Genomic DNA, 266,616 nt, shown 5'->3' with positions numbered 1-266,616 from the left:
GGGCACATGCTGAGTTCAAGAACTGCAACTGAGGAAATCTGGGACTCTGCTGCTGCCTGCCTGCTGTTTTCTGCCTGGCAAAATAAACTTGAGTGTCATTTGCAAATAACCTGTTCCACATATTCCAGTAAGCATGGCATATTCACCAGTTAGTATTTGCCTTTAAAAATAAAACTTGTTCAAGGCAGACTTTGCAATCTATGGCTCAAATTGAGATGGAGCAGATATCAATACTCTTGTAATCCAGCTCTGCAGGGGTACTTGGAAATAAATGCCAAGTCCCATGAGTCATGTACTCATCACTGGAGAACATCATCAAATTTGTATGCAACAGCATTAAAAGGCTGGGCAAGAACTTTAAATTTTGGCTAAATGGTTTTGGGTCAGATTTTAAAAAACAAACCTAGGCTACAGACCAGGAATATAGCTATTTTTGATAAAGATAGTAAACAATCCAATTATATCTCTTTCCAATCCAAGAGATTTGTTTTTGTATCAAATCTATATAAAATATCGTTATGCTCTTCCAACTTTCAAAGTAGTAAGAAGTTACAGGAGGAATTGTATTTATTTCTTAGAAAAATATGAAGTCTCCATCAACTCTTAGTCACGTTCATTTCCTGGGGATTTTGCAGACATATCATCTACGTAGCTCTTTTTCCCTTCAGAAATACAGACTAATTTGTCTTCTTACAGATTGTTTTTTTTCCCAACTTCTTAGTCTAGTCCAGGGGTGTCCAAATTTGGCCCCTTGAAGAGTGGTGGACTTCAACTCCCAGAATTTCCCAGCCAGCATGAGCTATAAATATGAGCAAGTTGCTGGCTGGGGAATTCTGGGAGTTGAAGTCTACCACTCTTCAAGGGGCCAAGTTTGAACATCCCTGGTCTAATAAAATAAGCCCTGGCTCCCTGCCTAATCTCTCTTTTCTGTCTGTCTCTATTCCTCCGAGGCCATTTTAATGTTTATTTCCAGAGAGAATTCTTTCTTGCATACCTTGTCTTTCTTTTTGAGAGAAGACAAAGCTTTTTCCATAAAGTTATTATTCCTATTGATTTAGCCTTAATAGGTACCTCAGAGCCCACCATTGGATCTCAGCCTCCCTTCTTAGCTTTTCCATCACCATCTTCTTTCTTTGCCTGTCTGTATGTCAACCATCCAGACCAAGTGTAGATCCTTGCCCTCCTTTGCTAGTTTCCTCTTTACTGTCTCTTTACCTCTGTTTTTGATTGGGGAAAAAAACCCCTTATAATCACTCCTATTGGCGGCGGCAGGGTATTAACCATGCCAGCCTCATTCTGGAGGCACAGAAAGAAATCCTGTGAGACCAGTGAATTTTAGATTGATTTACTTTCTTCCCATCTCAAGGAAGAAAGTGAGCTGTGTAGATGAAGCCGCTTTCTTCTAGCTTAATGACAGAAGCATGGACAGGAAAGGACATCATTGCACCAGAAATCCGTGGTGTTTTCAAACTTACGCATATTTAGCATTTTGAAAAGGTGCCATCCTGTTTGAATATTATGAAAATGCATCAGACTACTGAGGTGGTTAGAAGGCAAATAAGTATCCCACATTGTACAAGCTTCAGATCTTGCCAGTTGTACTGATGTACTAAGTTGAACATTAAATACAATTGAAAGAATTTAGAAATAGAATCCTGCTATGCAGTTCTGCACAAAACTTTCATTAATTTCACACATACATTTTACAATAGTTTTTACACATTTGCATTTTTTTAATGAATATCAAAGTAGAAAATAATGGAAATTTATGAAAATAAATGGAAATTTGCCTGCAATTTATGTGACTAATAGCTCTTAGGGTTACACACTGTGCTAAGTGATAATGTTAGTTGTTTCATATTGGTATAATGTGGAATAAATCTGACCAATTTTATATAAACCACAGAATTAATGGTGCAATGTGTTTTTTATGAAGTCAGCCAATTTAGTTTATTTAATAAATTGTGGTTTAGTTAGTTTGTAATATCTCTATGCTTATATAAAACTCATCCACATGACTCCCTCAATGCACCCTTATCCACTTCCATTTAACATTTTAATAATGCATGTGTGATGAGGCAAATATTCAATTTCTATTTTTATGAGTTATACATTGCTTTTCCTGTAAGTTTATCAATATGATTTACAAATTGTTCCCAGACAGCCTGTCCTCTTGGCTGCTTGACTCTGCCAAATAAAATCCAGAATTGAATGTCATCATCTGCTTCTTCTCTGCCATAAAAGCTAACATTAAAACTTATTTTAGGATTTACATCCCCTTCAAGAACATGTGACTGGTTTTGGCTTCTACCCCCTAGACTCTATATTTGGTATATATGGGATATTACGGCCTGCTAGATATTTTATATAATATGCTTTTCCAATCTTCATTCCTTTAGCAACAGACATATAAATTAACTGTATTTCAGTTTTTAAAAACTGGTGAATAATTGGCAGAAAAAACTCTCAAGTTGAATGCAGCTGTGAGATACAATGAAGGAACTTGAAAATTGAAAAGGGAGCTCTTTTTCTAATAGTTGTCATGGAAATGCAGAGAAAGTAGGGCATGCTTTGCTCAAACCCTAAGAGGGTCATGACATGATATCAATACAGCGGTACACATTTTAGAATTGTACATTCTTAGGTTTTATTAATCAAAAACATTGTGCAAACTGCTGTCACAGGAGAAGTTCTGAAGTCTCTCAATTTAAGATGCTGGAGGAAACGAGAAGAAAGTTAATCCAGTGAATTTTCAAATCTGACCCCACTGACCTCATGACTACACTGGAAAATTCACACCCAAATGCCAGCATATTAGCATTAAAATCACTTTGGAGTAGTAGATTCAAAAATATAAGGAAACATCTTTAGCTGTTTGTCTTTAGGGACAAAATGTTACATGATGAGGCAGCTAGTGGAATATGTACAGCAGCATCTTGGCTTGCAAGGTAGTCTCCAGATTAGATAAACTAGTTTCCACAGATCTCCAGGACAGGTTGGACAAAGCCCTTCTGGATTGGATTATACAACTTTCAGAATGGAAAGACATTTAGATAATGTATGCTTTCAGGTTTTTTTCAGCTTTATTAAATCATTATACATTTTAATACATTATTTTATTTTGATACAGAAATATTTGTACTGAAGACTTGAAGAATTGAAGACTGTTAACATTCTAATTTTAAGATTACATCAGACTATTTTATATGCAATTTATATATAGGGATAGGAAAAGTCCTACTGAATCAAGCCAAAGGCCAATCGGATGCCCTACAATCAGGCAGCATTTTCTCTTACTCTTGTTCTTGAGGAAATAGTATGCAAAAGAACCTTTGCCTCTGGACTTGGATGTCATTCCAAACCATCTTGATTTGCAGCGTTCGATACTCATCCCCTCCATTATCTTTTTAAACTGCCCTCTCCTGAACCTGGCACTATTCAGCTTACTTGAGTAATGAGGAAGAGCAAGCATTTTTACTCTGAATATGTTATTTTAAATGGAGTTGACATGAGAGTGGGAAATAAATACCAGAGGCAGTTGGAAACAAAACACTAATACGGCTTTTTAAAAGCACTATTTTGCACAGCCTTCGACAAATATATATATCTGAGACATTTTCTCTCAAAGAAAAAATAGGAAAACCAGAGATCTATGCATTTCATACTGAACTCAGCCACATTTTTCCAACCCATGTAATTAGCTTATGCTTCAGAGTGTTATAAGAATCCAGACAATTGAGTTAATGGGGGGGGGGAACCCACCAGAAAGCATTTTGTCCTTGCTTTGGTTTGGTTAGTCCTTTAGCTTTCATAATTTTGGCTTTATTGATTTGGAGATGGGAAGGAGAAAAATTAGAATTCAGTCTCCTGAAGTGACCTTAACTCTCATTGAGGGATTTGAACACTAACAAAAGGTCCCAAGAATATGTTAGTACCTAATCTAATCTTTACAAGATACTTAGAAGAAAGATTTGTTAAATTTGATGGGGATTCATTTCTGAAAGTGTTTTAAAAACATCTGATAAAAGAATTGTTGCACACTATCAAAGGAATAGTGAGGAGACAGCAAATAATATAGTGAAACTACGAGAAAGCAATGTGTAGCAAAAATTATTTTTACTAATAGTTTCCACATACAATTAGCTTTCACACTTTTTAAAAAGAAAGTAAACCATGCATACCTGCTAAAATAAAAAGCTATTCAAATATATTTAATTATGGGTGACCAATACTTTTAGTAAAACAAAGCTGTTTTTATTTTTTTCCCTATACGGGAGATGTTATTTGCTTTCGAGATGGTAAATTCAAAGAAAAACATTACCTGTTCTTTTTCAGTTTCTTGGCATGAACATTATTTATACAAAAGCAAGATTGTCAGCAAACCTGAAAAGTGAACAGGTGGCTGAAAGATTGGGAGAGTGGGTTGCTGTAATTTCCAACTACAGGAAATAATGAATGCAATTAATTGGTTTTAAAATGGGTTGTTCTGCTTTCTCTTTGAAACATCTTTGGAAATGGGCACACGTTAGTCACACTAGTAGGTGATGAAGTATAATAAGCAAGGCTACAGATTGTAAATGGTTGCAAATTCTTAGCAACTGTTTTGGAATCAGCAAAATATATTTCAAATATATTCTTAGTTGAAGAATCCAAAGCTCAGAGTTGGAAGCAAATATTCCACAAAATAGTTTCTTAAGCTAGAATTTTACACAAGAGAGCAACTTTTTGCCAGGCCAAGGTACAGTATTAAGCTACCTTTAGAGACCTAGTTTTGGCCATACAGTATTTGTAAATGTTTAAGCTGCTGCCAACACCTAGCCAACATTGGTTAATCAAGAAACTTAAACTGAACTGGTTTCATAATGGTACTGTAGGAATTTAGCACCCACCCCCCTCCTAGAAGAATGAAATATTTTAGAAAATATTTAAAAAGGCAAAATATATTTCCCTGGATGAGAAATGGAGAAACATGTTTTAAAGACAAAGGAGCTCCCTGCAACTTCCTGACTCCCCCTCCCACCTTTGTCAATGGGCCATTAAAAGCCTCAGCTAAGCTCACTCATTCTCCCCACCTTTGTCAATGGGCAATTAAGGCTTCAACCAAGCTCACTCAATCCCCCCATGATTTGCAACACAATACAACTGAAACTCACCACATGGCAAGGCTCAAGCAAGCTTGAGAGACAGCCAGCAAGGCTAGCTAAGACCCCCACCCCCTGGGAGTCTGACAACCAATCAGGATACTCTTCCTGTGCCCCAGAAAGGTCAAAGCTCAGAAAAGCATAAAACCAGGGAGCACACAGGATCTCAGCCCTTTTCTGTTCAGGAACTCAAGCCATGTGATCCTGGCCACCATTAAACCATCTTTCCAAGCAGCCTCCATGTTTCCAGTGTCTTTGTCCCCACTTGGAACTGAACCCAGATGGATATTTCTTCCAACAATTGGCATCCACAGATGGGACTCTGTTAACCTAACCAATGGACCTGGCCCAGGTAAGCCTCCTTGCTAGCAGCAGACCCATTGAGTCTGTGGGTAAGTTTTCCTGGACCTTGGCCATTTGGAACTAGGTTTTAAAGGGGTTTTGAGTGTTGAGCTCAAAGACTGCTTGGAAAGAAGGTGAGTACCTCTAAATTTTAATTTTAAGCATGGAAAAGCATGGGAAATATGTGTATGCCTGCATGTGTGTGAATGAGAGAGCCCTGCTCCCAATCACAGCTGGATCTTGCATCCTCTGTGCATTTCCTAACCGCAGAAAGACCAAAAGTCTGGAGAGCATGGGGGTTTTGCCAGAGCACAGGACCTTCTGTTAGGGAAGGAGGAAGTGTGTGTGTGGGATTCCACCAAAGGAAGCAGTCTGATTCCACCTCTTTGAGCAACCTCTAGCCGCACCTCTGCCTACTGCTAGCTCCACCAAGCCGTGACCGGTAGGCTAGAGAAAGCAAGGGGGGGAAGCCAAATGTGGAACTTTGTGTTTTCAAGGAACGGAAGCCGAGTGAAAGGAAAAGAAGTGTGAAGGGGAAAAAGAAATATATAGGAACTATCGGTGTATCTAAAAAGGAAAGCAAAGCCTAAAGTGGTGCATGTAGAGTGAGAGGAGGTGCTCGTACCTGCTGTAGGGGCAGCAAGGTCCTCCGGGATCACTATTTTTTTTATTGGTGATCTTCAAATAAGAGTTCCCTTAAGGAAGGGGCCCATACTTCGACAGAAGGGAGTCGGAGTCCTTCGCGGATACCTTTTTTTCCGAAACTGCGGGAGTACCCGGCTATGACAAAGTGAGCCTCACATTCCGAGGATCATGGGAAGCGTAAGCTCGAGGGTAGAGGGAAATCCCCTGAGAGACATGCTTGGGGCCTGGGACGCCAGGCAGGTGCCAGTGTTGACTGGCATGCGAGAAAAGAAATTGAAGAAATTGTGTAAAAAATGGGCTTTGCTAAGAGATAACACCAGGAAGACAAATTTGGCTAAATAAAGGTACTTAAAAGAAAAGGGAAATATATAAATAGGAATGTTTGGGTTTTTGTTTTGTTTGTTTGTCTGTCTCTTTCTCTGTCTTCTATGGAACCACGTGGTCTGTCTGTTAAGATTTGTGCCTTCCCTAATTTAACTGAGATTTATGGCGGGAATGATCAGTGTGTGTGTAAATTTCAGTTTTGTTTTCCTCTCTTTGTCCTCCTTGTTTTTTATGTGTGTATGTCTGTCTTTGTGGGCCCTTGAGGTAATTGTAACTGTAAAATGTATCTGATCTCTAGAGACAAGAATTTTAAATTGTTAGAGAAAAACAAAAGGTTGAAGCAATGAAAATGGGAAGAGAGAGAAAAAAAGGAAGGAGCCTTTTTCCTGTCTTTGTCCGGCCAACAAAACAGAGTAAAAAGGACTTTTCATCCTATTTCTGTTTTTTTTGTCTCCTTCTCTCTCTTATCTTAAAGTAACAACTCAAGTTTATGAGGAAACATTTTAAGTTCACTTACAAGAGAAAAAAAAATTCAGTCTTGCATTTACTGTGTATTTAAATGATTTTACCTGTTCATCCTCTTCCTGAAGTATGTGAAGTTTTTTCTTTCTCATCAGTTGTGTCTCCATTTTGTTTAAACTGCATTACCTTTTAGTAACTGCAATATTGATGTGTTGTTTCTTTTCAAACTCTGCCTGCAAGATATCTACCCCCCCCCTTTAATCCTGTTACAATGCCTTTCCTGAGAAGATTACCCACAAAAGTGGGGAGGAGATCCTGTTCTAATGTCTTTCAGCCCTGAAAAGATGACTCTGCAACTGTGGAAGCAGAGCACATGGTTCCAGATGCTGCCTCCAGAGGAGACCTTCCATTTGTTGGAGCCAGGAATTGAGTTTGAATCCAGCCCCCACTGAAAGTCATCACAGCAACCAGATTGGAGCAGACCTTCCAAGCCTGACTAACCAGCCTTATTACCAAGCATGCTACCCAGCAGACATGAAAAAAAAAAAGGACCCTGAGATGTACAAGTAAAGACTAAAAGACTCTTTTCAATTCCCAGAAGACAACTGGAAAGACTATGGGGGAGGGTGGAAATTCATTGTAAGGTTTTCTTTCTTGTCTCATTTACATTGTAATCAGTCTAAAGTACTCATGTAAGGATTGTATTTGAGTGGCTACCACAGCAAGTTCTGAACACCTGAGATTTCTGTCTAATGGTAGGGAAATTTGTCCAGCATGTTTGTATTGTTTGTATTGCCTGAATTGTAAAGATAGCTGCATACACAGGCACACAGAGAGAGAGACACCATTCAGAATTAGACTGAAACTATTCCCTTCACTTACCTCCACACAAGGCTTCCCCTAGGTTGATTTTTGCTCTGTGGCACTAAAAGCCCAAGGAGTCAGATCTCCCTGCTAATTCCATGGGGGAGGGGCATCCCCCTCAGGCAATTCCTCACTTGAAGAGATAGCAGAAAAAGTGATATCCAAAACCCAAGCCCTGACTATGACTCACAAATGATGCTGCCCAGTTGCCCAGTAAAGCAAGATATGTTGCACTGGTGGTCTCATGAGTAGAAGTCCCAGGGCTCATTTAAAAAAAAGAAAGAAAGAAAGGAAAAAGCCTGGATTGCACACTGATTAACCTCAATTTGGACTGGAAAAAAAAATCTTGGATAGACTAAAGTAAGAGCTAGGGCAGGTTCAGTAACCAACCCTTGGAAATGGGCAGCCTGTAATTTAAAGGAAAACCATGGCTGTGAAAATTTTGGGATGTGTGCTTGCTTGACCTGACTGGAAGCTCACAGAAAGTGATATCTAACAGCTGAAATTAATTGGCATAGAAAATTGGATACTGTAAAATTCTTACCAGAACTTTTCCCCTGGCTGCTAGACCTTCATGGTTGAAAGCTTTTGGGAGCCACTGAAGGAATCTTTTTTTCTGTTGTCTCTATCAATGGCTTCCTTTGCATCAGGAAAATTAAAAGCACCCACTGATTTGATCAATTTTAATTTTTGCCAAGAGCATGTTTCAAAACTCACGTTTTGAAAAAAAAAAAAAAAGTAGGGATTGTAGGAATTTAGCACCCACCCCCCTCCTAGAAGAATGAAATATTTTAGAAAATATTTAAAAAGGCAAAATATATTTCCCTGGATGAGAAATGGAGAAACATGTTTTAAAGACAAAGGAGCTCCCTGCAACTTCCTGACTCCCCCTCCCACCTTTGTCAATGGGCCATTAAAAGCCTCAGCTAAGCTCACTCATTCTCCCCACCTTTGTCAATGGGCAATTAAGGCTTCAACCAAGCTCACTCAATCCCCCCATGATTTGCAACACAATACAACTGAAACTCACCACATGGCAAGGCTCAAGCAAGCTTGAGAGACAGCCAGCAAGGCTAGCTAAGACCCCCACCCCCTGGGAGTCTGACAACCAATCAGGATACTCTTCCTGTGCCCCAGAAAGGTCAAAGCTCAGAAAAATCATAAAACCAGGGAGCACACAGGATCTCAGCCCTTTTCTGTTCAGGAACTCAAGCCATGTGATCCTGGCCACCATTAAACCATCTTTCCAAGCAGCCTCCATGTTTCCAGTGTCTTTGTCCCCACTTGGAACTGAACCCAGATGGATATTTCTTCCAACAGTACTAAGAGGGGAGACTGATCTAAAGATATATATTTAAGACATTTGATTTAAAAATAGTGCTCAAGCATATAAGTTTCTAATACATTTTCCCTGGGTCAAATGCTTAATTAAAATCCAGGGGGGAAAAGCCATTTATTTAGTAATTTCTATACTAGATTATCATTTTTGATATGGCACTTAGAGATTTATTGAGTCCCATTAAGCACATTATTTTATATTATATCAGAAGTTTGCTTAAATTTTCTGGGGGGAAAAACTAGCAAGAAGAATTAAGTCTTGCCATTTGCCAGAGAGATATTGAGTTGCATTCCACAAAATATATTTATTTTATCCAGCTGTTACAAGGCTCTTTCCATAATTAGTGAGATTAAAAAATATCAATTGGTGGAACACAGAAAAATAAAAACTAGGCCAGGTGTGAGCAGCTGGTGGCTAATGAGCCATATGCAATCCTAGGCCCTCAGATTAATTTTAAAAGTCATTTCCAAGCAATCAGTACTGACCTTTAGTAACAATTATCTATTTCTTCCTGGCAACCTGCTATCTGGAAGAGAAAAATAAATACTGATAAAAGAAAATATCTGTAGCTCAGTGTTGTACTCTGGGGTCCTTAGTGCTCTCTGAGCTTGGTGGTTTGTTTGCAGATGTTCCATTACCAAACTTGGTAGCACCATCAATGCTAAAAGGAAGTGGGGTTTCTTCTTTATATTCTAATGGCTTGCCCTGTCAGTGTTACTTGTCAATGTCTACATAACACTCAAAAGGGACAATGAAAAAGCCAAAAAGGAAACAAAAAGATCAAAATGCCAACCACCAACAATCAATACCCACAGATTAACACCAAGATTAACACTAGACCAACAATCAAGAAGTAAACAATACCCCTATCAAGCAACTACCAAACAAGCTAACAGTAAACAACAGCCTAATCAAGGAACCACAAGACCACTCCCACCAACATTGACAAGGCAAGCCTCTAGTACTGGTATATAAAAATAAGAGCAAACCCCATTCCTTACCAGCACTGATGATGTTACCTACTGGTAACTTGGGTAATGAAATGTCTACAAGGAAATCATCAAGCTCTGAGAGCACCAAGGACCCAACAGAAAAATAAATATTAGATGACAAAGAGAGGTCAAAAACAGTGGAAAAAAGGATGAGAATATGAGATCAAGATAATAATACTTTCACTTTTGGACCTCATCTACTTTTTGTTTCATTCATGCCAACTGATATCCTTCTCTCCTTGAGTATCTACCTGCTCCTCCAGGTGAGACAGGGCAGATGTGCTCCACTTTTCCTAGTACTCACCAGTCAACATTCCTTGGCTGACAAAACCTGTAGCATGCCCAACCTGCAGGATCAAATCGGTTGAGTAGAAACTACTAGGAGAAAATGGTCTCTTGGGTCACCTTGTTCCAAGCTATGAAAGGCTTTAAAAGTATAACCAGCAGCTTGAATTGCTTTTACTGATATATTTATTACTTATATTAATATATCTATTGATAAAAACTGGGATTGTGTAAAATGTACAATTGGATAAAGGAGAAATCTGATAGACTGACTAGTGATAGAACAGCATATTCCTCACCCAATACAGCCCATGCAAGCTGGCATGAAAACTATTACAGGTTAGTGGATGGGCCATACATTGGACTATTAATGTTAATTCAATTATTTACAAGTAATGTATGGTAATAAAAATAAGCAGGAAATTCAAAAGAAGAATTTTTCAGAAGAAAACAAATCTTTTTGCTATCTACGATAGCTAAAAGTTGGAAAGTGATATGCAAAGCAGCAAATGCTATTTTTCTTTTTACATCAGCTAAATGATCCTGAGTTTTTATTTTTTGGAAATATGCCACACCTTATCCCTTTGGCAAAGAAAGTTTTGGGATCTATGGATGACTTCAATCAAAAAAAGCGGTTTCAGGCACTTGATTATGCTGTTTTTCATTCATCCCAAGGAAGTGACAGTCTACTTGGGTGGTATCCTTAAATCAAATATATGAGTTATTTTCAGTTTTTTATCAAGTTGTCTCTAAAGGAAATTACAATAAAGTAAAATAAAACCTTCCTAAATAAATCATCATGAGGTCAACTGTGATCTATAAAATAATATATTATATAAAATATTATGGTATTAGATAAATCATGGTTTAGATAGCCATGACTTAATGGTTTTGTTTGTACAATAGTTCTATTTCTGAAAATATCTTGATGGACTTTAGGGCTAGTTATAGAAACATGTGCCCCTGGCTACTATACAGGTAATCCTCACTTCTAGGAAGTAATTAAAAGTGGGAACTTTGTCATTAAGTAAAACAATAGTAAGGCTTAGATACATCCTGATACCCCATCAACTTAGAATGACAGTTCCAGCAGCCCCCGTTACTGCCATTAAGTGATTCCCACATAATCAGAGCGTCTTGTGATTGCCACTTGCGATCTTCTGCTGGCTTCCCCATTGATTTCGCTTAACAGAAGTCGGCAGCAATGGTTTCCGATAGCAATAATGTGACCACGGGACACTGTGACATTATAATTGTGAGCCAGCATCCAAATCATGATTACATGACCATGGGAATGCTGCAACTATGAAGACCCAACATAATTTTGACCAGTCACCGTATACATTAAACAGGAATATTTGTACTGTAACTGTCTGGATATGTCTAACCTTAAGCTAGTATCCAAATATTATAATATCCCAAGCTGCCTTGCAGCCACCGGCATATCAATTTTCAATTTAGAGTTGTAGGCAAATTTTCATTTCTAAATAAAAGGGGGGGGGGGTTTCTCCTCCCAGGAGAAGGAAAGGAAAGCAAACTCCTCCTCTCTCCCTTATGGCTGGACGGGCATTCAGCAACAGCAGCTTTCACGTATTATTACCGTATCTGGATTGCAGACAAGCCCGTGACCGTTAGGGGGCTCCCACGAGCCACCGCTAGGTCTAGGCTGCCGTCTAGCGGTGGCGTGGGCTTTTGCACCCGCGGTACGGCGGGACTGTTCTCGTTTTCCCTACCGAGAGGAGCTTTCTCGCCTCCTTTTGCCGAAAGGGTAGCGCCAGGCAACGGGGGCGGGGGGGGGCAGCTCGAGGCCCCGCGCCCCCTCCCCCGAAACGGAAGGCCCGATGAGCCACGTGACGGAAAGACCGGTCCGAGGCGGGCTTTGGAGGCGGAAGTTTCGATGATCGGAGAGCCGAGGCTGCGGGCTCCGGGCCCGCCTTGGCGGCGCTGAGGAAGCCGAGAATCCGCGCAGAAGTCGGCCATGGCGGTCCCGCGGGGCGCGTGGGCGCTGCTGTGGGCGCTGCTGGCTCTGGCGTGGGCGGCGGGTCAGGAAACCGGCGAAAAGGTGAGCGCCCCACCCCCCCACCCTCCAACCCATCCCCGTCCTCCCCGCTGGGCTCAAGGTTGCCTTCCCTCTCGCCTCTCCGCCTACCTTCCTGCTTCCCGTCCGCCAAAAACCCTCTCGGGGCCGGGAGAGTCAGGGCGCCCCGCCGCCTGGATAACTTGGGCCAAAGCGGGCTTCAGATCCGGTCGTTTAAGCTGCCACCCCCGCCTCGTTTCCCTTCTTTCCTCCCCTCTTATCCCTTTCTCGCTTTTAAGCAAAGTCTCTTTACTTTTAAGAGTTATTTCTATATATTTCTAAAGCCAGGCGTAGCCCGGCCGGCGAACTGTCTGCCTGAGCAATAACAGAAAGGATAGTTCTCCCAAGAGGCCCGTGTTTATGATCTCAAGTTGCCTTGATTTTCCTCCCCCACACCGCCGCTTGTTTGTCACTTCCTTTTCTGGTTAGTACGGTGCTTAAACCTGTAATGCTCAAACTTATAATTCAACCTCGGCTTGAAAAAGCATTTCATTGCCCTTAGTATTTTTTAAATTTTCTATTGATGGTGGATAATGGCTGTCTGGTCTACAAATGAGATTTAATGCTTTCTGCAATGCCTTTAAATTGGGATCTCTGAGGGAAATGAGGAAAAAAAGTCAGAGAGAAATTTAAAAATGGGAAATACAAATAAATAAATATATATATGCCTCTGTGGGCAAAAAAGCTCGAAGCCGAAAGCACCAGCCTGAAGATGATGAGTGAGACCTCATCGAAACGTTGCCAAGATACTCTCAACCTTACACGGGAAAAGACCCGAATATGCCAAGACCTACATACCTATACCCTTGAAAACCTACGAAAACGTGTGTGTGTGTGTGTGTGTGTGTGTGTGTGTATTTTTGTTCCTGTTTGGTTCAATATATAGCCCTATATAAAGCCAAGATAAGGACCAAGCGCAATGGGTTGTGTATGACCTTTGCATGCTAATTTTTTTATCTATGTATCGGTCTGCATCTTACTGTGGAAGAAGAGTTAACTTGAATGGATTTATTTTTGAATGAAATAATATCTGAATGGTGCAAGTAGGAATTAGATATACATATATTTTATTACTTTTATTTTTATTTATTCAATTTATAAGCACCCGATCATGAAGCAAGTAAAAAGTCAGACATTTTAAGTATATGCTTAAATATTATAGTTTTAATTATTTATATGTGTACTGCATATTCCATTCTAAATGGTTTCTAATATCTTTATAATTCAATTTCAAATTCAGTACAATTAAAATGATTAAAATCAGCAGTGTGAAAATCTCTAAAATAAAAGAGTGGTTAAAATTACATCAAGGATGGAGACAGTTCCACTTCAATAACAAGTTGTTTTATAACATATAGCTATTACGAAAACAATGCAATCTACACTGGAGTCTGCTGAAGACCATGCTTCAGTCCATTGAAACATGTCCACACTGGGATATACAAAAAGTACCTTGCTGGATATTTAATGCATCAGATGAGTTGTGCAAAGTTCATGATCATGTAGATAAGTCAGGTCTAAATTTCATATGACTGTATATACCATAATCCTATCCTGAATTGGGCATAGAAGGTAACAGGACTGTTGTTTCAACACATGGGTAATGTGGTACTCTATAAAACACTGTTTACTACTCTGCTTTCCAGGCAAGTTGAAATATCTAGATCATTTTTCACGGCTATCCTATGAAGAGGTTTATGTTGAAGATGGATTGAAATGTTTCTTCTAACATATAGAAAGTAGCTCCCTAGTTTTTGGGGGGCCGTAAAGACAACTGGGGAGAAATGTACTTTCAGACTTGCAAGATTCTGTTTATGTAACTTTACAATAAAGAAGAATTACTTCATTTGGACACGCTTTCTGTTTAGGCTACCTCACAAGGGTGACATTGTGCCTCCTTCTACTGCAAAATCTCTTGTGTTACCTCTTCAACACTTTCCTATTTTCCTTGGTTGCCAAGGCACAGAGATATTCCCTCATATTCTGGCCCTTTCCTCTGTAGTTCCAGATTGTTTGGGTGGTTTCTGGAAATCATCATCATTTTTCTTCTTCTACTTCTGCTTTTTAATTCTGTTAAATTGCTGTTTGCAAATATATATTAGTTGGATTTGTATGCCATAACCTATGCTTAAAATAAATCATACTTCAGTGTAATGATTAGTCAGGTTATGCTTAGTTAATACTGTCTACTTAGCCATAACTAAAGTTCAATAATGTTAATAGGTAGAACTGCATTTTAATCCTGTTTAATATAATTATTTATTAATGAGATAAGGCACTTAAAACTTTGAATATCTTACTCCTAAATAAGATTTAATTGCCATGCATCCCTCTGAATAAATCAAGCTTATGAATAAATAGAATTGCAGATGACTCTTGCTAATGCATTTCTGAGCTACTTTTCTAGTTTGGATATTCTCTAAAAATGGGATTTTGTAATTGATCTTTGTTTTTCAGTTGGGGTTGCGATTATGCTACTTAAAAAGATTTTTGAATTATGCTGAATAGCCAATACACATTTATTTGGAAAATAAAATTTTAGTTTAAGATGCATGTCTTTTGAATAGGTTTCTTAGCTCCATCTATTCTGCTTTTGTTCCATCAGCATTGGAAAACCACCCTTAAGATTTATTTCTCTGTTTCTCTGCATTTTTAATTTTTAATATTTTGACAAAACCATTCTTAATTCACTCTGCTTTTACAGAACTCTCAGGATGTCCGATGTAAATGTATATGTCCACCATACAAAGACCATGCTGGTAAATTTTTTAGTAAAAATGTTTCACAGAAGGACTGGTAAGTATGTGATACTTTATATTTAAGAGATCGGAGTAATTTAAATAACACATTTATTATTGGTATTTCAAAAGTATTTTGGATCAATTGTTAAATCTGGGTGCTTAAATTGAAGTTACTTGTGGTCATTGCTAGTAAATATAAGATTATATTTGAAGTAACATTCAGAATATTTTTTATAAATACTTTGGCTTTAAAATGATTTAATGATTTAAGGCAATTTAATGCTTTCGCTAGAGTCGGGAAGGACTAGCACACATGTGTGAGGGGAACCTTTATCTTTACCTTTAATGCTTTTTGATATAACTTGAGATCTTAAAATAAATCTGATACATGTCTGTAGGCTGATTTTTCATGGTCTTAGATTATTGGCTTCCACAATATCCCTTAGATATACAGTAGATGTAGATTAATAATAATCAAAACAACATCTGCCTGATTCAATAGATGGATAAAAATGCCAAATCTGGCCTAAACATCTGGCTAACTGTGTGACCAAGCATAATAATAATATATGCTGTCCAACTCCCAGCATCTTTGGGCAGTTTACAAATTGTTAAAAGCATTAGGGGAAAAAAAGAAAGATCACAGAGATAAGAAGCCCAAATGAGAAAAAAGAAAAAGTAGAAAAGGGGGCTTCAATCATGCTTGCCAAAGACCTGGGTGAAAAGCCAAGTCTTCAAAACACCAGTAGGGTGAGGCCCACTGAAATCACTGGGGCGGGTGGGGGGAACCTCATTCCTAATGGCTGGCACTGCTACAGAGAATAGATGGCATTGTCTAATCCAAGGAACCCAAAACGCACCAGCCCTGCCAGATCAGATCAGCTAGGCCTGCTAGGCAGATACAATGAGAGACAATTTGTCCTTCAAGTAACCGGTTCTATGCTAAGATACTCTTTACTTCAGTTCCCACATTCCCTTGTTATTGTCCTATGTTATCTACTTCTGGAGGACAAATCTCCTGAAAACCGGGAGTCAGATTCTCTCAGAAGATATTCAGACAGAATACCAAACCATTCTTGCCCCTATTGCAGTGTTCATATTATGAAGACTTTCTAGCAGCAGGCACCTTTACTATGGTGTTATTTATCATGATGGATAGTTCCCTTTTGGTGATAGTGTTAGATCATATAATTTATTTTTTCCCAATAAGGGATAACAGTAACTGAGAGGGACCTTGGAGTCCTAGTATCAATCACTTAAACATGAGTTAACATTGTGCGATGGCAGCCAAAAAAGCTAATGAAATCCTTGGTTATTTAAACAGAGGCATAGAATCAAAATCACGTGAAATATTAGTACCACTTTATAAAGCCTTAGTAAGGCCACACCTAGAATACTGCATCCAGTTTTGGTCACCACATTACAAAAAAGATGTTGAGACTTTGGGAAAAGTGTAAAGAAGAGCAACTAAGATGATTAAATGCCTGGAGAATAAAACATATGAAGAACGGTTACAGGATTTGGGTTTGGCTAGTCTAAAGAAGAGAAAGACTAGGGAGATATGATAGCAGTATACTAGTTTTTGAGAGGCTGCCACAAAGAGGGGGTCAATTTATTTTCCAAAGCCACAGAGGGCAGGACAAGAAACAATGGATGAAAACTAATCTAGGAGGGAAGGAACCTTGAATTAAGGAGAAACATCCTGACAGTGAGGACAATTAACCAGTGGAAGACTTTGTGAGTGCTTCACTACTGGAGGTTTTTAAGAAGAGACTGGACTTGTCTGAAATGGTATATTTATTTATTTATTTATTTATTCATACTTTTATATGAATAGTGTCTCCTGCTTGAGCAGGGGGTTGGACTAGAAGAACTTCCAGTTCTATTCTGATTGGGTGGATTGGTTGGATTAAATTAATCCAATTTATTAGAGGTACTTAAATTACAAGCTGTTTCAACTAAAATATTTTGTTTGTCTGGTAGTATAATGAATAGCTTTAATTTATTCAACATTGTTATGCAGTTACGAATGGAATATGCTACTTTGTCTTCTCATCTTGGTACAGATATAATTTACATGTTTATCAAAAGGATTACAAAAACTAAAATGAAGAAAACGGGTCTAGGAAGACATACAAAAAGATAAAATCTGAGAACTCTTAGTATACATGTTCCCTTATCAGTCCTATATCACTGAAAATCCCTTATGAAAATATATGACATTTCACAGATCTGCTACATTCTCAATCCACAAGCCTCATATTATGATTAGATCCACTTCAGAAATACTGAATTTTCTGCATATGATTAAAAGCTCCTGAAATATATTATAGATGAGGAAGAAGGAATTGCTATTCTAAAAAACAGGTCTGGAGCGTGTCATACGTTATGATAACTAATAAAATAGCAGGAAAAACATAGCTGAACAGTCAGTCCTATAATTCCGCAATTACTTGTTTAATGAAAACGATATTCTTTTGAAACCTCTTTCAGTTGTTCCATAGTTTTTGCGACAAAAAAAGGATTTTTTCATAGAATCTATAATTTTTGTCTTAAATTATTGCATGTCCTATGATTTTATGCTAAATGAAATTCCTTGTAATATGCTCTAACTGTATTTTAGAATATGGCTTAAGTGAAAAGGTTAGAGGCATGACAGATTTGCAGGTAGGGGTACCTAAGTCTCATCTTTGAGTGGTTTGCATTCCTTATTGATACTACCAGTTCCAGATAACAAAGGTACTGTCTCTCCATTTAGGAGGTATGATAGTTGATGAAAGATGTAAGGTTCTGAGATTAGAGGCAGGTGATTTTTTTGAGCTCACTTAGTTGATACATTCTAATGTTGACATTTAAACAGATTCGTTTGCTTCCTGGAAACCATGAATTTTCTAATAGGTTAAATACTAATGAGACAAATTAAAAATTTAAGCTGATATTATGTAGATTAAATGTCAAGTATTTCTAATATTCATACAAATTAATAATAAGATTGGTTAATTTTTCATTCAGGGTTATATTCAGCATGTGTTTTTATTAGTGAATATTTCTCTCTAGTGGTATAAATTTATCTAAATGCCTGCCAAACATTTTCTCCTTCCCTTGCAGTGATTGTCTTCATGTGGTGGACCCTATGCCAGTTTTAGGGCAGGATGTTGAAGCCTATTGCTTGCGTTGTGAATGCAAATATGAAGAAAGAAGTTCAGAAACAATAAAAGTAAATTATAATTCTGATTACTGTTTTAATTCTGTTAAGTAACGTTCAAATGTCTTTTCCCCAAATCCACATGTATTACAACAGTATGTTAAATTATAAAATAGTGAAAGCGGGGAATGTTTGCAAAATTTAATTTCCTTTTCTTTTTGTGAAAACTAAATTACTGATTTACAAATTAAATTGAACATAGCACTTAGGTGCTAGGATATATTACTCATTACGTTATCCAAGTCTAAAGATGATACCGTGTTTCTCCAAAAATAAGACCCTGTCTTATATTTTTTTGAACCCAGAAATAAGCACTTGGCCTTATTTTTGGGAAGGTTTTATTATTTTGGGGCGCGTGGAGCAAGATAGGGTTCTCCTTGCCATCTTACCTGATTTCCAGCTCTGTCTCCCTAACCCTAACCTGAGGAAATGGCGGGGACTGGCTGCGCATGCTTTTAAATATTTTCGGGGAGGGCTTATTTTGTGGGGGCTTATTTCAGTGCATGCGCTCAAAAGCCCAATTGGGCTTATTAGCACAGGATGTCTTATTTTCAGGGAAACAAGATATTTCCTGTAACTTGATAAGATTTCTATTTTTCATGCTCATGAATTGCTTTTTTGTTTTCAGTTTTGAAAACATGTTGGATTATATTACATTACATATTAGTCTTCCTTATCTGTCTTAATTCTTGCCAGTTCAACTGTAGTCCACATGATTTAGTTTCTTAGTATTAATTTTATACAACTGTGGAGCCTAGTGGATATACATCATTCTAATTAACTTTTTCTTGCCAGTTCAAAATACACTTGGAAAATACTATGTATGCTGCTGAGTATGCCTATATAATCCAAATAAATATGATCCTAAATGGGATAAATTGAAATATTGTCTTCTATTATATAGATTACCATCATAATATATTTGTCCATCTTGGGTCTTCTGCTACTATATATGGTGTATCTCACCATGGTAGAACCAATTCTGAAGAGACGTCTCTTTGGACATTCACAGCTAATACAGAGCGATGATGATGTTGGGGTAAGTTTTGTGTTTAATCTATTCAAATATATGTAATGAGTTCCCTAATTACAATACAGGTTTAATTTTGATAGTTTAAATAGGATTTAAAATCTGCGGAAGATCTCTTCATTAACACTTTAGAATTGACTGCTGAAGTGAAAATAGTACTGTTATTTTCCAATATGATGGTTACTATTGATTGTCATTGTTTCCAAAATAATGAGTTTCTCTTTAAATATTGTTATTTTTTGACAAAGTAGTATTTAATTTAAAAAAATGTACAACTCAAATGCAAAGTAAGAAGGAAAAGAAAAACCTGGAAAAATACTTTTATATTTATACTTATTAATAATGAACTGTGAATTCTTTAAAATTCTTTACTATAATATGAACAATACAAGATATTTATGAGATCTCACAAAATCTCTGTCATAGTAACACATGTTGCTGCAACTTTTGATTAGTAGAAAATAAGTAGATCTGACATTTCTGACAGTCATTCCTTGACACATGGAATATATTTTTCTAATTTCTTAATATAATTCTTTTAGCCACCCCTTGCTTGATAGACCCCTAACTGATGATAAACAGTCAAATTCCAAAACTTTGGTATATAATTCAACATTCTATTAACATCTTTAACATTTGACGATCTATTAAATAAGGATGACTTGGTGAACTTTATGCTGGTCACCTGATATTTCCTATACAATGTTTGTAACAAACATTTGTAGAAACTTGCCACACTCCATTCACCATCCTTTCTTGAATGCAGATATTTTTGTTTAGATTTGTAATTAAAGGTAGTATTTTGGTCACAAGCCTAACTGGGACTAAGCAAAGTGGTAGTTAAGCAAAACATCACATGACTGCACTGCTTAGTGACAGCAGTCTTGGTTATGGTCATACTATGAGGCCCTCATGCTTCTGCCCTATGCATACAGAGTCAGCTTACCTCCCTTCATCTCTGCCCTTAGCATTGCTGAAATTAAGAGACTGCTGTATTCTTATGCCACAACTTGCCTGAAGCCCTGTGGAACAGCAGCTCTATCCACCTTGCTATAGAAGGCTTTTAAGCTGCACGTTTAACTGGCAGCACAAGAAAGTGATTTTCACAAATTTCCACTTACACTCTCTTGTCTAATGTCATGCCTGCCTGCTATTTATCTTTAATTCATTGGAATTTGGTCTATGGAGAGCTCAAGAACAGCTAATTAAAACAAATAGTGGAGGCACAATGGTATTTAATGGACTGTATTAATTGCTGAAAAATAATACGTATAACAAACCTAGGCCAATATTCTGGTTAAGACTAGTAAAGCCTGACCACCATGTTGGATCCTCATCTGACTAAATAAAAAGTAACTTAATGTATTACTAGAAGTTAATTATGAAGACAAATAACCAGAATATTTAAAAATGTCTATAGCAGAATGTATGGAAATCATTATTACCAGATGGTATTGTCTAAAAACTACAAATATCAGTTAATAAATGTCATCACCACTCCATGTTGTTGCTATATTTTAATAGTAACATTAGTATTATATATTCATTTAAGTAGTTTTACGCCAGCATTTTCATATAGCTGAAGAAAATAAAATGTCACAAAGTCTGCCAAGTATAAACATGAAAATATATGGCAGACAAAAACAAGTTTAAAAAGCGCATACAGAATGAAATGACTGAATCTTAACAGGACATTAAATAATAATTGTAAGTTATATATGTCTTCATTTGAAAAATAATTAGATATATGTATCTCAAGATCTGAACTAAAAACTTTTACTGTAGCAATATAGAAGTCGGGTTTTATTGAAAAGTTAATTTGGAGATGTAAATTTAAATGCTTCAGTTCTGTATTACTGGTATTAATAAAGAAGAAGCAATACACAGAAAGGTTAAACATGTGGTTTTTGACACAAAATAATGCAGAAAATATATAAATTCTCTGCGTTCTGGAAGTTGTGCTAGTTGATCATTCTAATTATGAAATTAAATTTGGAAACAACTAGACATATTTACAATACCTAATCTTTCTGAATTTGAATAATTAGATTTTTGGCATAGTTATGAGGAAATGTGCTCCTATTTGCCTTTTCCCTGAGTTTATATGATGCAGTAATTGCTAGAAAATATATTACAAACCGTAGTAGTCAATCTGTTTTTGAATGTATTCAATTCAATGAAGCCCATGGGGGAAAAACCTGATTCCTGGTTTTAAATGTTCTCTTAATATTGCTGGTGCATTCCAGTGACCTATATACAGTGTTGTATGAATCATGTACTGTTGCTAGGAGACTGCCATTATTCCAGAGGGTCCACCATGACACCCTCTACATCTTTTCCAGAGGGCCCCCAAGCTGTCCAAAAGAGAAAGGTTTATGGAAAAAGTCTTCCTGCTAGCAGATGCTGTTCTGCATGCTTTAATAATATTATGACCATGTGCTATTGTATCCTCAGTCTACCTACTTTGCTGTAAAACCATTTCATTATAAAACCATGTCATTCCTGAAACTATTTTACTTTAACGTCAAGATACAAGAAGGAACAAAGTTGTTCAATTATTTATTCTATATCTAACTTGAAATTCTTGTGAATTTCAATAGAAACATAAATGAATCCCTGATATTCATATGGCGCTTACACAGAAACCATGATATGAAAACATGTCAGATTCATAGTTTGGGATTTCTATTTCATAGTATGGATTTCTCTTTCATAGTAATGCTGATGTCTTGAATAATCCGATAAATTAAAATGTTAAGCAGTTTGAAGTATAAAATTGTTATGTGAATAATTAGCATGACCTTCTCTAAATCATACCTTTAAAAATAGTGTTCAAAACATTTAAAGTGTATTAGCATTTGATAGTAAATGTCCATGTTTATGGATTGCATTTATTCTTTCATATGCTTAACATTTGAATGTTTAATATAAACACATAATTCTCTTGGTATTTTGTCAACTAAGCAGCTGTATTTTTGCTTTTTATTAAGATATTGAATGTAAACTTACGTGTGTTGGTATTCTTTGACATCATGGAGTGAATATCCCAAACAACTTCACAATAGGTATTGCTAGTAAATAACACAGAGACTTTGCGAAGTCACATAATATTGGCTATTTAAATTTGAATACCCTCTTACAGAAAGAAGAATATAATTCTAAATGTTATATCAATACCCAAAGACACTATAAATCCATGTCATTTTGCAGTAGAATTGTTAAAAAAAAAAGGAAAGAGAAAAAATAGTGCTCTTCTTTTCTATTGATGGATTTAGATTGCCATCCTTTCTAACAGTTATTCCTTTGGGGGGGAGGGTGACCACATATTCTGCAGTTGCGTCCTCTATTCTGATGTGTAGGGCTAAATAGTTCTCTAGCTGTCCATTATTTTATATTTGCAATCAAGTTGTGTAATATCCCTCTAGTGTTTAATCCTAAATTCTAATAACAAACATTCAGAGTGATTGTTATATGAATATCTACAATTCTTTTATTGCCTTTTTTGTTCTTTGTCTTGGAAAGTCATATATAGTGCTATTAGTTGACATTATGCTAGAACTGGGTGTTTCCACATACGGATAGTCTTCAACTAATGATCGCAGTTGGGCCTGGAATTCAGTTTTTGTTGAAACTTTCTATATATTTGTTCCTCATGATGTTAAGAAAAGAGTCTCAGTCTCTCCTCCTCTCCTCCCCTCTGTGTGTGTGCATTGTGTGTGTCATTAGGATATATCTGTCAATGCATGTTTAGCTTGGAAATACTGAGCAATAATATTTAATAAAAATATTTTCTTCATTTTAGGATCACCAACCTTTTGCAAATGCTCATGATGTGTTGGCACGTTCCCGAAGCAGGGCCAACATGTTGAACAAAGTTGAATATGCACAGCAGCGATGGAAACTCCAAGTCCAAGAACAGCGTAAATCTGTATTTGATCGCCATGTTGTGCTCAGTTAATATACCAATGGCATCTCCAAGATATTGATTGAAATGCGCTAAGATAAATCACTGACCTCTGTCTTCCCGAAATGCCACACCAGAAAGCTTGTTTTTGCATCTTACCAACAAAGATAGCACAAACACAAATGGAAGATCTGAAAATCTTTTAATAAGCCAAAATCTCTGTACATACTCAATTGCTTTTACTAATAAAATATAAGCAATTATTTGTGTGATCCTTATGAAATGGAGAGAAAATTGTCTATGGTTCTTAAATGAGGTTTACATGAATTTAGAAAAAAATGTGCAGCATGTATGCTTCAAGTGATCTACATAAGAAATCTTTTGTAAATACATTGTTTTCTTATCACCTGCTGTACGTTGTACATATGGCTATCACTTCTAAAACTTTGAACTGTTAAATTATATTTCTATCAGCTTGTTAGCTTGCTTCTATAAATATAAGGTAGGCCTTACATGTACAGAGATAATTGGTAAGCTAGAGGCTTGACATATTAACTAAAGGTACAGACTCAGTGCAATGTGCAATTGGAATTGGACCTTCTACGTTGCTTGCTAAAAAAATCTGTGTGATTATCTGCAATTCATGTAAATTTCAATAGTTGGTGGATAATTATTTTTTAAAATTAGCTTGATAATGGAATGCAAATAAAGTCTTCAGAATATTGGTATCAGAGGTAGATTTATTTTTTTTTAAATCACACCTTTTATAGTAGTAGTGTTTTGTATCTGATCTGAAAACCTATCTGCAATCCATTTTGGCTATTAGGCCACTATAATTGGTACCCACAGAAGTCAAAGGATGAAACTATTAAACTTAGAAGGACTCCACAATGCTTTTTCCCTAGTTGTTTGAAATAAATGCTGTAGAGTTTTTTATCTACTGCTTGGAGGCAGTGAAGATTGGAATGGAGCAAAACAAGAGTTTGATTATATCCATCCAAGATAGACCTGCTGTTCACCAATATACAATATAGCATCCAAATAACCTCAGTCCCTCTCTAGACAGGTTCATACTCTTCCTGAAAGAGTTTGTTAGTGTCTCTTGCATTTGTAGCTCCTGCTTAAATGGTAGGTGAAAGTTGTGATCGTGGGAGCTTTATACAGCTTCCATTACTAACATTGTTAAAGCCCTTAGACCAGAATGCCCTGATGACAGTCTTATTTTAATGACCACTTATCTGGATAATTGCCAAATACTCTGTCAGGATGGCTTCGGAGATAATCTTGAAGTTACAGCTGGTATAAAAAACAGTAGCCAGAGCATTAGGAGATTCAATCCCACCAATACAGAGTAACATCTATTTTAAAGTCACTTCATTGGTTATAACCAGGTTTCCAAACCCAGTTCAAAGTGCTGGTTGTTACCTTTTAAAGACCTACACAATGTAATATTGATCAAATTAGGCAGCCAAAGCTGAATCTGCCTCCTTGGTTTGGTCATTTCAAGAGGACCTGCCAAGGGTATACATCCCTTGCCTTCCCCCCCCCCCCACAATAATTTTATTTTAAAAATATATTAAACATAAATCTAATACAAGGACCTAATTCAACAATACTAAAAAGTATATTCAGCATTAACAACTTATCAATGTCTCTTAAAATACAACAAAATTATCTTCATTCCATAACTCAATTCATTTTCTATGAACTCATCTCTAAATCTTTAGCTCTTTATTAATCAGCAAAAGTTTAATAAAAATTAACAAATACCTAACAAAAGTATATACTCTCTCTTTCCATTTAGTAAAAAAGCCCTAATCCCTTTTTTTAACAATCAAAATCTAATCCCAATTAACAATTAAATAAAAATTAATTGCAAAAATTAAAAAGTATTAAATATTACCAGAAATAATAATCCCTTATTTAGATAACAAAAATAGATAAAGTGAACGTCACAAACTGATCCATTATATCAATTTAAAGATTTTGTCAGGCTAAGCCCAAGAATGGCATGGAACAATTCAGCCAAAATTCAGTTCTTTACAGACAAAACCTTGCCACCCTAAAACCTTTTGGACATACCTAGGAGATTCTAGGGAGTGGTTATGCCAACTTTTTTTCTCTGTCTCCATCTCAAGGCTATGCTGCTTCCTGTCTCACCCCCTCCCTTTCTGGAATGTGCCTTCCTGGGAAGCTGCCACCTCACTAGTCTTTCACAACAGCTCCCCTCCCCTCAAGAAAGCCTATCTAATCAAGATAACCATTAAACATAACAAAATTAGCCAATTTTGTACTCCCCACCCCACTTCTACTCTTAACAGATACAATTCTGACTTGTATTTTCTTCTACTATCTTTGCCCCTTGCCTTAAAAATCTTATCATTTGTATCGAAGATCTTTTAATTAACATCATTTTTTTTTCTTTTAAATCAATTTCATCCAAAACTTTACCATTTAGAAACAGCTGTATAACCACCCCTTTGCTGTATATTACAAAAAAATTGCAAAAAATAATTACAAAATTGGAAAAGCATTTTTCTTTTTAAAATAAATGGATTGAAGAGAAAGTCTCCTGTGACTGGTAAATTTTCAGATCTGAGGGTTTTTCAATTTTAAAAGCAATGAAAAAAATTAAGCTCCAAAGTGATTAAAATGAGGTTTGGTCAAACCTTAGGTTCATAAAAGGCTGCACTTAATGCTCAGAACATGAACCCATAACTCTCAGCTGATTACAAATAGCTGCAAAAATGATTTCTGCCATCTATTCAACAAAATCATACATATGGGCAATCTCCAAATCTTTTAGAGATTTTCAGCAGTCTACTTCTAATATCCAATTGCTTTTTTTTTTTTTTACTATAATGCCCTCATGATCCAGGGAATAGAAAAAATGTGGGTGATAGTTTGCCTTGCCTTACCAAAAGTCCTCACCCCTTGTCTTTCTAAAATACATGGCAGATTTCTGTTGCTTCTATTGTATGGAATAGTCTCCCATCAGAGGTCAGGGGATTCCCAACTTCCTGGCTTTTTGCAAGCAGATTATAAATTTATCCTATCAGACTATGTCCTAAACTGAATGGGGAAACCACTATGGTTTTTAGTAGGGGCTGTATTATATAACTTGTGGTTTTGTCCTATTGTACACTACATAGAGTCTGATGACGTTAAGAAGTTGGAAGTTGAGAAATATCAATAAATAAACCCTAGTTGTTTCCATCTATTCCATGGATGGAAATAGAATGATCATGCTCCAGGACGTTACCGTGAAACAATGTCCTCTGATGGGACTTAGGAGGTAGGGCTTTTCAATTGTGGTGCCTGAGCTGTGGAATAACCTCACCTTTGAGATTTGATTGGGCATCACACTGTTAGCCTTCAGGAAGGCTTTGAAGATGTGGCTATCCCATTGGGCACTGGGGTAAGGAAGTCAGATGAGTTCATCCTGTAAGGTATAGTATTTTGTGGGTTGTGGCCCAACTCTGAGTTTTGTTGTTGATTCCTGGTTGGTTTTAGTACTTAAATACATTTTAACTCTGTTTTATTACTATACACTGCCTGGTATGCCAGCTTGTGAGTTAGGCAGCTATATTAATCTCTTACATGAATAGACAGAGAAAATGAGCATTTGGTATATTAATATTAACCAAACATACACAAACACACAAAATTCATATAATTGGAATACTCAAATATACTGAATATCAAGTCCATCTCCCTGCTTAAGAATTTGAATTAAAGCATCCAAGATCTTGAACTAATTTGTCAAAGGGGAGCTCACTATTACCTGTCTCTGCTAGTACAAAATTTCCCTGTAAATCAGCCGCATCTGCATAACAGTTTTGAAGGTTCAGAGACCCATCTTAAGCCAGCAGGTTGGCCAACCAGGTATCTGCAGTGTGCATGCAAGTGGGAGATAGAGATGTAATCCTTTCCTGCCATGCTTCCTTAACAGGTACTTCCCGGCACTTGGAGGGATGCATCCTTAGCAAAATTCAACTAGTAATTATTGCATCTATAATGCTGTGATCTCTCCTTTAATGCATGAAAAAGTCTGCATTTCCTGAGGAACTACAAAATGGAGGCAGGGCTTATGCAGTCACTGAGCCAGGCTAAATCCACAAAGGAGGAAGATTATAGTTTTTCTCCTACTCTCCCAAGCTGCAAGAAAACCTTCATATCTGACTGTCCCAAATCATCTGTTGCACATAAGATTTGAAATTGGTTCAAGGGTTATAGGTATCTATATTCTCATTGCAGTATTTTCAAAATGAGTTTATTTAAATATTTTTTTCCAGTGCATCTTTGCTGATGATGTTATCTAGTTTGAGTAATGAAACGTCTGCAAGAAAACCGTGGTGGCTCAGGCTGTAAGGTAGCCTGTTATTAAAACACAGCAGCCTGCAATTACAGCAGGCTCGAATCCCACCAGGCCCAAGGTTGACTCAGCCTACCATCCTTTATAAGGTAGGTAAAATGAGGACCCAGATTGTTGGGGGGGCAATAAGTTGACTTTGTAAATATACAAATAGAATGAGACTATTGCCTTACACACTGTAAGCCGCCCTGAGTCTTCGGAGAAAGGCGGGGTATAAATGTAAAAAAAAAACAAAAAACAAGCAAGCTCAGAGAGCACTAAGGATTCCTCATATCAACCCTGAGCTACCAAAATTCTCCTTTATTAGCTTCAAATATGAGTTTCTGCTTGCCATTCATTGTTTTAAGGGATCAGTTAATTTGTCCTCAATCATCAGACTGAGATTTTTCCTCTGTAGCTTGAAACAGTTCAATTGTACTTGATCCTTTCTCATTTGAAAATTGGTTTACTATGTATTGTACCTTGGTTTCTAGAAGAATCAGTTTCTAAATTTATTTTCTCCTGACAAATGTTTCTCTCATTCCACTGTACCATTTGTAAAATATTTTTGTATAGCTTTCCATCTAACCTCATCTGTGACTATTAGAACTATTTCCTTATTAGCTTTAAGTCCAAGAGAACTTTCCTAGCTGAAAAAAATCCTGATTTTTTAAAAATTCATTTCCATTTTTGTGCTTATTTTGGCTATTGAAATCTTGACTGTGATGTTCTTGCTTGGAATTATTATTGCTATTATCATATATGGTCTAGACCAGTGGTCCCTGACCTTTCTAGCTCCATGGATTGGCAATGGCGGCAAGCAGTGGCAGGTGGGATGGTTTCGCATGCATACCCACCACTTCCACAAATGTAGTTTTGCACACTCACCCACCACTTGTGCAGCCTGGTTTCCAATGGATCGTGGACCAGTACCAGGTTGCGGACCAGGGATTGGGGACCCCGGTCTAGATTGTACTCATATTTTACATTTTCGTATCCTTACCAGTATTGCCTCTGCTTCTGTCTGTTATGTTTATTATTGGAAAACCATAGAATTAACGGATCTAATAAATGAAAAACTAACTGGGATCAGATTAGTATTTAGGATTGAGAACATCTGGGATTTATTTATTTATTTATTTATTTATTTATTTATTTATTTATTTATTTATTTATTTATTTATTTATTTATTATATTTGTATACCGCCCTTCTCCCGAAGGACTCAGGGCGGTTCACAGCCAATAAAAACAACAGAAAACATATAATACATATAAAACAGCTAAAAAGAATAGAAAACTTATTCAATTGATGGCCTAAAACTTTTAAATACAAATTTAAAATCCCGTTTAAAACCCCTGATTTAAAACCCCAATTTAAAACTATGTTCACGCTAGTCCTGCTCTTCGAAACAACAACGTCTTCAGCTCGTGGCGGAAGGTCCTGAGGTCGGGGAGTTGACGAAGCCCCAGAGGGAGCTCGTTCCAGAGGGTAGGAGCCCCCACAGAGAAGGCCCTGTCGCCAGCCGACATTGTTTAGCTGATGGTATCCGGAGGAGGCCCTCTCTGTGAGAGCGCACTGGTCGGTGAGATGATGTTAATGATGTTAAATGTTTCATTGCTTGCTGTTTTCTGCCCAGATGGAAACTCAACTATTCCCATAGAGTTTCAGTTATATATTTGGAATTATAAACAGAACCAGAAACCCATCATTGGGAAGGCAGCCAGGTTGGGATGGGGATGGGGATTTCTAAGAGCCTACTTTTCCATTAATTTCTTACATTGTTAACTTCTTTTCACTTTAAAAGTTGAGTTTATTCCTTTAATAAATCATAATCAAAGACTACTTAAAGTAGGCTCTTTACATTACCAGATCTGTTGATAAATTGGATAGTCTTTTGGCACTGAGTCTTACTAAAAAGCTGTCAACTTTTTCTGACATTTTCAATTACTGTATTTTTCAGAGTATAAGACGCTCCTGAATATAAGATGTACATTAATTTTTGGGGAGGAAAACAAGAAAAATAAATTCTGCCTCTGCCTACCAGCATCCATCAGTATTCATCTGGCTAGCTGATTCCTGCCACCTGGAACCAGCCAAAAACGTGATGCGCGGAGGCAAAAATTGGGGTGTGCAGAGACTGAAAATGTGATGCGCTGAGGCTGAAATTGCGACACGCAGAGGCCAAAGACGGCTGAAGGGTGGGGGTTGGCGGGAGGATGGGGCTTCAGCAACATTCGCTGTATAAGACACACAGACATTTCCACCCACTTTTGAGGGGGGGGGGAAGTGCATCTTATACTCCGAAAAATACGGTAATCTTTTCAGACAGTAAACATTCAGCATTAAGCTATTATTTTGATGATAAAAATAATATAAATTTAACAAACCTACATAAAAATTGTAGATTTAGTAAACACATCTATAATTAGAATGTTACAACATATCTTGGAAGGATATAAATATACTGCACATTAGATATTAACAGTCATATAATATGTGATGCATTCAAATCCATCAATATTTGTTGCCTTTATAGCTACAGTGTGGGTGGAAGAAGCTAAACCAGAAATGAGCAGATCTAACTGTAAGCTACTTTGCATATTGTCATTTGAGTATAAATTTAGAGCTGGCTTTGACTCAATCCACCAAACATAAGAACTGTGAAAGTCAGGTAAGGCACCCAGGCTAATAGCAAATTTTGCATGGCTTTTATTATATTAATGTTAACCTCCAATTTTTAAATATCTAAATTATACATATAGTTAAATACTTCAGGGATTAATGCAAAAGATGATTTATACTAGTGTGATGTTCTAGAGTTCAGAGGTTGTACAATATTTTAGAATTTGCTAAGTGATTTTGGAAGTTCTCCATTTCACCTTGTAGGAATCAAGAATTTAGACTTATTTTCTAACTCTAGGGGTTGCCTGATATTGAAGCAGTTAACCTGAACCTTCAACTAAGATGAGATAGTTTTCTTAAATGTTCTGAAGCCATTAGTGTATTTAAACTCATTATGTTTCTTGTGTACCATAGAAGTTCAAACAATATAGATTGGCTAAGATGATATTATTTGATTATTACTTTTACATACGATACTTAAAGTGAAATATTTGATGGTATGCTGATATGAAGAAATCTTCCATGCAAGAAAGGTTTTGGTTGCTCATATGATTTCTTATAAATAAACAAATCCATGCTTAAGATAGGATAAATATTATTTCTGTACTACTGATATAGAATGTTGCATCATAGAATAAGACATACACACAACACAATGTTCTTTATTATTGGAACAGACACAATCTAGCCAAGGTGAAGAGTATTTGTATCTGTTTGATTTTATAGAACAGTTACTAATATTGTAAACTGCGTAGAACATATCCCCTTTCCCTGGGACTAATTATAAAATGAACAAAGTTAGGTGTAGACTCAAACCATGAGGACTAAGGAAAAGAAATAATAATGGAAATCCTTACATTTCTTGTGAAGATTAAAATTTGTCGTCAATCTTAACATTTTTGAATCAAGTTAAAGAGCAAAGATTTACTGGGGTGTAAACACTGAGCACATATATTGGCACTGTAATCAAATCACTTTTTCATAAAAATTATTATAGCTAAGTAGGTCAGGACTGCAGTCTGCAACTGTACATTCTCCCACATATTTCCATTACATCTGAAGTGCACTAAAAATACTGACAATCACACCTAGTCTTGGGTAACCTGTGACTTACTGTGCTCATATGCATTTGAACATTTTCAGCTTTATCTGAGACACCATAACAAGGAAAATCTCCTGGGATGCCATGGACAAATTGCCAACCTTCAGTGACTCCTACATGGAACAGATGTCCAGATATTGCTATCGAGACCTTTTTGCCACTTTTCATTTGTGCCCAGAGGACCTCAGTCAATTCAATGGCTCCGAAGAGTTGCCTCTACTTCCATTAACAGCAGAACCTCCAACTCTTGAGAATTTCTACAGCAATCCTTGTGGGTTCCCATTTCAAGTCTCCTGTGGAAATTTCGGCAGATGTGACTACTCTTGCAGCCCAGCATTCATCCGAAAAAGAAACGAAAGGGAAAGGCAGAGGGTTAAATGTGTCAATGAAGGCTATGCCAAACTTAGACACCACTTACCGCCAGAATACTTAGACAAACGGCTCAGCAAAGTTGAAACGCTCAGAGCTGCAATTAAATACATCAAGTTTCTCCAGTCTCTACTTTCTGACAATTCAGAGGAGGATTGCAGAGGCGTTCACCATTGCCCCCTCAAGGAATATTCAAAATGATCCATCATCAAGGGCTGTATAAGCTCTTCTGCACAGGGAAAATGCAATCAGATCTGAAAACTCCAGAAATATCTCACTTGTACAGATCAAAACTAAAAAATATCAAAATAAGAAACATCTCCGCAGAGATCAAAACTAGTTGCAACATTAACATAGCTAGACAGTATTACATATGCCTGTGAGATGTTTAAGGGTGTGCAGATGTCAAATAATTACATCATCTAGAATTTGAAATGATTCTTAAAAATGAGCAATAATATGTGAGCAATTTGTATTACAGCAGGAAAGGAAATAATCCCACTGTGTCATTTCAAGCAGTTAAGTAAATATATATTTTAATAAAAAGGATTGGAAGATTCTGGTATTTTGTGAAAATGATTAATTTTATTTACAGTATTCATTTGTTAGATTTTTTAAATCCACCCAATAATTAAAATTTCCCCAAAGTTGACGAATAAATTACCATATAAGCAGTGGTGGGTTTCAAATTTTTTTTACCGATTCTGTGGGTGTGGCTTGGTGGGCGTGACATGGCTTGGTGGGCGTGGCTTGATGGGCGTGGCAGAGGAAGGATACTGTAAAATCTCCATTCCCTTCCCAATCCAGGGGAAGGTTACTGCAAAATCCCTATTTTCTCCCGATCAGCTGTGACTCGGGAGGCAGAGAATAGATGGGGGTGATGCCAGTCAGAATTTTTACTACCGGTTCTGTGAACTACTCAAAATTTCCGCTACCGGTTCTCCAGAACTGGTCAGAACCTGCTGAAACCCACCTCTGCATATAAGTTCATAAAGTTGTTGGATATTAGCTTAAAAGGCAAAAACTGGTATTGTAATTATATCTTTCAAAACAAGCTGCTTGATTTGTGTAGAGAACATAGTACTTTAAGAAATACACCAAGAGCAGAAGCCTTTGGGTCTTGGGATACTGTCATTCTATTTTTGAAGCCACAATTTTGACTTTTTTGATCCCACCTTACAGACCCTCCTGTTGTAACCGATAGAGGCCTTTTTTAGATTTGGCCTTGCTGAGGGATGAAAATACAGCCAAACATACTAGATTTCAATTTTCTGAGATTCTACCTCCAGTTGGATCAAAATCATTCATTCCTGAGATATGTTTAAAGCAATTTCTACTGAGTATGGATAAGACGACGGTCAAAGAAGTCTGTCTAGAACCATGATAACTTTATTCAGCAACTACGGAATAGGCACAAGCTGGATTAGCCTACAAAAAGTGCTGGGAGAAGCTGGTTCTGCCAGTTTTATTTAAGCCTCATCAGGGTGAAATTCAAAATTTTTCCCTACTGGTTTTGGGGGCGTGGCTTGGTGGGCGTGGCAGGGGAAGGATATTGCAAAATCTCCATTCCCACCCCACTCTGGGACCAGCCAGAAGTGGTATTTGCTGGTTCTCCGAACTAATCAAAATTTCCGCTACTGGTTCTCCAGAACCTGTCAGAACCTGCTGGATTTCACCCCTGGGCCTCATCTTTCCCTCTTGAAAATAGAGTGTAAAGCAGGGGTCTCCAACCTTGGTCCCTTTAAGACTTGTGGACTTCAACTCCCAGAGTTCCTCAGCCAGCTTTGCTGGCTGAGGGACTCTGGGAATTGAAGTCCACAAGTCTTAAAGGGACCAAGGTTGGAGACCCCTGGTGTAAAGGATGGAAGGATTGAGTAGGATTGTTAATTAATTGTGGATCAAATGCTTTTTCTGCAGTAGCACCAGGGGGTCTTTCCCTAAAGGAAGGCTTCATCGCACACACAGACGTAGGATGCTGAACATTTTCTATCAGTCCCCAGTGTTCCTTCTCTGATCTTCTTGCTTAGTTTTTGGCCGAGATCAGTAACCTGAGTAACCTGAGAAGGAAGACTGAGACTAATTCTTGCTGGTGTGTGTGTGTGTGTGTGTACACATTAGCTTTGCTCTTTTACATTATATTCCTGCTAGCAATGAGTCCATGGCAACCTGCTTAGTAACAGGAAACATTAGCCACCAACTCTGCCCAGCAGCAAAGCAATTCAATATTGCCAAGGTCAGTCCAGTTCAGTAATTGAGCACAGCAGACTCTGGTGAGTTGTTTTTTAAAATTGCTTTTACATTGATAATATCTCCAACTTTCCAGGTCATTTTACAAAAAAAACTAACTGACATACCCAGTACTATTTCTGCCAGTACTGCACTTGTTAGCTATTGTCACTTAATTCCATTCATTCAAGTGAATTCTGCTATAAGCTTCTAGGATCGTCTAACATGCAAATCTTCTTGAAAGATGTTGGAGTAGCAAAGTATACCTATACTATTCTATAATTCTTTATTAATTAAGAATTATAGTTTTTAAAAAGACTAATGCTGTAGTATTTTTCTTAGACAATTACCTAGGGACTAGTCAATGAAATATGAATAAAGTTACCAGGGCTTCAAAGTTAGTGATGCTTTTTGTTACTCAACAAAACTAAAAAAAAATATTATAAATGCAAGTTGATTCCCATATATATTCATGAGAATTTAAATTTGTATACAAGGAATATATCAGGGTTCAAAAAAACATACAGAAGACTGCTCTGGATTGATATAGCAGTACTATTTGAGCATAGATGGAGAAAGAAAATGAGAATACTGAAGATAATTTTTTTAAGAAAAAATAATTGATAACTAATTGAAAAAGCAACCCTGCTTCATACTATCATCTCATCCTAACATGTAGAGAAGAACAGCCAGTGGGAAGTGGTCATTCACAACTTGTAATCGATTACCCAACTACAAGGCAAGCAATCGAGTAAATCAGTGGTGAAATCCAATATTTTTTACTACCGGTTCTGTGGGTGTGGCTTGGTGGGCATGGCTTGGTGGGTGTGGCAGGGGAAGGATACTGCAAAATCTCCATTCCCACCCCACTCTGGGGCCAGCCAGAGGTGGTATTTGCCGATTATCCGAACTACCCGAAATTTCCACTACCGGTTCTCCAGAACCTGTCAGAACCTGCTGGATTTCACCCCTGAACTAAATGTTCTTTAGAGAATTAACAGGGAGAGTTAGAAGAACAGCATATTAAAAAGAGGAATCCAGGCTGCTTGAATAAGCTTGTTAGTTCTAAAAACACATCCTGTGCTCAGCAACTTGGAAGTAAGTTTTAATGACTTTATATAGACATACAATTATCCTGTTACATGACAATTATCTAAAGCACTCTTTGATGTAATGTACTCTTTGTTGGCTGAACTCCAGATTCTTTTAATCAGAGTATCTCTTGTGGGAGAATATAATCTAAGGCAGGGCAGTCAAACTCCCTGCCCATGAGCTGGATGCGTAATGTGCTGGTCACGCCCACACCCAGTTTAGTGGAGCGGGAAAAAGTCACAATACATCACGTGATGGCGCTGTGACGCCATGAGTTTGACACCCCTGATCTAAGCTCTTTTTTTTTAACATGTGGAAATTCCTTCAAAATTATTTCTGGAAGATGAATAAAATAATAAGCCAATGCTTGCCAGCACAGTTATTGGTAAAGCCTGCTTTCTTTAATTCTGACGAACTATATCAAGTCAAACTGTATACCTCTATGAAATGATGTCAGATCTTTTTGTCAGCATATCCTCTAAAGTTTGAGATGCCTGAAGCTGCTAACACTTTGCAAATATTACTTTGACAGTCACAAAATAATGTCTCACTGGCTGTCACTGTGAAGTCTCTTTATTTTGAAAAGTCAGTCAGGATAAATGCAGAGAAGAGTGAGCAAATCAAAACATTTCTTCAAGCATTTACATAAAATGCTTTCTTTTATCATGAGCTCTGGTGAAGATGGTCTTTGTAGGGGAGATGCCCATATTTTCTGATAAGAAAGTAATTATAGGAACTTGGGAGTCAGCAGTGAAATATTGCAGTGATAAAGATACATTTGCCGTGTGATTTTCCTTGGGCTTTTTGTTCTCAGGAACAAAACATGTTCTAAAACATGTTTTCCTAAGTCCTGTCAGCAATAAAATTCAATGCCAGCCTGTTTCTGAACTTCACTTAAAATGCTTTGATTTTTATATTTAAACATTCAAGAAACTTGCGGCCAGGTTACTTGACAAATGTTTTTTCCCCCAATATGGTCTTATATATCTGAGCTTCAAAGGTATTCCCACCAAATATATCCCTACCAAATTATCTCCACCAAATGAATTGAGAGGACTGGCTAGATAGGAAATGCTTTTCAAAATGATAACATACTCATTTTTGAAAAGCTTCTTCAGAACACTATCTGGGATTTCCAATATTAGGTAAAGACCTATTTCACTCAAGTATCTCAAATTTTGTGTGTTTTGTGTTTGTGTGTGCGTGTGTCAATAATGTCTCATTGGTGGGATACAGGCTCAGTCATGATAACTATGGGTGGGGCTAAAAGCACATGTGTTTGAATTTCACTTTTCATTATCTTGAACCAAATCATGCGCCAATAAGAATTTGGAGAGGTTCAGTCCCACCAAATTTTGAATGGTGCTAGATTAAGGATGATGAAAAGACAAAAGGGAACATTACTGAACTAAATCAATACTTTGACTTAATGTAAGATAACCTTCTATGTCCATTTCTTAAATAAATGGTCAGCTTGGAAAATAGGGAGCAACATTTTGATCTTCCTCTCAGGCAGCACATGTCCCATATGCAACAACTGAAGACAGAGCTTTGGGGCTACTATTTCATAAACATAGCCAAGAAAAGAATACATGTAAATACACACACACACACATACAGAGTACTGTAGCTCATCTACAATACTTATTCATCTTCTGTTGTTAATATTATGTCACTTTGCTTTAAGGTAAAGCTCAAAATAAACATGAGAGGATGAGATCTGTTGCAGTAATTAAAATAAAAAAAATTAAAAACATAAAATCCCAAAACAACATTATATGAGAATCTTGATTCATTTAGATCTTTCTGGTTGATTTACATACATGCATCTTATCAATCTTATCTGAAAATAGATATTCACTAATTTAAGAGGAATGACTGAAACTAAAGGATCCCAATGCATATGGACCAATACTAGAAGATGTGAAGGGACAGGGCTCCTGCTATCATCCAGTCATCCCCTCTTTAGCTAAGAGAGAAATTTCCAACTTCCCTTTAATTGGAGGAAAGCTACATTGGCAGCTGTGCCTCCTATTCGGGCCTCAGGAAAAAAAGATTCTCCTTCAGGAAAAGGCCCCGCCTGGATATCTAAAATGGAACCAGAAGTTCCTGGGAATCCTATTTGAATATCTACTAGCACTGAAACAGGCTTGCAAGCGAAGGGAAGAGGAACAGGAACTTCCAAGCATTGGACAGCTTGCAAGCCAGTGGTGGGTTTCAAAATTTGTTACTACCGGTTCTGTAGGCGTAGCTTGGTGGGCATGGCTTGGTGGGCGTGGCATGGGAAGGATACTGTAAAATCTTCATTCCCTCCCAATCAGCTGGGATTCAGGAGGCAGAGAATAGATGGGGGCGGGGCCAGTCAGAATTTTTACTACGGTTGTCCGAACTACTCAAAATTTCCGCTACCGGTTCTCCAGAACTGGTGAGAACCTGCTGAAACCCACCTCTGTTGCAAGCCAATGAGAAGGTTGGGTATCTGGAGCTTGTGAGATACAGGTAGTCCTCGATTTATGATCATAATTGAGACCCAAAATTTATGTTGCTTAGTGAGACATTTGTTAAGTGAGTTTTTCCCCATTTTACAACCTTTCTTCCCAGAGTTGTTAAGTGAATCGCTGCAGTGGTTAAATTAGTAACATGGTTGTTAAATGAGTCTCCCTTCCCCATTGGCTTTGCTTGTTAAAAGGTGGCAAAAAGTGATTGCACGACCTGGGGGACAGTGCAACGGTCATAAATATGAGTCAGCTGCCTAGGATCTGAATTTTGATCACATGATTCTGGAGATGCCGCAATGGTCATAAGTGTGGAAAATGGTCAGAAGTCACAGAACAGTCACTAAAAATGAACTGTTGTAAGTCAAGGATTATCTTTACTTGCACTATTATAATAGTCTGACTGAAGAGCATTCACATGTTTGAACTCCACTGCGTCCTTTTGAGTTCAGGGGCATTTTCTTCTAAGTGAACAGGTGTCACTTGCACCCTTACTTGTATTAAGAAAAGAATGTTCATATATTTCATGAATACATTACATTTACCTGTAAAGCCACCCCCCCCACTCCGTCATTTTGGAGCTATTTCCAGACATTAGACATATTGCTCAATTATGCAAAATACTCGACCTGCCAACATTTCAGCATCAGAAATAGGGAGATGATTACCCCATTTGTGACTCACCATGATCAACATCTCTTTGTTAGTCTACCAGCGTACTCTGTATGTCAAACCCCAAAGAGGTGACCTTTGGGGCTTGATCCAAATAAAGCATACAAATTGATTATGTGCATTTCATCATATTAAAGCAGAGAGGAAAAAAGACACTCCTAAAATAAGTAAATCCACCAGTCGGGATTTGCAGAGCAGTTGCTTCTCCCTCTCCCTCTTCCTCCCTCCCTCTTCCCCTTTCTTTAAAAAAAAGGAATAAACTCAAACACCAGGTTTTCCTAGGCTGTCCCCCTCTTTTTCCTTCTGACCGGTATAGAACCTACTGTAGAAGTGCTTTGTTTATAAAGTTTGGTTACCGTTGCTATTTGCAGAGTACAATCCTATCATACCCGTTCAGAAGTGAGTCCAACTGATTTCAAAGAAAGGAGGATTATAATTTTAGTAAGCATAAACAGATAAGCAAAACCAGATTGTCCTAATGGCAACTGGAGTAGCTTCTTAAGTAACAAGAAAAACATTATTTCATTTCTCTCCTGACCACTGGTTATTATATAGAAACCAACAAGAAACCAAGAAAACATTTGTAATTTTGCCTTATGTCATATGCATCAGAGCTCTAAAACATGATGGTAGCACGTTCTTCAATCGCTTAGCTATACTCAGCAAATCCTAAAACCCTGGATGCAAAAGGAATAGCCAGCCTAAAGTCCACTTAGGTAGCAAAGGTTGGTTTCTCACACTTTGCAGTACCATGGCCCTCTAAAAGAAATGGATGCATGCAAGTCTTCCCTAATCTTAGTAAATAATACATAAAGAAAACTGCTGTGGTTAGTTGTTGATATACATAGAGACCCATAAGTTTATCTCCAAACTTGACCTGCACTTTGCTCTCTACTGTACCTGAGCAAGCCTGATCATTTAAAAAAAACATTTGTGACCTTCCCATTGCAATACAGTACTTAGGAGTTATGGTTTATAGTTTGAGAATCCCAGAGCTAATGTTCCTAACATATTACTAGGGGTAAAATGTCTATGGAGATTCTCAATCATCCAGGTCATAGTTGTCCCAAAGGTGCTTTTTCCAAAAGGCAACTGGACTTTCTTGGGGTTCCCTCCCCCCTTTGAAAACGTTTTGCTTCACATCCATGAGGCTTCTTCAATTCCAGCTGTACTTCAAGTTCAGAAGCTTCGTGGATGAAAAACAGTGGTGGGTTGCTCCCGGTTCGCTCCGGTTCAGGAGATCCGGTAGTAAAAATCTGCTGGTTTTCGGAGAACCGGTAGTAATGGCTGGCTGGCCATGCCCCCGAACGAGTTCCCCGGTCATCAGAGGTTTTTTTTTTTTTACTTTTAAAAGCATCTTTTCTTCAGCCAAAAAAAGGCTTTTAAAAGTAAAAAAAAACCCTGATGATTGCGCGGCTGAGCAGGGATCATCAGAACCCTTTAAAAGTTTTTTTTTTAAGCAATCTCGTTGGCCGAAGAGGTTGCTTAAAAGGTTTTAAAAGTCTCCTCTGGCGATCCCAGCTGAGTTAAGAGCTTCTGGGCTGCAATTAAGCAACTTCAGCTGGAATCATCAGAGGAGCCTTTAAAAAATTTTTTTTCCTCTGGCCCACCCAATCCCCCCTCCCCACTTGCATAATTAAGTAAGCTCATTTTGGGCTTGCTTTCCTTCGGCTTCTGCAATCAGTTGCATCAGCTAGCAACTGAATCTGCCTGCCTGCAATCCATGTCCCAGTGAGCAACTCAATCTGCCTTTGCTGGCTGAGGAATTCTGGGAGTTGAAGTCCACAAACCTTAAAGTTACTAAGGTTGGAGACCCCTGATTTAAAAAATATAAATAAAATAAAATATTTGTGCAGCTTTCTGAGATTTGGTGTGTTTCTGTAGTGTTTCACTCCAACTACACAAACACACAAAATCTCACAAAGCTGTATGTGGCATTGTGTGTGTGTGAGAGAGAGTCAGTTGTGTTATGTTGTGTATGTGTAAAGTGTGAAAGTTGGTTTTTGAGCTTTTTGTGGCTGTGTGAGGTTCCTTCTGTTGCAGGGGCCATTTTGGGTGAAGTGCAGCTGTTTTTACATTGTGTGTGAGTCAGTTGTGTTGTGTTGTGTTGTGTTGTGTTGTGTTGTGTTGTGTGTGTGTGTGACCCTTCACAAGAACTTGGAGGCAGCTCCTCTGAGGAAAAGAGGAGGTGGCAAAGCTCTGGCTGTCCCCCGGGAGAAATCTCCCTGTCTCTGCAGCATTGGTCATGTGACTGAGTGGGCATGGCAACTTGATGTCACTCACAGCAAGGTGCAGCCCCATCTTGCCCTGAGTGACTTCAAGTTGGCCATGCCCACTCAGTCTCATGACCACCAAGCCACACCCACCAAATAAGCCACGCCCACAGAACTGGTAGTAAAAAAATTGGAACCCGCCCCTGATGAAAAACAGAACATTTTCAAAGGAAAAAACCAAGAAAGTCCAGTTGCCTTTTGGAAAAAACACTTCTGGGATTATTCTGGGTATTTTTTTATCCTTAATTGGCTGCAAAAAGATTGTGCTTCCAGCAATAGGAAAAAAAGAAGGAAGACATTGAAGGAGCCTGTTCAAAAGACAGTCTGGAGAATTTAGCAAAAAGAACAGACTGATCTGGGAGGGATGGTATGAAGCAATTCAAAATTAAGTCCATTGATTTGAACTGTTTCGCTTTCAGGGTTTTTCTATGACATTTGCATTGGTTAAGTATGGATTAGTTTGCAATTGCACCAAATATTTCCTCATATTTCTGAATATGAGGACAGGAAGGCCTGGAGGAACGTTGTCCATGGGGTCGCGATGGGTTGGACATGACTTCGCAACTAACAGCAACAACAATTTCTGAAAAAAACAAGATGTTCATCTCTAGATCAGTTATTTCTGGAGAAGAGCCTGATTTAAATATATTTTCAAGCAAAGGATGCACATCTCTCCATTTGTATAATAGGCTATGCTCTTTTTTACTGCAGAGAGATCCCTGAAAGAATGAGCGAATGTACCTTGTCCTCTTGGCCATACCACAGACGCTGCTGTACAGTGCCCAGGCAAGCTGAATCTTTACACAGAAATGTCATAGTTAATCCCAGTTCCATCTGCAGCGGCTGTTTGTTAGCACATCCTTTATATGGCATTAGCCCACTTCTCACAACAAGGTAATAAACTAAACAAATAATATTTATTTGTTTAAAATAAGAAGAGATTAAGACATTACACTCTGTCTTTCTATATCCCAGAATTCCACAAGTATAGTATTATACATTCTTGCTTGATTTTTTTTTTTACCCAAGCAGGTGGGGGCAGTGGTGGGATTCAAATAATTTAATAACCGGTTCTCTGATCTAATGACCAGCTGGGTGGGTGTGGCCATGGTGGGCGTGGCCAGGGCTGTGACAAGTAGCACTCGGCCTCCTGCACCCCCCTGAGAGCAAAAACGGACCACGGGAGGGGGGCGCCACATCCCCCCACACCCTGTTTTGGGCCTAGAAGGCCTCCCTGCACTTACCTGGGGGACTTCTGGAAGGGGAGGGGAGGGGCGCGGCCAGCCAGCAATTTAACAACCAGTTCAGCCAAAGTGGTGCAAACCAGTTGAATCCCACCGCTGGGGTGGGGGCAATGCTTTGCAGAATTTTCTAAAATGTGACTTTTTCCTCCTGGGACCAGGGGTGACCACAGGGTATGGTTAAAGGAAATCAAGATGGCAGCCATGATAGTCTTATGGACCATGCATAAAAACAGACAGAACTTTTATCATAGCGGCGTGGCCGTCAATTTGATATTTTTTTAACCACACCTGCAGACAAACTGGGATTTAAACTGGGCTTTAAACACGTGTAGCTTAAGAATATGGATAACATTTATTGTTACGTGTGATTAGTTTTTGCTGTGGGATTCTCGGCTAAAATTCTTCCATTTTATTCAAAGGTGTTTGTGTCGCAGCTACTGTCCCTTTCTTCTTGATGCAAAATGTAGGACAGGACAGAATTTGGAGAAGTCACTAGATGTTGGTAGTCCGGTTCTGGCAAAAAAAGAAAGTGATTGTTATTATTACCAAGGAACAATCATAAAAGATTTAGAGGCAAGTTGCAAACTTATTTTCTACATGGTTATAAAGATGATTAAATGTACACCAAGTAATATAAAGAAACTACAGAAATTCAGTTTACATTCCAATTCCAAAGAAAGAAAGGCAATGCCAAAGAATGTTCAAACTATCGCACCACTGCACTCATTTCACATGCTAGTAAGGTTATGCTTAAAATCCTACAAGCTAGGCTCCAGCAGTATGTGGATCGAGAAGTACCAGAAGTACAGGCAGGATTTCGAAGAGGCAGAGGAACTAGAGATCAAATTGCCAATATATGCTGGATCATGGAGAAAGCTAGGGAGTTCCAGAAAAAACATCTACTTCTGCTTCATTGATTATGCTAAAGCCTTTGATTGTGTGGATCACAACAAATTGTGGCAAGTTCTTAAAGAGATGGGTGTACCAGACCATCTCATTTGTCTCTTTAGAAACTTGTATGCGGGTCAAGAAGCAACAGTGAGAACTGGACACAGAACCACTGTTTGGTTCAAAATTGGGAAAGGAGTCCGGCAAGGCTGTATACTATCACTCTGTCTATTTAACTTATATGCAGAGCACATCATGAGAAAGGCGGGGCTAGATGAATCAGAATTTGGAATTAAGATTGCCAAGAGAAATATCAACAATCTCAGATATGCAGATGATACCACTCTAATGGCAGAAAGCGAAGAGGAACTAAAGAACCTCTTGATGCAGGTGAAGGAGGAGAGTGCAAAAGTTGGCTTGAAACTCAACATTAAGCAAACTAAAATCATGGCATCTGGCTCTCTCAATTCCTGGCAGATAGACGGGGAAGAAATGGAGGTAGTGACAGATTTTATTTTCCTGAGCTTCAAGATCACCGCAGATGGGGACTGCAGCCAAGAAATTAAAAGATGCTTGCTCCTGGGGAGGAAAGCTACGGCAAATCTAGACAGCATTCTAAAAAGCAGAGACATCACCCTGCCAACAAAAGTGCGTATAGTCAAGGCTATGGTTTTCCCAGTTGCAATGTATGGCTGTGAAGGTTGGACCATAAGAAAGGCTGAGTGCCAAAGAATCGATGCCTTTGAACTCTGGTGCTGGAGAAGACTCCTGCAAGTCCCTTGGACTGCAAGGCGAACGAACAAGTCAGTCCTAGAGGAGATCAACCCTGACTGCTCTTTAGAAGGCCAGATCCTGAAGATGAAACTGAAATACTCTGGCCACCTAATGAGAAGGAAGGATTCACTGGAGAAGAGCCTAATGCTGGGAAAGATTGAGGGCAAAAGAAGAAGGGGACGACAGAGAACGAGATGGCTGGATGGAGTCACTGAAGCAGTAGGCATGAGTTTAAATAGACTCCAGAGGATGGTAGAGGATAGGAAGGCCTGGAGGAACGTTGTCCATGGGGTTGTGATGGGTCGGACACGACTTTGCAACTAACAACAACAACAACAGAAATTCAGCTGAATGTACTTACTCACAATAATCATTTTTGTCAGTTTAGTGCAACAAAGGATCAGTTCATAGAGTTAAACGGATCCACTTAATTCATACTGAATCAATCCAAGAACAGAGATAACAGGGCAAAGGAATTACACCAAGCGAAATATAAAAATGTAAGGGCTGTGGATAATAAGCTACTCAGAGTTGCCTTACAGTGAGATGAGTGGCATATATATTTAATAAGTAAATAAGTAAGCAAAATAAAATACATTTCATGTGAACTCATTGTGGAATGAATGATACCATTGCTCCTCTTGTAAATGAAGAATAAACTAGAAAATGATGAATATCATTGAAATCAATTGAAGAATAAACTAGAAAGTTTAAACTACAATAACTAGTTTATTCTAGTTATGCTAGAATAACATAACTAGTTTGTTCTAGTTATGCTACAAAGATAAGAGCAATAAACATCAATTGTATTCATTTTCCAGATATTACAATTCCTCTCTTCTACTCACCACTCTCCAACTCCCACCCCAACCTTTCTCATGTTATTTTAGGGCAGGGGCAGTCAAGGTTTAGAAACCAAGTGCCTCTTTCTTCTCTAACAAATCCTAGGGAATGCCTTCTAGATATTATAACAGTGTAACCCTAACATCATCATTAGAAGACTTCATGACAGTTGCCTGGTAATTTTTCCAACATTGACCTTTCTAGGTTTCATTTATTTGCTTAGTCCCACCTCGCACTACCTTAAGAACATACGATTTATGCCAAGAATAAGCAAGCCAGCACCCTCCAGATATTTTCAGTATCAACATCCAACAGTCCCAGCAGCAGTGGGGGAATGGAAAGAGACACTGGAAATTATCCAATTATTATAGAATACCAATTTCTTTATCCATGGCTTATACTGAGAACTAACTTTGTAGTATAATCCCACTCCAACTCTCCTCAACCCCTAACCTAGATACACTTATAAGAACCACTGTGGCGTGATGGTTAGAATGCAGTATTGCAGGCTAACTCTGCCAACTGCCAGCAGTTCGATCCTAACTGGCTCAAGGTTGACTCAGCTTTCCATCCTTCCAAGGTCAGAAAAATGAGAACCCAGATTGTTGGGGACAATATGCTGACTCTGTAAATTGCTTAGAGAGAGCTGTAGAGTGCTATTAAGTGGTATATAAATCTAAGTACTATGGCTACACTCAACTCCTTTATTCCCAGCCGAACAGAAACATGCCAACTAGGAATACTGTAGCAGGAGCAGCAACCTGAAGGGCACATCACTGAGGGAAATGGTTGTAACTACAGGTATAAGATTACCCTATTAGACCTTTTCATCAGGCTAAAACCGGTTCTTTTATTTCTTCAGTAGCACCAGAGTTCTAGGAGGGTTTGTGCTATTTTGAAGATCTCTGCAACTAGTGATATTTGATAAATAGCATTATTGCTGGAAAGGTGGCAGGCGTGTTGATATATAAACTTGACAGTGGAAAAGAAAGCCATTAGTTCAATTCATTAGTTGTTAGCACCTGAAACAAACATGGTATGTTCCTTCTGAAAAGCAAGACGCAGGTTTGTTTGCTCACCACAGCCACTCAACATCCGATAACTCTGAAGAACCAGCTATTCAGAAGGCAGTGACTCTGGAGTGAATCCAGCTTTTGTGTGACCAACTCAGTGCTCGACTCTCATTCTACATACAAAGACAGAGTGTAATTAGGAAAACAAACATTCTAATTTTTAAACAGCCCCACAGAAGACAGAAAAAACTCAAGGGGATGGGGAGTGAGAGGAAGAAAAATTTGATTTTATACCGTTAGCTCAGTTTTCTTTTACTGCAGAATCAGCTATTTAAACAGTATGGATGTGTTGAGGTACCTTTCATAATATAACCCAAATTTGGGAGGGTTGTGCAGGGATTATGATTTCTGATGATATTGAACTTATCAATTCTTCCTACAGATCAAAGAGCAATGAGCTTTGGGACCACATTCTGGAAATTTTTACCTCAGAGAGAACCCCCGATGGCCACCTGGAGTAGGATAGACTATAACAAACACATTTGACATTATTTCTTTTGGCTAAGACTGATCCACAGAGGGACGATAATCACTGCACAATCGTTTTTCTTCTTATAATTTTTTTAATCAGCTTGTAGTTAAAGGATGGTTGATTAGTAATAGAGTCTCCATTTAACATTTTCAGCTTCAAATATATCATTTCTTGTGTTATACCCAAAATGTCAGCCCTTCCAGAAAGGCCAGATAGGAAACACAACCAATTAATATAATTCAATTTTAATGTAAGGCAAATTAACAAAATCATGCAAGTCTGAAAATACAAATCTCCTGCAGTTGGTTGGTCTTTCCTAAGTTTCTTTCTCTGACCATTAAGTTACTAGAGGTTCCTCCTTCCTCTCTTGTCTGATCACTCCCTAGGTAGCATCTCTTCACTTTGTCCCTCAATGTCACTCCCATAAATCATTACACAAAATGATAATAAGATCTGAATAAATGATTTAATACCAAAGTGGCAGGAACAAACTCATTTGTTCATGTTGGATTCCTCTAGCTATGTCATCTTTTAACTATACTCAAAATGTATCTTGTAATCTACTTTCTGAATTCATTTTTTGAAATCAGTTGCTTTTTCTTCCAAATAACCTAGGGAAGTAAAAGTGGTTGTAAAATATGGAAGAAAGCTGCATGACAAAGAAAACTATGAATGAGTTTCACACATGAAATAAAATGTAATGGTTACTAAATGGAGCCTTATATCAACTTTGCCTAAGATATATGTCAAACACTGAAAGAGAAATTCAACTAACAATTAAGTTGGGGGGTTTACTTTTTTAAAAAAAGGTGTTCTAAGTCAGGGGTCTCCAACCTTGGTCCCTTTAAGACTTGTGGACTTCAACTCCCAGAGTTCCTCAGCCAGCAAAGATGGCTGAGGAACTCTGGAAGTTGAAGTCCACAAGTCTTAAAGGGACCAAGGTTGGAGACCCCTGTTTTAAGTTATCAATAGGAACAATTTCCAATTATTTGTGCTATTTTTAAAAACATATTTTTTTCTTTCTTATAGGAAGGTGAAGAAAGATCATTTCTGGTACAATTTGCAATGGGGAAAGATACACCTTATTTGCAAAAAACAGCCAGCAGTGATATCCTTGAATGTGTGAATGGAATGAGACATTCTATCCTGCCTGGTGATAAAGTGATGTCCCCCTGGGAACCAGAGCAGAAGAGGTATGGCCCAGGAACTGTCCTCCAGGGCATGGAGACCAGAGAACCTCTGCGAGGTAAAATTGAAATTACCTTGCCATATACTTGGGGAGTAGCTTTATGAGAAGCATGCTGGTCTAGAGATGGAACTCACAATCAGGAGCCTGTAGGTTCGAACCTAGGTATGGCAGATATTTCACTCTCTGGGTGCAAGGAGAAAATAACTTCTGGGAACTCAATGTAGGTGTTAGGAAGGGCATCCAACCAATAAATGCTCAGCTTCATTCAATCACGCCAACTCCACCCCGATGCAAGGGATTATAGTGTCATTAAAAGAAAAAAATTCTTGGAGAGTAGCTTTAGGCTGTGTTTGCCAAGGGAAATAAAAATAAGCTCGTGCTTCTCTTTTTTAAAAAAGAAAACCTTTATTAGGAAATTGCATTGAGATAGAAAGTTTAAAAGCCTGATCTAGCTGAGTATGGATCAGGGGAGGGTTTCAAAACCCGTCGCTACCGGTTTGCTCATGGCCGTGTGCTTGTGCGACGCTTCTGCGCATGCGCAGAAGTGTCTGTGCAGGTGGGCGGAGCCTCCCACTGCTGCTGCTACTGGTTCGCCCCAACCAGGGCAACCCACCGCTGATATGGATCTAGCCAAAGAATGAAAGGCCATATAGTTCATTAGACCACACAGAACCTGGTACAGTACCTACCAAAGAAGGGAGGAAATGGGTGAAAAAGAACAGAAACTGGAACTGGGTTAGCCATGAATGTATCTGTCTAACTGAAGAGGACATGTCAAAGAATGAAATCACTACACTAATTTTCACTACATTATTGGCATCTCCTGGAATGAAGATAGTTCAATGAGATTATACACCCCCCAAACTGATCTTGTAACGGCGTGTAACAAGGTGAGCTCCCGTTACTTGTCTCAGCTTCTGCCAACCTAGCAGTTCGAAAGCACGTAAAAAAAGCAAGTAGAAAAATAGGGACCACCTTTGGTGGGAAGGTAACAGCGTTCCGTGTGCCTTTGGCATTGAGTCATGCCGGCCACATGACCACGGAGACGTCTTCGGACAGCACTGGCTCTTCGGCTTTGAAACGGAGATGAGCACCGCCCCCTAGAGTCGGCAACGACTAGCACGTATGTGCGAGGGGAACCTTTACCTTTACAATTGATCTTCCAACCCCCTTCTCATAGGTGTGTGCATCAGTTCACAACTACTATACATATTTTTTTCTCTTACGGTTAGTAGCTATGTTTGTGCTTCAGGCATTTTCTCAGCGTCCTGCTGTGAGGAGGGTTTGGGTGTCCTCCTTCTTGGCTTAAAGAGAAAGTCTTTTCAGTGACATCTCTTTGGACCTTCTGAAAACCTTACTCTGACTCAACATCTATATTCCTTCTGATTCAGGTACCCTTTTCCTGTCATGGATCACAGTTTCTTCTTGTTGAGGTTGCTGCACTGTCTCTTCTCCTGCTGGGAAGTCTAAATTGATTTCTGACATCCTAATAATGCTTGGTTTTTGTCTTTCATCAAGTTACATCACACTAGGTAATTTACCTGTTTCTGTGGCAGAATCGATTCTTCTACGCATATTTACAAGAAATAGCTCACAAAAGTCACTGTGGAGGTTGCCTTGTGAATGGTTTTTTTTTCATGGATAATAAATAAGAGGCTCTAATTGCATTTGCTTTATTGAAATCAATACATTTGAATTCAGAAAAGCAAGAGTAAACATTCACACATTACTAAATTGTCCTTCATCAGTTTTGAAAGATAGTTAGCATTTATGGTCAAATCTGTTATATCACAGCCCTTAACAGTTTTTTGAAAATATTCCTTTGCAGTATATTTTCCTGTCATTGTATGATGCTACTTTGATGTTTCCTTTTGAACATAAAGAATGTTACCTCCTTACATTGTCTGTTTTTATATTCATATTATTATTTTCCAGACTGGGAACATGCTAAGCTTTTGGCATGCAAATCTCAACAGTCCCTGTTTTGTAGCTTATAGAAGTTAAATAAATTGTTTCTTCACAATCCTGAATGTGTTCCATCTTTGGCAAGTTAATTGCAATTTTACAATATTTATCTATGCCTGAAAAACAACTAAGGCTTTTCTAAAAATGTGAAGAATCCCACTATATAGATCTTGTTTTAATTTTGAATTGATCCTGCAAATTATTTCCTTTGCAAGATTTGTTTAATTTTGGTTTGCAGAATTCATTCTTGATACATCTCTTCCTCATGATTTCCTCTTGTTTTGTGGCAGTATATTTCCTCGTGACTCAATGCTGTAATATTTGTTTTTATGAATGTTTTGCTGCTGATAATTCCTTATCTTTCTCTGGACATGTCCTTCTGAGATGTAAATTGTTCCTGCAATTGCCTCCCTCTTTTTCCTAGGAGCCTGGAGGTCCAATTTTGAAATCTTTCCTTTCCTCAATTTCCTTTCTGAGATCCTGAAAATATTTGGACAAGACTCAGCCTTGGATTTTCTTTAATCTGGAGAAAAAAATACTTCATGTTCCTCAGGCAGATAATAGACCAGAAAGCCATTCTTAGCCATTTATAGGCAATTGTACCTCTCCTTATTTCATTAGATATGGTTGTAAAAAAAAAACCTAAGTATGCTGATAAATTGCCTAAATCTTTAAGTCTTTATTACAAATTTGTAATACAAGAGAAATTTGAGAGTTCGTGGCTTTTTGTTGAAATAGGTTCCTCAGTTTTTCCCATATGTCTTTATCTTCCATACAAATAAGCAGATTAATGCAGCTGGGGATCCATATCCAATAGCTTTCTTGTTTGCAGTATCCCATGTTCCCTGTTCCTTTCCATGTCCATGTTCATCTGGTGTTGGATCTAAGGCCCTGGACTAGCTGTGGTGAATTTATCAGTTATTCATTACTGCCTACTCCTATGTATCATAGATAGCTGGCTGATTGTTAAGTAATCTGCTTCTTTTGAAGACATGTCAGCAACACACATACCCTTATACACACTAGTCCCTTTCTTTTCCCTACCCCCAAACTCTTACACACTCATATTTTCTTTTGATCTAGGTGCACATGGGAACAACTTCATATACTGGTAGTAGACTGTGCAGTATGGGAGCAGCTTTCTGCAGCCAAAGCAGAAGTGGGTTTCAGCAGGTTCTGATCAGTTCTGGAGAACCGGTAGCGGAAATTTTGAGTAGTTCGGAGAATTGGTAGTAAAAATTCTGACTGGCCCCTCCCCCATCTATTCTCTGCCTCCCAAGTCCCAGCTGATTGGGAGGAAATGGGGACTTTGCAGTAACCTTCCCCTGCCACGCCCACCAAGCCATGCCACACCCACAGAATGGGTAGTAAAAAAAAATGAAACCCATCACTGAGCCAAAGGCACTTGCAGAGAGAAATAAAAATAATAGAACTATGCATATTGTTTAGCATTTTAAATAGTTCTGAATCTCTGCTTTAAGAAGGAGCTAGAAAGAGCATTGGTTGTGCAAGGACTAGCCATTTATGATTCTATCTAGGCATCATTTACTGAAAATGGGAAAACTGGAAAAATAATGTTATGTCTGAACAAAAGGCAAAAAAATGAAATGATCCAAATATGTACAACTGTGTAACACCCTTTAAAAGTTTTATTTTTTCTTGGTATGTTTTATTAAGTCATCTGGTGGAAAATTGTGCTGTAGTACTTGCTCTTCACAAAATACCACCTAGGGAGAATATGGAGGCAGCTCTTTGCAGCCATGCGAGTGGGCATAAATTGTAATCAAAGATGGTGACTAAGCCAAAAAGCTCTGTTTTTGAGCATATGTGTTCTCATCTCTCTCCCCCTACACTACATATTGCATTTTAACCGAGGTTTGAGGCTCACTGTGTCTACTAAAATTGAAATAGCTGCCAGTTTGGGTTTGCAGTATTTGCAGAAATCATATTTTGTAACCTGCACAGATTTCTGGCCTTAATAGGGCTTTTTGATTTAGCATATGCCGCAAGTACAATTTAAGTGAATTAGGTTCAGACTGAAATCTTTCTTTTGATTTCTCAATTTCCTTCCCATTTGAAAAAATGCATATTCTTGGCATACTTTAAAATATTTTGAGGTGGGTTTTAGATTTTGTGAAGTGATGGAGAATGCTGGAGTTTGGGGTATTTTTCATCATTCTGTTGTCCCCAAGGCAGCCTATCCTTCGTGATGTGAAAAACCCATGAAAGACTTCATTGATGCTTTACCATGGGATGTGAAGCCAATGCGGTTGCAGATGGAGAAGTTATTGTTCTGTGAAAATAAGATACACATCCTTTAGCTACCTTCTGGCTACATCATTCATCTTGCTAAATGAGGAACTTTTTTCCTCTGCTTAAAAAAATAAAGCCTGCCTAAATCCTTTCTCACATATGAGATGGAATAGTCAAGCATGGAAAAAAAACAAACCACCTTGGTATAGCAGCAAAGTCAATTGTTAAGAACACGTTCTTGGAATTTTTAAACAAACCTTCTATATATTCTTTTCAACAGAAAAAGAAGACGAGCAAATTACAGTCAGCTTTTGGAATGGCAAGAAAGCCAAAGTTCCATTAGGCCTCGCTTTGTGGATTTCTCCAGCACGGTGGGAGAGAATTGTAGAGAGAATCCATATGCCCTACACAAGCAGGAAGCAGTTTGAAGGGCAGCTTCACAGGCCTGGCTACTACAATTATTCACACGGAACTATTCCAGTTTCTGCTTTGGGTGATTTCCAAAGGTGCTGGTGCACACGTTGCTGTTTTATCCGTCCTTGCTGTAATGATTTTCATCACACATGCTTATTGCCTAGACACAGGCAATGTGTCTCCTGTTGCTGCCGCTGTTACTATGATTACAGTGGCTGGTGGATACGGCCCTCTTTAGCCAAATTAACCTCCGGAGATTTAAAAAAAGAATTCACTAGTAAGTCTACACCACCATTCTTAGCAATAGAAGCCTCTCCTGAAGCAGAACATTCTGCTGTGCTACCCAGCTCTTCCTCATCTTCCTCAGAGTCTCAATGTGAAAGGGAAAAAAGTAGGACCGAGAGCACAATGGTAGATCGTGCAGTGAACACAGATTCTAGTCTTTTTGAAAACCCCACCCTACAGGAAACCAGAAGACCAGAGTGGAAGTACTGGAAGAGAAGCCAGCCCACCTTTGTTTATAAAAGCCAAGGTACACAAGATCTCCCTTGATTGATCTCCAATAGATATCTAGAATCTGTTGGTTTCATATCCTGGGTAAAAATCAGGCCACACAATGGGTTATTCAAATATTTCAATATATTATGGCTTATATATGTTGTTTAAATCAAACTATTGTGACTTAGCCTTGATTTCTTAGCATTATGTGTAAAACCCAGTCACTGTCTCATGGGAGTGTATATTAACTAATGATGGTTCACTCTGCAAGTTGCCCCAGATTTAGTATGTTAAACTTGCCCTTGGCCTTTATACATATACCATAAAGGCAGAGAGAAAGACATTGTTTGCATCTACAGATGTTGTTTGATGCAACTTACTATGAGTCATGCTGGCTGAGGATGCTTGGAAGTGCCATAAAGTAACATCTCAAAGATAGTAGATTCTCCTGCGAGCCAGAGACTTTTATGAATATTATAGTGTTAATAGAAGTTAAGTACTCCATCAGAGGCACTTTCATATCTGATTTCATATTTGAGAAAGGGCAAATAGCCACTTATACTACCTTGGTTAGTTTTCAGGAATAATGTGTTTGGATCATAAGGAGTTATCAATCACATATAATATGTAGTTTATGAGACTACTTCAACAGGAAAAACACAAAGAATGTTTTATGATGATTTTATTTTTATTTATTTAATTTTGTCATAACAATATATGTAGGTATCGTACAAAAAGATTATATAATATATAAACACATATATGAGTAAATATAAGGAGGTATAAGCATATATATATATAGGAAGAAGAAAAGAAAAACAATAGGACAGGAACGGTAGGCACGTTTGTGCGCTTATGCACGCCCCTTATGGTCCTCTTAGGAATGGGGTGAGGTCAATAGTAGAAAGTTTTTGGTTAAAGCTTTTAGGATTATGGGAAGAGACCACAGAGTCAGGTAAAGTATTCCAAGCACTGATGATTCTGTTACAGAAGTCATATTTTCTGCAATCTAGATTAAAGCGGTTGACATTAAGTTTAAATCTATTGGTTGCTCTAGTATTATTGCAATTGAAGCTGAAGTAGTCTTTAACAGGAAGGACATTACAATAGATGATTCTGTGAGTTAAACTTAGGTCTTGTCGAAGGCGACGGAATTCCAAGTTTTCTAAGCCTAGGATTTCAAGTCTGGTGGGATAAGGTATTTTGTTGTTTTCAGAGGAATGGAGAACTCTTCTTGTAAAATATTTCTGGACACATTCAATTGTATTGATGTCAGAGATGTGGTGAGGGTTCCAAACAGGCGAGCTGTATTCTAGAATTGGTCTAGCAAATGTTTTATATGCTCTGGTTAGTAGTGTGGTGTTTTTGGAAAAGAAGCTACGCAAGATTAGGTTTACAACTCTTAGAGCTTTTTTTGCTATGATGGAGGGCACCTCGACATGGCAGCTGTAAAATGGTGACATTTTGTGCAGGAGTTGGCAAAAATCATGCCACTCTAAGAAGAACTGCACTTTCAACTCCTACTCGATAAAGAGAATAAGAATTTCATCTGAGCCATAAGCGGAGGGAAGAGAGAATTGGGATGGGGACCATTGCCTCTGGTGCTACCACAGCTACTAATAGAAGATCCAGTTCTCCAATCCCATGGAGTCTTTCTCTTTCTCTTTCTCCCCTGCTTCTCTTGCCCACTGCAGATTTCTTCTGCCAATCAAGGTTAACAAGAGAAGTGGAGGACAGGCAGCAAAATTAGTTTTCTTTGCATTAGTTCTCCTGGCATCAGAAAGAGCCACATGCCCCATTTCCCTTCTCACCGGGAAAGGGAGAAGCTGGAAACAGCTCTTCAGGTAGCATCCCAGTAATAAACTTGTAGAAAGCTTTACTATGAGAGGACTGGCTATAGAAACCCATGGTAAAGCCATTCCCCAGTGAATTTGGTCCCCATAGTTCTCCCATTATATAGTTCTCCTCTCCCACAGTTTAGCTTGTTCCACAGTTGAGGATGAATGGGAAAGAAGGCATCTGTACTATTGGGGAGGGGAGAGCTTAAAGTTACTGCAGGGGCCCTACCCTTGCTCTCTGAGAGAAACCAGGATTAAGATGACCTTTTTCTGCCTCTTTTGATTTGCAATGAGAAATAGGAAAGCCTGAAATCTACTGCTAAAAATGGGTGACCCTGAAAAATCAAGTGGCAGTGGTTGGGGCAAAGCATGCAGTATCAATTGGCCAACAGGAGCAAGGCCACCCCCCAGCCCAATTTACCTTGGTAGGATGCAAACCATACATATCCTTTAAATCTTTATGCTGAAGGTTTGCCAACTCTCTGTTCACAATTGGAAGATAGCATTCCAGACATGGTGTATTTTTCTTTGCAAAAGCTGCTTCTGATCCTTTGGCTGTTTGGAAGGAGGTCCATAGAACCCTCTTCAGTTGACAAGTCAAAGTTGATTTTCATTGCATTAGGAAAAGGATCTCAAAGCCAAACCATAGGTAAGGGTTTCCAACTGTGCAATCTCTAAGATGACTGCTGTGATAATAGAGGTCAGTTTTCACCTTGCCTGTATATGTACAAAATACACAAAGTTAACAAATGCCAACCAATTTCCTACTGAAATCCAGAAGTATATTAATGGTCAGTACTAGATGGTTATATATTATCATGCTGTCAATCAGTTCATGCACTTACATATTTTGGAATGCATTCAGTATTTTAACTTTTTTGTATATGTGTTGTATATGATAAAGAGGTCTTTGCTATAGGCAGTTCTGCCAAAATTGTTTCTAAGAGCGTAATATTAAACCAGATTTTCATTTTCCATTATTTCACTTAAAATAGTCATTGAATTCAACAAACAAGCAAAAGCCAAGTATTTATGTGCCATGGTGGTGCTGTGGTTAGAATAAGGTAATGCAGGCTAATTCTGCTGACTGCCAACTGTCAGCAGTTTGATGGTCAGTAAAATGAGGACCCAGACTGTTGCCGGCAATATGCTGACTCTGTAAACTGCTTAGAGAGGGCTGTAAAGCACTGTGGTATATAAGTCTAAGTGTTATTGCTATTTCTATTTCTAAGAGAATGCCGCCAAGGGAACAATGTTACTGATAGTCTAATTTTATTTCACGTTAATAACCAATCAAGATATCTACCCTTTATAGGCATTAAAGTACTTAAAACAGAACTAGTAATATGGCTGAGCTCACACATTATGCTAAGTGATAAAGCACATTATGATTTGCAGGGCTCATTTATCAAGTCCTCCTCGTGGATCAGATACTCTGCTTGTGGATTTCTGACATTTTGTAGAGTCAAGTTTTCCCCCCCCAACCTTTCAGTCTATAACTGTTATATCATCATCTATAGGAGCCAACACTGTCAGTAGCAGCTGCAGAAAAGAAAGAGCTGACAAAAAAGCCATTTCATCCACAGATGGATTTCCACCAATTCTGTACAACCACAGTGCTATATTTGAAACCATTGAACAGTCTCATCAAAGGCATCTTTCGATGAAGAAAATCTTGAGTCATGGAATTACTAGCTCATCATGGGGAGGTTAATTATGTATAGAATTGCTACCCACTCTTTCAGGAATTCAAGATGGCACTAAACAGTAGCACTGTTTATATAAGATTCTCTTAGCTATTTCGTAAATTCTTCTTGCCATACTACTGAAATCTTGAACCAGGGTAAAGTAATTTTGAAGTAACTGGTTTTTTAAGTTTGAGACTAGTGATGCCACAGAAAAATAAAAGGGAATCAAATCAATATGCTAACAGCCAAAAAGCTTTGTACTAAACATTAGATGCTGATGAGTGTAATGGATTTAGTCATTTATCTTTAGCCAGAATGTACTGTTTGTTCTTATCTACAGAGAAGCAAAATAAAATTATTTTTCCCTACTCTACTTCAAAAGTGCCAGAATTTTAGGTGAACAAAACACAGAGCAGAATCAAATGTTCGTAAGAAAGCAATATCATTCTCATAATTTATTAGGTACAAAGAATCACATAGCACAAAAGTAAAAATACATTCATGATTCAAATTGCAGCAAATGTTAATCAAGTTCAAGCTATAACAGTTAAAAAATAAAGTAGAGAAGAATACTCAACAAAATATATTAGATATGAAAAGATGACACTTCAGACATTGAAATTGATTTTAATTGTCATTCTTAGGAGATAAATGAAAAACCAGATTTACACTTTCTCCTGGATGAACATTAACTAGGTGTGCTTCTTTGATTGTGTCATCATATGAAGTTGTGTTGATTATGTATGAGCCAGGTGACACTTCAATGAGGATCTCCTGCAATGGACAAAAACAAAACAAAACAAAAAACCCTTCAATTTTAAAACACAAAAACAAACTTCTGCATCAGGAGGATATTGTTCTTAACAAACAAATGAATAAAGTTTAGTAGCATTGTGTGAAAAAGAATTTACTCTATTGATCAATCTATTTGAGCTGAAATATATTAGTTAAAATCTACTGGAGAAAGATAGCAACAGTTCATCAGAGTTTAAGGCAGCAATTGTCCTGTCAAGCAGATTATTGAGTTTTCAATCCCAAATCTATTACGTTATATTCCAATCTGTTGTGTCACTAGGGTACCCATAAATATTACATCTTCATTTCAAGAAATCTTTCAATCTGTATACCGTATATACTCGAATATAAGCCGATCCGAGTATAAGCCGAGGTCCCCAATTTTACCCCAAAAAACTGGGGTAAACTGGGGACTCGAGTATAAGCCGAGGGAGGGAAATGAGGCAGCTACCGGTCAGGGAAAGCCTCCCTCCCTCAGCCGAGAAGGCTGGCGGCTCCCCCGCCCCGCCCTCTCACTGCACCGGCAGGGCTTCCCCGCGCTAATGCAAAAGCCCGCCAAGTTTGCACCATCCGGTATAATGTGAAAAAAAGAAGAAGAAAAAAACTCGAGTATAAGCCGTATATACTCGAGTATAAGCCGAGGGGACGTTTTTCAGCACAAAAAACGTGCTGAAAAACTCGGCTTATACTCGAGTATATACGGTACTTTATAGCATGGTATTCAATACTTGCAAGTAGGCTTTTATTGAAGCAATACAAGATTTCCTCCCTCTCTTCTCTTGATTTTGAAAGTTTGTCTCAGAGTGTGTGTATTTGTGTGTGCAAATGAAAATTATTGTATCTGCAATTTTGTGGACAGATAATAAACTGGTAATGAACTATACAGAAAATGCAAAATGCATTAGCCTTAACAATCCAGTTCTCAGTGATTCTAGTCATTGGGTGCTTCATCTCTGGAGGTTTTTAAGAAAAAATTGGACAAGCATTTGTCCAGGATGGTATAAGGACTTAAGCCTTGGGCAGGGAGTTGATCTCCAGGGTCCCTTCTATCCCTATGATTCTATGACAATAGTCTGCATGCCTACCTGCAAGGAACATTAGAAAATATGATTTAGCAATATCAAGATGGCCATAGATTTCCCATCCCTATCATGCAATTTAATGCAACTTGATACTTACTTCTGATGCAGATGGCTGAGCTGGAATTAATGTAGTTGGTTCAGTTACAGCAGTTGCTTCAGTTTTGTGACGTTCAGGCTTTCTCACTCCTGGAACATTTTGCTTTTCCATTATTGGAGCATTTTTCTTTTCCTAGAGAGAACACGTTATAGCTTTCGAGTCTGGAAGTGACTAAGTTCAGACTATACATCAGCATCATCTTGCCCAAATCATAAATAACACTATGCAGGAGTAAATGCCAGAAGGTATCAAGGACACCCATCAAGAATTGGGGGCAAGTATGACTTTTCAAAAACAATGTGCTCAGCAATCTCTCTCTGACCTCCCTCATAATTTCTAGGGAAAGAAAAATGTGGCATCATATGAGATGGGAAGGCCCCAATAACTCATTCACCCAATTCTAGTCATTAAAATCCTGGCTAAAGAGAATACATGGAAAGTTCCATTGCCCTTAAATAAACAATTCTGCCTTTGAGGAAAGCAACTTTCAGGACACTTACCTCATCTTCAAATGCTCTTAGCAACTTTTGAGAAGCTTCCCTGCTGTGGTAGCGAAAAATATGTTCAATTTCATTCTCCTCAAACTGAAATGGTGGTACTGAACAGTAGTAATTCTAGAGGAAAGTTGTTGATGAAAAAGGGATTACTAAACCCACTTTGTGTCCATGAAACAATTTAAAGTATGTGTGGGGTTCAAAGCAACCCCCCATATTCACCCCTCCATTTAAATCCATATTGTTGTTTTAATGTTCAAAGCCAGACTTGTCCTATTGAGACCTGATGTGAGCAACAGTCTCCTGGGCTCTGCTTCCGCTTTCTGCCTTCAGAAGAGCAAATGAAAAAGAAGCTTGTTTATTTATTTACCTAACTTATATGCCACTCATCTCGCCAAAGTGACTCTAAACCAGAATTCATATCTGTAATAGGACACTTGCATTCTACTCTACACAGCCGGTTCTTCCTCTTGAAATGAGAACAATGATCCATTATCTCTTATGTCCATTATGTATGTATATATGTATGTATGTATCTATCTATGTATCTATGTATCTATCTATCTATCTATCTATCTATCTATCTATCTATCTATCTATCTATCTATCTATCCATCCATCCATCATCATCATCATCTGTCAGTACTAAATACACATATATGCAGTTCAAAATGCTGGAATGATGGAACAGGTAGGAAATGTAACTAAAATAGCTACATCAAGGCTTTAAAAGTGTTTAAAGGGGGGCCTGAAACTGTATGGGCAGCATCTGCTGAACTTTTCTGAAGGCAAAGCGAACAGAATACCAAAACTAAACAAAGAATTCTAGGCTCTTGTATCTCACATGAAATATTACTGTATGTAATACAAAATAAAATATATTTATATCCTGCGTTTTCTTCCAAGCAATGAATTTTCTAATACAGCTAGCAGAAGTGCACACAAATGAAACACAAGTTTGTCCTTGTAAAAAGGATTTGTGTTATTTCACAAGTGATAGTTTAACATAATACATCCTGATTTTCTTAGAAATTAAAGTAATTGTTAACTGTTACTTGGTTGGGATTGTAGTTGCTCATGTCAGATTCTCAAAGGGTTGAGTCAAGATCACCAGTATTTTCAGCATATAGCAAGTCAGAGGTCTGCTCTGAAGGGTTGAAGAATATTTGGGAGCAGACGGAAGGTGCCAAAGAGACTACAGGTGAAATAATTAAAAACAACTTTTGCCTTCCCTTTTTCAAGGGCCTTTCCTGGGTCTCAGCCTTTTCTGTGAATGGGAACAGACTAAGCTTTCACTAAGAAAAGGCCTAGCCTAAATTTAGCCCACAGAAAAACCCATCATAGAAGAACCCATTTATGTCATAATTGCATTTTGCCTCTTTATAGAACTGGTTACCTCGCACACTGCAGAAATACAGGCCAGGTGTTCAGCAACTGCAGCAAAAGCAACTTCAAGAGAAACATCAGCCTCTCCCTGCTGTCAAAAACAGAATGTTACTATAAAATGTACCTGCAGAGACACATGGTGTAAACAAAAAATAACATATTTTGATACAGAAACAGCCTTCCAAAATATGAGGCCAAATACATATGGCTTGATACTCTGGCACATCATTAATATCGTGTTTTCCTGAAAATAAGCCCTCCCCCGAAAATTAGCCTACCACGAAAATAAGCCCTCCCTGAAAATATTTAACCACATGCCTCTGGTTAGGGAGGCAGAGCTGGAAATCAGGTAAGATGGCAAGAGGATCCCCGTCTCGCTCCACACGCCCCAAAATAATAAGACCTCCCCAAAAATAAGGCCAAGTGCTTAATTCGGGGTTCAAAACGATATAAGACAGGGTCTTATTTTTGGGGAAACACAATATTTAGTCTCCTTTAAAATACTACTCAGTGTTGCATCTTGTCGCTTTGTCAGATTTATTTACAGATATTGATATGCTAAGCATCTGTTTTATTGAAGGTTTCTGCCTCATCTAAACCCTGTCCTTAGCTATATGGCCAAGATGATGTGATTATTTATTTAGAAGAAGGACTGTGTGGAAAGTAGCAGGTAGCAGAAAAGACAGAGGGTCCATGAGAAAGTCTCCTGTATGGAGGAATCTTTGAGATATTTAGAGTAGCAACAACATTTAGAAAGAAAATAGCCCAAATCCTTTTGCAATGAATCTAATGGTAGTTTTGAATGGTAGAGCTATTGATAATCTTGCTGGGTACTTAATGAGAACATCTTGAAGTCAGGAACAGTCTGTAGTTTGATGCATCAGTTCCAAATCTGGCTGAAGTCAATTCTTATGATGTCCCCTACAAACCTAGTTAGAAATGAAAAGGTATCCTACGCAAGCTATCGTGTACCCCAGCTCTTGAGGCAAATGTAAACATTCACACAAAATGTTTTAAGTCGGAAATAATATTCATTTCTATTCGTTGAAATGTTTTAGTTGCTTCTCATGACACTTTTTAAACCACTTTTTACTAACGTTGCTCGCTATGAGACATAGCATTTTCTTTCTTTCTATAAGAAAAGATCCAATTTGGTCTAGTGGTTAAAGCACCAGACTAGAAACCAGGAGACTGTGAGTTCTAGTCCTGCTTTAGGTACAAAACCAGCTGAGTGACTTAGAGTCAGTTACTCTCTCTGAGCCCAACCCATTTCAGAGGATTGCTGTTGTGGAGAAAAAAGAGGAGGGTGGAGTATTAGGGAGGTTTGTTGCTTTGAGTTGTTTATAAAAATAATAAAGATGGGATATCTATCAATCAATCAAATATAAACCTTGTCTGGAGGGCAAAGAACTGGAATCCAGGTACAGGCTCTAAGGCTTATTGTTTAAAACCAAACAACCCTTACCCGAAAGGTCCTGCTTTGGTGATGAGAAGGCAGGCACCAGTACAATTTCCGTTTTTTTGCTCGCTCCAGAACTTGCCGAGAAAGTGTTGCTGTACGCTGCATGCGATGCTTCTCATTTAGTGGCTGGAATGCCATTCCTTGAATTCAAGTCTTAAAAAACCAGAAAAGTTGTTCAGCCAATAACAGAGTTGGAAGGTACCTTGGAGGTCATCTAGTCCAACCTCCGCTCACACAGGAGACCTGCACTAGGGATTTGAACCACCGAACTGCCGACCTTTCTGATTGACAAGCTCAGTGTCTTAGCCATTGAGCCACCTAGACTGGTCAAGAACAGCAGTGTTGGAGAAAAGATTAGGAGACAAGGGAGAATCGTATTGCCTAGCTAGCCAACTCTCTGACTCCTTCTCCCAGTTTTCCACCATAAATGTTATTATTCTACCTCACTTGAAAGGATATCTTTCCCAATCCTTCATTTCCCATCTTCAAACTCTTTCCTTAAGCCAGCCTTCTCTCAATACAAGTACTTTTCTTTAACAAAATATTACAAAGTTATCAAGGCAAGAAGAAAAAGTCACTTGGTATACTTCACACACACAAAATTCATTATGATTCTCAAAAATGTTGGCACAAAAATGACCAGGTTTGGGACTTGCTGAGGCCTGCTGGTTTATAGAACTTTTCTTCACCATTCCTGTTTGCTCACCTTCTTTTCTTGCATATAAAGGGAGAACCATGCTGACAAGAAAGAAAAGTTGCATCTGCCACTTGGCCTCTTCCCACTGCTAAGCAAATCAGCTGAAGTGACAAGGAGTGACAAGGAGGAGATAACAAGGCTACTGTATATTTTTGCTACTTGATATAAACCAGCTGTGATTCAAAGACACAACCCCATAGGACTCCCTTTTCAATTAGCCACAGTTTAATATTATTTCTGATCTCTAAACTGAGCCCTAATTAATTAGGTGTAATTAATACTCTATCAAGACAGGATCAGAACACCAAGCTTTTTCTACTGTCTTTGTCCTTTCTTGATAATGTAAATATAATATAGTTTGTATTTTATCACTACATGTACGATACAATACTGCCAGCCAACAACAGTGGTTGATAAACTTCTATTTATACTTTACTATTGGATAATCAATCATTATTTATTCAGTAAGCCATGGCTGAAATAAGCTATGGTTTAGTTGCTACATCTAAATCAAGCCTAAAAAAGGAAAGAATTAACTGTTAATCAAACTTGAAATATACTCCAGATTGAAATAATCACTTTAGGTTTTGACCCTAAGTACATTTTGCTTGGAAGCACCCCCATGAAAATCAGGAAAATAGTTTTCTCAGATGTGTATCATGTTATACTTTTTTTCACATTATACCTTCCGGAGGAGTTGCCTTTGTTACGAGTTTTGACTTTTGGGATACTATGTGTAACCAATGCATTACACTGGTTAAATTGAAAAAAGTTACAGTGCATCTCAGTTGTGAGTACAGCTGAATTTATCAAAAGAACACACTGAAACTGTCTCCTTTGTAGCCTCAATAGGCATCCAAGCCTTGCACCTGTTATTTTGAAAAATGACTAATTCCTACAAATGTAGGATGGGGTAGGAGCTCCTATGTTTAGGCAGTTCCATGCAGACATTATAATGCAACTGTTGGAACTTTACAAGAATGCCATTTTTAATGCTGTTTACCCAGAAAAAGAATGCAGCTAGTTCCTGCCATTATAAAAAATCGCCAATATGTAAACCTACCCTCAGTATTAACCTCCCCAGGAAACCCAACATAAAAAAAGTTACAATGTCGGATAACAAAATACAATTATGGGTAGCAACCAAATTTATTGGCAAACTTCTAAAGGAGGGATTGCTTTCTTCATTGTAGAGGGTCCAGAGATAGGCAATTTCCCACCCACCCCAAACTAATTAATGTTGGCTAGTTTTAATATAACCAAAGGACGCTAAATGGGGCAAAGGTCAAATAGACCAGGGGTCTCTAACCTTGGCAATGTTAAGCCTGGTGGACTTCAACTCCCAGAATTCCCCAGCCAGCTAAGCTGCTTGGGAAATTCTGGGAGCTGAAGTCCACCAGGCTTAAAGTTGCCAAGTTGGAGACCCCTGGGACAGACGCCTATTAAACGACCTTCGCTCAAAAAGCACACATACGCCATCTGCTGGCAGCCTTAGGAACTCACCGTCGACAGAAGCTGTGAAGTACAGCAAAGCCGAAGGAACGGAAATGCAGGAGCAGAGCGCTTATCTCCTCCACATAAGCCACTTTCCCAGGGAAATGCTTGCTTGTCCTTTCAAATGACAAACGATTGAGTAAGAACTACACGACGTCACCAAGGACGGCTACAAGAAACGGCTAATTTCCTCAAAAATTCTAACCAGAGCCAATGGCTACTTGTAGCCGCGGCCCAGGCGAGGGAGGAAAGGAGGGAGGGGCGTTGGTTTCGCGGAACAGCCATTCGTGGCGCTACAGCCCCGCCTTCTTCCTTTCGGAAGCTGCTTGGCTGTGAAAGGATAGGAAATAATAGCTGCTTTACGGTCTCGGGGATCAGTTCTACTTTCTTTGAATTCAGGGCATTGATCGACCCGGCAAGAGAAGGCGCGATCCCCGAGTGCCACTATTTATGCCAGAGAGGGGCTTCGGGCTGGAAGATGCAGAAGTGGGGCTTACCTGTTGGATACCGTAGTAGTAGATACTTAGGAAGCCACGAGTTTAGGATTGAGGTCTTGAATTGTTTCGGGCCGGCCGGAATAAGGGATGCACTTTGCAATCCTCTGTACGGTACCCTCCCGTTTACAGTGCTACTCTGTGCATATTGAAGCGGAGCTGGGATGTCCTTGCTCGTTCACTTCGTAGTGAGCACGTGCTCCTGCCGCTTCCTTGCCATCCTCCAAAAGAGCAAGGAGGGAGCGGAGAAACGTTCCTCCGGCAACAAACAGAAAAGCCTTATTTTATTTTATTTTGTCAATCATATATAAGATAACAGGTAAAAGTATAAACATAATTTGGATACATGAAAAGAGTAAGTAAAAAGGAATATTAGGACAGGGATGGTAGGCATGCAGGTGCACTTATGCACGCCTGGGCTTCTTATAGTTCAGGGGTCTCCAACCTTGGCAACTTTTAAGCCTGGAGGACTTCAATTCCCAGAATTCCCCAGCTAGCTCTTGAGACCCCTGTTATAGTTCATTGGAAGAAGCCCAAAGAAAAGGAGAGGGACAATACTTACAAGCCTTTCCTATCATCAGTTCCTGAGGCCTCAAAAATTAGTTACTACACATCTGGATGTGTTTTCTAAAGAGCAAATGTCCCGGAGGGAATTGGTTTAAATATTGGACTGTTAAGTTCCACTCTAGGCACTTCTAAGCAAGTATGTTGTAAAATGGGTGCTTAACAGAATTGCTGTCTGCCCCTTTCAATTATTAAATGTTAAGTTTAATATGTGAGGGACACGAGCTGTAAAACCCGTTGGACCACGAGATGGCAGAAAGATACAAAAAAAAATCTTTCTGCCATCTGTTGGTGGTCAGGTATTTTTGAACTCAGGGAAGTGTACTCTAAAGTGGCTCTAAAATGTCATTTGCAAATAGTGACATTTAGCACTGTAGGGTAATTTGGTAGATTTAGCAACATGGGAGCTCAGTTCTCGTAATTTCTGTTAAATCATCCTTTCTACTAAGGCTGTCTGCACCAACATGCTAAGTCATCATCTACAAACCACAATTGGGTCCACACAATGTGTCCTGCCAGAAACAAAACATTTGAGCTTAGCCTGAAGAATTTATATTATCTTACATTATTTGCTTTAACATCTCCAGATTTTTTTAAAAAAAGTTGGCTGTGGGATGAGAGCTAATTTAAACCATTTCCCCATGGACTCTGGCTCAGTTCACATCTCTTCATTCTTGGCTTTTAGCTTAGTGTGTTCTAGCCAGTTGTTTGTTTAGTAAACTAAGAGGCATGAGAGCCAGTGTGGTGTTAAGAGTTAAGATGTTGAATTGGCACTGGAGAGTTTTGGTCCACCTATTGTTACATAGAAGCTCATTGGGTGACTTTGGGCAAATCACTCTCTGTCTCTGCCTAGTCTACCTCACAAGAGTGGTGTTGGGAGAACAGTGGGAGGGGGCAGTGGTGAAATCCAATTTTTTTTACTACCAGTTCTGTGGAGTGGCTTGGTGGGCGTGGTAGGGGAACGATACTGCAAAATCTCCATTCCCACCCCACTCCAGGGGCAGAATACTGCAAAATCCCCATTCCCACCTCACTCCTGGGGTAAGGATATTGCAAAAACTCCATTCCCATCCCACTCTGGGGCCAGCCAGAGGTGGTATTTGCCGGTTCTCCGAACTGCTTAAAATTTCCACTACAAGTTCCCCCAGAACCTGTCAGAACCTGTTGGATTTCACCCCTGGGAGGGGGGAGTGTTAATGTATTACCCTGGAACAAAAAATTGGGATAAAAATCTAAACAAGCCAGAACTTAGGTCAGGCATGTCCAACTGTGGCAACTTTAAGACCTGTGGACTTCAACTCCCAGAATTCCCCAACCAACCATACTGGCTGCGGAATTCTGGGAGTTGAAGTCCACAGGTCTTACAGTTGTCAAAATTGGACACCCTTGACTTCAGGTGATGTTTCAAGCAAAGCATATTCTCACTTTCAGTATCTGCTTGGTTTTTGTGTTGGGATTTTCTTTCTTTGTGGTTTCCCTCAGCCAAAAGCGAAAAACATTATCTATTTGTATCTGGGTAGAGAGGAAAGAAATAGATGAAAATAATTAAGCGATATTTTTGGCAAACAGAAAATTGATCAGGATCACTCAGGAATATGACATTGTCGTCCCTATTCTGAAAAGGTGGTGGTCATCCTCCGGTTATGCTCTTTTCCTTATTGATTCTGGATCTTTTAAATTTTATTTATTTATTTACATCCCACCTTTATTATTTTTATAAATAACTCAAAGTGGTGAACACATCCAACACACATTCCTCTTCCTATTTTCCCCATAGCAATAGCCCTGTGAGGTGGGTTGCTGAATTTGCTGCCCTGATCTATCCATGCCAGGGTAAAGAAGTCCAGGCTTTTTGGTTACTCTCCCCCTCCCACTTCTGTAGATGAGACAGATGTCAGGTATAGAATTCCCTTTGGGTTTTAGGGCCTAAGAATTGAACCGTACTTGAAAGGCTGTGTCACAATAAAGCATTTAAGAGAACGGAAGATTCATTGTTATCTGTTCTGTTGTTTATACTGTAAGGATTTTAAAGATTTGTTTAGATACAAACCAGGGTCAAACCCAGTTAATCTCTTTGCTTAATCCCAAATTGACCCCTCCTCACCCGAGACAAAGTCTCCCTATAAGCCCATCTAAACCAAAGAATAGAAGCCTTCTCACCAACTCAAAGCGTAGCCCAAGGGCAGCCCTAACAAGGCAGCTGCAACCTGGAGAAACCCCAAGGATCTATTTTCTTATCTGTTGATAGCTTCAACATTCCATCTCCTTAACAACTATGTTCCTCAGCTTTGCTGTCCCCCTGGAAGGTCCATTATGTCTAACAATAGAACTCACTTCAGGTACATGGACAAGGACCTGCCCACTTACCCAAACTGGCCAGCAAATCAGATCCCTAGGATTTCCCACCTTTTAGCTCTTGACCTTCAGTAATAATCTTTGGTTTCCCATTATTTTGAGTTCTGTCTTGTAAAACAGGCACCCAAGGATCCCTGCAATAAATATGGTTTTTTCAGTGTTGTACTCCTTCTTCAAACTAAATCCATGACAAAACTGAGCTCCAGAAAGAAGACAGAAACTGAGTTTACTCTTGGTTCATAGCCACTTTGTTTTAATTTTCTGTACATTGCCAATAAACACCTGAACTTTTGTCTAACCAAAGGGACTAACACAGGTGTGAAATGCTCCTGGTTCGGACCAGATCAGCCGATCTGGTAGCAATGGCGGTGGGTGATTCATAGAACCAGTACCAAAAATCCCTGCCCCCCGGCCCATGCCCACCCAATGCCTGGTCGCCTGCTTCCTCGCTTGCCGCTTCTTTTAAAAAAATGCTTTTAAAAGGTAAAAATAAAAGGCTCTGATGATCACAGCTGAGCCATGTGATTATCAGAGCCTTTTTTTACTTTTAAAAGCATTTTTTTACAACCTATTTAACTGAATAGGTTGTAAAAAATGCTTTTAAAAGGTAACAAAAAAGGCCCTGACGATCCCAGCTGAGCTGCCTGATTGTCAGAGCCTTTTTTTTCGTTTAAAAGCATTTTTTTTACAACCTATTTAGCCGAATAGGTTGTAAAAATGCTTTTAAAAGGTAAAAAAAGGCTCTGACGATGACAGCTGAGCTGCGCGATTGTCAGAGCCTGTTTTTTACTTTTAAAAGCATTTTACAACCTATTCGGCCCAATAGGTTGTAAAAAAATGCTTTTAAAAGTAAAAAAAAAGGATTGTGCGCCATAGCTGATCACACACACACCCCGCTCTACTTACCCCATGCCTCCTTTTGGCATGCACTGTATGCACGCACACCTTGCTTTTGCTGCGTGGTGCGCACTGCGCATGTGTGCACAGAGTGTGCATATGCAGCCAGCAAATTGGTAGTAAACCGGTTCAGATTTTACCATTGGACTAACATTTGTTTCACAAATTGTTTGAAATCATAATGTGGTTTATTTGGTTTAGCATAATGTATATAATCAGCCAACTGTGGTTTGTAAAGCATGTTTATCGGATAGTATAATGTGTGAACTCAGTTTTAGTAAAGAAGCATTTCAAACAATGTTGGTTCATTATAAAAATTATGGTGTGTAAACTATACTGAGAGTAGAGTAGCAAACAATAAGACAAGGCTTTGGAAACTTTAATCATTTTTTTTATTTCAGAAAGTTTAAACTTCAACTTGAATCTCATCTGTAACTTCTATCCCTGCTCCGAGAGGTAGCAATGCAGGTCAGAATTTTTTAAAAAAATGTTAACATACCATGTTTGGTAACCAGGGATGGCCTGCTTATTCATTTTTAGATCTAGATTGGCACTTCCAACTTTGCTTATATATATATATACTACTATAATGGAATATTTGAATATTTTTGCATGTTACATTTAACTGAAGATTATTCAGAAAATATTTTACAATATTCAAAGTTATAAAGGTAGTCCTCAACTTATAACCATTCATTTAGTGACCATTCAAAGGTAAAACAGCACTGAAAAAGTGAGCATTTTCCACACTTAACTGTTGCACCATCCCTGTGATGAAAATTGGCAACTGGCATGTATTTATGACTGTTGCTGTGTCCCAAGGTCATGTGATCACCTTTTGCGACCTTCTGACAAGCAAAGTCAATGGGGAAGCCAGATTCACTTAACAACTTTGTTACTAACTTAAAAACTGTGGATGATTCACTTAACAACTGTGGCAAGAAAGGTCATAAACTGAGAAAGCCTCACTGAACAACTATCTTGTTTGGCAACAGAAATGTTGGACTCAATTGTGGTCATAAGTTGAGGACTATCTATGCCTGATAACTTTGCTTAAATAGTTTTAATTAGAAAGCTAAGAGGATCTTTGGACTGTTAATAACATTTCTGCCCCACCTTGCAAAAAACTTTCATCCGTAAGCAGCAATCCACATTATAAACATTTAAGTTGTTATTCACACTTTGAGTGACATCTTCGTTTGCCATTGCTTGTAACAGCAGACACCCTCATAGCCTCTGCTCCGAAAGCTGTTATTTGAGTATACGAGGCTGTTTGTTGGATTGAGAAGACATTACGATACCATCCAAAACAATTATTCGCTCTAAAGCAGATGTAGGTGGTCAGACTCCTTGGCAATTAAGCAGAATCAGGCTTTTGCATAGAGAACACCACACAAGGCATAGAAATACTGCTTAAAAGAAAATGTCTCAAGTTAAAAAAACCACACATCTAAAACTACCATATAGAATATTAAATATGTAAAAGGGGAGAGGAAAGGAAGAACAACTCATGCTATGTTCAACTGGCACATCGGACAGAATGAAAAGATAAGTGAAGGTTTATCTAAAAAATCATATAATTAGTCTAATTGCCTGTGTTTCCACCTGAGACGCAGGGCCTTTCACCAACACAGAATTTAAATACATGTCTAATTCCCCTCCTTTCTTTGTTACTTCTTTTCCCAATCCTTGCAGGTCACTTAACTTCCTTTAAAGGTCACAAAAGGCTAGCATATTTCTATGTCTTGAGATTGTCCTTGGATTATGGGAAAATGCTTCTTTAACACTGGTACAGTTAAGGATGATTTAAGGCAGTCTCACTCAGAGATGGGAAAAAGGCAAAATCATGTTGAAAGGGCATAATTGTGCTATGAACGGAACCAAAGAAACTTCCTAGATGAGAAGCAAAACATTTTCAAGGAAAAAAACCAAGAAAGTTCAGCTGCCTTTTGGAAAAGCACCTTTGGGACAATGCTGACCAGAATGATTAAAACTCTCCATAGACGTAATTGTGCTATGATTAAGTGTAAGCACATTGTGGCATGATATAATACATATACAGCAATTTTTCATTGGTTCTCTTCTAAGTGCATAGCTCCCTCTAGGATGCAGAAGTTTCAGTTGTTGAGTTTCTAATCACAAAGTCTAAACCTGGAAGAACAAACTCCCATTTAAGATGATTCTCTGTTCCCAGGAGAGTGGAGAGAGCAAGTGGATGCATCAAACATCATGATCAGGTGGGGAAATAAATGAAGGGAATGGGTGAAGGGGAAAAAAGGTTTTAAGTTTGCTCAAGCCACCATAGTACTTTTATATTTTATTCGGTGGAAGAGGATTAATTGTAAGGGAATATTTTAATTCTTCACCATAAATTATACACGGTGGGTTGTACGGTTCGGACCAGTTCGCAAGAACTGGTAGTAAAACCGGCGGGAGGCTCCACCCACTGACCCGGACATCATCAGGAATGTCATCATGCGCAGAAGAGTGTGCGCATCCCCGTTGCGAACCAGTAGTAAAGGTAAGTAGAATCCACCCCTGACTATACACCATGGTTCACAAATAGCAGCTGAATTCAGATGCTGTGTGAACCAAGTACAAAGGGAATTCAGTGACTTGCAGTTGTAATCATGGCCTTCTCTAGGGCAGGTACACTTAGGCATAATGTGATTTCTTTAATTGGGGCTTAGTATGTTATGTGAACTGTAGTTTGTAAACTGTGCCTAGAGAATGACTGGTGGAAAAAAATTCAGACATCATCATCATCATCATCATCATCTTTTAATTTTTATACCGCCCTTCTCCCGAAGCACTCAGGGCGGTGAACAGGCAAAATAAAAACAACAATCAAATACATACAGTAGAATAAAATATTAATTAAAAAGCTTATTTAAATTAGCCCAATCTAAAAATACTTTTAAAATCCCAAAACCTAATTTAAAAATTTAAAACCCTAAAAACAACTAAAATTCTATGCCAGTCCTGCACAGATAAATAAATAGGTCTTAAACTAATAATGCAGTATTTATATCTCTTTTCTGGTGTGGCTGGATAATTTGGAATTCTGCATGGGAATGAAGAATGAATTCAAAGTCTTCTGGTAAATATATATTGCACAATTTAACTTTGATTAATTTTCAAAGTGGGTTCACTTGTAACAAATTTATAATTATTACTTAAAAGCACAATAGTTGATTCATGATAGTGATAGATTGGGGCAATAAATATTGTCCAGGAGTACATTTTGCAGGAGATAGTGTTTTATGATAAAGATTCCCAGCTAGTTTTACTGTGAAGAATCTGTCGTAGATCACTCCTAGCAACTCTGGCATCTGCATGTTGTATTGCCCCTCACTCCTGCTTCCCCTTCAGGCTGCTGCTCAGTTGCCCCTTTTCTTTATCTAGTTCATTCTGAGTTGCAGCTTTGCCCTTTTACCACTTTGGATTAACTCATCAGATCCTTTTCAAAGCCTAAAGGAAGCCTTTTTGCATGTGAGACAGATTGAAACTTCCCTTTTATATTGGAGTCAACCCTGTAGTGCAATGGCGTCAAACTTGATTTCATTGAGGGCCACATCAGGGTTGTGTTTGACCTGGGTGGCCGGGGTAGGTGTGGACAGACTGGGCATGGCCAGCTCAACATCATGGGGGTGCCTGTGGTGGCCTGAGCACTCTACCAATGAAAACAGGCTCCAAAGCTCCATTTTTGGCTGCCTCCTGCAAACCTCTGGCAGTGAAAACGGAGCTCGGGAGGGCCACACGCAGCCCTCCCGAGCTCCATCTTCACTGATAGAGGCACTGTGGGCCAGTCCTTTGCTATTTCCAAGGCCAGATCTAAGCACCCTGCGGGCCAGATCCGGCCCCTGGGTCTTGAGATTGACACCCCTGCTATAGTGGATTGATGAAAACAGAAATGGGGAACATGTATTGTTATTGTTACTGGGTTCCCCCCCCCCGTTAAATCTATGACAATTGAATCACCCGGTGTCTCATTTATAACATTTCAGCCTCGTAATATTTCAAAAGTATAGAATATGTCCCAATTTCTGTTTATACTGTATTATCATCATGTCTGAATTGCTTCGTTAAAAAGCAAGCAGCTGTTTGCCAGAGATTTATCCTATAATAAACAGCCATTTCCTGTCTTGCTTGAGAGAAGGGGGAAATATGATCAACCATGATGGTAATTTTCCAAATGCAAGACCATATTTAAATAGAATTGGTTGCTGAAATAGAATTTGGAACACCTGATATTAGTTACAAAACCTGTAATATTTCTTATAATGAAAATACTTGAGTACCTTCAGTACTCAATTTTATGGAATTGAATTTTATTTCTGAAAATTTCTGACTTCTATTTTTCAGCAACCTAGCCTTGCAACCTAGCCTTTTCATTTTTTACTGCTATATGATTTGTTCCTACAGGTCCGCCATGCCCAGCCTGGTACTTTCCAGATAGGTTCACTTGGAGAGATATTTAATTTTTTCAGTAGTATGCATATCACAGCTAAAAAATTAATAAAGACCTACCTACGTGTATGATGTGGTTCCATCCATCTCCTAAGTCATTCCTGATAATCTCGTCATGTCCTCAAAGGTTTTTGTATATAGGTTTTGGTGTTTCCTTGTAAGTTCTCCTCTAAATAGGAATTTGAGCCCTACCTTTTTAGCTTTGGAGCATAACAAGGTCATACAGTTACCTGCTAGGGTGAAAGGTAAATATGACTGAACCAATCCTGACAAATTTACATATTCAGTTTTCATTCCAATATAAATGTCATTTGCTCTTGACTACTTTCACTTTTTTCCCCACTGTCTGATCTAATTTAGTTTTTAATCCTAGAATTCCCAGGGGATTCCCAGCCCAGTACTAACTAGGACCAAGTCTGCTTAGCTTCTGAGATCAGTCAGTCAGCTACATGCTGTCACCTGTCTAGCCAAGTCACACATGTTGGGAATGTTTCTGAGCTCCAGCTGTTCTTGCTAAAAAATAAAAGCAAGTCTATTATGAGATAAACGATATATCATTAATCATTGTTGGCTTTTAAATATGAAATGGATACAGTTGCTTCAGAAGCCAAGGCAGGCAGGATATTTCAAAGTGAATATAAATACTATGTGGAAAGCATCCAGTTCTCTGTATTTGGTTGCATGAATTCAAACAATGTGAGATGATTTTCTTCTTTTCCGACAGTATCCAAGGGCAGCCTCAGGATTTTATTTATTTATATTTCACATTTCTGAACTGCTCGTCTCCGTCAAAGATGGGATATGTGTAAACTTTGTTAAGCTTTATTACTTGAAATGACAGACAGTAATTGGAAGAGACCTTAGACAAGTATTTCTCAACCTTAACAATCTTTAATTCTGGACTTCAACTGCTAGAAATCCTTAGACAGTGTATATTCCATCGTTAATAGCTGTTATAGTTAAGTTCCCACTCCCACTGGTGTCCAATGTAAACCAATATCCATGTGATTTAATCCCATTTGCTTTAGTTTCTTGTTCTGCCCCATTGTTGGCAGATATACTTCATTACTATTAAACTTTTATTAATCATGTGAATTAAGGCTTTTTTTGGTTTTAATTGCTCCAATGTGTCAGCATGTTAATTTGCTTCAAGTTTTAAAAATGATTGCCAGGCTAATCTGAAATTGCAATAAAAGATGACTAAATTTTCACAGTCCCTTTTGATTGTTGTCTGACCTAAAAGATATTACATTAGCTACCATCTATGTGATTTTATGGTAGAGGAAGAAAATTGTTTATTAACAGAATTACCTGTGAGTTTACAATGTACTTTTCTGATGATTCATCTCTATAGGTGCTGACCAATGCAGTTTTTCCTTTTTTAAAAAAAAAATACAACTTGGCATACATCTAAAATCAACTCCAACTTTATTAATGTATTACAACAGTATAATTATCTTTGTTTTTCATCTACCAAGGTTTTTTTTGTATTTCATCAAAGAATGATTAGTTTCAAGTAACTGTAGATTTTCTCTAGTGAGGAATCTGCCATTGCTTGCTGGCTTATTTTTCCTGGAATCATAAGCAGAAAATAAAACCATCAAGCACCAGGTAGAGAGATGAATGTAAATATCTGTAGATGTTTCCCATACCCTGTCTAGAGCAGTGTTTCTCAGATTTAGGAACTCTTTAAGAGTATGGACTTCAACTTCCAGAATTCTGGGAACTGAAGTCCACAATCATAAGAGCTGTTGAGGCTGAGAAACATTGGTCTAGAGACTAATCATCCAAATATATCGATAGTAGTGGAAACTGTGAGTCTGTAGATACTATTGAGCTGCTATTCCCAGAAATCCAAGCCATTATAAAGAGAAGAATCTAGTAACTTTTGGAGAGTCAGATATTCCCCATGCTTACTTATGACTTGCATGACATCTGGTCAAGCTTTTATCACTTTCCATTTGTCTCCTTCCTGACATGCTTAAGAAATATGGGAATCTCAAATTTTCCATGATGCTGAAAAAAAATGTTTTTGAGTGGTCCTAATAAATATTGCCCTAAAATAGCTATATAAAATCTGTTAATCTCTGTGAACAGCCATCAAAGCCACTAGTAGTATAGCAGGCAGCTACATATCTCTATCTAGCAGTATTGTGCTAAGGATGCTAGGATGCTTGCATGTTTTTTAAAAAAAATATTGGGTAGGCCTTAGCTCTAAAGAAATAGAAAACATTTTTTTTTTTGCTTTGTCTTATTGTGCCCTTTGTCTCGACTATTTTAGAGCATGGCCAAGACATACCATAGTATGGTTACGGGTGGTTTCATTTTCTCCCTTGTTCTTTGGCTCAGATCAGACATTGTGGTATGTAAACCACTTATTTTCAATTATGAGTGAATTCACTGTATCAGTCCATTGCTAAACCATGATTTTGTACAAGGCAAAATCCAGGAATCTGGCAATTCAATAATGCTTAAAAGTTGGTCGGAGTGGGCGTGGGTGCTCAGAAAATAGAATCCACAGAAACCCGAATGCATTGTAGACGAGATCTCGGGGAGTAGCACCCTCCTCCAACTGCGAAGACTTTGAAGCAGAAAAGGAACCTTCAAACCTTCAAAGTAAGGGGCGTGCATAAGCGCACAAATGTGCCTACCATTCCTGTCCTATTGTTTTTCTTTTATTATTTATTTATTTATTATTTAGATTTTTATACTGCCCTTCTCCCGAAGGACTCAGGGCGGTGTACAGCCGAATTAAAAAAACAGTACAATATACAAATTAAAACAAAAATTAAAATAACATATTCTATAAATGGCCAAAAATTTAAAACCGTCAAATTTGACCCATAAAATTCATAAAAATATCCCAATTAAAATTATTAAAATTCAAAAGTTTAAAAAATTAAGCCAGTCCCGCTTGGATAAACAAGTGCGTTTTCAATTCACGGCGAAAGTTCCGAAGGTCAGGTAATTGACGCAAACCAGGGGAAAGTTCGTTCCAGAGGGTAGGTGCTCCAACAGAGAAGGCCCTTCCCCTGGGGGCCGCCAGCCGACATTGCCTCTGAGAAGACCCTCTCTGTGTGAGCGTACGGGTCGGTGGGAGGCATAAGGTAACAGCAGGCGGTCCCGTAAGTACCCGGGCCCTAAGCCATGGAGCGCTTTAAAGGTGGTAACTAACACCTTGAAGCGCACCCGGAAGACCACAAGTAGCCAGTGCAGACTGCGCAGGAGCGGTGTTACATGGGAGCAACGTGTGGCTCCCTCAATCACCTGCGCAGCTGCATTCTGAACTAACTAAAGCCTCCGAGTGCACTTCAGGGGTAGCCCATGTAGAGAGCATTGCAATAATCCAGACGAGAAGTGACAAGAGCGTGAGTGACTGTGCATAAGGCATCCCGGTCAAGGAAGGGGCGCAACTAGCGAACCAGGCAGACCTGATAAAAAGCTCTCCTGGAGACGGCTGCCAAATGGTCTTCAAACGACAGCCGTCCATCCAGGAGAACGCCCAAGTTGCGCACCCTTTCTGTTGGGGCCAATGACTCGCCCCCAACAGTCAGCTGCGGTTGCAGCTGACTGTACCGGGGTGCCGGCATCCATAGCCACTCTGTCTTGGAGGGATTGAGCCTGAGTCTGTTTCTCCCCATCCAGACCCGTACGGCTTCCAGGCACCGGGATAGCACTTCGACAGCTTCGTTGGGGTGGCCCAGGGTGGAAAAGTACAGCTGCGTATCGTCAGCGTACAGCTGGTAACTCACCCCAAAGCCACTGATGACCTCGCCCAACGGCTTCATATAGATGTTGAACAGGAGAGGCGAGAGAATCGACCCCTGAGGCACCCCACAAGTAAGGCACCTCGCGGTCGATCTCTGCCCTCCTGTCAACACCGTCTGCGACCGGTCAGAGAGATAGGAGGAGAACCACCGATAAACGGTGCCTCCCACTCCCAAACTCTCCAACCGGTGCAGCAGGATACCATGGTCGATGGTATCAAAAGCCGCTGAGAGATCTAACAGGACCAGGGCAGAGGAACAACCCCTATCCCTGGCCCTCCAGAGGTCATCCACCAACGCGACCAAAGCTGTCTCCGTACTATATCCGGACTGGAAGCCGGACTGGAACGGGTCTAGATAGACAGCTTCATCCAGGTACTGGGGAAGCTGCCATGCCACCACACTCTCTACAACCTTCGCCACAAAGCGAAGGTTGGAGACTGGACGATAATTTCCCAAAATAGCTGGGTCCAGGGAAGGCTTCTTGAGGAGGGGTCTCACCACCGCCTCTTTTTCTTCTTCCTATATATATAGATGCTTATACCTCCCAATATTTACTCATATATATGTTTATATACGATAAAATCTTTTTATATGATGTTGTGACAAAATAAATAAATTAAAAAATTAAAAAAAAGCTGCCCCCCCCCACACCCATCCCTCGCAAACACTTCTGGTTTTCATTCGTAAGACCTCCGCGCCTTTTTTTTTTTTTTTTTTTACAAAAAAAGGGGAGAACTTATCGGAACCAGATGCTGCTCGTCAGGGAATTAATTAAGGGTGGGGGTAGGGTGGGGTCGGCCAAGACTTTTGCAGCTTTCTATAAAACCAGAAGGATGTAACTTTCCTTCGAGGCGGACGGAAAGTTGCTTCTGTGTAGCAGTTGTGACCACTGCTGGAGGAGGTGCGCTCAAAGGAAAGGCGCTCGAACGCGACTCGGAGAAGGGGAGTGAGCGGTCCGTCCCACTTTTGGGGTGGGGGGATTAAAGGGAGGGGGGAGGGTGGCGGCGGCCTGGAGATGTCAATGGCTCCCTCCCCCCTGAACAGCCCGGCCCGCGCCGTACTCCACAGCGTTGTCTGCAGCGGGCTGCTCTGGTCAGGCGGCCGCAGAAGCCAACTCGCCCCAGAGCGCAGGTTTCTTTGTTGGCAGCTAGCGGAGGGGTGGCTGATTCCCATTAATCTCCCGCACTGGCCCCCACCGTCTCCGTTTCCTGTCTTTGCATATTTCTCTGTCTCCTCGCTCCCTTCCCCCCTCTAGCTTCTCCACCAAAAGCGAGCGAGAGACGGGAGAGACCGGAGGGGGGGGGGGGAGGAAGAAAAAAAAAATTCGCATCTGGCCAGGGAAGCGGCTTTAAAGGAGCGAGGAGGCGTCGTCCAGCGAGTTGCTTCCGCAGCTTGGAACCCGCGCCTGCTTTTTTTTTTCCTCTCAAGCCGCGGGGCAGGAGCCGCCTAGGTAAGGAAAGGGTGCGTTTGCGCGCGCGCGCGCGTGTATCTGAGAGAGGGGCAGAAAGTGAGGAGAAGGGCGGCAAGATGAGGAAGGGGGCCGCCTGGCTGGGAGCCGGGAAGGACAATGGGGTTCTTAGGTGTATGAAGAGAATCGCCGGCGGAGTTTGAGAGCGCGTGAGAGAGAGAGAGAGAAAGAGAAAAGGTTTCGGTCGCCTCTAGTTTGGACTCATGGTCGCGCGGCGTCCTTGGGACGTTGCCTGGATTTTGCCTGTGTGTGTGTGTGGCTCATTTTGAGTTGCTGAAACGCTTTCCCGCTCATCTCTACTTTGGGGGAGACGTTGATGCAACTTTGAGATACGACGGCAGGGACTGCATCTCTCTCTCTCTCTTTCTCTCTCTCCCCCCCCCCCATTTTTTCCCAGCCAATGGACTTGCGGCGTCCCATCTCGGTTGGTAGGTGGCGCTTCGACCTCGCAGCTCTTTTTGCCTGGGCGCTTCCTATGGCTGCAGAGTCGTAGGCGGTTTTCGCACCGCGTCTCCCATGTTAACCGGGTTGTGATTTCGTGAATTAACCCGGTTGTCCAAGTTCACTTGTATGTCATCCGTACATAGAGCGGGAGTATCTCTGCTTGCTCTCTAGTCTTGGGCTATATAGAGTAGTCTTCAAAAAAGATCTCTGGCAAAGTCCTTAGAGACCAGCATCACCTCTTCCTGTGGAAGAGATCTCCCAAATTTTAACTCTGTTATGACACAGATGTTCAGCTATAGGAAGAATAGTACCAGGCTTCCTACCCCCACCCCTTTTCTTTTCCAGGCTAAACTCTCACTTCCTTCAACTTTGAAAGACAAGAATAGTGTTGGTGGAGGTCTTGGTATCATCCTCCTCCTGTCTTTTTTTTTTTTTTTCCCCCACACACCAGACTTTGGCTGAGGTTGCTGGAGAGGCTAATATGATTACGCTGATTACACTAATTTAACCTTTCTTCTGAAAGGATTACACCACTCGTCTATGATCTGGTGGAGAAAGCAGGTATCTAGGTCTCAGAGAGAGAAAAAGTCTTCCTGGTTCCATAATGTAATGAAAAAGCAGAATTCACTTAGTGATTCTGGGGGAAAATAGATGTCATGGTTGGAGTATGGATAATATCCATGTGTTTGCCTTATTTGTTCTAAAGAGAAAGCTCATAAAAAATCAGCTATAATGGATATTTCTGTTTTCAGACTTCCATATTACTGCAGTCTTTTGGATACTTAGTATATTGGAGCACATCTGAACAAGAATAGTAATATTTGGATATAGCCTGTAGATGACATTAATAAGGAGTTCTTTTATAATGGATTCCAGTTTGATTTCCTTTAGTGAGTGGCAGAAAAGTGCTGCAGTGACTGTTCAATAGGATCCAAGTTGTTAAAGTACACATAAAGTCCTTTTAGAAGTTGGAATCAATTCTCGCCCTTCCCATTCTCTGGAGGTTAGCAGAATCCAGGACCCGAATCTGTTTGTTACTGAACCTCTGTGTATCTGAAAATGCAGTCCTGCAGAGCTTTAGGACAGTCTATTTTCTATTGGTGGAAACTTTAAGTCCAGTTCCAGGCTCACCTTGGTAGATGTAGAGTCATTGGCTTTGAAGATTGATTGTCTTCACACTAGGTTTGAATTGGAGAGAAGAAAACAAGGTGGTATGGAAGTATCCAAATCTGGCTGTGTTTTTCCTCCAGGTTCCCAAAATTATTTAACTTTCTCCAGATATGTTATATTATAATGCCTAGAATTGACAGGTTAGGAAAGGATCAGCTTGGAGATGGTTACAATAATCCAATAGTGGTGCTTGTTCTACCCTTGTAGAGCAACTCTTGGAATCAAAGACAAGGAATGGTGTGATTTACAGGATGGAAAGAAGAATTGATTCTTCAGTTCCTTTTTGGAAGTCTTCAATATTAAACCATACTCTGTACTATTAAACAGGGCTTCATTTGTCTGTAAGGCATTGAGAAAAAGAATTGCTGGTTCTAATCTGAATTCTATATTGCAAAGCAATTAAAAACCAGAATGGAACATGTGGATTGCTAACAAATGTAGATAGGGGAAGAAATCCATTTTTAAAACCTTGTTTTAAAAAACATGTTTGCTGGAATGAACATATGGTTAAAATGTGCAAAAGGAATCATGGCTAGCTGAAAAATTAAAAATTTGATTTTTGTATTAAAAAGGATATAAGATGGAGGAATAATACCAGGACAAAACATCAGATTTGATGGACTACAACTACAAAAAAATACTATGCCTATAGTAAAAATGAATGATGGGTGTTATAGTCAAGTGTTTCCTGAAGATACCCAGTTGGAGAAACTTTTTTTTTTTTTTGCTTTTGATTCATTTCTGGATATTTGGAGACATTTTTTCATCTTCATTTCTATTTGTTGAATCCAGATATTGTGCAGCAAATGGCACTTTAGGGGACTGAGAGGTGCAACAGCTAATTTTTACCAGGATATTAGTGTGGAACCTTTGATCAGATTGGAGACTCACTATTCACTTTAAATTAACTTGCTGAAATATGTAGAATTTGGCACTGCTGGTATATATCATTTTTTTGTGATTAGAGGAGCAATATTCATGAATCATGCAGTTGGATAATACATTTTTATAAGAAAGAAATCTAAATAACTTTGGTAGACATTGAAAATACCATGCATATTTTCAAATTTTAATTTCCTGCTGTCTATTCAAATTCCCCATTTTTCAGGGCAGAATGGATCAAAGGGGTGCTTGCCAGAGAGTCAGCAAGCATAAAATTATTCTGATTCTTTGGCATCACGTTATCAGAACTGATTTAGTCTGTGGACTTTATGAGACCAGGTTTAGATAGGAAAGCTAATCCCAAAGCAGTTGCACGCCTGGCAGAATTTAAAGCCTTTCTGGATTATCAGGAATTTTGTTATTTACCTGCCTTGCTTCACCCATCCCCACAGTGGGTGGTGATGCTCTTTCTTGAAGGTTATGCATTTAGTTTTTGTCATGGCAGATTGAATCAGTTCAAAAAAAAAAAATTACTCATGCAGACTACCATTTGAAACCAGCCTCGGTGTTTTCTAAGGTTTCCTGTATCGTCATGCCATTCATTCAGGTATTTTGATACAATTTTCTCAACAGAAAAAAGGCTGATCTGTGGAAATTGGGAGCTCTGAGGGTCTTTCATAACCAATATAGAAAGCCTAGTGAGAGGGACATGCATTCCCTTCTACAGCCATCACTAAGCCATCCTCATGTCCTCCAGATGTTTTGACTGATGTGCGCTGAACACCAAATGGCTGGAGATGAGAGTTATAATTCAAAGTATCTGAAGTAGAGAAGGATCACCATCCATTAGAATTACTTGTAGCATGGCTATGTTTGTACTATACTGCAAAATAAGTGGATCAGCACTGAAACCCCCAAAACAAAGGGGACAGAAGAGAAGAGAGAAGAGAAAATAGCAATAGCAAAATAGAGAATAGAATAATTGGAAGGGACTTTGGAGGTCTTCTAGTCTAACCCCCTGGTTAGGCAGGAAACCCTACATCATTTCAGACAAATGGTTATCCAATCTCTTCTTAAAAACTTCCAGTATTGGAACATTTACAACTTCTGGAGGCAAGTTGTTCTACTGATTAATTGTTCTGTCAGGAAATTTCTCCTTAGTTCTAGGTTGCTTCTCTCCTTGATTAGTTGCTTCTTGTCCTGCCCTTTGTATATGCTAGTGTATTGTATAGATGTGTTTTTGTAGTAATTAATATAAATTTAAATAGAAATGCACGGAATCCCACTACAGTCAGCTAAGTCACCTAAAGCATTGGTTCAGTAGACGGGTACCAGACTTGGACTGGAAAAACTCCTTCAATAGCAGAGGTATTTAGACAGTTGACTGACATTGAAGCTGGTGCTGACCGTCTGCCATAAATTAACTGCATGGTGACCAAAGTGTCAGACTGATTGGCTTTACTTTTTAAATTCTCTATGGGACCATCTCCCAGGGCTTGGATACTGACTGTTCCTATAGCATTAATGGAAAATCAGTATTGGGTTTTGTTTTTTTTGGCAAGCGTATCTTTTAAAGGAAGTATATAATATAACCCTTTATTACTCATTGCCATTGTGTAATGCATTGATGGTAATACACCATGGCAAGTCATTCTGTGCTGAGAAGCTAGGTCAGAAGCATGGAACTGAATGATTTTATACAGTGTATTGTTTTTGTGTTCTGTAAACATTAACAGCCTTCTGGGAAAAATCACCAGGGAGGCTGGACTTTCTCATTTAATTACTGGTGAAACAAATGTTACCATTAAAATACAGCTGAGTGGGATCTCCAGGATTGGAATGGTCGAAATGTAGTTCAGAAATGTAAGCTATTTTAAGACTTAGCTCCAGTTTATCCAATAGCCTGTTTGTTACAAAAAACTCTGTGTTAAGACTGTGAGGTTCAAAAGATCATGTGAAGCAGAAGCAATTGCATAAGTGGTATTATTTCTGATGCTTTTACCCCAAAACTATTACATTCTGGATAATGAAGAGACGGACAATTCCTGTGGTATGTTCTGGCTATATACCAGTATTCTAGACTTTAATTATGGGGGAAACAGTAGGTCCCATGACATTATAGAGATAGTGATGTTGCTTTCATACCAAGCAGGGTTCTTTTAGTCTTTATTTACAGAGGGATCCCTTTGACAGTTAAATCTTTCCTACTTGTGAGATAGATTACAGGTATCTTATCTATGAACAATTAAAATGGTGGTCACAGATATGTTTGTTGGGACTTTCTGAGACAGTCTGAAAATTTTTGATGTTTCTGAGTTCGTTCAGTGATACTATTAAAGCCCCCCACTTCGTCCCCCTCCTCCCAAATGGCTACTTCTATAACCAATAGTGTCCTCGGTGGTTGAAATGCTCTGGTATTATTTTGTCCTTGTTTTGAAGCCAGAGGTCAAACTTGTGTCTGTTAATTCTTTTGTACAGGGTTTGCCCCTTTTGTCCCATGCACTGTCCAGAGGAACAATGTTAGCAGATGATGGCATGTGGGGTTCTTGGTGCTCTCTGAGCGTGGTTGTTTTCTTACAGATGTTTCATGATGGTACCTCTCATGTTGGAGAAAGACCATATGAGGGCATCTCTAATTTTGTGTGTGTTGTTGCAGTCTATCATGGTGTTCTTTGTGTAGAAATTTGGGGCAAAGTAGACATCTGGGTTTATTGTAGGGTCTGATTTCCATGTTAGCATTACTGTGTTATTGTTTCTTGTTCTTTGTGAAGGTTTGGTGATTGTAAGTAAGTATCAGTATGCAACCCAATACCTGAGAAAGTATAGTGCCATTGTCCAATCTGGGTTGTAAGATATTGATAATTGTAACTTATTAATAATGTGGTTCAGTGGATTAAATTGTAGGTGATAGGTAATGTTCTTTTTTAGTTGTTTGATTTCTAGGCAAGACTTACGAAAAGACAATCTTGGCTCTATTGATTTGTCTGTTGATCTTACTGGTTGGGCAGTTCAGTCTCCTGAATACCGGGTTGAATTGTTGAATACCAGGCAGAGAAGAAATAATGGATGAAAACTAATCAAGGAGGGAGACAAGCTGGACTTAAGCAGAAACTTCCTAACAGTGAGGACAATTAATCAGTGGAACAACTTGCCTTCAGAAGTTGTGGATGCTTCATCACTGTAGGCTTTTAAGAAGAGACTGGACAGTCATTTGTCTGAAATGGTATTGGGTCTCTTGCTTGAGCAGGGGGTTGGACTAGAAGACCTCCAAGGTCCCTTCCAGCTCTATTCTGATTGATTGATTGAATCAGTTGAGCATGGGTCAGAACAATGAAGTGTAGCATAGAGCTCACTATAGATGAGAATGGGCAGTGTGCTTTGGATGGAAGCATGTAGATATGCTGACAATGGCATCAATGGACCTCAAGTAAAGAATCCATAATATGCCAAAATCTATAAGGCTGATGTACAATATTTTCTCAACTCTTATCCCCAGAAACTCTCCTCCATTCACTGTTGATTTTTGCTTTCCCACAGTGGTGACACAATATTGGGACTTAGTTGGGGCTCTGATATCCACATAAGATTTGAAGTCTTTTATGTCTGCTATTAAAAACAAAAAAAATAAAAATAACTCTATATCTGAGTAATGTTTTAGCATCATGTTAAATTCTTTCATTGTTTCATACCCAAAATACTGTAATGAATAGGAAGTTCCAGTTCAGCATGGGAGGAAATTTTTATTGAGTTGTCTGACCCTCCATTTTTAAAACATTATAGAATAACGTTTTTTTTAATAAAAAGCTCCCTAGCCTTAGGGAACTAGAGAACACATTTGCATCTCTTGCTACAATTATAATTCCTAGGATTTTAGGGACAGAAAATCAAAAAGTCCTTTATGGATCTGAAGAAAGTAGAATTCTCCCTTGTCTCCCTTTCTTTACTTGGTGGTTGTATGTGGGCTGGCAGGGCGATGATGGAAAAGTCTAGGGAACCGAATGCAAATATTTGCATTCTGTTCTTAGCTTCAGTCATTCAGCTTGTAAACACACTGAGTTGTTAGTAAATGTCTTGCCAAGGTCTGTGGCAGTTTTGTTCCAAGAGTCTAGCTGGGGCCTTGGGAGGAATGATGGAATATCTTGCCACTTTCTCAGCTACCTAAAAGCATGAATATGAACTTTGATATAAATAAAATTGTGCTCAAGGGTGGAGTGAGGACAGAGAGAAGGCTCCAACTGAACCAGTTAGGCTAGAACAGACAAAACAGTGATTTTAAGAGTGTTATGTTGCATACACTTGCTTGTGTCTTTGCAGAGACCTTCACTTTGAGAATGAAATTGTACCCCACTCCCACCCTCAGTGTGGGTAGACCATGATGTATATTAGCTAATACAGTATTGAAGAAAAAAGAGCCAGTGTGAATGCAGACTAGAAAAATACATGATTGAGATGACCTGTCCTCTCTTTTCTTTGGGGTGGCTGCCATTTTGTTTTGTCTAGCAAGCATTATTTCCTTGCCATTTACAGGGAACTGCCATTCCATTATAATAGGCAGTGAATTCACTTCTACAGAAGAAGTACCATTCCTTAAAATGTGAAATTAGTATTTTAACTGCAAAGTTTAAAGCATCCATTTTATTCATAAAATCCTTCATCCCACACCCTCCCCCATACAACATAAACAAGATTGGAAGATGAAGCCAGATGGTTGTTGGTGAATGCTGATTATAAATAGTGATTTAGTCTGAGTAAGAACTTGAGTACTGCAATTAGGACACAATCCTATTGTATAGGACAGGCATATCCAACCTGTGGCTGCATGTGACCCCGGACAGCTAGTAATGCAACCCCACAAGATTATAAATGGAACGTTATTGTGTGATTTATATTAACTATAAATCTAACTATATTATATATATTATATGTGGCCCAAGACAATTCTTCTTCACTTAATGCGTCCCAGGCAAGCCAAAAGTTTGGACACCCATGGTGTAGGAATCTTTAGTCTAACCACAGCTAGTTTCTTGTTTCCAACCATACGCCTCTGCAGCCCTTTTGCTCTTGTTCTCAGAGGCTAGAAAGGCCTATAATTTGGGGGGGCAGAAGGAGTGTAAAAGATGTTTTAGCTGTCCTGGTACTGGGAAACTCAATTGTAAAATAGTAGCACTGGAAGCTGCTTCTGTTCTCAGTTCTCGCTGAAATGAGCAAAATCTTTCACTTAGACTCTAATGCTGTATCCCAAGAGCTGCGCCCAGTCTCAAGGATATGAAGAAGAATAGAAGAATAGAATTTTTTATTGGCCAAGTGTGATTGGACACACAAGGAATTTGTCTTGGTGCATATGCTCTAAGTATACATAAAAGAAAAGATACCTTCATCAAGGTTCAACATTTACAACACTTAATGATAGTCATAGGGTACAAATTGAACACTTAATGATATAACACTTAAAGATAATCATAGGGTACAAATAAGCAATCAGGAAACAATATCAATATAAATCGTAAGGATACAAGCAACAAAGTTACAGGCATACAGTCATAATTGGAAGGGGATGGGTGATGGGAACGATGAGAAGATTAATAGTAGTGCAGATTTAGTAACTAATTTGACAGTGTTGAGGGAATTATTTGTTTAGCAGAGTGATGGCATCTAGATACAGAGTGTATCTAGTTGTTCTGGTGTGCAGTGTTCTATAGCGTCGTTTTGAGGGTAGGAGTTGAAACAGTTTATGTCCAGGATGCGAGGATCTGCAAATATTTTCATGGCCCTCTTCTTGATTCGTGCAGTATACAGGTCCTTAATGGAAGGCAGGTTGGTAGCAATTATTTTTTCTGCAGTTCTAATTATCCTCTGAAGTCTGTGTCTTTCTTGTTGGGTTGCAGAATCAAACGAGACAGTTATAGAGGTGCAAATGACAGACTCAATAATTCCTCTGAAGAACTGGATCAGTAGCTCCTTGGGCAGTTTGAGCTTTCTGAGTTGACGCAGAAAGAACATTCTTTGTTGTCCTTTTTTGAATGTACTCAGAAATAATCCTCTCTATGCTCAGTAGATACGCATGCTGGCACTGCAGTTTCAAATCAGCTTTGACTGAAGAAAACATGAGAACTCTAAAGTTTAATTCTGTTGGCCTTGTGCTTTTTTAACCCAATGAAGCTTGTTTTAGTCTGAAGCTGCATAAATGGGCTATAAGTGACTTACAACCAGTCCTTGCACTTATGACCATCATAGCATCTCCACAGTTACATGATTGTATTTAGGCGCTTGGCAACCAGAATGTATTTGTAATGATTGCAGTAACCTGTGGTCATATGATTGCCATTTGTGACCTTCCCAGCCAGTTTTGCTTTTAAATGCTTGCCTAGGTCTTTAGGCACAGCTCCCAGTGTGCCGAGTACCACTGGAACCACCTGCACTGGTTTATGCCAGAGTCTCTGCAATTCGATTCTCAAATCTTGATATCTGGTGACTTTTTCAAGTTGTTTCTCATCGATTCTGCTGTCATCAGGTATAGCAATGTCAACTATCCACACTTTTTTCTTTTCCACAATCGTGATATCCGGGGTATTGTGTTCCAAAACTTTATCAGTCTGTATTCGGAAATCCCACAGTAGTTTTGCATGCTCATTTTCAATCACTTTTTCAGGCTTATGATCCCACCAGTTCTTTGCTACAGGCAGATGGTAGTTGTGACACAAGTTCCAGTGGACCATCAAACCCACCACTGATTCTATGTCACAAACCAAAGGTTAGATGCCAAATGCTTATCTTCACACAGCAGGATAAACTGCAACAAGAACATCATATTATGATTTCACATGCTGAATGGAAACAGCTAAGGGATATTAGATGATATCATCATCATCATCATCATCGTTATTATCTGCCTGTCCAGATTTTCAAAGTTAGAAGTTAAAGCTATAATTCTATCTTTTACTGTTCTAAATCCATCTTGATAATTGTGAGATTGCCAAATTGGAAATTAAGCATTAAATATTGATGTTTCTAGAGAGATGAAAGGCATGAAGCCAGGTGGATTTGCCAAGAAGTTTCCACAAGGAGGGTTGACCTCGAAAAACAGAAGGAGGTGGAAAGAAAGCAACAATGAAGAAAAGTGAAATTATGATACAACAAAATAAAACAACATAGCAAGTTTTGGTATAGAAGGAAACAATATTACTGTTTGTTGAAGGGGAAAAGAAAAAAAAAACTTCATATTTGAGAGAAATTTCCTGTGAAACTTGTAAGAATAATCTGTGCCTTTATCTAATTTTCTTGCCTCTTTGCCACTATGTTTTTCCATTACGTTTTCCATCCTTTTGTTAACAAGGAGCGCAGCAGAGTGCCTAGCAATCTCTTTGCATATGTGGGAAGAATAATGCTGCAGTGGGACATCATAAAAGAATTTGCCACTGGGAAGTTAGGAAATGCTGGGAATGCCATTATCTGCATTTCCAGGGTGGCCCTGCTTTTTCTGTGATCAAATGGTTCTCATCCTTAAATTAACTGCTTCCTGCAATGATTTCTTAGGTTATGTTCTTCTATGAATGACTCAATGAATAGACTGCATTTAAATCTGCAGAACTTACTATCAGTGCTGGTGTATACATTTCAACTACTCACTGAGTTAAAAACTCTTTAAAAAAAGTTAAGTTAATTTTTTGCTCTCATTGATTACTATAATAAGAATTGAGTCAGCAGATGTCCTGATTCTGATTATCTTATTAGTTCAAACTGTGAAATTGATCATTCCTAGGATAAATCAATAGGACCTATATCCAATCCTTAACTCTATTTATTAGGATGCAAGTTAAGCTTTTGTCCAGAGTTGCAGGCATATTGAATTCTTTCTACATTCCTGAGGTTCTGTACTTAAAACAACAACAGGCACACTTAATACTAAGAAGATACTAAGACATTTCCTGTTCAAAATGTCAGATGCAGGAGTTGTGTAATGTGAAGGATGGGAAAAGGGGTGGAGATAACATTGTCCTCAATAGATTATGCCATGTCTGTTGTATGGCCAAAACGTCGTAACTTGAGTGGGTGTACACATGAAGATATTAAATCCCTAAAGTGCCATCATTTTGTTGCAGTTCTCCTTGTAGCTCATTGTGGAAGAGCAAAGACTAGAAAGAGAAAAGATCAGACATCCTCTGAATGGAAGTATCTGAGATCCATTAGGAACGATAAAACAAGTAAGGAATGCTGAATGGCAAGTGGGTAAAAATTAGACAAATAAGAGTTGTTTTTTTAAAAAAAAAAGAACAGTGGAGCACCTTGGTGGAGCTCAGGATTGGATCACTGAGTGGAAACACTTCATACTACAACCATTTGTTGAGAATCTATTGGGCAGTTAGATATAATCCTAATTTTTCCTATGTGTGTGTTCCAGAAAGAGGAAATATATCTATTTCAGTTTTAGATTCTAGCAGTGCATAATGCTTCCACCAAATATGGAAATATTATATATAAAGACCCAAATTTGATTTTGGTGATTTATGGTGACAGCTGAGCTCCTTGCTATGTGGAAGGTGCAGTTTTTCTCTAATTGGAGATCAAAATACTGTATAAGAAGCAATGTGCAAATATCTGGTTGAGAGCCAAAAGAATAGAAGCTGATTCTTTAGGGAAGTCTAATTCTAGAGATTTCGCTGATTTGCAATGCTTTGGCGTTTTTAACCAATGCAGAGTGAATGTCCAGCAACAGACACGGAATTCTTACTGCATCTTGTAAGATGCAAAAACTGATAACCAGTTATAATTTATATATTATATAACCAGTTATTATATATATATATATATATATATATATATATATATATATATATATATATATATATATATATATATATATATATATATATATATATATATATATATATATTTGGGTCTGCTTTCTGGGTGGATGTGTGGTGGTGACATCCTGTGTGGACCTCGTGAGTGTGGGTCTGGTGTCATTCATCATGTTGGGACTCGTTTGTCAATAAGGCGGGTTTCAAATGGCTGGTAGGCGGAGGTATCATCTCGTTTGTTCATGCTGTGTGGGCGTTTTCTATCTCAATGGCTTCTCTGATTATTCTGTTGTTAAAGTGTTCAGTTTTGGCGATAGTTCTGGTCTTTTTAAAGTCAATATCATGTCCTGTGGCTTTAAGGTGTTGGACCAGGGAAGAAGTTGGTTCCTCTTTTTTGACTGAGTTCTTGTGTTCTTCAATGCGTGCACTTATTCTTAAAGTTATTATTAAACCCGAACAACCAAAGACCTACATACAAACACCTGTGAAAACCTCAGAAAACATATATATATACTTTTGCTTTTGCTCCCAGAAGCACGAAACTGAAGCCTGAAGATGACGAATGAGATTTCGTCGAAACATCGCCAAGATACTTTCAATTTTACATGGGAGAAAACCCGAATAACCAAAGACCTACATACAAACACCTGTGAAAACCTCAGAAAACACACATATATACGTATACACACACACATATATATGTATGTATGTATGTATATATGTATGTATGTATATAATTTTTTGCTATATGGGCATGAACCAATATATTAATCTTGCTATATTATGCAAACTACACAATAGTTAAAACTAAGTGATTTTTTTGTACATGTGGTATCTTAAAAATCTGTTTTAGTATTCATTTTTCATTTGAGTTGTGAAGTTCTGGAAAAGCAGGCTCTTCCTTGGTTTCAAAGAGGGAAGACAGAAAAGTAAGATGATGGAAAGAATAGAAAGGAAAGGGGAAATAGAAATGAGAAAATGGGTGATAGAAGCTCTCTAGTTGTGTTTGCTCTCTCTCTCCCTCCCTTCCTCCCCCCCTCCTCTTTTTGAAGGCTTCCCATCTTATTGAGGTCTGTAAGTACTGTATATCAGCAAACAACTTGAAACTCCCTCCAGACATTAGCACTCAATGGGAAAGGGTGGGGAGACACGGGATGTATGTGGATATCAGAGTGGAATTTCTTCTGTGAGTACTGAACCTTAACATACTTTTAGTATTTGCCTGTGCAGACCCGGTGTTTGTAGAGAGCTAAAGATGCCACGGTATATGTGTGAATGAGGAACTGGGAGGCTGTATGAGGTTATATGTTTGGGGAAGATATATGGGTGTCTGTAAATAGATTATATTGTGCATTGAGCCCTGGTGGCACAGTGGTCAGAATATAGTATTGCAGACTAACTCTGCCTACAGCTTGGAGTTGGATCCTGATGGGGATCGAGGTTAATTCAGCCTTCCATCCTTCCGAGGTCAGTAAAAGGAAGAGCCAGATTGTTGGAGGCAACATGCTGGCTTTGTAAACTGCTCAGAGAGTGCTGTAAAGCACCATGGGGTAGTATATAAGTCTAAGTGCTATTGCTATATTAACTCAATCCACTTTTAGATTTGGTGTTGTCTACCTTTCAACTAACTGACATGCTATGCGTTCCACAGAACTAACTAACTGCAGAATTAAGTTCCACTACATTCAGTAGAATTCCATCTTTGGTAAGTGTACATAAGACCTATAAAACTGTAATTTTTTATTTGCTTTCTTAAGAGTAGGTCTGTTAAAATTGGCTAGCTGAGTAAATTTTACTTGATTTTCATGTGTCCTGGAAAAAATCCAGATGCTTCAGAATTCTTCAGTGAAGATTTTAAATGTTTGAAATGTGATGCCAACATATCCTTCATTCTGGGTGTATGGTGTGAATAAGGCATAGGTTCAGAGGTTAATTTTTCTTCTCATTTCACCAAGCTGTAAGTGTAAGAGATCATGTTTTAGTAAGTTAAGAAATCTATATGCCTACAGAATTGCTTTCATATTCCATAATGATAGGAAAGGCATGGTAGGCTAAACATCTTACCTGCATATGCCTCAAGAGACTAAATAATTTTGAATCGGGTTTATCATGATTGCACAGCATACTTTTATATTGACTTTGGATGTTTAAAGCCTCAATAATATTAGGATATTTCATGTACAAAACTACTTTTCTTAGTGTTACCCTACTAAAGTATTCTTCTGTTGCATGTATTTTAGATTGCCTATATAGTCAGCTCCTGAGCATCTTCTCTATGATTTTTGCTTGTGCCATCTTTTATAACAGAGGGATGCACTTTTCCTGTTTATGGCATGCCAGAATCTGCACACCAGAAAATAAGGCAAGATTAGAATCTTTAAAAAGTAGGGAGAATCAACATGAAACTAACCAAACCTCTAATTTTAATTTAATTACTGTTAAATTAATAGGATTGCTCCTGTGTATTTAACTTTTTTACCTGTTATATTAATTATTACACTATAGACTGTTTGGGGCTACTACTAGGACTGGAGGGCACAAGTTGTAGCACCCAGATATAATTTTATAAATTACAGTGTATTTATTTTAAATAAGAAGCCTCCAAAGTTATTGCATCTGTCACATAATTTTCAGTCCTATGCATTTTTCTCCCTGTACGTTACAAAAATATTTGGAAAACCAACTTTTAGCAGTAGTTCCTGATTAATTAGATAATTTCTGCAGTGAATTCCTGCTTGCTGAAGTTTGATTACTTTCCACCAAGGTTCTGCAGGGAATCCATAGTGAAAAATATTACTATATATAGGCTTATTTGCTTTTTATATATTTTCTCTTTCCTGTTTTTCTTTCTTTCTTATTGTTTTATCTGCGGGATAATAAGATTGAATGGAATCATTTTGAAATAATTTGCCCTTTTTAAATAAATTGTTTTAGTAATTCTAGTTTATTTAAAACAGCAGCCAAGTCTTATCAAGCAACATTTTTCTACTGCTCAATATGAGCCATGTCCAAGGTCGCCCTCCTTGTAGGAAAACAGAAGGCAAAACAGAAGAACTCGAGAACAGCAGAATCTCAAGATAATATTACCAAATATGATTATTTCCCCATGTTTCCCCCTCTCTCTTTTTTTAATTGTCCCAATTTCCCACGGTCAGATTTTTCATCTTGCCCTTGATTCCAATAAGTGGTTAGTAACAGAAATATTAGGAAAGTCTTTTTCATTTAGCAAAGTAAGTTAATGATTAGGCTCACCTTTAAGGTGTTCAGAGTTTTTTCAGGGGGAAGAAAGAGATAACTTTTAAAATAGAATGTGGGTATTATTTTTTAATCTTGGAGTATGTTAGAATGAGGGTTTGATACGACACATAGTTAGGATGAGGTATTTGCAAAGGTGTTTGTTTTTCTCCTCTCTTATGTCATTTGGGTGTCTGTGCTAATAACAGGAAAAAAGCTTTCCCCCAAAACAGCTGAGTTGTATTTCTTGCCAATAGGGAGGACCATCTGGATTCTTATAGGGTGAAAGCCCAACTTGGCCCACCTTTCAGCTTCCTGCTATAGTGCAAAACACAGGCTTGCTGTGAAACCCAAATTCAGTGTTCTTGGTAGATCTGCACCAGCCTGCTGCATAGGAAAGGGGTTTAAAGAATGGTAATATAAACATTTACAAGGATTTTTGGTTTTTTCCCCCTTGAAAATAAGAAGGGGACAGAATGCTAGTTAGCTGATGGCGTCCTTATTGTTGTCAGTTGCAAAGTCATGTCCGACGCAGCGTGACCCCATGGACAACGTTCCTCCAGGTCTTCCTGTCCTCTACCATCCTCTGGAGTCCATTTAAGCTCACACCTACTGCTTCAGTGAGTCCATCTAGCCACCTTGTTCTCTGTCATCCCCTTCTTATTTTACCCTCAATCTTTCCCAGCATTAGGTTCTTATCCAGTGAGTCTTTCCTTCTCATTAAGTGGCCAAAGTGTTTGAGTTTCATCTTCAGGATCTGGCCTTCTAAAGAGCAGTCAGGGTTGATCTCCTCTAGGACTGACTGTTTTGATCATCTTGCAGCCCAAGGAACTCACATGGCGTCCTTATAGAGTCCCAATTTCTGCTGGGGTTGGAACACCCCAGGCAGTGTTATTTGGGATTTGTATTGTAACTGAAAAGATTTGTGGTAGAAAACGTCATCATCTGGGAGTGCCTTACATGTAATTTGCCTTTGCAGCGGAACTTATATAAAAAACTAATAAACTACAAATTGGCTGTGTTGCTTTTTCCCCAATTACTATCTCTCTTTCTTGCTGAATGCAGTCTCAGTCTCCGAGTTAGTTTACAAAAGCCTTTCCTTGTATTTTCTCAGAGAATCCTTGAGGTGGTAGCAGTCTAATAGGAAAAAACAAGCTGAGATATTTTGAATGTGCTTGTGTTATCTGCCTAGGCATTATAAGGCCAATGTAGACAAGATCGGACCCTGTCACATTCACTTAATGCTAAGCAAGACATTTATAAAGTAAATTTTGCCCCATTTTACAGCCTTTCTTGTAACAATTGTTAAGTGAATCACTACAGTTTTTAAATTACCGTATTTTTCAGACCATAAGACGCACCAGTGTATAAGACGCACCAAGATTTCGAAGAGGTAAATAAGAAAAAAAGGTTTTTGCCCTCCCCAGCCCCCAGGAGCACTCTGCAGGCCTCTTAAACCCTCTGCGTGCCCTGTTTTTTGCCTGTTTTTTCAAAAGACGGGGCACGCAGAGGATTTGGGAGGCCCAAAACGCTCCCGTTTTTGCAAAAAATGGGATGAGCGGGGCAGGACTTTGGGAGGCCAAAAATGGCTGTATTTTGTCAAAAATGGCTATATTTGATGTACAAGATACACCAACATAAAATACACCTCTTAGGGAGAAAAAAGTGTGTCTTATACTCTGAAAAATATGGTAATAACACAGTTGTTATGTGAGTCTGGATTCTCTATTACCTTTGCTTGTCAGGTTGCAAAAGATGATCACATGATCTCAGGACACTGCAACTGTCAGTTACCAAGTGTTTGAATTTTGATCACCTGACCAAAGGGTGAATAGTTGTGTGAAAAACGATCATTAAGTCACTTTTTTCAGTGCCATTGTAATTTTGAATGATCGCTAAACAAACTGCTGTAAGTCAAGGACTTATCTGTATTTATTAAATGTCACCCATCTTACAGTTCAAGACAAGAATATAATATAAACATATATAATATCGAAGGTAGCATTTGTCCAACAATGCTAGCAGATGACGGGTGTTTTTGTTCTCCGTGACTTTATTTAATACATTTTTTAAAAACTCTCATTGTTGGTGTTGATCATTGCAGCTTGTGGCAAGGAAATGAAATCCATATGTGATATATGAATAAAGAAGTATTTCCTGTTATCTTTCCCAAGTTGGCCACCGCTCTTTACTGAATGGGTCTCTATTATAAGCATAACAAAAAAAAATCTCTTTTCAGTTTCTCCATAATGTACAACATTTTAAGCACCTTCCAGAGTTCAGTGGAGCTTACTGCAAAGTAAATGGATAGGGGATTACAGACTTCAAGTGTAAATGTGCCCACCCTCTCTGGGAAGAATTCCCACTGAATTTGGTGAGGCTCACTCTTCTAGTGTGCATATGTCTATATAGTTCTGATTAGTGGTGAGTTTCACATTTTGTTACCACCGGTTCGCCACGTGTGCTCACTCGCTTCACACCTTCCATGCATGTGCCCGGACTTGCACGTATACGCTTTGCTATCTTTTGCGCCTTCCGCCCATGCACCCGGCCTCAAAACTGTGCCTAAATAGCCCTGGTGGGCGGGCCCACCTGCGATTTCTGCTACTGGTTCGCCCAAACTGGCTGAATACCACCTCTGGTTCTGATATGAGGCAGGAACTGCAAATGAACTGCTTTGAAATGCATTAATGTGGTGAACTATTTATCTGATAAGGAAATAACATCAGAGAAGAAAGTCTTCAGTTTGTATTTCAGCCAAAACCTATGCACACTGCATCACTTGCCACTAAACCTTTGGGCCTAACCTACAGGAAGTGGGAAAAATGCAATCAGCAAATTTGAATAATTTAACTTTGGCACCTGATCAAATATTCTGGTAAAGGACTCAAAATGCTGATTGCATCTACCACGTCTGGTAAGTTAGACTTGTGGCTTACCAAGGAAGCTGGCGAATTGGCAGGAACGCAGACAGTTTTAAATTTACACTAGTATCAGACTGTAACTGCATGCTGTTGCTTTATGACCTCTGTATTTGGAGCGCTGCTTTAGGGGGGAGGGGCATTTTTATTTAAAAAACAGCATTTCTGATATGCAGAGTGATTGTGCAGCAAGAATGATATATACACACAGTGTACACACACACACACACACACACACATCCTAACAATCCAAAGAATGAAGAAAAACAAAAAAGATGGAGGGAGGAAGGGAGGAAAAACAGTCAAATCTCAGGAAAATGGTCCAAATGAAAATTGGTAATAGATTAGCTTTAACACAGAAATAAAGGAAATTTTGGATATTAAAAAAAACTATTTTGGGAGTGAAAAGTGTATGGACAAATAAAACCTCTTGTCCTGGGATTTGCCTTCCACTTATCTCCTACCTCATTTTGTTCTTGCACTTCAGTCCCTTCCAAATTAGTATGGAAAACTGGGGGAAAAAATCGAAAGATAATTGTGACAAGTTTCTCTTAATCAGGGCTCATTGTAGCACGTTAGTTCTATTTGGGTATTGTAATATCAGGAATTGGAAACGGACAACATACACCTAGTGAAGGAAAAAAAATTGTATATACAGGTGGTCCTTGACTTACAACAATTTACTTAGTGACTGTTCAAAATTACAATGGCATTGAAAAAAGTGACTTACAACTATTGTTCACACTTACGACCATTGCAGCATCCCCATGGTCATGCAATCAAACTTCAGACGCTTGGCAACTGGCACATATTTATGACAGTTGCAATGTCCCAGGGTCATGGTCATGTCATGAGGGCTGGGAAGTGGCTCAACAGGCTAATGCAGTCTGTTATTAACACACAGCTGCCTGCAATTACAATTACTGCAGGCTCGAGTCCCACCAGGCCCAAGGTTGACTCAGCCTTCCATCCTTTATAAGGTAGGTAAAATGAGGACCCAGATTGTTGGGGGGGGCAATACAAGTTGACTTTGTATATAATATACAAATGGATGAGACTATTGCCTTACCCAATGTAAGCTGCCCTGAGTCTTCGGAGAAGGGCGGGATATAAATTCAAATAAAAAAAAATCCCCTTTTGTGAACTTCTGATGAGCAAAGTCAATGGGGAAGCCAGATTCACTTAACAACCACATTACTAACTTAACAACTGCAGTGTTTCACTTAACAAATGTGTCAAGAAAAGGTCATAAAATGGGGCAAAATTCACTTAACAAATGTCTCACATAGCATAGCAACATAAACTTTGGGCTCAATTGCGGTTGTAAGTCAAGGACTTCTTGTATTGCACAAGGTTGTAGCACTTAGCTTTAAATAATCTACTTGAGCTGAAATGTCAGCCCAGTAAGTGCAGTAATTGGTTCTCACAGAATAAAACTACACAGATTATGACAGTGGATAATAGATCCTATCCTTTGATAGCAGAGTAAAAGCTCCCAAAGTTATTGGGTGAAGTCTTTCAAGTGAACATGTCGGAGCAGGTCATGCAGCCTCTCTTGCTGATGCCCAGGCTTGAAAACAACTCGCCTCAAACACAAGACCCAGAGACGGATTTACTGGGCATTGCCAGCATGTTTTTATATCTGCAAGAATCCAGCTGGTATTGGGGCTTTATGACAGCTGGGGAAGCTGAGCAGCTGTTCCAGAAGATGCCAGAGGGGACTTTTCTGGTGCAGGGCAGTGCTCATCTCAGCTACCTGTTCACACTATTAGTAAAGACCATTCGAGGCCCTACCAATATAGGTACTGAATACATTGATAGCAAGTTCCGGTTAGACCCCAATTCCTTCTTCAAACCTTGGGTTTTGGTTTTTCCAGTTGGATCCAGCATTATGTTCCTTCTTATTCTATGGAGAGTGGAAGTGATGCTCCTTGCCTGTCTACCATGCTTTTGCCTTCTTCATCCAAGGAGATGACAGTATATCATCCAGCCACTGAGCCACAAGGACATTTCTCCCAGCCTGTAGCACCTCTGCCGACTACAAATCCACCGATGCTCTGGAAGGCAAATGAATTGCCTCTGCCAAAAAGAATGAGGGACCCTTTTCAACTTTAAAGACACGCTCTCAGTCTGCCTGGGTCAAGCAACAGAAGTAAAATTTAAAACATTGGGCTGGCAATGGAATGGCTTTGATCCACTGATGGAGTTGTGTTCTTAAGCAGGCAAAGTAAATAAATTGCCAACAGAAAAGCTTGTTTTTCCCATCATCATCTCCCCTTTTCCCCCTCATTTACCTGATTCCATTTTTATGCCATGGAGGAAGCAGTATGCATAAGTACACAGATTCAAGGCCAAAAGCCCAAGGCATCTCTCTCTGATTAGCTTTGCGGAACTATTCTTGGCGTGTGCAGGCTGTTGAACTGTGGAATCACAATTGTATCGGGAATATTCAAGACTCAGAACTGTATTATTTATTTCCATGGTAGTTACTCTTTTTACACCCTACTTTTGAGTACATATAGAGTACCCCTCTTTTCCTTTTACAAGAAAAGTATTTAAAGATGGGCATAGCTATGTGACTTGCAGAAGTTCATTATGGACTTGAATGAAGTCTTCTGGCCATTGGCTACTCTATCATTTGTCTTGATGTGTTCATAGTCAAATATAAATATGTTGGAAGCATATAAAAGTTTCACTCCAGTTACAATCAACATAAAGACTTTAATTCCTATTAGCTGAATAGAATAGAATAGAATTTTTTATTGGCCAAGTGTGATTGTACACAAAAGGAATTTGTCTTGGTCCATATGCTCTCAGTGTACATAAAAGAAAAGATACGTTCATCAAGAATCATAAGGTACAACACTTAATGATAGTCATAGGCTACAAATAAGTAATCAGGAAATATAAATCATAAGGATACATGCAACAAGGTTACAGTCATACTGTCATAAGTGGAAGGAGATGGGTGATGGGCACGATGAGAAGATTAATAGTAGACAATAATAAACAAAGAGCTTGCTTACTTATTCTTTCCAAGTTTATTGAACTTGGATTAGAAAGCCCCCTTTTTTCTCCCTCCCCCTTCAAAGAGGATATTCCTACTTTGAATTAATTAGATCCAAATGATTTGTTGTTAAATTACCCAGTGAAGATTTCTATATATCTGTACTCTGTAGCATTGTCCTTGGAGAAATGGTCACATCCTGAACATTTCTATAGTGTATGTTTATATTTGGGAGAGAAAACTTGGGAAACGGGCTGTTTTTCTCCTATTACCACATTGGAGTCAACCCATTAACTGAATGTTAACTCACATTAGTGCTGTACCAGCCAGCACAAAGGAGCTTCAGGGAGAACACAATACCAGTACATTCTTTATCGCCCTTTTTGCTTGTGAGTACTTATCTACGTTGATTCTGATACTTGTTGAATAGAGTAGAGAGGATAGCAGGAATTAAGTGTCACTTCAGCTTCCATCTTTTCCAATTGCTGTAATGCACCTTATATTTATTGAATAGGAAGCTAAAATAATACAGCATTGGCTGTAAAAGAGTAAGAAAGAATTCTTAGCATTAATTCTGCCTTCCACGCCTTCCTCTGTCTCATGTCAACAGTAACTGACGATGGAGAATTTGTGTTGTCAAAAGATTGTCATTCATATATGTCAAAATCCTCAGGAGAGTTATGCTACCTGTGTGTGCTATAGGAAGGGATCAGATCCTAGGACAGTCTTTTTTAACATAGCCTTCGGATGGGGACTATAGCAGCCTGAATTCTAATTGGCCTTGCATATCTGATGCTGTCCTAGATACAACTTGAAACAAAACAAGCAGTCTGCTCCATCAGCAATCCAATGTGCTTGGTATATCTAATCAGTGTCCATTTCTTCTCATGGCTTTTCCCCCCTGGATTTGTTGTACTTCTAGTTTTATTTTGGATAGTTTGATAACTGACATAATGTGCGTATATGTGATATCTGCTTTAGATTGCTCTCTGTTTCTGGAGCAAGGGCAGATGAATGGCAGTATATCTATTAAAAATAAACACAATACATTGTGTACTGCACAATGTTTCTGAGAGCCAAGGTCTAAAAGAGTCCAAGTAAAAAAAAGCTTTGCTTTTCCCCATTAGTTTATTTTTTTCTGGTTTTTACCATTGATACATTTGCATTGCTTATAGCTTTCCTCAGTTTGTTCCATAGCAGTTGATGACATGAAATAAGATGAAGACTTGGTTCTGCTGTTCATATTTTCCAAGCTACATTGCCAAAATGTAGATAATGATCTTTCCTTAAACACATGAGATTGCAATTCAGAGATAAAACACTTGCAATTAATGTTCCACTTCCCAGAAAGTTGTTTCTTAGAGGGCAAAATTGTTAAATCCTGGTTCTGATTTAGATGCCCACTTTTGGTGATGCTGCAGTGGCTGGGATGCTTTTACTTTTAAGCATGTGGTAAGATGCATTAGATCCCATAGGGCTATCTTGCTAGGTGAGATGATAAGGGATGTAGAAACAGGAGGGCAATTAAGTCTGAAAAATCCAGCTCCTGTTTCTGTTTCTGATTTTTTTTAAAAAAAGTAGAAATTGAAGGTATGGTTGCATAACGAGAGATTCACTGATTTGCATACCCCATCAAAAATGTTTCTCCAAGATGCTAAGATTTAAATGAAGATTTATAAACTACAATGATTGGATTTTCACAATATGCTATAAAAATAAATTACATTGTAGCACAGTGCAGTATGAACTCAGGTAGTGACTGCACAAAGAAGCCTAAAGCAAAACAAAGGGAAAAGCAATATTCAAGAAATAAATTTCGTACAAGTAGCAATCCATTATGTAGAAATTGATTGAAGTAATGAGAATACCTTCCTAACTTCATAGTTGCCTTGGATTCATCCAGCAAGGTCCTTTTTCCATTCTCCCAAGAATTTTGGATGATAGATCTTCTCATTATGATTTGAAGAACAGTTATGATTGTAGGAGTGAAATTAGAGATGAAACAGTTGGAAGGTCAGCTTGGAGATAACAAGAAACTTGTTATGGATCTCTTTTTTCTGAAGGAGAACATTGTGTTCACCTACTGGACTGGACCTTGAATGCAATTGTCTATTGTTGTGTCATTCTCAGACTTTGGAAATTTGACCATGAAAATTTGGTCCTGTCAACCTAGGGATACTATATATGTGCTACAAAACCTTAAGTAGCCACTAGATAGCAGGGAAGAGATACAGAAAATTCAGTCTTGGTTGTTTTCTAGTGTTTGCTAGTTATTTGTGATTCTTGCAGGCTATTAAAAGACGAGTGGTTAACAACAGCATACTACAATCAAAGTATCTTAATTAAAATGTGCACAGAAAGATCATTATACAGTAAAAATTAATAAGAAAGAAGGGTAGAATTAAAATGCCACAATTTAGAATATAAACAATAGCAATAATCATAAAACTCTATCAACAACCACAATTGGCATTCTCTTATTCTGTGAATACACTTCAGAAAAATTCCATTTTCAGTGACTGCTGAAGGGCCATCAGTGATAAGTATAGTGGGCAATGATCTTCAAAAGTGGGCAAGTTCATTTAATGTGGACACTAAAGTTATATTTTGATATAGAACTATTGACTCTGTTTTAATAATGATATCTTCAGTTTTAAAAACCACTGAGTTCTTGTGGAATTGATGATACATAAACACTACAAATGAATAAATGGGTTAAAAAAAACATTCTTTCAAAAAGTCTAGTGGCATACTCCATCTGCAGGTTGAGGAAAGATGCTGCTGATAAATTCGAATCTCTTCAAAGTGGAAAAATTACAAGAATGTAAAAAACAAACAAACCACAACCTTCAATATTTTCTATTCTTATATACTGTTAAGTTAGAGTTCCCCAACCTTTTCTGGGTTGGCAGCCTCGAACAGGAGAGGGAAAAAAGGGGATGGTTTTGTGCGAGGGCAGGTGTGTGTGTACACACTTGTTGCTCACGAGAGTGGGGCTGTGAGTGCCTGCAACACTCACACAAGTGAGGCCCCGAGCGCCTGTGATGCTCGCGTGAATGCAGCCCCAAGCGCTCATCATGCTTGTGTGAGTGATGCTGCGAGCCTTTGTGATGCTCATGTGAGTGAGACTATGCATATGTGTGCCATATGCACAAACCAACCACTCACATGGCCCGGTTGCGAATAGGCTGCGGCCTACAGATTAGGGACCCTTGCTGTAAGTAATATATCCATATTTTGGGAATTAATGCTCTTCTGGAAAATGGATGTTATAGAAAAAAAATGCTATAATACAGCATTTAGCTTAGATAGTGCCCTCAAAAAAGCAAAATACTTCTTTTTTAACCGCAGACCAGTGGTGGGTTGCTCCCGGTTCGGTCTGGTTCTTCCGAACCGGTAGTAAAAGCGGTGGGAGGCTCCGCCCACCTGCCCGGACATCATAATGGATGCGCAGAAGCGTGTGTGTGCGCCTGTTGAAAACCGGTAGTGAAGGTAAGTAGAACCCACCCTTGCCACAGACGTAGGGTTCATTGAATGGAAAGAATGGTTTCCCATGCCTGAAGAAGGCACTAGTGTTCTCTTTCTAGTCATTTATGTCTAGAACAGGAATAACATCCATGTGATTGCACAGAAACCTATATGCAAGTTTCTGTATTCTCACGTGAAGCTTATTCCTAAACCAATGAGAGAAGATTTAAGGGTAGGGACAGGATGCGGGTTGAGTCTTGTGCTCTTATAGAAATCCCTTTCTGCAGTGATGCTGCACTGTGAAGGACAATAAAGGGAGTTTTTTCAACGACCTGATCTCAGACCAAGAAAGCAATTCTGAATAAACCAGACAGATGTATGAAATTTTTCACTTTCTCCATTTTACCCAGATCAGTTCTATTGGAGTTGGTAAAGAGAACATTTAGCTGTCCTTGATATGAAATTAGCCAGCTGAGGAATTCATACTTTGGTTTAAATCCAACCTTAATCTCAAAGATGTTTGTTTAACGGAGTTAACTGGATTACCCTTAGCTGCTTTCAACAGAGAATGTAATATGTCTGAATGCTGCACGTAATGAAATGGAAGGCTTCTATTCTGGAATGGAGCATACTTCCTGTTCACTCCATCTGCTGCTCATTTAGGATAATTGAAAAAATTTTCAACCTTCTTATGGAATCCAAAGAGAATATTCTCCTCCTGGAATTTAATCTCTAGGGAAATCATGAACCCACTCTTCAAAAATCTTTTAAAGATCATTCTGTGCTAAATGATCTTTTCCCACCAATGTTATTAAAACATGACCTTTGTTTCTTGCTGAAGTTCATAGACTTTCTTCCTCAGCACATCCACCAATCATCATATTTCTCTTAATGGAAATCCACAGGAAGCATTCAGGAGACTGCGTTAAACATATGCAAAAAGAAAAAAAAGTGCAGCCAGTAATACTGATACAGCTTCAGAATACCACAGATCAGAAGAATGCATATCCTCTCCAGTAAATAATTACAACCATGGCTTCATTTTACCCCAAAACATAAAACAAAGCCTCAGGCCCATCTACTTCAGCATTCCTTATTATACTTTGGGGAACTAGGATGCTTAAAAATATGAAGAGCAATAGCCCTCTTCCCATATTTGTCCCTAGTAGTCTAAATAGAGTAAGTGGCGTACAATTCAGGAGGTAATACAGTGTTTTCAAGATTAGTAGCTGCTGATACTTTGATTCTCCATGAATTTGTCCAGCCTATTTTAAGGCCTAAACTGAAGGCCTTCAATGCATGTGTTAGTCAATTTAACTGTTCTAGAAAGAAATGGAAACAGCTCCTGAATCTCCCAACATTTAATTCTTTTCAGTAACTGTCGACTTACATATTTGTTCTTTGAGAGCAACAAAACCTCCTTCTAAAAGGTCCATTTTGGCTGCATTCAAGTGGAGTTACGGTACTTGATGAGGAATACTCAGCCATGTTTTGTTCACGGAATGTCATACTTCTATATATCAAATTCAAATATTGTGTGTCTACCAATATTTCTCACCACAGACTCCAAACTCCATAAGTTTGAACACCATATTTTGATGAAAATGTATGGTGTTTTTGAACAACTGGAAGTCTGATTTTCCATGCAATAGAATTTAGGGATTTGTGGCTGTTTTTCTTCCTTGAGGTGTTGAACAAATTGGCTCTTGTGTGTAAAAAAAAGAAAAGAAAAGAAAAATCAATACCTCACTATAAATCTGAATGAAAATAAAAACGAGAGAAAAAGGACAAACAATAAACAGAAAACAAACAAAAAAAGATAATTATAAATAATGGAGCTCACTTTTTAGGACAACAAATTAAAACTTGTTCACACTAAATCATATTGGTTATATTTTCTAACACATTAATTTGTGCATAAAATGTGTGCATGTTATCAATCCAGATTTTTTCTTAATTGATATCCATGCATGGTAAACCAAAAGTTTACTATCATTTAATAAATCTCAAATGATTGGAATAAGATTTAATACTACATCTTGACACTTATTTTGTGCCCTAACATTATATTTACCACTGTGTTAATAACACTGACTTTTTAAATATTTATCTACAGTAGATAGGGTTGATATCCAAACTAATGACTTCAAAAGAGATTTATATCTCATTTGGTTTTTTTGCTATGGTATTCCCCTTGGGATCAAGATAATTTTATACTCCATCACTTCATCTTGTAGGAGGTAATTTAGGTGGGCACGTGGGTAACTGTATCAATCATAGCATCTTGGAGTCCTAGTGGACAACCATTTAAATATGAGCCAGCTGTGTGCTGCAGCTGCCAAAAAAGCCAACACAGTTCTAGGCTGCATTACCAGAGGGATAGAATCAAGATCATGTGAAGTGTTAATACCACTTTATAATGCCTTGATAAGGGCACACTTGGAATGTTGCATCCAGTTTTGCTCACCACAATGTAAAAAAAGATGTTGAGACTCTAGAAAAGAGTGCAGAGAAGAGCAACAATGATGATTAGGGGACTGGAGGCTAAAACATAACGAATGGTTGCTGGAATTGAGTATATCTACAGTAATTTAATAAAAAGTAGGATTAGGGGTGACATGATAGCAGTGTTCCAATATATCAGGGGTTGCCCAAAGAAAAGGGGGGTCAAAGACAAGAAGCAATGGATGGAAACTAATCAACAAAAGAAATAACCTAGAACTAAGAAATTTCCCGACAGAACAATTAATCAGTGAAACAACTTGCCTTCAGAAGTTGTGAATACTCCAACATTGGAAGTTTTTAAGAAGAGATTGGACAACCTTTTGTCTGAAGTGGTGTAGGGTTTCCTGCCTAAGCAGGGGGTTGGACTTGAAGACCTCCAAGGTCCCTTCCAACTCTGTTATTCTATGTCCCTTTTTATAATTACCTGTTATCAAGTAAATATCGGTAGTCCTTGACTTAACAACAGTTCATATAGTGACCAAAGTTACAATGGCACTGGAAAAAGTGACACGATCTTTTTCACACTTACAACTGTTGAAGCATCTCCATGTAATCAAAATTCAGATGCTTGGCAACCGACTCATATTTATGACAGTTGCAGTGTCCTGGGATCATGTGATCACCTGCTGTGACCTTCTCTATCAAGCAAAATCAGTGGGGTAGCCAGACTGAGTTAACAGCCAGTTTACTGCCTTAAAATCTGTGGTGATTCACTTAACAACGGTGGCAAGAAAGGTCATAAAATGGAGCAAAACTTTGTATACAAATGTTGCATTAGCAACAGAAATTTTGGTCTCAATTGTGGTCGTAAGTCGAGGACTACCTGTCCACAGCCTGTTTATATTTCTGTTTAGTGCCATTTTATGACATCTTTGAAGTTAGACCGTCATTGAATCTCTTTAATTTCTGATTCAGTCCCTGAATGAGATTTTCAGCATTGATCTTTCTGGTGCATGTTGTGACTCTCTTTTCTGCACCATGTTTCAGACACAGTTAATGTGTCTCGTCCAATTAGTTAATCCAGTAAGTACTCTAAATAAATAAGTTATTGAATATATTTAGCACCCTTATGCAGTCGCTATTATTTTTGCAAAACATTGTTTTAAAAACCTTTTTTGCCTTTGAACATCAGACATGTTTATCAGAAATCTTTAGGAATGGGTACCTTGTAATGTCAATCTCTAAATGAGACAAAGACCAAATTTGAATCTTACTTTAATATATTCTTTATGTATCCTGCAGATTTTAATGCCAGAAATATGCATGCATGATCAGAAACAAAACAAAACATACTTTAAAGCAGTGTTTTTCAATTTCAGCAATGTTAAGAGGTGTGGACTTTTAATTCACAGAATTCCCCAGTGCTGGCTGGGGAATTCTGAAAATTGTAGGACAACACTTCTTAAAGTTTCTGAGGTTGCAGTTTTAAACATACACTTTAAACGCTACAGTTCCTAGCCACACAGTTCTAATAGGATTAGATCTGAGAAGACTTTGTGGATTGGTTATACTTGCACTTCTATTTTTATTAGCCTGAACAAGCTGTGTCTGTAAATTTTAGCACTCTGAAGACTTGTCTGTCTCCAGAATTCTGCATGAATAGACTAGACCGGGGTAGTCAACCTTTTTATACCTACCGCCCACTTTTGTATCTCTGTTAGTAGTAAAATTTTCTAACCGCCCACCGGTTCCACAGTAATGCGCTGTGTATCGTCGTCTGTGCATGCACCGTGTATCGTCGTCTGCGCATGCCTCTCGTGCATCGTGGATTGGGTTTGTGGGGGGGGAGGGCGCCAGCTACCAGCTCTGCTTGTCTGTTACAGCTGGGTGGTGTGGGGGGAGATGCGCGAGCTATTCTGGAATGAGGCTCTTTTGTTTGTGGTTGCACTATAGTGCCATTTAGTTTCACGTAACGTGAACTAAACTTAAAAATATAGTATATTTTCAGAAATTTAATTTGTCACAGGGAATTTTATGAAAACCTAATGAAAATGTTTTTAAATAATGCTATGATATTTTTTTAAAAAGTCAATTAAATTTAAAAAAAGGAAAGTGCTTCAGTACAGGGGTGAAATCTATTTTTTTTTGCTACTGGTTCTGTGGGTGTGGCTTGGGGGCGTGCTTGGTGGTTATGTGACTGGGTGGGCATGGCCAACTTGATGTCACTCATGTCACTCACTGCTAGAGCCAGGAGCTCCACATTGCGATACAGAAGCACATTCTGTCTTTCACAGAATGCCACAGAAGCCAGGAGCTGCACAAAAACACATTCTGCCTTTCTGAAGCCCCCAACGCTTTGAGTTTCCCTCTCAAGTGCCCAAGCGAACTTTGGAAGCTTCTCTTGCCCTGCTCTTCATCCTGAAGGGCTGTGCATTCCCCCGCCAATCCTCCATACAAACCACCCACCCCGTTTCTGCAAAGGCACAGCCTCCACCTTACAGGACAATCCAAAGAGGGGAGGGGGATGCTGCAAAAAAAGCTGCCTTCCACCCGGGCCTCCTCCTGCAGCCAAATCTGCCCAACCGTGTGTGCCCTTTCCTCAAATGGGCTGTGCATGGGGCGCTTGGAGAAAGAGCGAGCAAGAGAGCTCTCCAACCTCTGTTTGTGTGAGTGTATGAGGGAGGGAGCTATCTGAAGCCCACCACCCAAACTTCTGGCAGCGATGGGTGCGGCTTCTGAGCAGCCCTGAGTCAGCCAGCTCCACCTGACCTACCCCCTGAGTCTCACCATTCTCCTCGCCCCCCCACCCCACTCAAGCAGCAGCTTCCCTGCTCAGCCCCAACAAGCTATCCATCCATGGTGCCTGCACCAGCATCCGGAGAGAAGCAGAGAAGAAAACAGGTTGGAGAGCTCTCTTGCTCGCTCGCTCTCCAACCTCTGTTTTTGTGCGTGCATGTGTGTGAGGGAGGGAGGGAGCGATCTGAAGCTGAGCCACCCAAACTTCTGGTAGGGGTTGGGGCAGCTTCTGAGCAGCTCTGAATCAGCCAGCTCCACCTGACCTATCCCCTGAGTCTCGCTGTTCTCCTCACTCCCCCCACCCCACCCCCCTCAAGCAGCGACATTTCTTCTCAGCTGGGGTTGAGCAGGGAAGCCTCTGCTTGAGTGGGGTGGGGGGGGGGGCGAGGAGAACAGCGAGACTCAGGGAATAGTCAGGTGAGAGCTGGCTGATTCAGGGCTGCTCAGAAGCCGCCCACACCTCTGACAGAAGTTTGGGTGGCTCGGCTTCAGAACACTCCATCCCTCCCTCACATGCACACACGCACAAAAACTTAGGTTGGAGAGCTCTCTTGCTAGCTTTCTCTCCAAGCGCCTCATGGACAGCCCATTTGAGGAAAGGGCATTCATGGATGGGCGCGTTTGGCTGCAGGAAGAGGCGTGAAGCAATGGGGTTGTTTTGTTTGCCGCGGTGGTGCTTCGGGAGGGCAGGTGGACATATTCATTATAGTTGTCAGTTGTAGACATCCAGTTTGGGGGCATGGCCAGCCAGCCATTGCTCCCGGTTTGGCGAACTAGCCCCAATTTCTGTTACCTACTCGCCCGATTCGGTCCGAACTGGGAGCATTTCACCACTGCTTCAGTATTGGACAAAACCCCTACCGCCCACCATGAAAGTTGGAACGCCCACTAGTGGGCGATAGGGACCAGGTTGACTATCACTGGACTAAACAATGCAGGGTTATTTTAATCCAAAGCAATGGAAATGGAAACATGCAATTTTCTCTTGACAGAATTCTCATTCTGTTACAGTAGAAAGAAGCACAAGTTGTGTTTCCCATATTTTATGGTGTTCTAAGTGAAAACTTCTGAAGGCAGCATTAGTTCTAGACTCAACTAGTTGAAAATTATTGATTCGCTAATAAATTCCGTTAATAAATCATTTACCAAAATGCTTTTGCCTCTCTCTATAACTCTCCTCAAATTTGCCTCCTTCTCCATGTTTGTTTAGTTTCCTTCAGTTATTCAAGGTGTCCTGCTATGAACTGTAACAAACAAATACAATTCATATCTTAGAGCAGAGAGGAGCAATTTTTTAGCAACTAGAAGTCCGCTTTCTGATGCCAAGAGTCAGTGTGGTTTGAGTTATCTCCTTATCCAGCTAATCAACTTCATATACGTAAATACAGTACAGTCCAACGTAATAGTACTATGCTTTGCAGTCTCGACCTCTGCCTTTTTCAGTTAATGAAAGCCTCCAGGGAGAGGACAGGAGACAGGGTCAGGATGGTGAGATGCAGTGGTGAAATCCTCCATGGATTGCCACTGGTTCACTGCCCACACATGCGCAGTGCGCACACTGAGCACGCATGCACAGTATGTGCCAAATGCACACTTTGCGTGGAAAAAGGAGGCTTAATATGGTAAATAGAACAGCAGGGGGGGGGGAACAGCTTTATATAAATTGCGCAACACAGCTGATCATCAGAAATACTGGTTTGGATGAACTGGTAGCTTTTATCACTACCGGTTCTCCTGAACCGGTGTGAACTGGTAGCATTTCACCACTGGTGAGAAGTATATTTTTGAAGAGGTGATGGTGGTGTACCTTGTCCTCGAGAAGTCCTCTTTGAGGGGAAGATTGTTGAGAGAGTAATGGTGGTGCAACAGTTGAGGACCCCCAGGGAAATGGATTATTTTGACTGGTTTCAGGCCTGGAATATAATATAGAGACAACACTGATCATACTTAATGGATGCGTTAAACCTTGCAGATGTTGCTTGATTTCACATCAGCCCTTGAAACCAGGGGTGAAATGCTCCTGGTTTGGACTGGATCGCACGATCCAGTAGCGATCATGGCTGGTGATTTGGCAATCTGGTAGCGATGACAGAGTGAAGCTCTGCCCACCCATCTGGGTGTAATTACTTCCTGGTTTTAACCAGGAAATAATGTGTTTTTTTACCTTCTGAGGTAGAAAGTTTTGCGCAGAAGGTTTGCGCATGTGCAGAAGGGATGCACATGCATGTGACAAGCGCACACACTTCCGAATGAGTAAGGAAGGTAAGTAGATTTCACCCCTGCTTGAAACCATCTACATCAGGGGTGCCAAACTTGCATCGTCATGTAACGTATTGGGACTTTTTTCCCCTTCACTAAACTGGGCGTGGTCAGCACATGACGCATCTGGCCCCGGGGCTGCGAGTTTGACAGCCCTGATCTACAAGGTAGCCATCTAGGGAGGATTCGGTCTGGGGGCTACTCTTCTGCAGTGGTTTCAGTCAGTGGTGATAGTGGGGAGAAATCATGACCTAGGTTCTACAGTTATGTATGCTGCAGGGCTTTGATCTCTCTCTGCTCTTATTCAACATCTAAATGAAGCAACTGAGTGAAGTCATCCACTGAGAAATCATCCACCAACACAACCCTGCTTCAGCAGGGGGTTGGACTAGATGACCTGTTAGGTTCCTTCCAACTCTCAATATTCATCTATTCAAGCTATCTTTTACATCTTGCCCTGATCAAGTGATGTTAAAATGTGTCCAGGTTCCTATAGGGCAGGGGTGTCCAAAGTTTTTTGAGTGAGGGCCAAATACAGAAAAATAAGCAAAGGCCCGGGCCACCGGGGGGGGGGGGGCTAAATTTTTTTGTACCAGTTCTGTGGGCGTGGCTTATTTTGGGGTGTGGCTTGGTGGTCATGTGACTGGTGGGCGTGGCTAACTCCTCATGTGACTGAGTGGATGTGGCTATGGGCATAGAAACCTAAATACATAGAGACCTAAATACTGACAGCGGCTACCAGTAATCCTCGGCTTGCAACCACTCATTTAGCGACCAATACAACAGCACTGAAAAAAGTGACTTACCACCAGTCTTTGCATTTATGACCTTCGCAGCATCCCCAGTTACATCAAAAGTCAAGCTTTTGGCAACCAGCATGTATTTACTGGGATTTTCCGTCCGTCGCGAACTCTCTTCCCACTGAGGGAGACACAGCAGCCAATGGAGGGACTCCGGGAGGCCCAGGCGAGGCCCGCACCGCCTCGCAGCCACTCAGGTGTGCCACGGCTCCCACCCAGGCCAGAAAGGGACGGGGCTAGCTAGGGGGCGAGAGTGGGCGGGCACCGGCCCCTCCTCCGAACGCCGAGTGGCGGCGCGGGCACGGAGCGGCAGGCGCGGCGGCCAATGGGAGCGGATGAGCTCGGCTGCGTCACGGGCCGGCACACGGGCCCGCGGCTGAGGTAAAGCGGAGCGTGTGGCGGGGCGCCGCGGCGGCTGCTTCGCCGGCGCATGGAGGCAATGGCTTGCTGCGACCGGCACGTGGTGGGCCCGGCGGGGGCAGAGGCCGGGGTGCCGGCGGCGGCGGCGGGCCTCGCAGCTGCGCCGCCGACCCCGCCCGGCAGCGGTGACAGCCTGAGCCCGGACAGCAGCAGCAGCAGCGCCGACGGCAGCCGATGCTGCTGCGCTGGCGGGAACGGCTGCTGTGCGGGCGACGGGGGCGCCGAGAAGGCCATGGCCACGTCGGCGACGGCGACACGTCACGACTGGCCGGGATCGGCGGCGGCCCAGCTCAAATTCCTGCCCATGAATGACCAGATCCGGGGGCTGCAGACCATCATCCGCGACAAGTAAGCGCCCCTGAGCGTGCAGAGCGCCACGCCGGAGAGGATCCGCGGGGCGGGGAAGCAGTGCGCCCGCCCCGCCTGCCTCCCGGGGCTGCAGCCCCGCGTGGGGACGATGGGCGTCGCCGCCCGCCCGCCTCTTCCTCTGTCTGGTGGGCCGGGCTGGAGCCATGGGCGTCCTGGGTGCCCCCTACAGCCCAGTGGTGGAATGGCCGGCCCGCAGCCCCGGGTGGGCGGGGATCGCCTCAACGGAGCCACTCCGCATCTGCAACCGGGCGAGCGGCGGCTTCCTTGGGGGCCAGGACGGGGGCCGCACCCCACTGTCCACCGAGAATTTGCTGCGGGCCAATAAAAACTGACCCGCGGGCCGCAGTTGGCCCGCGGGCCGTAGTTTGGACACCCCTGCTATAGGGTATAAGTGTCCAGATTGAGAAGAATAGGTTGAAATGTAAATTCCAGCAATTCCAGTGAAGTAGCACTGGATACAATAGTCATCTCATTCTGAAGAAATGCCGTCTTTAGTTGGCATTGTACTCTCTCATAGAACTGGCTCATAATTTGGGAGTCCTACACTCACAACATCTGTTTGGTGAGTAAATGGCATCTGTGCCCAAGAAGTTTAACCAGCTTAATTCCTGTGGTTACCTTAGATCCTGAGGTTCCTTGGCAGTCAGTAGTGAGGAACACTATAGGGTGACAGGGAAGTGCTGTGGGTTTGAAAGAGTGAAAAATTCTCTGCAAAAATGCCCTGAATCAGTTGCTGGTTTTCAGTTAGTCTGACTACTTTTCATGACAGATGGCAAGAAAGAAGAGATCTTATTTATCTAGGAGTGACAAATGCATCAGATTGTGTTTTCCTAAAACTAGGCTCCCAAAAGAATAAACTTTGGCTCGGCACACTAAGTATAACATTCTTGAAAAGTGGGAGATTGAGCGCATGAAAACAAGACTTTTGTTCTGTCTTCCATGCCATTTATCCTACCTTTATTTAATTTGATTTTATTTCTCTCCCTGCTTTAAGCTACTGTGCTATGTCTGCTTTATTTATTTACTTATCCATCATATGATTCTGGATGACTTTCCAACTTCAGTTACCATTTCCCACTACTTATTCTGGAAAAAAATACATTTTGGGAAAAGGACAGACTTTTTTTTGCTCAAATGCCACTTTCTTGGTTTCCAAAGCAGCTAAATTGATCAGCAAAGGAGAATATTTTTAGCTCAGGGTTGAAATGAGGGGTCTTTGATGGTCTCTGACCTTGCTTATTTTCTTGCAGATGTTTCATTACCCAAAAAAGTGTTAAACTCCTACCCTCAAAACGATGTTATAGAGCACTGCACACCAAAACAACTAGACACAAAAACAGTTTTTTCCTGAACGTCATCACTCTGCTAAACAAATAATTCCCTCAACACTGTCACACTATTTACTAAATCTGCATTACTATTAATCTTCTCATCGTTCCCATCACCCATCTCCTTCCACTTATGACTGTAACTTTGTTGCTTGTATCTTTACAATATATATTGATGTTGATTGTTTCCTGATTGCTTATTTGTAGCTTATGACTATCATTAAGTGTCGTATCATTAAGTGTTAAATTTGTACCCTATGTCTATTATTAAGTGTTGTAAGTGTTGTACCTTGATGAAGGTATCTTTTCTTTTCTGTACACTGAGAGCATATGCAGCAAGATAAATTCCTTGTGTGTCCAATCACGCCTGGCCAATAAAATTCTATTCTATTCTATTCTAATTGATCAATCACACAAGATAGTAGGAGACTGATGTAACAGGATCCAAAGCTTCAATGGGAACCACAAACTACCACTAGTTTGGGGCAATCTCCCAAATTCAGAAAACACTTGATTCCTCCTGGTTTGATGAGAATGTCCTCTGCCAGCTGATACAAGAGAGAATGATTGATGCAGACTTGAAAGCTGCTACTGCAATGGTGGTTGTAAACGTTCCGATAACACTTTCTATAGCAGTCTAGGGATAAAGCACCTGATAATGTCATGTGCTGGCCTGAACACAAAGCCGGAATATTGCTTCAAACAGAGGCGGAGCCCTGAAATCTGCTTTATATAGATCTAAGTGCTGACATGGCTCGATTGCAGCCATTGTTGACTTCTTTGAAAATCCTTTGCTGATCACTTTTGATCGCTTTTGGTATGTTCTTCAGTTTGAGGTCTTTTGCCAAATCTAACCGTTATTTTCTGATTAGAGCCTTACCTGCTCAGGTTGTTTCTTGAAATTGCTGCAGGTACTTAATTACTTAATTGTAGCAATTAAGTCTGGTCTGTCTCTTCAGCCTCTGACTCTTCAGCCTCTGACTCATAACCATGACTGACAATGCAATTTTTTTAATATTACCAGTTCAACAGTTGCTTTGCCCTACAAATACAAAGTTGGATTGGGCTATCTTGCTGGAATTGTATTACAAAAAAACAGAGTATTCTGAAATGACACATCTGTTGCCTCAGTAGTCTAATTGTTTCAGCGTGTCTTAACAACACAGAGCAAGGCTGTGCAAATGCTTCAGATTTGATTTATCAGCCAAGGAAGTAAAAAAAAATAGAGGTTGTAAGTTTGGAAGTTTCATATGGAAACTGAAATCCAAAATATTTGACCTGGCGTCAGCTTTGAGTAGAGATGATTTCCCTGATATGATGCCTCTTTAGAACCAACAAAATATTGTTTATAGTCCCCCTAAAACACTAGTGAGGAATCACAGTGGAAGCTAAGAAGATCTTAGAAAGATCAGTGAAGATGACTCAGTTTGATTAACATCACTAGACAGGAGGTGGAAGTGAGTCAGTTGTGGCTGTACAGACAATCACTATATTTTTCAAGAGCATGACTGGAAGAGATAGAAAACTGGGTTGTTTTCTGAACCTCCAATGGTAATGAAGTTTCCCCTAAAATCTTAATAATTATTCATAAATATTTTCATGGTTTTTAGTGATGTATAACAATAATCCATGAATGAATGAATGAATGAATATTTTAATTTGTATACCGCCCTTCTCCCGAAGGACTCAGGGCGGTGAACAGGCAGATAAAATACAGATATACACAATAGTTAAAACAACCCTTAAAAAACTGATTTAAATTTGCCCAAATATTAAAATAACATACACCCCCATAAAATTACAAAAATTTAAAAACCCATCAAATTCAATTAAAATTTAAAGGTAAAAATCAAGCTAGTCCAGCCATACGAAATAAATAGGTTTTAAGTTCGCGGCGAAACCGCGAATAAATATCCATGATATTACTATTATAAACTGCATATATTACAAGCATTAATAGTCAATCTACTGAGTACTCAGCTTTGCACATCATACTAAGGCATAATATAATCTGTTTGGTTTATTGTGGAGTATTGACCCAGATACTATGTACTAAAAATCATGGGTTTTGATGAAGTACATTACTGCACGGTTTTACCTGTTCAATTGTTTATTCAATAACTCATGGTTAAACAATTCATGGACTGATGTGATGTATCATCCAGTTCAATGGGCTTCCAAGGTTGAGAAAACAGACTGTCACCAGGCTGCTGGAAGACTTCAGTAGGGCCAAGACAGACAGCTTCATGCTTGGAGCAAAGAACAAGGTGGCTCATTCTTGTATTCCATCTGCAATGCCCATTGAATAGGTAGCATTCTCCACAGAACTAAAGGCAGCATGCTGCTTATAGGATGTGGTATGGAGCATATAGCAATAGCAATAACACTTAGACTTATATACCGCTTCACATTGCTTTACAGCACGCTCTAGGCGGTTTACAGTCAGCATATTTCCCCCCCCCCGAACAATCTGGCTCATCATTTTATCAACCTGGAAGGATGGAAGGCTGAGTCAACCTTGAGGCAGTGAGGATTGAACTCCTGGCAGTCAGCAAGATTAGCCTGCAATACTGCATCTAACCACTGCGCCACCACAGCTCATAATGTACAGGTTTGCTCTAGTACCTTGCTACTTCTTGGCACATACTACCTGATGAAACCACTTTGCTCTAACTAGCAGCTGGCACAGTGGCCACTAAAGTTATACCCAAGCACTGGCATTTTGGGATCATTCCTATGTTTGTAGTCTAGATCACCAAATCCTGAAGTCCAACACTGCCCAATTGATGGAGTCCCTTGTCAAATGTGTCTTTGTCCATGTTGTGTACTACAAGTGACCAGATCTCATCTTAATTTGTGTGTGTGTGCTGGGTTTTATGTATTATTACATTGTGAGCTGCCCAAAGTAAGTTTGGAGTCCAGTGGTGGGATGGAGGGAGAGCCGCAGGCTGCAACTACTGAAAAACAAAAGATGTTAGAAAGGCTGCAGATTTGCCCATTCCAATCTAAAAGCAAGAATAATTTCTGTTCCTTTCATTTTGAGATGAGTATTTGTGTCAGGGTTTAAATAGCTGCTAATGGAAACTTAAATAGATTTCTGATTAATTAGAAGGACAGCAAAGTTTTAGTAGCTCTAGACATTTCATGGAGAAATGAAATGCTAAGTGATAGCTTTCTCTACAAGAGAAATCAATGAGATGATGTTAGGAAAGGTTCAAAGGCAGTTCCAGTATTCTTTTTTTTTAGCAAAGTGCTGGATGATGTATGAAAGGTTTCAGGTGATGTGATAATAACAGAATTACTAATCATACAGAAACATAGATCTTTTAGAACTTAATATCTGTGCTGTATTTTCATTCCCACAAGGGGGAGTGTTGAGCTCACTGCTTTCCTTTCCTAGGACAACTCTGAATCTTTGAGTTTGTAAGGCCTTATTGCTGAAACCTTTTGACATTGAAACCAGTTGCTTTTAAAGGAAGTCTCCAAGCCCTTGTCTTAAAGTTTAAAAGGCTTTGATTGGCTTCTGCCATAACTGATAGTTCCCTTTGAGTTCAATAAGATTAAAAAAAAGGTTGCTTTGTATTTTGATAGTATAGCACTAGATGCTGGTGTAATTAACTTTATTTTTATAATGTGGATAGATGGCAGAACGCCATGATGGTTAAAGAGCTACGCTGGATGACCAGTCACACAGTCTTACTCTACCTATAGAATGGTGGTTGTGAAGAGAAAGAGAGATATCTTTTCGAGTTCTTGGGGGCTGGGAAGCAAAATATAAATGGAAATGGTAGTAAAACATAAATACATATCTGAATATTGATCACACTGTTCACTCTGAGAGTAACTAGTTCCAGGAAAAGAGAAAGGAAATACCTAGCTTACGCTGACATAATTAATTATATGTCTCCAAAACTTTTATCTGTCTTTGCAACTACTATATATTGATTAATATTTCACATAGCTTTTTGTTTGAACTTTTCAGCTCTCTTTTTTTTCTAGATCTCTTCAATCCCATTCAACCATGACCTTCTAGATTTCTCTAAACCATTTATTTTACCTTTATATACTGTATTTGTTTTTCAATTTGACTCTCATTCGTTCTGCTTTTACAGCAAATACCTCTCAAAGCATTTCTTTCATACAATTCACTTGCATCTATATTTAGTTTGCGTTCATAAAGTTCCAATTCATCTTGTATACTATCTTTTCCTATTTTACCAAGCAAACTTTTTAAGTAATTCATTCCACTTCATTCCACTTCTGTTTCTTTGACACTAATTATGTACTCCATAATACTCACCTGTCCACTGGCCTGCTTGCAAGCCGCCTAAGGAAAGACCAGCTTCCTCATTGACTTTGATTATAGGAAACTGGCAGGAAGTTGCAAGTCCTATTTATGTGAAGTCTTTACTTAACGACCTTTGGTTCTCTCGTTGATGATGGCAACAAGGATGGGCCAGGATTATTGTTGTGAAGTGTTACGGTCATGTGACAGACACAGGCTGTTTTCGGCCTCTGGAGGACCTCTGGGGTGGGAGGTGGGGAAGGCCGTTTTCACCCTCCTCAGATTCCTAGAGAGGCCCTGGAGGCAGGGGACAGCAAAAAATGGGCCTTCCGGTCCCACCAGAAATTGGCAAACGGTCTGTTTTCAGCTTCTGGGGGACCTCTGGGGGTGGGGTGAGGAAGGCCATTTTCACCCCCCCAGACTCCTACAGAGGCTCTGTAGCCAGGTGAGAGAGAAAAATGGGGCTTCCCCACCACCCACCCGAGGCCCTCCAGAGGCAGGATTGTTTCTCTATTTCTGGTGCACGCGCCAGAGCTGAGCTCATGTGACCAGTGATATGGCTACCCACATCACCTGTGGCACTCATCATGGGTCTAATGGATAAGGCACAGGCCAGAAGACTGAATTGTAGTCCCACCTCCTTAGGCATGAAAGCCATTCACTCTTTCTCAGCCCATTCCATCCCATCCCATCCCATCGGGTTGCTTTTGTGGGGGAAATAGGAGAAGGAAGGAATATTAGTTATGCTTGCCACTTGACTGACTTATAAAAATAATAAACATGGGATACAAAAAAAAATTAAGTGAGGAGTATCTATACAGGTAGTCCTTGACTTATAACAGTTCATTTAGTGACCATTCAAAGTTACAACGGCACTGAAAAAGGTGACTTATGACTTTTTCATAGTTACAACCTTTCTAGCATATGATCAAAATTCAGATGCCTGGTAACTGGTTCATATTTATGACCTTTGCTGTGTCCCAGGGTCATGAGATCCCTTTTACATCCTTCTGACAAGCAATGTCAGTGGGGAAGCCGGATTTACTAAACAACCAGGTTACTAACTTACCAACTGCAGTGATTCACTTAACAACTGAGGCAAGCAAGATCATAAAATGGGGCAAAATTCACTTAACAAATGTCTCACTTAACAACAGAAATATTGGGACTCAATTGTGTTCATAAGTCGAGGACTACCTGTATAGAATAATATAGTTGGAAGGGAGATGTGAAGGTCCTCTAATCCAAGATCCTGCTTGAGCAGGAGACCCTATATTATTTCAGATAAATGGTTATCCAGTCTCTTTTTGAAAACCTGTAGTGATGGAGCACCCACAACTTCTGAAGACAAGCTGTTCCATTGATTTATTGTTCTCATTAGGTTGATTCATTGATTCATCTTCAGGTTGACTTCTTTGTTATCTCATAACATGGGTAAATGCTGGCTGGCAAGTGGCCAATATCCTACTAGGAATGGACAGATGGGACATTCCCTCCCCCCCCCCCCACTGCTGAGGCATGTTTGTAAGACAGTTTACTGATAAAGTTGTTTGCATTTGCTCTAGTTTAAATTCTTTTTAAGCAGAGACAAGGGGATAAATTGGATAACATATTTGACTGTCTATCCAGCATTCTTTTGATTGTATAGACTCCAAGGATGTGACAGCATTCCTGGCAGAAGATAATCAGATGTATATCTTGATTCTGGCTGGAGAGGAGGTGCAGTAGATGTTTTTACCCAGAATTAGATTAGATGAAACAAGCTAAAGTTTTATTCTAACAAGACATAGTTGCTTTTTGTCCAGAAGCCATCAAGTTTGGGCATTGTCCCTATGCTGAACATGACCAAGATTGTTCTGCTACTGAAAAAGCAATCCTTAATTTGGGAGTTCTACTTGTAGAACAAAAGGACTACGTCCAGAGTCTCAACTTTGACCAATATGAGAATTATTGAACAGAAGGTGACCATCATACACATTCTCTTTAGCTAGGCCTATTTTACCTGGAGCTGCTTTTGAAGGCCACCCAGAAACTGCAATTGATTCAACTCACATACTGGTGTTGGAAAGCCACTGTTGCATTGCTTCATATACATTGAAATGCTACATTGGTTGCCAGCATAGTTTTAAGTACAAGTCAAAGTGCTATGTTTTGACCTATGGTATGGTATCAATCTCTATATGGTATGGGTCCATATTATATATAGTACTGTCTTTTACAAGTAGACTCTGCCCTTCCTATGCAATTCACTCGGAAAGTGATGTTTTGAGCTCATCTCTCTTTCGATATTGGAGGGGCTGAGGCAGTGGTGGGATTCAGCCAGTTCGTATCACTTCGGGAGAACCGGTTGTTAACTTTCTGAGCAGTTTGGCAAACTCGTTGTTGGAAGAAATCATTAGGGCAGAGAACCGGTTGTTAAATTACTTGAATCCCACCATTTGGCTGAGGGCTTAAAAGTAGACTTTCTATGGTGGCCCTTACTCAGGAATACTGTATATAATGGTCTTTTTTGGGAACCCAGTCATAGGTTTACATTCAGTCCTTGGGTTTACATCACAAAGGAACAGCTTCAAGCAAAATTCAACAAGTTGTTTTCTTTTGAAATTAATCTAGGTTCCTGAAGGAAAACAGAACTAGAGAATGGAGGTGAAAAATAGCAAAGGTATACATCGTGCACCAATCTTCAAGTATTATGTACAGTATTATTTTACTTTTGTTTAATAAGGATGAAAGAATTAGCAAAGTCATGAGCTTTCCTGGAAATGTATATTGTAAGGCTAGGAATTGAAGAGCTAATTCATGTAAATAATTTCCTGTTCAGGATTTCTGACTGAGCACATTGCAGCTCAAGTATCTGAAAGTCAAGTATTCTGACTGAGCGCATAGAAATCTCAAATATTTTTTACTAACCATAAATTTAAAGCTCCTTCAACATTTATACAGATGTATGTGTATGTGAATATATACCTATATTTCTAATTATCTTCTATTTTTTGCAAGGGAACATTTTAGCCTTTTATACTGTAGTTTTGCTACACCTAAAATATGCCTTCAAAATATGTTTTATGTATTTATGCTGAGTATCCTGATAGAGTGGACCCATTGTTTTATTTGAGCTCAGTCTTGCTGGTTTTATGTTATCTATCCTTGTTATCTATCAAAGTCTTACTTGATTTGCTCTGTATCTTATAATGGAAAGGGTTCTTTCTCCTTCTCCTTTTAGAGTAAGCCTTGTCCAGAGAACTAGAGTCCTGTATATCTCAGGGTATCTAGTACCCAAGTCAGTAGTGGATACAACTCTTATGAAATGCCTGAAAAAACTAAATCAAACTAACAGTAATTACGTCACTTTAATTAACCTTTGTACTGACCATACGTTCAAATATCGGTTTCTTTTTAACAAAAACCAATTCATTGGTGAAGATAAATTTTAAAACTAGGAAGCTTATCAAAGAGATGCACATTTGCTGTTTACTGAGAAGTAAAAAAAAAAGAGTTTATTTTGGTCATGTCTGATGAAATTGTTTTAAGTGACTGAATCTGACAACATTGGGACTTGTTATATAGATATCCAGGTACACTTCCTTTTGTTAACTGGACAAATGACAAATATAACCAGGTGCAGCCAAAGCAAAGAGATGTTAACTTGAGAAGAAAAGTGGCTATCATTTGTGGTATTGTATATTGATTTCTGGAAGCAAGGAAAACATTTAAGAGAAAGGGTTGCATACTATTTCCCAAGGTGATCTCATTCCTGAATTTCTTTTTAACTGCAGAAGGATGAAAGAATATTGGATATTTGGCTTGATGACAAGGAAGATCAACGGACATTAAGGGCCCTGCAAAAAACAAAACAAAACTGAGTTAAGCCATAAGGTACGTTTTGCTGCAACAGTAGTATTTTTTTAACCTTGAGATTGTTACTATTGTGTTTCCAATCCATATCAAAGTTAGAAATACCAAATTTGTCATGTCATAGGCTACATATGCTTGCACCTTCAGTGACTCAACAGCAGGCACTCCTATTTTATTGCATAATAAATTTTGGCAATGCAGCTTGTCCCTGCCCCCTTCTGTCTACACTACGTCACTTGCTGAAAACATTTTATCTTTCCTAATCTGTAATAATCAATTACAGACCACGGGGTTTTTTAAAATATTTTTTTCTTGACAGGAATCAGGGAGGAGGGACAGACTGCATTTTTTTTTAAAAAAATGCTGGTTCATAGATGCCTTCCAAAACGGTGACGCTCCGTATGACTTGTGTGTGTGAGAGAGACTGTGCGCAGAAAGCAAGGGAGCATGTGTGAGAGAAAGGGTGAGGGAGAGTGATCTCCATGACAACTAACCCAGCCAGTCTGTGTACTCACCCTTTCTCTCTCTCCCCCTCTCTCTCTCTGGGCAATCATTTTGGATAAATTCTGCTCTGCGAAAGGTCATGTGAAGGAGCTGTGGGAATCACAGCAGGTATTTGACTCCCAACTCAGCCATCCAGTCCCTCTTGTTAATAGGACAATTTTTATTATTTTTTGTTTTGGTCTGGGAAATACAAAATCAAGCATGGCATGGAAAAGAAAGTCTGTCCTGTATCAGGTAATGAAAACTTTCCATTTCGTGTTTCTCTTGCTTCTTTCCTCTTGCATTGTTTCTCCTTCGTTCTTTCTCTTTCCTGCTTAGACGGTTTATTCTGAACGGCATGTCAGCATATGTTTTGGAAGTCCCAAGCTCTTGGGAGTGATGTCATTATTCAGCAGTTGGACTTTGTTAAGCAAAGAAGTAGTAGTGAGCGCCCCAATCGCCATAGAGAGTGTTTGGACTTGGTGAATTTTATACTCAGATTACTTCTGTTTTATTATAAGGTACATTCCAAACAACAAAGAGAAGAGGGGGAAATTAGGACATTTTCTGGTGTCTGGCAGATGACAGATTTAAAACCACCTCAAAGAAGATGGTTTCATTCAAAGTTTGCTGTATTTTTCTGCTGGCTGAGATACCTACAGCTGCAGCCTAAGACTATTATCCGAGCATTGTATTTGATCTGTATGAACAAAAAATGTCAGTGTGACAAATAATTATCCAGTGTTTGTTTTATGTGTGTCTCTGTGTAGAATAAAGTTCTTCAGAAGAATGTATTTTGGGGGACTGTTTTTGATCTCAGCTTGTTGCATGAGAATTTGAATTGTTGCTGATAGGTGATTTAAAATAAAGATGTCTTAAATGGATTTCTCATGGAGGTAAAGCAGAAGTATAATTTTAACAGTATTCCACAATGTTCGGTGAGAATGTTCTTATTATTTGTTTTTGTAGTTTTATTTACTTTGGTTTGTCTAGTAGGACTTGTTCTTTAATAAAGGGTGAGTGCCTTTTTCTTTTCTTTTAGGGAGAGTGCAACAAGGATTTTCAACCCCTTTTATGGTAAAATCCTTATGTGTGCCGATGTAAGAAGAGCTTTAAGAAAATTCAGTTTAGACAAGCAATTAAAAATTTAAAAAAAGTGCCTCAGGCTGTGATTTTATAATATGTACCTCCGGAGGGAAAACAGTCAGTTAATATACAATAAAACCAGACAACTTTTTATACAAGCAAACAAACAAACCCATTCCATCTAATATATGATCAAATACACTAGATTGACAGTAATAATTTAGGATTCTTGAAGCTATACTGGATGATCAACTGGGAACTATACTCATTGTTCATATTCTTACCATTGTATGAATATGGGTCATTTATACTCCAGGCTAAGTTTCTCTCTTTCTCATTTTCTAATACCCCAAATGACATCTGCTGCCTCGTCGCCTTTTTATTTTGGCTAAAGAAAGCCCTGCAAAATGTAAAAGTAATCCAGACATGCAAAGGGGGTCACCATCCAGCAGGATGCTTTTAAAAAACATATAGACTCCAGGTTTTCCACTTTCTTCTATGTAGAAATGTTGGGAATAATGAAATTTAGATAACCAAGGCTATCCAAGAAATGGGGGTGAGTAAGAGGATAGAAGGAGCTTGCTGAAACTTAACAGACCAAAGTTCTGTTAACTGATTGTTATATGCTTCTGTAATCAGTAAGTCTCCTCCATGCATTCAAATCAAGCCTTTGACATGGGGAGTGGCCTGCAAGATTTTAGCTTTCTTTTTGAGTTGCTCAGACAGAGTGCCCTTTGTGTTTCTCTGCACAATGAAAGACACTTCTGATTGGGGCTGGTGGGCCTGCCAGCATAGTGTCAAGGATGGCCTCTTTCTACTTTCTGCAAGCTGGTTGAAAATAAAAGGTTTACAAAATAGGTAGATTTTGTTTTCCATTTGTTGCTACGTTCATTATAGCACTATCTTGCTGGTTCATAAAAAAAGAAAGCCTCAGCATCCATCTTTTGATCTGCCTAAGTTAAATGAAAGAGGCAGGAATGGAATGTTACATGATATAATTATGATACAATATGTACACAAGAGTTTATCATTGCCCACGTCAAGGCCTATATTAGGTAATGTTTAGGTTGCAGCCTCAAGAGGTGAACTCCACAGAATTCAATGGGTCTTATTTTGGGAAGGACATAAGAAGATTGGGGTACAATCTTTTCCTTCCTTCCTTCCTTCCTTCCTTCCTTCCTTCCTTCCTTCCTTCCTTCCTTCCTTCCTTCCTTCCTTTCCTTTCCTTTCCTTTCCTTTCCTTTCCTTTCTTTTTCTTTCCTTTCCTTTCTTCTCTCCCTCCTCACCTTTATACATTTTATACATAAACCAAGGCACCAAATATTCCCCCTTCCTCCAATTTCTCCAAAACAGCAACCCTATGAGGTGGGTTGGTCTGAGAGAAAGGTTACCCAGCTGGATTTCATGCATAAAGCAGGACTAGAATTCACAGTCTCTTGGCTTGTAGCCTGGTGCTTTAACCACTAGATCCAAGTGGCTCTTTAAAAAGAGCCAGAGCTGAAGAAGCTTCTTGGATAAGAAGCAAAATGTCTTCAAAGAAAAACCAGAAAGTCCTGTTGCCTCTTGGAAAAAGCACCTTTGGGTTAACATTTATATATTTCTTCTGTTCTAAAATACAAAATGATAGCTTTAATCATATGTAACTGCTCTGAGATCAGCATTGAGGCATTTATGTTGCTTTCTCATGAACTAATGAGTAATGGCCTTCTGAAGTCTTAGTCAGATAATATAGTTTCTATACATGCCAAATGCTTTAAGGCATGTCTGAAAATGTGTTTGAATGACTCTGGATTCTTGCATGTATATGCATCTAGAGGATGATGCAAATGCAGAGTAGTATTCTTGAAGTTGTTTCTAGCCACCGGCACCAAATGCTTAAAAAAGGGTCTGTACTGCCAATTATATGTTATACAAAGTGGACACCATAGCACAGCTGTGACAGATTTAAATCCATCCCTTGATATGAAACATTACCACAATCTTACAAAAACAATTAAGTGAAAGTGGGATGTCGAAATCAGAGCCCCTCAATTTACATTTATCGTCTTTTCTCTTAAGCATCCAAGAAAGGAGAGCTGGAAAGGTATGTTGAATACAGGAGACTATATGGTTAAAGCAGTGTTTCTCAATCTTGGCAACTTTAAGAGGCATGGACTTCAGCTTCCACAATTCCCCAGGCAGCCTCTGTCCACGCCTCTTAATACTTGCCAAGATTGAGAAACACTGGGTTAAGTCTTCTGAAAGCCACAGACGCACAGACACTTTCCCCTGAGCCCAATTCATCTTTTTCTTAAATTTTCATAGTGTCACATGCACATGGGTATATTTACACACAAAAATACTCAGATACACAAACCTGTGCTGAAACACAAATTTTACTTCACTTTCAGACCAGGAAATATTCATACGTTTCAAGCTTGACATGCATCTTAGGAGGGTTTGATTCGATAGAGAAACTTCTAAATCTTGAATTCGCCTCTAGCCTTTACTAGAGCAAACCATTCCCTTAAAACTTTTTAATAGTGCAACTTCTAAATCTTGAATTCGCCTCTAGTCTTTACTAGAGCAAACCATTCCCTTAAAACTTTTTAATAGTGCAACTACTGATTTATCTGGTAGCTTTGGCTTCTGATCAAGATCAGGGGATGATTTCTGGACCCTTTTACAAAGCTTCAGTCTAAGAAAATCTTACAATCTGCATTCCAGCTATGGAGTGCTATGCCAATAGAATCTATTTAGCTCTTCCCCCAAAATCTGTTGTTAAGCAAATACAGTTTCCCTTGATGTCTTTGCTTATTGGAAGTTGGATGGGAAGATTACAAATGGCAATCACATAATCAGTTGTAAATATATGCTGGTTGCCAAGCACCCAAATTTTGATTGCATGACTAGAGGGATCTACATTAGTCATAAGTGCGAGGATTGATTGTAAGTCACTTTTTTCAGTCCTGTCGTAACTTTCAACGGTCACTAAATGATTGGTTGTAAGTTGAGGATTTCCTATACTAGGTAGGCTAAGCTATTGATCTGATCCAGCAGGTAATATTTTTTTTTTATGAAGGTAAGTTATTTTAAGGGAATAGGGGTTCTTTGGTTAGTAAGTACCCGATAAGACTTACATGCAGCATTGTGGAAGGTAGAGATGCTTAAATCCACCTTGAACATGAAGCAAAAATGGCTCGAAACGTCAAAGGTTGTAGCAATTATTTATGTGCTTTACTAGATTAGTTTCAGAATTTGAGGAAAATAGAAATCCACCCCCCCACATCCCTGCTCCAAATTTAATGAATGAGACAGAGGGAACTGCACAATAAAAGACTTTTCTGGAAGTGTCTTTATACTAATTTTATTTATCACATTTAAACATAGACAGTATTCTTATAGTTTATAAATATATTAAATATTTAAATATGAAAATCTTTCCTCAGTAAAGTGATTCAGAGTAGGCATCCATTCTAGTCTTATAGCTTTGACTAATTGTGGATTTCTAGTAGTACATATCAAAATATAGCAATCAGAATATATTAATATTCATTTCTGGTGCACCTTCCTCTGGAAAATACAACAAAAATATGGTTTTAAAAGCTCTTCAGTACAGTTTCCACATATTTGTTCTGAGTGAGGCCACCCATATATTGTCAGTGGGAAATTTAAAGTCATAATGTTAATAGAAAATAATTAGAAATAAAATTGCATTTGTTAGATTAGTGTAGTGGGAGAAGAAGGCCCATACAATTACAAGCCAACCATGTGCCCAGAATTAGTCACCTGAACCCTGAGGGCCAATACAGGAAAAAAAAAAGGCTCAGTCAGGCTTCTGGGCCAGAAGAGTTTTGACTTTTTTGGAGAGTTAGCTGGAGTCCTGGATGAGGCGTTTACCCACAGGCAAGGCTGGAAACTGCATTGTTTGGCTTCAATTAGCATTGCATTAGGTTTTTTTTGTGTTTTATCTCCTTTTAATTGGGGTTGTGTATTGTTCTTTTGGCAATAGTTCAATTTTGTTTCAATCCTGGAATTGACTGGTAGCTTCTCAGCATCCATTTCAGCTTGGCTGAGCTACAGTCTCCCAAAGGTTTGTTTGTTTACCCCTTTTTTAGTTAGGCAGACCTAGGGTGAGGTAAGGATTTCGCCTTCAATCCTTTCCTGGTTCCCCAGAGGGACCAGGAGGAAGGAAGAAAGGGGGAAGGCGGGGGGGCGGGGGGGCGGGGAGAAGCAGACAAGGGAAGTTTTATAATTTTCTAGTTTCTGTTAATCCCTAGACAGAATTTTATCTTCAGAGGGAGGCTTAGTTTAACCTGAAGGTGGCTTTTCCTTTTGACAGGTGGCATGCAAACATTATTTTAAAACTAGAATATGAAGTGAGATTTCTTTTAAGACTTTAGATAATTATAGCTTCATTGTCTGAAAGATTTGCTGCAAATTTTACAGGCCACCCCGTTGTCATAATATTATAATCAAAACAACCGAAAGCACATTTAAATCAAAAGGAAATAGCCCTTTATAACGGATATAGAATACATACACCCCCCCCCCCGAGTTTGGAGATGACTTGTTGATAAATTAAAGCTAATAACACATTAGAAGCAGGGGGTTATACAGAATGGAGCAACAGCAGGCCTGATTGCATCTCTCCTTCTATGCAACTGGAATTGGCCACTCAGGTTGGAATTGGGACTATTGAAGAATAGTTTTTACATCCCCAAGTATTTTTAGATAGGCCACAATAATATAATGGACAATGGTTTTGAATATTGTTGAGAAATCTGAAAGACCAGGAAAAGGTACTCTTTCTTCCAAGTCCTAACAAAATTCTAGCATAACCAGTACTGTTCCCATCTCATGTTTGAGATAATGAAAAGATCTAGGTAATCTACTTTTAGGATTCTCTATAAATTGACTGTTCACCAACTTCTCAACAGTTTTCCCAGCAAAGGATAGGTTGGAGACTGGGTGAAACTTGTTTAATAAACCTCAACTCAAATAGAAGAATCTCAGTTAACATTACAATATGCCAACCACTCACTTCAAATGACTTTGCCCAATTGGCATTTTAGCCTAAGCAAATACATAGACATTTTAGCTTAATACAAATATAAGTAAATGTACTAAGTAAGTAAATACAAATCTAATACAAATCTACATACAAAGAAACCTGGAAGATTGTAACCATTGACAGGTGCCTGGATCCTCCTGTCTCAAAATTTTTTTTTTTATTCAAAAAGTTTTTATTAGTCAAAAAAGGTTTATACAAATACATATCAGGTATGGTAAATTTTCATTTTTCTTATCTAAAATAAGAATTTTACTCAAATTTTTTAACACATACAACAGCCATAAGGCAAGCAGGTGACACGAAGTAGCTAAGTTTGCAAATTTTAAATACGTAATAAAGAAGAGTCAAGAATAAACAGAATATCGTACAAAAGAGAATAAGGAAAACCAACACAATCCCAAATATCTTTATCACTTCCTAGTTTTGGATCTCAGAACTCTGGGTTCAGCCTGACCCAACTCCAGGGCCGCAACAGCGGCAGCCGCTCAGCCCCATGATCTATAACCTCCCTTCTTCAATTCCTGGGTCATCTGATTCCAGGAAGGCTTTGTGTTCCTCCACATAGGCCGTAGCCTCCGCAATTGTACTGATTTTTTCGTAATGCCCTCCCGGAAAATCATCAATCCTCTGGCATCAGCCATCTGAAGCCCACTCCTTCTGGTACAATTTGCTTGACAAAAATAATATTTCTTTCTTTTTCACGTACCTGTCTGGGAATCTGCCTCAGAATGGCTATCTCCTGCCCCTGTAAATCAGTGCCCCACTCCTATGTTTTCTAAGAATTTCATCTCTCGCCTCTTCTCACAAATTTGACATGAACCTCTCTGGGAACTGCATGCGTGCGTGCATATTGCGAATTAACTCTATAAACTCGATCCACATCCCAATTCATGAAATCAACACCTCTCCCAAGAAATTCTCCCAACAATTTAGTCACAACATCTCTCAAGTCTTCTTGGTCCACTTCTTCCAAATTTTGAAACCTAAGGAAATAAGACATTTTATCCATCTGTAGTCCAAGCACAGCATTGCCTGTCGTCTCCTCTCTTTTCTGCACTGCCCGCATCTCACCCTCCAAACCTTCCACTTTCTGCTTGTTTTCTGCTGAAACTTGTTGAGTATCCTTTAAATCCTTTTGGATAGTCACAATTTCTGCTCTTATTTCATCCAATTTCTTGTCCATATTAGATAACTTTTCCAAAATTCTCCATCTCTCCAGCAGTTGGTCTCTGACCTTTGCCATTAAGGAAAAAAAATACAAAATCCTCAGGCAGGCACAGTATCCTTGTAATTTCCTCCGGATCCACCAGGGGCACTCACAGGAGCAACGAGTCCAGAGTACAGTTAGTCAACCAGGAAGTCAAGGGAAGTGATGTCATCAAAATTCTCATAGTGAAGGCGGAAGCTGGACGCCACCACTGTTCCCCAGAAGGAGGGGGCCTCAAACCTTCCCTCCTAAATTTCTCCATCACCTCTTCTCTCCAGAGCTCCACAAAACCGTAATCTTCTTATTTTAAGTTCTCCTCTCTCCAGAATAACTCGTGCTCCTTCCAACCGCAGGGGAGAAAACCCCCGCACTCCGGAGCACTCCACCACGCCACCGATATTCCCTTCCTTCTCCTCCTCAATTCTTCTCCGTGCCCTGTTCACCACCAGGCTGCTGCAGTTATAATCCAATGCCCGGTGTCACGGGCACAGCGCCCAGGCGACGACCAAAATAATGGCCGCGGCCTGTGGCCTCCGAACCCCGCCGAGCCTAGGACGCGCCAGCATCGGTCCCCACAGTCCTGTATGTCGGCTGGGAGACCCCTGGCGAGCCGTCCGTGCGGCAGGTGTCCTTTTCGGAACACCTGGCCCCTGAGGGCCTCGGCGGCGGCCGGATTCGGGCGCTGGAGGCAGGAGAAGCCTTCCAGACGTCCGTTGCCGCTGGATACCGGAAGTCGTCTGTCCTGTCTCAAAATTAATGAGTGTTATGCTTGCAAACCCTGCCAATATTATTATTTCCTGTTGATTTGCTCCATAATCTTTCTCTTTATATACTTTTTCAGTTTCCATTCTGTAAGAGAGAGAGGATTTAAAACTTTACTTATTTTAAGAGTCTAAATAATGAGAAGAAACCCTCAAATGCTCCCTCCTCCAGAAAGTAGAACATCTAATACAGATAGTCCTCAACTTACGACCACAATGGAACCCAAAATTTCTGTTGCTAAGTGAAACATTTGTTAAATGAGTTTTGCCTCATTTTAAAACCATTCTTGTCACAGTTGTTAAGTGAATCACTGCACTTGATAAATTAGTAACCCAGTTGTTAAGTTAATCTGGCTTCCCCATTGACTTTGCTTGTCAGAAGGTCGCAAAAGATAATCACATGAACTTGGAACACAGCAATGGTCATAAGTATGAACCAGTTGCGAAGCATCTGAATTTTGATCACATCATTATGGGGATGCTGAAAAGTTCATGACTATGAAGAACAGTCATAAGTCATGCTTTTCAGTGCTGTTGTAACTTTGAATGGTCTCTAAATAAATTGTGAGTCGAGGACTATCTGTATTAGTCCTTTAAATCCTTTTGGATAGTCACAATTTCTGCTCTTATTTCATCCAATTTCTTGTCCATATTAGATAACTTTTCCAAAATTCTCTCCATCTCTCCAGCAGTTGGTCTCTGACCTTTGCCATTAAGGAAAAAAAATACAAAATCCTCAGGCAGGCACAGTATCCTTGTAATTTCCTCCGGATCCACCAGGGGCACTCACAGGAGCAACGAGTCCAGAGTACAGTTAGTCAACCAGGAAGTCAAGGGAAGTGATGTCATCAAAATTCTCATAGTGAAGGCGGAAGCTGGACGCCACCACTGTTCCCCAGAAGGAGGGGGCCTCAAACCTTCCACTTTCTGCTTGTTTTCTGCTGAAACTTGTTGAGTATCCTTTAAATCCTTTTGGATAGTCACAATTTCTGCTCTTATTTCATCCAATTTCTTGTCCATATTAGATAACTTTTCCAAAATTCTCTCCATCTCTCCAGCAGTTGGTCTCTGACCTTTTGCCATTAAGGGAAAAAAATACAAAATCCTCAGGCAGGCACAGTATCCTTGTAATTTCCTCCGGATCCACCAGGGGCACTCACAGGAGCAACGAGTCCAGAGTACAGTTAGTCAACCAGGAAGTCAAGGGAGGTGATGTCACCAAAATTCTCATAGTGAGGGCGGAAGCTGGACGCCACCACTGTTCCCCAGAAGGAGGGGGGGCCTCAAACCTTCCCTCCTAAATTTCTCCATCTCCTCTTCTCTCCAGAGCACCACAAAACCGGTAATCATCTTATTTTAAGTTCTCCTCTCTCCAGAATAACTCGTGCTCCTTCCAACCGCAGGGGAGAAAACCCCCGCACTCCGGAGCACTCCACCACGCCACCGATATTCCCTTCCTTCTCCTCCTCAATTCTTCTCCGTGCCCTGTTCACCACCAGGCTGCTGCAGTTATAAATCCAATGCCCGGTGTCACGGGCACAGCGCCCAGGCGACGACCAAAATAATGGCCGCGCCTGTGGCCTCGAACCCCGCCGAGCCTAGGACGCGCCAGCATCGGTCCCCACAGTCCTGTATGTCGGCTGGGAGACCCTGGCGAGCCGTCCGTGCGGCAGGTGTCCTTTTCGAACACCTGGCCCCTGAGGGCCTCGGCGGCGGCCGGATTCGCGCTGGAGGCAGGAGAAGCCTTCCAGACGTCCGCTGCCGCTGGATACCGGAAGTCGCCTGTCCTGTCTCAAAATTAATGAGTGTTATGCTTGCAAACCCTGCCAATATTATTATTTCCTGTTGATTTGCTCCATAATCTTTCTCTTTATATACTTTTTCAATTTCCATTCTGTAAGAGAGAGAGGATTTAAAACTTTACTTATTTTAAGAGTCTAAATAATGAGAAGAAACCCTCAAATGCTCCCTCCTCCAGAAAGTAGAACATCTAATACAGATAGTCCTCAACTTACGACCACAATGGAACCCAAAATTTCTGTTGCTAAGTGAAACATTTGTTAAATGAGTTTTGCCTCATTTTAAAACCATTCTTGTCACAGTTGTTAAGTGAATCACTGCACTTGATAAATTAGTAACCCAGTTGTTAAGTTAATCTGGCTTCCCCATTGACTTTGCTTGTCAGAAGGTCACAAAAGATAATCACATGAACTTGGAACACAGCAATGGTCATAAGTATGAACCAGTTGCGAAGCATCTGAATTTTGATCACATCATTATGGGGATGCTGAAAAGTTCATGACTATGAAGAACAGTCATAAGTCATGCTTTTCAGTGCTGTTGTAACTTTGAATGGTCTCTAAATAAATTGTGAGTCGAGGACTATCTGTATTAGTCATTTAAATCTATATTTAAATCTTAAGTTGTAAATTGATAAAAATAAGCACAAACTAATTGACTCAAGACATCTCAGTGAAGTCAATGGAAGTTTCAGGGCAGTATGATTGTCCCTTGTTTGTACATATGTTATTCCAGAATTGATAGGATGAACTTTCTCTGTTGGTTTTCATTTTTGCTGGATGAATTGTAGGCAACTAATTATTATATGGTGTCAGTAGTGGGTATTTTATTATTTCTTGGGGATTTACAACCAGCTGGGGGAAACTAATTCGCAAAACTGAGGCCAAGTGCAATCAAATATTTTTCAACTATTTTAGTTTTTGTTAAGCCAAGAGGAAAAGCTGTTCTTTATAATCCTATTTAAAGGCTTGGCCAGATAACCTGTTTAGCATGTTACTTTCCTCCTGTCCTGCAAAGGAAGGTACTTTCCAGAACACAATTTGAAAGTATATAATTTCCAAATGGGGACTGCTAAGATGATGAATTGGCTAATTTCAAGGCAAATTCAAAGAATCCTCAGCTTACTTTTAATATTTGACAAAATCCTGTTTGAAGTCTCAAGGCCAGGTCTGAAGTGTGTGTGTGTGTGTACAGAGAGAAATGGCAGGCTCTGAGGAGAGGCAAAGGATCAATCAACTTCTTAATGCTTGCACTTGAAAGTGGCTTTTTTCAGTTTCACCTTAGTAAGCTATTTTGAACTAGTAAGAACATCAGATCACAATGAAGTACCGGACTTGTATAAGTGAGAGTCATGTCCTGCATTTCTAGGGTTATTACAATAACTCTTCAATAGGTTCAGTCAGAATTGACATGATTCTATCTGAATGCTGGAAAAGATACAGAAGTGTATTGGGATGTTAAACAATACCTGTATATGTAACCTGAAAAAGTTCAAAGATAAGTCTTTAAATACATTATTTCTTAATAACATGCATATAGTAGCTTTCTCTCCAAAGCTGAGTAGTAAACAAGTAATAGAAAAGCAAGCCCTATTTTCACCGTTGCCTAACACTGCTTTTAGGCTTAAGCAAAGGATAAGATTATGTCCCCTCTCCCCTTTCATATACAAAAAACAAACCTATTAGGAACCATGTTTTAATCAGGATGGAAGCATCCGCAGTGTGAGTGTCTTTTGCTATGTCTCAGAGCAGCAGGTTTATTTAGATATGGTGTAAGATGTGTGGCACATACAGATGAGTCCATCAGCAGAAGATGAAGACTGTGAGGAAGGAAGGTTCAGGAGGGATGGCCAGAAAATCTCTCAGTAGTGACCCTCTCTAACTTCCAGCATTCCTCAGTTGAAACAGTTGTCTCAAACAGTTGCCTCAGTTCAAACAGTTGCCTGCAAAAAGGGGCAGTAAGGGCTGCCCCTTTTTTGCAACAATAGTGGGAATGATGTGGGGCTGAATTGATTATAATAATACATACAAGTACTAGAGCTGAAGCTACTAAAGTTTCAGATTTTCACAGTGGGGACATAAACCAAATTCTACCACTTTCCTCTTCTTTCCAGTGACCCAATGAAGAGCGCTTCAAACGGGAAGAGTTTAGTCTCCTTCTTCCCAATGAACTTAGTGATGTTTCTGGCTTCCGAGAGGTCATGTTTTTAAAGCATTAAGCATCAGGTGCAGATATCCAGTGGTTTTTGGTAGGGCTGCTGAATTACAAGTAGTCCTTGACTTATAACCACAATTGGGACTGGAACCTCTGTCTCTAAGCAATGCAGTTGTAACATGAGTCACACCTGATGTTACAACCTTTTTGCCATGGTTGTTCAGAGAATCATGTGGTCTGTAAACAAATCAAGTGTTTCCCATTTACTTTGTTAAGGGTAATCTGGGTTCACAACAAAAATTGTGGACTGTTGAGCAGAGTACCCTACGCATGAAAACGACTGAGACTGGTTGTATACAATAACAGTCACTTGCAGACAAACTGGGGTTTGATATTCCTTTACTTTTAGGGAAAAGGCAAAGTCATAGTCCAAAATCAATTCCAGGTCATAAACATATAAAGTCAGTCAGTCAGTCTTCTTACCAATGTGGACTTGCAACAACAAACAAGCAAGGTCTTCTTTCAGTTCAGCAAAACACAGTTCAATTCACAACAGTCAGTAACTTGAGGAATCAGTAACTAGCCATGATCAAGCAACAATCATAAAGCTCAAATATACAGTTGCAGCATGTCATCAGGTTACAATGCTGTAGCGTCCCTGTAATTCCCAACAAGCTATAATTTAGTAGTCCTTTTATACATTGGCTACAAAGCTCAACCAATCGGGATGCTTGCATGATGCAGCACAGCTTTAAAGCAATATCATGCCTTTCTACAAACATACATAGTTAGTTTATATATTGCCTGGCCAACTAGTTACACAAATAATTTCCTGACAGACTTTACTTGGGAGAAGCCCTCAGGGGACAGTTGCAAATGGTGATCACATGACCCTGGGATGCTGCAACTGTTGTAAATAATGCTGATTGCCATCTGCCTGAATTTTGATGGTCATAAGTACGAGGACTATGAATTGTTTTTTTAAATCACCATCATAACTTCAAACCTTTATTAAATGAATGGTCGTAGGTTGAGGTTTACCTGCATAGTGGCAAATCTAGTTTATTTTCCTTTAAGTGATCTTAAATTCTGGTAAAGAAAACAGAGCCTTGGATCATGTGGCTGTCATCTGATCTCCATGTGACTAGAAAAAAACGTGAGCAATACATTTGGGAGTGGTGCAGGGGTGAAATCCAGCAGGTTCTGACAGGTTCTGGAGAACCGGTAGCGGAAATTTTGAGTAGTTTGGAGAACTGGCAAATACCACTTCTGGCTGGCCCCAGAGTGGGGTGGGAATGGAGATTTTGCAATAGCCTTCCCCTAGCAGTGGGGAGGGAATGGGGATTTTACAGTATCCTTCCCCTGCCATGCCCACCAAGCCACACCCACAGAACTGGTAGTAAAAAAATTTGAATTTCACCACAGGGGTGGTGGTACATTTTTTTTAGGCTAATAGGCTATATAGATTGTCCTTCAAAATAACCAAACCTTTTAATCAAGTGAATTGGTCATTTTGCATCATTTTATAGGCAAACACTATATGTATAGTATTATAATGCAAATCAACAAGTTTGAATTTGGACTTTCTATGGGTCATTGAGACTTGGATGTCACTGCTACTTTTTCATGAATCTTTCACAGAGCTGAATGGTTTGACAACTTTGTTTTTCTTCACAGTTCACTGGATCTGACTTTTCAAGAGTCAGAGTGCCCTGATTCAGGAGGTGCACTTTTAACAAACACATAAACCTATTCACACAGAGCTTTCAGAATCAACCCATACCTTTTTGGGACATGTGACATATATTCAAATTATTCATTTATGCTAAGTTGCAAGATGACTGGAGAGGGGAAAAAGAAAAAAACTTTTGTGATGTATTGGAAGCATGGATACTTTCATCTATGGAGATTCTCAGCCATCCAGGTCATGGTTGTCCCAAAGGTGCTTTTTTCAAGAGGCAACTGGACTTTCTGGTTTTTCTTTGAAGACATTTTGCTTCTCATCCAAGAGGCCTCTTCAGCTCTGACTGGATGGAGGATTAATTCCCCACAATCCAAAAAGCTTCTTGGATGAGAAGAGAAACAGGGATATCCATGGGACATGGATATTTTTGCTTGGAACAAAATATTATGTGGTATTTTTTGCATCCAATAGTTACAGAATACTATGTGACATTTAAAAATTTTGTTTAGAAAGAACGGGAAGTATTGTCAACCATTGTGAAGATCGCTTGCTTGAATAATAATTTTCCTGTAGATGAAAATCAAACTATTGCCTCTAAAAAATTGAGTGATCATTAGAGACTTCATTAGAAACTAAAATCGAGGACTTAAAATCATTGCTTGATAGAGAAATAATACCAATCTAAAGCATGTAAGGTTTATAGACAAAGTTATTATAAAATATTCAATATATTTCCTGTTATAATTACATATTATTTTGGTATGAAACTACTCTGTTATAACAATATTAATTTATCCCTATTTTCTCATAATGTCTTAAATGTGTATAGCTGTCTAATGAAAATGATTTTGAATTGGTGGAACAACAATTCTATGTACTCTGCTAAAGCTCCTGTTTGTTTGTTTACATCTGAAGTTGTATATTGCTTTAAGGATTACAGGGGAAAGATAATAAGCCTATTAAAATGAGACTTCAGACTGAACTACTACAATGCGTTCTACATGGGCATGCCCTTGAGGAATATTTGGAAGCTTCAGCTGGTGCAGAACATGATGGCATGGGCAGTTAACAGTGCTGGCTTTTTGGTGCATGTGGTACTACTGTTCTGTAAGCTGTCTTGGTTTTCAGTATGTTTCCAGGGGCAATTCAAGTTGTTGGTAGTCACATTTAAAGCCATTTGTGGATTGGTTACTTATGGGACCCTCTCTTCCCAGTTGTTTCTACCCATCTTAATCGATCTAGCATGAAAGCCTTTTCTATCTTGATGCCTGCTCTTTAGACTATCATCCCTCTGGAGATTAGACTGGTCCCAATCTGGACCCTGCTAGCCTTGAAAATATGGTTTTGTATCTGGGGTCTCAGGTATGTTTCAGAGCCTGTATCCTGATTGTATTGACAGTTATTTTATTATTCTGGCTGCTGGGTGTTTTTATTTGTTGCAGTGTATTCAGTTTTTAAAGTAAAATAAAAAATAAATAAATAGATATAAAATTTATATCTGTTTTATTATAAGTAACCCAGTCATGAATATGAAATGAACAGTGATATAAATTGATTAAATAAATAGAAATAATAATAAAACTCACTATAAGATGTATATGTTAAGCTGCTCAAAGTCCAGAAGAAGGGAGTTGGATGAGTATTCTCTGTTAAGCTTAATCAAACGGTAATAGATTCAAAGCAGATGTGAACGTTCTATAATATTGCAGACACACATTTCTTCCAAAGAACATGGCTTTTTTTAAAAAAAAAATGTAGTCTGCACATAAAATTTGCTGATGATATATCCAACACTCTCATGCTATCTATAAATCACAAAATATGTACTTATTAGAATTTCAGGTATCATAACAATATTGGAAAGTAAATAAAATTAAAGATAGCTATATACAAATCATTACTAGGTCTGAAAAAAAAACTTTGGAAAAGGTTCAAAACTAATGCTGATACATAACTTGCAGGAGAGAAAGTTAACTTACAGTGCTGCTGCCATAATTTCCTCCTGTGAGACCCCAAATTTAACTGCAATTAAGGAAAAGTCATGACTATCCCTAAGAACCACCAGGAGATTCTTAGGAGGAATTTCAGAATCAATGTCCCGGTCATGTATTTACATATATTTATCATTTCATGTAAAACTAGTTTTGTCTGCCTTTTCCTATGGGTAGCAGGATTTCCCCTTAGGAACAATTTTATAAATAAAATCTGATAAATGTCAAAATCAAATACATGTTCCAAAATGAAAATATGCAATGTATTAATAAAATGCAGTCCCTAAGTGAATACAATATTTACATTTATTCCAGACATCTATTAATGTAGACTTGTAAGTTCTGTATTTCAATTCTGATATGTACCATGTGGTCCAATTTCCAGTTTTACATATGAAAAAAAGAAAAGTAAAGGCCATGGAAAACATTGGGACTACAGCAGTGGTCCTCAACCTTTCCACCCTGGTGGCCCAGGAGAGGGCATGTGAGTGGCAGGTGCACACATGTGCACACAGCTCTATTGGTGCAAGCGGTAGGTGTGGTATGCCCTCCGTTTGCATGAATGGAGCTTCATGCGCAAGCGCAAGGACTCACTGTGCACGAGTAGAGCTTCATGGGTGTGTGTACATTTGCCCATAATGCAGCGCAGTTTCAAACAGGCCGCAGCCCAGGGGTTGGGGACCCCTGGACTACAGGATCTAGGAAGGTAATTAGTCCCACTATGACCAATATATTGATTTTTCAATGTCACTGCAAAAAATTACTGATTGACCAAGCTTGAGGTGGGATACAGACTGCCACCTTATGCTTTGAAGTAGAAAACAGGAGGGCATATTTTGATAGGAGATGATAAATAACTTTCACTTGGAAAAATAAGTAAAAAATAGCCAAATACATATAGTAGCCAGGTGATATAAAAACTGTCCATACTTTCTTTCTAATTAGTTTGCTCTCTTTGTTTCTCTTATATTTATTATTGAGAGGGAATAATTACAGAAGCCACTTTTATTTTCTTGGTAAATTTTTTATAGTCAATTTTAAATTCAACAGACTGTCTCCACAAAAGCAATGTGATGAAAATAAACGAGTACATTTCAAATCACGTTTTCTCATAAGGTACTGTAAATTCTATTTCTCATTAGTTAAATGAGACTTGCTCCTTGCTTAGAAAGGGAATGATCAAAATAATAAAGTTTATTATTGAGTGGATAAAGCGTGGTGGCTCACAAGATTAGAACGATGGGCTGATAATTGGCAGACTTGTGTTTGAGACACGGTTGCTGCCTTGAGATGGAGTGAACTCCTGTCACATGCTGCACCTCCTGCAGTTCAAAATCAGTGACTGTGTGTAGATAAATGGGTACCACTTCGGGGGGACACTTCATGGGAACACGAAATGAGCCAACTGAGCATTCCCTAGGCAACGATAATGGTCACCCACAGATCTTTCCACCATGGAAGCATTTTTGCACCAGTGACATGGAAGTAGTAGTAGTAATGTTGAGTTGCTCCTTCTGTTTTTTCTGATAATGGTTTGATCTGTGATTTCAGGCAACTGGCTTGGCATATTTTGTTGACATCATCTATCACTTTTACTACATTCTTAAACCAACTTTCAACTTTATATGTATTCATTTCATAATTTGATATCTCTAACCCAACAAATGTGCAAAATGTAATTTCTTTCATTCAAAATATTTCTTAATGATATGATCAAAATAGAACTCTACACATAATATACTTAGACTTCAGCAAGGCATTCAACAAAATAAACCACAACCTACTTCTTGATAAGCTAGAAAAATTGGGATATTTAGCAGATGGGTTCATAACTGGCTGACAAACCGTACTCAACAAGTAGTCCTTAATGAGTCTACATCTACATAAAGGGAAGTAAGCAGTGGGGTACCACAAGGCTCCGTCTTAGGTCCAGTACTCTTCAATATCTTCATAAACGACTTAGATGAGTGAATAGAAGTGGAATTTACCAAATTTTGTGGATGATACTAAGCTGGCAGGAATAGCTAACACCCTAGATGATAGGCTCAAGATCCAGATGGATTAGTACCTCACTTGCATATACGTGCTAGTTGTTCCCAACTCTGCTGGGAACTTCTGCTACGTTGGCAGAAGCTGGGACAAGTAATGGGAGCTCACCCCGTTACGCGGCACTAGGGATTCGAACCGCTGAACTACCGACCTTTTGATCAACAAGCTCAGCATTTTAGCAATTGAGCCACTGGGTCTGTCATAAAATCTATCAAATTTTCATGGATCCATACGTTCCACATAATACAGTTTAAAAAATATTGCTTTAACATTTCTCCATTTCCACATCAGCACGTACACCTACAGCATGTTTACTTTTTTCACATTACTTCCTTCTTATCAGTTTTTTCTAAGATGGTAACATTTGTAGTGTTCATTTCAGTTCCTTCTTGAATATCCTCATTATTTTATACAAAACCTTAAGACCTTTCCAGCAATTGTTTGGTGAGCATTTGCTTAAAAGGCCAGTTTGTGACAAACAAGTGGTAAATACTTCGAAATATTCAAACAAATTCATGGCAAAAGTATATATTTATATATATCTAACAGAACAATTAATATGGTTGATTGTGATACATGACCAAAACAACGTCGGTTGGCGGCCCCCAGGGGTAGGGCCTTCTCTGTGGGAGCTCCTACGCTCTGGAACAAGCTTCCCCCTGGTTTACGTCAAGTGCCTGATCTTCGGACTTTTAGCCGTGAGCTGAAAACGCACCTATTTATTCAAGCGGGACTGGCCTAAAATTTTATTGGGGTTATTTATTTTTTAATGTTTTAAACTGTTTTAGATTTGGCCACTTATAATATGTTTGTTTTAATTTCTTTTAATGTTTATACTGTAATTTTTTACTTGGCTGTACACCGCCCTGAGTCCTTCGGGAGAAGGGCGGTATAAAAATTGAATAAAATAAATAAATAAATAAAAATAAAAATTAATAAAGGATATACAGATGTTCTAATTATAGAAATGACCAGAGAGAATGCAAAGCAATTGTAATAAAAATAAAATATAGTTTTGGAAATAGGTGAAGAGGGCTAAACAAGGTATCTCCCTCCACCATAATAAATATAATTTTTTAAAAAGTGATGAAATTATTTGAGAAGAACTATTACTTTAAAATTGTTTCCACCCTTTTATTAGATTATAGTTTAATTAAAAGGGTTTTTTAAAAGGAAAATATAAAACTTTTCAGAGGAAGTAGTATCAATGGCTATTAATCTGAATACTTGAGTCTCCTGTCCCCACTTTGCCCAGTTACTAGGAGGCACATCAAAAGAAAGCTTTCACCCTCAAATTTTGCTCAAGTTCTTTCTCAGTATATCTGATTAATCAGTATATTACATAGAATGCTGGACACATCTACTTGATCCAGCAGTGCTCTTTTGTCTTGGAAAGTGACAACATTAGGGGAAGAGGGCAATAGAGGGGAAGAATTTATGCCCTTGGTGGACCTGGAGTCTTCCAACAACTAAAATTGGTAGCTTGGAAATCCCCCATTCCACCCAAAAGAAATGGTAGATTGTAGTTTTCTCGTGACAAGACACAGGTTATCTCCTTAGATAACCATGTTAGTTTTCTTCCTTTTGTGATATGTAACAACCTCAATAGCCGTTCATTGCTACAAAACAGAGGAAAAGAAACTGAAGCAAGAAATGAATGGAAGTGAAGAAAGAGGAGATAGAGAAGTTGGGTCTCACATGGACCAATATGAACTGAAGCCATGAGTATGGTGACCTTAAATACATTGTATTTAATATACATTGTATATTAACCGGTTATTTCATTTTTGAGTTGAATGTATGGGGACATTTTTATTTTTTATTTTATTTGCATTTATATCCCGCCCTTCTCCGAAGACTCAGGGCGGCTTACACTATGTTAGCAATAGTCTTCATCCTATTTGTATATTTATACAAAGTCAACTTATTGCCCCCAACAATCTGGGTCCTCATTTTACCTACCTTATAAAGGATGGAAGGCTGAGTCAACCTTGGGCCTGGTGGGACTAGAACCTGCAGTAATTGCAGGCAGCTGTGTTAATAACAGACTGCATTAGCCTGTTGAGCCACCAGAGGCCCTTGTTTTGTCCTTTTAAAGCCCCAAATACCCCAGGATTCCATCACCTTCTATATAAATCTACCTGGGCATTTTCAGAATTAAGCCTACTTGAGTTACCTATAATATTTATATTAAAGCTGAGGATAAGTATAGATTATTTTAAATCACGAGCTCGAAATTGAGAAGTACCTCATAGACTAATGTTAGGCCTCTAAAGACAAACTAAATTGTGAATTTCATAAAGGATAATATTAAGATTGTTCATTTTTTTAAAAAAAATCTTTCTACGCTCTTTTTCATTTTTTTTATTTATTATACTTTTATGCAGCATACTTGATAAGTAACTGAAGGTGGTGAATGTATGTAATAGTCCTTTCCCCTCCCATTTGCCCTACGACTGCAACCCTGTGAGGTGGATTGGGCTGAGAGAGAGTGACTGATCCAAAGTCACCCACCTGGCTTTCACGCCTAAGGAACTAGAACTCCCAGTCTTCTCGTTTCCAGCCTAGAAACCAAATTTAACCTTAATTACTATATCAAAATAAACTTACCTCCTTTATTTTAAATTTGAAGTTATTTAAATATTACAATTTCATCATTAAGAGCTTTTCCAATATAAAAATTAATTGAAATTTTGATAAATCGATCATCTGCCGATGTGCAGAAAACTGTTTTGATACTGATAATAACACACAATTTTAAATTGCTGACTGACTGCAACATTTTGCTTTTGTTTAAAGCTTTCAGACCAAGTTTGAAATTCATTCAAGGTTAGAATAACCTTTATTAAGATAAAGTTTAAGAAAATAATTCTGCCTGATATGTTTGAGAGATGAAGTCTTGAATTTCTTTAAGAGGAGCTTGTTAAAAGATTGGAAAGAAACAACGAGGAAAACATTCATCTTTAGCAAAAATAAATAAATAAAAGGAAGACCTTGGGGGACTCAGTTTACATCTATGATTGATTTGATTCTGGAGAAGATCAAGTGCACAGGAAAAAACAAACCCTTTTCATCCTAAGAATCTGAAATGCAAAGGTGAAAACAACTGATACATGTCCTTTCCAGTGACTTGATGAGGCTAGTGGATTGCCAGGAATCTCTCATTGGCTCTCACTTCCATTTGTGGTCATAAGCTTTTGCCAAAACATTTCTGAGAATTCAAATATTCTGGTTGACAATGGGTTCTGCCTACCCAAGCATATTATAGAGGCCTTTTCTTTTCCCACCATTCCAGAGCGATATTTAAGTTTCCCCATTCTGCTCTGCTAGAGGGCCCACCTTCCTAGTGCAGCTGGGAGGGCAGTGTCGTTTGTGGATTACAGTTAAGTAATGTGGGTTTTCACATTCTCCCCTGTTAGTTTTATTTGAAAGATAATTTATGTTGGCTCGGTTAGTAAGAAAATAAAACAAAATACATTTCCTGAAACCTTTTGGTTTCTTTTTCATCTCTATGCATATATACCGGGAAATATTTTTAGATAGGGAAAGAGCCTAGATCCGAATTCATTCAGTATTTACATAACTTTCAGGGAAAAGTCCTGACCTTGATCTACAAAACAGTAAATGGGTTGAAAGCCAATGTTGCAGAAATGTCAGCTTAATTTAGTTTCTTTTGTATGGAGTATTCTGTATTTTAACATGAAGTGAATGTATGAAATAAAGAATTTATTTTAAAGATCCTGCCATGTCCTGACAAAAATCTGGAAGAAAAAAAAATCTATTAAAATGCCGTTTCATATTTCTCTATGCTTTTGTTCTGATCCTCCTTTTGCTTTTATTAATATTCCTTTTGCTGTTTATTAATCAAGACATTACAGAGACTCAGCTGTGTAAGTACTTAAGAGCTCTTGTTCTGTCTGATGTGACATTATAATCCAGGGTATGACAGAGAATTGGCCATTTAACAAAAATGTCTTTCATGTTACAGCCAGAGGATCACAATTCTAGAGTGGCTGGCAATAGACGCAAATGAGAAATTGTCTGAAAATGTAGACCATATTTTTATAGAATTTGCATGGTGAAAAATGTATAATGGTAAATGAAGGCAAATAAAGAGACATATTTCTAAATGTAAATATAGTCTTTTTAAAAAGTAATGACACTTAAGTGGAATAATGTGATTTGTAGAATGTATTATTTTGCCTTTGTACAATAAGACATATTGTATATGTAGATATATCTGTTCTTAATGGTGAAGTATATTATAATTACGTATACAGATAGTCCTTGAACTATTTGGTTACTCCCCATTCCAAGTTACAGAGGTGCTGAACAAATGGTGGTTAGAACTGGTCCTTGGGTTTCTGGTCATCCCAGTACCTCTGCAGTTGTGTGATGGTAATCTGAGTGCTTGGCAACTCATTCGCACTTACATCCAGTTGCCAAGCATCCTTTGATCATGTGATTGCCATTTGCAACATTTCCTGCTGGCTTCCCCAGAAAGTCACTGGGGAAGCTGTCAGGGAAAGTCGCATGTCACTGGCATAAGTCTCTGCCACCCATGCATCTCCCCCCACCCTCTATGCACTTATGCTGTGCTGGCCACTCACACAACCTCTCCAACTCTCCTTGTACACTTACACACTTCTTTACACTCTTGTATACAATTACTGACCTGAGCAGCCACTTATCCCAACCCTTCTCCACAACTTTGTGCACCCTCTTGTTATCTCCCCCACCTGACACTAGCTACTTACCTGTTCGCAGGCCTGGGGTTTGGAACGTTCTGCTGGCTTCTCCACTGAGTTTGGTTGATGAACACTGGCAAAAGATTTCCTTACCTAACAACCATGGGATTCTGTTAACAGTAGCAACTGGGACTGCAGGGATTACCGTCTCTGAACAATGCTAATTCCTTACAACCGCATCACTTAGTGACAGAAATTCTAGTCCCAACTGCAGTCATTAAGTTAAGGGCTACCTGTATAAATAAGCACAACCATCCCCTCTCTTCATTCCATGTAACTGGCAAGAGTTAAATTTTTTTCCTATATGTTCTTGGTTTGTCTTGACAAATGAAATAAAATAAGTCCTGTAACCAAACAAACCAAAAAAAGTATTCAGGACCAGGGTTTGAATTTGATTCAAATTAAAATCTTCCACTGGATTAAAATCTTTCACTGGATTATATTAAATCAATATTTCTGATTTGCAAGGATTGGAACCCAGAACATAATGGCATTAACAAATATAGTACCTTTCTTTCTTTCTCTCTCTCTCTCTCTCTCTCTCAAAAAGCCTTCCTACCATTGATTACAGCATCACCTCAGAATTTTCCATATATTTTGGAATAGTCTTAGTTTTATTGTATACATTAGGTTATTATTTCTAATTTTTTTCATCCTAAACGTTTGTAAGATGATGCAAACCACATTGCACATCCCCTCTGGCTCTTAGCACGTATATATATACAATACATATATGTGCTAAGCTCTCACTGGGTTTCTCTTACAATACACAGAGGTTTTGTCATTACCAACAGTGGTTTATCTACAAGATACACACACACACACACACACACACAATACATATACATGCGAAGCAAAACCAGGCAATCAATCTTCAACTCTACACAGAGAACTACAATGCAGATACATGGCACGAGGGGAGTGATACACGAAGAGAGAGGGTGATGGTCTCTAATGGCCTCCCTTATATAGGCAGCTTCTTAAAAGGCAATAACTCTGCTGACTCATCCTCAGTCTTAAAGGGCTGGTCAGGTTTAAATCATCATTACCCTGATACTTTTGTGAACTGCTGACTGTTCTGCATAATAACTATTTTCTTTTATGAAAAAGACCAGGAAGTAATAATTTATGTTTTTTAAAAAGTGCTCAGTTTTCATTAAAAGGAATCACATTTTTCCTAGGCTTAACCTCCAATAATTAGCTGCATTTTATTAAAATAGTGGCATTGTTATTCTTTATGATTACCGCCTTTTCTTTGCACAAATGTCTCTCAGTTTATCTGCCTGAAGTTTGGCATAGATTTTCCTCATGCCATGGAGCATTTTTGAAGTAGATTTCAGCACAATCTGCCTCAAAATAAAATGGACACTTTAAAAGTATGTATCAATGTTGAAAATTTTTGTGGCACATTTTATCCTTTCACAATCGTCTTTTGATTCTTCAAATGTCTCATTTTGATTAAAAAAACACACAAGCATTAGTCATTTAGCCGTTTATGTTTTTTTCCATGCTAAACAATGCAAGAACAGAACTCAGTTTTTCCAAATCACACTCTGGCACTGAGAACTAGTTGCAATGGACACTTGTGGACTGATCGGCTGTGGGATGGGAGCCCCAGAGACAAAACCTGACTCCGAAGTTCTGTTTATGCTTCATTTAAAAAAAATCTGGGGAGGCATATGATTAAGAAATGCCAACCATTTTTTTAATGTTTAAATTATTTAATTTCACCTATTCAACTTTACACAATTGTGGATTCTCATGCCAGTTTAAAATATAGCATGTAACTCAACACAGGAGTACCTTCTAATGTTTAGTAATGAAGAATAGCTGAGATCCATAGTTATATAGCAGTCATGAACATGAGCCCTCTAAAATACATTTTGTGCTTTGCAATAATGTTTTCTCAGTTTTGATTAGTAATAAATGTGAAATGATAGTGTATAGGTAGTCCTTGTTTAGTGATCACAGTTGGACCATCTTCAGTTTGGTTGTTAAGTGAAGAAGTCATTAAGTTAAACTGATAGTGCTTACAATCTTACTTCAGCTTTGCTGAAAATAGGGTTATCTATAGTCCCATAGGTTCCCATTATTTTAGAGACAACTGAGCTCAGAGTCCAGTGTGATTCTTAAATGTGTCATTTTGGCCACAAATGTGAGATTGTTTTAAATTCTATATAGTTTGGAATTGTACATCCAACTAAGCCCTTCCATTCTAGTTCTCTGAAAAGTAGCTTGAAAATGACATGATAGGAATGATAAGAATACACTCCCCTTGGCAGAAAAAGAGTAAATTAGAGATCTTACACCGAGAGCAAATTTTGTTTCCTCATCAGCCAATTCCTGATGTGCATGACCATAATAATTGTAAAGAGTTGCCTAGTAATTCTCCGTCTTTGGTTGCAAATGGTGCTTGAAAAATCAATATTATTCTGGACAAAACTTGGCATGTTTTCTTTCAAAATATTGTTCTAGGCTTGGTTTAAAAGGCAAAAGTGAAATCTTCCTCTTTCCCAGAAACTCTGCTGCTAGAGAATAAATCCAACTGCCAAGCAAATTATTCTTCAAAAAAGCAAAAGGCCTTCTGTAGAAATTAAAACCTGATTTTTCAGGACATAAATCCTTTGGATGGGCAGTCAAACATCTGGGAATCCCTTTGCAGAGAATTTTTGGATGAAACTCCTAGAATTTCTGATTTTGCTTAGTATTTGAGGAATGCTTTAAAACACTTAAAAACACTGTATTTTTTGCAAAGATATAGTCATTGATATATATACAAAGATATGCACACAAAGTACATGTGTATACACACATACATATATACCGTATATACTCGAGTATAAGGGTGGGTGGGGAGGCCGCCGTGAAGTGCCGGCTGGGAGCCCGGAGCCAATCCCGGGCTCCCCAGCCGGCACTTCACGGCCTCCTGCCGCCGCACTCAATTTCGGCTGGAGAGGAGGCGAGAGTGACAAACAAATAGAGTTCTTCTCGCCCCTTGGCGTTGTCACTCGCCCTCCTCTCCAGCGAAATTGAGTGCGGCGGCAGTGGGGTGGGGAGGCCGCCGTGAAGTGCGGCTGGGAGCCCGGGATTGGCTCTGGGCTCCCCAGCCGGCACTTCACGGCGGCCTCCCCTGCCGCCGCACTCAATTTCGGCTGGAGAGGAGGCGAGGGTGACAACGCCTCCGCCCCACCGCGGGCAAGAGGAGGCGAGTGAGAGGCGAAATGTCGACGCCCCTCCGCCCCCTCCGCCGACCACCGCCGCCGCCGCCATCAAAAAGCGGCGGAAGAAAACGCCGGAGGCCAGCCGCCGCCCCAAAACGAGCCGGCCGAGCTGGCAAAGCATGCCGGCACTTCAATCCCGGGCTCCCCCAGCCGGCACTTCACGGCAGCCTCCCCCCACCCACCCACCCACCCCCACTGCCGCTTCGCACTCAATTTCGGCTTTTCGGAGAGGACGGCGAGTGTGTCAAACGCCAAAGGGCGAGAAGAACTCTCTTTATTTGTTTGTCACTCTCGCCTCCTCTTACTCCTCCTCTCGCCCTCGGAGGCGGAGGCGTTGTCCTGAATACATCCCAATAAAATGCAAAGGTTTCAAAGCATGTTTTGGAAAAGCAGCGAGGATGGGGAGAATGCTGCCTTGAATGTGAAAAAGCGTGGAAAACTCCAACTACAGTATAAAAAAACATTTGCACTCAGTACTTTTTATTTTATTTTATTTTTGCCAAGTTTTCCCCAGGGTTTTCCCCTATGGAAATTGGGAGGTGGGGAGAAAGAGGTGAAAAGAAAAGCCTCTTGGAAAGCGGAGAAATACGGCAAGAACAAACAATTTCTCCCCGAGAGGGGCAGGAGGAGGAGGAGGAGGAGAGATGGGGCATTGCAAGCTAGGGTGGGAAGAAGGAGGAGGAAGAAGAAGGAGGCAAAAGAAACCGACCCTCGCGCAGATCAGCAAATTAGCTTTCCTTCTCCAAACCAATTTTTTAAAAAAAACCCGTTCTACCCAGAGCAAATGGCAAATAAGCAGCCCGTTTTGAGTCTGATTATTGTTTCTGTGGTTGCCCTCTCTGATCTCCTTGTACATGACAAGGCACCTCTAACCCAGCGCTTTGTGTTTGTTATTGGTAATTCTCCTCTCCTTCTTCCATTGGAGTCCTCTCCTTCCTTTCCGAGCAGGCGGGCGATTTACCTTCTCTGCCTCTTTTATTTTCCTGGAGGTGGAGGTGTATTCCTAAGGATGCCTTCAGTGCTGGGGAAGGAGCCGATCCATGGAGGGAGGGGCGACGCTGCCGAGAAGCCGCTGCTTACAGAGGCGAAAGAGCCAGGAGACCTTGGCATGGGTGGGCGGCTGGTGTAAGGCAGGGCAGAACCTTCGACCCGCAAGGATCCCGGGAGGTGGGGGACGAAAGAGAGGCAGAGAAGGAGGAGGAGGAAGGAAAAGAAAAGAAAAGGGGAGTGAAAATAAGAGCAGTCCGAGCAATAAATAAATATTGCTGGGCTGCTTTCCAAAATCCTCAGCACGGAACTAAAAGTTGCAAGTGTTTTGTGAGTTCAAACAGTCCTTCCAGACTAACACGTTTCATTAAAAGATACAAAGTTTGGTAAACTGAAGCTCGCTCTGTCCAATGCAAAAAATCATCATCATCATATAATAATAATAATAATAATAATAATAATAATAATAATAATGATAATAATAATAATAATAATAATGATGATAATAATGATAATAATAATAATAATAATAATAATAATAATGATAATGATAATAATAATAATGATAATGATAATGATAATGATAATAATAATAATGATGATAATAATGATAATGATAATATTAATATTAATAATGATAATGATAATGATAATAATAATAATAATAATAATAATAATAATAATAATAATAATAATAATAATAATAATAATAATAATATTCAGCCGTGCTTCGCTTTGATGGCAGCCTGGCGTAAAATGGGGGCAGGGGATACATACAGTTAGGGAAAATAACAAAACAATGTTTTGGGCTCAATTGCAGTCTTAAATTGAGGACTACTTGCAATTTGAACCTTATTGGACACTTCATTCCTGGAGGGTTTTTAAAGAACAGACTGGACAATCCTTTGTCTGAAACAGTATAGGATCTCTTGCTTGAGGAGTGGGGACTGGACTAGAAGATCACTGTTAGTTTGGGATATGTTCAGAGCCCACACATCTGATGACATAAAAAAATTGGCAAAGTCATCTCAAGTCACTTTGGCGTTATTCCAGGTGGGCTTACATCTGTATTGCAGCCCCTAGATGTCAGTTTAAATAAACCTTTCAAGGACCATGTGCGAAGGATGTGGCATGAATGGATGACATCTGGTCAAGCTCGTCTGACAAAAGTTGGAAATCTGAGAAAGCCAGACATAGAACTAATAGCACAGTGGGTTCGTGATGCATGGGAAGATATTCCAGAGGACATGGTGCAACGTGCCTTCAAGAAATGTGGCATTAGTAATGCTATGGATGGCAGTGAAGACAGCGCATTGTATGAGAGTGACAGCAGTGATGATGACGACTGTGAACTCAGTGATGACGACAACGTATATGCGGATAACATCACAGAAGCTGAAGTAGCTGAAGCTCTGTTTGGACAAACAGATGATGAGGAGGAGAACTCCAGTTTTGAGGGATTTTAGCTCTCGTTAGCTTGGTTGCTGTTACTTTTAAAGATACTGTATTTTTGATACCATATTCTTTTTGGGGACCCCCTTTTGCACTTTTATTGTTTTTCGTTCAAATAAATATTCATGTTATTTTACTTGGCTCTATCTTTATTTTTTACATTGACCAGTAGCTGCCTCATTTCCCACCCTCGGCTTATACTCGAGTCAATAGTTTTTCCCAGTTTTTGTGGTAAAATTAGGTACCTCGGCTTATATTCGGATCGGCTTATACTCGAGTATATACGGTACATATGTATACACATATACACTCATTCTTTTACTACTGATCATCATTAAAACATCTTTTTTAATGGAGAGGGTTATCAGAACATATTGAATTGCATTATTTTAAGTAGATGTTTTGAACACAGTTCAACTGTTAGTTTTATTTTTATGATTTGATGCTAAATTTTACTATTTGCTTTATAATCATCCTCGGAAAGACACTATTTTAGAAAAGTAGCCAACTAAAGTAAAACAAAAGAAATTGTAAGCAAGAATGGATCTGTTAGAATTTATTTATTAATAAAAATTTTAGGCTACTCCAATCTATCACAGCTTTGGAGTTTACAAAATAAACCCAATAGAAAAATAATATGGAAGATTATTTCAGTGTATGATTATTAAATGCAAAAAGATGGAAAGATTACCCACCATGGTTGGTGAAATTGACAGAATTTGCGGAGATGGACAAATTGACTTTTTTGATTAGAGAAAGGAAAATTATTTACTGGTGACTGGAAAAGCTTTATAGACTTTTTGCATAAAAATTAAAAAAAGAACCTGTGATTTATGGTTTTGATGATTGGACAGATTATAAAAAGAAGGGTGTTACCATGTACTATAACTTTAGAGAGTAGATACAATGTAATTCTATTTATAGCTGCTGTGCAGAATATCAGAAAGTATTAATTTACAGCTTTCTTTTTCCCACTTCTACCTTTCTTTCTGTCTTATTGAGCTTTTAGTTTATTCTGTATTTTCTCACTTTTACATTTTTCTCTGTTCTATTTTTATTTATTGACTTAAAATATTTACATAGCTTCCCAACTTATGCTGCACTTTGGGTGGCTCTCAATCAACAATTAAAACAACTTTGGTAAAAACAGCATAATACATAAATCTATTAAAACCATAACCGTTAAAAAACTGGCACCAAAGCAAAACTTCTAACATCCTCATTAAATTGTCATTCATCTCACCTTGTCCCAGTGCTTCGATCAAAAGGTAGGTCAAGTGCTTTTCAGAAGGCTAGGAGAGTAGTGGCCTACTGAATTTCAAGGAGAAAGATGATCCACAGGGCAGAGGCTGCCATGGAAAAGATATACTTCCTAGGTCCCATAAGGTGGTAACATTTATGGGAAGGGACTAGGAATATGCTCACCGTATCTAATCTGGTAGGACAGTGTCAGCCTTCTCAGGTAAAGCAGATAAGGAACAGGGCTACATGACCTACTTTATGTTAAGGCCACCTTAACTTGATGGAATATGCAGCTGGAGAAGAAATGGGGAGGTATCTTGGCAATAGTACAGTTGCTTCCCAGGCAGAAGGCAGCACATTCCAGAGACAGGCTCAAAACAAGAGATGCAATTCTGTATGGCAGAAAGGTTCAGGATCGCCACACCCTAGAATCTGTTGGGTCAAAAGGTTATAGCTTTAGTCTAGTAAGATTCTGTCTATTAGATATAAGTATATAAAGAACTGGACTCAATTCACTTTGTTGTCTTTGGACTTAGGCCTGACATTAACAGAATCTTTTAAGTCTGAAAGTGCAAACTTCCTACTTGCCACTTTTAACTGATCCATTAAGACAGGTCTTTTCTTATTTTTTTTTTTCTGTGACAGTTAAGCAATTGCAGATTCCTGCCTCTCTTCTCTGATTGTTTCCTAGTATCTCTCTCTTTTCTTAAGGCCAGCAATGCATTACAGATGGGTAGAAGCGGTCCTGCAGATAATCTGGCCTGGTGTCATAAAGGGCTTTAAAGGTAGTAAGTATCATCTTGAATTCCCAGAAGAAAATTGAGAACCAGTGCAACTCACAAAACAGAGGTATATGGGTAAATCTAGGGGCACCTGTCACTGCATACACTACTGCATTCTGGACCATTGCAGTAATCCAAACAGGAAATGACTGAGCCATGAGGGTAAGATGTCCTGGTCCAGGAAAAGGTGAAATTGGCAGAAGCTGTGAATTTGTACTGATTCTTCTTATTGGTTTTAAAACTTTAAATAAAAATTATATATAAAAACCCCAAAGTGTTGCACAGAGATGCATCTCCCACTCTAACCCATGGCTTGAGGGAAAAGCTAGTCCTAAGTGCCCATTCAAATGTCAGGCTAGGGACCATACAAATCTCAGGGGGAATGTTGTTCCAGAGGGCAGGCATCCTGACAGAGAACCTATCTGGGAGACAATCAGGAACTATTAGAACAATATTCTGGAAGAAAATAATGGCAACATATTTCCAATTATTTCCATATCATTGCCAAAACAATTAAATGGATGTATCCAGAAAGACAGTAGTGTCTAAGCCACGGGTGTCATTGAGGGCTGCATCAAGGATGTGTTTGACCTTGGTGGGCCGGGGTGGGTGTGGCCAGGGTGAATATGGCCAGCTCGACATCACTTGTGTCGGGGGCGCCTGTGGCGGCCTGAGTGCTTTGCCAGCAAAAACGGGCTCCCAAGCTCCATTTTCGGCTGAGATTTATTTATTTATTTATTTATTTATTTATTTATTTATTTATTTATTTATTTATTTATTTATTTATTTATTTGATTGATTTTTATACCGCCCTTCTCCCGAAGGACTCAGGGCGGTGTACAGGCAAAAATAAAACAGGTAATACAATGTACAATTTAAAATACAAATTAAAAAACTTATTTTAAAACTAGCCTGAAAAGTTAAAATATATAAAAAACTAAAACCCCATTTAAAATTAATTAATAGAAAAATTTAAAATTGATAAAATTCAATTCAAGCCAGCCCCGCGCGAATGAAAAGATGTGTCTTCAGTTCGCGACGGAATGTCCGAAGGTCAGGTATTTGGCGTAAACCCGGGGGAAGCTCGTTCCAGAGTGTGGGAGCCCCCACAGAGAAGGCCCTTCCTGGGGGCCAGCCGACATTGTTTGGCGGACGGCACCTGAGAAGTCCCTCTCTGTGAGGCGTGCGGGTCGGTGGGAGGCATGTGGTAACAGCAGGCGGTCCCGTAAGTACCCAGGCCCTAAGCCATGGGCGCTTTAAAGGTCGTAACCAAAACCTTAAAGTGCACTCGAAGGCCACAGGTAGCCAGTGCAGTCTGCGCAGGAGCGGTGTTACATGGGAGCTACGAGTAGCTCCTCTATCACCCGCAGCTGCATTCTGGACTAACTGAAGCCTCCGAGTGCACTTCAAGGAGCCCCATGTGAGAGCATTACAATAATCCAGCGAGAGGTAGCAGCGCGCGAGTGACTGTGCACAAGGCATCCCGATCAAGGAAGGCGCAACTGCGAACCAGGCGAACCTGGTGGAAGGCCCTCCTGGAGCGGCCGTCAAATGATCTTCAAATGACAGCCGTTCATCCAGGAGGACACCTAAGTTGCGCACCCTATCCTTTGGGGCCAGTAACTCGCCTCCAACAGTCAGCTGCGGCTGCAGCTGACTGAATCGGGATGCCGGCATCCACCGCCACTCCGTCTTGGAGGGATTAAGCTTGGGCCTGGTTCTCCCCCTCCAGACCCGTCGGCTTCCAAACACCGGGACAGCACTTCAACAACTTCATTGGGGTGGCCGGGGTGGAAAAGTACAGCTGGGTGTCATCAGCGTACTGCTGGTATCTCACCCGAAGCCACTGATGATCTCACCCAGCGGCTTCATGTAGATGTTGAACAGAAGGCGAGAGAATCGACCCTGCGGCACCCCACAAGTGAGGCACCTCGCGGTCGACCTCTGCCCCCTGTCAACACCGTCTGCGACCGGTCGGAGAGATAGGAGGAGAACCACCGATACACGGTGCCTCCCTCCCAATCCCCCAACCGGCGCAGCAAGATACCATGGTCGATGGTATCAAAAGCCGCTGAGAGGTCTAATAGGACCAGGGCAGAGGAATAACCCCTGTCCCTGGCCTCAGAGATCATCCACCAATGCGACCAAAGCTGTCTCCGTGCTGTATCCGGGTCGGAAGCCGGACTGGAACGGGTCTAGATAGACATCTTCATCCAGGTATTGGGGTAGCTGTCGCCACAGCACTCTCTACAACCTTCGCAACAAAGCGAAGGTTGGAGACTGACGATAATTACCCAAAATAGCTGGGTCAGGAGGCTTCTTGAGGAGGGTCTCACCACCGCCTCTTTCAAGGCGGCAGGAAAACCCTTCCAACAAAGCGTTGATAATCCTCTGGAGCCAGCCTCGTGTCACCTCCTGAGTGGCCAGTACCAGCCAGGAAGGACACGGGTCCAGTAAACATGTCGTGGCGTGAAGCCTCCCCAACAACCTGTCCACGTCCTCGGGAGCCACAGGGTCAAACTCATCCCAAACAGACTCGACAAGGCGTGCCTCCTCTCCCTCGCTTGGATCATCCCAATTTCGGTCCAGACCGTCCGGAGCTGAGCGATTTTATCGTATAGATAACCACTAAACTCCTCGGCTCGTCCCTGCAAAGGGTCATCCCGCACCTCCTGATGAAGGAGGGAGCGGGTCACCCGAAACAGGGCGGCCGGGCGGTTATCTGCCGACGCAATGAGTGTGGAGGCGTAAGAACGCTTCGCCTCCCTCATTGCCACTAGGTAGGTCCTAGAATAGGACCTAACTAGTGTCCGATCAGCTTCGGAGCGACTGGACCTCCAGGTGCTCTCTAGGCGTCTTCTCCGGCATTTCATCTCCCTCAGCCCCTCGGAGAACCAAGGGGCCGGATGAGATCTGTGCCGGGTCAGAGGCCGCAAAGGCGCGACACGGTCCAAGGCCCCAGTCGCGGCCTGTTCCCAGGGCACGACTAGTTCCTCAGTCGTGCCGTGGGCCAGATCCTCAGGCGCCTGGGACGGAACCAACGTATAGGTTCCGTCTCCCTGCGATGGTGAGTGGTGGTACGGAAGTCTAGGCGAAGGAGAAAATGATCGGACCATGACATTGGTTCTGTTACTAAATCATCTAATTCCAGATCATTTAACCACTGTCCAGAGATATAAATCAGATCCAGCGTGCCTCCCCCCATGTGCGTAGGGCCATCATTTACTCGAATCAAGTCCAAGGCCGTCATGGAGGCCTGGAACTCCCGAGCTGCCGTCGATAACAAGCCAGCTGATGGCAGGTTGAAATCCCCCATGACTATAAGTCTGGGGGTCTCAACCGCCACAACGGCAAGTACCTCAACAGCTTCATTGGGGTGGCCGGGGTGGAAAAGTACAGCTGGGTGTCATCAGCGTACTGCTGGTATCTCACCCGAAGCCACTGATGATCTCACCCAGCGGCTTCATGTAGATGTTGAACAGAAGGCGAGAGAATCGACCCTGCGGCACCCCACAAGTGAGGCACCTCGCGGTGACCTCTGCCCCCTGTCAACACCGTCTGCGACCGGTCGGAGAGATGGGAGGAGAACCACCGATATACGGTGCCTCCCTCCCAATCCCCCAACCGGCGCAGCAAGATACCATGGTCGATGGTATCAAAAGCCGCTGAGAGGTCTAATAGGACCAGGGCAGAGGAATAACCCCTGTCCCTGGCCTCAGAGATCATCCACCAATGCGACCAAAGCTGTCTCCGTGCTGTATCCGGGTCGGAAGCCGGACTGGAGCAGGTCTAGATAGACATCTTCATCCAGGTATTGGGGTAGCTGTCGCGCCACAGCACTCTCTACAACCTTCGCAACAAAGCGAAGGTTGGAGACTGGACGATAATTACCCAAAATAGCTGGGTCAGGAGGCTTCTTGAGGAGGGGTCTCACCACCGCCTCTTTCAAGGCGGCAGGGAAAACCCCATCCAACAAAGAAGCGTTGATAATCCTCTGGAGCCAGCCTCGTGTCACCTCCTGAGTGGCCAGTACCAGCCAGGAAGGGCACGGGTCCAGTAAACATGTCGTGGCGTGAAGCCTCCCCAACAACCTGTCCACGTCCTCAGGAGCCACAGGGTCAAACTCATCCCAAACAGACTCGACAAGATGTGCCTCCTCTCCCTCGCTTGGATCATCCCAATTTCGGTCCAGACCGTCCCGGAGCTGAGCGATTTTATCGTATAGATAACCACTAAACTCCTCGGCTCGTCCCTGCAAGGGTCATCCCGCACCTCCTGATGAAGGAGGGAGCGGGTCACCAGGCTGGGCGGCGGGCGGTTATCTGCCGGCGCAATGAGGGTGGGCGTAGGCGCCTCGCCTCCCTCATTGCCACTAGGTAGGTCCTAGAATAGGACCTAACTAGTGTCCGATCAACCGGGCGACTGGACCTCCAGGTGCTCTCTAGGCGTCTTCTCCGGCATTTCATCTCCCTCAGCCTCGGAGAACCAAGGGCGGATGAGATCTGTGCCGGGTCAGAGGCCGCAAAGGCGCGACACGGTCCAAGGCCCCAGCGCGGCCTGTTCCCAGGCCACGACTAGTTCCTCAGTCGTGCCGTGGGCCAGATCCTCAGGGGAATGGCGGCGCCTGGGATGGAACCAACGTATAGGTTCTGTCTCCCTGCGATGGTGAGTGGTGGTTCGGAAGTCTAGGCGAAGGAGAAAATGATCGGACCATGACATTGGTTCTGTTACTAAATCATCTAATTCCAGATCATTTAACCACTGTCCAGAGATATAAATCAGATCCAGCGTGCCTCCCCCCATGTGCATAGGGCCATCATTTACTCGAATCAAGTCCAAGGCCGTCATGGAAGCCTGGAACTCCCAAGCTGCCGTCGATAACAAGCCAGCTGATGGCAGGTTGAAATCCCCCATGACTATAAGTCTGGGGGTCTCAACCGCCACAGCGGCAAGAACCTGCAACAGCTCAGGCAGGGCTGTGGTCACGCAGCAAGGAGCCAGGTACGCGATCAACAAGCCCAACTGATTCCTATGGCCCCACCGCACATAGAGGGATTCACAGCCGGCAATCTGAGGAACAGTGGCCTCCCTCGGCTCTAGATCTTCCTTAATGACAACCGCCACCCCCCCACCCCTACCTTGGGCCCTCGGCTGATGAAATGCTCGGAAACCTGGAGGGCACAGCTCAACAAGGGGAACCCTCCCCTCTGGGCCCAACCAGGTCTCCGTAATGCCCATAAGGTCCGCGGACTCCCCCTGAATAAGATCGCAAATCAGGGGAGCTTTATTAACCACGGACCGGGCATTACATAACATCAGCCGAAGATCCAAGCTCTGAGGATCATGGCCGCCCGAGGAACGGGTAGGGACTGGGGGGCCGGAGCACGTGATCGCTTTCAGACATCGAACACGTGCTCCCAACTCTCGATACGGCCCCCCCCGCCATATCTGCCTCTCTCACTCACCGTACAGATTGAACAACCCTCTAGTCCTGGAACAACGCCCTCCCCCCTGCCTTCAGACCAGATGGAGTAGTGCCGCGAACAAGCACAGGGGCTGGATCCCTCCCCGACGGGTTCTCACCCCCACCCGTCAAATCCCTCCCCCCCTTAAAAAACCCTTATTTAAAAATCTATTTAAAAAACCCCACAAATTCTTCTTGGCCGCATGCCACCTCTCTGGGTCCCAAGACCCTTCGTTAAGGTAAGCCCTCGATAACTTGGAGGGCCATTCCTGCGAGGCGGGGGAACCTCACAGTTGTAATAGTTCGGCAGACGAGTATCTCATGGAGAAATGGTCCGTATAACCACAAGAGAATGTCCATCCTTAGTTGTCGGAGATGTTACAGTCGTATCAGTAGATCGCCAAGACCCAACCTTAGATAGTCAGCAGTATGGGTCCTAGTCCGTAGGAGTCCGTGGGACCAAAAGGATAAAAAGGTCTCCCTCTGATTCCCGGCAGCGCAGCATCACGGGACAAAAACCCGTGCAGAACGATAATTGATACGACACCGCCAGTGCCATCCTGCAACCCTCTCCCAGTGAAAATGGAGCCCCCCCCCCAAGTTCCATTTTTGCTGGCAGAAGCACCACAGGCTGGTCCTTTGGTGTTTCCAGGGTGGCCCCGTGGTCCAGATCTAAGCGCCCTGTGGGCTGGATCTGGCCCCCGGGCCTTGAGTTTGACACCCCTGATCTAAGCTGACTTGAGATAACTTCTACTGTAAGGCTAGCTTAACTTTCATGGCATCCCCATAAGTAGCTTTGAAATTGTACTTTGAGTATAATTCAAATTCCAAACAGTTCTTCCACAAACTCTGTACTGATGTACAATTACTAGTACCAATGCCCAGATAAAGTAAACTAGGCCTGATGATTCTGAAAAAGAATTTAATCATATTTCTGGCTTATTCATGGAAAGTTAAATGTAATAATTATCTTCCCCTTGTACGCCCTGTGTTCTTGATTCTTATCTTTTTGGACATATCTCCAAAACAAGATATTACACAAGACACGTGGTTTCCTAAATTTAGATTAGACTTTAATAACGTGCAACAATAATCTTGCTATGACAGATATTTGTTTATGCTCTTAATAAGTCAGAGGGGAAAAAAATAAAATAGGGTTCTCTTTTACATAATCATATCTGTTTTAGTTACCATTCTTCTGTAATGAAGTTGAACGGACCGCTGGCTTTTTGTTTTGAAGTAAAAAGTGATAGAAATAATACACTTTTGGGGGATTTTGGAGAGGAGAGGTAGAGGGGGAGAGAGAGAGAGAGAGAAAGCATTTTAGTAACAACATTTGTGCTTTGTTCCCTTTTGCTACCTTCCCCTTCCCCCCCCCCCCCCAAAAAAAAAAAAACAAAACCCAACCCTATGGCTAACTTGGGCATTATAACTGTAGGAAACATTCCAAACAGTTTGATAGTGGCAAGTTATAATAGATAGTTAATGTTCCACACACTGAAGCCATGTGATATTAAGGTATCAGAATAGAATTGAGATAGAATAGAATTAAAGTAGAATAGAATTCTACGTTAATTAAAGTTATTAGATATTTGGCAGATCTGCAGATCTGCTACAAATAATTATTTCAAATTATTATAAACTGATTAATATTTTTAGAATAATTGTTCTTAAAGCCTGTATGCAGTTATTGGCATGCTGAAGATGACATAATGGATGTTTCTAATCAATAATATAAAAGGCATGGCATGGCAATGCAATCCATTATAATAGGAAATTAAATGGCAATTACAGTGAAATTCAATTCTATTGTTGCTTGATTTACTGTTCATGGTAAATCCTGTGAGACATGCACACACACGCACACATACACACAATATTTGAATAGAATTCCAAATTACCTTTCATTTAGTTTTTTGCCTTGATGGTGTCTATGGATGGAAGATGAGTAGGAAACAAGAGTATTAAAATATTAAAAATACTGATTACAGTACTTAAATACATAATATAAAATTACAAAAATTATAAAATAGTAATTGATTCATTGTATAATTTTCATTGATCTTATTATAATATATATTAAAGTAATCACTGAAAGCAGGGGTCCTCAACCCCCAAGCTGTAGCCCACTACCCGATCATGACCTATTCATAAGTGGGCTGTGCAAATGGTGGGCTGGCACAAATGCGCGTGCATGTAACTCAACATGCACAAGTAGCAGCCCGGCTCAATTTGTGCAAGTCGAACTGCACACAGGTACATGTGCATGCCAGCCCATTATTCATGCAAATTGAGCTGGATGCCAGTGAGTACATGCTGGCCTGCCACTCACACAGCCTGGTTCCCCCCTCTGCCAGGCCCCCAATCCTCAAACGTTGGGGACCGCTGACTTAGATGCTATACCAGGGGTAGTCAACCTTTTTATACCTACTGCCCACTTTTGTATCTCTGTTAGTAGTAAAATTTTCTAACCGCCCACCGGTTCCACAGTAATGCGCCATGTATCATTATCTGCACATGCCTCTCGCGCATCGTGGATTGGGTTTGTGGGGGCACCGGGTACCAGCTCTGCTTGTCTGTTACAACTGGGTGGTGTGGGGGGAGATGCGCGAGCTATTCTGGGACAAGGCTGTTTTGTTTGCGGTCACACTATAGTGCCATTTAGTTTCACTTATGTAACATGAACTAAACTTATGCATGAGTGATACAAATAGTATATTTTCAGAAATTTAAATTGTCACGGGGAATTTTATGAAAACCTAATGAAAATGTTTTTAAATAATGCTATGAATTTTTTTTTAAAAGTCAGTTAAATTAAAAAAAGGAAAGTGCTTCAGTATCAGACAAAATCCCTACCGCCCACCATGAAAGCTGGAATGCAAAGCTGGTAGGGACCAGATTGACTACCACTGTGCTATACGTATGCATCTATCTTAATATACAGATTTTGTTACTTTTTCCATTTCAGCCCAGAGAGGTTCTCAGATGTCCCTATGGTGACAGATACAGAAGAGCCAAAATCAAATGGAGATTATTGATATTCGTAAAAGATTTATGGTAGGGTCTGTTAATTTTGGAGAGCTTCCACAGAAAGTTTTGTTTCATTTACATTATTGTTTGTTTATATCAAGTGGAGGAGCATGCAAATTCCATTTACAGTTTGTATAATTGCTCGAGAGTTGTGAGTAAAGCAAGTTATGGCATTCACGTCATCGTTTTAAACAGTGTATTCCAACTATAAACATTTTGCAAAAATTTGAAGCTGTCTGATTCAGTGGTCGAGCAAGAAAACCTAATTTAGCCTTCATTTTCTCCTATATGCCAGCATCTATGGATTATAAAGAATATAGTGAAGTAAAGCAGAATGTCAGTTCCTCTAGGTAGACCAGACCAGGAAATGAACTCCACAAGAAGATTAATGTTATTTTTATTGAGATTGAGTACAATATAATATTGCAAGTCTGATTGTTCTATATGTCTTCCTCCTTATAGTTCAGTGAATTAGAAAGACATCTTCCTGTGCTGCTTCCAGAAATATCTGGACATTCTGGACTTAAAAAAATGTCACCTTGGCAATAAAGCTGGCATACAGTATCTCTGTCAAGGTCATCTTTCTTACTTAATCTCTGCAGTAGAATTTTATGCTGACCTAGAAGATATTTGTAGAAAGGATTTTATCAGATTATTCTATAAATAAACTGCCTAAAAAGGAAGCCTGATTATATCAATAATTTTCAACACTTTGGGATTACTCTAGACATCATGTTGATTTCCTAATGTTTTCTGTTTCTGGGAATTGAGGTGATTTAGAGAAATCTGAATCTTCCTTTTCGTTACTTGTTGGTACAGGCAAGTACATTTGTCTCACCCCATTTCTCAGCTCCTGATCTCAAGCTAGTCATTGCTCTTCCCCCAACCAGATTTCCGATTTCCTCTTTCTGGAACTTATCTCTCTTTGTAAGCAATTTTTAGGGCTTATTGCTTCCTCCTTGCAATAAATCTCTCCTAGCAATATGCAACCATGAGAACAGTTTTTGGAGAAAGCACCTGGTTGCAAATACGGCAATTTGTTATCATTTCAGCTACTCACAGTGACTTTTAAATGAAACAATAGGATGATAGTAAAGGAAGTAGGACTCTATGATTTCTGCTTCAACCCAAGAAGACTCTACAGGCTAATAAATGACTAATTGGGTTTCTAAACATTATTCTATATAGGAGCAGCATGTGTGAATGAAAAACTGAAGCAGGACAAAAACACAGTGCAAGTGCGAATTCACACATTCATCCTAAATTTGCATTCTGCCTATTGAAATGGGTCCATGGCTAGAATTCCCTTTTCTAGTTCTAAAACACATAATGCTCTACTATAGGTTCAGCTGGTTTACAAAGAACTTAGAATCATGTGGCTGGAAGGGAACTCTGAGGTCTTCTAGTCCCCCCTCCCCCCTGCCTCCCACTCAAGGCAGAAGGCCTTATATTATCCCGGTCAAATGGTTTTCCAGTCTATTCTTGAAAATGATGCAGCACCCATAACTCTGAGAAGCAAGCTATTCCATTGATTAATTGTTCCATCAGGAAACTTCTCTTTAGTTCTAGATTGGATTTCTCTTTAACAAGCTTCCACCTATTACTTCTTTTAAAATCTCTTTCTCTTCTTCCTTTCTGTGTTCTATGACTGAATGTTTGAATCCTCGTTCTCTTTTTCAACAAGTAAAAATGGCTAAGCCTTTAAATCACACAGATATGACACTTTTTTGATATCCCTCCCTTGTGAATGCCCTTACTTCTGTCATTTTACTCTCCTCAGGATAGGCAAATATACTTAATTAATTTTTTTGAAATGGTGTTACTCCAAAGTTTGATTAAGAGGCTTAAATTGCTAAAGTCTGCCCAGAGATGTATTTACAGACTGCAACTAAGCCAGGATTTCTTAACCAGAATAGGGCATCCTCATGTGGCATGTTAAAATAAGCCAGACGAATCACAGTATGGCTTAGGATGTTGTGTGTGTCAGGTAAAAGAAAACTAGAAATGAGGAAGAAACTTGAGAGAAGTGTAAGTTTCTAACACTGTAGCAAACTCCATACTCTAGGAGAGCTCTTCTTTCAAAGTTTTGGCTTTGGTTGGGGCCCAGCATTCCAGGAAATCTTTTCTGAAGTTTGGATGTGATTGATGTAGCTATTTTGGTGAAGTTTGAATGGAAACCAGTCAGAGGTTGTGTTGGAAGAAATATCCATCTGGGTTCAGTTCCAAGTGGGGACAAAGACACTGGAAACTTGGAGGCTGCTTGGAAAGATGGTTTAATGGTGGTCAGGATCACATGGCTTGAGATCCTGAACAGAAAAGGGATGAGATCCTGTGTGCTCCCTGGCTTTATGCTTTTTCTGAGCTTTGAACTTTCTGGGGCACAGGAAGAATATCCTGATTGGTTGTCAAACTCCCAGGTGGTCTAGGGGTCTTAGTTAACATTGTAGGTTGTCCCTCAAGCTTGCCTGAGCCATGTGGTGAGTTTCTGTTGCTAGATGGGTTCTATTATGTTGTAGATGATGGCCCATTGACAAAGGTGGGGAGAATGAGTTTCTACCACTGACCCATTGACAAAGGTGGGGGGAAATGAGTGAGCTTGGCTGAGGCTTTAATAGCCCATTGACAAAGGTGGGGGGAAGGAAGTTGCAGGAAGCTGCTTTGTCTTTAAAACATGTTTCTCCATTTCTCATCCAGGGAAATATATTCTGCCTTTTTAAATATTTTCTAAAATATTTCATTCTTCTAGGAGGAGGGTGGGTGCTAAATTCCTACAGTTGAAAACTGCAGCTGAATTTTGCAGTATTTGAGGGGTTTATTTGAACTTGTATAAAGGAAGCTATAATGTAACCAGGGATGTGGAAGAGGGTTGGGGAAGTTGTGTGAGGATGCAAATGGTTATAGGTCAAAGACTACCTGTCAGTTTGAACTCCAGAACAAGAAGATATAGAACAATCCAGTCAAAGTTCATATCTATATTTTCTCACACCAAATAGACAGAATCTTGCCAGACTAAACCTTTACTGTTCCCATCCCAATGGAAATACCCTAGGAGATTTTAGGGAGTGGCTCTCCTAAGTGTCTTCCTCTGTCTTGGGCTGGGCTGTCTTGTTTCTTGTTTCATCCTTCCTCCTCCTTGGAATGTGTTCCCTTCTTCCCAGGAAACTGATGCTTCATTGCAATCCATCATACCACCTTCCCCTTTATAGGCACCATCCATCATATCACCTGTATGCAGCACATAACTAGTGGATTCTAATATTTGTTGGCTGGAATACTTAATCTTGTTTCAAAGTCTGAAACAATTAGCTGGCCTGAGTGAAAGAATGATATTAAAATAATATTAATTTAATCTCAGTTTAAACTATTTACTCTTTTTATGGAATAAAGCCTTTCGCATAACATTCAAAAGATTGTTTTTATCACAACGGAAGTTACTTCGCTTTGCTTTGTGGAGGCAGGGAGGGCGGGGCCAGGGATTTTTGCTACCAGTCCTCCGAACCAGCCGCCGCCATCGCTACCAGATTGCGCGATCCCCTCCGATCCAGTAGCATTTCACCCCTGCTATGGACTGTATTGCATCCTGAAAAGGTACCATCTCCCAATATACTTGCAAATATAATTCTGTCTAAAGAAACAAACACATATCAGTGGTGGGATTCAAAAATTTTTACTACTGTTTCTGTGGGCGTGGCTTGGTGGGCGTGGCTTGGTGGGAGTGACAGGGGAAGGATATTGTAAAATCTCCATTCCCACCCCACTCCAGGGAAAGGTTACTGCAAAATCACCATTTCCTCCTAATTAGCTGGGATTTGGGAGGCAGAGAATAGATGGGGGTGGGATCAGCCAGAGATTATATTTACTGGTTCTCTGAACTACTCAAAATTTCCACTACCGGTTCTCTAGAACTAGTCAGAACCTGCTGAATACCACCTCTGACACATATGCATAGTTTGTACTTTCATTTTTGTGTGTAAGTACTTGAGATTGGATTGGGGGGAAATTAAGAATGTTTACTTTTAAGATACTCATAGTTTAAAAAAACGCAATACAAATTACTAGACTGAAAAATGTTATTGCTTATTAACCAAGAATTAAACAACCAAAGTTTTTCTGAATTCGGAATTAGGCAGATCATGTAGTGAGGATGAATAATCTAGGAACATTTCTTAATAACTTTAGAAAAAAAACAATATCTTGTTTTTAATCAGATTATTTGTTAAGGGTTCTTGAAGTACATTTTACAAGATAATAAATCAACCATAATGTTTGTTTGCCTGAGAAGCTATAGCTATCATCAGTCATGTTTTTTTCCTATCTAATCTCTAATGGTTTCCAGAAGGAGTAGTTTTAAGCAACTCTACTTATTCTTTGGCTATCTAAATCTTTTAACTCTTCTCAGGTGGGCATGTTTATTATTTATTTGCTTACTGGATTTGTACATTTTTTAAAAATATAGAGTACTTAAGTACTTACGTACTCACTATTAATTTGCGTGTTAATTGAGATTCTGAAAATGGTTGCGTTCACTGAAGTGTAGGCGAAATCCAGGAGTTTATGAAATAGATTGTAGATATTGGCCAGTTAAAGATGGACATCAGTAGACTTCCAGTGGCTCCGCTCTCTCCGAAGGACGCCCTAAGGGCGCCCGCACTGGGATTCTGTTTAAAGCCGGCGAAAACAGCGAATATCAGCTGTTCGCCAGCTGAAAGTACTTTCCCTGGTTAAGGGGAAAGGAAAGAGCAAAGGAGGGATAGGTAGAACTCTCTAGAGGCCCCGCTTTCTCAATTTGAAAGCGGGGAACTCAAAGGGGAAAGTTCCCTGGAAATCCCTCCGCAGCAGCTCCAGACCCAGCGTGTCTCTGCTTCGGCAGAAAGAGAAGAGAGCGACCACTTCTGCTTCAAGTGATTGTTATGGATATTTATAAGCAGACGGAACAAACACAGGAGATCAGTCATTTAAATTGCAAGTACTAAATCTGACTTCTATTTTTTTAAAAACTTTTTTTTTCTTCTTTGATCTACAATCAACATAATGAAATAAAATGGCGTTTACTTGCTGAGAAAGTGAAAGTGAATGGAGACTTTATCTTATTGTGCTGGACTGTGGACTGTTGGATTATTTTAGTTTGTTTAAGTATTTCATAAGGGGATTCTCAGCAAGAACTTTGCCATGAAGTTTCTTTCAGAAGAATGGATTCGTGACTTTATACAGGATTATACAGAAAGAATGTATTTAATTATTCAAAAATACGAATTGATAAAAAATGGAGACGTTTTGGATGAGAGCTTGGAGGAAATTAACCAGTTTAATCAGTACTTGGAAAATGGAATGAAGGAGATACAAACAAAAGTGGATAAATATGAAGAGATGATCGTGAATAAACAAGATGATGTAAAGAAGCTTTTTAAAAAAAGTTTGGATGAAATGCCTGAATCTGTGTTACAGGAGGCTGCCTCCCGAACCGAAAAAATTCACAGGGTGAATGCTTTCCAAGAGTTCTCTTTCCGGACTGATGGAATATATGGCAGTAACTTGTGGATTGTTGGACATAAGGAACTACTAGGAAATATTGTGATTGACTTTTCAAAAGGAGTAATGAAGGAAAGACAGAGACTAATGCATCAAAAAAATGGCAAGAGACAAAAGTATTATCCTTGAAAGAAGTTTTTTCTGTAATATTAACAGATAAAAATATTAGCGTTCTTGAAAGACAATATGTGAGAAAGATCTGGAAGAAATGGGTTGATTATATGTTTCACATCTTTCATAAAAGACTAGATATTTGGATTTATATTGGATTTTGACGAGGAAGGACTAAAGTTGAATAGATATTGTAATTTCCTGTATTGAAATTATATGTGTTGTACTGAATTTTAAATAGAATATTCTTGAAAGATCTTATGTAAGAAAGACTTGGGGGAAAATTATATGGTTATAGAAGCTATAAGGGAGATATTCTCTGAATTGGATTGGATTTTTATGCATTAACTGGTTTTAAATACTTTAGGATTAATCCTTTCTATTGACTTATCTATTTTATTACTGTTAATTGTTAATTTTTTGGAAGGATTTTGGTTATGTAAGGAGGAAGTCAGAGCTAGAGAGGGAAAATTGGTATAATAGTTTTGGGGGAAATTTTTTTTTAGCATATGTTTGTTTTATTTTTAACTATACCTTGTGTTTGTTCCGGGAAGTCAGGGGGGAGGGGGGAGGGGGTTTGTGAAGGGAGGGGAGCTGGGGGGAAAGGGGGAAAAAATTTTTGTAAAACTTTTTGAATAAAAAAAAAGATGGACATCAGTGCTGGTATGTAGTTTTAGAGCTTGAGTAATTTCTATCACTGTGTATTAGTGTGTAGAGCTAGAATTGAAGGACAGGAGCAAAGATGATTGGCAGCCTTTCAGAGTTACTGTGAGCTTCAAATAATAAACTCTGTGTAAACTGCCTGACTTTTCTGGAGGAAAAGTTGAGTGAAAATATGTTCAGTGAGCAGTATTTTAAAGTGGAAAATTTTTAAGCATTCATTCTCCAGCAACATATGGTATTCAAGATGGCAACAGGAAGGGCATCCGGCCAGTAAACACTCAGCTCCGTTCAGTTGCCCAGACTCCACCCTGCAAGGGATTATGGGGTCATTAAAAGATGATATGGTATACAAGAGGAAGCTCCTTTTTCATTTAAATGTATATTGATAATATATACTGTACATGTAAGTGCTTCCTGAATGAAAGAAACAATATATTTAAATAAAATATTAATTTTATTGCATTTTATTAATTTTATTTCAACAATGAAATGCAATGAAATCATTTTTAAAATGTTATTTTTTGTTCAAAAGGAAGTCATCTAAAAATATGAAATTATTGTAGTTCTGGTTTAACTAAAAAAAGAAAAAAAATCTGGAAACCAGGATTCTGTTCATATATGTTTCTCTGAGTTTCAGTCACATTCTCTGGCTGTAATAAATAAGTTTCTGGAGAATACTAGTTTATAATTCATGAGATGGCTTTCTAGCATATGCAGCCTTTTCGGTCCTTACCAGTGAAGTTGGCAAAATTAGTAAGGAATTAAAGTTTACTGTATATAAACCTAATCCAGGTGCCCCTTCATTAGCCTATATTTCTTCTTTATAATACCTAGCTTGTTTAGGAGTATCTTGTCTATGTTCACTTTTAAACTTAGTCTTACTGAAGCTGTTAGAGAAAGGAAAATGTGACTGAAGTCCCTTCGTCACTCTTTTTCTTACCATTTTAAATTGGTTGGTAAACATCTCCAATTCAATTACACAGTATTCCAACAAGTTTCTTTGGGGTTTCATTCTTCTCTTTCCCAGGTTTCCAGATTTAGAGAGGGCAGAAATGACCATGACTGCCAACAAGAATGCCAGTGTCACCAAGAGAGTAGGAGCAAATAAGGTATCTCGGGATACTCTAGAGCGGTAAGTATAAAATGCAAATACTGTAGCTGTTCTTGTTTAATGTTGTGTCAGTGTCCTTTATGTTTGTTTTTTATAATTGATGGCTGTATCTGACTTCCAATAATATCATAATCCTAGCAGAATTACTGCTTTTAAAAGATATTTAAATATGATTTGATATCAGAATTTAGAGATAGTTCTGGCTATCTTTGGAATCCGAGTACTTTGTATATTACTTGGATTATTACAGTTGTTAGTTTCTAACAGGTAACAGGTAATTAGGTGCTTCCTCTAGGTTTGTACACTGCATATTTGACAGGTCAAGATTGATTTCATTATGTGCTATCAGGTCAATATCAACTCCCAGCAACCACAAAGATAGATCTTTTTCCATGATGATTTGTCCCTAATTTGGTCCTTCCTGGCTTCCAATGATGTATTCATTGCCACTGTAACTGTCTATCAACTTTGCTGCTGGTCATCCTCTTCTCTTCTGCTTTTCCCATAATTAAAGTCTTCTCCAGAAGCTACGCCATCACAGAATGTGTCCGCAGTATTGCCATGGCAAATACTTGTATTCAGGTACTGAATAGAGGTACCTTAATATTGAAGAGTGAATTCAACCAAACATATTATTTGCCTGAATATTTTCTTCCCACAGTCAGCAGAAATTGAGACGAAAACTGGCAAACAAGACAGACATCAAAATGTTGTGAAATTTGCCCATTTGTAATTGCTGATGGTTATAATATTTATTGCAACCAGTCCTTATAAATCTTTATGACTGTTGCAGTACCCTGTAGACACACAATCAGCATTTGATTCTTCACAATTGGTGCGCATTTTCGACCATCATAGAGTTCTTCGGTCATGTGATCAATATTTGTGATTTTCAACAAGTAGAATTAACTGAGAACATCAAAGTAAAATAGCAATTCATTGTCATATGATGTCCTGCATAATACTTGAACAAGAAGTGATGTAAGCCAGTCACGGTCACATGATTTTCTGGTTGATGACTGCAGTGCTTAGTGACAGAATTGCCAGCTCCATTTGTGGTCACTAAATGAAGACTAACTGTAAATCTTACTTGAAAAGCTTAATCTTACTTGAAAATCTTACTTGAAAAGAGTAATTATAGGAGCTGGATGTCATGGTTCTGAGTAATTCTCCCAACCAATTCAAGACTCTGAGACCTTGGCTTCCTCAAAAATCCTGTTTATTGGGGACATCATATTAGCATGATCAAAGGTGAAGCCAACACTGAATAATTCCTGGGTTTTCAGTATAATTAAAGAATAGATACTGTCCACCACCCCCTTATGTCACAGGTCATGTTAGCCAACAAAGCAGGTGGCGAACTTTTCAGCACTCTCTCCTGCCGTTGCTAGGGCACGCTGATTTGGCCTTGCTTCTCAGGAGCCTTATTGGTATGTCTGGCACATTGGAAGAAAACATTCTACATTTCATAAAGGTAAAGGTTCCTCTCGCACATACGTGCTAGTCGTTGCCGACTCTAGGGGGCGGTGCTCATCTCCGTTTCAAAGCTGAAGAGCCAGCGCTCTCCGAGGACATCTCCGTGGTCATGTGGCCGGCATGACTCAACGCCAAAGGCGCACGGAACGCTGTGACCTTCCCACCAAAGGTGGTCCCTATTTTTTCTACTTGCATTTTTACGTGCTTTCAAAACTGCTAGGTTGGCAGAAGCTGGGACAAATAACGGGAGCTCACCCCGTTACACGGCAGCACTAAGGATTCGAACCGCTGAGCTGCTGACCTTTCGATCGACAAGTTCAACGTCCTAGCCCCTGAGCCACCACGTCCCTTGATACTAATATTAGGTATAACTAATATTAATATTATATATTAATATATTAATATATAGATAACTAATATTAATATTAATATTGATACTAATATTAAGGTTTAGTAATTCATTAAATGTAGTATTTATATGAAAAGCATTCATGAAAACTGTTTCTTACTCTGTAATAACAGAAGCAACTAAAAAGAAACTGGAGAGGGGAGGGGAAACAGTTTTGGGTGTACTTGAAAACAATGAGAATGGGCAGCCAAATATAGCAAGTGAAATTTTTCCATTCTCCTGACAAGTATCAAACTAGAATTGGAACTGGTAGAGCAATATGCCTTGGTGTTTTCAGGCCTTTTTATTAATTCTTACATAACACTAAACGGCACATTTGATAGAATCTTACAATTAGCCCTGGATCTTTGATAGATACAGTAAATATTTGTGATGCGAACGCACATGCTTTTTACAATCATTTTCAGTACCTTAAAATATTATCTATGAAGTGGGACTTAGATATTATTTGCTAGGAATGTATTAAAAGCAAGTAGAATGGCAGAGTTTGGAGTTCTGCTTTTGAAGGTGCTTCACCAAGGGGAACCAGAGAAAATCTGATGCTAAAGAAACAATTTGGTAACAGAGATCAGTACAGGTAAGGCAGGGACTTGTGAAATTTACAGGAGGAAAGCACCAAGATAGACAAGTCTATAAAAATTCACAAAACCTGAGAGTTGGAATTAAGTATATCTGAAAAACATGAGAGTTGGAAAAACTAATCTATATTTATGTAACCATACTAAATATATTGAATAAACTGTATGTGGCTGATTTTTCACTTAGCTGTTTTCCAAATATAGACAATCTTTTTTAGACTTTGATATTATAAGAACAAAGGGTTATGCCCGGCCAAAATGGCTACAATAGGAAATTTAATTATTCACCAAATCACTGATACTGTCTCAAAACATCAAAACAATTATATGAAAGTAAATACATTTTTGTGTGGCTTTTCAAGTGTTTCCAGAAAGAAATGTGAAACTAGAGGCTGGATCTTTGTATCCTGCTTTCTATATATTGTTTTCATTACTAATATTTTATTTATTTTATTTATTTATTTAATTGGATTTTTATACCGCCCTTCTCCCGAAGGACTCAGGGCGGTTTACAGCCAGGTAAAATAGAACAAGAATAAATACAAGATAAAAATCATATTTAAAAAACTTATTAAATTGGCCCAAATTAAAATATCATTAAAACAATAAAACCCCAATTTAAAAACTAAAATCCTACGCCAGTCCTGCGCAAATAAATAGATATGTCTTAAGCTCGCGGCAAAAGGTGCGAAGGTCAGGAAGTTGGCGGAGTCCTGGGGGAAGTTCATTCCAGAGGGTGGGAGCCCCCACAGAGAAGGCCCTTCCCCTGGGGGTCGCCAGCCGACATTGCCTGGTGGACGGCACCCTAAGGAGTCCCTCTCTGTGAGAACGCACGGGTTGGTGGGACGCAATCGGTGGCAGTAGGCGGTCCCGTAAATATATTAATTATTTTATGAAGTAAAATGGAGCAGAGAACCTGATAAGGATGCAAAGGAAGTGTTTGAAAGTGCACTGATACCTTCAGACATCTTACTTGCCCTGGGACCAAAACATAGTTTATAAAGCATAATTGCTCAGTTCTTACAGAATACTGTATCAAAACTGAACAAATCATTTTAAAGATTTGTGCAGAAGAAATCCAGCACTTATCAACTAGGTACATAGAAATTGGAAATGGGAAACAAGCCATTTTTATATAATAGATAAAAGTAACCAATCATCTTTCATGTAGTTTAGATCCAGGTGTAGAAGGCAATAGAAATAGATTCAAAAAGTAGTTATATTAGTGGCCAAATAAGGAAATTTCCAGTCTTATGTGTCAGAATTTGAAACCAAGCTTTGTTTGCATAGCTTGAAAAGAGTCCACCCAGTCTTTGGAGTGGGCTTTTACACAATAAATATACTGTTGTGAAGACTATGCAAGGAACTAAAAAAAATCATCTGAAGCTACTTTGAACCAGCCCCCTTTGAAATGAAAACAGCCAACAGTGTTCATATTTCTTCTTTTCTAAATAATTCAGTTTTGGCTTTGAAATCAAATTGAAATCAAGCTTAGAATTACACTACAAAATGGAATCAGTTTTCATGGCAGAAAGTTTCATGTCCTTTTAAAGCATTTGTTTTTCTTGCCTTTTGCTTGTTTGAGAGGAATATGGATGTCAATTTTATTAATTAATTAATTAATTTATTTATTTGATTTGATTTTTATACCGCCCTTCTCCCAAAGGACTCAGGGCGGTGTACAGGCAAAGTAAAAAACAAACAATACAATATACAGTTTAAAATGCAAATTTAAAAAACTTATTATAATTGGCCTGAAACTTTAAAAATATATAAAAATTAAAACCCCATTTTAAAAATTAGTGGTAGAAAATTTAAAATCAGTAAAATTTAAGCCAGCCCCGCGCGAATGAAAAGATATGTCTTCAGTTCGCGGCGAAAGGTCCGAAGGTCAGGTATTTGGCGTAAGCCCGGGGGAAGCTCGTTCCAGAGTGTGGGAGCCCCCACAGAGAAGGACCTTCCCCTGGGGGCCGCCAGCCGACATTGCTTGGCGGACGGCACCCTGAGAAGTCCCTCTCTGTGAGAGCGTACGGGTCGGTGGGAGGCATGTGGTAACAGCAGGCGGTCCCGTAAGTACCCAGGCCCTAAGCCATGGAGCGCTTTAAAGGTCGTAACCAAAACCTTAAAGTGCACCCGAAAGGCCACAGGTAGCCAGTGCAGTCTGCGCAGGAGCGGTGTTACACGGGAGCTACGCGAAGCTCCCTCTATTAATGCTTAACTCTTGTTCAGAGAGGTCTTTCATCTAGTTATGTAGCATCTTTCTTTTCAGATTCTGTCAAGATCTGTGTAATAGAGAAAATTATTGCAGAGGCATCCTTCCTTGGCCTAATGCTTGTGGGGGAAAGTCAGACCTTAAGATTTACAAAAAAGTCAACATGGTTGGGGACATTTGAATGTGGGGTGGGGTGGTAAGATATTCTAGAGGGCAAGCACTATGACAGAAAAGGCATTTCTCCCGATGACATTGTTTTATGGAGGGGATCTGTAGCATGCCCACCATGTTGGATCTCATGGAACAAGCAGATTCAGTTCGAGATAGGTGGTCCTGCAAGTAATTTAATACACCACATTGCATTAGTCCAGCCATGAGGTGACCAAAGCATAAATGATTGTGAGCAGGTCTTTTGATCTAGACTGGGTACAATTAGCACACAAGATGGATTTGTGCCAAGCTTCTTCTGGACGCAGCTGCCACCTGCTCTTTGGAAAGGAACTTCCTCTCTTCGTCTTCTACCATTTTGGGTGTTGAGGGAGATACAAAATTCTGGTTCTTGCTTGTTCTGGCAGCCTGTGGTTGTAGTGTGCCTTTGATATTATTTCTCCATTTTCTTCTGGGTCTGCCTCAGGTTCTTTGACCTTCTCCCTTTTTTGTATATGCCTTGTGCAGCCAAAACACAACAATCCCGAGAAAGCCACAGCTGATCTTAACTAAAGCAATACTGACATCTAATTGCCCTTAAGTATGCTGTCCCCCATCAGACTCTCATAGCTTCCAGACCCTGGAGGGCATCAAGTTGTCAGATATAAAACTGAGTGTTTTATTTATTTATCCAATTTATATAGCTGCCTATTTCACCAAACAAGAGATGGTTAATAATAAAGTACAACAATCAATAAATTTCTGAAACCAATTACCATTATTATTAAAAATATTAATATTAATAAAAAGACTGTAAAAACAGAGCAAGTACAAAGAAACGGCAAATGAAGGGATGTTAATAATAATAACGGAGCCACTTCACTACTTCCCCTGTCCCTTGGGGTTCCTGGGCCTGCTCAATAACCTGGTATTAGGGTTAGTGTTGAGGCGGAACCTGAAGGAGAAACTTGGATTTTGATTTCAGCTCTAACACCACTGCTACCACTCAAAAAGCTTGCCTATGTGATTGCCCCCATGATCCAGCATTCCTTAGGATATGCTGTATATCTTTTACCTTCAGGTTGTGTTATTTTTCTGTTGACAGGCCCCTATGCCTTACCTGAGGCTGCTCCAGGTCACACAGGGCCTTCTTTCTTGATGTGACTTCAATAATGTTCTTCCACAGCCTCTGCAGCCTCCAAAAACTATGCAAAAACATGCCCCATTCCTTTGAAGACTCCAGGGTTGGAACAGTGATGGGATTCAGCCAGTTCGCACCACTTCAGGAGAACCGGTTGTTAACTTTCTGAACAGTTTGGCAAACTGGTTGTTGGAATAAATAATTAGGGCAGAGAACCGGTTGTTAAATTACTTGAATCTCACCACTGGGTTGGAAGGTCTGGAGGTTGCAAGAGAGCACATCTCATTTTCACACAGCCTCTGAGAACAAGGCATCCTTTCAAGAATAGTGAACACTGGCATGTTCCCCAAAATGTTGTGGTGACAAAGGTTTAATGTCAATGTCCTGCAATTTAATTTCCATCATCTGTCTGCCATGCTGCACTCAGGCACAGTGTACTTAGTTGGAATGAATCATACATTTATTAAAGGAAGGGAGCCGTTATGTTTAAACATATTTAGACTATTATATATATGCCAAAAAAAAATCCATTGTTAATGCTAGAGATAAAAATTCATTTATTGTTTGTCTCAGAGTTAACCTTCATGAAAATGTCTATGTAGATTCTCAATCATCCAGCTCATGGTTGTCCCAAAGGTGATTTTCAAAAGGCAACTGGACTTCCTTGGTTTTTTCCTTAGGAAACGTTTTGCTTCTCATCCCAGAAGTTTCTTCAATTCTGATAGTCAGAACTGAGGAAACTTTTTGGATGAGAAGTGAAACGTTTTCAAAGGAAAAAAATCACGAAAGTCCAGTTGCCTTTTGTAAAACATCTTTGGGATTTTCATGAAAAGTGTGGTTCACCAACACTTTTTTTGGCATATGGCAGTGTTTATTATTGTACATCACATTTTGCTATACTCAGAAGCAGTTTAAATATGTTGCTGGGAAAAGCAAATATTGTATCAAAACTAAAGAATTACTTTAAAACTCAGAAAACCATAGTAGGACCATTTTGCATGGAGAATACAAACTTTGTAGTGTAAGTTATAAAAATGTGTAGTTCCATAATCTGTTTTCTGACTGATAGAATGTCAAATCTAAATCTCCGTCCGCTGTTTATTTTATTTTTTTGTTTACATTTATACCCCGCCCTTCTCCGAAGACTCAGGGCGGCTTACAGTGTATAAGGCAATAGTCTCATTCTATTTGTATATTTTTACAAAGTCAACTTATTGCCCCCCCAACAATCTGGGTCCTCATTTTACCTACCTTATAAAGGATGGAAGGCTGAGTCAACCTTGGGCCGGGCTCGAACCTGCAGTAATTGCAGGCTACTGTGTTCTTAATAACAGGCTTTACCAGCGTGAGCTAAACCGGCCCATGAAGGATATTTATGAAGGAAAACCATATTAGTCAAATGCTTAGAAAATCCAAGCATAGATTAATTATTCTTGGAATTTGTCCTAGTTTTATGTTAATACACTGATGTTGGAATAAAGATTTATACCACCAAACATATCTATAAGTTTGGAGAAGAATTCAATTGATTTTGGTCCCAGTAAATTACACAGAGGATTGGAGCCTGCCTCTTGATGAGATTATGGCAAAGAACATATATAGTTTACTATAGCAGTACAAAATGTCTGAGGAGAATATATATACAAATAAAATTGGATTAGGCAGACAGCACCAAGATATTCTATTCTGAATGTATCACCATTACACTATATGTACTCTATGTTTCATATTGAATTGAATGAATGCCTTTTCAATAAACTTTTTCAACTGACGCTAGTTATTATCTGCAGTGTTGCAAAGTAACTGAGTAATTATCTCTATTCTTTACCCTTTCTTTTACTTAGATAATTTCATGATCTCAGCCTTGCTAGTGCTGTGTCATAATTATCTCTAGCTTCTACATTACACACTGACTGACTTGGAAGTAAAGAGGAGGCAGATAACTCAAGATAAAACCTGTTCAACTACTGCAATAAGATGCCTCCCACTACAGTTCATAGTCACTTCCTCTTTAGAAACAAAAGCTGATCTATGAGGACAGTCTGGGAATCTGGTCATGATTTACCCAGAGGGAAATATGAGAAAAGCAAGCAGATACAGGAAACAGAAATTGCATGCGTTGTTATTTTACACAATTGCTTTCTATCGTGACCTGGTTAACCTTAATCTAGGTTGTTACTATGAAGGCGCACCTTTCCTGGAGAAGAAACAGCTGTACCTTGGAGACAACTCTTTGGTTTTGTTTTGTTAGCATCTCCAATCAGAAAAAACAAAATCTTGATTTTTTATGTCATCAGTACACTCAAATGGTTTCATTTTTCCATTTTTTTAAATGAAGGAAGCAGATGGAAAATAGTGTCTTTACTGAAAATTTGAGTCTTAGTTGAATCCGTGAGAATTCCATAACTTTAGAGTTGATGGAGTTATTGTAAGTTTGAATTGGACACACCTGAGTTTATTGCCAAGAATAGAAGTTTCATGTTATAACAACCTGCCTTAAGTGTTTCCATGTTATACAGATAGAGTGCTGTGATAACTAAATAGCAGGTTGAGTAGCAGTGGAAATTCTCTCCTCACTGACATTGCTTACAAGGAAGGAATACATGAACTTCGGGATGGTCTGGACCAAAATTGTGGCGATTCGGACGGGGCGTCTGAAGGCGGTCTTGGTGATATTGTCTGGGATGAGTTTGACCCTGTGGCTCCCGAGGACATGGACAGGTTGCTGGGTAGATTGAATGCCACCACGTGTTTACTGGACCCGTGCCCCTCCTGGCTGGTGCTGGCCACTCAGGAGGTGACACGAGGCTGGCTCCAGGCGATTACGAGCGCTTCCTTGCTGGAGGGAGTCTTTCTGGCCGCCTTGAAAGAGGCGGTGGTGAGGCCCCTCCTCAAGAAGCCTTCCCTGGACCCGGCTGTTTTAGGTAATTATCGTCCGGTCTCCAACCTTCGCTTCGCGGCGAAGGTTGTAGAGAGTATGGTGGCATATCAGTTTCCCCTGCACCTGGAGGAAACTGTCTATCTAGACCCGTTCCAGTCCGGCTTCCGGCCCGGTTACAGCACTGAGACGGCTTTGGTCGCGTTGGTGGATGATCTCTGGAGGGCCAGGGATAGGGGTTGTTCCTCTGCCCTGGTCCTATTAGACCTCTCAGCGGCTTTTGATACCATCGACCATGGTATCTTGCTGCGCCGGTTGGAGGGATTGGGAGTGAGAGGCACCGTTTATCGGTGGTTCTCCTCCTATCTCTCCGACCGGTCGCAGACGGTGTTGACGGGGGGGCAGAGGTCGACCCCGCGGCGCCTCACTTGTGGGGTGCCGCAGGGGTCGATTCTCTCCCCCCTTCTGTTCAACATCTATATGAAGCCGCTGGGTGAGATCATCAGTGGCTTCGGTGTGAGGTACCAGCTGTACGCTGATGACACCCAGCTGTACTTTTCCACACCGGGCCACCCCAATGAAGCTATCGAAGTGCTGTCCCGGTGTTTGGAAGCCGTACGGGTCTGGATGGGGAGAAACAGGCTCAAGCTCAATCCCTCCAAGACGGAGTGGCTGTGGATGCCGGCATCCCGGTACAGTCAGCTGAGTCCGCGGCTGACTGTTGGGAGCGAGTCATTGGCCCCGATGGAGAGGGTGCGCAACTTGGGCGTTCTCCTGGATGAACGGCTGTCTTTTGAAGACCACCTGACGGCCGTCTCCAGGAGAGCTTTCCACCAGGTTCGCCTGGTGCGCCAGTTGCGCCCCTTTCTAGACCGGGATGCCTTGTGCACAGTCACTCACGCCCTCGTGACGTCTCGTCTGGATTACTGCAATGCTCTCTACATGGGGCTCCCCTTGAGGGGCATCCGGAGGCTTCAGTTAGTCCAGAATGCGGCTGCGCGGGTGATAGAGGGAGCCCCTCGTGGCTCCCGCGTGACACCTATCCTGCGCAGACTGCACTGGCTACCTGTGGCCTTCCGGGTGCGCTTCAAGGTTTTGGTGAACGTCTTTAAAGCGCTCCATGGCATAGGGCCGGGCTATTTACGGGACCGCCTACTGCTACCGAATACCTCTCACCGACCCGTGCGCTCTCACAGAGAGGGACTCCTCAGGGTGCCGTCGGCGCGACAGTGTCGTCTGGCGACGCCCAGGGGAAGGGCCTTCTCTGTGGGGGCTCCCGCCCTCTGGAACGAACTCCCCCCAGGACTCCGTCAACTTCCGGACCTCCGAACCTTTCGTCGCGAGCTTAAAACTCACTTATTCATCTGCGCAGGACTGGGTTAGTTTTTTAAATTTATGGGTTTTTAATGGGTTTTTTATTATTTATCCTAAATTTTAATCTCGGCCAATTGAATAAGTTTTTTAATTGTATTTTAATTGTATTTATATTGTAATATTATTGTGTATTTTTATCTGGCTGTGAACCGCCCTGAATCCTTCGGGAGAAGGGCGGTATAAAAATTTAAATAATAAATAAATAAATAAATGAACTGCTCCTTTTTTGTCTTTTCACAGCTGGTTACCAGAGTGGGATTCATCATTCCTGCTGTACATTCCTGACTTTTAATTACATTTGTAATTTTCACACATTCCTTACATCCTTCTCCTACTCCATCAGAATGTATCTGTACACATTTGAGTCCCACAGAGTTCTTCCCATTTTTAAAATAATCTAAATCTCTTTTTGCAAGAGTTTTAATCATTGGGTTCCTGGTTTAGTTTATGTGAGTAGTTTATAAAAGAAATCTGACTTTCTCAAATTAACTGTCTGTTTTTTCTCTCTCTCCTCCTTTTAGCAATCATGAGAATTGCATTAGTTAAGAACTGTAGCATTGGTGCAGGAACAATTGTTTCTTACCCTAGAATTCAGAAGGTGGGAATGAAAGCGAACAGTCATTATTATATAAGGGATCATTATTAACTCCCAAATAAGCAGTATGGAGAAAAAAAAACCTGAGGGTACGGAAAAGAGATAAATTGAATAAAATATACTTAGGGAAGCTGGAAGGAAGTACCTACCCCTCTACAAACTATAAAACAGGAATAAGTGAAGGAATAGTCTTTTATGGTAATCACATGTCCTGCCTAGTTGTTTTTTTTTAAAAAATAGACCCTGCAAATAAAATAAGACGCAGAATCTTCCTTAACATAGATGTTCTGAAAGTATATGCAGGTAGTCATCACTTAATGACAATTTGTTTAGTCACTCTTTGAAGTTAGGTAAAGGTAAAGGTTCTCCTTGCACATACGTGCTAGTCTTGCCGACTCTAGGGGGCGGTGCTCATCTCCGTTTCAAAGCCGAAGAGCCAGCACTGTCTGAAGACATCTCTGTGGTCATGTGGCGGCATGACTAAACGCCAAAGGCGCACGGAACGCTGTTACCTTCCCACCAAGGTTGTCCCTATTTTTTCTATTTGCATTTTTACCTGCTTTCAAAACTGCTAGGTTGGCAGAAGCTGGGACAAGTAATGGGAGCTCACCCCGTTACACGGCAGCACTAGGGATTCGAACCGCTGAGCTGCCGACCTTTCGATCAACAAGCTCAACATCCTAGCCCCTGAGCCACCGCGTCCCCTCTTTGAAGTTACAAAGTGCTAAAAAAAGAAACTTATGGCCAGTCCTCACACTTGCAACCCCTGCAATGACATGATCGTGATTCAGGCAAGTGGCAAACGTTGCTCATTTGCAACAGTCACAGCATCCCGTAGTCATGTACTTGCTAGTTGTGCAAAGTCAGTAAGGAAGTTGGCAGGAGGTTGCAAATTACGGTCCCTGTAATGACCGTAATTTGTCCTGCTTAATGTATGTCCTGCTTAATGACTGAAATTGAGATTGCTGGAACTGCCGCCACTGAGCAGGAGAAGAGTTTTGCTTAACGACTACTTTGTTTAGCAACATAGTTGCTGCTACTAATTAGGATCACTAAGTGGGAACTACCTGTAGTAGCATACTTCCTTTATTGCCACAATAATCCTGTAAGGTAAGTTTGGCTAAAAGTTGACAACTGGTCCAAAATCTCCCATTGAGTTATGGCTGAATGTGGACTTGGATTCTGATCCTCTTGCCTCAGTTCCATATTATGATCGCTAAATTGTAATTTTGTTTTAAAACATTGCATGATTTTGGTTAATAATCTTTCACTTATATGATGTTCTTAATAAGAAGTCTCAAACATGTGCACACTGCCTCAGCTTAATTGCAGATGCAAAGATTGCTTGATGTTGAGCGGGACCACCACATGACAGGAGTTCTTAGTCTGGCTGCTGCAATTAAGCTGAGCTTGTGCCTTTTTCCCAGACAGCAGGCAGGCAACCTTGCATAAGTATTGTAGCTGTCCTGCTGCAGATCTCAAAAGCCTCCAAAACATATTGAATTAATTCCTCTCCTCCCTTTAAAGAAGGATCAAATTTGCCGACTCCTTCCAAAAGAAGTTTAATTTCTCTTCTTCTTCCAAAACAGGTTGAATTCATTTCTCTCCTCTCTCCAAAAGAAGTTTAATTTCCCTTTTCCTCTCTCCAAAAGAGTTTTAATTAATATCTTTATAGTTTCAGGTTACACAAAGTCCATGATCACTGTCAACTTTGTAGAAACTTCATTTTTTAAATTAATAATTATACTTTAAATAATGTCTTCAATTGCTGCGCTATTGAATGACATTTTCATTCATATAGCAATATGAGAGCAAATGAGGTAGTAATTGATCCTGAAAATGCTTAAATATTTGGCTAAAGGAGGAGAGATACTAACCAGTCCATAGAATAGAATAGAATAGATTTTTTTATTGGCCAAGTGTGATTGGACACACAAAGAATTTATCTTAGTGCATATGGTCTCAGCATACATAAAAGAAAAGATATGTTCATCAAGAATCATAAGGTACAACACTTAATGATAGTCATAGGGTACAAATAAGCAATCGGGAAACAATATCAGTATAAATCATAAGGATACAAGCAACAAAGTTACAGTCATACAGTCATAAGTGGAAGGAAATGGTGATGGGAATGATGAGAAGTTTAATAGTAGTGCAGATTTAGTAAATAGTCTGACAGTGTTGAGGGAATTAATTGTTTAGCAGAGTGATGGCCTTCGGGGGAAAACTGTTCTTGTGTCTAGTTGTTCTGGTGTGCAGTGCTCTATAGCGTCATTTTGAGGGTAGGAGTTGAAACAGTTTATGTCCAGGATGTGAGGGGTCTGTATGCTACATATCTATATGTAGCATTCATTTTAGTTGTGGGTTATTGTAGTTTGAAGGTGAAATGAATGGTCGGTGGTTCTGAAACATGTTATGTACATATGACTGCTATGAAGCCCCAGTATATATGTTTGTGTGTAAGGGAAAAAGAATTTTAAGCTATAAGTTCAAGTGTATGTGTATTTACATATAAACAATAAACAGTTTAGGAAGCTACAATGTTGAGCAAAGGCACAGTGATGCATGGAATCTATATTTTTCAAGTTGTTCCCTGTCTTGGGAGTAGATAAGCTATTTGGGAGGATGGATTTAATGGGAAATGTCTATAGGGAAAGCATCTCTCTCTCTCTCATTACTTTTCTGATCACTGCAACCTTAGAAAGCAATTGACCAGTCTCTCTGAACTTTATTATGTGCATTTGTAGTAGTGTAGAAGAAACCTTTCTTAGATCCTGACAGGTAAATAATAATTATTTTATCTTTACCTTTTTAGAGATTGTAGCATCACACATTTAATAGCTCTTGGATAAAACAGAACATTGGGATCTGTTTCCATTTGTTTTTAGGCCTAGCTTGCATTGAATTAACTTTAACTATGCTGAATGTTGATCTGGAAAACAGGCAAAAAGACTGTGTCCCTATTGGACTTTAGCTGTCGTTATTATAGAGCGTGGTAATAAAACTTCCAAGCCAGCTTAAAGAAGTGAGTCTCATTTCATAATATGAAATGGGATGATTCATATCCCCAAATGATAGTTTCCAGAAGATGGTAGTGGGGCTTATTTATAATTTATTTTCAATTTCAGAGAAGAAAGGTTGGTTTTTTGTCATCATAATCATCCAGTCCAAAGGTTGGTTTTTTGTCATCGTAATCATCCAGTCCAACGATCAGCGTTCTAATTGTAAGAAAACATATACAGTAATCTATTAAAGAGCAGAAGAGAAAACATAAATAAGCAATCAAGTTTTAAATGTTTCTTGTGAATTAGTTTCTCGTGTTGGACAGAGAATGCTGTAATTGATAAATGTTATTGACTTAATTATGACACTTCTAATACTGTTCAAAAAATTTTTTTAAATCCCTACTTGATAAATTATGTATTAAACTTTTTTATAAAATAAAAATCAGTTTTAGAAGGTTGATATAGTTGTTTTTTTAAAAAACTGTTTTTTTAAAAAAGAAAAGACGTTCATATTTATTTTACCTGTTTATTTGCTCATTTATTTACATAGCTAAATGGTATTTGTCTTCTCACTTCCAGGTGTCAGTCAGTGTCTCCACCACCTCTTCTGTATCAACAAAGAAGCCCCAAAACACATCCACTCAGTGATAGTGAGGAATCCTGCTGTTCTGGCAATTTCACCAAAGTTTCCAATTCCAGAGTCTTCCTTAAAGATCAAACTAAGTGGGGAATTGCCTTAAGAAGCACCTCAACTTCCCCCTCAGATTCAGAATCTCCACATCATCCACTCAAAGCCATTAGCATTGGATGCCTAGAAAAAAGGATCTCTGTCTTCCAGGGACATGAACAAAAGGAGGTATCCAATGAGGCTCAGGATGGTGAAGAAGTAGGCAACTGGCAGCTTAGACGGAGCTCTCTCTCCTTGGGAACAGCAGCCAGTCTACGTAACATCTCTCTCAGCCGGGTCAGTGTCCATTCACAAGCGCTTGATATCAGGCAGAAGATTACACAATGGGAATGCCGCAAACAGCCTTCCCCTAGAATGAGTGTCTGCTTGGACAAGAGGGATGTTGGGGAGAGATCAGGCAGTGAGAGCTGCCCTAGTATGTTGCCTTCTCCCTGCAGTGAGAAGGCTTTTGAATACAAAGGCTTCCAGAGGATGAGCAGAACATTTTCCGAATGTTCCTACCCAGAAACGGAAGAGGAGGAATTTCTAGACAGAGATTCCTGCCACCGGTTTGAAAAACGACTGAGCCGGAATGAGCCCACCAATGCCTTTCTCAAGGGGGTTCCGAAAGAAAGCTCTGCTGTGTTAAACAGAATCCAGAAAATTGAACAGGCCTTAAAAGAACAACCTGGCCGGGGACTTCCTCAGTTGCCAAGTAGCTGCTACAATGTGGATAGAGGCAGAAAGAAATCTTTGACTTTAGGGGTTTCAGAGAGCTTGACTGAGATTGCAAATGATAGCAAAGCAGGGAACATTACTTGTGGGAGTAATCTGGAGACACCCACAGAGACTGAAAAAATCAGTAAAATGCTGCATGGGCTAACTACCAAAGTTAGCTCTTTTAGTTCTAAGCTGCTTCCAGAGAGCCTGGCAAACACAGCGGTAAATCCTGTGCCCAAGCCGAAACGCACCTTTGAGTATGAAGCTGACAAGAACCATACAAGTAAATCAAGCAACGGACTACCTCCTTCGCCAATGGCTGCTGCCCCGCCCCCTCTTCCATCAACGCCTGCTCCCCCTGCCACACGGAGACCGAAAAAAGAGTCGCGCTTTCACAGAAAATCCCCAAATAGGTAAACATGGGAAGCTATTGTCTTATAGTACCCTTAAATATCGGGGAGACATTTCTGCAGACCCAGAAACCTCTCCTTCTTAAGGTAATGCTTTTCAGATGAGAGTGAAAGCAAGTAGAATTAGGCCACCAACTTTCACGCTGCAGACTCAATGGCCATCATGCCCTGTTAATTGGGTTTTGTCAAGTGTTGTTCCAAATGAGACTAGAGTCTGCTAGCTGCTGTAGTTGCCGGAGGGATTGACTTTTACAAATACAAATACAAACTGGAAAATTCTTAAATAAAGAACATTTATTTCTATTATTTTTCTATAACGACTGTGAAGATGCTTTGTACAAATGGTCTTACTGCTCCGCCTTCTCAGCTTCATATTTAATCCCTTGATTAATCCTGATCCTCATGAGTTTTTATTGGCTTAATTGGGATGCAGTGAAATTTCCCTATCAACTCTAGCTCTTGTACCTAGCATAAAGTCATTGGTTATCTCATTCATAACCTTCAGTTGTGGATATATTTGTTTATTTCGCACAATTTATTACATTTACATCCTGTCTTGCCATAAAAAACCCCACTTTCCTTATTTTCAGTTACACTCTGATGGGATTTCAGTGACGTAGAAAGATCTGAAATGGCCAAGATCATGTAATGAAATCCTAGTTCAGTCAGGCAAACTGTTCAAGATGGAGCAATTTACTGATGGAATCTGGTGGGGAAAAAAATCGACCAATTTCTCCCAAATGCAAGGCAAAACTCCCACAAAATATAAGGGTAAAACATTTCTGGATAGTTTGTACAATTTCATTATATAAGTTACAAGCAGCATTTTGAGTACCAATAAAGGAGAATATTTTTTTAGAATAGAATAGAATTTTTTATTGGCCAAGTGTGATTGGACACACAAGGAATTTGTCTTGGTGCATATGCTCTCAGTGTACATAAAAGAAAAGTTACGTTCATCAAGGTACAACATTTACAACACAATTGATGGTCAATATATCAATATAAATCATAAGGATTGCCAGCAACAAGTTATAGTCATACAGTCATAAGTGGAAAGAGATTGGTGATGGGAACTATGAAACGATTAATAGTAGTGCAGATTCAGTAAATAGTTTGACAGTGTTGATGGAATTATTTGTTTAGCAGAGTGATGGCCTTCGGGAAAAAACTGTTCTTGTGTCTAGTTGTTCTGGTGTGCAGTGCTCTATAGCGTCGTTTTGAGGGTAGGAGTTGAAACAGTTTATGTCCAGGATGTAGCTCAGGGTTGAAATGGGGGGTCTTTCTGACTTTGCTTGTTTTCTTGCAGATGTTTCATTACCCTAAATAGGTAACCACATCAGTGGTGGTGCATCATCATCATTAGCGCTGACAATGTTACCTAGTTAGGGTAATGAAACGTCTGCAAGAAAACAAGGAAGTTCAGAGCATTTTATGTGTCCTCATGATGATTCCTAATGAGAACATGGCTATGCTTGCTTGTCAGAGTATTGTACAGAGTACAGAATTTGTAATCAAAGAATTTATGACAGAGTGACAGTTCCACTTCTGCAAAGCTCCTCTATTTTTGCCAAGCCTGTGTTGGAACATTTTTTTAAATGTATATTGAAGATATTTTTTTTTTTTTGAATGACTAATACTGCTGGATTACATTTTCCCTTGTGATTTAGTCCCAGTTAATTTCTAGGATGCTGACCTGAACTTTTTAAGTGAAGAAAAGCTTCATATAAAGCTGCACACTATATTTTAAATTTAATGGGCACAAGCATCATCAGAAGTGTTCTTGTGTGTGTAATGAGAAAAGTAAGACTCTCATTGGGAAATTGAACCTCATGTGCAGTTCTTGGGAACCAAGCTGTTGAGTTTCAGATGTATTTGGATGTGTACATACAGTTCTTGTAAATAATTTTAAAGTTGGTCAGTAGTAAAGCCAATATTCAGTACTCTTAATAAACCAAATTGGGTGTTCTTGAGTACTGACTTGTTTTTATTAAAATGGGTACTGTCAGAGCAACTTGACCAGATAAAATATTCTGGTAGGAGGAGATGCTTAAAAGAAATGATCTTGCCACCTGCTTCTGGGATTTCTCATCATGAGAAAAATAAGCAAAAATAATGTTTGCTTTTCAAGCAGGGAGATAGGTTATGAGTAACCTATGTGCTATATGTAGAAGACTGTGTATTGTTGAATACAAGATCTAATCACCACAAGAGCGATCTTGAAATTTACATTTTATTTTATTTTGGAAGTTAGTAGTTTGTCACGGAATGTAAGGCACAAATGTTTTGGAAACTCTTGACTGAAGCAATGATGGTATCTGAGAACAATTACTTGTTGCATCTTCCTTTATAATGTAAGTACAATACCATTAGGCTAGGATCAGAATGAACAGAGAGTTTATTTTAGTCTTGAATGCCACGGGTATATTCAGATGGCTGAGGCTTTAGCCAGATAATATTGTAAGAAAACTAGAGTATACGTGTACTGGAAAGATTATCCTGCCAACGGCAGTATTGCAGGCTAATTCTGCTGACTGCCAGGGGTTCGATCCCCACCAGCTTAAGGTTGCCTCAGCCTTCCATCCTTCTGAGGTCGGTAAAATGACCCAGATTGTTGGGGGCAATAGGCTGACTCTGTCAAACCACTTAAAGAGGGCTGTGAAGAGGTATATAAATCTAAGTGGTATTTCTATTCAAATCACTGCCATTGGAGGCAGAGTTTATGAACAAGGTTTCCTTTCTTCGCTGGCCCATTCTTTTTTTTTTTTTGATTGAGTTTCAGAAATACAGCTTCTCTGATAGAGGCTTCTCAATCCCAATGTCAGAATATCCACAGCATATTAGTAGCATTAAGTGGCTCACAGCAAAGCAAGTTACATACTATAAGGATATGCACCAGCCCAAATGTACTGCTCTACCAGAGAAAGGCAAAGCACTCTTGTCTCTTTCTACTGTTCTCCAAGCATACAGCAAATTCAAGTAATCTACTTCTTTTACCTGTCACGGTGATTTTGAAAAAATCACTTCTATCCATCAATTTATGATCAAACATAGATTCTGTCAAATTACAGAGGCACATAGGGGGGAAAAAATCTGATAAATCAGCATTGGCCTAAAATCATATTGTGGTAGTGGGGAAGCCCACAATAAAGAAATATTTTTTGCTAAACTAGTTTAAAGTGATGTTACAGCAAAACAAGTCCAACAAAATATACGAAGAATAGTTTGGATCTTGTTCAGTATGATGTGGGAGAAGGCAATCATATAACTGCCTTCCATTTTAAAAACTTCCATTTTTTAAAAAAAGTTTTGGCACTCACAATCACAAATGATTGTATTATCTTTTGTCCCCTATAGAAAATCCTTTGAATTTGAAGATGCTTCAAGCCTCCAGTCATTGTACCCTCCTTCCCCAAGTGAGAATGGTACTGACAATCAGCACAAGTTTGGATCTAAGAGCACTTTAGAAGAGAATGCCTATGAAGACATTGTAGGTAAGGACATCTAATGTCTGTTAATGTAGAGCAGCTGTAGTGGCATAGCAACTTGGGGAAACTCTTCTTTATTGTATTCAGGTGCTTAGTGAATGTGGAATGGTCAAATGCATTCAACCACAACAATACAAGAGCAAATAATAGATACAAACACAAGGTAAACCGCTCTAAACTCGATTGCAGAAAATATGACTTCAGAAACAGAGTAGTCAATGCCTGGAATGCACTACCTGACTCTACTATCTTCCCCAAACCCCCAAAACTTTAAGCTTAAACTGTCTACTGTTGACCTCACCCCATTCCTAAGAGGTCTGTAAGGGGTGTGCATAAGTGCACCTGGGTGCCTACCGTCCCTGTTCTAATATTCTTTTTTACTTACTCTTTTCATGTATCCAAATTATGTTTATACTTTTACCTGTTATGTTATATATGATTGATAAATAAATAAATAAATAAAATAAAAATAAATATACCGTATATACTCGAATATAAGCCGATCCGAGTATAAGCCGAGGTCCCCAATTTTACCCCAAAAACTGGGGTAAACTGGGGACTCGAGTATAAGCCGAGGGTGGGAAATGAGGCACCTACTGGTTGAAACCTCCTCCCTCAGCTGAGAAGGCTGGCGGCTCCCCGCCCGCCCTCTCACTGCACCGCAGGGCTTCAGTCCGTAAAATGTGAAAAAGAAAAAAACTCCAGTATAAGCCGTATATACTCGAATATAAGCCGATCCGAGTATAAGCCGATCCGAGTATAAGCCGAGGTCCCCAATTTTACCCCAAAACTTTAAGCTTAAACTGTCTACTGTTGACCTCACCCCATTCCTAAGAGGTCTGTAAGGGGTGTGCATAAGTGCACCTGGGTGCCTACCGTCCCTGTTCTAATATTCTTTTTTACTTACTCTTTTCATGTATCCAAATTATGTTTATACTTTTACCTGTCACGGTGATTTTGAAAAAATCACTTCTATCCATCAATTTATGATCAAACATAGATTCTGTCAAATTACAGAGGCACATAGGGGGGAAAAAATCTGATAAATCAGCATTGGCCTAAAATCATATTGTGGTAGTGGGGAAGCCCACAATAAAGAAATATTTTTTGCTAAACTAGTTTAAAGTGATGTTACAGCAAAACAAGTCCAACAAAATATATGAAGAATAGTTTGGATCTTGTTCAGTATGATGTGGGAGAAGGCAATCATATAACTGCCTTCCATTTTAAAAACTTCCATTTTTTAAAAAAAGTTTTGGCACTCACAATCACAAATGATTGTATTATCTTTTGTCCCCTATAGAAAATCCTTTGAATTTGAAGATGCTTCAAGCCTCCAGTCATTGTACCCTCCTTCCCCAAGTGAGAATGGTACTGACAATCAGCACAAGTTTGGATCTTGTTCAGTATGATGTGGGAGAAGGCAATCATATAACTGCCTTCCATTTTAAAAACTTCCATTTTAAAAAGTTTTGGCACTCACAATCACAAATGATTGTATTATCTTTTGTCCCCTATAGAAAATCCTTTGAATTTGAAGATGCTTCAAGCCTCCAGTCATTGTACCTCCTTCCCCAAGTGAGAATGGTACTGACAATCAGCACAAGTTTGGATCTTGTTCAGTATGATGTGGGAGAAGGCAATCATATAACTGCCTTCCATTTTAAAAACTTCCATTTTAAAAAGTTTTGGCACTCACAATCACAAATGATTGTATTATCTTTTGTCCCCTATAGAAAATCCTTTGAATTTGAAGATGCTTCAAGCCTCCAGTCATTGTACCTCCTTCCCCAAGTGAGAATGGTACTGACAATCAGCACAAGTTTGGATCTTGTTCAGTATGATGTGGGAGAAGGCAATCATATAACTGCCTTCCATTTTAAAAACTTCCATTTTTTAAAAAAAGTTTTGGCACTCACAATCACAAATGATTGTATTATCTTTTGTCCCCTATAGAAAATCCTTTGAATTTGAAGATGCTTCAAGCCTCCAGTCATTGTACCCTCCTTCCCCAAGTGAGAATGGTACTGACAATCAGCACAAGTTTGGATCTAAGAGCACTTTAGAAGAGAATGCCTATGAAGACATTGTAGGTAAGGACATCTAATGTCTGTTAATGTAGAGCAGCTGTAGTGGCATAGCAACTTGGGGAAACTCTTCTTTATTGTATTCAGGTGCTTAGTGAATGTGGAATGGTCAAATGCATTCAACCACAACAATACAAGAGCAAATAATAGATACAAACACAAGGTAAACCGCTCTAAACTCGATTGCAGAAAATATGACTTCAGAAACAGAGTAGTCAATGCCTGGAATGCACTACCTGACTCTACTTTCTTCCCCAAACCCCCAAAACTTTAAGCTTAAACTGTCTTCTGTAACTGAAATCTGGAATCTGAGCTGCCATAGATTCTAATGAACAAATTCACCATTCTTCCTCATCTTGATATGCTAAATAAGATTCCGTGACTCAGCATTTGTACAAAAGTGTATTACTTGTGATGATATTTTGCATACTTTTTTTCTTCCTCATGTTTTCAGGGTTAGTTAGGATTGAATTCCAAGTTGTGGGCAGAGTTTGCCTGCAATCCTGCCCTTTAACTACAGTGCCACCAGGTTAAAGAACCAGAGTACAGATAGTCCTCCACTTATGACCCCAAGTGGATCTGGAATCTTAGTTGTTGAACATAGCAGTTATTAATTAAATGAGACTCCAAATAATTACTTCACTCATCGACTGCAATCCCAACAATTCTACTTACAGTTGTTAAGTGACTGCATGGGTTAAATGGAATGCGAGAGAGAGGGCCTGAACTGCCAAGGTGTGGTGAGGAGGGGAGAGAGCCCAGGCTTCCCATTACACCCAGGAGACCTGAGCCCTCTACCCATCCTGCTGGGAGGAATGAACATGAGTGCCATCACTCTGGGAAGCTCATAATTATGGCACTGACGAGCTTTTTCCCTCTGGAGGGGGAAATGCTAGTGAATAGCATTGTTCTGAGTTTCCACAATAGTGGCGTTTGCTAGTGTTTTTACCAGTTTTGAGGTCCATTCCTCCAGCAGAAGGAGATCCTTTCTCTGAAGGGAGGAGAGGGGAAATCCCTCAGTACACTGGGGGAATGAACCTCTTGTCTTCTTGCAACCTTTCCTGCTGGCTTCCCCATTGACTTTCTAGGGAAGCTGACAGAGAAGATGGCAAATGGCAATCACAGAACACTTGGCAACCTGTTGTAAATGTGAACAGGTTGTCATGTAAGTGTGTGTGTTTGTGTTTGTGTGTGTGTGTGTGTGTGAGAGAGAGAGAGAGAGAAAGAAAGAGAGAGAGATGCTTTACGACAGCAGAAGATGCTTCACGGACTGTAAAGCATCTGTTCCAAGGTTGTCATGATTACAAACAATTGTTAAATGACTGGTTGTAAATCAAGGATTACCTATATATAAGAGCTGTGGTGGTGCAGTGGTTAGACATCAGTACTGCAGGCTACTTCTGCTGACTGACTGCAATTTGGCAGTTTGAATCTCACCAGGCCCAAGGTTGACTCAACCTTCCATCCTTCCGAGATAAAATGAGGACCCAGATTGTGGATGCAATATACTGATTCTGTACACTGCTTAGAGAGGGCTGTAAAAGCACTGTAAAGCGGTATATAAGTGCTATTGCTATATTATTATTATCCCTTCCCTGCTGGTATAAAGAATAATTAGTGGCTCTTTTAAATCCTGGGAGTAAGTAATGTGTAATCCCTGAATTTATGTGATCAGATTATTAGTGAGCATATGCATAATTACTGAGCATATTTTGACTTAAATAGGGAGAAAAAGGAGCAATTCTTCATTTCTAATTGTAATAAATTATTGGTTAGGTCTCATTGAATTGGGTCCAATTTCTTATATTATATAGAAAAAGATCTCCAAACATACCTCTCCCCAGAGGCATTCTGACTGCCTCCCCTTCTTTTATTACCTTCAGATTCTTGATCATGATTATTTTTTTCTTCCATTGTCAGATCATGTTACATGCACAAAGTATGTAAACTTCTGTTTGCTAATCATTGTCTCAAGGGAGCTTAGAGTCTTTATTTTCTTACTGAACTGGCTGACTGAATGGTTGTTCTTATTCTGTAATCTGAGTCATTGTCTCTAACGCCTTTAATGAAGATCTTTCTTTTTCTCCATGCCCAGTTTTCTTACTACTAGGAGAAGCATTGCTTTAATAGCGTCTGTTTGATTTTCTGCCCCTCTCCCTTGTCTGAATTTGTTCATTTGGCATTTCTCTTCCCATATATGGTTCTATTCTTTGAAACAGCACAAGCAAAACTTTGCTAGCGTGAAGAATGAGAGCAATGCTTCAGATACTTTTCTTCTTTCTGATATAGTGGTATATACAATGATCTTTTCTGCCTACTAGGCCACAATATCTTGTTTCTGGATGCCATAAAGCAATCTTGAAGTTCATCGATACCTCTTGATCAAAATAAGTTCAGATTCATAAAAAAAGAAAAAACCTGAATACCCTGTTTTCCCCAAAATAAGACATCCCCTGATAATAAGCCCAATCGGGCTTTTGAGTGCATGGCAGTAAGGCCAAGCGCTTATTTCAGGGTTCAAAAAAACATAAGACAGGGTCTTGTTTTTGGGGCAACACGGTACATACACACCATTTTAAAATGCTAGTACTAATAACATATACTTTAATTCATTTATGTAATTAAATACTTTTTGACTTCCTATAAATGTATGTATTATAATTAACATAATGATTTCAGAATGCCTCTACAAGATTATTGTGTAGTCAAGGAGTACTAAGGAAGTAAATTAGAGTGTGTACTTGAATGTACTTGGGTCTGTTGCATGAGATTAACATTAAGACAGGAAGCCATAATGATGGCCTCGTCATTTCTGCCCCTCTCCCTTGTCTGTGTGTGAAAGTCAAACTGAAGCCAACATTTTCACTCAATGTAAAAACTGCATCTTGTTGCCTATGAGACTGTTGGCATTCTGTTAAAATGATTAACTACATGGTAACTACCGTAAATACTTAATGATAAAAACAGATGAATTATGAGTTGTTTTCTCTTTGAATTAAGACACCTTCTGTCTACAGTAGTTATATCATATTTGAAATTCCTTCTTCTTTAGAGAAAAAATTCTATTAATATTAGGTCTAGAAAAGAATCCCCAATTATTTTCTGTTGGTATAACACATTTGAAACCATTCTTCCGTATATATTAAATTCTATATTCAGGTTTTGGTATGTTTGAGTCTTTTCCCATGTAAGGTTGAAAGTATTTAGGCAACGTTTCATTGAGGTCTCACTCATCATCTTCAGGCTGGAGTTTTTGGCTTTGTTCTTATGTGAGCAAAGTGTGGTTTTAACTGCTGTTTCTCTATAAATACTGGTGGGGTTTTTTTTTTTTTGAAATGCTGGCCTAGCTGTTGCAGGCTGATTGGTTGGCTGTGTTGCTACATCTTGTTTGGTTAATGGAGTTGATGTTAGTATGGGATGTAGCATTTTGGGCCCTGGTCTGGTTCCGAGTTCAAGGTCCTGTCATGTGTTCATGGCATGTGTCAGATTGCTTTGTGTGTGGATCCGTGGGGTGTGTGTGTGTAGCAGCTGGTGATGCCATCATGGTTTGGCTTCTGGTTGGAGGTTGTATTTTGTCTATGGGATGGGTTTGAGTTCGAATCTGGTGAGGATGATTGGTGGCGGCATTATGTGTTATCTTGGGTTCGGTGTCAATTTTTGTAGCTGGGATTTGTTTTTTGACTAGGGCTAGTTTCCAGATGTGTGGTAAGCGGGAGGTATCGTCACGTTTATTCATGTTATGGGGGTGTTTCTCTATTTTGATGGCTTCCATAATTATTCTCTTGTGGCAGTGTTAAATTCTATATTGTTTCTCCTTCATTTTTGTTTAGGGAAGTTTTATTATAGCAATGTGCTTTGGCAACTAAGGCTGTTATCATTCCCACCCTTTTGACTCATTTTCAAAGATTAATACCAAATCATGAAAAATGTTTCTCCTTTGATATATTCCATACTATTTTATTGAGTTGTATGTTAATAATTAGTTTAATAATAGTATCTTAGTGGATCAGCGCACTCTATTCTTTGAATTTCCTCTCTGTGGTAATCCATAAAGTGATTTAAAGCAAACTTATGTTAGTTTTATTCAGAAGCAATCTCCACCAAGGTGCTTTCTTTCAGGTTATCATATATAAAATGGCAGTGATGGCTATGATGGACTTTATAATCAAACTCATTATAATGGTAAAAAAAAGCTGAAATAGGAAAAAATGTTTAAGAAGAGTAAAGCAATTCTGATATTTTAAAAACACAAAGTAATGGCACATCACCTGACAGAAGGGAAAATTGTTTGGAAATAAAAGTTACTCTACCGGTTCTGAAAGATGAATAAAGTTCTCAGTTTTAGCTTTATGATAAAAACATATTTCATCTGGAGCTAAGAACATTCATTATACCAAAATATCAAAGAAACAGACTTGGAACACAATGGGCATTCTTGGCATAATCCATCATTCCCATAATCTACAAAAAGAGAAATTAATTGAAATTGAAAGGAAAATGGGGAAAGAGCCAATTAAACAGTGTTGCCAGTGGGAAATTTATATTCCAGATACTGCTGAACATAGTTTTACTGTAAAATCTGTGCAAAACTCCCCACCATTAACTAATTTTATTCATTTTTTGTTAGATTTTAAAAATCCTGCCATATTTATTCTAATCTGAATTATTTTATAAATAAGTTCAGGTGGTAAATGTACACAAGTACTCCTTCTCCTCCTATTCTCCCCACAACAACAACCCTGTGAGGGGGGCTGTCTTGAGATAAAATGGCTGGCTCAACGTCCCCCAACCAGCTCTCATGCCTAAGGCAGGACTTGAATTCGGAATCTTCTGGTTTCTAGTCCAGGACCTTAACCACTATAACAAACTGGCTCTTATTTGGGTTCTTTTGTCCATTTTAGCCTCTGAACTTTGTTCAGTTTTGGAGACATACTTGGCATCATTCAACCTTTCCTAAGCTCTCTTACATTTTTGGTTTTTATTTGCTCCCATTCTATCGGAAACCATCGTAATCAGGGGTGAAATTAACTTCCCTTCCCTACCGGTTCGCAAATGTGTGTGCGCTGCTTCGCTCGCATGTGCCATCATCCATGCAGGCGCAAAGCCTTCTGCACATGCGCAGAGGCTTAAAGTCATTGCAAAAAAGTGATGTCATGACATCTGCATGGGTGGGCGGAGCCTCCCGCAGCCGCCGCTACCGGTTCACCTGAGCCGGATAGAACCAGTTGAATATCACCCCTGATCGTAATTACTTAAGCTGAGTCTAAAGTTAAATAAAAAATGATGTTAGTCATGTACTGTTCATTATTTTTGGAGATACTTAGTAATCTCTAAATTTCTCTCAGGAATTTGGAAAATTTTTATTGTTAAACTGATGGCTGAAAACAAATCTGGAACAAAAAATATGTCTTCTGCATGCCTATGTATGTGACTAGATTTCGCTGAGATCCCTATCTGAACTTTTGCAGATTCTTAGTTAAAACTAATACAGTGTTTGCTTTTTCCTTTCATATCTAAACTAAATATGATAACTGAAAATTGAAACTTTCTGAAGGCGTAATTAATTGTTTGAAGCAAAATGATTATTCTGGTTCACAGGAAAATAAACCAGTAATATATAGCTCTTTAATACTAGCCAAAATATCAGAAGAGACCTGGCAAGATTTCTATCTCCGTCTCCCTTCTTTTAAATATAACAATTGGATTTATTTATTTCAAGATTCTAAGTTGCCAAATATCTAGATAACTATATGTTGGGTGTTATAAAGGTAAAAGTTCCCCTCGCACATACGTGCTAGTCGTTCCCGACTATAGGGGGCGGTGCTCATCTCTGTTTCAAAGACGAAGAGCCAGCACTGTCCGAAGATGTCTCCGTGGTCATGTGGCCAGCATGACTAAACACCAAAGGCGCATGGATGGATGTTATAGAAAAATCCAAATAAATAAATACCCTTTTGCTTTATTAACATTTTACTTATTTAAGAGTTGTGAAGAACTCATGGTTCATGGTCCAGGATAGACATGATATGGATGGATCTAGAATTAAGCAAAAATATAGAGGAGGTAGAGATAACACCAAATACATGGGCGGACCATAACCCACTGATATTGAAATGGAAGAGAAGAGTAAAAATGAGAGGGAGGTGGACCATGAACCAGAGGGTGTTAAAAGAGAAAAAGTATGTACAATGGATGGAAAAAGAATTGGATTGTTTTCTAAAGAACAACTCAAATGAAGATACAACCCTACAGAATCTTTGGGATATAACCAAAGCCTACATTAGAGGTTTAACAATAACATAAGGGGTGAGGAGGAACAAAGAAAAAAGAAACAATTAGAGCTACAGGAGAAATGTGAAGAATTGGAACTTAAGATTCAGAAAGCCCCAAATGAGAAAGTTAGAGAAGAAAAAGAATTGATCAAACATAAAATAAATCTGATTTCCCAGGAAGGAATGGCCCAAAAACTTAGAGCGACATGCTAATAAGCCAGGCTGGCCTATAAATTGAAAAAAGACAAAGAAAAAAAAACTAATAACGCAATTACAGGATGAAGAGGGGAACATACACCATCAGATGGGGAAAAAAAGAGAATAGCCTAAAATTTCTTTGGAACTCTTTATATACAAGAGATAATATTTTTTATTTATTTTTATATTTATTTATAATTTAATTTCTATACCGCCCTTCTCCCGAAGGACTCAGGGCGGTTTACAGCCATATTAAAACCAACACAGAGTACAAACAACAAATTTAAAAGCAAAATTAACACCAAATATTTATAATAGGCCAAATCAAACTAAAACGGTCATAGACCAACATAAAACCCATTTAAAATTTCCATTTAAAATTTCGCTTAGGCCAGAATAAGAATAGAGGAAGATAACATTAAGCAATATTTAAAGGATAGAAATCTTCCCATAATATCGGATGAAATAAAGAAATGCTAAATGACAAAATTACAATGACGGAGATAAAGGCAACAAATGAGAACCATCATAGGTATCAGTTGAGTTTAGGATGGGCTGAAGGTCAAGGTTAATATGGTGACTTTGTACTCTACAGATTTTTTTCTTCCTCGTATTCTAGCATCTTGCAACAATTTTAGTTTTATCCTCGCTTTTTTACCCTGCCAAATATATTTCAACACTATTTTATTAATTCTTCAAAATATTCTTTCGCAACCTAATTGGAATTATCTGGAACAAATATAGAATTCTAGGCAATATATTCATCTTGATCGTTGATATTCTCCCTATGAGTGATAGTTGTAAATTCTCCCACCTTGCCATATCTGTCACTATCTGTTGTTTGAGTTTACTATAATTATTCTCTTTAAGTGTACTACATCTTGCTGTCAAATATATTCCCAAATACTAAACTTTATTTGTGACCTGCATCTTTGATAGTTTCGCCAATTCTTCTTTTTGTTTTGTTAACATATTTTTTGTCAAGATCTTCGTTTTGTCTTTATTTTCAAACCTTGTCTTTCAGTTTAGTTATTGATTCTAATGGATCTTCAAGAATAAAAACTGGTCATCAGCAAATGCTTGCAATTTATATTCTTTTGAATTTTTATGCCTTTTATTTCTTTTTCCTTTCTGATATTTCTATTTAACACTTCTAATGTTATCACAAACAACAGGGGTGACAGTGGGCAACCTTGTCTTGTTCCTTTTTTTATTTCAAAAGACTCTGTCAATTCCCCATTTATCATTACTTTTGCTGTTTGTTTATGATATATGGCTTCTATGGCTTGGATAAACTTTCTACCAAAGCCCATCTGTTCCAGCTGTAATAACATAAATTGCCAATTCACATTATCAAAGGCTTTCTGTGCATATAGAAATATCAAAGCCATTTGTTTTTCAGGATGTGCCTCATAATATTCCAAAGTATCCAGAATTATCCTCATGTTATCTTTAATCTGTCTTTTTGGCAGAAACCCATTTTTTCTTTAGCTCACAAGTTCTTATTGGCGTTTAGAATAGAATAGAATAGAATTCTTTATTGGCCAAGTGTGATTGGACACACAAGGAATTTGTCTTGGTGCATACACTCTCAGAATACATAAAAGAAAAGATACATTCGTCAAGAATCATAAGGTACAACACTTAATGATAGTCATAGGGAAACAGTCAATATACATTGTAAGGATACCAGAAACAAGGTTACAGTCATAAGTGGGAGGAGATGGGTGATAGGAATGATGAGAAGATTAATAATAATGCAGACTTAGTAACTAGTTTGACTGTGTTGAGGGAATTATTTGTTTAGCAGAGTGATGGCGTTTGGGAAAAAACTGTTCTTGTGTCTAGTTGTTCCGGTGTGCAGTGCTCTATAACGTCGTTTTGAGGGTAGGAGTTGAAACAGTTTATGTCCAGGATGTGAGGGGTCTGTAAATATTTCCACAGCCCTCTTTTTGACTCGTGCAGTATACAGGTCTCAATGGAAGACAGATTGGTAGTAATTGTTTTTTCTGCAGTATTTTTACTGTAGGATTCATGTATCTACATATTGTTTGAAGAACTAACATATTTTGCCAAGTGCTTGTTTTTTATGCATCACCATGTATTTAAGAACTGCTGACTTAAGATCCAGCTGGAGGAGAGTTGGCAAAGCTTGGAAGTTAGAACAGTAGTAGAGGTTCTGTACAGTAAGTCCGGAGATGCACTGCTTGCGAAAGGCTTACAGTTGTCTGTTCCACTAAAAACAGTGGTCTGTTCCACCATGTACCTACATCAAATGATCACATATGACATTATGAAGTTAAATATATCTAGTCTTGTGAAAAGAAGGACTAGGGGAGACATGATAGCAGTGTTCCAATATCTCATAGGCTGCCACAAAGAAGAGGGAGTCAAGCTATTTTCCAAAGCACATGAGAGTAGGACAAGAAGCAATGGGTGGAAACTAATCAAGGAGAGAAGCAACTTAGAACTAAGGAGAAATTTCCTGACAATTAGAACAATTAATTAGAACAACTTGCCTCCAGAAGTTGTGAATGCTCCAACACCGGTAGTTTTTAAGAGATTGGATAACCATTTGTCTGAAGTGGTGTAGGGTTTCCTGCCTGGGCAGGAGGTTGGACTAGAAGACCTCCAAGGTCCCTTCCAGCTCTGTTATTCTATTCTATTCTATTCTATTCTATTCTATTCTATTCTATTCTATTCTATTCTATTCTATTCTATATAAAGGGTGTGAAAATGGAGGATTTACAAATAATTCATCTTAAGCAAACACTGAAGCTAATGCTATTCCTTTGTTCATCTGTCGCTTGTCTTGGCCTCAATGGATTATGGAAAAGAAAACTGCATTTAACTGTTAAATTATAACAATTACTAGATTAGTTATAATAATACAGGATATGCGTGGAGGAACTGAGGAAAAAGAAGAACATAATCTTCTTTTTATTCTTTTCCCCAGTGCTGCCGAAGCTTTTAGGCAATGTAACTGTTTTAATAACCAAGAGCAATTCCCATTGTTTGAGCTGTCTCATTTTATTAACAAACCCATTGATTAGTTATTAAGCTAATTTGTTATTTTTTAAACTTACCTTGAGTTTTTACTTAACTGTTCCACCATCATTCCTCCCATTCACATATTTTAAAGTCTGTTTGAAGTCAATTATCTCTTCAGTTACATTAACCTCAACTTTTACCTGGCAAGGGACAGGCTCTTGTGGCAGAACTGTGGTATGTAAAGGGGTTTAGCATTATTTATTTGTTTATTTATTTAAAATATATTTATATGACGTCCCATTTCATGAATGGATCACACATAAAACCTATCAGATAAGCCCTCACAGTATACTAAGCTTGGTTAATATTAGTTGTTGATTTGATTAGTTGTTGGCTTAGCACGTTGTGAAAACCTTGCCTATTTTATTGGTTTATGATTCAGGGTATTGTGTGAGCACATAAAATGGGTAAATTCATAACTAGATTAAGCATGTTGCCTGAATGCAGCCATTCTGCCCATAGGACACTCTTAATTCCTAATTGAGTCATTTATTCATTTCCACCAATATTATCTCTAGTCAGCCACCTAACAACAGGGGGGAGGTAGAGGATTTTCAAATGTTTAATGTATATCATAATTTCACTATAAATGTAAAGGTTTCCCCTATCCAATCATGTATAACTCTAGGGGATAGTGCTCATCTCAGTTTCTTAGCTGTGGGAGCCAGCATTGTCCGAAGTCATTTCCACGGTCAAGTTTCATTATAGTAGCTTCATTGGCATCCACAAATGTTTTCTTTTAATAATCTAGTATATTTTATTCGCCATTTTTTTCTATTAATGGTATAATTTGTTTAGACAGAGACATCTAAATCAGAAGGGCAAATTTTGAAAGGTAGAAAGTTTCATAGCACTCTGTTCCACCAAGATTTGAATGCGGGAGCATTTGACTTTAATGTCCATTGTGATGTTCATCACCCTTCCTTCCTTACAATTCTCCCCTAAACTTTCCACTATTACTATCTCCCTTTCCCTTTTTCTTAATATGGGCAAACATACATTTTGGTACCAAAAAAAAGTCTGGTTTTTTTTATAGCTGTGCAACTTACATCTGAGGAAAGGCATCTAGCAGCCAATACAGTCTCAGCCCCACAAAGAAGTGATCTCCGACCTTTTAGGCAATAGGGACCTGTTTCGTGGAAGACAGTTTTTTCATGAACCGGGGAGGGGATGGTTTCATTTAGAGCCATGGTGGCACAGTGGTTAGAATACAGTACTGCAGGCTAACTCACTGCTCACTCCAGGAGTTCGATCCTGAAAGACTCAAGGTTGTCTCAGCCTTCCATCCTTCCAAGGTCAGTTGGGGGCAATATATTAACTCTGTAACACTACTTAGAGAGGGCTATAAAGCAGTGTGAATCTAAGTGCTATTGCTATCCAATTTTTGCTTCCTTGCCTGCTGCTCACCTCCAGCTGTGTTGGAGGCCAGGGGCCGGTATTGTTCCAGGGGTTGGGGAAACCTGCTGTAATGTATCTATTGTACTGATCATTACTTGGAAACAGGTTCTTTGCCAAAATTCAGATCCAGTTTCCAATTGGACCCATTTTTCAGTGATGTTGCAAAAGAAGGCTTGTTACAGACGTCCAAACTACTATACATAAAATAAAATTATTTAACTAATGAATAGTAGTTTGGAGGTCTGTAAATTTCTTGTACACCTGTAGGTTGTGACACTTTATTGCAGCATGAAGAGAGTTACCAGTTGTTTGTTTTGGAATGTATTTCATAGACTTTATCTAATCGCTAAAACTCACTATCTCCAGATACCATTTTTTTCTGCTTTTGTGCCTCACTGTCACTCCTGTGACAGTACATCTGTCTTTCTAAAGAGGCTGTGAATTTTTCAGGTCTGTCCGCAGCCTTACACTAGGAGCCCTGTATTAGAAATTGCCTGTGAAGTAAGTTGTTTATTTCCAGATCTGGTCCTTTTATGAGCCAAAGTAAGAGAAATTCTTTAACTGCAGCATGAAATTCCTCCTCCCAGATTAAAACTGTGACTTCATATAAATATAAGGAATGCAGTTTTTCTCAGTCCCATTTTTCACTCTTGCCTCCTATTACTGCTTAGTTTTGCTTAGATGCAGCTTTCCATCTGCCATACTTCACAGCCAACTCCACTGTGTCTCTGTCCTAAGGGGCTGGGTGTATTTTTCAGTATGCTGAAGCAGCACAATGGGCATGAAGAACATTAGTGCTTGAACCAGCACTAGATTATATTTTTCCTCTGCAGCATGCTGATTGTATTACAATAGCTTTCTCCCTTACTTTATCCCCATGGCATAGTCATCTACATCCCTGGATAATCAGTCTTTCCCAATTTTTCTGGGTTTCCAAGAGGCAATAAAGATCTAGCACTCCAGGAAAGCTTTGTGGATATAATAGTTTAGCCTATCCTAAGGCTGGCATTCTCACTGGATGTTAATCAGAGTGATGTGACTTTTCAAACCCTATGCTTGGCATTCTATATGGTACATAGAGCCCATAGGAATTAACAAGATAGAAGCCAAAATGCATGAGTACGTAAATAATGTACATATCGACTTTCAAAATTAAAAATAGTGCTTACTTCTATATGTGTCATAATGCAGATTTTTAAAAATTATTTCTTACCAGCAAAATGTGTTCTGTCCCTGAAGCTCTAAAGGTGTCATCTTTATTGATATACAGGATATACAGCCAAACAAAATGTCCAAATGATAATTTATGCATGTTTACTTCATAATGTTTGAGAATCCTTTACAGTGCAATTCTGGAAAAGATTTTAAGGGCCACATTCCAATTTTTATGCGGCCAAAATTAAAGTAGATCAAGAAAGAATAAGCAAGAAAAATTCCAAATAAGCAAAGGCATCAAATGTCTCTTGCATCCTTATTCCGAAATAAGCAAAGGACATCTCTTCAAAAAGCAGCTGTTCTGTATGTCTATATAGAAATTGTTCTTGCTAGATTTAGTTTAATTCAGGTGAGCATTATATGATTACAGCTTGTGTACAGAAACAATTAAGTAACCCTCCATGTTTTATTTTTCCTAGCTTAAGGAAATAGTGCTTTCACGATCAATCTATTTTTTCCTATAGAATGTTTGGGTAAATTGCAGCTTGCACTGTGAAACCTCATACTATATATATCTTATTCAAGTTTATGTCAAATGGAGCTCACGATACCAATTCCACGATAAGAGAATAATAGACTGCAGCTTCTTAAAGAGAATTAAACGTATACAATCAGTTCTGGTTTGTATTGCCAACTTTCTGGAGCTTCTGAAAATATTTTTTTCATTTTTATTTTCCCAATTTCTAGCCATTATTGTATAGCAAATAAACAAAAAGCCCTCTGAAAAAACCATTTATAATTTTTGCCTCATGATGTATGGTATGTATTAGAGTTTTACCAAATCCCTATAATCATCTTTTTGTTATTATACTTTGCACCTGTAAATGGACTTCCTTCAAAATCAATTGTACAACCTCAGTTTATCACCATTATGGATTTTTCTGGCAGGGAGGGAAGACAAAAAATATCAATGTAGAATATTGCACACACACACACACACACACACACATATACACACACACACATATGTAGGTCTTTGGTTATTCGGGTTTTCTCCCGCGTAAAATTGAAGTGTCATGGTGACTTCCAATTTTACACGGGAGAAAACCCGAATAACCAAAGACCTACATACAAACACCCGCGAAAACCTCAGAAAACACACACACATATATATATACGTACACACACCCCATAATGACTATGTTGACATTAAACCTGATTTGCTGAATAGGCAAATACATCTCTAAACTGTGCTTGATCGAAGCTGGGTGGTGTCTCTACTCCAGACTCTGCAAGTTCCAGTACAGTCTATACAACTGCATTCCATCCTTCTGAGATAATAATCAAGGACTGCCAGTGGAAACATTTTGTAGTGCAGCAGCAGCAGCCGTCCAAGCCTTTTAATTAAAACATATTGGTTTATAGGGATGAGCAATAGTATTTAACATGCACGAATCATCTGGAGATAATAGTGAGATGGCCAAGTTTACAGATGACACCAAATTATTCAGCACTGAAGAACTCCAACATATCTCCAAAATTTTTGAATTGGAGGGGCAATTGACAAAGTTTGGGATAATGTGCATCCCTGAAGGAATAGAATGAAAAAGCTTTTCAGGTATCAGTTAGAAACTGAGAGGCTGTGAGTTCTGGTCCCACATTAGGCAAAAAGCCATTCAGATGAGCTTGGGCCAGTCCCTCTCTCTCTCAGCCCTAGAACAGAGGCAGTGGCAAACCTTAAGTCAACATTGATTCAAAAGCATGTGTGTGTGTGCATACTCAAACACGTCCATCAAATCCTGAGAGTCTGGGAAAGTTGGTTCATACAAAAATGGCTATCAGATTTGGTAACTAGAAATGTATGAAATATTAATCAGTGTTTTTTTGTTTTGTTTTAACTATCTGGTCATGTCCGGCTCTTGGCAACTTTATAGGCAAGTGCTCTCCATGTTAATCAGTATAGAACCTCTTAATATAGATGCAATACTAAAATGGAACTCTCTAAATTGACAAACTTGAAATGCATAGTTTAAGATTAAATTTAATGAGATGATAGCTCTGAGTCTCACACCAGAGGCAACGGTTTGGTAAACAAGGGACAGAAGGCAGAGAACTCCAAGGCTGAGTAAAGAGCACTAAAAGAATACTTTTGAGTATATTGTGGTATTGTTTGTAACTCAGACAAAATGAGTTTATACTTAGATATTGGTGTAGATAAAATACAGTTTCTCACTGGAAAAAAAATAGTGGCAAAAATTTTGCCTGAAGAAAAGTATATGTGCATATAATTAAATAAATGGTATGAAACATTTTTGCTGTAGTGTTCATGATAATGGTTTTGCTTACATTTAAAGAAGATAATCAGTAAAAAGACAGAAATATTCATCCCTAAAAGGAATATTTCCCATAAGAAAATGTGCTAACTGACAGTGGGGAACTAATTGTAATAATGCCGTATTTGTAGATGTATGTAATGTAATCCATTTTTTAATCTAAGAAATGTTGCATACCTTGAATCAGGCCTAGGCCTTTTATTTTTATTGATGATTCAAGCTGTTTATTGCAATATATATTTAATGGCTCATTTTTCTTTTCATGTAAATAACCCAAGAATAACAATCCAATATAGCAGTAATACATTCTATATGGACTGGAAATGTTTCTATAAATTGCAAATTTTATACAAATTTCAGCAAGTCATGTTAAAGCTGATGTAAGAAAAGCAGAGGTGAACAACCTTGGTTTGTAAATAAATGTAGTGTTTTATTTTTTTGCTTTTTTACTATTTTGATTTGAAAAAAATAGTTCTATGTTAGAAAAAAAATCATGAATGGGGTTGGTGGGAACAATAACCAAATTAGAAAGCTGGATGTGTGAGAAATATTTCACTGAAAATAGAGATATTTTTCTTGGTGTTAGAATTTCCCGCAGCTCTTTGGTGTCCTCTAATGGTCATCCAGAGTTTTGCAATCGTAATATGATACTGCTATTCTATGTGTGGTAGGTGCTTTATGCCTTATGCTAACTATATCTAATCATTAATACTGGGAAAGCTAATTAGGCTAAAAAAGGAGATTTTTAAAAAGTCGTGGTAATGCCATTACAAATGTTATGCACAATTTATATCCCATAGTTATACCCAAATAATCCAAGCGGTCATAAATAGCAGTATAATTTTCTATTCAGAGGAAAGGGTAGAGAGCTTTCATATTTGCAATCCAATACACAGTTATTCTTTAGAAAGTATCACTGAACTCAATAGCTTTTCTGAATCAAGTCTCACGTGTCTGGTTCTCTTTAAAACAGTTATGTGCTTAATGTGTGTGTGTTTTAAATTCATGAACAAAGCTTGAGCTGTTGAGGCTCAGAAAGCAATCTTGTGAAATCTTTTTTTTTTTAAATGCACTGTCTTTCATAGCCAAAATCTACTCCAAGTACTTCCAGCTGCAGTTGAAAGATGAGTCACGCTGGAAGCTGAGGAGATTTGCTATTAGCCTTTCTCTTAGTTCACATGATTTTTTTTTCTTTAACATTCCTATCTGCTTTTCTTTTCTTGAAAATTTTTTTAAAGGAGATTCACCCAAGGAAAACCCATATGAGGATGTGGAACTGAAAGCCCGTAATGCAGGCCGAAAATCCCAACAGCTTTCTGAAAGTTCCCTGGATTCTTTGCACAGGATGTGGAGTCGACAGGACAGGAAGTACACAACACCTCCACAGGTAATAATAAATGCACTGCACTGCACTGCACTGGGTTTTGTTTGAACTGTATGTTGTCGAGTATGGTATTTATTTTCTTCTTGCAAAAAAGATCAGCAACAGGAGAATAGCTAGACAATTTAACCATATAAGTATATTAAACTGAGAAAGGGACATGAGAAAAGAAGGACATTAACATTTTTAATCTAAAAGCTTTAATATGCATTAACTTTTTATTTGCTGTTCTTTTTAAAATGCTGGTATAGTATTGTGAATTTGTTAGTATTCTGTACATTAACTTTTTTCAATCTTGTAATTCCCAGAATTCGTTATTGACTGCCTTCTGCTAAACAAAAAAACAATGTTTGGTTTTTCTTTTTTCCCCCTATAATTTATATGCAGCCCTCTCTTACTTAATGTGCTCTATGAAGATGCTAAAAATAGCAACTAATAAAATATAATTAGCTTGGGAAATAATAGAACACAGCAAAATTTTCCATAGTCAGCTGCTTTATTCCTCATCCCCCCAATCTCATTTTTATACTTTCTAATAACCATTCCAATCTTAAGTATATTAAAACGTCTCAATATGATATATTTCCAGATAAATTTAACAGAAAACAATGGGATGTACTGTATTTCCAAAGAAATGCCTTCTGTAACTTGGAAGACTATGAAGCATTTAACACACAATAACCTATTGTAAAACCATTAAATATTTATCTGGCCTAACTTCTTGATGCTATTCAGTTTTATATTTCTAAATGTAAAAGAATTTTAATGTTCATCTCCTCTAAAACTAGACAAGTGTCATTCAATAATTGAAACAGCTATTGTTTGAGGTCTGATGTTTTAAAATGTATATGTGTGAGCAATAGATTGAAGTATATGAACAACTGAGTCTAGCTTTGGAAATAAAAGATTTACAGCAGTATTTCATAAATTTCTATTCAGAAAAAGATCCCATTGGGTTTATGGCATTTTTTTCAGGATAGTATATCTCCCATTGCAAACTTGGAGTACTTTGTTTAAGTATTTTTGTATTCCCCATAAAAGGATGTGAGGTGATAGACTAGTTTTGTTAATCTATTTTATTTTATGTGCATTAAAAACAGTTGCTAGTTCATAATTCATCTCTCTTAGCAGATTGTTATTAAAGCATCAGATATACAATCAAGCAAAATTATGAAAGAGAAAAAGAAGAGAATCGAACTTCAGCGTAACAAAAATATCTTTTAGCTCATTGATTAAACAGGAATGTTTTTTCACAGCATCAGATTATAGCTTGTAGGTAGTGTAGGAGGAAAGCTGTGTTAGCCAAACCAGAAGGATTCTGGTAGCACCTTTTCCAACTAACAATTTTATTAAAAGGCATATGCTTTTAGGGATAAAACCTTTTATTATGAAAAGGTGCTACCAGACCCTTCCTGATTTTTAGATAGTAGACAAGAAAGCTTGCTAGAGAATGCTGTGAAACAGCAGTGCCATAAGAAAAGCCTATTCAGTCAGATGAAAATCCCATTAGTACAGCATCATTATATAAATAAATGAATTGCTTCAAAAATTCATAAGGAAATAATGACATAGCATCTCCTGTTTCCTTCAACTGGTATTCCTGAACATAGTGTATAGATCCTAACATGGGAAGTAATACATAACTATCATGATAATAACTATCTGTCTCCCTCTTCTTCAAGGATTTGTTTCAAAGACTCTGTGAAGCAGAATCTGGAACTGTGCCCTAAAATAGGAACTTCTAATTGCCCTTTTAATGTCCTATGCAATAATGCTTGTTTACTTACTTGTTATCTATTTTTTTATTGCAATAGCAATAGCACTTAGATTTATATACCACCCCATAGTTCTTTACAGCCCTTTCTGGGCAATTTCCAATGTCAGTATATTGCCCCCAACAATGTGGGTCCTCTTTTTACCAACCTTGGAAGGATGGAAGGCCGAGTCAACCTCAAGCCTCAAACTCCAGGGTGTGGGCAGGGTTACTGAATTCTAACCACTGCGCCACAAAGACCCTTCCTTCCTTCCTTCCTTCCTTCCTTCCTTCCTTCCTTCCTTCCTTCCTTCCTTCCTTCCTTCCTTCCTTCCTTCCTTCCTTCCTTCCTTCTTCATATTTCTAAACTGTCCATCTCCTTCAGGGAGGGGCATATAGAATCTGTGCTTTCAAATCCTAGTACCTAATGGTTTGCTTTACTTCCAGCTTTATTTTCTGTTGTTGATTCCTCTGTACTTCTGTTCCATGCAGCCTCATTACTACAATACTCCCAATTCTTTATACTAATGCCAAAATGCAATTTTTGATTCCATGTCATTGCTGCTTTAATCTGACAAATTCCTTTTATTGAACATTCACTGAAACTCATTTAAAATATTATTGGAAGTGGACACAGAGTAAAGCTTAATACTTCATGTCATATGGCAGCCTAATTGACAACTCATACAACTGGGAAGTTCTTCATGATGTTTATAGTGAACCTCTTTCCTTATTGCCATGCACCCAAAAGCCCAATTGGGCTTATTATCAGGGGATGTCTTATTTTGGGGGAAACAGGGTAAATAATAAATACTAACGTAGCAGTTAAGCAGCTGTGTCAGGTTTTTAGCTTCTATTCAACATGTTTCATTTTCTATTAATTAAGCATTCAGCCAGGCCTTTTCATTATTTCAGTAGCTATACTTTTATTTTCTTTCTTTTTAGCTACCTTTAAAGCCTAGCAGCCAGTCCCTAAGAATTGGAAACTGGTCAGAAAGGAAAAGCCATCGCCTGCCACGTTTACCCAAGAGGCACAGCCATGATGATATGCTCTTGCTGGCCCAGCTTGGCATCCCTTCCTCTCCTTCTAGCCTGAATGATGACAGTCTGAGTACTACCAGTGAACTTCTATCCGCACGCAGGGCTCGCAGAGTCCCAAAGGTACAGTAATAGCTGCTGCAGTCTTCTTGCAATTCTAGAAGATTTGGTTTTCTCTCTCTGATATTTGAATTATTCTTGTAAGTAAACTGTGTGCTGTATTTATTGGGTTATTTTATACTTCTCCTCCTCAATTGTAGACTGAGTAACTATTTCAGAATGCGAACTACCTTTCCTACTTTGAATGCAAATAGCTCTCCATCAGTTGTTCAAACGATATACCTCATATCCATTTAACCCCAAGGAGCCAGGATTATTTGTGGCTAATTGAGAGCTAATTAGTTTGGTCCACTGATCTCGTTTTTGTGTTCACAAGAGAAGCTATCCCCTGTCATTCAGTTAATTGTGCCATGTGAATAGGGACAATATTGCTATGCAGGGATGAAATGCTCCCGGTTTGCACCGGCTCCCCCGATTAGGTAGCGATGGCAGCTGCTGGTTCGGAGGACCGGTAGCAAAAATCCCTGCACCCCCCACCTCCTCTGCTGAGCCGCACCATCAGCAGAGAGTTTTTCTTCAGCCAAAAACATGCCTTTAAAAGTGAAAAAAAAAAAAAACCTCTGATGATAGCGGGGCTGAGCAGGGATCATCAGAACACTTTAAAAGTTTTTTTTTTAAAAAAACCTCTTCAGCCGAAGGGGAAAAAAAGGAAAAGCGGGGGGGCTTTAAAAGGCTCCTCTGGCCATCCCAGCTGAGTTCCTCATCACCAGAACCTTAAAAAACATGTTTTCTACATGTTAAAACAATTATTTTAAGAGGTTCTGGGCTGCTATGAGGGAATTTCAGCTGAGATCGTCAGAGGAGCTAACTTTAAAACTTTTTTCCCTCTGGCGATCCCAGAGAAGTTTCCTGATCCTAGCAGGCTTTTAAAATCACTTTTTAACAGCCCCCACTTACAAGAGCCCCCACCCATGCCCACCCAATGCCCCCTCCTTACTTACCTATAATTACTGCTCTTTCGGGCTGGCAACGCAATGCTTACTTTAGCTACTGATTACAGCCTGCTTTGACTTCCTGCTTTGCTTAATGAGGAACTCTGGGAGTTGAAATCTACAAACCTAAAGCTACTAAAGTTGGAGACCCCCTGATCTAAAAAAATAAATAAAAATAATAAAATATTTGTGCAGCTTTCTGAGATTTGGTGTGTTTCTGTAGTGTTTCACTCTAACTACACAAACACACAAAATCTCACAAAGCTGTATGTGGCATTTTGTGTGTGTGTGAGTCAGTTGTGTGTGTGTAAAGTGTGAAAGTGTGAGGTTCCTGCTTGTTGCAGGGGCCATTTTGGGTGAAGTGCAGCTGCTTTTACATTGTGTGTGAGTCAGTTGTGTTGTGTTGTGTTGTGTGTGTGTAAAGTGTGAAAGTTGGTTTTTGGTACCTCTTATTGTTTTGTATACTTTGTTAAGTATTTTTATTATTTATTGTTATTGACCACGCCCACCCAATCATCTGACCACCAAGCCATGCCCACCAATTAAGCTACGCCCACAGAACCGATAGGGAAAATTTTTAGATTTCACCCCTGTTGCTATGCATAATAATTATTTGGATAAGCCCATAATGCTAGGAAAATGGAAGGAAAGAAATAAAAAAAAAAGAAAAGTAAGACAAATTGAATTGATTACAATGGTAATTGGAAGACTTGAGGGGCCAGATTTGGGATAGATCATCCTGGTGAAGGTCTGTCCTACCAACTTGTTGCCACATAATCAGTCAATTAATCCATCAATCCATCAGTGAAATTAAATACTGGAAATACTGCAAATTATTTGAAACAAATAAGGTCAAATTTTAGTCTGACTGAAACTATGCTATATTTTGGGTCACTTCCATATACTATGACCTTCTATGAACACTTATTGTAGAACCTCTTTGGGATGAATTTTGAATACATGAAACCATTTCTCATATTTATAATAGTTTCAAGTGAAAGAAAATTTCTGCTTGATTTATGTTTATCCTGAATTTCAGAATGCAGTGCCAATGCTTTTTGCTTCTTTTACAGCTGGTACAGAGGATCAATTCTATTTATAGTGCAAAAAGAGGAAAAAAAAGATTGAAGAAGCTTTCAATGTCCAATATTGAAACTGCATCACTGCGAGGTATAGCACAGAAATCTTTTGGATTTATAGGAAACTGTTGATCATCAGTTACAGAAATTATTATGATTTGTTAGGTAATTCGGATGCCAATATTTCCTATGACAAAAACAAACATTTTAAGATTAAACGCTTGTTTCTTTGCATGTGAGGGATATATGATTAAGTTATATTTTCTGATGCAAGTCCTTGAGCACATCAGTTTCAGTACATACACCCAATTACTAATTCTGGAGTAACCTGGGAAAGCTAGTGTAGTTTCACAAATCTGTACTGTGTAAAGTGAGGAGCAGCTGGTTTTCATTGTTCCTTGGAAGTTATCCACTAATTTCTGCAGTGGTAGTCCACAAGTGTGCTTATGGTGAACCAATATATTCAGTTATATATTTATTATGTGAAACACATAAATACAATAGCAGGATTTATGAACTAGACTGTATGTCCTTAACTGTTTCCAAAGAAATGTTTTTAATGTCTGTTAAATTCTGCCTATGTCATTTATTTGAATTCTGCCTGTGTATATATGTGCCGATGTAGAAGAAATGTCAGAAACTCCAAATGAACCTTATTCCCAAGGTATGTGGCTATAGCTTTAGGATGAAGCTTTAATCCTGCTCCTGATGAAGGGAGACCTATGTGGTAGTGCTGATGTAGATGTGGCTATTCTTCATAGCAACTGGTGGTGTGGGTGTAGTAGTTTGCTTGTCTAAGAACATTTAATTAGAATGTACACCTCTTCCTTGAACTTCTTGAAAGCTGCTTGCTGGGAATGAATCACAGTTTGGCTACTGTGATGGCCCTTATGTTTTGTTCAAACTGGCATTTTTCATATCATTAATTGATATTATTCAGCCAATTTAAAGTTTTTACGAGGGTCCTCTTTAAAATGTTGCACAACTTCTTTTAATACCTAAATAATGTGGGTGGGAAACATCAAAACAGTTTTCTAAATGTTTCCTAAAGCAGCATAGACATGCTGAACCTATCTTTTCTTAAACACTTGCAAATCATGAACCATTTTCTACAAAGAAAATCGTGGCACGTGTTCATTGCAGCGCATCTTTGTTAACAGTAAAATCCTCCTGTCTTTTTCAGATGAAAACAGTGAGAGTGAAAGTGATTCAGATGATAGATTTAAAGGTGAGAAATCCATCAATTGTATTTCCTAATTACATTATCACACAATGAAATTGGGTTGGGGACAAAAAAATTTTTTTCCCCGTCAGAGAACTCATGACATCTTAGGAGACGGATGACTGTTGTGCATGCCATCTACTTTCATGCTTCATAGATAGAATTATTTTTCCTTTTAAAATATTAAAAAGTAACCAGAACTAATTTGACTAAAAATAGCAATGGAATTTTTAAAAAAGGACTTTTGTACGTTATTTTGTGTAATTGGAAACAATCATTTATACCTCTTTCAGCTATTTTGAAATATACTGTGCATTAAGTCATGGTATTTAATTCACCTCGTGCTGCTGTTATTTCAAAAGATGCTAATCAAATACCTTTGAGCTCTAGATCAAAAAAGGCAAAAGACTTCTTCAAGAAAGCAAAAACTCAGTTTTAAGAGTAGAACAGATTTTGCAAAGGATAAGAAATAATCCATTCATCTGCCAGATGGAATTCAGAGCTCATATACAGTAGATGCATAAAACATTTTTATTTGCAAGGGTGGAGTGGGAAATAGATATATTTGAGTTAGGAAACGTTTGTAAAGGGACCTGTCTGGGACCTGACTTCACCTGCTATTTGGTGGCTAATTGCTGTATTCTGCAGAAAATGCTGAATCTCATCCAGCTTTAAAACAGCTAATGCTGTGCCTTGGTCCTAAAATTACAAAATCTCAAAGGGATGACAGCTTCATCAACTTCAAGAGTTATATTGTTTTAGTGATGACACTTGCTGTTTGCATTTAAATTATGTTCTCAGTTTAATACTAAATTTTAGATTATATTACTAATAACATGGGCAATCAGAAATTGGTGGTATGAAGATTTCTTAAATGCACAAAACATTTTGAATATGCCAAATGAAAGAACCTTATAAATGAAATAACTTTCCCTTCACTCTAGCAGTTCCCTGCACATATTCTGCAACCCTCTGGGATATAATCAAGAGTTTCAGTCCTGTATTAGTAATCATTATAGTAAACTTATGAAGTTTGCCAGTAATGTTATCCCCCTGTTATATAGTGGAAGGAAAGAAAACTCCCTAAAACAGGAAATTATTTCTTCATGAAATTACTTCATTATTTTTGCCCTTTGATTTGCAGGGGTCCATAATGGTAATGCATTGACATCTCAAGAATTGGCAGGAGCCAACATTTCAGTCCCTTTAGGTTTTAGGATTCCTCCTCTCCTCTTAATAGATATTATTACAGGGAATAATACTTTTGCATTAAATATCATAAACTTACTTTACAACATCAAATCATTGTTTTGTCACTGGCAAGAACTTGTGGGAAGGTTGGCCTATGGGGACTGCCAAAAGCTCCATATGGCTTCTTCCTGATACAAGGTAAAAACAAATTGATTGCTAAACTCAACTAAGTTGGACTAAATTCTTCTCAGCTATGAGCATGTGCTTTTCAGCACTATACTGTCTTTGTGCAGCTTCTTAGCTATGGAGAATAGAATAGAATAGAATAGAATAGAATAGAATAGAATAGAATAGAATAGAATAGAATAGAATAGAATAGAATTTTTTATTGGCCTTGTGTGATTGGACATACAAGGAATTTGTCGGTGCATAAGCTCTCAGCATACATAAAAGAAAAGATATGTTCATAAAGAATCATAAGGTACAATACTTAATGATAGTCATAGGGTACAAATAACCAATCAAATCATACTAGGAAACAATCAATATCAATATAAGTCGTAAGGATACAAGCAACAAGGTTACACTCATACAGTCATAAGTGGAAGGAGATGGTGATGGGAATGATGAGAAGATTAATAGTAGTGCAGATTTAGTAAATAGTTTGACAGTGTTGAGGGAATTATTTGTTTAGCAGAATGATGACATTTGGGGAAAAACTGTTCTTGTGTCTAGTTGTTCTGGTGTGCAGTGCTCTATAGCGTCATTTTGAGGGTAGGGGCTGAAATAGTTTATGTCCAGGATGTGACGGGTTTGTAAATATTTTCAAAGCCCTCTTTTTGACTCGTGCAGTATACAGGTCCTTGATGGAAGGCAGGTTGGTAGCCTTTGTTTTTTTCTGCAGTTCTAATTATCCTCTGAAGTCTTTGTCTGTCTTGTTGGGTTGCAGAACCAAACCAGACAGTTATAGAGGAGAAAGTTCCCCAATCTGAAGAGCTGATTTTTTTTAAAAAAAATATTGACTGAGATGCTGTTCATTTTTAAAATTCTTTTTTAAAAAATGAAAACATTGTGAAATAACTGGGCACAATCACTTTTCCTTTCCTGTATCTGCTTTTGATGCTATTGCTGACCAGCAGTCAGATCAAGCTGACACTCTCTCACCTGGCCAGTAAATATATTTTTATGGAGTTGTTTTCCTAACTAATGCCAGACTTTCTTCTATTTCAAATAAATTTTCTGGCCTGAGATTGATGCAGATCACTGTGGTATGTGCAACTTGAGGTATAGCAGAAACAGATGGGAAAACTGCAACGAGTTGCGGCTAATTTTATAGAGTGATATTATTAAAATAGTAATATGTATGTTTGTTACTAATTGTCCTGAAAAGTAATATCTTGCTTATTTACATGTTGGATCTTGCTGCAATATATAGAGAGCAGATATTCTATAAAAACAGTGAGCCATCAAAACTATCATATAAAACTGAAATACTGGCCTCTACATGTCTGATCTGCAGTTAATAAATCCTGACATGTGACTTATATTGCCTTGGAGAGATACTCTCTTCTTCATTCCCATTTGTTTTCCTAACCAGCTGGAAAATGATTTTAAAATTGCAATATTTCCATAATGTGCTGTGTCCCTGAGCTAGTCTTAACTACTTGTTTTGTTTTGTGGAAAGTGATTTCTAAGTTCAATCAATCAATCTATTTATTTTATTTGTATTCCACCTTTATTATTTTTACAAATAACTCAAGTTAGTAAAGATGTGATGACCCAGGGCGTGGCACAAAGGCAACACAGCCAGAGAACCGATATGAGTCCCTTTATTATCACCAACTGTGCCCCCAATGTCCCTTTCAACTCTCTGGCCTGGAGAGAGCTCTTCCACCAACCTGTAATAGTCTTTGGCTGGCAATACTTCAGTCCCAAACATTGTAAGCAGAAAACTTCTAACAAAAAATCCAAAGGCAAGACAAGGCAATTAATCTGGCAGGGCAAGCAAAATAAGGAATTCCACAAGTAAAGTACCACGGCAATAAATCAAACCAGTTGGGAGGATGCCAGGATTCAAAGAAACACTCGATAAACTCAGCATTTGTTCCTGACAAACACCTCTCCATTTGCCTCTACTTTTAAACTCCATCAGCAGCTGTCCCTTGTAAAGATGATCGGGTCCCTTTCCACCCTCGTAAGCCACGCAACCCGCAACCCACTTTGCTCTCTTCTCCGTTCCTCCCTGCACTGCCTAGGATGAGGAGGGGGTGAGCCTTGGTCTACATATGAACCCTCTCTCCCTTGTTCTATTTTCCCCTTGCTGTGCCCAGCCTGACTTTGCACTTCCCCAGTTTCTTCCACAGCCAACGGATCCACTCTCTCACTCTCTGACAGTTTTTCCTCTTCCCCTTCAGATTCAGATTCAGACTCTGACAGGGGCATGACAGAAGATATCCAACACACCTTCTTCCTTCTATTTTCTCCACAACAACAGCCCTGTGAGGAGGGTTGGGCTGAGAGCGAGTGATGGGCCCAAAGTCACCCAGCCACCTTTGATGGCTAAGGAGGGACTTGAATTCATAGTCTTCCACTTTCTAGACTGGTGCTGATGCCTAAATCACTACACCAAACTACCTCTCAATTCCTATAGTTCTGTTTTAAACATAGCCAACAGATTACATACTCTATGCATACATATGTGTTTATATATTATATAATCTTTTTGTATGATACCTACATATATTGTTATGACAAAATAAATAAATAAATAAATAAATAAACATGTCTTGTTTAATAAGTTTGTGCCTAAACATAGCAAGGTTAGTAGATGCAGAAATCTGGAAATGATTTCATAATTAGTTATGTATAAATTATTACTACTTACCATAGTAAAAACATCACTAAAAATAGAATGGAAAATAGAAATAGAATGGATTATTTATTGATTATAAGGTTATTTGATTTTTATTTATTAATTAAGAAATTGTTTGGGAAATGTTAGGCATGACAGCTGTTATACAGTAAATGGTGCTGTGTAGTTGATTGAGGATGTTTAATCGTTTAGATCGTGGTTGTCCAACCTTTTGGCTTGCCTGGGCCTCATAGAGCAAAGAGGATTTTCACATAATAACGTTAAACGTTTATGGTCTTGTGGGCCTGTATTATTTGTGGTCCAGGCCGCATGTGATCCATGAGATACAGATTGTACATGCCTGGTTTTGATGGTGTATGGTTCTTTTCAAGGACTTCTAACATATGCAAAATGCTCACAATTTCAGATGATTCACACAACCACCAGCTAATGCTTCTTGTTTTTTGGAAATGCTAGCTCATACCCAGCGGCTTGTCCACATCCAGTCAATGCTAAAGAGGGCTCCTAGTTATCGAACTCTGGAATTGGAGTTAATTGAATGGCAGGAACGTGAATTGTTTGAGTATTTTGTGGTGGTTTCTCTTAAGAAGAAGCCCTCCAAAAATACATACCTTCCTGAAGTCACATATCAGTTTCCAAAGGTAAAAGTAAGAATTCCTTTTAATTATGAGTAATTTCTCTATTACTGTCACGAGATCTGTTTACTTCATTTCTTGTTAGGTCTGTTTCTATTATGATATTTAGAGCACTGCTAAATGTGTGTATGTGTGTCTGTCTGTCTGTCTATCTATCTATCTATCTATCTATCTATCTATCTATCTATCTATCGTATGTGTGTATATGTGTGTGTGAGAGAGTGAGAGGGAGTGAGAGAGGTCTTATTTAGATGAGTGACAAAGATATTAAATATAGAATGTTTTTATTATTGGAATCTTTCTTAAGAAATACTGCTGAAAAGTTTGGTTCTGCTACTTCTCTTTGTTTTTGTGACATCATTAAGCCTGAATCTCTGGTTTATAGAAATGTTGAGTGTAGCTATTTGTACAGGAAGGGAGAATGATGCAAGTAATATGCTGTTGAATTCTGAATTCCTGATGTTGTTTTCAAAAGATTAATTTGAGTCGGTGCTAAACGCTGCTGATGTTAATTTGTTCAATCACAGCTAGAAAGACCCACAAAACAAGTTCGGGAAGCTGAAGAGCGACTCAAAGCCATTCCTCAGTTTTGTTTTCCAGATGCCAAAGACTGGAATCCAGTATCTGAATATAACAGGTGAACTGCACTCCCATCACCAGTACATCACAGTACTAGCTTTTTACAAAGTAACCAAGCTACCACAATGCTTTTCCCTTGTATTCAACTCTAGGGAACTAATAGCATCTCTCTATAGTTTCTGTTATTCCTCCTCACCCAGTTCTCACTTAGTTGAAAAATTAGGAACAGAATTACGAAGCTTTTCTAGCTTTCAAACCATTCTTGCATTTACTTCAAAGCCAGAATATTTGAACAAATAGATTTTGAGAGTCACAACTTTAATGCAACTGTTAATTATTTAATTTGGAATTGAAATTCTGAGTTTCTTTTCCATTTCTTAGATTTTTTTAACAGTAGTTTATGCTGTATAGAGTTTGCCATTTAGGATTGTACTGCATTTAAATAAGGGGTCTCCAACTTTGGTCCCTTTAAGACTTGTGGACTTCAACTCCCAGAGTTCCTCAGCCAGCAAAGCTGGCTGAGGGACTCTGGGAGTTGAAGTCCACAAGTCTTAAAGGGATCAAAGTTGGAGACCCCTGTTTTAAATTATTATCTATTATCATTATTTTTGTAACATAAACCTGCAGGAGGCAATCAACACAGGCAGCAGTAGAAGTGGAACTTTTGTCTCTTTCTTTTTTCTTCCATTTTGATTCTTTCTTGTTGGGGAGGATTTTTTTTTAATGTTAATGTTTTTTGAGGTTTGACAAATCTGTTTTACTTTTTGCTAATGATGACTAGACTAGCATGGCCAAATTGTAATAAGGAGACCTGCAGGACTGCAGAAAGGGCTATATCTGTGGATTGCCCACTTTTACTTTTGCTATATTTCTATTGGCTTAATGTTTAGTACTAAGTTTTATAATAATAAAATTTGAATCAATTTTAAAATAGGAAATATAAGGCGTTTCCTCATTGCACCTCATTTTCAGTACTGTACTTATTGACGCATAGATAAGTACATATTGTCTGGTTAATACCAAAACCTGAACAAAAATGCTAGCTAATTCACAAGATTTATCTGATTAGAAGATATCTGACAATATCTGAATCTGAAGAAAAATATGACTAGTTGAAAGAAAAAGCAGAGGCATTATTCTTGGCCCTATGTTTTGTAATAGATTACAACATGTACTACTTTTTGTTGCAGCGAAACATTTTCTTTCATGCTGACTGGAGAAGATGGCAGCAGAAGATTTGGATATTGCAGGAGGTTATTGGTGAGTACTATCAATCTTTTTTAAAAAGTACCAAATTTTAGAATGCTAAGCACATCATAGCAATAGTTTCAAAAAGAAAAATAAATACAAGGTTTTGTGTTTGTTCACTTATTTATTAATCTCTTTCTCACACAACAGGACACCAAGAACCTTCCTTAATAACTCAGTGGGACTTTGAAAGACAACACTAGAATTCAACTCAAGACAGCTCACACAAGTGGCCAACAAGTGCAGCTATGGTGTATGCCAAGGTGATGCACTGTCCTTGCTGCTGTTCTACATAGGTTTGAATCCCCTCAGTCAGATAATCATAAGGACTAGATATTGATACAAGTTCAAGAATGGACCTACAAAGAGTACCTGCTCTTCATGGATGACACTAAGTTGTATGAAAGTTGTATGCAAAGAATGTACAAAACAGCGATTCACTGATCCACCTGATATAGATCTTGATGTCATCCATCTAGAGGAGGTGATTATCTGACTGGGGGGGGGGGTTCAAACTTATGCAGAACAGCAGCAGGCATAGTATATCATTTTGGTATACACCTCCTCTGCACTTGATGGCCACTTGTGTGATCTGTCTGGAGTTGATCTGTAGTGTTGTCTTCCACAATTCCAGGCAAGAAACATAGCCAAGTCCTGAGGGCTTTTCAGAATTTGAAAAGCAATGGAGCTAGTCTGATTTTGGGAAGAAGAACATTCCATAAGATAGGCGCTGAGACAGAGAAGACACATGGTGAAGGTCTCTGGTTGATGGTACCTGCAAAATGCCTACCCTGCCAGATCTTGTGAGGCAGGCTGATTTAACTGGGAGAAATGGTCCCACAGATAATCCTCAGTCCCATCCCATGAAGGGGCTTTAAAGGTTATAAAGCCAGCATCTTGAATTGGATCTGGAAGCCAACTGGCAATCAATTCAGCTCATGGAGTTAGTTAGCTTTACTTCAATTATATGCCATGCAGAAGATGTTATTCTCAGTCATTCCAGAATATACAGCTGTTCCTTGTTTAGTGGTCACCTTGTTTAGTGACTGTCTCAAATAGGATGGCAATTGAAAAAAACATTTTCCGCACAAAATGTGTTCTTAGAATCACATTTTATGTAGCAATAGCAACAACACTTAGACTTATACACTGCTTCACAGTGCTTTACAGCCCTCTAAGTGGTTTACAAATGTCAGGATATTGCCCCTAACAATCTGGGACTTCATTCTACTGACCTTTGAAGGGTGGAAGGCTGAGTCAACCTTGAGCCGGTCAGGATTGAACTCATGACTGTGGGTACAGCCTGCAATACTGCATTCTAACCACGGCTCCTGACCACAACATACCCCAGAGTGAGAGTAATGCTGGCATAGCTATATGAGATAAATTTATCTAAATGGGGTGATAGCTACCAATGTTCTTCAATCTCCCTCCCCCCCCTCCCTCCCTCCCTCCCTCCCTCTCTCTCTCTCTTGCTTTTGATTTAAATCAAGGGTCTCCAACCTTGGCAACTTTAAGACTTGAGGACTTCAACTTCCAGAATTCTGGGAGTTGAAGTCCAAAGTCTTAAAGTTGCCAAGGTTGGAGACCCCTGATTTAAAGAACAGATTGAAGTTGCTGAACAAGGAGATTGTCTACTAGGAGACTGGCTATCTCACTGGAGAAGGTTTCCATGAATAGATTCCATGAATAGAGAAATGATCTATTCATAAGAGGAAAAGCTAATGGGCTCTCCTTCTCTTCACGCACTTAAGCAGAGTCATCATAACTATTTGTTATGAATGCTGTACTTGCATTTTGCATTGTAGATCTTGTATTGAACCTAAAACAGGAAAAACTTTTCTGAGCTTCTTTCAGTTCTGTTATTCTATAATGAGCCAGGTAACCAAAAGATATCGTATGTTACCTCTTTAATACATAAATACTGTATACAACAAGTCTTATTTATGATCTTAAAGAGAAACCCAGCTTTCTTTGCAAAGGAATTATATTTGAATGTTTGTTGTTATTATTGATAGTGTCATGAGGCTAAGGTACCATATAAATGCTGTTAATAGTAAATACTGTAATTAAAAATAAATAAACACAAATAAGATAATTTAACTTTCCAAGTGGTAGAGTATTTTTTCCCTGAAATTTTGTGCTACATTTTTGCACTCAGTGTTGCAGGGTATTTTTAGTTTTTTGTTTTAAGCAGGGCTATCTTCTAATGTTTATTTCTCGTTTACTCCACACCTAGTCTCACTTTCTGTTTGGCAGATATAACCCAGAACAGAGTATTTCTGGAGAAAACGTTAACAGAAATGAGAAAGTATATCCTCACATGATGATGATACAGTACTCTCTCTAGATGGTTCTCCTTAGAATAGTTGCAGCAGCAGTGATTGATCATTTACACTAGTGGAGCAATTCACAGTGGATTCTGTATGTTTACTAGGTTGACATTTAGCTCAAAAATGCTAGAGGGGCTAGATGGAGGACAACATGGACTCTGAGAGCCTGTGGAATTTCAGATAACTGCTGCTACTATACCAATCTTTCTATTTATTTATCTTTATCTAGCCTTGTATTTATTCTTAATTCTGACAATACACATTCATAATAAGCTTTCTGATCTATGCAATGTGATCTGAATTTGTAACAAGTTCATAACTTAGAGGGATACAAAATAATGTTGGCAGTTTATGTTTTGAGTAACATCTGGCACTGTCAGGTTCTGTTTCCAGTCCAATTTTTGCTTAATATTTTCATTTCCGAAAAAATAAAGTTAAACAAGTACAGTTGTCAGATTCCCGCAAGTATTAATATATGCAGCATGGTCCCATTTAATAACTAAATGCTTTATTGCCTTTACATAACTAATTGTTTTAAGCTGGTTCTGATGACTGCCATTAATGTTTTCTTGACAAATTCAACTTTGATTTCTGGATGGCTACTTTACTTCTTGGGGTTGTTAGAAATTATATTCAAATACTTTTGTTTGCATGATTGAGTCTGTAGTTCTTATTAACTAAATCTTAATAGGAGTTCCTGGTATCTTGAATTTAGACAGTAGAAATTATTTGCAATCCCTGGAAGTTTGTTCTTACTTTACTTGTTATATATTTCAATACCTATAACAGAAATATCTCTGCTAGATGAGATCAGGAGCCTAGCTACTCAACCCTTTGTTTTCTATGGGAATCAGATAGTGTATCCACAAACAGAATAAGAGCTCAAGAGCTCTCAGCCCTTAATTGTCCCACAACCAATATTAAGAGCCAAACAGCCTACAGTACTTATTTTATCTATTATGAAGGCCAGGGAAGAGTCCAAATATAACGTTGTGTCTAATTTCAAAGAAAACATAGTGAGCTTTAATTCTGAGGAAGTTTTTTAGGATTATGCTCCACCCATGATGAACTTCTTATGCAAGGAACTCTGACAACAACCCTTGCATCTTCATTCTGATTGTAGGGGTAGGCTCGTAGGCTTGCAGCAAGATTTGTTTGAGTCAACTTTAAATAGATCATTTTAATGGAACATATTAAAACTTAACATTTAAACAGAAGTATTAACTGCTGAGTGTTTTATTGTAAAGTGTTGTAAGATCAAATGCTTCCTTACTTAAAGTCAAAGGTTGATGTTTCCAGGTGGAAAAATTGATTTTATGATAGGATGGGTTTTTTTTCTATTTACTATTATGTAAAGTTGACAACAGTTCAAAGATTGTATAGCGTTTCCCTGAAACACTGCTGACTCATACAATCCAGCATTGAGAAGCTTCTACTCAGTTAATGAACAATTGCTGGTTTCACTTACCACAAAGACTCTTTAATGGGGTATTTCATGCCTTTCTTTCCACTGTTCTTTTTTTTTAACAAGGCAGAACTATTAAACTAGATTAGAACCTGCTTCTTTAAGTGAAATACCACATGGGAATCCTTACCTATGATAGCCCATTGATACAGTAAGGAATAAACAACATATAAAAGTTCATATAATAAGAAATCTATTGAATGTCTGGGGCAAACAGAGAAAAAGTACATTAAGTCCAGATTCCTCCACCACACCTACTTTTTTAAAAATTAAATATTCAGTAAAAATATAATAACTCATTTAGATTGCAAATTGTAAGTATCAATAAGACAAAGATTTTATTTTAGAAGGTCATAAGGTTGATTCAGATATCTTTAAATTGATAGCATAAGACAAAAAGAACTACAAAAGCAAGGGGGAATAGTGAGAGTCTGGACAGAATTAATAAACCTTATAGTGTGTAATTTGAAACATTTGCTACGCTGAGTTTATAAATTATTGGTAAGGTATGGCTCCAAATCCAAAATAAGTCAAAGATTGCACGATTAGTGAATGTAGTAATAGAGATGAAACGGGGAGGAATATTCAAAGAAGAATATTAAATGTATTCCAAATATTAGGATTGGATAAGAGGTTTTATTGTTGGTATATCATACAACTTCTGATTGCTAAAATGGATGACAATGACAATGACTGCAAAATCGTTAGAAATGTAATTCATATTAGATTGAAACTAATTTTAAAAGTAAAATTTAAAAAATAAAACTGAATTTTCCCTTTAAACTTGCATATATTCTTAATCTTACTAAGCCATATACTTCCTTTAAGTATACCATTTAGCTTTGCTAATATATTAATTGCTACAATATTTCTTATTGGTTATATTGTATGACACCTTCTTTGGAGAAATGGCTAACTAAATTTCCCCATGTTTAAGACTATGTTAATTTCATTTGCACAGGAAATTCAAAGCTTATCCTTTACAGCTGTTCTAGGCATTGTTGATCATGTAATAAGAACAGCAAGATCTCTTTGTGTTTTGCACCTTAATTGTGGGAAGTGGATAATTTGGATGACCCATGGCCACACAAGCTGTTTGACAGGCTTCAGCCTAACTCACTTTAGTAGGGGTAGCTGGGAGGCACAGAACTGCATGTTATATAATAGGAAGTAATTCAGATGATTCATTTGACAAAGGAACTTATATGAAAACATCTGAGCAGAACCAATAAATTTAGCCATATACAGAAGAGCTGCATGAATCTGCCCTCAGATTCAGGTCATTTCTGTTGCCATGTGGCTCATTGCTTGAACCCTACTATGCTGGATCAATAAAGCTTCACAGAAAGGTGGCTGCCTCCTGTTATCCAGAGATGAACCTTGGTAGAAAGGTCTCCTTTGTCTCAGTATACTAATCAAGATCACAGCATGCTGGTTTCCTGGAACTACAGAACTCAAATAACTCACATTAACTTTATTATAATCCAAGCAGCTGCTCTGCTTAAATACGAAAAAAGGATGTGCTTTGGGAAAACAAAATTATCTGAGAAATAGTGAACTTGATGTGATCTCCACCCCCACCCCCGCCCCCCAGTATCATAGATTTAGAAGGGACTGAAATTATCAAATGGCTCTTCCCATCCATCACTATTAAGAGTTAACAGAACTGAACAACGTTTCAGCCAGTCAAAAGCTTTTCCACTCTAGTGTGCTCCATTCTTTGTCATCATGATTTGTAAACACAATGTGAATCAATGCTATTGATAAAATGAAGTTAACTAAAATATGGACCATGAAGGAAGAGACATTTGAGAAGTAAACATACTTAAAAAAAGTGACATTATAATTTTTTAAAAAATATTGAAAAAAAACCCCTAATATTTCATGAGGCCACAGCCTTTGATTAAACTATGACCACTATTGTTCCTGCTGTTATATAGGACCAGGAATGCAGTGTTTTTACTGGCACTCAGCAAGATAGCTCTTAGCTGGTAGCTGTCCAGGACGCCTGGCATGCTTTCAACATTCCTGCAGATTTGACACAATGATTTTAACCCAAATCGCACATGCTGGATATAATCTCTTGATGCTTTTAGAGGGCCTTTTTATACCTAATATGGACAAAAATTCTATTTTTTCAGAAATATGACGTCTACTAAGCAGCAGGTCCTGATCCAGAAATAGATTCATCTGTGTTCATTTAGTAACATAAAACGTTTATGATTGTAAACGTTTATAATTGTGACTGTAGCAGCTCAAACACCTGTTGACCTCTCAACATCTTCATTTTAAAACGTTAATCTGAGTGATATGCAAAAAGCAAAATAATTTGATCACCACTGATAGTAATAACTTTTTGAAAGGACCATAAAAGTTGGGTTAACAAACAGGATTCTTGTTTAGATTCACCATAGCATTTGATTTATTTAATTGAAAATGGAAAGAAGTGTTGTATCTAAAATAAGGAACACAGAAGTATCCCCTCAGGGATTGATTATTCCTTGTTGTTGAACCTGGGCCAAAATATTTTGCCCTCATAGTGGTTGCACAGTTGGACAGGAGAAGGAAAATAAAGTCAACCTGTTTAGATGGTGCCATGGTTCCTGGAATCATTTCTCTGAAATATAATTGTTTCCTGATTGCATTAATTGGTGTAAGAACTCTGTTATGGATTCTGATATATTGTGGTTTCGGCATGCATATTAATTAATGAAGTTCACAGCAGCAAACTCCATCACAGCATATTTGACCACAGAATGGTAATACTGTTTATCCCTCTTTTCTGATCTTCCTCATGAGTGGTCTGGACGGTTTCACTCCCTGTGCCATGGAAAAATGAAACTAGGTTTCAACTTGCAAAAGTTGTAATTGTGCCTGGTTTGACTTGGGAGAATGCTGGAGTGTCTCCATTGTACAGCAATTGTCACAGGAAAAAAGGGCTCCTCGTGTGATTGGTTTCCCATCATAGGGAAAACAGTGTAACTACCTTGAGGAAGAATGGCAGAACAATTATACAAAAAGCATAATCCTATCTGAAAATGACTTAAAAGGTGATTCAGATCGCTCTTTTTTTTTCAAATTGGCAGCCAAGTGGAAAAGGACCACGCCTGCCTGAAGTATATTGTGTCATCAGCCGCCTGGGTTGCTTTGATTTATTTTCCAAGGTAAGCTGGTCTTTCAGCATTGTCTTTGTTTACCTACTGGCAGAAAACTTTTATTCAAGAAGGAACATTTTTTCCTTGATGGGTGATAACAGTATCTTGGAATGATTTTGCTTCATATTTTAATCACTTACGTAGTCTTAGAAATGAATGCTTTATTATTTCTGTGCCTGAAATACATGTCTTGATGCTTTTTTGTTTCCTAAAGTTACTTTGGTTGAGTTGCAGTTCTGGATACATATATCTGAAAAGATGGTGTGGCATAGTGCTGCTAATACATTATCTATTTATTACTAGAAGGTTAAATACTTGAATCGAATTCTTTTTCCCAGGACATGGTTGTAGACTTACTACATATTTAATCCTTCTATACTTCCTGAAATAATCTACCTGGAGAAACAACTGTATACATACTGATTTGGAATTTACCAAGTCTTACAGTATCCTATGCAGGACTGGCATAGGATTTTAATAGTTTTAATATTTTAACATTTGTTATAATTTTATAATTTTATGGGGTTCTATTATTTTAATGTTTTAATTCGGCCATTTGTTTAATAAGTTTTTTAATTCATAATTTATGTGTATATTGTTGTCGTTTTTATTCTTGGCTGTAAACCGCCCTGAGTCCTTTGGGAGAAGGGCGGTATAAAAATTCAATCAATCAATCAATCAATCAATAAGTATGTAGTAACTTCTCCTCTATCCTGGGCTACAGATTGCTAAATAGGGATTGTATGTTGAAACAAAAATATGAAAGCTCAGTGAATCTAATGCTTTATGGATGTATTTGACCTCAATAACCATAGTTCCTCTTTGGTTGGAAAGTCTAGGTGAAAGCTCCTGGGAAGGATAGGATATATAAAGAATCTCAAGATCTTTGTATATACCAATTACATTTTTTCTGTAATGAAGGCCAACCTTTCCCCATCTGGACCCCTTCATTTGTATTGAGATTCAACTATCATAATTCCCAGTTAACATGGCCAAAGATAAAATTACAGATGCAAATGGTTTCCCATCACTCCCTCCTCCCAAATTGGATTCAGTTTATCTGCAGTTGGAATTATCTGCAAGTATATAGGGTATTTCTATGTTGAAAATATGGGAGACATATCCTAAACACAGTTTCTCACTCATTTTCTTTGATACTTTTTCTCTAGCTTGGATAGTGCCTATCTTATTTTGTTGTATACTTATAAATGTGGATGGTATGGATACTTATGGCATTTAAAGTATTGATTATGTACCATCCATGTCAAACACATATATTTTTCTCCGTGATGAACTATCCCTAACTTGATTTACAGTGGACTCATTGCTACTGTTACTGAGTCTATCCACCTTGTTTTCTCAGAGTCAAACCTCTGCTTCCAAAGAGTGTCACAGGGAATATCATTGCTTGAACTATTCTGATTTTTATAGATACACTATAGGCACATCATAGCATAGGTTACATTGAAATATATTTCGAAGATCTTCATAATTGGTCTACCAAGTATTAGTTTATGGCATATTTCTGGACTGCTTCTTCCTTTAATGTTGGCTGAGCCTAAATTACTGAAGCTATCCATTACTTTGATAACTTCATTGTCAATTTTGAGGCTGGCTGTTAAATATATTGACATTATATTTAATTTTAATCCCATTTTTTTCATTATGCTTCTTGATTTTTATTAGTATACCTTGCAGATCCTTTACATTTTCAACTCTTAGAGACATCAACATAGTGCAGATTATTAATGTTTCTTTCTCCAGTTTTAAAAATATGCTCGTCTTCTTTCACTATAACTTCCCTTAATTAATAGACAGAATATACCAATAGCATTTAGACTTATATACCTCTTCACAGTGCTTTACAGCCCTCTCTAAGCAGTTTACAGAGTCAGCATCTTGCTCTCAACAATCTGGGTCCTCATTTTACTGATCTTGGAGGGATGGAAGGCTAATCAATCTTGAGCCGGTGAGACTCAAATTGCCGAACAGCAGAATTAGCCTGCAATACTGCATTCTAACCACTGCACCATTCTAAATATATATTCAGAATGTTATATATATATTTATAGATCTTAAAGATATATCTGATATTATATATATTTTCAGGACAAATCCAGCCTGATCAGTATGTATTCAATCACTTAAGGGCCATTTAACTTCCTTCCAAGATTGTTATATACATTCAATAAAAAGAGAGACCAGTGTGGCTGTGAATGAATTAGATTATTCTTTTATTTGTAAATCAAAGCGATAACAAGTATTTTGCCACGAAGACCTCACTGTATGTTATTCATTACTTGGATTATTGTTTCAACAGATTGTTTTAAATATCTTCTAATGAAAAAAAAAACCTAGTCCTGAGGATTTATTCAGTTTCAATTTCTATACTGCTTTTTTCATTCAAATAATCACTTTTTTTCTGTCCACCAAAGGCCAATTTTTTTGACCTAAACATTATTACTTTGCTAATTGTTGCTTTGATTTCAATAATAGTAAAGATTACTTTATGTGTGGCGCTAATGCAATGTTTTAGTCTGATATTACTTTAGAATTTTTTTCAGCTGTACACATCTTTTATAAATCTCTTTTCTCTCCTTCACTTCTTTCCACTACCCTTTTTTCTTGGTTGTGCTTTTAGACATCCATTAAAATAAAATAAAATGATTTAAAAAGGAGAGTGAAGGGACAATGGTTCATTTTATGTGTCCAGTTGTAACGAACCCATATCGATCATGCTGCAATTAGTACTGTAGCAATGTGGTAAGATTTGAATTGACGTTTAAAATAAACTAGAATGTGTGTGTGTGTGTGTGTGTGTGTGTGTGTGTATCTATTTTGATTCATGATAGTACGAATATTTTGAGTGCTGGAAACATCTTTTCCATATTCGTGTCATTGGGAATGCTTTTCTTATATACATTTTTCTGAAGAGAGCAGCTCCTTTTGTGGAATAATTCATAGTGCCAGAACTGTGTGAAATTCAGAATTGTCAATTAGACTGAAGTAAGCACTGCCTAGGATTTACACCTAGGACTTTGCCTTTATTGACTGGTATGTGGTCAGGCTGTAGAAAAGAGAATGAGATGTCTGAGAGAGGACAAGCAATACTGAGGTGCATAAAGAGAAAGAAGATTGCAGGCAAAGGAGGAGAAAATCTTGCTCCCTCTTGATTCCAGTACTAGTCATTTTTAATGTTAAAAGTAGCAGACAGCTTTCTATAAATTGCCCCAAGGGAACAAAATCCTAAACAGAAATGAAAAAGAGAGCTCCCACTCCCTTTTATATAGTACACAAGTGTTTGCTATTGTTTTGTTTTTTTCTGCTTCTGATTTGATTGTAATGAATCAGATCCTGGATGAAGTTGAAAGGAGGAGAGGGATTTCTGCTGCTCTGGTTTATCCATTTATGAGAAGCTTGATGGAGTCACCTTTCCCTGCACCTGGAAAGACAATCAAAGTCAAAACCTTCCTGCCTGGAGCTGGAAATGAGGTAAATATATTGCAAAATAAAGCCCTAGCAAACATTCATTCTCAAAAATAGTACAACTAAGAATGAAAGTGGATTATTAAGAGCTACCACAACTATAGGGATTATATGCTTTGTGACTGTTCTTTAATAGTTCCCATTTATGAAGATTTTTATTAACCAGTATACAATGTGTAGATGACTTTTTAATGAATTTGAATCTGTATTTAACTAGCTGCTATATACTTCAAGCTTTCTTGATATTAACTAAGAAAAATCAAAATACCGACAGGGTTTGTCAAAAGGTTGGCAAGCTACCAATCAGTCTTAGTGTTTTCTCATATGACTAATCCCTTGGCTGTTACATCAGGACCAACACATAATCACAGACAAGTTCATCTTAAAGAGCTAACAGTGTTTCCTGTTATATATATATATATAAAGATATATAAAATTTCTGATAGAAACCAAGCTAGTTATGCAAAAGATAATATTCTTATTATCAGTTAGCTTTTGTATGTGTTTATGTATCATATTAGGTGAATGATAAAATGAACCCTTGTTTCATTCTTTATGTTCTCTAATACCAGCCATCAAGTTTGCGCTGAGACTATTTTAGATAGAAAAACTCAGAAATAAAGAACGATAGGATGTTAAGAGTTAGTAGGGACCTTGGAGATCATGTTGTCTGAGATATTCCCAGTACAGGAATCTGTTAGCATCCTCAAATGTATTAGCATTAAACCTTAGTCTGAATACCTTGAACAAAACACTATCTCCTAAGGCAACTGACTCCATTGTTGAACAGCTTTATCCATTATGATTTTTTTTGTCTTTCTACCTCATAGAGGGGCTCTGGGCAGTGTAAGTCCCTTATTATATTAGTTGTATATTAGTTATATTAGTTGCTTACTCTCCTTTGAACAATTTCCATGTTCCAGTTGGTCAATGTTTTTCCTAAAAACTTGGTGCCTAGATCGCAGTATTCAATGTGATCTGACCAACACCCACACACACCCACACCAAAATGTAGACATTTGAATTTGTCCTTTTTGAAATTCATCTTTCTGGTTTCTGCCCATTGTCCTGGTATGTCAAGACCCTCCTCTAAAACTACTTTCCAATGAATTTACCATCTCATACTTTATGACATTTGTTTATTTGATCATAATATTTTGTATTCCCTCATCCAAGTCTGTACCCCACAAATATTTTGAGAAACATATTTTTTTTTTACTAGTATAGCATAATTGAGCTATGTAAGATTGGGCTATGGCTTACATTAAAATCAAGCTAATTTGTGTGTCAATTTTGATTACGGAATATATTCAGGTGATAGAGCTTCGCCGACCAATGGATTCTCGGCTGGAACACGTGGACTTTGAATGCCTTTTCAAGTGTCTGAGTATACGACAGATCATTAGAATCTTTGCTTCACTCCTGTTGGAACGACGAGTAATCTTTGTAGCAGATAAACTCAGGTGAGCCATACAAGAACTTCATGGGTGTCAATAGAAATATCAACAGAAAATTGCTAGTAGTATAAAGTAGTATAAAGGTTCAAATAATATATTACCTTGCATAATATTCCTTATAACCATGTCTCTCTTTTCATTTTTTAAAAAATGTACCATAGATAGCTTTCTGCTATTTACTTGTCAGGAGTGTTATATACAAAATTTTGCTCCCATCCTCAGCAAATACCAAGACTATCCCTGTATAAAGCAGAAGCAGATATGTTCAGAAAATAGAACAGTCTTCTTCCTTTTCTTTTCCCTTTCAAAAATTGGTGTGTATGTCGTGCCTTAGTAAAATAAAAGATGCACAGTATTAAGCAAAAAAAGAAAAAAAGAAAAAGGCAACACTTCTCACCAGAGTAGAGCATTTCTGTCATCTTAACGGGATTGGCATATTAAAGGGTGTATTGCATTTTATTCCACTCCTAAATCTTTGAATATTGAATTTCAGCAGCAAATCTGAAAGGTCTAGTTTCTTGTCACTTTTCATAACAAGGCCAAAAAAGATAGGCTAAGGACTCCTACCGTGTTTCTCTGAAGACATGACTCACTCCACTAATAAGCCCAACCCTAATTTTTTTGAGGGTGGGCCTAATATTACCCCTGCCCTGAAAATAACCCCGGGGGGTGGGCAAGGCCAGCACAAGTGGCGGCACAGGGGAAAGGGCTGTCTGTCTGCAGCTGCAGCCTGTTGGCCCCTTGGGGCAGAGCAAATGCCGCTTTTGCCCTTCTCTTTTTGGGTGCAGCGCTTCTGCTTGTTGGGCAGAAGCCGATAGCTCCCTGGCCAGCTGCTTTGTTTTTCCCCTCTTTTGGGAGGCGAGCGGGAGGAAAATAGGGAGGGGGATATTCCTACCTGCCACCCTTCCCTCAGTCTGTGCTGAGCTTGAGAAATGGATGACAAGCAAGAAAATCCCCCTCCCCATTTTCTTCCTGTTCACCAAAAAGCCTCCATTCCGAACCTTCAGTGTTTGGAATTAAAAATTAATAGTAGTCATATTTACTGAGGTGACTGAATCCACAAACTTGCACTGTTGTGATTCATTTTATGGCCAAGTGGTCATACTTGTCTTATGTTATCATGATGATGTCTGTTCTTGCATGGGTTTATTCTGCTTTTCAAGTATAATGTTGGTTCTGTGATGCTGCTTTAATCCATGGCTGGAACACACACCGTGCATAGATAGGATCCAGGTTCAATTAACATTGCCAGATTAGGCTGTGAAAATGTTATCTAAAACCATTGGAGTCTATTTATCAGTTTATGCAGATAACAGTGTTAGTGAATGGGAGCTGGAACATGCACGGGTTCAGTGGTCATTAACACCCCATTATGGTAAATGAATCACTGATTCAAAACTGTCCAAATTGGGTTTGATCTTTTCTTTTCTTATCCAGTAATTGCAGTGCTGCATATCGTGGTATATACTGTTATATCTGACATTATATATCATGTTATAAATGTGATTAAATTCCTCTATCATGGGTGTTTTTTGTTTTTGTTATTTGCGTGCCTTTGAGACAGTGTTGGCTGGTGGTGACTGCCGAGACAAGTTCCTGCAGTTTGTTTGGAAAAATTTCAGAAATAGTTTGCCATTTTCTCCTTTCTAGGGTTGACTGGCCCAGGGTCACCTAGCTGGTTTTGTGCCTAAAGTGGGATTAAAACTCTAGTCTCCTGGTTTCCGGCCTGATGCCTTAACCACTACACCAAAACCCTCTATCTACACAAATATTAAAGAGAATAAAAGAACCAAAATCCATTCCTTTATAAGATTTTACCATTGTAAATATCTTAGTAATAATATCTTTGTAATAGCTTATGGAAGTTACTGGAGTATTGTACAAGAATTTCTTCTACACGATGACAAGAAAAGATAATTGTAAGTTGAGACAACCAAAATTATTTTACAGCAAAACCTAGAATTCTCATCAAGTATCCTAGGATTCCCCCCTCCCTCCTTTATGCACAATGCCCCAACAAGATAAATCCGTAAGCATGACTCATGTCTTTTTGACACGAGATTTATATTGGCTTGCATTCATGGGAAAAAAAAAACTTAGTAGAAGGATGAATAGTTAAAAAGTTATTCTTTACATTGTAACCATAGTTAAAACAGTTTTGTACAAGTAGATATCTGATAATTGGCTGATGTGATGTGGAAAGAATGCAAATTCCTTCTCATTTTGTGTTCCCAGCTTCAGCTTTATCATTCAAAAGTTGTTTGTGTTCTGCATTTTGTCAGAAAGGTCATTTGCCACAATCATGTCAACATATAATTAAACTGGGACCACTTTGGCCTGCTGTGCAGACTTAAGATTTTGATCAAAGCCTTTTGCTGCATATGCAAGGAGGAGCAATTTCTTTAAAAGTTCAAAAAATAATAAAAAAATAAACTCACTACAGAGACTAGTTACACGGCAGTTTATTTGGGAGTAAACTACACTGTATGTCATGGGATAATTCTGAGAAGATAATATAGGACTGTACTATATTATTTTTGGTTGTTTCAGTGTTGTATTACCTCAGGACTTTGGCCCAAACTCTATATACACACCAAGCAATCTAAGATAAAGGTAATGAACTTTTGCCCCGTCAACACGTTCTTCCCAATTCCAAAATAAGACTCCATTACAAATATAATGTTGTAAGAAAAAAAAACAAGCTTTCAAGCAAGGTTTGCATAGTTTCATATCTACCAAAGTGGATGAAGCACACTAGTTATGGATGTCAGCTCATCAGTGGCACAATAAGAACTGCTGAAAGAACGGACTTATTAAGAATATTTCAAACCATGGTTCCAAATCTCTGGACTGATATTGGACAAATTAGTAACTTGTATTGTGGGCTACTAAATGACATTATGGCAACTGTATGTGAACCAGAAAGTTACAGTTAACTTGTATACAGTTATACAGTTAAAGTGTGCTCTGCGCCAAATGTTTACATTGTGGTCTGTAAGCAATCTTTAATACTGCAAAATAGCTTTTGTTTATTTATCAAATTTGTGCACTGCCCATCTCACTTAAGTGACTCTAGGTAGTATACCAATAACATCATAAAATAATATAAAAATGTGACTAAAAAGCTCAGTTAAAAACACAGTTAAAAACCAAGATTAAAATTTATAACTTAAAAAGTTAGTAAGGAATAGGGAGCGCCCACTAACCCACCAGCCATCACCAGGATTGCATAACCCTCATGCTGAGTGCATATTTAAGATGTAAAAATCAATAAAAATACTTATTTTAATCCATAAAATGCATGTCTCATCTTCCAACCCTGTTTACCGTATTTTATGTGCCTGAAACTTTTTATTCTTTAAATATTTCTGAGAGTTGTATATAAATGTCACCTTTTTGTGCAAACGATTCCTCCTAATTTATGCCTTTACTTTGTTGACTTTGAATGCAACTATTGTTCCAGAGTACATGTGTTAGCGTATTCTGCAATTTGGAAACTTTTCTCACGGTCACTATTCACTTTGTATTTTTTCCACTGGCGATTTTATTTCATGGATAAAGAGCAACAATGACTCATTTTGATATTTCTGAGAGGAAGAAATGTTGTAATGAACTATGCATAGCATGTAATTTCTCCATTTTGACAAAGGGCAAAAAGATTCCATAGTTTCAGTTTCCATGTCTCAGGGGAAATTAGATCAGCAGTCTTTCTATCGTCAGGACACCAACATATTTACTCTGTGTTGTCTTTGCAGCACATTGGTATATCCTAAATGTCTTGTGAATTACATAATCTCATTTGGAATCCCTCTTGGATTACAATCTTAAGAAAATTCCTCCTTATTGTGAAAGACTATGCTTGAAGGGGTTCTTGCTGATCTGCTGATCAGAATGATAGGGAGTTCTTTGTGAAAAATCCACATATATTATGTCTACATCATAGTATTGTTTTAACTTTTCACAAAGTTGCTGTGACACATTGACTTTTCCTGCAGTATTCTCTTGTTTTCCTAGGTAGCATTGTTTTTAATAGAGGTTTATGTATGATTAAACTCAGATCATGATTTTCTAGCAACTTCTTGCTGCTTGCTGCAAGGAGGTAAATTGCTGGGAGGCAGAGGCCATAGGGTGAGGGCCAGTGGGTGGGCGGGGCTACATTTGGTGTATAAGATGCACCCAAATTTTCACCCCCTTTTAGGGAGGAAAAAGATGTGTCTTATACTCCAAAAAATACGGTATCCATTTTGCTTTTTGGGGACAATGTATAAAGGCTATCAATTCATCTGTAATATCTGCAGATGTAGTATGATTAGAAAAGTCAGATGTTGGGGCAGATGACAACTCTGTTGCTTGAAGAGGTAAATCAGGATTCCCTTCCCCTGAATGTGACAATCTGTATAAAGACTTATACCAACCATGTCCAAGTTGGCGCCTTCCATGGGTCTTGGGAATGGAATCCCAAGAATTTCCAGCTTGATTATGGAGTGAGATTATTATCTGTCCTTGACTTAATATGCGACGCAAAGCTTCATCAAAGGTTGGCCTTTGGATATCTATCTATCTATCTGTCTGTCTGTCTATCTATCTATCTATCTATCTATCTATCTATCTATCTATCTATCTATCTATCTATCTATCTATCTAGAGATGAAACAATTCAAATATGTAAGGAGCCATTTAGAAATCTATTCTGATTGTTTGAATTAAGCCAATTCCCTCCCCCCCCTTTTTTTTAATCACAGCAAAGTCAAATAGAGAATCTTATAGTGACATTTGCTGTATCAAATGAACTTTCAGGGTATAAAGCCTTCTTTCTCATCTTTGGAAGCCTTTGCCATATCAAATCAAGTTTAAACTTTATATCAAATGAAGTTTAAATGCCCGATTTTACTACATTTTACTACAAGATCATCTTTTTGTTACTACTGCTGGAGTACTTAAAATCAAACGTAACTGACCAGTTATTACTACCCCCAGTTTCTCAGTGAGGCAGATCTCAGGAGAATGGGCCCAACCGTGGGAACTCCACATGAGAGAGGATGGTGTATGTGTGTGTATGATTTCCTCATAGTTCTGCTTTCTCGAAGAGTGCAAGCTAGAAAAGGACGTTTTATAGAAACTAGAGGAATGTCTGTGCTAAAATTAATTTTTAGATTAATTTGGCTCTCGTTTTAGCTTCATTTATTTTTTTTAGTTGATCAGCTCTACTGTCATTAAGAGTAAGTCAAAAAATTATGCTTGAAAATCTCAAGCCTGTCCTATTTTTCTTTTCTGAATCAGAGCATTGTTTGCTTTTTCAGGGTGGGAAAAAGCTTTATATTCTATTGAGCAAGATAAAAGTCAAGGCCAAAGCCTCACATGCTTGATAACACTTCTGAAAGGGAAATGTTTGATAAGGAGGCTGCATTAATCATGATTGCCAGCTGCCTTGACCCAAGGCCCTCTGTGGAACTGAATTCATTCCAAAGATGTTGGAATTCCATCTGCAATTGGGAAAACTCCTTTGACTCCTACACACGTTAAACTTCCCATGCATGTCAGGAATTGCAAGATTGGAAGAGTCAAACAGATTGCATGTCAAACAGAATATTTTTTTCTGAATATATAGCAATACACTTATTGTAGTAAGTATTAGAATCATAGTAAACAGCAATCTTTGAAGCATAAGGAATTTCATACAAAAAGAAAGCTCCTGAACTAAGAAGCTGACCCCAAGAATAAGCTGTTATGTGGCAATTCTAGGTTACTCATAAAAGTAGTCCTTGACCTACAACCATTCCATTCAGTGAGCATTCAAAATTATTGAAGTCGTCAGAATTCCAGCTGTCCTAGCACCCCTGTGGTCACATGATTCAGTTAACAGTAGCAAGCAGGACTGCAGGGATTGCCATCATTAAGCAATGCGGTTTGCTTTACAACCACATTGCTTAGCGATGAAAATTCAGGTCCCAATTGCCGTAATATGTGGAGGGCTACCTGTATACGGGATAAAGAGAGGAGTGTGTGATATTTGTTTTTTCTTTAATTTTGAAATAGGAAACCAAAGTATAATCAAGGTGATAATTTTAAACTATCATTACCCAAAATCATTTTTAAAAGGGAATACCGGTAAGTTAACTATCAAATGGAATACAATGATAGCAAAGCCAAATTATAAATGAACTATAAATTACAATGTGAATAAACATGTCAGCCAAATATCTGCTTAAATATTTTTCTCAAGAGATGTCAAAGTGCCTGGAAGAAGTACAGCTAATATTTCAAAGCAGTATGCCCTTCGTTTTGGATTGTTGGAGACCCCTTAAAGTTTTTCTTTCCAACTGTGCCTACTTAGAGTAGGAAGAGACATCTAGTGCTACTTTTCCTGTTACTGTGTGAAAAGCTGGTCTTTTTACGCAAGAGAACAGCTTAATCTCTGATTGCTAAAACAGCTATTTTCCTAAGCAATATGGATTCAGCCAAGTTAGTTCCTACTCATTTTTACATATATATTACGGCCTAGGTATGTACAAAAGAGAGTAGTATTGGCATTACTATATTTAATATGTGTAGGGTTGTTTTGTTACAGAATTCCTAAAATCTGTGCAAAATACTGTAATTTCTAATAATCAGCTTTTTACCAGTGGCAGTGGTTTCTGCCTCATCTTCTCCCCTCCCAGTTCTGTTAAGTTTATTGGATTGGCACAGGGTTTACAGGGCTTCTAGATAGATGACTGCTGTTGCTACTAAAAACATCTTCTCTGGACAGAAAAATGATGGAAGGGGTAGGAAAAACTGATGACTACAAAAGGAGCACATAGCTATCTAAATCCTTTATAACATTCCATGAATAAGACAGAGATTGTGCAATGGCCCCTTAATTTGGGAAACACCCCAAATTTCTGATTTCTTGGCACCTAGTGGTCTGATGTGCTTCCATATGAAGAGCTTCAAATGCTAGCAGTCAAAGGCCTTATGCATCTGTTGCAGCTTACTCTCCCATATTGTGTCTTGAAAGTAAAAAAGGATGCAAGAAACCATGGCCAACGCAGCAGTGATGGCTTCAACAGGCAGGAAGATCTGATAGCAAACAAATTATTGTTAGAGAAGTCAGATTACTGTAAAAAAAAAAGTGTTCTAAGAATGTTCAGACAAAAAGAGACACTAAATGTTCCTCTGGGACCCCCTCTGTAGTTAGTACTGGGCAAATAGTTTTGTGTGTTCTCTCCTGTGTAGTCTTTAGGAATAACTTTTGCTCAGAGGCAGCAAAAAAGATTCCAAACAGAGGTTTGATGCCATCTAGGGTCACCTTATGGCCTTGCATATCAGTAAATGGATCACTCATTACAAGACAGCATTTCAAGTAATAAAAGTTCTGAAGTTAATGCGTGTATGTGTGTGTGTACTTTCACACTAGAAACAAGTGTTGTATTCTCGCACACCCACACACCTACAACCCCTTGTTATTAAAATCTGGCTTAAATAAATCCTAACTGTGATTCAGACATTTGCTCATCATCACTAATTTGGGACATTTTGTTAACTACAGTGTGATACTTTTATTGTTGTTGGAAACCAATGTTAACCAGATTGTGGGGGGCACATATGATAAAAGTTCTTTCCTTTTTCTTTTCTTCCTTAAAGGCTGATTGGGGAAAAAATATTCTGACTTTTGTCTTGCAGAATATGAAAGTACTGAGGAAATGTCCTTGTTAAAAGTGTAGTCTTTCTGGAAAGACACAAAACCATTTCTGAATTTGTGGTGGTTTGAAGTGCCTTTCTTTGAAAAATGCTCTGCAAATAAACAGCATTTTTGTTCTTCTATCTTTGGTAAATGGAGAAATTGAAAAAAACAAATGCTATCAAGGAAAACTGCATTTGGTCTAGCTGGAGACTTTTATTCTTTTGATCTCCAGACCAGAAAGATTCATAGACAAGTTGTTCCTTTAGATGAGTTGTGACAAAGGTAAGCAGTGATAGATGGTACATGAACAATAGTTGAAGGATAAAAGAAGAGCAGTTGCCAGACATTGTCAGAAAGATATCAGTAGCCAGACTATTAGAAATGTTAACAGAGTTGCCAAAGGACATTTGGTAGGTACATTTTGACCTTTACTCTGCTTTAAACTAGAAAAGATTAACTGTTAAAGCGCAAAATTGCATTGTACAATGCCTATTATTGCTCTGGATAGCGAAATGGTGACATACTGTATAAATTCAATAAATAAACATGGCAACTTTCTTCCAAGGTTATCAGCAGTTACTGTACTTAAGAAAATAATATGAAACAACATTATTTGGGAGAATGAATGGGTTTTTCATTTTCATCCTTGAAGTTATCCATGGTGTGTTGGAATTTAATCTGAGGTTAACGTCCATAATGGTTAGCTGTATCATTTTTGCCCATTATTTTCCATCAGCTGTGCAGTTTATTGGAAGTTTGTATCTTAGACTGGTAGAGAAGAAATGCTCTTTTAGGCATTCATGCAGACAAAATAGTCGTTCCTTGGTGGATGTTTGCCTGCATGAAAATGTCTCTCATTTGTGTGCTTTTGTGTTTGATGCCAATATATGTGGTACCAATAGAATATATGTAACTCGGGGTTGCCTTGTTGAATCCTTGGTGCTCTCTGAGCTTGGTAGTTTTCTTACAGACATTTTATTACCTAGCTAGGTAGCATCTTCAGCACTATAAGGGAGTGGGATTTGCTCTTCATTTTATATAGAAGTTAATCCTCATTTAATGACTATTCACTCAGTGACCATTCAAAGTTACAATGGTACAATGAAAGCACTTATGACCTGGGCTGGTTGTTGTAGTACCTGCATGGTCATACAATAAAAATTTGGGCACATGGCAATATGCCCACCTTAAAACTAAAGGGTTGCTGTTTGCCTATCTCCCCCCCTTTCAATCTAGGCTGCCCTGCACAATGACAATGGCCACAGTACTGGGCCTTCCCATTGGCCCAGGCCTGATTGTGAGCCCTAGCACTACCGCTACCACTGAGAAATGGTGCTTCATGCCATTCTCCAAGATACGTCTTTGGGAGTGATAGATTGGCCCCATCACCCAGCCCTTATGAGGATGTTGCTGCACATCACTTACCTTCCGGAATTTTTCTCCTGCTTTTGAGAAGTCCAGAAATGGTCCCAAATGGCCTATGAGCCAAATTCTGATAGCACCAGATCTTCTTTCCTGTCACTGCCTTCAGGTGCTTTGGAAGATTTCTGAACAGTAGCTTGTTGTTATTTTCTTTCTCTTTGGTAGTTCCTTGATTAAGTTATTTACTGCCTGAATGTTTGTCTTTTTGGGATTAACATTTTTAATCCTTTATCATTTACATTTTTTTTATCCATACCAACCTCTTTCAGGTATGCTCCTTTTTCAGGTTTGTCCTTTGTTTTTTCGAAGAAAATATGGTCACCGTGCTTACAGAGAAGTTATCAAGTCAATTTTGATTGTGGATAATCTCATTTTTTTAATACTTTTTAATCAGTGTTCTTATTGTACATTACTTATCTTGGATGCAGTGCTTATGTATGTCATGGAGCAGAGAAGCATAGAATTGTCTTTCTTGAGTTTTATTAAGAAAAAAGGTAGAAAATGGCACATAACAATACCATTTCATTTCTCCTCAGCACCCTCTCCAGTTGTTCTCATGCTGTAGTGGCTTTACTGTACCCTTTCTCATGGCAACATACCTTCATTCCCGTCCTTCCATCTTCCATGATTGACATTGTCTGCTGCCCAACTCCATTTTTGGTTGGATTGTTGTCAAGCTCACTGCCCAAATTAAAGGAGCTACCTGTAGAAGAGGTAAGAATGGATTCAATAGCTCATACAAAAATAGAAGTTTTCAATAAATTCAACATATTTTTTTTATCAAAAGCTTTATGTATTGGTCATTAGTTAGATTTCTCTGGTGGCTCTTTTTAAAGACAAAGTCGGGGGTTATGTGGGCTGAGGGATTCCTGATCCCAAATCTACTGAAGAAGCTTCCAAGGGTGAAAATAAGTATGCCAGCATCTATGTCTCTGGGTTCCATTTTTCTCCTTTAATGGACTTTAGAAATTTTCTGAAAACTTTTTATTTAAAGGAGGCCTTTTGATGATTTTTAATACTTGGTGAGTATTGGTTGATCGTATGATTCTGACAGTGGTTTTTTTTCCCTCATGACGACCATTTTTTGAGATTTTTTTTGTTCACCACCTAGAAGCTTAATTGTGGCAATATTAAAATATTGTAAAAATATATATTGGCAAGAAGAAAGGGGATATTATGTCAGTGAAGATCTTGGGTGAAAGTCTTTGAAGAACTTTGTCAACTTGTCTTTCAAAAAATCTTTGAAAAAGCCTATATATTGATTTGCTGTAATTTGGAATTAACGCTCGTTGGAAGATAGCTGAAAAGGGACTAAAATGTGAGAAGTAGCTATCAGTGTGGAAAATCAGGATCAACGACAACCAGGTGTATCTGGTGTTATTTTATACTGAAATATCATAAAAGCAGGCAATAAGTGTTCTTGGTAGGATTGATTCCAAGCCAGTGTTATCTAATATCTGTGTAAGGCAGCTTTTGTATTCTTAACCTTCTGTTTTCAGATGTATTAAATTGCTGTCATTGACAAGCTTTTTCCCCCCAATAAAAAAGTAGCTTTCTTTGTTATTAGATTTGGTGGAGTGCTTTAAAGGCTTCGGTAATGTTTGTTAGGAGAAGTTGCATGAGTCAGCTATGTATCAGGTTGTTGTTTTTTTCACATCACTCCTGAAGGAGAGCTATATCATTTTGTCCAACCCATCTGAGAGCTTCATATGTATGTTCCTTGACAAATATACTTCCCTTCTGTTCTTCTCAGATATGAATAGGTTCCAGATTCAATTATTTTTGTTTCAAAATTAAGACATTAATACCACCATGTGCTTACACATACAATGAATTGAAGAATATAGAAATTATTATGAAGTGTTCCTTTTCTTGATCACAGTGTGTCCTTCAGAAGAAAGCTAAAATGTAAGCTTCCTTCTGAAAGTAATACTAACAGTATTTGGGATAACACTATACTTGCTGTCTTAGATCACAGCTTTAAGCTTTCATTTTTATTTAAGCCATTCTATTTGACTTAGTAACCACAGACAAACATAAATGTACACTGTACAGCCCATAAGATTAGGTTGCTTCTGCTATAAATTTGTTGGAGCCATAAGGTATTAAGTAGAAGTTTTGTTCATTGATCAAGACAGCCAGTCACTCAGTAGCAGCAAAATGCTTCCAATCATCAAATGATTTTTGTATCAATTCTTGTAGGCCTTGATGGTGAACCTTGGGTCTGATCGTTTCATCAGACAGGTACTGTTACATTATTTGTATTTGTCTTTTATTTTGTGTTTATTTGAATAGAAGTGCCTCACAACTTATAAAATAGATTTGTAAGATTTAGTTATAAATGTTCCTCCCATCCAGCTGAGAATGAGAAAATATGATGGTTCAATATGTGTTCAGTAATTTCCATTGAAAAATGCAAAATCTGTTTATCTTGTCTTTTAATTGCCTTATTCAGCATACAAGAATTCTATAGCAGCATTTGCTTGTACTTAGCTGCACTGTTGTCATAATCAGGGAAGAGATTGTGTAGTATGCAATAGAGGGGCCATGAGATTATCCTGTGTCACATTATTTGCAAGACATGCTATGTATTGCCATTCCTCTGCATTTAAAACCATGATGTATTGTTGTGGCTACTGCCACGAAAATAGTTCATTAATCAATCTGGAGCAATTAAACCTTGTATTTAGGCATGAACAGAGGCTGCGGAACTTTATCAAGTGCAGGGCAAAGCATAGATGAGGACACTGAACCTTCCTGCATGAGGCCATACATTCTAGCTTCACCTTAGGCGTAATTGGGTGATTTTGGACCATTCACTGTTTTCAGGAAGGAGGAGGCAAGGACTTCCAAACTCTGCCAAGAGAACTGTGGGGACTTGAAGAGGCAGTTGCCAGAAGATTAACCAGAAAGAGTGTGTGTGTGTGTGTGTGAGAGAGAGAGAGAGAGAGGAATTGAAGACTTATCTGAAAATCTGACCCCCATTAATTCATGACATCACCACACAAATCAATGCCCTTGGAGGCCAATATAGTATTATTAGAAAAGAATTGTGCCTTCCTTAAGAGTTCCTACAGTATTCATCCTTTTTGAAAAAGAAAAAAAAAAAGCTCTGTGAAGCAACTCATTCTCCCATTCTTCCTCTGCCTAGATGTCATTCTAGGGATAAAAAGATTTGCACTTGGTGAGCTGATTTTAATAGGCCTGGAAGGGATGAAATTTTAGGACTACGGAATAGCTATCACCTCCCAATTGTACGTTTTATGAATTCCTGTTTGCATGAAAATAAGTCTCAAAATGCATTGTATTCGTGACGTATGTACAGGCGTTTAGTATTTATTTTGCAATACATTTGATTCTAAAAATGTTTGATAGTAGATGACTATGGAAGGAAGAATGAAATCTTAGCAGTCTCTTTCCTCCCCTTCAGATGGATGATGAAGACACACTTTTGCCTCGGAAATTGCAAGCAGCTCTGGAGCAGGCCCTAGAGAGGAAAAATGATCTGATAAACCAAGATTCAGACAGTGAATCCGATGAGGGTAAGACAGTTTTGGAAGAAATCCTGTTTACAACAGAATCTTTGTGGAAGTGAAAATAATGTGTCCTTGGACACTAGGAGAGAAACAAAGATAGCTGTATTTAAACTGACCACCTTATTACAAATCTTTATTTTTTCATAATTAATTTTTTTTTCTGTAGGAAACAGTTGGAATCTTTAATGGTTGTTCCCATTATGTTTCAAAATACAGATAATTAATCATTGGTTAAACAGAAAATCTAGGCCCAGGCATTCTGAAAAATCATTTCCATGACTGTTTTTTGGCTCACTTACTCTGTTGTAAGAATTTAATTACAAGATTGGATGCGGTATTAGTCCCCAAGGAAGCAAAAGAGCAACTGTGTTTAGTTCAAATAAGTTGGCTTTGTTGATGCAAACAAACTTTCCTAGCAAAGCAAAATTATTTAACCTGTACCACATGTCAGAAATGTTTTAAATGAGGGTAATATTAAAATATATATGTTTTCTTGTATTTCTTAGCCTCTGAATGACTACATCTTTTAACTTTGTAGAGTTTGTTACTGTGATTTGTTTCATGAATATGGTTCATGTATCGTGCACAGAGTAAATTCTTGCAGGACTGAACCCTAATATTTTGGGCAAAATACGAATCAGTGTTCGCACTTATAGTGGGAGTTATGGGAATTATATGTATGTGGGAATGGTGGCAGGTGACAGAATATGTATCATTACTCATCAAAAATGATTGAAATTATATATTTGCATTAGCCCTCATGATGCAAGTATAAAATGGCATTGTTTATTCAATAAGTTATGACATATTCCATCACTTCAACATTTTTCAGGCTTGTTTAGATTGTTAAAATCTTATAATTTTTTAAAAATAAAATATGTTTTTCTTTTTATTATCAAGTACAAATGGAATAATTTTATTATGAAATATCCTTTGAGAGAAGGAGTTTCTCAAAAAAGATAAATACTTGAGCTAACATTCTTGTCCCTTCTCACTGTTAAAATATTCAGCCCTCCCAAAATCTTTAGCTGAAGAATACCAAGAATGGAAGAGAAAAAGGCTGTGAGAAACAGATTAGGAAACAAATATTTAGGTATATACAAGCATGGTAAAAGTTATTCAGATAATGCAGCTTCTTATATTTTAATAATAAAGAAAACTATTTTTCGTAACATAGTAATTTAGCCCATAAAAACAAATATATTTACTTTCAGTTGGGCAGGGAAACAGATAATTTTGAATGTAATCCAGTATTTTACTGTGTGGTTGCAGGGTGAGGATTCTGTTGATTCAACCCTATTAGATTAGAGCCCCTCTCTGAGGCAGATGGGTGGTTCAAAAATGTGAAAAATAAATAAATTTAGGGGATTCAATCCTGAAGGCAGACTTTTTCTGCTTTGGACAACCTTCCCCTAAGCCACCTGCAAGTTGGTCTTTTGACTGAATTTGGGGGGTAAAATAGCTATGGCTGAGTGGTTGCATTAATTGTGTTGCTACAATACAACTTTATGTTTTGTATAATTTGCTCTTTGTATACAAATCGTGCAAATAAATGTTTTTCCCGCTTTTTCTTGAAGAATGTAACACCTTAAATGGATTAGTATCAGAGGTTTTCATCCGTTTCTTTGTGGAGACCATTGGACACTATTCCCTTTTCCTAACACAAAATGATAAGGCTGAGCGAGTGTTCCAGAGGGAGGCTTTCCGCAAATCAGTTGCTTCAAAAAGCATCCGTCGGTTTTTAGAAGTTTTTATGGAATCTCAGATGTTTGCTGGCTTTATTCAAGACAGAGAACTGAGAAAATGTAGGGCAAAAGGTAAGACCTGTTTTATTAGCCGCAGACTAGCCTTTTTCCTCTCAGACTGCTAGAGAGCCATGGAGCAAAACATTTGGCATGTGTAACTGCTTCAGCCATATGCATCCTCTACCAGATGGCTATTTTTGAACAACACAGAGATATAAATTCTATCCTACCTTTTAAGGATTTTTGTGTTCAGATAAGACATTGTGTATGCGTTTTAAGTATTTTTAGTACATTCATATATTCAACTAAACCATAATATGTTTTATTTTGGATTAGGTTTCATTTATAGCATACCAGCATTTACTAATAAACAATGTAAAGTAAATCCTAGCTTACTGTGATGGATGCATTTAGTTTTGTAGCCTTTATATGGATGCAACAAGGGGATTAATTCTTAGAAATGATATATTTTCTGAATTACTTAGAACTGTGTTCCAGTTGTATAAAAGTAGATTTAGAGTCAGGTGATAGGACTTCCTGTTACTCTCCTTCACCATCCATATTTATGCAGCTTGTTTTTTTAACTGTCTGTTCATCTTCCATCCATCCATCCATCCATGGGTGGGATTCTGCCGGTTTGCACTGGTTCGGGCATACCGGTAGCTCTGACGATCAGCTAAGAGCGAACTGGCTTGCTCCGACAATCAGGTGGGCCCACCCACGTGCGCGCTATACTGACCTATATTTCCTATGTTTGAAGCCCAGCTGATCAGCGCAGCAGAGCGGATTGCCGCACCTCAGCTGTTTTACTCACCGGGGCTGAAGTAGAAGGCATGTTTTAAAGCTTTTTTCAAATGCACCGTGCGCCCAGCGAACCGGCTGTTACACCGGTTGAATCCCACCACTGCATCCATCCATCCATCCATCCATCCTCTAGCCTGCCCAACTCCAAAAAACAACACTGAGTTGCTTCACAAAATTAAAAAGAGAGAATAGCCCAACTCTGAATTTAAGAACTGTATTTGCCCCAAGAGAACAAGTGAATAAATAAAACTCTTGCATCACCTTATCAATTTGGCAGATGGTATGGGGTGGAGTTGGAGACGAAAACTTTCACTGCCAGAATTATACCTTTGGATACAAAGTTTTTTTTAAGGATTTGTTAACAGATTTTAAAAGGAATCATATTGCGTATTTTTCTGTACTTGATGCGTTTGAAAGAGAAACTTATACAACTATTTTATTGCATGGCTCCAAGCAAGCTAATGGAACTAGTCAAAGAATGTAGTTGGCAGATAAGTTTGGGAATGAAAGATCTTTTAGATCAGGGGTTCCCAAACTCTTCAGTTCATGAAATTTCAAACTGTTCATTGACCACCAAAACATTTATTAAATAATTTACTAAACACTACTTTAACTAATAGTACTACAAATAATAATAGTAGCAACAATGACTTCTTAGATAGTCCCCTTGACCCTGCCTATAGGGTCAATATCAATCACCGAGGAGCTGTGTATTAGATCCTTGTAAATTAAAAAGGAGCATAAAACATGGCAGTTAAAATGTAGAGGATAATTTCCTTTGTCCTTTAAACAACTGCATTGTCTGTTTGCACTTGGTATAGTTTTATGGCTTTTACTACAGCTAAAGAAGTGTCAGATTCCTTCTTATATAGCAATGCCATCTGTTGGGCTGTGAAGTTATGAATCAAGCTTTAGAAAGTTGAAGGGAGGCTTATGTTGTTCCCTCTGGTTGGAAACAATCTGCTTCCTAGATGAGAGAAGGAAACAAATAGGATGATTCCTGATGCCTTTTGGAAAGATCACAATTGAGGCTCATTATATGAGAAGGTTAAGTCATGTAGGCTTCAAATATGCACACAATTTGTACATCTTTCTCTCCCCCAGGCATCGAGACATTGTAGACATTATAATCAGTGAAAAAGCATAATCTGAAAAATATAAGCACTTATGTGTCTATCAAGTATTCTTATAATAATGTAGCTAGATTTCAGAGCCTCTGGGGGGGAAGGAACTCACAGAAAAGTACTCTGTGGATAGCGATTGTCTAATAAATAGGTATTATAATTCCCTTATTCCCTATGATACTCAATTACAAAAGTCAGTTTGTAAGTGTATTTATTATAGCCAACATTTCCCAGCCTGGTTTCAACGCTTCAAGAGATGTTGGGGGATGTAGTCCATAACAGCTGGAGGGCACTCGATTGAGAAACACTGGACTATACTACTGTAAATCCCGGGATGAAAAAATGAAATGAAGACAAAGCCATTAGATCTGTTGTGGTCTGTTAAAAGCTAATCACTCACAGCTTCTTCCATTTAAAAGAATCACCCACAAATGAGAGTTTTCACATGTTTAATTAATTTTAGTGGGGCTCTGTGCAGAAGAAATTGCATTGCCTTCAGACTTCATATTAACTGGACATAATCTGTAATAGGCAAGACTTGTAAGGTAGCCAGTTGTATTGCAGATATGTTGACTTCAGCAAAAAAAACCTTTTCCCTGGGAAGTTTGTGGAATGTGCATGATTGTATTAAAATAAAAATATATCCTGAAAGCAGAGAATGTTTGTAACATAGATGAAAGAAAAAAATGCAACTCAATACATAGCAGAATGAAATAAAAGCCTTTGAAAACAATGTGGAACAACATAAAAGCTGGGTGAAAGCCACCTGTTGGGCTACATCAGAAATAAAAACTCTTTAAGACTTGATCCTCCTTTTTCTTGGACAAAACCCAGCCCTTTCTCTTTGATCCTCTTTCTGCAGGTCTTTTTGAACAGAGGGTTGAACAGTATTTGGAAGAACTTCCAGACACTGAACAAAGTGGAGTAAATAAATTTCTACGAGGCCTTGGTAAGGAATTTGGCTTTGAAATATTTGTATTTTGGAGACTAGGTTTGTAATGCATGTGGCACAAAGAGGCAAAAGTCCTTATATGAAATACATTCTGCTTTAGAGGCTTCCTCAGTATAGCCACATTGGTGGATTTAAAAGAAAAGCTCTTTATTAAGAATGAATTATATAGTCTAAATAATACAGACAGGAATCCTTAAACTGGAGTATCTATTTTTACTTACTAGCTAGAACCCTATTGCCAATTGGGAACTGTAGCATTTTTTAAAACATGTTTGATTTTTAATGTGTATAGTAATGGGAGGCTTTTCAATTTTGCCATTGTAGGAAATAAAATGAAGTTTCTTCATAAGAAGAATTAATTCCTTTCCTGTGAGATGTGGATTGAAAGACTATTTATGACACTGGGCACAGAACACAGAACACCACCTGCAGCTCTTCCGATGCTAGTGCTGGAGGGCAAAGAATGAGCTGCTCACATGTTTAAGTGACTGTAAATTGAATTTTAACAGTGTGCCAGCAAAAATAATGTACTTGGTAGAGATTTGTAAATAATATGCTGCACGGTAAGCTTTAACAATGTTTTTTGTAATGAGCACAGACAACTGTGGTAATGTTTGTATATTCCTGAAAAACAACAGGTGCTTTTTTCTTAATTAGAGACTGAGTTATGCTAAGTGCAAATTGAATGGTGAATTATGTGCAGCTGACTGTCTCAGCAGAACCACTGACTCTGAAGGATGTTTGTTTAAGGCTGTGCTGTAGAAATAAATGAACACCAGTGGGTGAATTCAGGGGTGGGAGAATTGGAAAGAGGACTGATTTTTTTATATGACAGAGTTTATATTTTTCTTTAGCTTTTCTTCTAATTCATTTTTTCAAAGAAAATATCCTTTTGTTCTGCAATAAGGTACTTGATTCACAGTCCCAAACTATCTGTTATATTGAATGATGGTCAGTAAATTGCAATGCACTCTGCACTATAATTGCTAAACATGAAGAAATCTGGTTTTTCCGCATCTTGGCAGCAAATGACTAGCTACATTGCATCCTTTTCTAGTGTATGTTTTATTTCTAATAAATTGTGTAAATACTTGTGTCAGATTTTCATAATCAGAAAACTTCTCGAATTCTGGCTATTTAAATAATGTGCTTCTAAAATGTTTTCACTGTCGGTAAATCGATTTACCTAGGTTAAAACTCTAGGTTACTAAAGGATTATTCTAACTTCAGCAACTTTTTATTGTTTAGATATATGCAGGTTTGCATCATAAATCAAATTTGGACTGTAAAGCTACACAGAGTTGCTTGACAGTAAGATCAGCAACGTATAGATTTAATAAATAAATCCCTAACAACCTATATCCGTCCTATACCTCAAGCAAATCCTACCGAACTCAGAGAGCCTTTGGTTTGAATAATCCATACTCTGAAAAGATGTCCTCTATGTCATGACAAAATAACATATACAATAGATAATGCAAGTTGCTCCTACGAATCACAAGCACACTTTGACTTGTAAAATAAAATTTTCTATTACTGCTGCTCCAGTCACAAGCCATTCTCGGCAGCTGGAAAATGCAATGCAAAGATGGATCCTATCACAGGATGGTAACATTCTGGATCATACCATGAACCTATTTGGCAGTGGATTCCAGCCACATAAATTGCATAATACATGGATGAATATATAGTAAAATCATAATATACAAAACTATTAGGGAAGCGAGAAGGCCTGCAACACCCAAATGTCTGTTAATTCTAAATTTATGTTACTGGTACCTTTCACAATATTTGTAAATTGTCCCATCACAAAAATTATATCTTAGAGTAATATAAGCAGATAAGAATGTAACAATCTCAACAATAAATCTCAAGGCTAAATCAGGTCGCTGCCCACACTCACCCTGCAAGGCCTTTAGAAATTCAGAGTCAGGGTCAAACATGTCTCCAGAAGCAGCAACTTCTACAATGCAGAGCTCTCTAGAAAGGAAGCTGAGTCTAACCACTTTTCATGCAGTGTTTAAACTGGGGAATCGGCAGAATCTCACTTGATAAAGTAGTTCCTGATATATCCCAGTGGTATGCCATTTATAAGCTTTATAAGTAATGACCAGCACTAGAAGCCAACCAGTAGTCCTCCACTGCTGTATGACTGCTACATTTGCACCAGCTGTAGCTTCTGAGTAGTTTTATATCACTAAAATGTTAAAGCCAACTGTGTCAATATCACTAACATGTTTAAAACCAACTGTCAATTTATCTCATTTGACTAATTTGTATTATCTGCTTGATCATAAAAATAATATAAATATTTGAGAAATACATGGTTAGTATAGATCAGGGCGCAGCATTAACAGTGAATTAAGAAACCAATTGTGCAATCCTAAATGCTGCTTTAGTTAAAATGCATTGTTTTCAAAGGAGGTATAAAATGCGTTTTAAAGCAATACAATGCCCTAAAAAGGGCACTGTTGCCACCAGTCCTTCTTGGTCATAACTGGTACATTCTTATATTTTCTTTTAACACACCTCTGAAATCCAGCACAGATAGTTCCACTTTGTTAAATCAATGGCTGAAGTTCTATACTTTTGAAAACTAAAAATGTGAGAGAGGGAGGAGGCTATTGGAACTACACATGAATGCAGCATGAATCTTCTGGATTCCAGCAAGTTTGATAATTCTGTCTACTTACAAGAGTTAACACAGACATTTGCCTCAGTGATGCTTGAACATCAGCTTTCTGATAGTGTGCATATTTAAATCAGAAGAGTCTTCTAGGCAAAATTTTTAGGTTTACTTTGTTGTGTGATGCATTAACTCTCCCTTTTTAGAACAGGTAAGATAGCCATTGAACTTGCTAAACTTACACAAGAGCAGCAACCAAGGCCAGACATCCATTTATGTACCCATTTCATCAGAAGCAAGTTTACTGAGCTTTAGGGGAGTTGTAACCTCAACAATGTTTGATCTAAAGCTAGGCAGAAACCTGTCAACTGAAGACTGTTGCTTGTTTACACCCCAGCAGGGAATGGATCAAATAGTTCACACTGTAGTTGGCCAACTGGGGAGTTCTGGGAGTTAAAAGTTAAATATCTTAAAAACTGTCAACATTTAGAAAGGCCAGTTCTGTAGAGAAGTGAAAATAATTTTAAAACCTTGTACAGGAAGCTGTACAGGAGAAGCAGAAGGAGAGAGAATGTGTTTGTGTGTCTCTAACACAAGAACTATATCCCTGAGATGCAAGCAGAGCATTCATCTCGCACACATGGACAGAAGGGGAAACAGCATAAGGAGAGTTCAATCGATTGGATTTTTGCTGTTTTACACTCAGGTGAGGGAAGTGATTTAACTGGTATATAGATAAAAATCACACAACAGGCAGGATTAGATTTATTTAATGCAGAACTACAATCCCTCGAGAGAAATCAGACTTGACTAAGCCTTTCCGAGGAACCGACATACCTGTCTTTTTAAAGGCTGCGTAAGGGCCAGAAATTCAAGAAATAGAGCACTCCTCATCGTGGAAGAGTAATCGGGGTTATATTAGGGGCAGGGCTCTCCAAATTTAGCAACTTTTAAAACTTATTTATTTATTTTATTTATTTTTATTTGTCATAACAATATATATAAGCATCACACAAAAGATTATATAGTATATAAACATATATATGAGGAAATATAAGGAAGTATAAGCATATATATATTGCTTCTGGGAGCAATGAGCACGAAGCTGAAGCCTGAAGATGACGAATGAGACTTCGTAGAAACGTTGCCAAGACACTTCCAATTTTACGCGGGAGAAAACCCGAATAACCAAAGACCTACATACAAACACCCGCGAAAACCTCAGAATATATATATATATATATATATATATATATATATATCTCGTCATCTTCAGGCTTCAGCTTCGTGCTTCTGGGAGTAATGTGTGATTGCAGCTGTTTCTTCCTTTTTAACTGCTAGAAACAGCTGCAATCACACATTGCTCCCAGAAGCATGAAGCTGAAGCCTGAAGATGACGAATGAGACTTTGTCGAAACGTCGCCAAGACACTTCCAATTTTACGCGGGAGAAAACCCGAATAACCAAAGACTTACATACAAACACTCGCGAAAACCTCAGAATATATATATATATATATGAAGAAAAAAGAAAAGAAAGAAAAACAATAGGACAGGAACGGTACGCACGTTTGTGCGCAAGATCTCAAATGGACAGCTAACATCAAAAACATCATTAAAAAAGGACAGCAAAGAATGTTCTTTCTGCGCCAACTCAGTAAGCTCAAACTGCCCAAGGAGCTGCTGATCCAATTCTACAGAGGAATTATTGAGTCTGTCATTTGCACCTCTATAACTGTCTGGTTCGGTTCTGCAACCCAACAAGAAAAACAGACTTCAGAGGATAATTAGAACTGCAGAAAAAATAATTGCTACCAACCTGCCTTCCATTGAGGACCTGTATACTGCACGAATCAAGAAGAGGGCCGTGAAAATATTTGCAGATCCCTCGTGTTAAGTTCGGGAAGTAACGAGGCTGGAGACCAGGGTAGTGACAACAGCTCTTTAATATAGGGTGAACCCAGCAACAGGCTGGGGGAAAAACCTCTCCTTTTATACAGTTCTGCTGGAGGCTTCGTCCAATCAGCAACGTGCTGATTTCCCGCTCAAATATTTAAAGGTACAAACAAGAATACATAACACTCCTCCCCTCCCAGAAAACACTTTGCCTCTATTTACATATTTATTTACATGTTATTTTTCGACGTAGTCACGCAAATAACCTGGGCGTCTCCTAGTTCTTTCTGACCTGCGCGGTTCAGTTCTGGGTGGTGTATTGAGCTGGTCGGAGGGGCTGTTTGCTCCTCCCAGCTCTTTCTCTGGGCCAACGGGCTCCGGATTATTGGCCGACTCTTTTTCTTGGCCATCCGGCCTTGGATTAATTTTGGAACTTTCCCTGCTGCTTCCCTCGGGGACCTGATGGCGTCGCTGGAACTCTGGGACCTCAGCTAAGTCTTGCGCCTCCCCCGGGTCATTGTCAGCTGTGGATTCAAATTGGTATTGGTCATGATTTGTTTCATTTGGTTCGGTTTGGTCAGTTATCCGTTTTCTTAACTGATCTATGTGGCGCCTCCACACTCGGTTGTCGGGTAGCTCTACCACGTACGATTTTGGGCCGGTTATCTTTATTATTTGTCCTGCGAACCAACTAGGGCCGTCCCCATAGTTTCGGGCCCACACCCGGTCGCCTATGCTCATTTCCCTTGTCTTTTCTAGTTTTCCCTTGTAACCCTCTGGTGTGTAATGGGGGTTCAAGCGGTCAAGTGGGCACCGGAGTTTCCGTCCCATTAGCAATTCGGCTGGGCTTTTCCCGGTGGCCGTGCTTGGGGTTCTGTGCTGGACGGCTAGGAAAAAGTCTATTTTTGTTTGCCAGTCACCTGGCTTGAGCCTGGACAATGCCTCCTTAGCGCTCCGGACGGAACGCTCTGCAAGGCCATTCGACGCAGGGTGGAAAGGCGCAGAGAGGGCATGTCGGATGCCTTCCTCTGCCAGGTATTCTTCAAACTGGGCTGCCGTGAATTGGGGCCCATTGTCGGACACCAGAGTGTCCGGCAACCCGTGAGTTGCGAATAGGTGGCGCAGAGTTGCGATTACTGCTTCGGCCGTAGTGGATTTCATGATTATGATCTCCAACCATTTAGAAAATGCATCCACAACCACTAGGAATGTTTGGCCGTGGAAAGGGCCAGCAAAATCAATGTGGATTCTTGACCAGGGCCCTTGGGGCTTTTCCCATTCTCTGACTGGGGCCGTTGGGGGTAGAGGTCTGGACTCTTGGCAAGCTTGGCATTTCCCTACCCTCTCAGCAATCTCTGCGTCCATGAGTGGCCACCATACATAGCTTTAGGTATACCCATGGAGTGTCCACCTGTCATGGCGGATGACTTTAGGGAAGCAGCCTTTGAGAAGTGAATCGTATTTCTTGGGTTGAAAGAAAAGCAGGACACAGCTTTTACAGAGCGTCTTCTTTGAAGCGCTTAATAAATAAAACGAATTAAAATTATTTGGCCCAATGCCAAACTTTGCGCCTTGATTTTATCCTCAAGATCAAATCCCCAAGGTTTAACAGCAGTTTTCCTCTTTCCATCATTAGTGTTTTATTTGGTCAGGGTCTCAACCTTGGTCCCTTTAAGACTTGTGGGCTTCAACTCCCAGAGTTCTCCAGCCAGCATGGGAAGTCTTAAAATTGCCAAGATTGAACATTCCTGCATTTAAAAAGGCTAAAATTTACAAATTAAATAGTATTCCAGAGTGAATAACTTTTCTAGACTAAATTCCAATTAATGGCTTTTGTTGTTCATTATAGGCAAACACAGGAAACATCCAGGAGGTCAGGAAATGCTGGTGGTATGCACCACCATAGAATTAACTTTGACAAATAGTAAGCTACTTTTCCTTTTTATCTCACAACTACCTTTTGAATTTTAGTTTTGTGTAATACAAAGAGCTGATCTACATTATGAACCAAGATCAGCTTTCATATCCCGGATACGTTTTGTTACCTACCTGAAACAAAGCTGTACACAGTGCTCTGAGATTTACCCACTATTTGAGTTTTCTGGCCCAGTTGGAAATTGCCCAGTTCAACACATCTAAAAATTGGGGGGAACTGTTTTAATAAAATGTTTAGGGTTGCAGTTGTCATTTATAATTCATTGTCAGAAGTAATTTATAAAGAGCTGAGACTAGAGTCACATCTTGGTACTGCCAATGATCATGGTGTGCTATTGTACTCAGAGAGTAACAACTGACCTTTATTCACTGACTGTCTCTTTCCCTACACAGTCAGCCACCAGGTTAGTAACAAAAGGCTCTAAATGGTTACGAAATTACATATTTTCTAAAATGAAGTGATGTAACTAGCCATTGTTCTTCCCTGTTAACAAAAACATTTTTATATCTTGCCATTGAGGGATCCTGGTATTTCTGCTTGGAAGTAGAAAGGGCATCTAGGCAAAGTAGATTGAGGAAGACAAGGAAACTAAGGGGCACGTCAGTCATGGTCATGGACGTATTGGTAAGCACTAGTAAAATAAAAGTTTTGGAAATACAGATTTCCCCTTCCCCCAATGCTATGAAATTGGAAATCCTGGGAAATACACATATACACACATACACACACACTTTTGAATCTGTTTTATATTTTAAGCCTTCCAGATTGAGGAATAGCATTGAATACAGGGAATAAGTTTGTAATAATCATATTAATATAAGTAATTAGATGTTATATGTTGAACTTAGAAGTTTTATTATGACATTGTCATGAATTGAAGACAAAAGGCATTCCTTCTATAAAGTATGTTGTAGAATACCCTGTGGTAAGACGGCTGGCCAATAAATTAGATGATGGATGGATGTCTTTTGTACTTTCTACTTAAGGCTACCAGTGAGTATCATAATGCATTGGCCAGTAAATTTACTTTGCATGTAATTTTTTTTCCCTAGCCACCCTGGTTATTTTGGAAAGGTTGGTATGAGACATTACCACTTGAAAAAGAACCAACACTTCTGCCCGACAGTGAATCTGGATAAGCTCTGGACGCTTGTTAGTGAGCAGACAAGGCTGAATTATGCTAAAAATCCAGCAGGACTAGCTCCAGTTATTGATGTTGCGCTCTGTAAGTGGTGGTATCTGTTTTTGAAAATTCCTATTATGTTTGCCCATTCCAGTACATGAACAGCTTACATTAAAACAATTGTGTGTCCAACCTTCGCAACTTTTAAGACTTGCAGACTTCAACTTCCAGATTTCTCCAGCCAGCATGGGAAGTCTTAAAAATTGCCAAGATTGAACATTCCTGCATTTAAAAAAGGCTAAAATTTACAAATTAAATAGTATTCCAGAGTGAATAACTTTTCTAGACTAAATTCCAATTAATGGCTTTTGTTGTTCATTATAGGCAAACACAGGAAACATCCAGGAGGCCGTGGAAATGCTGGTGGTATGCACCACCATAGAATTAACTTTGACAAATAGTAAGCTACTTTTCCTTTTTATCTCACAACTACCTTTTGAATTTTAGTTTTGTGTAATACAAAGAGCTGATCTACATTATGAACCAAGATCAGCTTTCATATCCCGGATACGTTTTGTTACCTACCTGAAACAAAGCTGTACACAGTGCTCTGAGATTTACCCACTATTTGAGTTTTCTGGCCCAGTTGGAAATTGCCCAGTTCAACACATCTAAAAATTGGGGGGAACTGTTTTAATAAAATGTTTAGGGTTGCAGTTGTCATTTATAATTCATTGTCAGAAGTAATTTATAAAGAGCTGAGACTAGAGTCACATCTTGGTACTGCCAATGATCATGGTGTGCTATTGTACTCAGAGAGTAACAACTGACCTTTATTCACTGACTGTCTCTTTCCCTACACAGTCAGCCACCAGGTTAGTAACAAAAGGCTCTAAATGGTTACGAAATTACATATTTTCTAAAATGAAGTGATGTAACTAGCCATTGTTCTTCCCTGTTAACAAAAACATTTTTATATCTTGCCATTGAGGGATCCTGGTATTTCTGCTTGGAAGTAGAAAGGGCATCTAGGCAAAGTAGATTGAGGGGAATAGCATTGAATACAGGGAATAAGTTTGTAATAATCATATTAATATAAGTAATTAGATGTTATATGTTGAACTTAGAAGTTTTATTATGACATTGTCATGAATTGAAGACAAAAGGCATTCCTTCTATAAAGTATGTTGTAGAATACCCTGTGGTAAGACGGCTGGCCAATAAATTAGATGATGGATGGATGTCTTTTGTACTTTCTACTTAAGGCTACCAGTGAGTATCATAATGCATTGGCCAGTAAATTTACTTTGCATGTAATTTTTTTTCCCTAGCCACCCTGGTTATTTTGGAAAGGTTGGTATGAGACATTACCACTTGAAAAAGAACCAACACTTCTGCCCGACAGTGAATCTGGATAAGCTCTGGACGCTTGTTAGTGAGCAGACAAGGCTGAATTATGCTAAAAATCCAGCAGGACTAGCTCCAGTTATTGATGTTGTACGCTCTGTAAGTGGTGGTATCTGTTTTTTGAAAATTCCTATTATGTTTGCCCATTCCAGTACATGAACAGCTTACATTAAAACATACCATTCAAAATAAAACGTAATAACCTGAACTAAAAGCAAAACAATAAAAATATGGCATTCCCCCGAACACACCCACCCACCCACCCCAGGCCTTGGAACAGAACCACGTTTTAAAGGTGTTCCATAGCCAGGAGAGTGAGGACTGGGTATATCTTTTGGGGGATATTCTGGATGGCAAAACAGCAACAGAGAAAGCACACTTGTCCCACAAGAGATGACAATATTTAATAGAGGAAACCCTGAATGCACTTACTCTACCCAAATGTACCAAGTGGGCAGAAACAACTAGGGATAGGCAGTCCCTCAGATAACAGGCCCTGTGTTATGAATGGATTTATTGGTAACCATAAATTTAACCCAGATCCATGTCGAAACCCATGCAGCTCGCACAGCAGTGATGATATAGGTAGCGTTAACGCTCATGTGGCTGCATTTTGAATCAGCTTTAGGTTCTGGGTGATCTTTAAGGGCAACACCATGTAGAGCACATCGTAATAGTCCTGTTGTGAACTGACAAAGGCATAAGTGACTGCCTGAAGGGCCTGCTGGTTGAGGGAAGGTTATATCCAGTGCACTAGATAGACTAATGTAAAGCATATTCTGGTCATAGCTACCATGAAGCAATAGCTGTGAATCCAAGAGGCCCACCCAAGTTGTCCATCAGTCTTAAATGGAGAAGAGTAACCTTATCCGATACCAGTGATAAAAACATCCCCAGTCCGTGGGGCAGGGCTCTGATTGGCCGATTTGAATTTTCAAGGGAAGGTTGGGCGCCGACAAACTTGAGCTAGGTGCCCTTTCTTCCCACACCGCCGACATGTCGCGCCTTTAAACTTGCAGCGTTGGCGCTGGTGTTGACCCCGCAGCTTCCGCGATTCGCCTCGGTCCCCTTTGTCGCTTTCTCGGTTCGCGGCAGACCCTTCCTCGTCTTCACCGCCGGATTCGGTCTGAACCTCCTCCTGGTGCACCGGAGTTGCCTTCGCGCCGCCTTTGTGGACCGCTTCTGCAGCGCCTCTGCCGCTTGGGATGACATTTCATGCTCTGGCTTCGCCCAGAGCGCTGGCTAGCGTGAGGTTGTTTTGCCAGCAGCCGCCGCCGCAATCGGATGTCTTTGACCGGATGAGTTGCTCGAGAGCACCTCGCCCAGGTCACGTATCCGCAGTCCTTGACGCTCTTCTTAGGGCGCCATGTAGTCGCCTATGGATTCGCCCATCTGCCTTCGCCTCTCAATTCAAACCGCCGCACGTATTTGGACGGCGCAGCGGGCGGTTCCTTAGTAAAGTCTGTAAGGTTGGCCACGACACCGACTGCAACGGTGTTGGCTCTGCCAGGGCTTCCGCGATGTCGATGACCTCCGGCCCGCAGTGGCTTAGGAAATAAGCCCTCTTTCGGTTATCTGGAACTCCGTGCAGTTCGTTGGCTTCTAGAAAGCTCAAACGGGTCATATACGTTCCCCATTTCTCTTTGGCCGGGTCAAACGGTGCGGGCGGAGTGTAACTGGCCATCTCCGCTTTTCTGCCCTGGGTTTGCTGGGTTCGGTTCTATCGTGCTTGCTTCAGCTCGGTTCTGGTTCTCCTTAGCCTCGAAATCCCACCTTCGTCGCCAATGTTAAGTTCGGGAAGTAACGAGGCTGGAGACCAGGGTAGTGACAACAGCTCTTTAATATAGGGTGAACCCAGCAACAGGCTGGGGGAAAAACCTCTCCTTTTATACAGTTCTGCTGGAGGCTTCGTCCAATCAGCAACGTGCTGATTTCCCGCTCAAATATTTAAAGGTACAAACAAGAATACATAACACCTCGCATCCTGGACATAATCTGTTTCAACTCCTACCCTCAAAACGACGCTATAGAGCACTGCACACCAGAACAACTAGACACAAGAACAGTTTTTCCCCGAAGGCCATCACTCTGCTAAACAAATAATTCCATCAACACTGTCAGACTATTTACTGAATCTGCACTACTATTAATCGTTTCATAGTTCCCATCACCAATCTCTTTCCACTGTATGACTATAACTTGTTGCTGGCAATCCTTATGATTTATATTGATATATTGACCATCAATTGTGTTGTAAATGTTGTACCTTGATGAATGTATCTTTTCTTTTATGTACGCTGAGAGCATATGCACCAAGACAAATTCCTTGTGTGTCCAATCACACTTGGCCAATAAATTCTATTCTATTCTATTCTATTCTATTATGCACGCCCCTTATGGTCCTCTTAGGAATGGGGTGAGGTCAATAGTAGAAAGTTTTTGGTTAAAGCTTTTGGGATTATGGGAAGAGACCACAGAGTCAGGTAAAGTGTTCCAAGCACTGATGATTCTGTTACAGAAGTCATATTTTCTGCAATCTAGATTACCTATAGCTTTAGGTATACCCATGGAGTGTCCACCTGTCATGGCGGATGACTTTAGGGAAGCAGCCTTTGAGAAGTGAATCGTATTTCTTGGGTTGAAAGAAAAGCAGGACACAGCTTTTACAGAGCGTCTTCTTTGAAGCGCTTAATAAATAAAACGAATTAAAATTATTTGGCCCAATGCCAAACTTTGCGCCTTGATTTTATCCTCAAGATCAAATCCCCAAGGTTTAACAGCAGTTTTCCTCTTTCCATCATTAGTGTTTTATTTAGTCCAGGGGTCTCCAACCTTGGTCCCTTTAAGACTTGTGGACTTCAACTCCCAGAGTTCCTCAGCCAGTTTTGCTGGCTGAGAAACTCTGGGAGTTGAAGTCCACAAGTCTTAAAGGGACCAAGGTTGGAGACCCCTGATTTAGCCAACAATCAAACCCGCCACAAAAAGTTATTTTAAAAAAAACAGGAAGGAAAACGGGGTAGGATTATCGAAAGCGAAACGAAAAAAAAAATTCTCTCTGATTCTAAATTCTTTCAAAATTCCTAAATTGCTACTTAAAGAAAGCCCCACTCCGGAGAAACCGGAAGCGGAAACGGAAGCATTTGAGACGCTCTCGCGCTCGCTTTCTCTCTCCCCCCACTCCTCCGAAGAGATCGCGAGAAAAGAACTTTACCGGGAGAGAGACGCGAAATCTCGCGAGAGGTTGCTTCCAACTTCCTTCGTTCTTTTTGTCGCCAATCAAGCAAGATGGTAGGTCGAGAGCAACGTGGTTAGTCTCGGACTCGGCGGTTTCTGGCTCCTTTGTTTTGGGATAGGGAGACGCCGCGCGGGTTTCGCTTGCTGCTTTTGCCGGGGCTGCCTAGGCCTTTGGCTGTATGTCTCTCCATATTCCGAGGAGAGGTTGCCCTGAGGACGGGAGACTTCCCCGGGCGGAGGGCTGGGCTGTGGGGAAGGCGACCGCGGTTAGATTTTCGTGGAAGGACGGAAGCGACAAGCAGACGTTGACCCGGCCCAGTTTTAATTTTGTTGGGTTTGTGTTAATTATTTGTTGGGGTTGGATCGAAGCCCACCATTCCCTGAAAGAAAGTGGTCAGAAAGTCGTCTCTCTGCACAACAACTTTCCTCTGGTTTTTCCTACATTTTTTAAAGAAAAAAACAACAACACTAAATAATCAGTGAAGCAGACCCAAACCAAAAATTTTGCTTCTTTGTGTAAAGATAATAAAGAACCTTCCGCAGAGTTGGTCGAAGTAAAGGGGTGCCCCTCCCCAAAAAGGGTGTATTATAACCAAATTTGTGTTTTATATTTTTAAGCCTTCCAGATTGAGGAAGACAAGGAAACTAAGGGGGCACGTCAGTCATGGTCATGGACGTATTGGTAAGCACTAGTAAAATAAAAGTTTTGGAAATACAGATTTCCCCCCTTCCCCCCCCCCCAATGCTATGAAATTGGAAATCCTGGGAAATACACATATACACACATACACACACACTTTTTGAATCTGTTTTTATATTATTACTTTAGCTAAACAATGCATAGTAACAGTTCGTTGTATGGGGAAATTATGAAATTTATTGAGGTGTGGTGTCATATGAATGCTTAAATTTGTTCATGTTCTAGATGCTGTTGAATCAGTAGAAATAAGCATTATCTGTGCTGACAATACTAACTTCCAAAAGGCCATAAGCTTCCATCTTTGGCTGCCAAGCTTTATGTTGAATTTGACTATTGATGTAGATTGGCTTGCATAACATCTTCATGTGACATATCTGGTGTTTGTACTATCTTCTCTGAAGAAGGGTTAATAATCAATCTCAAAGGCAAGACACAAAAACAGTTCTGTCTAGATATTCCAAGTCTTCACATCTGTGACAGTGATTGCTTTGTTATCTGTGCAGATTCAAAGTATCTACATGACTTATTAGAATGAAACTTAAAGGGTAATTATTACATTAAAACAATTGTGTGTCCAACCTTCGCAACTTTTAAGACTTGCAGACTTCAACTTCCAGATTTCTCCAGCCAGCATGGGAAGTCTTAAAAATTGCCAAGATTGAACATTCCTGCATTTAAAAAAGGCTAAAATTTACAAATTAAATAGTATTCCAGAGTGAATAACTTTTCTAGACTAAATTCCAATTAATGGCTTTTGTTGTTCATTATAGGCAAACACAGGAAACATCCAGGAGGCCGTGGAAATGCTGGTGGTATGCACCACCATAGAATTAACTTTGACAAATAGTAAGCTACTTTTCCTTTTTATCTCACAACTACCTTTTGAATTTTAGTTTTGTGTAATACAAAGAGCTGATCTACATTATGAACCAAGATCAGCTTTCATATCCCGGATACGTTTGTTACCTACCTGAAACAAAGCTGTACACAGTGCTCTGAGATTTACCCACTATTTGAGTTTTCTGGCCCAGTTGAAATTGCCCAGTTCAACACATCTAAAATTGGGGAACTGTTTTAATAAAATGTTTAGGGTTGCAGTTGTCATTTATAATTCATTGTCAGAAGTAATTTATAAAGAGCTGAGATCCTGTGTGCTCCCTGGTTTTATGCTTTTCTGAGCTTTGAACTTCGCAGTTTCTTCCAACCATTCCTCACTGCCTCCTTTCTAGGACTGAGGGAGAGAAAATGGTCCCAAGTTCACCCAGTTTGCTTTGTGCCTGAAGTATTAGAACTCATGGTCTCAAGTGTTTCTAGCTTGATGCCTTAAACCGCTATAGCAAACTGGTTCTCCATAATAAATAAAGTCTTTTAATTAATAAGCTATGTCATCTCACTATATAAATACAGGATATTGCCAATTGAAGTTGTAGAACATGGGAATTTCATTTCACCCCTAAAAATCTGATGCCCAAATAATTAAGCAGAAATCAATCAGCTTCAGTTTTTATATATTTTATTGAAATATAAACATCACTTTGTCAGCTGCAGATGAATTCTGTAATCAATTACTAAAGCACCTTCTTTCCACCAATTCTGTAGTAACCCAGAGAAAAAAATTCAAAAGTCAGTATTGAATCTATAATCAGGCTTGTTGTGTCTGTCAGTTTATAGCAATGTAGCAGTCTCTTCAATTACCAAAACAGTAAACCTCGTCTTTTACATTTGCCAGCTACACCAGGCCTTCTTCCTGAGGTTGCTTTTCCCAAGTCACATGGACAATTCTTTCTCCAAATAGGGCCTCATGAGCAGATGGGAGAAAATGGTCCCAAGTTCACCCAGTTTGCTTTGTGCCTGAAGTATTAGAACTCATGGTCTCAAGTGTTTCTAGCTTGATGCCTTAAACCGCTATAGCAAACTGGTTCTCCATAATAAATAAAGTCTTTTAATTAATAAGCTATGTCATCTCACTATATAAATACAGGATATTGCCAATTGAAGTTGTAGAACATGGGAATTTCATTTCACCCCTAAAAATCTGATGCCCAAATAATTAAGCAGAAATCAATCAGCTTCAGTTTTTATATATTTTTATTGAAATATAAACATCACTTTTTCAGCTGCAGATGAATTCTGTAATCACTTCCTTCTTCTTTCCACCAATTCTGTAGTAACCCTGAGAAAAAAATTCAAAAGTCAGTATTGAATCTATAATCAGGCTTGTTGTGTCTGTCAGTTTATAGCAATGTAGCAGTCTCTTCAATTACCAAAACAGTAAACCTCGTCTTTTACATTTGCCAGCTACACCAGGCCTTCTTCCTGAGGCTGCTTTTCCCAAGCCACATGGACCACTCTCTCCAAATAGGGCCTCATGAGCAGGTGGGAGAAAAATGGTTGGGTTAAAGAGAAGGTAAAGCTAGGCATCCAGAACTTGTGGAGCACATAGTGGCAGGGCAACTGGGGCTTTGCACAATGATGCTAGCACGGCTGGCTGAAGTGTGGGGAATTGGGTGGCATTTCTCAGTGGCAGTGGTGGCCCTGAGGCTGGATGAGACTGTTGAAGGCTCTGTTGGAAGAAATATCCATCTGGGTTCAGTTCCAAGTGGGAACAAAGACACTGGAAACATGGAGGCTGCTTGGAAAGATGGTTTAATGGTGGTCAGGATCACATGGCTTGAGATCCTGAACAGAAAAGGGGCTGAGATCCTGTGTGCTCCCTGGTTTTATGCTTTTCTGAGCTTTGAACTTCGCAGTTTCTTCCAACCATTCCTCACTGCCTCCTTTCTAGGACTGAGGGAGAGAAAATGGTCCCAAGTTCACCCAGTTTGCTTTGTGCCTGAAGTATTAGAACTCATGGTCTCAAGTGTTTCTAGCTTGATGCCTTAAACCGCTATAGCAAACTGGTTCTCCATAATAAATAAAGTCTTTTAATTAATAAGCTATGTCATCTCACTATATAAATACAGGATATTGCCAATTGAAGTTGTAGAACATGGGAATTTCATTTCACCCCTAAAAATCTGATGCCCAAATAATTAAGCAGAAATCAATCAGCTTCAGTTTTTATATATTTTTATTGAAATATAAACATCACTTTTTCAGCTGCAGATGAATTCTGTAATCACTTCCTTCTTCTTTCCACCAATTCTGTAGTAACCCTGAGAAAAAAATTCAAAAGTCAGTATTGAATCTATAATCAGGCTTGTTGTGTCTGTCAGTTTATAGCAATGTAGCAGTCTCTTCAATTACCAAAACAGTAAACCTCGTCTTTTACATTTGCCAGCTACACCAGGCCTTCTTCCTGAGGCTGCTTTTCCCAAGCCACATGGACCACTCTCTCCAAATAGGGCCTCATGAGCAGGTGGGAGAATATGGTCCCAAGTTCACCCAGTTTGCTTTGTGCCTGAAGTATTAGAACTCATGGTCTCAAGTGTTTCTAGCTTGATGCCTTAAACCGCTATAGCAAACTGGTTCTCCATAATAAATAAAGTCTTTTAATTAATAAGCTATGTCATCTCACTATATAAATACAGGATATTGCCAATTGAAGTTGTAGAACATGGGAATTTCATTTCACCCCTAAAAATCTGATGCCCAAATAATTAAGCAGAAATCAATCAGCTTCAGTTTTTATTTTTATTGAAATATAAACATCACTTTTTCAGCTGCAGATGAATTCTGTAATCACTTCCTTCTTCTTTCCACCAATTCTGTAGTAACCCTGAGAAAAAAATTCAAAAGTCAGTATTGAATCTATAATCAGGCTTGTTGTGTCTGTCAGTTTATAGCAATGTAGCAGTCTCTTCAATTACCAAAACAGTAAACCTCGTCTTTTACATTTGCCAGCTACACCAGGCCTTCTTCCTGAAGCTGCTTTTCCCAAGCCACATGGACCACTCTCTCCAAATAGGGCCTCATGAGCAGGTGGGAGAAAAATGGTTGGGTTAAAGAGAAGGTAAAGCTAGGCATCCAGAACTTGTGGAGCACATAGTGGCAGGGCAACTGGGGCTTTGCACAATGATGCTAGCACGGCTGGCTGAAGTGTGGGGAATTGGGTGGCATTTCTCAGTGGCAGTGGTGGCCCTGAGGCTGGATGAGACTGTTGAAGGCTCTGTTGGAAGAAATATCCATCTGGGTTCAGTTCCAAGTGGGAACAAAGACACTGGAAACATGGAGGCTGCTTGGAAAGATGGTTTAATGGTGGTCAGGATCACATGGCTTGAGATCCTGAACAGAAAAGGGGCTGAGATCCTGTGTGCTCCCTGGTTTTATGCTTTTTCTGAGCTTTGAACTTTCTGGGGCACAGGAAGAGTATCCTGATTGGTTGTCAGACTCCCAGGGGGTGGGAGCCTTAGCTAACATTGTAGGTTGTCCCTCAAGCTTGCCTGAGCCTTGCTGGCTGATGTAATCTTCCCAGGTGCCATGTGGTGAGATGGGTAGAGGCTAATCCTATCATGTCCTGAGGACCATGTCTTAATCCCATCACCCTGGAGCTGAAGGTCTTCTGTGTTGTAGATAAGATGTCTTTTGTCTTTCTGGGGCTATTAACAAAGGTGGGGGCCGCTTTCCAAGAGCATGTTTCTCCTTTTCTCATCCAGGAAGGTATAATATTCTGCTTTTTAAAATATTTCCTAGAATATTTCATTCTTCTAGGAGGGGGGTGGGTGCTAAATTCCTACAGCTCTAAGCCCCAACCCTGGGGATGTTGAGGGCTACTGTGCAGGGGGGCCAAAAGGTGTGTATAAGCAATCATAGCACAGCAAAATATATTGCAATGCAACTCTAGCTCCATGGAAAGAAAAGATTTAATTTACTGTTAAATCGGACAAGCTAAATTCTGTAATCTTATGGAGAATTCTACATAACAGCATTAGGCAAATCCTGACTGACTGATAGAGAATTTTAAAATTTGCTAACTATAGTAAGTTTAAAAATATATCGAAGGGGAAAATCAAAATCAATGCCTATTTGAAAACATCTGAAATAATTATAATAGCTCATAGAATACAATAACCAACTAATTATCCATGTTTTGATTTCAGGTATGAGTCAAACTCATTTTGGAACATAATTAAGTTATCTCACTATCAAACAATTGCTTTTTATAATTTATTTACAAATAATAACTGAAGTAGTTCTAGTATTTTATTCCCTTTTTGAAAAATGTGTTTCTTTTAGAAAGCAAAATAAGTCTGACCTTTTTAATCTCTATTTTTTTTAAATGTTAAGTGTATACTACTTTCATTAGAACTACCATGTCCACCACAAGTTATCTCCTATCTCCAGCAATACAGTTGAAGTTTGTTGCAATTCATACCTGTTACCAACCTGGCAGCTGAGTCTGCCAATGAATCACAGAGTCAGTGAATAAAGGTCAGTCATTACTCTTCGAGGACTATAGCACACCATGACGACTGATGACATCTAGATGTGACTCTAGTCTCGGTGACCAATAATTTCTTGCTGAAAGACCTTCAGCGTAGTAAGATTAATTCCATCCATATTTATGACACATATTATGACTGCATTATTATTTGCAGCGTTCAAAAGAAACTGACCAAAAATTAATATACACCAGCTTTTGTCAAAGCGGCAGCAACGCAGGAATATTGTACATGTTTAGGTTTGAAAAAAAAAAAAAGGATATAAAAAGTTTGTGTGCAACACTATGCTGCTCCGAGTCTACAGGTTTAGGCTGAATCTTGGCAATCGTCCTGAAAACCCAATATTTTGGTCATCGCTATTTCTTTTTCTGCAGAAGCGCAACATTTAATTTGTAATTGATCTTATTTAAGTATTTTTTTTAAAAAAAATATCTTTTTCACCCTACCATAGCTATGACTTGATAGTCCTAAGCTGGTGTTTTAGCTTTCCGTGTTCACAAAATCTAACGTACATAACGTAATACCACCGTTTTTTTTTGTTTTGTTTTTTTTTAGAATTAAATAAAACCAACCGACGCTGCTTACTTGTTTTCTCCCTAACAGCCCCTGGCGAAACTTACCAACTTTGTCGAGCGCGGCACAGGAAAGACCAATGAAACGGAAGACGGGTTTCTTTAATAGCGTTTCCCAGCATGCTCTCGGAGAAAAGACGCGGGAAAGGGAAGCATAACCATTCAACATCCGATAACGGCCGGAGAGCGCCGGTAGTCGCTATGGTCCATAGAGTGACAAGTCGTGCTAGGCCTCGATAACTCTATGGTAGAAATTAGAGACGTTCGTTCCCCGTGGTGTCCTTAAGGTTGTAATAACCGTGCTGGTCTCGAGACTCCGCCTCTCTCCCAATAACAATGATGTCATCGCGCGCTCTGAGCCGGCATTTTTGATTTGATCGGATAAGTCACGTGGGAGAGTACAGAGCAGCTGTTTTGAGGCGAGAGGTTGAGCTCCAACTTCAGCTCCTATTAAGCTGAAGTTGGTGGTTTGTTAGCGGTTCCTCGTCGTTTAGTTGAATTTATAAAAATATAATTCTTACTAAGCTGCACATGGCAGATTTTTTTAAACGATTATTTGTTATTTGCGAAATAAAACAAAAAGGAGCATGTTATTCGGCTAACATGAGCAGGTTTATGACAAGCTGTGTATTTGTATATATGTACTTGTAGGTCTTTGGTTATTCGGGTTTTCTCCCGCGTAAAATTATTTGGTTTGGTTATTCGAGAAAAGCCTTTCGTTATTTAGGGAGAAAACCCGAATAACCAAAGACCTACATACAAACACCCGCAAAAACCTCAGAAAACATATATGTACTTATATATATATATGTGTGTGTGTATATATAAGTATATATATATATGCAGTATACTGTATACTTGTATATATGCTTATATATTATATAGTTACTTTCATGCTTATACTTATATATACTGTTTTGACTAAATAAATAAAACATATTTTGAAAATACCGCAAGGAGGCTTGAGGCTCCTTAAATTTTTTAGCTTTTTTGGTCGTATTTGCGCCAAATACTATCATAGCTGTTCATCTAGGAAACTTACTGAAACATGTGGTTTGTTAAGGATTTTAATATTCTGTTGCTGTGGAACTTGCAAAGAATGTTACGGTTGATTAAAAAAACAACTATATAACAGCATTACACAGAAGTGTGCATGTAGTTTGCTGAGGTTTTTTTTTTTTAGTAATGGTTAATGGGATTATTGTCACATGAAAAAATTGACACCCCCCCCCATAATTGGAATCAGATCCAATCAGAATAAATTTCAGCCAAGTACTTCAGATATGAATAGTAAACTTTTGAAAGGATTCTTTTTCTAAAAAAAATGTGCTTGATTCTGCATCTGCTGAATGAAAATTATACAATATGCATTAAATATTAAAAAACCAAAGGCAAGCATTCATCCTTAATTATTTTACAGTTTATGATGGAGAGAAGGTGGTAAATTTTCTTGGAGTCACAATTCTGTAGAATAGTAATGGAATTAATTTTAGGAAGGAATTCAGTGGCAAGAAAAGGCAAGCTCATAAGCGAAAATGATTGCACGGCAGGCTAAAATTAAAGTAGGTCAAACATCTCAGGTATCATTATGCACTGATATGTGAGACAACGATTAGTAAACAGAAACTTAAATACTTTGGAGAAGTTATGCAAGTACATGAAGAATTATCAAAAAACTACTATATAGCAATGGTAAATGGAAGATGGTAAATGGAGGACATCAAAAAGATAATCGGAATGTGTCTGAAAGGGCTCAAAAGTCCTGCCAAGGACAGATGGAGAGGGCAAGCTCTTATACAGTCAACAGAAACTGAGCCTGATGCTAATGGTGGTACCTTAAGATGTTCATTTATTCTAGTGTATTTCTTCTGTCTGATACCTACATCATGATACAAACCTATATATGTCTATTCAGGAATATGTCCTAATAACAGTGGTACTTATGTTCAGGTAGGTGCACATGATTGTAATTATAATTTTTAATGATAAGGTGAATGAAGGTGTTTTTTTTATAGAATAGAATAGAATAGAATAGAATAGAATAGAATTTTATTGGCCAAGTGTGATTGGACACACAAGGAATTTGTCTTGGTGCATATGCTCTCAGTGTACATAAAAGAAAAGATATATATGTCTATTCAGGAATATGTCCTAATAACAGTGGTACTTATGTTCAGGTAGGTGCACATGATTGTAATTATAATTTTTAATGATAAGGTGAATGAAGGTGTTTTTTTTTCAGGTTTATTTGAAGTAACTTGAAGATGCATCAATTTCTGGAAACTTGTCTTTCCCCAATAAACAATGTTGTTACTATTACTTTTAATCCACATAATGATTAAATACGTGGATTTTAATTGATTGTCCAAAGATATTTGTAAGTACTTTATAACATTTATTTCTACAGTGTAATATTTAAAAAAAAACTCATTAATGTAGTAAGATGTGTTTGTAGAATGGTACTTTTTTTGCTTCTGATCTACTATATATGCTGTCATGTTCTTCTGTAGTTATTTGAATTAAAGGGCTTTTAGACTTTGCCTAAAAGCACTTATTGTGTGACCCTATTAGTATACTTTCCAGTATAGCATGAGTTTATCCAGATTTTGGCGTGAGTTTACCCAAATTACACAGGGATTCTT

At 38.9% G+C, this 266,616-nt stretch overlaps 6 protein-coding genes, 1 long non-coding RNA gene, 3 other non-coding genes and 1 pseudogene across 15 annotated transcripts; 9 read left to right on the top strand and 2 right to left on the bottom strand.

The window, feature by feature from the left end:
- The first annotated feature begins 12,095 nt into the window (after positions 1-12,095).
- On the top strand, positions 12,096-24,084 carry TMEM9B (TMEM9 domain family member B). The gene is made up of 5 exons (XM_058159460.1): positions 12,096-12,456; positions 15,176-15,267; positions 18,321-18,429; positions 19,322-19,456; positions 23,250-24,084. The coding sequence occupies exons 1-5, from the start codon at positions 12,373-12,375 to the stop codon at positions 23,403-23,405; spliced, it is 576 nt and encodes a 191-aa protein (XP_058015443.1). The 5' UTR covers positions 12,096-12,372; the 3' UTR covers positions 23,406-24,084.
- A 6,122-nt stretch (positions 24,085-30,206) lies between these two features.
- On the top strand, positions 30,207-32,290 carry ASCL3 (achaete-scute family bHLH transcription factor 3). Its single transcript, XM_058161656.1, has 2 exons — positions 30,207-30,291; positions 31,484-32,290. The coding sequence occupies exons 1-2, from the start codon at positions 30,207-30,209 to the stop codon at positions 31,999-32,001; spliced, it is 603 nt and encodes a 200-aa protein (XP_058017639.1). The 3' UTR covers positions 32,002-32,290.
- A 1,669-nt stretch (positions 32,291-33,959) lies between these two features.
- On the top strand, positions 33,960-57,101 carry C1H11orf16 (chromosome 1 C11orf16 homolog). Its single transcript, XM_058159448.1, has 6 exons — positions 33,960-34,070; positions 41,270-41,452; positions 42,222-42,375; positions 46,882-47,098; positions 51,540-52,205; positions 55,530-57,101. Exons 2-6 carry the CDS (start codon positions 41,286-41,288, stop codon positions 55,721-55,723), a joined length of 1,398 nt encoding a protein of 465 aa, XP_058015431.1. The 5' UTR covers positions 33,960-34,070; positions 41,270-41,285; the 3' UTR covers positions 55,724-57,101.
- Positions 56,305-63,823, bottom strand: LOC131186128 (uncharacterized). Of its 3 annotated transcripts, none has more exons than XM_058159427.1 (6): positions 63,702-63,823; positions 61,017-61,166; positions 59,562-59,642; positions 58,172-58,285; positions 57,672-57,803; positions 56,305-56,471 (listed from the first exon to the last, which is right to left on the bottom strand). In XM_058159427.1, exons 2-6 carry the CDS (start codon positions 61,149-61,151, stop codon positions 56,325-56,327), a joined length of 609 nt encoding a protein of 202 aa, XP_058015410.1. In that variant the 5' UTR covers positions 61,152-61,166; positions 63,702-63,823; the 3' UTR covers positions 56,305-56,324. The 3 variants fall into 3 exon arrangements, with proteins under 3 accessions (XP_058015410.1, XP_058015400.1, XP_058015418.1); XM_058159417.1 differs by lacking the exon at positions 63,702-63,823 and adding an exon at positions 63,214-63,434; XM_058159435.1 differs by lacking the exon at positions 63,702-63,823 and adding an exon at positions 63,214-63,434 and having other exon boundaries at positions 59,562-59,639.
- Positions 63,824-96,199: 32,376 nt separating this feature from the next.
- On the top strand, positions 96,200-96,786 carry LOC131187408 (cytokine-inducible SH2-containing protein-like; annotated as a pseudogene).
- Positions 96,787-120,125: 23,339 nt separating this feature from the next.
- Positions 120,126-246,398, top strand: DENND2B (DENN domain containing 2B). Of its 3 annotated transcripts, XM_058159405.1 has the most exons (20): positions 120,126-120,441; positions 166,228-166,332; positions 180,709-181,929; positions 185,284-185,420; positions 203,147-203,295; positions 205,988-206,203; positions 208,206-208,302; positions 209,395-209,439; positions 213,953-214,137; positions 214,659-214,768; positions 215,901-215,970; positions 222,843-222,920; positions 226,263-226,403; positions 227,712-227,860; positions 237,476-237,653; positions 239,142-239,183; positions 240,370-240,481; positions 242,053-242,292; positions 245,011-245,097; positions 245,425-246,398. In XM_058159405.1, the coding sequence occupies exons 2-20, from the start codon at positions 166,253-166,255 to the stop codon at positions 245,457-245,459; spliced, it is 3,372 nt and encodes a 1,123-aa protein (XP_058015388.1). In that variant the 5' UTR covers positions 120,126-120,441; positions 166,228-166,252; the 3' UTR covers positions 245,460-246,398. The 3 variants fall into 3 exon arrangements, with proteins under 3 accessions (XP_058015388.1, XP_058015372.1, XP_058015379.1); XM_058159389.1 differs by lacking the exons at positions 120,126-120,441; positions 180,709-181,929; positions 185,284-185,420 and having other exon boundaries at positions 166,315-166,332; positions 245,425-246,327; XM_058159396.1 differs by lacking the exons at positions 120,126-120,441; positions 166,228-166,332; positions 180,709-181,929; positions 185,284-185,420 and adding an exon at positions 187,368-187,507 and having other exon boundaries at positions 245,425-246,326.
- A 5,444-nt stretch (positions 246,399-251,842) lies between these two features.
- LOC131189387 (small nucleolar RNA SNORA3/SNORA45 family) lies at positions 251,843-251,973 on the top strand. Its single transcript, XR_009153001.1, has one exon. It is a non-coding gene; the product is annotated as a small nucleolar RNA SNORA3/SNORA45 family (small nucleolar RNA).
- A 156-nt stretch (positions 251,974-252,129) lies between these two features.
- Positions 252,130-254,261, top strand: RPL27A (ribosomal protein L27a). Its single transcript, XM_058167217.1, has 3 exons — positions 252,130-252,181; positions 253,065-253,140; positions 254,012-254,261. The coding sequence occupies exons 2-3, from the start codon at positions 253,109-253,111 to the stop codon at positions 254,244-254,246; spliced, it is 267 nt and encodes an 88-aa protein (XP_058023200.1). The 5' UTR covers positions 252,130-252,181; positions 253,065-253,108; the 3' UTR covers positions 254,247-254,261.
- Positions 253,438-253,568, top strand: LOC131189386 (small nucleolar RNA SNORA3/SNORA45 family). Its single transcript, XR_009153000.1, has one exon. It is a non-coding gene; the product is annotated as a small nucleolar RNA SNORA3/SNORA45 family (small nucleolar RNA).
- A 3,029-nt stretch (positions 254,262-257,290) lies between the features above and the next one.
- On the top strand, positions 257,291-258,938 carry LOC131190097 (uncharacterized). 2 transcript variants are annotated; one of them, XR_009153227.1, is made up of 3 exons: positions 257,291-257,375; positions 257,940-258,003; positions 258,792-258,938. It is a non-coding gene; the product is annotated as an uncharacterized LOC131190097 (long non-coding RNA). The 2 variants fall into 2 exon arrangements; XR_009153229.1 differs by having other exon boundaries at positions 257,363-257,394.
- A 4,395-nt stretch (positions 258,939-263,333) lies between these two features.
- On the bottom strand, positions 263,334-263,465 carry LOC131189384 (small nucleolar RNA SNORA3/SNORA45 family). Its single transcript, XR_009152998.1, has one exon. It is a non-coding gene; the product is annotated as a small nucleolar RNA SNORA3/SNORA45 family (small nucleolar RNA).
- Positions 263,466-266,616: the final 3,151 nt, after the last annotated feature.

This window comes from Ahaetulla prasina, chromosome 1 (assembly GCF_028640845.1).
Source record: "Ahaetulla prasina isolate Xishuangbanna chromosome 1, ASM2864084v1, whole genome shotgun sequence".
Lineage (NCBI taxonomy): Eukaryota > Metazoa > Chordata > Lepidosauria > Squamata > Colubridae > Ahaetulla > Ahaetulla prasina.
Note: the sequence above shows the minus strand (reverse complement) of the source record. Positions and strands in the feature narration are given on the sequence as shown.

Bases quoted from the DNA above. Each gene is read 5' to 3' on its own strand.
- TMEM9B (XM_058159460.1), top strand. From the start codon at position 12,373: ATGGCGGTCCCGCGGGGCGCGTGGGCGCTGCTGTGGGCGCTGCTGGCT. The intron at 18,430-19,321 runs GTAAATTATAAT...TCTATTATATAG, and splicing joins GAAGTTCAGAAACAATAAAA to ATTACCATCATAATATATTT. The intron at 19,457-23,249 runs GTAAGTTTTGTG...TCTTCATTTTAG, and splicing joins AGAGCGATGATGATGTTGGG to GATCACCAACCTTTTGCAAA.
- ASCL3 (XM_058161656.1), top strand. From the start codon at position 30,207: ATGCATTCAAATCCATCAATATTTGTTGCCTTTATAGCTACAGTGTGG. The intron at 30,292-31,483 runs GTAAGCTACTTT...GCTTTATCTGAG, and splicing joins AGAAATGAGCAGATCTAACT to ACACCATAACAAGGAAAATC.
- C1H11orf16 (XM_058159448.1), top strand. From the start codon at position 41,286: ATGAGCGAATGTACCTTGTCCTCTTGGCCATACCACAGACGCTGCTGT. The intron at 41,453-42,221 runs GTAATAAACTAA...TTTTATTCAAAG, and splicing joins AGCCCACTTCTCACAACAAG to GTGTTTGTGTCGCAGCTACT. The intron at 52,206-55,529 runs GTACACAAGATC...CATCATCTATAG, and splicing joins CTTTGTTTATAAAAGCCAAG to GAGCCAACACTGTCAGTAGC.
- LOC131186128 (XM_058159427.1), bottom strand. From the start codon at position 61,151: ATGGCATTCCAGCCACTAAATGAGAAGCATCGCATGCAGCGTACAGCA. The intron at 57,804-58,171 runs GTAAGTGTCCTG...TGTTCTCTCTAG, and splicing joins TAAGAGCATTTGAAGATGAG to GAAAAGAAAAATGCTCCAAT. The intron at 56,472-57,671 runs GTAAGTATCAAG...TGTCCATTGCAG, and splicing joins CTCAGCCATCTGCATCAGAA to GAGATCCTCATTGAAGTGTC.
- DENND2B (XM_058159405.1), top strand. From the start codon at position 166,253: ATGACCATGACTGCCAACAAGAATGCCAGTGTCACCAAGAGAGTAGGA. The intron at 215,971-222,842 runs GTGAGTACTATC...TCAAATTGGCAG, and splicing joins GATATTGCAGGAGGTTATTG to CCAAGTGGAAAAGGACCACG. The intron at 226,404-227,711 runs GTAAATATATTG...GAATATATTCAG, and splicing joins TGCCTGGAGCTGGAAATGAG to GTGATAGAGCTTCGCCGACC.
- RPL27A (XM_058167217.1), top strand. From the start codon at position 253,109: ATGCACCACCATAGAATTAACTTTGACAAATA. The intron at 253,141-254,011 runs GTAAGCTACTTT...TTTTTTCCCTAG, and splicing joins AGAATTAACTTTGACAAATA to CCACCCTGGTTATTTTGGAA.